The sequence below is a fragment of the Chiroxiphia lanceolata genome, chromosome 5 (assembly GCF_009829145.1).
Source record: "Chiroxiphia lanceolata isolate bChiLan1 chromosome 5, bChiLan1.pri, whole genome shotgun sequence".
Lineage (NCBI taxonomy): Eukaryota > Metazoa > Chordata > Aves > Passeriformes > Pipridae > Chiroxiphia > Chiroxiphia lanceolata.
The window spans coordinates 73,947,101-74,235,458 of NC_045641.1; the positions used below are offsets into that span (position 1 = coordinate 73,947,101).

At 41.7% G+C, this 288,358-nt stretch overlaps 1 protein-coding gene across 6 annotated transcripts; it reads right to left on the bottom strand.

Moving 5' to 3' along the window:
* Positions 1-1,408: 1,408 nt before the first annotated feature.
* On the bottom strand, positions 1,409-238,692 carry SHISAL1 (shisa like 1). 6 transcript variants are annotated; one of them, XM_032688694.1, is made up of 8 exons: positions 238,518-238,692; positions 173,139-173,244; positions 164,089-164,121; positions 102,719-102,858; positions 40,304-40,402; positions 35,380-35,593; positions 28,125-28,430; positions 24,915-25,481 (listed from the first exon to the last, which is right to left on the bottom strand). In XM_032688694.1, exons 5-8 carry the CDS (start codon positions 40,368-40,370, stop codon positions 25,301-25,303), a joined length of 768 nt encoding a protein of 255 aa, XP_032544585.1. In that variant the 5' UTR covers positions 40,371-40,402; positions 102,719-102,858; positions 164,089-164,121; positions 173,139-173,244; positions 238,518-238,692; the 3' UTR covers positions 24,915-25,300. The 6 variants fall into 6 exon arrangements, with proteins under 6 accessions (XP_032544588.1, XP_032544587.1, XP_032544585.1 ...); XM_032688697.1 differs by lacking the exons at positions 24,915-25,481; positions 164,089-164,121; positions 173,139-173,244 and adding an exon at positions 1,409-5,349 and having other exon boundaries at positions 238,518-238,685; XM_032688696.1 differs by lacking the exons at positions 24,915-25,481; positions 164,089-164,121; positions 173,139-173,244 and adding an exon at positions 22,476-22,974 and having other exon boundaries at positions 238,518-238,688.
* Between the last annotated feature and the right edge of the window lie 49,666 nt (positions 238,693-288,358).

Here is a 288,358-nt window from a genome sequence, read left to right on the forward strand (position 1 = left end):
GTGCCTTGTTACAGAAGCTGCAGGAGAGAACTGTGGTACACGAAATAAATGACATTGCAAAGGATTTCTCATCGTTAAAATCTGCCTTTAAAATTTCTGTAGTTTTGACTGGTTTGGGTATATTTCTACATCACAGTCTGAGGTCAGTGATCTGTTACTGAAAGAATGATTTCTAACGTGAAAAAGTTTTGTAAAATGCCAGGATTTCATTTACACACCAAGGTTTTGGGATGAGCCAGGGAGGACCAGTGCTGGACAGGGGAAACTGAGGAAAACATGCTTGGGAAGCAGCAGGACAGGGAAGAGAAAGAACTGTTTCTGTTGAGGGAAGGAACCGGTTCCAAGAGGTGAGAATCCCCTCTGGAATCTCATTGCTGCCTGTGCTCTGTGCTGACCTGGGCACCCCAAGGGCATTACTGACATTTCCCCGAGGAGGGGGTGGAGGGAGGCACAGCTTGAAGTATCAGCAAAGCTGCCAACAGAAAGCAGCAGTCGTTTGCTGGTCATTTTATCTGGGTTTGTGTGTCTGTTTAATCCAGTTGGGTCAAAACTGTTCGTTTTTACCGGTGTGAGAGCTGAAATTTCAGTCCTCGGTGTTGTGGGAACATCTGGAGTGATTCCTGTAAACAGCAGGTGACAAAGGGCCTCCAGAGAGCACAGTGTGTTTAGGAAACCTAAATCTTTTCTGGAAAAACTGTCCAAATCCTCCAGCCTGGCAGGAAAAAAAATATGTGTTTTGTTGGTTTTTTTGTTTGTTTGTTTGTTTTTTTGTTTTGTTTTTGTTTTTGTTTGTTTTTGTTTGTTTTTGTTTTTGGTTTTTGTTTGTTTGTTTGTTTTTTTATTTTTATTTTATTTTATTTATTTATTTTTTTTTTTGGTGGATTGCTGGTCCTACCTTTTTGTACAGAGCAAGTTAAATTGTGTTTGCCTCAGGGGGGAGATGGACCCACCATAACAGCCACGTGGGGATGGAGTTCTTGGTGTGTGCAAGTCAAAATGTTGCTTTCTTTCTGCTCAGCTGCAGTTTCTTCTCAGCTTGCCTCGAGTAGAGGGAAGATTTTGTTTATTCCTTAGCAGCCTCTGTTCAGTATCCCACACTTCCCTATTAAATATCTGGGAAACTGCTGGAAACGTGATGCAGACTAAAGGGACTGTGTATTTATTTATGCAGTGGCCTCAGCCATGTTTTTGTGGTGTGGTTTGGTTTTTTGGGGCCCTTTCCCCCTCTCTCCCATCCAAGCATCATTCTGTGTTATTAAATACACTATGGAGTGCTGGTATCTGGGGACTTCCCTGCACATGGAAAGGAAGCCACAGATTTTGGAGCTATTGAAATACAGTGAAGCTCAAATCTCTACAGCTATTCCAGACAGCCTTTGAAACACTAAAGCAAGTTTTATTACAGAGATTAGTTTACATTACACTCATTTATTAAAACCTAAGGACATCTTTATAAAAACTACTGTATATAAAGACAAGAGCAGTGCAATAGCAGTGTAAAACACATTTTTGGTTTACTTGGCAATCACTTTAGAAAGACAACATGATTCATAATATGAAGTCAGAGAATGCTGCAAAAAATAGGACAGGATTAGATCCAAAACTAGATTAGCAAATCACTGGACACTGGCACGTATTGATTTCAAACATCGAGTGTTATGTAAACAGTATTATTGTCAATGTATTAATAAAGAGAAATCACTGCAACCCTAGAATTTCTAGTTAGCTTAATTAGCCTAAAATTTGTCTGCTGACTATTAAAATAGACTATTGTACTGTATATATTCTTAGTGATTTACTACTTTTGTAAAAGGAGGACCAGAAGAAATGCCTGTCTTGCAGAAGAGAATTTTTTGAGGCTGAGAAAAGATGTTTCTTCCTGGTGAGTGGCTGAGGTTTTGCTTTTGCTGCTTTATACCTTTCATACACCATCACTGGTGGTGAAATGGAACTGACTCTAAAAAGTCATTTTGACCTGTTGCTTCTTCAAGTGGACAGTCCTCATACAGAAATTACAGTAAAACTATAAAAAACAGTTATCTAAAAGAGCTGCTACAATATGCTGAAGTAGACATTGAGAGGCCGGATTATTTTCACTCTGTTTTTGTAAAATTGATAACCAGGCACAAAAGATGGTTAATTACAACACCAAGTCCTGCACAAGCTTTATAACTTATCTTTTTATGTCCTACGTTATACACAGCAATTATTAAGAAGTTGGACACTGAGTTCTCAGTAAAACTGAAGAGAGAAAGTGAGTTGGACAAGGAAGGAGGTTTCTGGAGCATGAAGGTCATTAATAGCCACTGAGACAGACAGCTGCTGTTGTAACATAGGCTGTAAATGTTAATTTTAGATCCCTTATTTTTCCAACCAGATCAGGATGGACACGGAGGAAAACAGATCTGTTTTAGTCCAGATTCTTTCTTATAGAGAAAGGTTGTGTTTGAACCAGTCTCTGCAGGAAAAAGTGAAAGATTCATTGCAGTTTTTCTAGTTCATCAGAGTTTTTCTGGGGGTATCAGAGCCCAGCTACAGAGGTGGCTGAGATGCTGAGGGGACTGTTTGTGTAGCCAGTGCTCTTGTACAGTGTCCCAAACACTGAGGGAGAAGGGCAGGTAAGGAAACACATGAAGTGCACTATTTCCCTGGAGTTTAAGGCCCAGCTAGCATTAGTCTTACTCAGGATCTTATATTCTGCTAAAATAGAGAGACTATCAGGTGATTCTAACAACACACTTGGTGAACCGCAGTTCACCAGCTACAACAGGGATTTATCCGTAAATTAACTGGGAGGCAAAATGAGAATTTCAGCCAGAGAGTATCTACCTTCTATTAACTGGCTCTGTATAGAGCATAAAAGAAAACAAACAAACAAAAAAGCACATCCATTACAAGGTATACGTGTACTAGAAGGAAAGCATAAAACTGCTCAGTTATAACGCACAATTCCCAGAGGGAAAAAAACCCTTACAAAATACAGTAAGTCACACAAACCAGTATCTAATACAAATTCCTCCATGAACATAAGCTTTTTACAAAGCTCTCTGCGTGGCAGTCTTCACCTCACAATGGAAGTAGGTGCTGGCAAAAGGGGAAAAAAAGCCAAGAGTTACTGCACGGTGCCTAGGTGAGACTGATTACCCTACATATGCACTTTTTTGGGTGTAGATATGCACTTTTTTGAGTGTCTGCAGGGATTACGGTCCTTGAAGACAATGAGGGGGCGTGGAGAAGGTGTGATATTGGCAGAGCCATGGACAGCATTGCCTCCAGCTCTGTGGTTTCCTTTGCTTTCCTTGTGGGTTGGCACTAAGAGCACCACCTTCCAGCTCACAGGATCAGCTCTCCCACCCCCAGGAGCACAGACCCTTTCCCTGCAGAATCTCTCATCCTCAAGGAGCAAACAGTTTGGACTGTCTGCCAGGATCTGCAAGGTACTTACAGTGTGACTTTGCTGAGGGTCCTTTTTGCTCCCAGCTGAAGTGCTTTGGATGGTTCTGCAGTGCTCTGATGACATATTCTTTCTGGAAGGGTTTGCAGTGCCCTGATTGACATATTCTTTTTGAAAAACTAGAAGAATCTCTGCCGTTTAGTGTGAATCAAGGTCTAAAAAAATACTGGCCCTGTTTTATTTGAAGTGCTGTGTCACCCACAGTGCCAACCAGCCCAGCTGCCCTGGGGCAGCTCCTCTGGGGCTCTACAAGCTGAGTTGTTCACTCAGGAGCTTCTGTGATGAGTGAGAATGGGCCAGGTACCAAGCTTAGCTAGGACAGGATGGAGTCTGATGCCCCCAGGGTGGCACTCCCACCTGTGGCATTTGAATTCCTTCTCTTAGCTGTGGCCTGTCCTTGCTCAGTGACACCAGGCAAGTTTAGTACTTGGTTTGTTAAGAAAAGGGGCTTGTGCATGCTGGTATCCTGCTCAGATTTTGAAGGCTGGGCACTCTGGTGATCTCCAGCCTTGTTGGGTCCTCCAACACTATTTACTCCTGTCTGCTTTTAGTCATGTACCATCCTGCACTCCAGTAGCCATGAATTAGTTCAGATCACTCAGAACAGTGTCCCTTTTTAAGTTCAACAGGAGAATAAAATTCACTCAACTAAAGAGGTCCAAAAGGAAAACTTGATTTTGCACTGACCACGTGTTCCTTGTGTTGGCTGTACAGCAGAATGTATGGTCATTTTAAAGTTATTCAGATTTACAGGGCAAAATATTTGGCCTGAAGCATTAACTTGGCATTATCAGGGCTTCGTGTTATGACTTCCAGATGTATTCCTCTGTTTGGTTGCCACTGCCAGGTTCTCCACATATACAGCTTAAATAATTGAACTTCACAGGGTTTGCCCACGTAATTGATACTGGGGGATTTTAAAATAAGTCTGTCCTGTGGAAAGTTAAGTCACCCTATTGCAACCTGGTGACCAAGTACTTCTGTCCTTCTGGCTTACAAATGAATTCTTAGATTTGTGAGGTGTAAACTCTGAAGCCAGTCAGTGACTGAGGGAGTTGGACTATTGCCTTGTAAAGCAGAGAGAAAATGGTATTATTGCTTTTGAAATACACAGTTGGCCAATTTTTTTTGTTTGTTTGTTTCTTTTTCATCTTCAAGGAGTGTGAGGGTGGAATTGGGTGCCTGTGTTGCTTCCTAATAAAGCTCCCCTCTTGAAGAGGGTGTGTGAACCTGAACTTGAGATGTGCTCAGCTGCTTGATGTCTTAGCAGATTCATTGCCAGTGATCTTAAAATGGGCATTCAGGTTGAAGCAACTGCTACCCTGCAGTTGGACTCATTGAAAGGGCTTTGCTTACCTTGCAATGCATATGGTAAATATGGTTAACAGTGATGAGGATTGCCAGCATCTACCCCATTGTGACAAAATGCTCACCAGAGAACTTTGGAAAAACTCACATTCAGTATTCTGACACTTAGATTAGGCTCAAATGGCAATAGATGGATGGGGAGGCAAAGAAAAGTTATCTACCACAGGTTTGTCTTGTGATCTTTTTCCACCTTTGTGTGGATTTGCCAGAGCAACTTAATTTTCTTCCTATTCAGCATTTTCTCAAATATGGTGCTTTCTTTCAGAGATAATATTGTTGGTCTAGAACTAAAATATTGCTTACAGACTACTCTCTCCTGGAGACTCTTTCCATATCATTTCCTTACAGAAATTGTCTGAATGATGTTTGTCTTCAGGTGACTTGCTCCATCTTCCTCTTGTAGTCTTTCTCTCTCCTGCTTATCCCTAATTTTTCCCTCCTCTTGTAATTCAGTTGATTTTTCTTGAAAGCTGCTCCTTGAAGTCTGGTCCTACCTCTCCCATCTTGAGGCACATCAATATGATTTTCTGGAAGACATAAACCACAAATGTTTCATGAGGACACAACATCAAAGTATTTCCTTGTAAAGGAAAACCTGCAGAATTCTCAGCCGTGGATTTGATTTGGGGAGGCAAGAAAGAGGAAGGAAAAGCAAGAGGAAGGTGCTAAGAAGCCTGTACCTTCCCTCATTAGTTCTGTTTGGTGCAGAGTGAGTTTTGTGCTGTGGATGGCTGCATTCTCCTCTTTTTATTCAAATAGTCAAGGAGGCTAAGCTTGTTTCTCCCTGTTTGTATCAAACTGAACAAAACATTGTTCTGAGGTCTGGGTGCATATCTGAGCTCTGACCCCTGTTCTTTTCATATGATGAGAAAATGTGCTTCTATTCCGCATACATAAGTGGATAAATAATATATTTATGTGCTTTCCTCACAGAAGGGTTGCAAGTATTCATAAGTTCTTTTTGCTTGCAGTGCCTCCTGCACATAACAAATGCTTTAAATCTGCCCCGACTTCCCCTTGTGCAGAGTGTGTGTAACTGGCTCTGGGATCCAGCCATATATGAGGCTGAACTGGCTGAAAGCCCAACTAGGGGAAAGCTTTTGAGATCACTAATCATAGTAATAAATTAAAGAAATGCATCTGTTTGCTCCAGCAGGCAACTGGTAATGGTACAAATACAAGCTGTTGGGTATCCAATAGCAACAACACTTAATTAACTTCTCCCACCAGAGTTCCTTGCATAATGGGTAATCCTAAATTTATGTGCTACATTATACATATTGCATTCCATTAATGTATAAAATATAAATGGAACATGTGGTTCAGGCAGCAGAATATCTGTGGGAATCAGCACGTTTAGTGTTTCACCCATCAGAGACTTGAGTCTCAACTTCCACCTCAGCAAAACTCTTATTAAAATTGCAGCAATAGATGTGCTGAACAGTGCAAGGTCAGGTAGCACAACTGCATTATCTTCATTCAGATTTAGGCACTTCTCACAGTACTCTCAGCCAGGGAGGACCCCCGAGCAGAAAAATGCAGTTTTCTCACAACCAAACTCTGAGGATTTAAGCCAAAACTCGATCACATGAAACCTATTTCAAGGTTGGACAGCTGATTGCTTTCTAATAATCAAACAGCCTAGACAGCCTTATTCATATCAGAAATACACCAAAAAAATTACATTGTTTTGTTCTGTCACTGTCCTTTTTCGACATTGGTAGAAATGCACACGAACGCAACATGCAGACCTGCCTCTCGTGAGTCTGCAGGCAGCCTAAAGTTTAAATTGAGTTGTTTGTACCTAGAAGAGAGTCTCAGGAGACTTAGTTATAACTGATTTAAAAAATACCCGGGGGGAGAGAATCTGAAGAGTGTGAGAACGTGTCCGGGCTGGGAGGCACCTACGTCCTTCAGAGCACCTTCAGTTGTTTCTGTGGATTGCCCTTGTGTGCTTTAGCTCTGATGAAAGGCTCTACCAACCTAAAATCTGCATAATTTAATTCACTAGACTGTTTGACAGGATGCAGTTTCATTTATTTGTTTGTTTGTTTGTTTATTTATTAATTTATTTTTGAAATAAATGTTTAGAGATGAAGCAGGTAGAGCAGCCATTTGGGTGCTCCAGGACAGTTTTAAATGTGTCAGACCCATCAGCCAGTTACTCTTTTCCTCTACTTTAGAGTCCCGAAGTTGCTCCTTCTTCCAAGGTTAATGTAAAATCAGAAGTGTCACCAAGCTAAAGGGAGAGTTACTGGAGTTGCTGGATCCAAAGACCATAAAAAAAGTTTCTGAATGTTTCTGTGCAGCACAGAAGCTAAAATATCACTCCTGTGAGTAGCTTCCATTTCCTGCCAGTTCTTCTGCCGAGTGCAGAAAGCCGTGGGAGGATGTGAACAGCAGAGCCAGCAGCACAGACCCCACTCTGCTCTGAAAGCCTCTCACAGGTGGGAAGCATCCACCCCGTGTTTTCCAAGCTCCTGGCTGAGCCTGGTGCTGAACCAACAGCTTCTCCCCAGAACTAAACCCTGACAGGACAGAGGCTGGGCTGAAAGGTGCCCTTCCTCCAGGGCATGTGACTGATTGATGGTTGGACCAGGAAAAGTGAGAGGCACTGCTTCAGATCGCTGGGGTGCCACAAAAAAAACACCTGCACTTTCCTAAGGAAGACAAATGCTGATTGCCACGTGCACTTAGAGTATTACATTCCAGTCTCCCATCACACTGTGCTTGGCAGCAGAAGCCCTGTGTTTGTCACTCCTGGTCACTTCTGCAGGAATTTAATGCCTTTCGAGCTGAAACCTGTGCTTTGGAGATGGGTCACATTGCTCCTACTCACTAGCAAAGGTTATTGTAACTTTAGATTAGATATTGGGGTGGGGAGGCCCTGGCCCAGGTTGCCCAGAGAAGCTGTGGCTGCCCCATCCCTGGAAGTGTTGGAGGCCAGGCTGGACAGGGCTTGGAGCAACCTGGGATTGTGGAAGGTGTCCCTGCCCATGGCAGGGGGGTTGGAACAAGATGATCTTTAAGGTCCCTTCCTTTAAGGTCCCTTCCAAGCAATTCTATGATTTCCACTACCTGACAAGGAAGTAGCCAACTAAAATATTGCCTCCTCTTTCACAGCAATAGCTTTGTATGGTGGCTTAGTTCCACTGGAAAAAAAATGACATCCATTAGCAGTGAAGGAATGATTCAGAGCCTCTGGAGGCAAGTTTTTTTCAGAGATTTCTGCCATTTTCTGACAAATGAGGTAAACAGTGGCCACGTTCACCATCACAAGGCCTCTTGCTAAGTTGGTGCTCACATAAAAGCATCATCCATCACCACAGGCCCTTCAGAGCTCAGGTACACCCTGGACCCATCACTTACAGGAATTGTGGCTCACAGTTCACAGCAAAGGGACCAGTCTCTGCAGTTGTCTAGATCTTCCTCTGGCATAAAATTGCACTGCACTGGTCTGAGCAGACCTGTTCTGATCTGTGCCTGTTGAGGTTCTGCTGCAATGCCTTCAAATCTGGCTGTGCTGGCAGAGGGGGGAAAGCTTTCACTCTCTTTGTTCCTAGGAAAAGCTGGGATGCCAGGCTGACAAACAGCTTCCAGCAATAAGAAGCCCTTGGTGGATACACTGATTGTTACAGGCAATGGGAATGTCCTCCTTCCCCCAAAAATGGAAGGACAAGGGAGGACAAAGCACAATGCACCAGACTCTGTAAAAGCCTCCCAAGACTGAAAGGAAGCATGTGAGAAATTAATTGCAGGACAAGCACTAAATGAAAAGCCATTCAGTTGTCTGAATATATTTTAAACCAGAAAGAAATAGGATATAATCTAATCCCTCTGCCTGTGGAGTCTGCCAAAGAGCAGGGAGATAATTTTCATAGCTTGGCATCTGTACACTCCTATGGCTGGGTTATACAAAGCATTTAATGCTACACCCAAAATGCATGTTGAAAAGTTGCTTGGGTTACCAAGTCTTAATGCTTAAAAGTTCTGAAAGGCCAGAATGAACAGTGCTGGTGCAATCTCAATTTGGCTGTCTTGTCTGTGTGAGAGAAAATGGAAAGTCTCAGATTTTTTAGGTGGAGCTCATCATCTTTTTTTTTTTTATTTTGGGAGAACATCAAAATAGTGGAATGATTTGGGTTTTTCCGATGTAGGGGAAACTTCAACATGTTTGCCTCAGGTTGGCTCAGTACTGAAGAGATTGAATGTTTAGGTTTTTTGAATTGACAAGGAGCACTTTAGCATTAAGCAGTGGCAGTGGGTGTTGCCGTTTTCACAGTATCACAGAATATGTTGAGAGTTGGAAGGGACCCACAAGGATCAGAGTCCAACTCTTAATTTTGCCATAAAGTAGCATTGGATTTGCCTCTGTTTTCATCCCCAGTTACCTCATTTTTGGTGAAGCACAAATTCTCCTCTGGTCTAGCTATGAAATGCACCTACATGAGGTCAGATGAGAGGATGACCCTAAACAGTGGCCAGTTTTGTCACAGCCACTGTGGAAAAGTGGCACTGGTAGCCATTGCTGATGTTTCTAAAATGATGGCTGGCTCAGGGAACACAGACATCTGGTGCTTAAGAGTTTAAACAAAACCCAGGCCCTGGAAATTTTCAGCTTGAAAAACAGACTGAAATTTCAGCTCAAGTGTTATTTCTACTGCAGCTGACAATCCTGCAAGGCTGGAGAGAAATGTCAAAATATGTTTGAAAGCGAATACCTCGGGGTGGTGTTAAGGCTTAAACAGAATAAATGTGCAACATGTGCCTGATTTCATCAGAGTTAAGCAACCCCTTACCTGCAGACCTGAGGAAGGGTGATGGAAATACCTGGGATGCGTTACAAGAAGCTTTTTCCCCTGGTAGGTGTGCTCTTGGCAGTCGGGGAAACACATAAATGGGATCAACTGAGAGAATCCCTTTGCTGAGCAGTCAGAAATGTCTGGGATGCTTCTCCCCATCAGCTGGTAGGAAACACCATGGGACTTCCTAACAGGTCCATAAGGCCCAGGGGGGCACAGCACAGATGTAAATCTTGATCATATTCCATGGGGACATTTGGGAGGGGTTCCTATTTGAGTGCATGTACCCACTGTATATTAAGGTGGCAGCTCATTCCTTACCTAGTGCAGGTGTGAATGGCAACTAGAAAGGTTCTCGTGTGCTCTGGATTAAGCACAGATGGAGAACTGTGAACTACAGCTCCTGTGAGCCATGGGGAGCAGCACCAGAGTGCTCAGGAGATAAAGCAGTTTCTGTCAGTTCAAGAGAAGACTTTCTCAGCAGGATTTCTCTGCCTGCTGCTCGTTTGGGTAACATAAACTGCTCTTTTGCTATCATGGCTTGGGAACTGTCACCTTTATTTAACACCATCAGGCAAAAGGCAGATGAGTTGCAACAATGAGCATAAGAACATCTGGTATCTTCTGGAAAGACAAGGTGTATTTACAAGTCTCCTGCAACGTGCCCTGAGCAGTGCTGGGATGTGTTGTGTACTTCAACATACACAAGGCTATCAGGACAAAGAGTGAAAGGCCAATTCCAAGTAAAGCTGAAAGTGAGTTGGACTTACTCATTCTCCAGACATTTATAAAACCCTCACATTCCCACCAGGGTGCTCAGATGTGTCACCTGGGGCTGAAATTCATCTGGCTGATTCTTGCCAAATTTTCCTGGAGGTGAATACGTGGCAGCCACTAAACAGCTGATTCACCTGAAGCAAAGCCAATTTGCATTGTTCACCAAGAAAACCCCAACCCTGGTTTGGTTTTATATAGTTTGAACTGTGCTCAGTTCCTTTCAAGACCTCAAGGTACCGTGATCATGATGAATATGGATGTCTCGTAAGGAACTCTAGACTTATTACTCCACCTGAGACTGTGCTTGTTTTTGTGTAATTTTCTGGTAACTGGAGTGACCAAATGGCTTTAATTGCATTCCTGTCATAGAGGAAGATGACTTGAGGTATTTAGAAACAGAGAGGCCAAGAGGAACCATTGCTAGAGGCAAGAGATTCCTGATAGCCTTGTGGTGGGGACAGCTTTTGCTGGGGTGGGTTAAAGATTATACTAGTCCCAGGGAAGCACCAGAAAGCCAAGTTTCCATAACTGATGCTGGGAAAGCCAGCTGCTGACTGCTCATGTTGTTGCTCTGCAGGTGGGAAGAAACCATTTGGACCATCTGAGTTTCCTCTGGACTGTGCTCACAGCAGTGGATTTGCTCTTGGAGCATGTTAACATGAGTGCTGAAGGAGGAACAAGTCAGGTTCAAGGTGTGACTGGAACCCACACAAAAGTGGAGGGGGATTAGTTCCTACAAACCAGTCACCTGCCAGACTGTTCTCCTCCCTTCCACCTGGGAAATACAGGTAGGAGGAAATAGGCCTGTGCTTCCTTTCATTGCCCTTGCAGAGCAGAATTGCCTGTTTGTGTTAGGGGAGCTAATTGTCACCTCAGGGCATCACATGCTACAAAAGTGAGTGCTGTCAGCTGACTTAGACATTGGGGCATCCTGGAATGCATTCAAGAGTTTGAGAAAGGGCTGCTAGAAAAAGCTGTAAGTGCCCAGACTATGAAGCAGCACAATTTTAAAGACATTTCCATTTTAATAGTTTGTTATGAGTGTTGGTAAACCTGCCTTTTAAATTGCTCACTCCATTTCTTAAGAATCTCACCTCTCCTACACTGATTTGAGGTGGTGTAGCTCCCCTAAGGGCTGGGGGGAGATAAGACAAACTGCAGGTCACATCACTGCTGAGAGCTGGTCTCTGGCTTTAAAGGAGCTTTGGGAACTTCGGGAATATCTAGTGTTCCCATTGGGAAGGCTGGTTTGGGCACTTGTAGGGGACAGGGAGCTGCTGGTGGATGGCTGTGGTGGTTGTGCTGCAGAGGAAATATTGGGGGGGGTCAGGGCAGGGCTACTCTCCACACCAGAGGGAACTTGAAGGATTTCAACTGCTTATTTTCCAGCTAAATCTAAATCTAGATCAAAATCTAAATCTAAACCCAAAGCTCAGACCTTTGAACTAACAACAGCCATGCCCCTCACTGGTGTGCAGGCAGCCACGAGACTGGGCTGCTCACACCAGTGCAGGGTCTCTGTTCACCTCTTTAAATTACTTTTAAACTCGAGCCCATGATTTTTGTGGCCAATATTGAGTTGAAAGGTGGTTTTCAGAGGAACACTTTGTCTACAGCGCACGTTTGGGCTTCCCTGGTTTGGACTTGTGTCTAGGGCAGTGCTCTGAGCTGGTGGGAAACAAACTGGAACCAGTCAGGAATTGCCTCCCAGCTCTGCCCTGCAACGAGAGCAGGAGGGCCCTGCACCAGCACTGCTTTGGCACATGGGCTGTGGCATATGGGCTCACCACCAATGATCTGGCTGCTTTTTTGGTAAGGGAAGCTTGGGATCTGCTCGGATCCTGTCTCACAGACGGATGCAGGAGGAGACCTGGCACTTGGAGTGAGCCTGGAGAGCTGCTGCAGACCAGGACTCGCCTCCCCCACCTCCCCCAGCAGCACTGAGGGTGTGAGAGCAGCAGCTGGCCTAACTTTTGTTATTAATGTGGTCCCTGGCTAACACAACAAAGCTAAGAGAGAAATCTGGTTTCCTGCAGAGTTTCTGGAATATCTAGAATTGTACAAATTAAATACATCTTTTGTCCCATCAGCTGGGCTGGGTGGGAGGGGGATTAAACCACACAGGATACAATTTTTCTCTATTTTTTTACTAGAGGCCGTATTTTACAATACTCACTTGCAAAAAGAGTAGTGATGTGAAACCAATAGGGTTGCTAACATAAATAAATATTACTTACTGTAAATAATGGTTTCTGAAGTAATCCTGTGCTTCTGAAAGTCAAGTATTTTTTTCAATTAGTGGCAATGTTTTTCATTTGATAGATCCTGAAATGGTTGATACTCCTGAACACTGTTCTGGAAGGTAAAAACATCCAGGAGAATTTTTGAGGTGTTTTTTGTTGATTTTTTTTTAATGGAAATATGAAGCATTCAAAGTTCTGATTTACAAGTTTTGAATAGAGGGAACAGATAAAGGTTTGAGGACATAAATTGAAAGGTGATCACTGAAAAGCTGTGTCCTCTCTCACTGAAGAGCTGCAGCCTGACTTTTAATGATCTGAAATTTCTTCCTCCTCTTAAGGTTCTTAAAAAAAAAAAAAGCAACCAAACTCAAAACACCTTGGGCCTTCCAAAGCATCTTAAAAGAGTGAATGGCCAATTAGAAGTTAAACTGAAAGTGAGTTGGACTTACTCATTCTCCATTATATAAAAATTCTTCATTACATATAAAACATTTATAGAACCCTCACGTCCCCACCAGAGTGCTCAGATGTGTCACCTGGGGCTGAAATTCATCTGGCTGATTCTTGCCAAATTTTCCTGGAGGTGAATACGTGGCAGCCACTAAACAGCTGATTCACCTGAAGCAAAGCCAATTTGCATTGTTCACCAAGAAAACCCCAACCCTGGTTTGGTTTTATATAGTTTGAACTGTGCTCAGTTCCTTTCAAGACCTCAAGGTACCGTGATCATGATGAACATGGATGTCACATAAGGAACTCTAGACTTATTACTCCACCTGAGACTGTGCTTGTTTTCATGTAATTTTCTGATAACTGAAGTGACCAAATGGCTTTAATTGCATTCCTGTCATAGAGGAAGATGACTTGAGGTATTTAGAAACAGAGAGGCCAAGAGGAACTATTGCTAGAGGCAAGAGAGTATATTTTTGTCTGCTTCTTGAAGGTCTGGGGCAGGCATGTTGCTTTGGAAAGAAGATTATTGCTATGGGTAGTTTAATTTAATGGCATGGAGTTTAGTCTCACCTGACTTTCCTTAGGCACCAAAATGGTTAAATGTCTTCATTTCCAGACCCCAGGGTCCTTTATTGTCAACAGATAGCAACAGGCACCTCTGCAGAGCTCCTCTAGTCCTCCTGGGGCATCAGCCTGGGTGAATGATGCTGCAGGGACTCCCTTTTTGTCTTTACTGGCTCCAAAAACCCCCAGTAATTACTCAGATCAGGTGCAGGAGCCTAAAAGTCCCCTGCCTAACTCAGGGAGGGAGCTGTCCCACTGCCCCCAAAACCCGAGTTATAAAAACGTGCAGGGTGGATTTCTGTTAACATCATCTTCAGCCTCACACTGCCACAAGCACATCTACAAAATACAATCTCCCATGTAAATATATCTTCTGTGCAAATGTACAAACACACAATCTTCTGTGTAAATATATATATTTACAATCCAGTACCACCATGTGGAGTTTGAACTGGAATCTCCATGTTCTGGTTAGAAACCTTCTTCCCATGTACTTATGAGCAGACTTGATTATTAACACATACAACAGACCTGTAACACACCAGAAGATTCTGATGGAAAACCCAAGGCCTGTGGGTATTTCCTCACACACAGCTCTGGAAAGAAGCACAAACCTTGGAATATTTCTGTGTCAGTGGCAGGGACTGAATGATCTGAATGTCTCTGATTCCAGCTCATCCCAATCTCTCAAAAGCTGATGTTCCCAGCATTCAAAATCTGTTCCCACACAGCAGCTCTGACATATCCCAGATACTCAGGTATCCTGATATATCCCAAATATTCCAGTATTCTGCACTTTGGCTGAACTCTCATCCAGCAGTGCCATCTCATATCCAAGAGAGCACAACGGGAAGCACAAGAGGCTTTACAAGAACCTGCCCTTCTGTGCTAAAATTCAGGCACATGATAGGAGAGAAAGGCCTCCTTTCATGCTGACTGACAATCTGAATTTAACAGATGTGCTAGAAATCGAAGGCCAGGTTTAAAAAGCAAGCAGGAAAACTTACCACGTGATTTATGATGCAGCTTGTTGGGACGCTGCCATTCCCTGCTTACACCATCTCCTAATGCACCAAAAATATTGACAGGGATATTTAGAAAACCCAACCAAACAAAAAACACAAACAGCAAAACGTTGGTATAACAGCAATGCCTGATTCAGCAAGAAGAGCAGTTACAGAGTGTATTCTTTTATTAAGCCTAGCAAATTTTAATTTTTTTATAATTCCTTTGCCATGAAATGATCAATTTATTTTTAAGTGAAGGTCAAGTATTAAAAGGGTGTTTCTGCAAACTCTACTCAGTGTAAGGGATCTTTACTTATGGGGATGGTCAATTCTAAGTGTTGTAACAGGTCTTAGCAACTTACAGCTGAGGTTAAATGTAGGATGGTGTGGTTTGTACCTTGACAGTAACTGAGCTGTACAGAAAAATGTGGCCATAGGAACTATATGTATATGAATTATGCTATTTGCATATTTATCTATTTATTTATCTGGCCCACAGTTTCTGTATATGCAACTTTTATATGGAAATGCAGCTTAAGTTTCTTGGTAAAATTCAAGTTTAAACCCCTGAGCTGAATAAAAGCTGATGCCAACCTACATCAGGTGAACATCCTGCTCCTTTTACCATCTCTTTTTGCCCTGGAGCTCTTTGCCCCCTTTGGCATCAGCAAAATTCAATCTGTTAAAATTGTTGCCTAGCATTTTATCCTAACAAAGGATAAACACAAACAAACACTTCCATGGAAATTGAACTGCTGAGACTTGCTCCAAATATTAGTTTGGAGTGTTCAGGTACCATTTGCAGAGCTTCAAGGTGCTGACTTCTTTCAAGGGCCACGAAGTCAAATAAAACTGAAAGCCACTGAGATTTTTAGGGGATTGAGAAGCAGGACTCCATTTGAAAGAAGGTGGCAATGTTGGTTTCCAAAGCAGATCAAACTGATATTTTTATATCTCTGAATAATGAAAATATGAATACCTTGAGCTGGATCCCAGCTGGATCCCTATGAAACACTCCAGGCTCTCCACTCCCCTGGCAGGAAGGTGGGTGCTGCAGGGGCACAGGGGGCACAGCAGTGGCCCTGAGGAGGACAGTGCCTGATCCTTGTGCCCTCATCCAGCAGCAAGGAGGGCAGGGAGTCCCTGGGGGTGCTGGAACTTCTCAGTCCCCACCTCACCTCTGCATTTCATCTGACTGAAGAGGTTACACCTCCTTTCTTTCTCCCATTTCCCTTTTTCTCTCCTGATTATTAACAATCTTTGACAAGAACTGCTGCTTCCTCCAGGAGACCTGAAACAAGATTCATGTGCTGCCTCCCCTACCCCTGCCAGAGGCTCAAATTGCTCCAACTGCACAACTCCCTCTATTTAGGAGGGAGGAAACTGGTTCAGCACTTGAATTTTGATCTCCAAACTTGTGGTTTAGCCCAGAGTTGTATATTTACTCCAAGTTAACTTGGCTTTTTTATTTACCTGTGCACAACACAGGATTTCTGTCATTTGGGGAAATAAAATGTGTATTAATGGCATAAGAGAAAAAAAATAATTCTTGAAATAGTTATTTCTTTTACCTAAGAGCTTTATTTTCTGCTTTCACTTTTCAATATTGAGGGTTAGTCTTCTGAGTCAGAGATCAAGAAAAAACATGTAATAATTGCTGTGTTGAGAGCCAAATTTCATTGTAGGATGAAAGTCACTGTGTTTCCTGCAACTGTTCTTTCTGTGTATGATTTTTGTTTCCCCCACAACTGAATTTGTGTGACTTTTCCAGTATGAAATTTAAAGCCGTTTCTTTTAAAATAACTTCCTGAAGATACTTCAAGAAAGAGCTTTTTAACATTAACAAAATTACCAACAGTTAAATAGGAGTAAAGCCTTTGCAATTTAATCTGGTTCTGTGGTGGATCCAGGTGAGTTGCCTTGCACATAATCATCCAAGCAATAAATAATGTTTAACTTTGTTCACTTGCAGCTGGGAGCAGGAGGGTAACACCCACAACACCATCACTGGAAACAGCACAATGTACTGAAAGAGATGTTGGAAAGACAATTTTACACAGAAATGTTTCTTCCCACTTTTCCTCTCTGCCTTTCCCATGTAAAAGGCAACAGGAGAAGCTGAGGTGTGTCGTGATGTGGAAAGAGAAGAAGCCAAGGAGCCTGGGCAATTTTAGCAGAGTGCAAGAGGCAAGAAAACAATTTTTTTTCATCATTATCTGAGCTCTATTGCCAGTTTTGCAGAGAAACATGTTTTGACAGTCTGGTGGAACTGTGACTGGTTTATTATTTTTAAATTGTCTCACAGCTGCATCCAGATAAGTGTCTGCTGGGGTGTAAAATGTCTTTTGGCTGCAACAGGATCTTTGTGCATGGCTCAGTGACCCCTGCTGAGCAGCGTTTCTGGAGTCACAGAGGAAGAAAACCAGCACTTGGTTGGCGTCACCGGACTGAGGTATGGCTTGGTGGGAGCGATAATTTATGAAGCAATGACATTTTTTTGTTGTGAACAGTTATGACTGCCAGCTGCTGAGTTATTCTCAGTTCGTTCTACGTCACTTCTCTTTATTTGCTCATTTTTTTTGCATCTGTGTGCACGCTTCGTATTGTGGATCTGTTCTACACTCATTTTTTCATGAGAGAAGTTTAAGCTCCTTGCAATTGCCCAGTGGTGAGTGCAGTTATCAGGTATGGACCTTAAATTAGATGAGGGGCAGAAAGGCTGGAATAATTCAGAATGATGAATTCAACAACAGCTATTAAATACACACACTCTAACAGAGAATCAATTTTCTTGTGTCCACCATAATCTTACAGCACTCCCACATGAAAAATTGGAAGCCACAAAAATAATCTTCACCTCTTCAGTGCTACCACCACCAGTGGCTTTCTTTGCCCCGAGAATGGGAGAGCTGAGGTTTTGGCAGGTGGTGCCTGAGATGAGACTTTGCCCAGAGATTCCCATTCTTTGGTGTGATTGTGCAGTCCCATGGCATCAGCAGCTATTATGCAGCAGCTGCATAATCAGGCATTTATTGGAAGAAGTGGGGAGGAGGAAGGCCACATGTTTGTCCCCTGTGCTCCCTAATGGCAGAGGATGATACAATTGGAAAAAAAGCACCGTGTGATTTTGGTTTTTTGATGTGCAGCTGTTGGTTCGTGTTTTCTGACTGCTCAGTTAAGAGATTGCAACGGTAGGAAAATGTGCTGCTGGGGTCACAACAACCCCCTGCAGCTCCAGGCTGGGGCAGAGGGGCTGGAAAGCTGGGAAAGGCTCTGGGGGTGCTGGTGACAGCAGCTGGACATGAGCCAGGTGTGCCCAAGAAGGCCAAGGGCACCTGGCTTGGATCAGGAATAGTGTGGCAGCAGGACCAGGGCAGTGCCTGTCCCTGTGCTGGCACTGCTGAGGCCACACCTCAAATCCTGGGGGCAGTTTTGGGCCCCTCAGGACAAAAAAAGACCTTGAGGGGCTGGAGAGTGTTCAGGGAAGAGAATGGAGCTGGGGAAGGGTCTGGAGCAGCAGGAGGGGCTGAGGGAGCTGGGGGGGCTCAGCCTGGAGAGAAGGAGGCTCGGGGGGAAACTTATTGCTCTTCACAACTATTTGAAAGGAAGTTGAAGACAGGTGAGGTTTGGTCTCTTCTCCCAGGGAACAAGGGACAGGACAAGAGGAAATGCCCTCAAGCTGTGCCAGGGGAGGTTTAGGTTGGACACCAGGAAAAATTTCTTCACTGAAAGGGATGTCCAGCCCTGGCACAGCTGCCCAGGACAGTGGTGGAGTCCCCATCCCTGGAGGGATTTCAAAGCCATGTGGATGTGGCACTTGGGGACATGGGTTAGTGGTGGCCTTGCCAGGGCTGGGGGAACGACTGGACTCAATGACCTTAAGGGTCTTTTCCAACCTAATGATTCCATGAAAACTGATTTTGGTGTGAGTGAGTCTTCTGGGACTGCAGCCTCACACATTCCCCACATAAATCAGATTTTAAAGAGCCATTCTCCTTAGGGTCTCCTCAGTTTGCCCTTCTGTGCAGGATCTAGCTTCCCATTCTTCCCACTGTTGCTTATATTCCACAAGCTCCCTTGCCAGTTTTCAAAATCACAAATAATGGCTGTTTTGTTGCACCTCAAGACATTTCCTCGGTGACTTGCCAACTTTGAAGGAAATGCACACTTAGGTGAGATCAATCCCACTGGCAAACTTCATCTGGTTAAATGTTAGTGACTTTTACAAATTCATCTTCCAGCATGATGTCAAAAAATTAATCAAGATAAGCTTTTCCAACCAATTCCATCCATTGAGAGAAGGTGGAATGAACAGCCTTCTGAAAAATGTGCTTAAATAACTAGTAGATGTAGGACTTTTAAATGGCCCAATTGACTGAGGTTGATCCTGCTCTTTATCAACAGTCAAGATTTGTATAGATAGATCTTGCAGGTATTGGATATTTTTCTCCCTTTGTTTGCTGCAGTCCTCTATCATCCGACATCTGCTCGCCATGAAGGATATACAGGCTGAGCTCAAATTGCCTTTTAATGTTCTTTTAGCCTTGAGCTTCTTAAACTTCTTACAGTCTGACAGAAGTCAGATAAGCTCTGCAGCTCTTTCTGAATGCTTTCCCATCTGGTATTACATTTTTTCCTGCTCCAGGCCCTAGTGCAGGTGGTGTTTCCCCCCAGCAATCTCACTGCTAGTGAGAAAACAGCTCCCTACTTCTAATTGGCATCTCCTCTCTATATACTCCAGAATTCCATTAGCTTGGTTATTATCCATCATATTGTGTAGGGAACTGATGGTGAGTAGTTACCTCTTGTATTACTGGATATTTCAAATTTATTCATGTGCTTCCCTGCAGCCCCCCTCACAGTACATCAGCTAAAGGGCCAACTAGAAGAATCTTGCTCTTATTACAAAAGTATTACAGAATTTAAATTTTTTTTTACACAAATTACAATAATGGAAGTATTGTCAAATACTTTCAGTGTGACCCTCAGTAACCAGATCAGCTTTTCTGTCTCATCTGTTAAATGGAAGCACCAAAACTTGAGTAGTTTGGCACTCTGGGGATAAATACACCACAGCCTAAGGATATAATAAGGAATACTAGGGGTTCATGGACTTCTGTAGCACACAGCAGCAGCTCTAACTCCAGCTATGGCCAGCAGTCATGAGAACTGCCCCTAAGAAAGATAAGGAAATGCCAGACAATCCCCTGGATAATTTTACTAATTCTGCTCTTTTAAAAATTCTAGACCACGTTTGCATTTATTTAACTAGAATAAAGGAAGAAACAAAACTGAGGCGGTGATTGCCCTCCCAGGTTAAATTTATTAGTGTAACAAACACTAGGGAAGATTTGGATTACTCTTTTCTCTACCTTTAATGCTTAACAAGGTGTTTTTTCCTTATTATTTCACTTGTCTCTAACGTTTTCACAACATGTCCCTCACAGCCAAGTCTGGTTGTTGGGCTGCTTCAGGTATTTTTAGTTTTGCTTTATGTATTCCCAGGGCAAGTCAACCTGAACAAGTGAACCAAGCTTATTTTTCTTCTTCAGTAGCATCACAATTAGGCAGTATTTTTAACACATCTACAGAAATGCAGCCACATTTAGTTGTTCATACAAACACTGGGGCTCTTTTTTAATTAGGATGCCTGTTTTTGTTATGCTCTGAGAAGCTTCAGTGAACATTAAAAAAAAAAATATGGAGTCAACTGTCCTGTCATTTCCTTTAAAAATGTCTTAAAATGCAAATTAAGCAGGTGTCCTTCTAGTGGACCTTTTTCCCTTTCAGATTTGAGCCCAACAGTTGTTTGCATTTGGTCACCTGTTAGAAAACCACCTTTCTATCACTGCTTTTTAACTCTTACTGTAAACCTATTGGGAAGTGAGGTAACTTATTTATTTCACACATAACCACTTTTTACAGCTCTTTTTTACCCTCCTGTATACTCTGAGGTGTGCCAACTTCCTACCAACTACACCTTTGCTGTTGCTCTGTGGGGACTCCACAGTTCTGTGCTGATTAAACTCATTTCTCTGTTGTTTAAAGTAACGTGTCCCACTTTGGGATCACGTTCTCACCTGACTGGGACTAAAATTAGCAGCATTTCTAATTGTGTTTGAATGAAATGTCACATTCCTGCCATTTAATGCCTTAAGCTGGTTTTAGCATTTCCAATTTCCAAGAAATTTTTATAGTGGATTTCAAAGTGTTTTCAGAGGCGTGTTTCTTTTCCTGAAGTGAACTGCAGATGTGTGTGTGCACATGTATTTATGACAGTGTTGATCACATAATTTCCCCAAATCCTTTTTAAGTTCCTGAAACTTGTTTGCTGACTGGCATCAGTGTTCTCTCATGATTTAATGAAGAGTAAAATGACTCAAATTTTGATGCTTCTTGATCTGTTTTGCTTCAGAGGCTCAAGCAGCCCTGTGTCTGATACCTTGCTAATGATGAAAAACTGACTGTGCCTAATTCCTGACCTTTTCTTGAACTGTTCAGTGCAACGTCATTATAAAAGTGAGGTCATACAAACACGTTTTAGCACTTTTCTGATGAAGTGACTAATTTCTTGCTGTGACTGTTTTTGTCATGATCTAACCAGGGGACAGTGACAATGAAAGCAATGATGTGGTGGATTCCTGACCTCAGCTGTCACTGACAACAATTGTCTGCCATCCTTACCATTTACAGTCATGTATTCAGCATTAGCACAGAAGCTTCTGATGATTTCATCACTGAATTTCTTTACTATCCCATAGTATGCCATTATTTCATGTGTAAAACTTAGCATACTCAAAAAGGATTATTTATTACATGTGGCTTTTTGTTTAATGATTCCTCTGAGAATAACAAATGTGTCTGTAAATGGTCAGCTTTATTACCTACTTGTTCCTCCTCGAGTTAGGGATTTATTTGCTTCTTGACATCCAAAATATAGGTTGGGAGTTGATTTTCCAAGCTGAAAGCAATGGGATTTTACTTCAGAGACTCTTCACTTGTTGCTTTTTTTTTTTCTTCTTCTTCATTCTCACTTCAGTTAAAAGCACCAAATGTACACAGATAGTTGTTTTGAAGGTATTTTTAGTAGTTCTCTGGGCCGTACACTACTGAAAATGGACAGTTTTCTGTCCATCATTTTCTCTTTTTTGCCTTTTTTTGTCCTTTTTCTTTTTTGAAAATGTCCTTTATTTTATTTGTTCCTTAGAAACAAATTGTTTCTTAGAAACTAACTGTTGCTGCATTTATGCAAACTCTTGTCCCTTTGCATAAATGCAGTTATGCCTGTTTAGATCATGAACTCCAGCTCCTGAACACCTCCCCTTTTATTTTCATTCCCACTGGCAATATCTTTGGCTGGTGCTGTTTATTCTCCCTGTCAAGTGCTTGTCCACCTGCCTTATTTAGTCTCTGAAAAACTAGAAGCAATTAGTTGAATTTCATCCATGCAATAAAAACCTTTGGTCCCTGCCAGTTAAAGCTGACACTGTGGTAATTTAATACAAGGTTTGGGAGCTACTCACTGCTTTATACCTTTGCTACTCTAGACCCAGCTAAAAGCATGTCAGACACAATTATGCTCATTTTCAGTGATATTTGTATCCAGATATCTAAATCAGGAGTGACTGTGAGCTTATTTTATTTTTCAGTGCATATTTAGGAGGTGTAAAACAAGCACGTGCTGTTACAACCACTGTGGAGCATCTGGCACCTAAGAGGACGTGAGAGGTAAGACTTTTGTAACCACCCAAACACCTGTAGAGCCTTTTAAAATGTTGTGACAGAGAAGATGGAACTGAAGTTGTTCCTGTGTGTGCTGCTGTTGTGACACTGTGCAGAGAAATTGTGGGTTTAATTGGAGCCTTCTGATTTCACACCGATTTTCTGCGACTTCAGTGGTTTTATTCCGGGTTTGGATGATGTAGATGAGGTAAAATGATCTCGCTGCAGAAAAAAAACTCTACTCAAAATGCCTGAGGAAATTTAAATATGGAAGTTGTTCTGTTCAGAACTGCTCTCCAGTAATTCTGCTGGCTTTCAGTCCCCAGTGGGCAGAGCTCATTTAGCCTCCAGACAACCTTTTAACTCCTCGCTTTTGTCTTAATTACTACTTTCTGATAATTCATTACCATATTTAAGTTAAATCTCTTCAACTGTACAATCCATTTAAAGACTTCCCTGAGTGTGACAGTCCCAATTCAGTGGAAAGGCTCAGAAACAGCTAAAATAGGGAATATCCAACAGCCCACATCCGGTGGATCTGAAATTAGGAACATAGAGAAATAGATGATGTTGCAATATGGGGCCTATAAACCAAAAGAAAAGGAGAATAAGGCATGAAATCAACATGTGTATTGACAAAAGATGCAGTGCATAACAATATAAACAAAGGTTGTCTATATTCAGATTGAGGTGAATGGAAATCCTGCACATTGCCTTAACTTCCCATGCTAATAGTGAATTTCTAAATGCAAGGGAGAAGGAAAGCAAGTAACTTATGTATCTTGGGTTTATTTTTATCACCTGCATTTAAATAATTCAAGATCTCCCAATTTATTTGAATGTTACATCACTGGGGCAAACCAACAAGACTCAGAGCTTGAGGTGGTTGGTTCCAAGCCTGCAGTCAATTTGTGCTGTTGGTTTCCTGCCCTGGTTTTAGTTGGTGTAAAGTTAATTTTCTTCACAGGGGCTGGTGTGGGGCTGTGTTTTGGACTTGTGCTGAACACAGTGATAAAAACTAATTTGTTTTTACAGGTATGCAGTTCCTAGCAAAGAGATGATAATATTTAGAAGAAAATATATATTCAACAATAGCTGTTATTCCAACCCAATATATTCTGAAGGGAATGGAAGCACACAGGTAATGGTAGATATTTCCTGACACACCTAATCTCTGTTACCAGACACATTCTCCATATTATATTAATTCCCAGACAGTTCTTTCCTAAAAGTACTATGTAAGTATTCCGGTTTTTTAATTTATTTTCAACTTTTAAAAAAAACCCCAAGCAACTACTGGTGCTCTGGTTTGCCATATTCAGTCTAACATAAAAATCCAGGTAAGGGCTGTAAACAAAAACTATGCTTTGCCCTTTGCATCTTTAAAACACTGCCATCTTATTCCTGTTTAATGTAGCAGTTTCGCAAATGTAAATTTGAGATATTTCTTATTTTTTTTATAACTTGTACCAAGAGCAGCCTCTGCACAAAACCCTTCTGTCACCCCAGTGGCTCATGTTTTTTGAGGACTGTGGCCATGCTCACACTGCATGAGCAGCTTTTAGAAGATACTGAAGTAATTATTCCCCATTTCAAAATTTCGTATCAAAGCAAATTCTTTCCCACAGACTTTGTAGCCACCAGCAAAGTATTCATGTGTTTTTGGTAGAGTTGCTGTGGACATGCTCAGTTACCTGCTGGCTCCTAAACCCTGCCAATATGTTTGTGGGCTTTTTTTTTCTCTCTTTGTATAGAAGTGCTTTGGGAGAGCTGTCAAGCAGCAGGTCAACAGCAGCAGGCTAAAAACCATCCTATTTGTTGTCCAAAAGACAATGTGACTCGCAGGAATTCACAGTAAAAGCTGATTGCAACATCTAATGAAGGAAAGTAAAAGAGATTTGCCTTTTTCCAAGCCATTCCAGCTGTGTAAAGGAAATAATCTCTGGCTAACCCTGCTGGGCTGGTACTTTTCCTGATTCTGGACAACCAGCAGGTTTCCACAACTTTGAGTCCTGCAGCACAACTTGTATGATCACAGGCATTGCCTCTGTGTGCTGCTGTGCAGAAAGGTGGGGAGCAGAGAGGCAAATGTTGGACTTCCAGACAGTATTCCCTGGGATTTGCATCCTTGAAGGAGGTGGGGAGGAGTTTAACATCACCAGAGCAAGGCAGAGTGAGCATGTTCTCTCTCAGATGTGGAACACAGCACAGCCACTCCAGGAGAACCTGGAGAAACTCTGCCCACACTTCTCCTCCTTGCAGGTCTGACCTTTTTTTAAGTCATCCTTAATTAAAAATTAATTAATTAACAGTATTCCCAGGGTTGGGAGCTCCTTCACTCGCAGTCTGTGATGGTGTTTGGGCTGGGAAGGTTCATCCACACAGGCCTCTGGGGAGGAGCCCTCAGATGGTTTTCATACTGAAGAAGAAATAACATTAGTGTGGCTGCAAAATTCACGCTACAGGGGGAAGTAACATTATTCCAAATGGTGTTGAATGTTCCTGAGATCAATGGTTTTCCTTCCTCTCCTTGCACAGCACTGCAGAGCAGCCAGCAGAAGGTATAACAGATTCCAGACTTCTTCACTTATAATAATATTGTGCCTGTACATGGTCCTCTTTGTCTCAAGTAAATAATGAAGTGATCTGCTATGAGAAAACATGTAAATACCTTGGGGGTGGTTTTACCCACTATATACCATTACTTGCTTGATTTTTCCTCTCTGACATACCTGTTTCAGTCACTGGCTTCACTGCCAATTCATGGCATTTAAACGAGGACAAGAAAAGAAATCATAAACTAAAAGCCACTTACTTACATAAATTTTATTTTTTTTTTTTAATCCAGGAAGATCCCAAACTGCTTTACAAGCTGTAGGTCAATCCTGACATCTCTCCTGGGGCAGCTTCTTACTCTGTCAGTTCTCTAAGGATGCTCAAAGTCTTCAGTGTGGTTGAGATTCTTGCTGTGCAAGAATTATCCTGGAATGTGTCCTCCAGAATGGGCATATTTTTAACTGTGCTTGGATAAATGTAGCACAGGAAGTTACCAACTTCCACAACATCTGTCATCATGAAAACCTGCAAACTGCTTCGGAAAAAGGTTTTTAACAGCATTTAAGTTTTTACGCCCTGGGATGTATTCACATCCCCCAGGATTAATTTTCTATTTTCAAGATGCTCGCCTGTAAACAGGAACTGTTCTTGTATCACCCCTATATTACACATGGTATGTTTGTGAAGTGCTAAAGGAAAATGTTTATTTTTCTCTAGTTTTGGGACACGTTAAAAATGGCAACACAAACTGCAAAGTGGATTATTTTAGCCTGGAAACCTGCTGTTACCAGAGCAGGTGTCACGATCTGGAAAAACGGAAATTCAGGTGTAAAACTGAAAAGGAAAAAAAAATTACTAGACTCTGTAATTTTAAATCCAGTGATGGAAAATAAATCCAGTAAGTCCATTGCACTTCTTCACTGATAGTTCAATTAGATTTTGAGCAGGCAGTCCTGAGGTTGTTCATCAAATACAGACTGAGAAAACCAGACTCTGAAACCGAGCTTCATTTCTGTAGGGCAAAATTACCATATTTTCATGGATATAACCTGCAGATTATCTAACAGAGGAATAAATAGCCAGGCAACCCACTCCCCACCGTGTTAGCAATTGGTGTAGTACACAAATCTGTCATCTTCTGAGGGAGCTGTTTACTCAAAAACCTCCTTTGCATGCTAAACATCTTGAGTGATCACCAGTGCCTATTGCTATTTTTTTATGTATCCAACTCACACTGAATCATCTCTGCACTTACTTGAGTTTCGAAAGTTGCAGGTTATCAGTTTGAAAATATGGCACCTTTTGTAGTGTTTTACATGCTGAAATAAAAGGGATTTATAGGGGTTTGCTAGGGAAGCATCTACTTCTTTCTTCCATCGAGCGACGAAGGGATTAGGAAAAAAGAAAAGGAACAATTTTATGGGAACCAGGGGGAGCAGAGACAAACAGTTCACTGGGAAAGAGGTGAGGGTTATTGGAGTGACTTATCAATCACACAGGATTGCAAACACAGGAAAAGGAGCATGTGGGATGTGCTCACCTGATCCTAACATACATTGCCCTCTTAACGCTTCAAGAAAAGCAGAGAAACAGAACAAGGGAAATCAGCAATAAAATGTGACCAGGAGTCCTTCAAGAATCATTGGATAGCTACAATTTATAATGATATGGCAGAATTACTAAGTGGTATAACCAGAATAATAGTTTTCATGTACATATGTAGTCATTTTTGTATATATACACAAGTATTAAGCTAAAATACAATTACTGTGCTACAAATGTTTTTAACCTACGTGGCAATTTTAACAAGACCGGGAAATCAACGTGCAAAAAAAAAAGCTGGAAGCATTAGAAGAAGAAAAAAAGGAAAGAAGAGGAAAAAAGGAGTGAAAAGAATAGTGCTAACAACTAAGCACAAGTAATTCTCTCTCTTAAGCAGCAGCCTTAGACTGTTCCGTTTGGACAAGGCCTGCTGGAACGGTCCTTAAGCCTGACCTGGATACATCCAGTACTGGCTGTGATGCCAACCAACCTCCTCTTTCACTGATCTTTGTCAAACTATCACTAATGGCAACAAACCTTCAACTCTATTTGCTCCAGACTTACTTAAAATTAAGGGGAGAATTATGAAATAAAAGGACTGTTGCTGTCATCATCCCACCTGCAACACAGTGACACCCAAAGGTTTCACACCGAGATCAGTGCTGGGGCTTTACATGTTCTACAGCTTCAGCAGTCATCTTCTTCACCCTCCTCATCCTTAGATCATTTTATTTTGCCAAAACTCAGCACTCAGCCTTCTGGAACACTTCTGAACTACACTGATGACTCTCTCTGCATCCTTCCAGATCTTTATGCTTTCTTGCCAAGAAAAAAAAAAAATCCCTGCCATTCTTGACACCTTATTCAGAGAAATGTTTTATTCAGCTCTTTCCCTTTGCTTTTGTTTTCTTTGGTAAAAAAAAACCCAGTCCAAAATAATTCAGTATCTTTTTGTCCCATGGTTCTCTGCATTTAGTTTCTTCTATTTATACTTCCAGTTCTGCTTGCTCCCATAGGATCTGTCTCCCATTTGATCTGGGTTGTTTGGTTTTTTTTGGAGGTTTTGTTTTGGCTTTGCAGAATTTAACTTTACAGTAGCCTGCTTGTGTCACTCTGTCAAATGAGACCAAGCTATGGTTTTTTTGGGCTGTGCATATAAAAAAGACTAACCCGGTTTTTACGTTGTTTCCGTATCTCACACCACAAATAGAGAGGATCTGTGACATCTCACACTGAAGCTCTTTCAGTGTTGCTATTTATACAGTCTTTTCAAACCAGACCAATAGATACACAGTCTTTTCAAACCACATCACAATTAGTCTTTGAGGCCAGATTAAAACTAATTTTACGATGGTTGATGTAGAACAAAGATCTGTATGACAGTAGTAAAACTGTTTAGCACTGAGAGATGGCAAGTGCTAAGGGAACAGCATTAAAAGATGTCTTAATATATTCCAGAGTAAGACATTACTCCTAAGCAGTAATTCTATAAGACAGTTCATGATCTCAAGAATTATGTGCTAGCAATGGTGCTGTTCAGCCTGAATTTACAGACCCTTCCAAAAACCAGGTGATTATTCACATTACAAAGCAGCAGAGTGAAGAGAACATATATCAATGGTCTCGAGTTACTCACCAGGCAGATGAACTCTGAAAAGACATCAGGGGTGGGCTTAAAGCATCTCCTTTTAGAGTGTGAACTGTCTGTGATGGCTGGGGCTGAGTCTCTGGCTGGGGCTGTGCCTGAGCCTGGCTGGGGTCCTGAGCGGGGTTGATCCATCGGCTCTGTCCCTGGCTCATCCACTTGCCCTGGATCCCCCACCGTGCCAGGTACAGCTTGCAAATGTCATAGTTCAGGGAGGAGTAATATAAAAGGTCCAGGATGAGCAAGATCACCACAAAAAAGCCATAGATCCACACTCCCAGCAGGGCGCTGTAGTTGCTGCGAGAGAAGAAACGGGACAACAAAAGGAGTTCTCTCTCTGGAATGGTCACTGGGTGATTTATCAAGGGGTGTGTTTTGTTAATTATATAATATATACCATTAATGACATATTAGATAATTAGATAAAATTATATACATTAGTATATTATTCTACAACTATATGATATATAATAATAGTAATATATTATATAGTATATATTCATATACTCTATATTATTCATATACTCTATATTATTCATATACTTTATATTATTCATATACTATTATAATATACTATCATATTACACGATTATAATATACTATTACATAGTACATATTAATGTATTATAAATTATTCATATACTATAGATTATGCATATATGATTATAATATATGATTATAATATACTACTATTGTATTGTAATATATTATTACATAGTATACATTAATATACTATAAATTATTAATATACTATAGGTTATAATATACTATAGATTATTATATATCTCTATATTATATATTATTATATATTATTATATATTAATATAGTAATATTACAGCTGTAGTTGCTGGGAAACAAACAAAACAAAACAAAACAACAAAAAAGTTATCTCTCAGTCATTGTGTTATTTTATCAAGGTTGTTTAATATATAATATATAATATATTTTATATATTACATATAAAATTAATTACATAATAGATTATATAATTAATATATCTTTTATATTATACATAGCTATATAATCTATAAATACATAAATATTAATATTAAATAGTATCCACAATATACTATATATTATTATTCTTATTCCCTAATATTGTATATTAGAGAGTATTATATCTCTATGTATTATTATATATTAATATAGTAATATCATAGCTGTAGTTGCTGAGAAAGAAAAAAGGTACAACAAAAAAAGTTCTCTCAGTCACTGTTTTATTTTATCAAGATTAACATATAATATCTAATATATATAAAATTAATTACATAATATATATAATTAATATGTGTTCTATATTATACATAGCTATATAATCTATAAATACATAAATATTAATATTAAAGAGTATTCATAATATACTATATGTTATTATTAATCTCTAATATTGTATATTAGAGATTACTATATCTCTATATATTATTATATGTTAATATAGTAATATTATATCTGTAGTTGCTGGGAAAGAAGAAAGGGAAGACAAATTATCTTTCAGTCACTGTGTTATTTTATCAAGGTTGTTTAATATATAATATAATACATGTTATATTATATATTACATAATTATATATTATACATAATATATGTTATATTATATATTACATATAAAATTAATTACCCAGTTAATACATATTCTATTATGTAATTAATTTTATATATATATTCTATATTATACATAGCTACATAATCTATAAATACATAAATATTAATATTAAATAGTATCCACAATATACTATATATTATTAATCTGTAATATTGTATATTAGAGATTATTATATCTATATATTATTACATATTAATATAGTAATATTATATCTGTAGTTGCTGGGAAAGAATAAGGGGACAACAAATTGTCTCTCAGTCACTGTGTTATTTTATCAAGGGTTTTTTGTTAATTATATAATATATAAAAATAATTATGTAATATAATACATAAATATACATATTATATAATCTATATTATTATACATTTTCATAAATATGTAAACATAAATATTAATAAATTAAATAGTATCTGTTAATATATATTATAAAATATAGTATATACTATTATATATTACTATATCTGTTATATATTATTATATAGTAATAGTGTAATATATCATATATATAATTATAGATAATGTATAGAACATAATTATCAATATATAAAATTCTATAATATATGGATGGAAACATTCACTGCTGACCTGCATCACAAACCATTTCTCTTACCAGATGTTTAATGTGCTTGAATTTGCTTTGGATATAATAATAATTACTACCAGATAAAGAAGATAACAGTAGAAATGTAGGATTTCAAGAGGGGCTGCTAAAGACCCTCAGTTTCCTGGTAATAAATTTAGGGATGGAGAACACTGATGAGATCATATTACACAATTCATTTCATGGGAAAATATGTACTACACTGAAATGAACATATTGGTGTAGTTATAAAGTGTATTTTTAGATAAAGGCCATGACAATTATCAGCTGCTGACATGGAGCTGTAAAGCTATGACAGGTGATTAAAGATATTAAGAGAAAGGGGGGGGAAACAGGAGGAAAAGGTATAAGGGGTCAAGAATTTGGAGACCAAAAAGGGGAAGAATTGCTAAAGCACTGCTGGAGCTCAAGTATTATTAAAAGAAAAGTGACTGTCAGGTGTAAATGCAGTTTGGATTGGGAACTGTGTGTGGGGAGGATGAGGTCAGAACAGAGCAGGAGAAATCTGGGTAAGAATGAGATTGATTTAAAAAAAAAAAAAGTACAAAGTATAAAGCAAAAAAAGGCTAATTTAGATCCATGAGCTAATGTGGAAGTACCTGTATCAGAGACTGTAAAAACAAGAGGGACATTAGTAAAAAATGCCCTTAGGAGGACAGTCTTAGAGACAAATTATATATCAAAGTCACAGGTGGACAACCCACAATCTCCATGGACCTGAACTCACATGAATCAAGAGAAACTTCTCCCTACTCAGAGAAACTTCGAGGGAAAAGTATTTTATCAGAACATTGATCAAAACTCAAGAAGAAGAAAGGCTGAGAATATTATAGATGCAAGCCAGAGAGATATTTTGACATTTTAAAAAACATGTCCCCAGCCTTTTTGGATCAAAACATTTCCAAGCCTCTGCTTTAAAAACTTTCACTTCCATTTCAGTGACTTTCATTGTATGCTTTTAAAAAAAAAAAAAAAAAAATCAGGATTTGAAATGAGAAATCAGATAAAAAAATCAGAATTTTAAGTTCTGTGTACAAGAATAGAATTAAAAAATTAAAAAAAAAAAATTAAAGTGTTAAAATATAAGAATTTAAAAAAAGGCAGTAAATTTGCAGGAGGATTGGAAGGACACAAAATATAAAGCTTCTGAAAACCCTTAACTCCAAAGTCTTTGCCTCTACTGCATTTGATCCGTAGTAAGAATGGAAATACTGGAAAACTTTTGTTTTGTTTTTTTTTCTTGGCAACAATTCGAGAGGCAGGAACACTTCTTACAGCTAAAATGATTTTTTTTTGGTGTGTTTTAGGTATTTAATTTCGACCATCAAAATTTTGATTAGTGAGAAATCAGAGGTATTTTGAGTGTTCCGATTTAAAGTGACAGTTCATTAATCACATTCATCTGCTCCTCCTAAATAACATCTGTTTCTCACAAGCCCAAAAATGAAAGGCTGCTTTATTTTAAATAACAGACAGTGGGACAACAGCACTATCAAAAGGGCCTTGTGAAAAATCACAGGCAAAAATAGTAAGTAGTAGGTTTAAGTACACAGAGGGAAATTCCATTCCTTGATGGTTTTTTCTGTTTCTCAAACCATTAACATGTAGAAAATGTTGATTTTGCTGATGGCTACTAATTATAGTAAAAATTGAAACTGTCCTGCAAATGATGATGTCTTAATTAGAAAATAAACAACCTTATTGAGAATAACAGTAAGACCAGAAACACAGAGGAGAAAAAACAGAGTAATTCATGGACCCATCAGAAAAGCTTAGGGGCTCATTATTTTAAGTCACCTTTCCTAGAAATAGGCTGATATATAGAATATACATGAACTAACCTCGATACAGAGCCCACTTGTGCAAATGGAAAGATCTGCTCTGACTTCAGGGAGCCTTGAACTGGGCTCTCTGAGAACAAGAAATACTTTTGCCATCCCTCTCCTCCTATTCCATCTACAGAATCCTGCTTGGAGTTCTCTACAATCCCTACACACAAATAAAAACACAGGTCCTTTTATTATTATTTTTAGCTCTATGATTCCTTCCATCTAATAATTCACTTTTCGAGGCGGATGACGAGCTGGTTATGACCAGGCTCTGTCTTTTTAGTAGATTTTGTTGGCTTTTATGAGCAGCACATTAGCAGAGAATAATTCACGTGGGAATTCAGGTTTGAAAACCAAACCAACAAATCAAAACAACTGTGAGCTGAATTCTACAGCTGCAGAATTTAAATGTGGGCAGATGGGCATGGAAAGGGTTCCTTTCCTTGTTCCCCTTAAATGGGGCTGTTGCTCCCAGTAGTAACAGTGAGTGTTGCCCCAAAGAAATGCAAGTTTATATTTTACCAAACCCCTTGGTACTTCTAGCATTGAGGAAACCAGTGTGGGTTTTGCATGTACACTTTAAATGTGATTTTTTTTTTTCCCCTTTTTTTCTGGACTAAAAGATAAGGGAAAAACACGGATACATTACATACTTCCATAACACAGTTCCAGTATCAGATTAAGGACCCCTAGAATAGTAGTACTACTGATAATCCAGCAAAACAGCCATGACAGAAAATCTGAGAGACTATGAAAACCAGATTCAAGTGAATATGTTTTTAAGAACAGTTAAACAACTTCTCAGACAGTTTTAAGGCATCACAGAACTTTTTTTGTCTGTTAGACATCATTTGTATTTCTGTATTTAATACTGAGAGAATTGTTCACATTAAAAATACTATAAAGAGATTAATCTGCACGATGGCAAAGACTTAGAAAACACTTTTGTTATAGTAATGGAAAACTGTAAATAAATGTGGCTTTAGTTGTATTGTGTGACTGCAGAAGACAAACACATCTTTTCAGCTGTGCCATGACAAGTCACTTCACTAATTTCTTCCCTCAACTGCATTAGAAAACAAGAAATTTATTTTGATGATCACAAGAATGGCTAAGGGGAAAAATAAACCAAATAATAATATTGAAATAAACCAAGCAATAATATTGAATCACTCTTCCCTGCAAACTATAATCCTTTTTTTTTTTTCAGTTCATTGCTATTCCCATATCCCGAATTATTCTCCCCTGCTACAGTACAATAGGTTTCATCAGGATTTTTTTTCAGTGGTGTGTGAAATTAGATCTAAACAAGAGCTGACTTTGTCACTGTAAACTGAACCCTGGATGTATCAGAATCCAAATAAAGTTTAGTTATTGTACTTGTTAAATAAAGTCAGAGTGTATTAAGTAAGAAGCTTCTTGCAGTGTTTGTAATGCAGGCCTGTAGGATTCACTCCTTTCTGCTCCTCCTAAAATTACCAGGGAGTTTTCTACCCATGCCACTGGGCTCAGGGTCTCACTACAGTGGTGGAGTCTTATGTAGGAAGAAGCAGCTCTTCATTTTCCTGGTCCTGACAGATTTATCAGAAATGAGGTTTCAGGGATTTACAAAAGGGCAATACCGGTTTCACTCTTGCACTTGTCTAAGCTACATCTCCAGAAGCTTTTTATGGCATTTAACATGATTTCACCTGCCTTTGTGGAAGATCACACGGAGCTAAAAGTCCCCAGGAAACTGTGGACTGAAGACTTTTAGGGTAAATATTCTGCAGGTGGTTCTCAACCATGAATCTTACAAAAAAAAAAAAAAATACAGAGGTACCTTTCTCCATCACAACTGAGTAAGATGAGTTGGGGGTTTTTTATGTGTGTGTGTGTGGTTTTTTTGTGTGGTTTCTTTTTTTTAATCTAAATGAAAACTAATATAAAACACTTTGCCCTCCACACTTCAGGTTGTTGGTGGAAGGAAGAGCAGAAGAGCCTTACCTTAGTAAGCTCTGCCCATGAGTAGCTGCTGGGATATTGGGAAAAGCCTGAAGTACTGACTTTCCACTTGTCTGAGCTGCATTTGGGCAGTAACAACCCGAGCTCTGAGAGGATTGAGGCTCTTTTTATCACCCTGAGCACGCAGCAGGTTTTGGCTCTGTCTGCCACTACGTGGTTTTTAAGGATGATAATGGTTTGCTGACTCCAAACTGGGCTGAACTGCACACAGGGAGTTCCAACTCCTGTTGTTACATCAGTATTCCAGCACCACAGTCTCCCAGGAGCCCTGCACCTGCTGCCACAGGAAGGAATGACAGGGCACAGACTGACTTTTGCACCACAGAAGAAAACACCAAAATCCCTGTTGTAAACAAAAAATCCCCAGCCTGGGACTCCAATTGTCTTTAATCTGCCCCTTCCTTGCCCCGGAGGAGCTGAACACCAGAGTAAAATGGCAGGGGAAAAGCAGATGAAGGAGAATTTGACCTGGGGGTTTACACCACATCACAGCTGCCCTCTGCACCAAAAGAAATCACAGCAGATCAGAGGCCTGAATGTCAAATACCAAACAGGGACCAGACCACAAGTGAAGGTTTTGTCCCTGTAAATACCTAATCAGTACCAAAGATCTACTTTCTACTTACCAGTTCTTCAGGAAAGAAGAGTGCTGACATTTATCTTGGAGGACAGCCCCCAGCAGCACATGGAAGTATCCCAGGTAACAGGCAAGGAGACCACACAACACTGGTATATAAGCAAATACATTCTGTTCCCCAAGGTCAGCGATTTGTTACAAGGGATTTATACTCAAAACATCACAGATTCAAAATAGTGCACTTGGGCTGATATGGAAAATGTCAACTCACTCCCTCTCTCTCCCCTACGAACAGCTTTGGGGTTTATTTTTACTGATGTACATTTAAACATAGTTCAGATCAAATTAGGGTCAGGGAAGAGACATTGGTAACTTTTAGATGTAACATTATATCTGTTACATTTATATGCAACTTTTACATATGTGCTCTCCTTGCAATGTTTACAGCCCACATCAAAGCAAGGCAGGCAAAGCTGAAATATCCTTTCTTTCAAGGAAGCAAAAACGTTTCAGTAATGTTTTCCTGTCGATGCAATTATTCTGATTGCTCCCATCATTAAATGCACCTGAGACCACGTGATTAGACCAGGACCAGTTTGGTGAGGAGAACTGTAAAACTCATGTACTTACTTATGCATGTATCCATCTGCACTCCCCGTTAAGTTCATCTGCATGACAGTTTGGAATTCTGTCTCATTGCAGCAGTATTTAAACACTGTGTTGTTATGGTGACAGCAGAAGATGTAGGATTTATTGTCAGAGAGACGGGGGCAGTGAAACCCAAAGTGGTAGCGACCTTTGTAGTCCGTGTAGGGCTCGCAGACCCGAAAATGTGCAGACAACACTGGAAAACCAAGAACAACATCGGCCCTGTGAGTCACTCGTGGCAGCTGTGTGTTATCAGTAACAGTTTTTCAGGCTTAAACAGTCGGGTTTTGATTTCTGAAAAACATTACTACCTCAGAGCTTTCGGCATCGTAACATTTAGTACGTAAAGACCACAATATTTAGGCTCTTGTATTTTGAATCTTGTTGTTTCTGACTAGCGTTGTTTAAGGGAAGAGGAGAAGTGCCCTCTGTGCTTAGAGGCACAAAAATATTTAGGGAAACATTTTCATTTTGCTGTTCTAAATATAGGGATACCCATAACGCTCCATGATGTCCATGTCTGGTTCTCCTGGGATGACTTAATAAAAACAAAAGGTCTATATAGAAACTGCAATAAAAGTTTGCTGGCACCTGGTTTACAGTCACCAGTCCTGACAGAAAACATCTTCTCTATTGTAAAGGTCATTCTTTGATATGGATTAGTCTGTCAGAAACAGTAATTAGGAACAGCATAACAGATCTGAACAACTCTCAATTTGCAAATAGACAGAACTAATAACAATACCTTTAAAATACTATAATACCTGTAAAATACTACTAATAACACCTTCATAGGTGTTCCTGAGAGTTCTTACATTTCTCCTTTAATAATTTCTCAATTAAAGAGTTTATTACAGCTCTGGAAACACTTTTTTACAGCAGTATGTCACTGATTTCACCATCACTTTTACTGGTGAGGGGGGAAAAAAACCCTCTCCATACATTTCTTTTCCAAAATGTAGTTCCATAAGCAACCACATGAGACCTCCTGGTTGATGTGAAAAGTCTTCCAAGAGACAATATTTAGTTCCACGTTATGCCAACATTTTAACTCATTCATAATTTGTGTTATTAGGCCTTATATCATCATTTATAGCACATTTACCATACACACACCCCAAAGGGTTAAACTCTGAGGAAGTGTGGAAGTCTCTTAGCAGTGAAATGCTTTTACCCTAGAGTAGAGTAGAGAGCAGAGTCCCAGCCATGCTGTGGGCAGTGCAGTTCATAAGGTCACACCAATTAGCAAAGGATATTCACTTCAGACTGACAGAATTAACCCCTGTAATTTGGTGTATGATTTTTCCATCAGTTTTACCAGCACAAGAGGTTACAGATAATGACTTGCATGGATTTAGCTTAACTGTGCTGTATCCCACAGTCCCTGTTGATCTGTAATTGCATCTTATCTGCCTAATCCTCATTTCTTCCTATATTGCTTTAAAAAATTCCTAATGCTTTTGTTTCTCAAATTTATAAAATATATTAATTTCAGGATACATTTTCAGGATTGTGACAGTGGAGGTGACTTTTTTATTTCTGTGTATAGGGGGAGCCTAGAACAAAAAAATAAACTGAAACAAGGTAACTTGTAGTACCCTCTGAGTCAAAAAGCATCCCCTTTAAGCATTTAATATTTATATATATGTGTGTGTGTGCACACATACCTGGCATCATTCAACAAAAGAAGAAACCCTTTTGTAGATTAATTCAGTCAGGAACTGAAAGTGCTGTTTCTAAAGGAACACAGATGTTGAGAAAAGTAATTACATATTTTGCCCTCCCTGGGAAAACGTTGTGTTCCAGATGAAATTGGCCTCTGGTCCTGTCACTGGGTTTTACCACTCACAAGTTTTGCTTGCTCTTCACTGCAAAGTGTTTTACTTAAGAGCACGTGTGAAAGTTTCCCCTGATCCCTAAGTGGTTCCTTTGCCCATTTAAAAAGGAAAACAAACTTTCCTGGGAATAAAACCTGAGGGAAGTATGATTACAGACTGAAGGGAGAATTAAGATAACGTCAGGTCACAGGAGGAGGGGTGTCTGTAATAAGATGCAGTCCTAGGCACATCCTTAAATAGTAAAATGTGTGTCAGTGATTAAAATAAATGCACAAATACGAGCGTAATGTGATGATTAAATTACATTCTGAACTCGGGAGTCAGTGTGTGGTGCATTAATCCTGGTAGGCAGCTGCTTGTCACTCCCCCTCTCCCTGTGAGGGAAAAGTGAGAAAACTCATGGGTCATTTAACAAATGAGTAAGAAAAAACCCCACAGCAGCATCAGCAAGTACCTGGTGCACTCTGAAAGAACTTTATCAACTTCTTGTAATCTGTGTAAGTTCACCTGCTGTCTGTGCTTCTCTGTGAATCAGAAAGCCAATAAACAATGTGTGATTTTTTCTTTAAGTATTTTTCCTGAAAATAACTTTGCTTAAATCCTGAGGATTAAAGAACCTTATTTCTATAGAAATACTTCAGCTACAAGTATTGTACCTGAAAGGCTCTTAAACTGTCTGTTTCTGGAGTTCTCCTGTGCAAATTCTCATACTATTTTTGAGAACTGTTATTGAACAGGTAACTGATATAGAAGCTCCTATCTCTGTTCCTACTGATTTCCAGAGGATAGTGTGTCATGTTTCAAAGATTTAAGCTCATCTTAAGGTTTATCTGCTCTGCCTTAAAAGGTATACAGCCAGAATACAACAAACTGCTGCTTCCCTCTCTGTTCACAGTTAGAGATCTGGGCAAAACTGATCACATTTTAAATTTAGCCACTAAATTCTTCAAGCCCTGAGACTTTTGAGAAGGGCTGGTCTTTCTCAGCTTTCCACTTGGATCCACAGAAATATTCCTGTGTGTGCATTTTAACACATATTAATTTGCTGGGTGGACGTTCATTTCCAACTTCAAAGAAAAAATAACCTGTCAGTCTTTGGCTTGTTCCTGTAAGCCTTGCTGCCCTCCCTGATTTCATAAATGTGTTTCAGTGCACTAAATGACTAAGTATTAACATTGTTCAGGGGGCTTCTCTATCACTTGTGCCCTTACTTCTGTTCCACTTGTGGAGCCAGTGAAAGTCATGCTTCTAATTGTTAAGTGGGGTTTTCAGCCATTCCTACAGATTTCAGTGGGAATCTTGGGATACCAAAGACTTGGATTTACAGACAAAAAGTCTGTAAATCTGGGGAAGTCAAATGGAGCCTTGCCATTCGATTTTCACTTCAGCTCAGGTTAAAAATGGTGTTCATATCACTCCAGTGAGAGCAGCATCCTTTTTTTGACCCCTGCCATTCTCACTGCACAAAGCCAGGAGTTTTCTTTTATGGAAGCTGATCTGTCTTGGGAAAAAAAAAAAAAAAAAACAAATTCCATTGGCTGGCTGCAAAATGATAATAAATTTCCTCCTGTAAAACGTGTGTGAGTTAGCAATGACCTAAACCCATCCCTACAGATGTCAGCAGCAAAATTCCCCAAGGAGCAGAGTTTGGCTGCCAAGAAAGGCTTGTGATGATTTCAAATTAAGCCTCTACTCTACACGCTCATAATGGATGTCAGATAATAAAACACTTACAGCCAAGGAGCAACAGGAAGATACACATTTAGAAAGCCAATAGTTATCAATGTTAATAGATAAATTATGTAAGAAAAGCTATATGTAATTTGTTTCAAATAAACATATTGAATGCAATATGTTATTACCCAGAGGCAATACTTTTCTTCTAAAGGGAAAAAAATATATCAGAACACTGGCTTTATTGTCTGGGCTTGAGGGAATAAAGGTGTATTATACCAGGGGCTGAATACATCTGTTTGCACACATGATGTTATTACAGTGTCCCATTCAACCTCAACACAGGTAAATAGAACACAGGTAAATATTTCTATCACTTTGAGGAAAAGAGTGGGAGAAGTGGGATCTCAGGATGTCTCTATTAGAAGTCCCCTATAAAGAGTGGCAAAGGTATGAAAACTTAAAAATCAACAGAGGAGACTGGAGCAGCTGGCAAAGTTTTGTGACGTTTGATCACTTCATTGAAGTGTTCTTTGCAATTTACTTCATTCAGGCACCACAGAAACAGATTTTTGAAATTATTTTAGCCTAGAAAACAACAAAGAAGCTGCTACAACCCCTGTGCCTGATCCCAGTCCACAGGAGGAGGAGGGCAGATACACAACTAGGGATGCACTACCATACAAAGGGATTATCACTGCAAGGACTGAAGGAAAACAATGTTTTCAGATGAGAAGTAGCGTGGTTGATAATATTCTAACATTTTAGCAAAAGGACTGTGTCATTTACAGCTAAATGACAAACTATCATTAGCAAGAATCAACTTGGACACTGCAAACAAGCAGTGGGCAACAAAATGCTTGAGATAACTGATAATAAAGTCCTTACACAGACAGAGCAGGAATAATTTTCACCAGAACACAAGGACACTTTAATGCACATGATGCCTGGTAAAGTTTTAAGTATGGTGGTCAGGGATGGGATGTAGTACAAAGGGAAAAAGAGCAGGGATAGAAAAAAAAAATCCCTTTGGATTTAAAACTGCTTCAAGGATGGAGGATAAAAGACATTGAACTGCAAGTTAAAAACCTGTAGGATCAAATCTATTTGGACTAAGAAGCTTTTTAATTTTTTTTTTTTTAATATTCATTCATAATTACAGAAAACCTTAATGTCATAAATAACTTCTGAAGAACAAATGCAATAAATAACCAGAGCACTTGACTCATTCTCAAGCTAAAAGCTGACACATTTCTGCACAAATCCATTCTGTGGCTTATTTATTATTTAATTAGCAATCCATCTGATCCTGTTTTGCAGGAAGTCCATATTAATTTGCAACTATTTTTTTCCCTGTGGCACACACCAGTAAAAGAGAAAGTATCAAAAGTTACCTGCTGACAAGAGTAAGGAGAGCAGAACCATCAGCACATTCAGGGACTGTCGACCACAACTTGTCATCGTTGGCTTTCATTGGTCCATTAGAAAATCACCTGTTTGACAAGAAGCAAAAATCACATTTAAGTGTCTGTTTCATCTGCTTTTCATGGTTCAAACTTTTACTTCCCCACAAAGGTTTGGTAAAATGAGATGGCTTTGGACAGTAAGAAAAAAACCCAAAACCATCCATATAATTTCTCTGGACTTAGAAGTGAAATAAATTTTCCTTTGTACGATTTCATTAAAACTCCTTTCTCATTTCACCACGAATATAAACAACTGTTTACTTCCTTTCCATTAACCCAGAGTGGAGATGAATCACACAAAGCCTTTATTGGATATTCACACCTCCCCTGTAATCTGCACTCAGCAAAAGTGTGCTGCTTTCCCTGTCACAGGAATGGGCTCTTGTATGAAGCCTCTAAGGACCAGAAACACAGAAACAATACAAAAATAAATTGGCTGCTCTGAAAGCCAATCTGTTTTACCCCATTAGAGGGTGCAGTCGCTCAGAAAGTGGGTCAAGCAACTGAGATGGTTGGAAACACTTAAAAAAGAAAAAAAGTCTGTTCATTAGAATCACAGCATTTCATGGGATTGTTATTTCTTGGTTTTTTTCCTAGAAAGAGGAGTGAGAAGTGGTCTGGTTTGGCTGGCAAAAATCCTAATATCCTAAAAAGGATCCTCACAGCTGGGTGAGGCCAAACACATCTTGTTCCACATTAATTCAGCATCACCTGCTGCACACTCAACAGCTCCAACAGAGATTCTGCCCCAAAGTAAGTGCTCTCACCAACATGGGAAGGATTGGGTGGTGCCCAATCTTGTTGTCACAACCTTGGATGTATGAACTCTTCATCCTGACCTCACACTGACATTAACAAATAGGTAATTTATAAACAGAATAAACAGGTGATTAATAATATAAATAAAATTAATAACACAACATAAAATAAAGAGGTAATTTATTGGTTTGTACAAGAACACTGGGAGCTCGGGCTACAGACCTAAAATAAAATATAATTTTAGTTATATTATTAATACCCTATTTATTTCAGTTATATTATTAATCCCCTACTTATTTATTATTTGTTATTATATTATTAATCCCCTATTATTCAACAGTAAGACAGGTTGTCCTGAGGACAGCTGGCTTCTGGAGCTCGTAGAAAGAGATAAGAATCTGAACAGTCCCCCTGTAATCCAGAAGGAAACAGTCAGTGACCTACTGAGCTGCTTGGATCCACACAAGTCTATGGGAGCAGATGGGATCCACCCCAGGGTGGTGAGGGAGCTGGCGGAAGAGCTCACCAAGCCTCTCTCCATCATTTCCCAGCAGCCCTGGCTCACTGGGGAGGTCTCAGATGGTTGGAAGTTGGTGAGTGTCACACCAATCCACAAAAAGGGCCAGAAGGAGGACCCAGGAAACTCCAGGTCTGTCAGCCTGAGCTCAGTGCCTGGCAAGGTTCTGGAGCAGATCATCCTGGGTGCAATCACACAGCACCTACAGGATGGACAAGGGATCAGACCCAGCCAGCACGGGTTTAGGAAGGGCAGGTCCTGTCTTACCAACCTGAGCTCCTTTTATGACCAGGTGACCCCCTGGTGGATGAGGGGAAGGCTGTGGATGTGTCTGCCTGGACTTCAGCAAAGCCTTTGACACCTTCTCCCACAGCATTCCCTGAAAAAGCTGCAGCCATGGCTTGGACAGGGTCACTCTGTGCTGGGTCAGGAACTGGCTGATGGCTGGGCCCAGAGAGTGCTGGGGATGGAGCTGTGTCCAGCTGGGATCCAGTCACCAGTGGTGTCCCCCAGGGATCAGAGTTTGGCCCAGTCCTGTTTCATATCTTTACTGATGATTTAGATGAGGGGATTGAGTCCCACCATCAGCAAATCTGCAGATGACACCAAGCTGGGGGGGAGTTGATCAGCTGGAAGGCAGGAGGGCTCTGCAGAGGGACCTGCACAGGCTGGAGAGTTGGGCTGATTCCAAGGGGATGAGGTTCAACCAGGCCAAGGGCCGGGTCCTGCACTTTGGCCACAACAACCCCCGGCAGCTCCAGGCTGGGCCAGAGGGGCTGGAGAGCAGCCAGGCAGGAAGGGAGCTGGGAGTGGGGATGGACAGGGAGCTGAACAGGAGCCAGAGTGTGCCCAGGTGGCCACGAAGGCCAATGGATCCTGGCCTGGATCAGGAACAGTGTGGCAGCAGGACCAGGGAAGTGACTCTTCCTCTGGACTCAGCACTGGTGAGGCCACCCCTGGAGTGCTGTGTCCAGTTCTGGGCCCTCAGCTCAGGAAGGACATTGAGGGGCTGGAGCAGGTCCAGAGGAGAGCAACGAGGCTGGGGAAGGGACTGGAACACAAGTGCTGTGAGGAGAGGCTGAGGGAGCTGGGGGGGCTCAGCCTGGAGAAGAGGAGGCTCAGGGGAGACCTCCTCACTCTCTGCAACTCCCTGACAGGAGGTTGTAGCCGGGGGGGGGGTTGGTCTCTTTGCCCAGGCAACCATCAGCAAGACAAGAGGGCTCGGGCTTCAGCTGTGCCAGGGGAGGTTTAGATTAGATATTAGAAAGAACTTCTTTGCAGAGAGGGTGCTCAGCCATTGGAATGGGCTGCCCAGGGAAGTGGTGGATTCTCCGTCCCTGGAGGTTTTTAAAAAGAGACTGGATGTGGCATCTGTGCCATGGTCTAGCAACTGCAGTGGTAGCGGATCAAGGGTTGGACTTGATGATCTCGGAGGTCCCTTCCAACCCAGCTGATTCTATGATTCTATGATTCTATTTATTTCAGTTATATTATTAATCCCCTATTTATTTCAGTTATATTATTAATCCCCTATTTATTTCAGTTATAAATAGGTGATTAACGATATAAATAAAATTAAAAATCAAATCTAAAATAAAGAGGTAATTTATTGGTTTGGACACTGGGAGATTGGGCTACACACCACATGGTGTTACTGCAAGGTGGTGTGGTGAGTCTAATTCTTGGGTTGTTAACATCATTCTAAGGTATTTAAAAAAAAAAAGGAAGGAAAATGGCAATTTATGTAAAAAATTCCACTGCTTCTGACAGCTCAAGAGACACATTTTGTTGACTGTTTATGAAATAAGTGCTGGATTATATAAATATGTAGTTTACTAGTAAGGGTCTACTAGAATGTACTGAATCAGATTAAAACACCAAGACAATTGCACCTGATGTAACAAAAGGGGAGGGGGGTGAAAATTAATGTATCAGGAGTAACTAAATCCTGAGTACCACAGATGGATAATGGAGGGGAGACACAGAGCTGTGTGCAAAGTGCTGAGAGGCCAAAGATTTCTCCCACAAAATGCCATGTGTGGCACAAGCAGATCCACTAAAAAGTCATCTTGGCATGTGAAAAACAGAGCACAGACCTAAAAACTTTTGTACAAGAAAACATGATAGTTTACACTGTTATCTGCAAGCCAAACCACTGCATTGTAACCTTACAGTAACTTTTCAAGGGAAAAACAGTTAGAAACCGTAACACTGTGAGGAGAATATGAAAGTGCAATGAACTGTGAATGCTAATTAAAAATACTTCTCATCAGTACTGTTTGAAAAAGCTGCCACCTTTTTTTCCAGAAGGAATATCATATTAATTAAAACATTGAGCAGACCTAAAGTTGGAATTGCATTAAAAAAAAACCAAAAAACAATATTGAATATAAGCCATAGGTTGAGAATGTAGGAGTCTGACCAAGAAAAACAGCTACAGAGAACACGCTATTGCCAATATTGATAGCAATAAAAGGGTAGGATATTTTCCTGAGTGAACCAAAGCTGTAGGAATTCTGGTAGTGATTCATTACTAAGGCAAATCTTGGCTTTTGTAGCAGTTAATTAAAAAGAGATCAATAAGCACTCCTGTTGTGTATCTGGGAAGACAAAGATGTTTGGTATAGCTGAGACTATTAAATATTTCCAGATCAAGAGTCATTTAGGATGACACTAATGAGTTGATACTAAGGTTCCTAATTTGATATTTGCAAATCCGTGTAATTTGTATCCAGTTATTTCAGCAGAGCTGGATGGGGAACATGGAAATCACTTTTTCAACTTTTTGGGAAACAAGGGCAGCTGTCAGAGATCCTGAAGAAACCTAAGAACCTTTTCAGAAGTAAACGAGATAATCCAGGTAAATTACAAGCATGATGTAGATCTAGAGAAATTTAATGGAATGGTTAATACAGAATCCAATTAATAAATAATTAAGGAGAGTAATATAATTAATATGTATCACTCTGGCCTTATGGTAAAGTTAACTTATTTCTCTCTGGGTTGTTGATTAAAGTAAATTAAAGATAGTTATAGTATAGTAGGTGTCTGTAAAATATCTCACTTAGTAGCATGAATTTGAGCAGGCAGTGAGAATGAGGAAAAAAACCCCACATCAGTTATGGAAGACTAGCTCAGATTGGAAATCAGATGCACATTTTTTGGAAGGCACAGTCTTGTTAGTAATTGAGTACATCCAGCCTTACTGGCAATTTCTTAATCAGCGCTGTAGGTAGAAATCTAGAAGGGAAAAATTTATTTCAATTACGTCCAACAGAACTGGCAACAATGAAACTGGCATTTTAATCCAAAATCATGGGATGCTTGTGTTTTCTGTCGGCTGGGAAATCAGAGGGAGGGACTAAAACCCGAGAGACCCACACACCAGTGGCCAGGAGAATCTGTGTAAATAAATGCATGTACACATCTATCCATATTTGTGACAGCAGGGAAACGCTCCAGTTTTAGAACTGCTGTTTCAGTGATCATTACACTGAATAGGAGCATTTTTGGGAGGGTAAAATATAACTAACTGTTCACTTGTTGACTGTTCTGAGGGTTTCTTTACATGCTGCTGCCTGGCTAAAGCAGTCATGTTTTGTGCAGTAGCAGGAGGATGTCTCTCAGCTGTCAGAGCTGGAAGAGATGGGCAGGAGAACTGGTGACATGGTAAAAGGAAAAGCCTAGATCACACAAAGTATTTCCTGATGTTAGGCCATGGAATAGAGAGGGTAGAAACATGGTAATCAGCAGTGATCTAGCTGAATATTTATTTATTGTTATTTTTAAGCAGCTCCATAGTACTTAGTTGCCAAATGGGGTTAAAACCTGACACGTGTCCCCTGCGAAACAGAAGAAATGGTCCTCACTCGTGTGTTTTAATTTTTTTGGCTATCTTGTCATGGAATAAGGATTATGTTCAGAATATTGCTTTCCCTCACAGAAGATGCAGCAGTGAAAGATTCAAAAAGGGAGCAACACTCAAAGGAAAGGTGCTGTAAAATCATGATGAAGGAGAGCAGACATTAAAGGGAGACAGAGCAGGTGGGTGGCTTTTTAAAGTTTCTGCTGATGAAGAGCCTGTGACTGAACTGCAACTTCTGATCTCACCCCCCAGCACAAGAGCTGAACTGGTTTGCCTTTAACCTCCCTCCTCACCATGGCCTTTGGGTGCAGAAACCATACAGATATATCAGATCATTATGCAGATTTTACTTCTCACTTCCACACTGTGACATTTCAGCTCTTACTCTGCTCCTACATCCACTGCTTTGGTTATCCCTGTAGCTCTATCTAGCTGTCTTCTCTTGAAGGGAATCAGTGAATCACTGGAAAGAAAAGCTGCCAAGAGAAACAACCATTTTATGAGGTAAGATTTTGATGTAGAAATTATTTTCCCCTGACTCTGAAGGAGAAGAAAAGCCATGTTTGGAAGAGATGTTTGAAAAACAATGCACATTTTGTATTTTTTTTTTGGTTGTTAGAAAGAACAAAGGGAGATAGCAAAAGAAGTTATTAAATACATCAGCACTGCCTCACAAGTTTGTTCTCTGCAGAGACAGAAAATGGGGTGATTCAAGAGAACATTAACCCATCTTCCTGCCACAGATTAGGTCCACCTAACCCATTCTTAGCAGAAGTTCACAGAATGACCACCACCAAAGTGGTTTTCTAACCTTCTCAGACAATTCCCTAGAGCATTTCTCCAACCTAGAAAGCTTTCCCCATGTCTAAACTGCAGCTCCTTTGCTTGATTCAAGCCCATCCCATCCCCAGTGGAGCTGGAGAGTGATTTACGTGCTGGTACATTGGTTACACCTCTGCACCAGTCTTTAATTAACACACACAAGTGCTATCACATCTTCACTCACTCTTTTCTTACACTAAAAACTTATACTTGTTGCAAACTTTCCTTAAAACCCCCTCTAGTTCCACCTCTATACCTCCTCTTGTATCTGCCTCTAAACTTCATGGGCAAGGCTGTGCCTGGAACTTCAGTGTCATTTTGGTTCCTGTTGTTTATTCTTCCTTAGTGCCCCCAAAAGTCCTAATAAACATCCCAACAGCTGCCAGCTCTTCCAAGGGAAATGAAAACACAGCATTGCAAGGTGCAGATAACCACAGAGCTCCTGCTAATTCACACAGTTGACTCAAAAGATAAACAGGTTATTCCTGGAGAGGAACATCTACACACAGACAAAACTATACAGGTAAAAATGTGCCACCACATGGGACATGACTGATGTCCAGCAATCCTTCCCACTTCTTCCTCCAGTCTTTTGGAACATCTTTCACAGATTAAATGATACCTGGAAAAGCTCTGGTTGCCATAGTCCCTTATTTATTACCCACCCTCCTTCTGGACAACATCCTCACTAACCATAGACACATGTTTAGTTTTGCTGAACTTCCTACACCTTTGGGACAAAGAGGGTCAAAGCAGCAGGGAAGTGGCCTCCTCTCAACCTGTTTGCTCATCTGGAGGCAACAGAAAACACTGGTTGATTGTGGCAGCACTGGGGGAATGAATAACACATCACAGTGCTTGAGAAAGCTGTTCAAAATCAGATGGAAAATAAAAGGCTGTGATCCAAACCTAACTCCTAGTCCAGCTCTGTTCACTTCTCACATTAAAGCAGGCTTAAAAATGCATCCAGTATGTGTTCATGGACACTATTACAACAAAATTACAGCCTTATTACAAAGGAAGCAACAGAACTGGCATGAAAGAAAACCTGATTACTAAGAAAACATGTGGTTTCACACTGCAATAACCTCAAGAAAATGTTTATGAGAAACAGACACCAGTTTTCAGCTCGAAACAACTGAAACAACCTATGAAAAGGAACTGGTGATAGAAAACCTTTTGAATTGTAATGAAGCACTAACTTTACTCAGCATCTCTTCCTTAAAAACATCTTACTGCACATATGCTTTAATTTAAGCATGTGTGAGTCTCTACACAACCACAGATAAAGCATTTGCAGTCAGGGTTTTAGTGTTGCTAGAGATGAGCAAATTTACATTACGCTACCTCAGACATGAAATTCTTCCCTTCTATTTTATAAATTTTGAAACTGAAAATATGAACTACTCTGTTTTATTTCCCACCCCCATGTTTACTATTTCCCACAGCTTTTTTCTGAACAGCTACGAAGAGACAACACCCATGAATCCTAAAAAATAAAGCTCTTAAGTACAGCCTGAAGACCATCCTGTGAACTTCAAGCTGTTGTTAAGAGGCCAAGAAACCTGTCCAAAGGGACACTCATTCACCTCCTGCCTCTTTTAGCCCTTCCCCATTTCACCCACACCTCTGGTGAGCTGTTGGGACCTGTCCCACACCCACATCACGAGCATCCAGACTGGAAATGGATTTTAGCAGTTCCTACCCTGGGTATGATGAGCAGCAGAATCTGACACAGAAGTTAAGGGATCCCTTTATTACAGGAGGATTAATTTCAGAGAATCAGTGGCGCACTCAGACCTTATAATCACAAAATTTAACTGATGAGGAACCTCCCTATGGTAGCACAAAATCTTCGTTGACAGCCGAATTCCAAACTGTCTGCACAGCACAGCTAAAGATATTAAAGATATTACCATAATGCAAATAAACTCCAGCTAATCAAATTCTTGCTGTGATTCATTATGTACTTGCATTTGTTAGGCTAAGTGTTTGATTTCCCAGATCTATTGCTGATGAAGGTCAGGGAATTTTAGATTGTTGTCCATCTGACAATTGGCCCTTCACTGCGTACATGAGATTTTTTTTAGGGAAAAATACCTCAATTACTTTGGGGAGACAGTCAGCTTTGTAAAAATAACAGCTGCAGCTGGGATGATTTACTGCCACTGATAAATAACCTCAGCTACAGGTGATTTTGTGCGACCAAAATCTACAATCTGTGTTTGTAAAACCTGTGGAAGCTGAACCGAGAGCTTCACCAATGAATGAATAAATCCAGTAAGAGGAAACCATCAAGTCTGGTCTATTCATGGAACAAAGTAACCTGAAACAACTGAATTTCGACTCTGAAATTATGAGTGCTCTTGGTCTCCCATGAGGGAGGAATGACAAGGAAACACACACAGAGCTCTGTAATCATTTTCTAAGAGCAGGACAGGATACATTTTTAAGTGATTACAAATCCCTGTTGTTAATCAAAAGTTATCATTTCAGTTTTAAGAAACGCAAAGCTCTTCTCTAAGGAAACTTCTGCTTGTGTTTTTTTGAGCTACTTTCAGTATAAAACCAGAGCAAATGTACTTTAATTTAAAAGATTACCATTTCCAAATCTTAAATTAATAATGCAATTTCTACTGGTTTATTTGAAACAGTTTGTCCAAGCAATTTTAAAGATGTTATTGAGAAATAAAACGAGTTTTGATGGTAACATTAGAGGTTCTATAACAGCCATGTTTTAAAAAACTCCATCTCTGCATTATTGCAGAGCTCTAAAACCTGAGAATTTGTGTACCTACAAACAGGGCAGTAAAACTGGCTAGTATATTTTTATTATTCTTTTGAGAAAAAAATATATCAGCAATTTATGTAGTGAAAAATGTGAGTAAATTTTTGATTTCACCAATATGTCGTCAGCTGTATACATGCAGAAATTAAGAACTGCCTATAGTCTCTATGGGAGCATTTTGGACACATTTTCCTTTCAAAAATGGCCTCTTCTGCAAAATAAACCTTCCTGTGCAAAGTCTGTGACGTCCAAATTTTGTTTCATTCTCACATTCTTGATCATCACTAATCAACATCAGTATCTAATCAGACTGGTTTCTAATCTTCTGTCACTCTGGGTTTGTAAAACACTATTTTGTTCCAAAGTGACAAAATACGAGGATTAAGTCAAGCAACAGTTAAAGTCAACTCAGAACAAATACATTAATTTAAACATGTCAAATTCAAAGGAATTCAAGAATTCTCATAAATACTTTTTCCCCCTCTTCCCATCAACTTTAGAAAGATGTTTCCTTTTACAAACAGAAATTATTACTCCATTCTTTTACAACCTAATTAAACATTCCAAGTCCCTATATAGGTATCAAATATTTTAGCTCTGACCACCCACCAGACATCAATCCTTGCAAAGTTATTACCTCGAGCATGGCCTGTCTTACAGCACTAGAGCTTTCTAAAAGGCTCTAAAATTACCTTCTGGTCATCAAGCATTGAAATAACTTGTGTTCCTGCTCAAAAATGTTAGGTTATTTAGCATATTTTAAACCCAGGATGCATTACAATGGGAAACCCAGCTAATTCCTAAATCAGGAAAGGGTGCAACCCCTGATTAACGGAGCAGTGCTGGGAAAAAAGCTGCCACTTGGGGTTAAACCAGCACAACCACTTATTTTTTCCTCCCTCAGGAGGCTCATTTAACTATGCCAACATGATGTGTGGCTTCTCTGACATAGATGGATCTGCACTGCAAGGATTTTGGCAGCGTTATCCCGACTTTCCCAAGGAACACATCTCAGTGTGCACAGCGAGGCAGGTCTGACTGAGAACTGAAAGCTGGGCAGGGTAAAGCTGTGCAGGCTCATCTACCCCGAGGAGAAATAGAGGTACCCTCTAGTGCTAAACTTGGTTCATCTAGAACCAGCTCAGCTGTTGACAGTGTTGATACACCCTTACTGTTGGCAAGGACAAGGGCTCAGGAGAAATAAAATGGCCCAGGGAGTTCACCTGAGGTGAACTGGCAAAATTCTGCACCTTGTGAGCGGTGCTGGTGGTAACAGGATGGGTTGGCTCTTGGCAAAAAATTGTTCAAAAGGCAAAAACTTCTTCAGTTTTGAAATCTGAAACTAGCCATCAGTGTTCCCTGAAGAGGCAAATAACTCTTTGGATTCCAGGAAACATTTGGGTCTCAAACCTTGCTCACCCTGTTGTTAATGAGGAAAAACACCCACCAGAGTAAACTGAGAAGTCACAGAATCAAGAAGAAAAGGACCCACAAGGATCAAGTCCAACTCCAAAAGAATTTGCCTCCCTCCTTAAAACATTCCAGTGTTTCATACATTGAAATGTTTCTCGGTGACATCACAACCAAAGGCTGTTCTCAAAGCAGAACACACCAGGGTGAGGAGCTGTCACTGCACCAGCTCAGGAGAAAGGAAACTGGGGGGGAGCCTTAACCAACAACTGCTGGAAAGAGAAAATGCACTGCAGAAGGTTGGAGTAACTTCCTTTCACCTGTGCCTTTGAACACACCAGCAGTAGGAAATGCCATTTTTCACTGCTACATGCTCAACAATTCCATTAAAAAGCTGGTTTTAAGAGCAGCACGTGCCTGTACTACTGCAATCATCCTAACTCACAGCCATTCTAATTAAAGCCCCTTACTTTTGGAACCCCAAGAACATTGAATTGTTAACAAGAACTTCATGTTGAAAGTTATAAGGCAGAAGAGCCAAGAGAACTGCTGGTGAGCCCTTTGTCCTCTCCCCTGAGGCAGAAATACTTGCAGGACAAAAAAGGACAATTTTTAGTAGTCAGAACAGCAGGTGTGGAGGTTGCCAAGCAGAAGGAGAAAAGGCATGCAGAGCTGCAGAAAAGTGGCTTTCAACAATATATCTTTTTCTTTTTTTTTTTTTTTTTCTCCCCAGAGTGCATTTTTGGAACTCAAAAACCAGGTAAAATAAAGCTGTGCTGCTGGTGGTGACATCACACCCATCACAAACTTTGTTCCACATCCTTTACAAGATGTAAAACCTGCTTATTTTATGCCTGGCTTGGGATTTGTGCAGATTTTATGCTGTGCACAAGTAGGTGTGAGAGAAGCTCCATGAAAAGACTTGTACAGAATTCCAAGAAACTCTATTTCTTGACCTCCCATGGATCAAACACCCCTTCTCATTGAACCCAGTGGAGCTGAGCAAAATTACAACCATGTACCAGAAGCATTAACTGCAGATTGAAACCACAGTTCATTTAGAAGTGGCTTCCTTTAATATTTATTTATATTTAGATGTATTATCTATTTATAGTATATGAATATTTATAACAGTATATAAATTTATACAAAATGCAAATATGCAAATATGGAAATATAAATATAGTATCTAAATTATAATATTAGTATTTAATATTTATAGCTCTGCTTACTGGGCAGACATATATCAAACACACAGAGCAGAATCCTCAGTGTTCCAAGTACTACAATACTACCTGGGAACTTAATTATGACCCACATCACCACCACACTTTGGCTCTAAACAGCCCCCAAGAAATGGCTCCCACCTGAAACCCCTGCCATTTCTATCCCTGTAATTCCAGGAGTGCACAGAGAACAATCTGACAGAGCTTTCTGAAATGGTTCCTCTGAAAGAGATATTTATTTCCCATTTGCCTCAGAGACCACAGAACACAGCAGATTTGAGAACTGTATATCAAGTTGTAGATTTAATGCCCTAAACAGGTAAACACTGATTAAAAATGCCATATGAAAACCGACCAGGGTGGGGAAAAAAGAACATTACCTATGAGAATATAACCTTGCTTGATGTTTAAATCATTTTCATAAGGTTTATATACAAAAGAGAGCACGGCTGGGGAATTCAGCTTCATAACTCAGACCTCTGACTGCCACTTTCCAACTTTACTAGCACAGAAGGCATCACTTTCAAGTCATTTTAAGGCATAATTATGCCTTAAAATGTGTACTAATAAAGTTGGAAAGTGGCAGTCAGAGGTCTAACTTATGACTTTCTGACAGGAACTGGATGCCAGCCACTGTATCTTTGAGATACTCCTACAAAGTCTCTGACCCAGAGAACTTAAAAGAGAATTATTTAACCTTTGTATAATTAAATAGACACCTCAACTCACTGAAAGATGAAAGGATACACGGGTACCAATATGACTTTAAACCATCCTTGCAGAAAACAACCTTGAGATACCTCCACACCCACAGTGAGGAACAGGTCACAATTTGGACACATTAAAGAAGCAGAATAAGAATGCAGAGTTTTAAATGACAAGAATTATTTTCAAACTGAGAGGCTTCGTTTCTGGAAATTCTGGCTGAATAACTGCAATGATCACGTGCATTACCTCTTTAAAGTTGATGTAAAGAACCACTTATTCATACAGGGAACAGCCTGCTCTTAATGACCCATTCTTTGGGGTATTTTAGCAATATGAAATTAGTAAGCAATATGAAATTAGTTACATTTGGCAAGTGACAATTTGATTATCCTACAATACAGATATTTACAGCTACTTCAATGGGGAACACAGAAGAATGATCATAAAACCGAATCATGAAAAAACATAAGGACAAAGCAACAAAGCTGGTGCTGCAGCATCAAAGGCAGGGGGGGCACAATCTGCATGCAAATTTTATGAGCAGAGCGTTATTTTAATCCTGGTATCTCAGTGCCTTCTCAAGGCCTGTTCCCAAACGTGGTATTTATTGTAACAACATTTTTTTTACCCTCTTGTCTAATAAAAATATAATCCTTTTGGCAGCTGCCACAGATGCTCATTCTGCAGTGATTTTCTCTTCCCTAACCATAAGGCCTTTGATGCCCACTCCATAATATATTTATCACATTATGGATGAAGTCACAGAGCCCAGACAACCAACTTTGTGTCTTGGGACAGCAAACTGCATCCAAAATATACTGAACTGTGAAATCCTCAGAGCTCATATGTAGCTGAACTAAATCTAATGGAGTCTGGGAAGAGCAGAGGGGCTTTTTATACTTAGAATTAACCCACTTCAGCTATGGCTTACAAACCTGAATTCCAGTCTTCCCCCTTTTTATGGAGAAAAAATGATTGACATCTGCCTTCCTTATTCTACCTGGAATGACAACTCACAGAGACACCTCTGGACAACTCTGGGGGAAAGACAGTTGTTATTTTAAGAGGCAAAGGATAGAAATGAGGTATTTCTATCTCATAGAAATGAAACAGAAGCTGAATGACACTGTAATGAAAAATGGGGTTGTCCAAGTAAGGGAATAGGAGCCAGATGCAGACATGATTTCTCCCCTCCTGTATAACCTTATTCTATTCCTTCCCATCTTTCAGCTGCTTAAATCGTTATTTAGTCCCTCCAGCCAAAAAGGGGGGGGGAATAGAAATGACCAGATGACTTCTGAAGAACTCCTGCTGTTGTTGAATTTTATTCTGAATAAGTATTTTACTCTAAAATCCTTCTCTACCTCTCCATCATCTCTAAGTTCGTTGACACATAATCATTTCCAGCCAGAAAGTCAAAGTCAGCAGTGCATTCCTGAGCTTCCTTGGTAATCAACTGTCTTCTACACTATTAAACATATTGCTTTGGTTTGTGGCACTTCAGCAAAGGTCATCTATCACTCTGCATTGTCCTTGGTGTCCTATTTTTCCTCTTCAAGCAAATCTTTATATCAGTTATGCCCCTTTCCCCTGAAATCTCGTGTTTTAATACCTGGAATTCAACATCAGTTAAAAGGGTAAGCACAGACTGCAGCCTGGTTTGGTGTCATTTGTGTGATGCAATTACCATCTAGGATTACTAATGCAGGTCTTAAGCACAACCATAAATCAAATAAACTTTTAAATATCTTGTCAAGAAGTTCTGCTTTAAGAGCATAATCTGGATTTGTAGTTACAGCAGAAGGCAGTAAATAAACACTGCCCTCCTAAGAAGACTTAACTAATCCAAGGTCTTTCCTGCAGTGATATAATTTATTTCTATTTATCATCTTATCCATTTTGCACTAGTAAAGATTTCATTGTCCTGGCCACAATACTGAAGGTTTTCTAAGCATTGTAAACTTGCCAAGTAAAGGAAGTCATCTGCCCAAAGAATGGAATAATACCTTATTCCACATGCATGAGACTCAAAACATGAGACTCATCACTGGAAGTGCAAGAGGGCTTGGGTTTTTTTGGGTTGTTTCTTTGGTTTCTCAGCCTAGTTTTTTCCTTTCTGGTAGCACTATCAGATGACTGTACTTTATTTCATATCAGCCACAGGTGAAATCTAGTTTTCCTTCTGCAGAACAAATGTTTGACAGGGGCAGGAGCAGAAGTTTGTCTCAGAGATAAATTTCTCCTATATTCCTTAAATGAGGCTAACAATGTTTTGTAGAAAAATTTAATTGCTGGAAAATCTTTATGTAATTATCATAACAGTGATTTATGACACAGTTATTTCATTGTTTATAATAAATGTCTGCTCTTCTCCAGAGCTCTTACCAGCATGGATATCTTTTAGCTCAATAATTTCTATTGATTAGCTGTAAATAAATAATAAATGATGTTGGAGCAGTTTGATATTACCTTATTTTTGCCTTACAAAAGGGCTGATCTGGCACTGCTGTGTCCTTTTGCATCCCACTTTCCAATAAACAGTTTCTAACTTCTCAGAATTCTTGTTAGAACAAGTCTTGTATCACTTATGTGAGAAATTCAGGAGGAGCTCAACAGCCTTGGATTGAGAAGCTGGAAATATCTTTCAATAGGGCTGGGATCATAACACTTCTTTCAAAGATGCACTTAGAAAATGAAATATTATTGAAACACCAATTAATTTGAAGGAAATATTTTAGATTAGACTGATGTTTACATAGCTTAAAAATTTGTGTTTTCTTTGAGGAGATACACCACACTGGCTCAGAAACCCTATCAATCAGAAACACCATCCAGAGAATAACAAAAATTATAAAAGTTTAAAGGAGGCCTTGTTCTTAACCTGATATATTTCTAGCTAAGAGTTATTTATTCTCACAGAATGCTTTTGGGTCATATCTCTTTTTTTCCCCCAACTGCTGTCTTTACCTCTATTGTATACTGAAAATGCCACCAAACAAAAGGGTAAAACTGCAATTTCATCATAAGCTCTAAACATGGCAGCTTCTAAAGGCCTTTATGAAGAAATGAATCTCCAAAGCAAGTCATGCAATTAATCATCTTCCTTGTATTGGAAGGTAACTGGGAAAGCCACTCTAAATTACAGAAATCTCTCAGTCTAAAAAGAAAAGCCCAGCACTGATTACAAAAGGATTTAAGAAAAAAAAAAAAATCACACTTAAGAAAATGTTTCTCGGTTAATCAGCCTTGGAGCTGGAAATTGCCAGCACTGTGGGCACCACCTTCCATGGAATCCTTCCCAGGAAGGTTCATAGCCAGGCTTGGCACCTGCACCGTGCCTGCCTCCCAAACTGCCTGCAAACTGCCACACAGGGGCTTTTCAAAAGAAAACCAGGGCAAAATATGCTTGGAAATAAGAGCAAAGGTTCACCTGAAGAAGGGACAACCTTCCTCAGGGAAGTCACGAGGTAGAAACCAGCACTGAACCATCCCAGTGTGCTCCCCTGGCAGGGCACGGGCATTTGGTAATTAATAAAGGTCCAAGTTGCAAAAAGCACACATCTGAGAATCCCTGAGGCATATCAAAGTGTAAGCCTGTTTGTTTAGCTAAGATAAAAATATCTGGAATCCTCAACTAGATGAAGCAAGCCAACAGAGAAATGCAGAAGGCACTGCTTGCTAAAGGGAGCAGAAAGGAAAACTGGCATGGAATGAAGACAAGACAATTAATGGTAACAGCACGTTATCTGGCTGAGAGGGGTTCATTTCCCCACAGCAGCCCCCACTGTGCTGTGCTTTGCCCTGGGGGCTGGAAAGGTGCTGATAACACTCCAGTGTGCTGGTCCTGCTGGGCAGGGCTGGCACAGCATCACCACAGTCCCCACAGCATCCCCCCACCCAGGGACTGGGGATGGGCAAGGTCCTGGCACAGGACACAACTACACAGCTAGGGCAGCTGACCCAAACTGCCCAAAGGGATGATCCAGAGCACGAGATGTCAGCTCAGATAGAAAAGCCAAGGAAAGGAGGAGGAAGGGGGAGCATTCATTATTCACAACATTTGCCTTCCTGAGCAGCTGCTCCTCATGCTGCAGCCCTGCGTTCTGGGAAGTGCTTGGACATTACCTGCTGATGGGAAGCAGAGAGTAAAATCTTTGGTGTTTTCCTTTGCTTATGCTTTCACTTCAGTAAACTGCCTTATAAACTGCCTTATCTCCACCTGCACGCTGTTTTCCATCTTATTTTCTCTCCCCTGTGCAGCTGAAGAGGGACAGAGTGGCTTGGTGGGCACCTGGCATCCAGGTATTGGGTTTGCCTGGCAAAGCTCTGGCAGTGGGGGGGATATAGGGGTGGATTCTCTGAGAAGCTGCCAGAAGCTTCCCCCATGTCCAACTGATCCAATTCCAGCTGGCTGCAGGACGGACCCACTGCTGGCCAAGGCTGAGCTCAGCAGAGGTGGCAGTGACACCTCTGGGATAACAGGTTTAAGAACACGAAAATTATTTGGCAGAAGTAATTCTGGCCAGAGAAGTGAGGAGTGAGAAAGTGTGAGAGAAACAGCCCTGCAGACACCAAGGGCAGTGGAGAAGGAGGGCAGGAGGTGCTCCAGGTGCTGGAGCTGAGATTCCCCTGCAGCCCATGGGGGTCCACAGGGGAGCAGAGATCCTCCTGCCCACCCCAGACCACGTAGATGCCCAAAAGAAGGCTGTGACCCTGTGGAAAGCCCACCCTTGAGCAGGATCCTGTGCCAGGCCCTGTGGAAAGAGGGACCAGGATGGAACAGGTTTACTGACAGGACTTGTGACCCCGTGGAAGGGACCCAGGGTGGAGAAGTCTGGGTGAAAAACTGCAGCCTGTGGGAAGGACTCAGGCTGGAGAAGTTGGTGGAGGACTGTCTCCCATGGAAGGGATCCCACCCTGGGGCAGGGGAAGGATTCCTCTCCCTGAGGAGGAAACAGTGGCAGAAACCACCACATGTGGTGCCAACCATAACCTCCATTCCCCCTCTCCCTCCTCTCCCTGCTCCACTGCAGGGGAGGACAGGGAGAACTGGGAATAAAATTAAGCCAGGGAAGGAGGGAAGGCGTTTTTAAGATTTGTTTTACTTCTCATCATGCTGCTCTGATTTGATTGGTAATAAATTCAACTAATTCCCCTAAGTCGGGTCTGTTTTGCCCGGGAGTGGTGAGTGATCCCTCCCTGCCCTGCCCTCACGGGTCTTCTGTTGTGCTTTCTGCCTCTTGCCCAGCTGATCAGGGCAGTGATGGAGCAGCTTTGGTGGGCACCTGGCATCCAGCCAGGGCCAACCCACCACACAACCCCTCCAGAAACCGAAAATCCAAAGCAGCCACGAGTGTGGTGGAATTAAATCGACTCCTGAAGGTCCCTGACTGGCTGCTAAATGTGTGCAGTGCAAGGCAAAGAGATGCACTTAAGGAGAGACCTGTGGGGACAATATCAGCTCAACGAACCTGAAACGAGCTGCTAATAAAGCCCTGTCTCCACTGCCACCGTGTAACACAGAAGAATACCCACGTGAAGGGCACACAAAGCATTGGCAGTTAAAATAATCCCTTTAAAAACGCAGGCAGTTGTATTGGTGTGACCACCCACAGGCATCTTCACACTTTCTGTGGGAAGAGAGCGATCAGCATGTTTTTTTGAAAGCAAATATTGCTATTAAAAAAGGCAGGTCTCCCACAGAAGTAAAAGGTTTCAGAGCACAGCTTTAAGTATTTATATTGCACCACATATGTATTTATGTCACCTATTTTTACTACTAAACGCCAGACCGAAGCTTTTTTGCTTTTAATAAAATTTATTACTGGAAATAAAAAACTCTTTGTATATTCTGTATAATACTTATTGTTCTGCCACGCAAAAATACTGCTCAGATTGTTCATTCATATGAAGATAAATGTGTTTGTTCACCTACTGGCTCAGTGCTATGAGAAAATTAATGCACTCTAAAGATACCCATAATGTAACTCAAAAGATGAGTACTCCGATCCTTCAGATCCTTCACACTGGAAAAAGGAGATCAGAGAATTAAAGAAAGCTGCTTTTCATCAGGAAAATCAGCAGTTTTACAACAAAAAAAAACCCTCTACTGAAGACTGGGAAAAAAAAATAAAATCAAAGATCCTACTTCTCTTAATAGACTTGGACCTCTTTGATGTCTCACTCTTCTAAGATTCAGCTTTTTAAAGATAAGTATTATTCTGTCATTAATGATAAGCAGTGTGACTTCTGTTCAAACACCACAAGTTTTACTTCTGGAGAAAAAGTGATGTGAGAGTGATTTCCTTCGTTATTTGAAAGATTTCTGTAGCATTTTCAGATAAAGTATTTTCAGGCATTCATCTGAAGTGACAAGGAATATTCTTGGATATTAATATTCTTTTCCTCCTGAAGTATTTTTAAATCTGACAGGTTTATCCATACTGCCTTAACAAAAATGCTCCCCATTTGTGTGCAGCAGCTTGACTTTCACCCTTTGGATATTGGAAAGCCATCACTGTGCTGCTCCTTTTGCTCACCCCCAAGGATTCCATGTCGGACAAAGTCAGAATATTTCACGTGAGCAACACCTGGCATTTGAAACATTCTTGGTTTTAACTGAATTACAGAAAACTTGCCTCTAAGAGTTTATTGTTCCGTGTACTTCACAATAAAATGGAAGTGGCACTTCAGGCTTTTCTGCTTTGACTGTCCTCGGTTGTTTGTACTAAAATGATTGAAAAGGAACATATGTGATATGTGTGACATAATACACATGATACATATGACATATACCACATAAGACATCTTAGATATAACTATATGATACATTACATATGTCATATATAATAGGATATATGGCACATACAATATGTGACATGATCTATGTGATATACATGACAGATATAATTATTATTAATAGCATATATGTGATATATGTACATATAGATATGATATTGTATGACATATGGCACATACACGAGAGAGATATTTGAGATGTGATATAACAGGACCTTGTTTTTTGGTAGATCCTCATGAGATCAGTCACCAGACTAACCTCACCTGTTACCTGGACTTCTTGAGTATTGGAAGAAGGGCACAGGACAGGTTTAGAAAAAGAGGTGGCAGAATCTTGTGCAGTCCTGACCCCTGAACGACCAGGAAAACAATGATTTTCATTATCACAACGCACACTGCACGTTCAGTGTAAGGAAAACTTTAAATATCAGCAAGTTCTTGAAGATGTTTCCACTTAATAGCTTGGTCTTTTGGATTAATCTAGAAATTGTAACACCTTGTCTCAAGCTGCTAAATGTGACATATTTGGTTTTCAAACCCACTCAAATATGCTTTAAAACCTATTCCAAAAGCCTTTTTACTGTTTTTCAGTAAAAATCACCTATTAATTATGCTGAAACATAGTGCACTATATAAATGGAAACAAGAAACTAGTAAGAGTGGGATATTAATAATAAAAATGAGGAGTGAGAAGATGGGCCAACAACTGAGACAGCTGCTTAACAAGAGGGTCCAGGAACGAGAAGGATGGTGCACATATGAAACAAGTTTCTGCAAAGCACAGGCTGGAGCCCAGCTGAACAAGTACCTGTCTTTGGGTAATAAAAGCACATTTCTTTCAGATGTTTAGGAAACTGTACTTAGTCAAAAACCATTAGCACTTGCTCACTGCTGACAAATGCATTTTTGATAAAGGTGTTTTGATAAAGGTATTTTTGAGCACTGTAATGGTTAAAGGAGTTTTCTGTCCTAAACACACTTTGAAACTAAAACCGGTTGTGCAGAATGAAAACTCAGAGCCTGTTCCAGCTCTTTTAAGAGCCAGTGTAGCTAAGGAAGGGCTTAAGTGGAAACAACAGGAAGGATGGTATTTTTTATTTCCACAGTAATCATCGTGTAATACTTCATCAGCGAGTAATGTTTTAAGTTAAGTCACTTCACAAACTGCTTGGAACACGGTCAGTTTTGTTGCCCAGTGCCTCAGATCCACACACTGAGGAAATTTCTGCCTCATTTTAGCCCATGTCTCTTTAACTGGTTCCACACAATGGGCACCTTGGTGGGATTTTTGCCAGCTCACATCCCCTCTGCCTGGTCTCTCACTTGCAAAGAATTCAGAGCTTTACAACCATGAGTGACCAATGAGAACAAGCAGAATTTAAGAACCTCAAAATAAATAAATTATGTATTAATATATTTAATAGATCACTGATTAAACCATGCTGCACAGACCTGTGAAGGGCCTTATTTGAAGTGTCAGCACTGTAGCAGTGAATACACAAGGCTTGAGTTTTCTGTGCACTTGCAGCTCTGTTGTCTCAGTTTGCTTTGCTTGTCCATCATCAAAAGGATGGACTGAGTGTTTATCCAATAACTGACACTAAGACAGGGATATTGGGATTATTCTGGGTAAGCTTACACTGCCTAAAGCAGGAACTACCTACTGGCTTGTGGTGATGGACTGATTGATTAGCTGCGGTCACTGGTCTTGCTCCCCACCTCTAGACACAGCCTTGTAAAGCCCAGCTCTTGGGGCAAAGACTGCTGTGCCTCATGCTTCATCTCTAAAATCAAGTATGGAGTGGTATTAAGGGTCTCTAAGCAGGAATTCCCCTGGGAATACATCTCACCTATCCTCAGAAACTTTCTGCAGCATACAGATCTGGATCTGCACTCAGTCCAATGGAGAAGGGCTTCCCACGTGCAAATCAACATGGACATCTCCATTTGGAAGACAAGGAATGTGCTGCTGACTCCACTGAGTGAGGGCAGGTGGAGAACTCCAGGAATAAATACACCCAGATCAGTGAGTCACCTCCTACCTACCAGCACTGAGCACCAGGAAAGTGAGACAGTTTTGAGAAACCTCATTTTTGACAGCAGTTGATTGTCTTTTAGTCAAATCTGACAGAGAGGGACAACTACGGAACATCACTGGAGATAAAAAAGGGACACTGCACTGACAGGAGACCAGGCAGTAACTACAACATACAACAGAAACAGAGAAAGAGCACTGGAAGAGGCAGCCTTGGCTTTCTTGAGGAAATGGGGATGTGCCAAGCGAGGAAAATCCAACTGTGCAGTGGACAACAAACTGCAAAGAACCCAAACTGTTACAAGCAGAAGAAATCTGATACTGAAAGATCAACTGATAGCAAGACAACTCAACTCATTTCTTGCCATGTGAAGAACAGATGCAGTGACTGCAAGAGGATTATGTTACTTAACGAGAGCACATAAGAAGCAGAGCTTGCATAACATGTCGGTAAGATCACTAATTCAAAAGTATTTTATTTAAGAGTTAGGTACGAGGTTTTAGAAGAAGATAAGCAAGATTATCAGCCTGAAATCAAACTGGCTGTTTGTTACACTTGTATTTGGCATACCAAAGTCACCATGGCTAGCCAAAACACGATATCCAAACTTTAAAAATAAAAAACCTCAGGGAAAGAGGTTTAACTGAGGTTCAAGAGTACTAATAATGCTGATGCCTTAACCTAAAAGAAACAGTAAAAGAGCATGACTAGAGAGTCTAAACAGCTCCAGAAAGAACTAGAATTCAAGGAGTAAATCAAAGCAAGAAGGTAAATTCCCTAAAAAATAAATAAAAATAACATTAATACCACGTTTGGAAGTGGAGGCACCTCACACTGTTCAGGTGACCACGAAGATGCCACAACCAAAGGTTACAGCAAAAATAGCTCGATTTCCTTCAGTATGTGATCTGTTATTGTTTGCTGTTTATAATGTTCAGTGACTGTTCTGTCTCCTGGAGATAAACTCACCAGTTGGGGAGTATTCCCCCTAAGTACTCTGTCCAGGCACACTCTGTGACTCCACAATGGACCAAATTCTTTTGCAACACCAGTAACAGAAATCTGTTTTCCCAAAGATGTGATGATTCCCCATGCCCTAACCAAGGTAAAGTCACCAGGAGGAAAAATCCCTAAAAATCCAGTGACTCACTGAAAACTTTGCTCTTTTCCACACGGGCAAGACTTCTGGTTTATAGGGGAAGGAAGATTTTACAACTCTGAAGATTTTTCTTCTTGTTTTGTGAGGAGAGACCTCCTAAGACTGCTTCACAAAAGGAGCTGCATCCTTGACAACACACATTAGATCTGGTTTTAAAGCACTCTGAATAAGCATAGGGAATTCTGACCACTTGGAAGGTCCCTTCTCTCAGCACACTGCAACACAGTGAGCAAAAGCCAAGTGCCATTCCTGCCTCAGAAACTTTAAAGCTGTACAAGAACCACAGCATGGAACCACAGAGGAAAAACTGCTTTTCTGCTGAGCTGCCAAATGAGGAAACCCAAAAAAATCTACAGAACCACAACGGCCACAGGGCACACATTCCAGGGATGTTTGTGCTCTCAGCTCATCAGGCACCTGACCATATTGTCACCTTGCTGTCAAGATGTTCTGTTTCTAAGTTAACAGATTTCTAGTGAAGACCAACCTTTATCTCTTTTCTGTGATTTCAGGCCATTTTTCCTCTCCCACCACTGACCCTGATGCTGAAAGCTAGTAAGGCAGGCCTTCCACATTCCTGCTGTCACTACTGCTCCCTAACCTGGCTGTCAGCTTTTGCCCATTAAGCCCTTCAAAGACTCTGTGTTAGAAGGCAAAGAACTGCACAGAGTTAACAGACTGTCTTGACCAAATTTATTTTAGAGAACTGAGGATTTCCAATTCCTCAAACCTGTGACAACTCCCAGGACACACATTCCCTCACACAGAGCTGATTCCCCCTCCAAAGCACCCACAGCTTGGCAGGACACTTCCCTGCCTTCAGCCAGAAACCATTCCAGTGGGATCCACCACTCACCGAGTAACCAGGGGATAAAATGGAATACAAAATTCACGTTGGCAAATGCAAAGTAACACGGGGAAGAAACCCCTTCCCCTCACCAGCTTGGCACAGTGGTGTGCTCAGCACTGGGTGGGCTACTGCATCTAAAATAAAATTGTGCACATCAATTCTATGCAGATGGTGCTTTAGAACTCAGTAGCAAACAGAATTTCAGAAGCTGATGAGAAAAAAAAAAAAGGGAAAAAAAGAGAAAAGCTTATTATACCATGGCACTAGTTTATGGGTTTTTTCTACATCTCCAGAGCTGGAAAGGGATCAGGAGGGGGATGAAAAGGATAGTAAGAGGTGTGGAATGTTTGCTGTATGCGAAGCATTTAAACAGACCAGGAAGATTCAGCTGGGAAGGAATCTCATAAAAGTCCATAAAAATTTTCAAGCAGTGTTGACAAACTGAACAGACAGCAATCATGCATCACCTCTGATAATAAAAGAATTACAGCACTATCAGATAGCACTTCCAAAACAAACAAAAGGAGGTGGTTTTCCCCTCCCCCAGTGTGCAGTTTAACTGGATTTCTCCCTATGACAAAAGCTTCCTTATCTTTTAAGAACAATTAAACAAATTCTATGGATAAACCCTCCACCAACAGTTGTTAACCACAAAACTGGGACTCTACTGACAGGTTGAAAGTACCTGTGAGGCAGAAGCTGAGAGGAAATAAATTTGCCCTATATTTACATAATAAAATACGCAGCCCAGCCAATATCAGACTTGGCAGCAAATCAGACGGATGGTTAACCTGGCCCAAATATCCACTCTGACTCCCTTTTTTGTGTCATCTTTCCAATCCCAAAGAGTCACACCAAAGTCCAGTCTCCTTGCCCTGTCCCTCATCCCTGCAAAGACCTGTACAAGAACAAATGAAGCATCGCTCAACTAGAACAGATCATGACTTGCAAGTCACCTTTTGATGACCACGAGGATCAGTTTTCTGAAAGCTTTTGGTACTGGAAGACATTCTCCAGGCTGTCTGAAAGTCTGCTTCTGAGCAAACACAAACTGCTATGGCCTCAAGTGCTGATGTTCAGCTCCAGGAACAAAATGTCACTATTTGATCCCTAAACCCCACTCTTCTCTGTGCCTTCCTGAAGAGCTGACCCAACTCTGAATTCTTCAACCACAGAATAAAAGGAAGTCACAACTCAGGGTCAGGGCACACAATAAAACTCTTCAAACACACTGTCACACCTTGAAAGCAGAGTCATGTCAAAGGCCAAAGCCACACTGTGCTGATGTGCAGTTAATTATTGTCTGCAGACAGCTCGTGGGTAGAAATCCAACACTCAACTGCTCTGGGCCCTGCACAGACAGCAGACAAGAGCTCCAGCAGCCTTGTGGTCAGTCTGCTTGGTCTGTGGTCACACTGCTTAGGCTGTGGCCCCTGCAGAACAAGGTCTTCAGAAAAACCAGACTCGTGTGGTCCTTAGGCTGTTTCTAGGAAAGCAGGTGTTGCCTTTTGTTGGCACACTCAGACAGAAATGAGATTTTACTTCAATCTTTTCTCCTTTTTAAGGATTCTAATATTGCAGAGATATTTATGCCTGGCTTGTGTCCTGCTGATCTCTTGTGTTTTGAGGGTTTTGCTTTCTGTTGTGTTGTGCTTTGTATGGTGAAAAATGAGGAAGGCTTGGTATTCTGGTGAACTTCAGTTTTGACTAAACACTAACACAGCACACCACTAAAAAAACCCCCAGAATAATTTTTTTTATTATTTTTTTAAATTTTAAGTGGTACTTTACTACTTCTATTTTAAAGCAGCATGTTCTTCAGACATTATTTCATCCTTCTAATCTGCAAGAACTGCTCCTAACTACTCGTGTCTTTACATTTTCAGAGATCCTTCACTCTTGTCATAGAACAAATTCAGTATTGATTAGGTGCTCATTACATATTTTAATCACTGACCTTTCTGCTTGGTCTTGCTGGAAATTCTGGATCCCTTTCAGAAGGGAAGGAAGGCAGAGATCCTGATGAATTTCCATAACATCCATCATCGCTTGGTGCTTCAAAATTCAGGCTCTCTACTTGTTAGACCACTCTTTGCTTTTGTCATATATGACATTTCTTAACAGCAGCAAGCACTTTAACACACGGCCTGTTTTCCTGGGTCTGCTTTGCTGCTCATAGCAAAATAATTTAATTCTGGTCACATCCTTCCCCCCCAGATAAACAAAACCATCCTGCTGATGGATTGTACTCAGCATGGGAATATAAATAAGACGTGAGACCTGAGAGTTATCTATCAAAAATACTTTCCCACTTCATATTAACAGCACTTTCTGCAAGCAGATTGAAAAATCTGTGATTCTGTGATAAGCACAGCCAGTATGGGCTCAAGAATTGAAGATACCAGGTTCCTTGAGGACCATGTCTTAGCTTCGTTTTTGAGAAAAGGACATAATTAGTCTACTCCCTTAAAGCTTTGGGGGTTTTCTAGTGGTTTCCTAAACTCTTTGAGTTTATGGAAATAAGCTTTTCAATCATGGAAAATGCTCTTGTGCAAGAAGACAGGACTTCTGAGTGCTTGTGATGATGAGGACTCTAGAAACCAGCTGATCATATCATATATGCTCAGCATCTCAATTTGCAGGAAAAGACATGTTCTTTTGGAGGGCCACTCTGTGCCAGGCACAAATTCTCCATAAAGGCTGTAAAACTGCCTGGTGGGTTTTTTTTTTATTTTGGTAGCTGAATTAGAAAAAAGAAATAATTAATGTTTGAATGAGATAAACATTTATTTGGTTTTGATGCTTGAAACTAAAACACCAGAACCTTTACTTCATACACCACAGAAAGGAAAAAAGCAAAGGAAAGAGGAATTAGGCTCAGGAAAAGAGGAAAAGGATTTTCCAGGTTCTGATCAGCACTGCATGAAACAGAACCTGTGCCACTGTTCCCAGAACCATTTCATATGGAAGATATGAAGGAGGAAAAGGCACAAACAGTGTTGAGATAGGAGAGTGGTGAATTTTGGAAGTTTGTAGGCAGCTGCTGGACACCCAAGCTTTATCAGCCCAGCCCAAGCCAGCAGTAAACTGCAAAACACAGTCAGTCCTGTCTTTGGTAATTAATTAAAACAAATTACAAGACTTCCTTAATTCTGTGCCTGCCTAAAGAAATCTTGACTAGGGCTTTCTGGGAGGCAGCACAGCACAGGATGCTTATAAAAAGCATGTTGGGAGCTCTTGCTTGATGCTTTAAGGTTGGACTATAATTACCACTGATTTAAGACTATTGGATTAAATTTCAGAGAAGAACAAAAAAGAAGAATAATCTCTTAAATGCTTCAAACTGTGAAACCTTGTGAATATATGTATTTTGTAAACTTAACCACTGCAGCTAAGTTTAGAGTAATGCCAGTTCAATACATAAAGTAATAAACTTTATTCTTTTTAGTTCTCAGTCATTTGGACTCATGGTCATGCCACTGAGAATCTCCCACTGCAGTCAGACTCAAGATTTAGGGAGAAGTGCACAGGGATGCACAGATCCTGAGCTTGGAGGAAGTGACGCTGGAATATTAACCAGCTCTCTTGGATCCTTCTAGAGCCCTAACCTGTGGGTGTCAGGGTTGAAATCCCCCCAGAAAGCCAGGACCTGTGATCCTGAGGCTACTTCTGTAGTTGTCTACAGAAAACCTCTTACTGATCAGGTGGCTGTAGTAAAACCCACACCAATGTCACCCACACCAGCCCGTCCCTTCATCCCTGCCCAGGAGCTCCTGACTCGTTCTTCACCCACTCCTTGGCAGAGCTCAATGAATTCCAGTTGCTCTCTCACACAAAGAGCAGCTCCAGCACCTGGCCTTGCTGCCCTGTCTTTCCTAAAAGGAATGTAGCCATCCATGACAGCATTCCAGTCCCAGGAGCTGTCCCAGCACGTCTCTGTGACTGCAGTGAGGTCATGGCCCTGATGATACAGAGCAGAAAGGCAAAAGGGCTGTCATTACTGCCAGTTCCCTTCCTCATAAATTTCCCACTGCTATATTTAGCTCCCTGCCCAGGAGTGCATCCCAACTCCTGCAGAGGGGACTCAGCAAGGCTCTGCTTTCACAATTGCATCCCTCGGGCACACGGGGCCACTCGAATAAAATGGAATTTGCCCATGGACCTATAAAAGTCTTGAAAACAGTTATTTGATACAAAGAAATATTACAGCCTGTTCAGCATCTCTTCACCTGTTCTCTTCTACTCTGAGACAAAGGCAAATTGTTACAAGATGAACTTATAATTTAATCACTATAGTTCCATGTGTGAGGCTCCTACAAAGTAATGTATGATGTGAGCTGGTTTCTTATGTAAACTTTGTTTCTGATGCAAACCCTCTAGAGTTTGAAGGTAGCTGCCTGTGAGTGACACAGGAGCTAGAAAGTGAAGCCCACCCTGAGTGAACAGGAAGGAAACAGAAATGGGAAGAAGTCAGGAGTGACTGAGCCTGATTTTGCAGCAGAGATGGTGACCACAGTGATTTGTGCCCCCTGCTGCTCTTCCAGCAAGAGAACAACTTGAAGACTGGCACAAATCACAGGCTGGAGGAGCACCAAGCCCACAGGACCCTTTCCATGTGCCACCTGCCCTTGAAGGGCTGTGGGACAGGACGTGGCTCAGTGACCACTGCACGGATTCACCAAACCTAGATGAGAGAGGCTAGGCTGCAACACAGAGCACTAATTAACAGTCTCCAACTTGTGTACATAGAATCTCCCTGCAGAGCTGGCTTCAGTGATTGTTCATTTTCTGGCTGGAGTCCAGGCTTCCAAACCTCTGCCAGCAGTGTTTCTAAAAATGAAATTTCAGCAATATCTTGATCAACGAAACGCTGCCACGTCACAACACTTTACAACAGGGTCACAGTGAGCTGCTCTTAAAACTCCACACATTCAGAGGAGGTAACAAGCATGAATGGCTGCATTGAACTGGCTTCATGAAAAAGGGTTTCAATATTGAGATGAATCTTAGAAGAATGAATGTATTTTTTATATTTTATTTTCCGCCACACAACAGCAATGAAAATCACCCTGGGAAGATGTTGCTCAGGTTTCCATTTCCAACAACACACCCCTCCTTTTGGATGAAGTTATTCAGGACTATGTAATTTTGGGCTGACACCACTCCTGAACGTTCTTGTGTTCTCTTTTACAGCTTTCAAGGAAATAATTCAAAATGTTTTGTATTCAAGTTCTGCAGTTTGGGATGTTTGTGCCCTTAGAAATAGAAACATTTTGCATCTTTGGTCTATTATCTTGGCAGCTTTCTGTCCAATGACATGCAAGACAGGAACGAAGAACTCAATCTTAACTAGATTAGGACAATACCACTACTCTTGTTTTTTAATGCATATTGAACACTTATATTTGCCATTCAAGGTACGTGTCTGAAGTGGACACAGTTTCCCTGGAAAGTTTTTCTCTCTAAAATTTTCCCTGTATTTTTGAATGGTAAAATATTAATTATCTGAGAAGGGACATCATGGGAAAGCATGCCAACTGTGTGTTTTACAAGGCAAAGCTTTTAAATAGAAGTGTAATTATTCAGCAGGGGAGTAGGTGAAGAAGGATTGAACAAGTGTTGATGCTGTTAAGACACTTCAGGGAAAAAAAAAATGCAATGTCCCAGACGTTCAGCACAAAAACAAACTGGTCAGAGATGGGAGATAACCAGAGAAAATGGTATTTTCTGACTATCACAAGCTGAAAATTGTATGAAAAAGCAGCCCTGGAGCTCTCATGTTTGGGAATGCAACACAGATGGCAAATGCACCATCTCTATCTTCCCACCACTTCCTTGCTCTTTGACAGCTCTATTTGGACAGAACAGTGGCAAAATTAATGAATACATGGATTTTGGAAAGCAAGCAAGGAATCACAGATATCTGTGAGCTACATTTTGGAAACCACTGCCTCCAACAGGCTCTAGGTAATCCATTTCAACCTCTCCTGAAGAAAAAGGTTTCACTGTAAAGCAACACATAGGAATGGCAATGAAAGTAAGATGAGGGGTGGAAGGTCCCCACCTTAAAAAATTAATACCCAAAGGAAGAAGAAGAAGTAGTTTTAGTTAGAAACTGTTCTGGCTGGAGCAGAACAACTCAAAGCAGCAGAATTGCAGTCCCAAGTTTCCCCTGGTAACTTCCAATTTCCTGGTAAGTTCCAACTTCTTCAGGTGAATTGAAATCCCACCTCCTTTCTTTCCTGCTTGACGACGTGGGAAATCCTTTGTGCAACAGCTACTACGTCACACTCCAAAGCTTCTACAATTCCATTCGTGGTACAACTTGAGAGGCTTGAATTGCATCCATCAGAATAAACAGGATTTTGTCAGTAAGGTGCTGAAGCCTCTGGGCAGAAGAGCGGATAATTCTCCCCAGTCCTGCCAGGAATGCCCTGGGATTTGTTGTTTGCAGTGCCTGGTCTGCAGACACGTTGCTGTTCAGAGCTTTGAAGCCTTGAACAATGCCTCATGTTCTGTGTAACGTTACAGCCTGGTTCTTTATTAGGAACTTTCCTTCCAGCTACTGAAGTATGTTTAGGAATACATCCTGTTCCTATGGAAATCAGGGAGCATTCTGCCCTTGCCTCCAAACAGAGCAGGAACAGACTCCCTGTCTGCAACATCAGACATGCTGGCATGAAGTGAGAAAATCGGGTGGGCCTGCTAAGCCTCACTAGTGAGGAAAGGTCAGCCTGCAAACCCAGGGACTCTGGAGGAGGAGCTGCCAGTTTGCTGGGGCTGCTGCACACGCAGAGGTGAGGCCTTTCCCTGCCTTATTCCCTGGGAATATCACACATCTGCACCCGGGCTTCCCTTGCACAGCCAGGCAGAGCCTTATCTCCCACAAAAACCCAGCCTGGGCAAAGCAGCTGTGCTGCCAAAGCAAAGCTGTGCCACTGAAGGGAAAAGGCAGTGCAGAATCACTGCCTGAGGTGCTGCTCCACTCCATCAGTGGTCTGAGCAACAAAGAGAAGAGCAAGTCCCTTGAATTTACAAGTAATTTCAGCTGATGTCTCTTTTCACCTGTTTTGCAAGCAGAAAACACACCCAGGTCTGAAACTCCCAAAGGGACAAGAGAGTTTGTGCCTGTGAACTTGCAGGGGTGTAACACGAGGCATCTTAGAGATGTCTCTTTATTCCCTCTGCAATAAATCTTTTAAAGCACTGATTTTTGGGGAGTTCTTCTCAAAGTTGGGCCTTAGAAGTCTAAGTAGTTTTGAAATGACTGTACATAGTTTCATTAAAAACATGGTGAGCGAATGAAAGGTCAGGAAGGAGCTTTTCTACACCCTCACATTTAAGAAATCTCACTTTTTAGAAGTTTAAAATGACTGAAACAGAAGAGTTTTACTTTACCAGTCATATACAAAAATACATTCTCTGTTTTATCATAAGTGTAGCAGCCAAATTCTGGTGAAAGATGGAAGTAAATCTACCAGATATAAAAGATCACTTTAAAAGTCAGTTTTCATCTGTAAACCTTTCCTAGGAAACAACCCTTCCTCAATCTAAAAGACTGTTTTATCAGAAAGCACCAGTATTGATTAGTAGAGTGATTTCGAAATTAAGATCAAACAAACAAAAAAATAACATAGCTGAACCAAGTACAGCACATTTTGAAGTGTAAACCCTTTATAGTAGTTTATGAAGAACATAATAGAGCTCCCAATTGGAATACCACCAAAACAGCTCTCATACCTTCCTAACATCATTACTCACTCCTGTCAAATGAAACTATGTATTTTATAAGCTCAAAAAGTATACCTGGAAACATATCTGCCCTTCTCCCTCCTAAAAACACTGGGGGGGGGGGGGAGGAAAGAAAAAGAAAATCAAGATGCCACTTTGAATATTTAGCGTTGGTTTCTGCCCTCCTCCTGCTGCCAATAGGTCTATTTTAAATTCATAGGTGCCTTATTTTTACATCCAAAAGGCCAGTACATTCAACCTGATAGCAAACAGGTGTTCAGGAAAAGCAGGAATGAGCCATTCTTTATTCCCAAGTCCTTGGAGTACAGATCTTGAACTTTTTTCTCTGAAAGCTGTTTTCTTCAAATATATTCAGTAAAAGGAGTGTTAAGGAACCGGCACTGGAGGCAACTCCTCCTTTACATCCTCCCACTGATCTGCAACCACCTCAGTGCCTCTCAGACAGTAACTGGGGATCATGCAAAGACCCCACTGACCAACACAGGAAAAATGTTGGCTATAATTCCATGTTCTTGTGCTGCACTGACATTTTTCTGCCCCAGCAGAGATCTGTTTGGGCACAATGTATGCACAGGGCAAGACTCTGCCCTGGAGATCCTACACTCCAAACAAGCAACACTGAGTGATGAGAAACAGAGGAAAAGATGACCAAGGAAAAGTTAAAATAGAGGGACAGAGTGGCTTGTCCAGAGTAGATCACTTACAAAGAAAGGAGCTCAACCCCCTCCACTAAATACTGGTCCTGCATCTTATCCCAGTTGAGGGACTTCCAACACCACAGAAACAAACAATATTAGGCTTATTTCCCCAGGAGAGCAAAGTATGAGCAAAAGGCAGCATGAGAAATAGGTAGTACCTTGAATATAAACACCACTAGAAGCATTTTTGTTTATGAAAACCAGTGTACATTATAGCCAAGTTACTTTGCTGCTGTAATGCTGAGTAAAATACAGTGTAAACCAATATAATCATCCATATCTGCAGATTTAGCCTTCATGTCTATGTACTTTTTTCCACTCCCTCAAACAGAACACCTTTATCACTGACAGCTCATGTACTCAGCTGCCTTCTTACAACCTTAAGTGATTTTTGTTCTGAAGAATATCTCTAGAAGTAATGAGGGTTTCTTAGGAATTATCTTTCTTACTGTCAGTTATCAGTCTTAAAAAATAAAATTAAGATTAGTGTTTCTTTTCCCTCATGGCAACCAGGTTCTGAGAATTGAACTGGAATATCTGTTTTTCTTAATAGCACCTGTAATAAAAGACTGAGCTTTAGAGAGGATGTAAAGCACGGAGTAAAGCTTAGATAGATCTCTTCCTCTCCACCTGTACTGATTGTGCAGCACTAAGTAGTAAAAAATTAATCATTCAGTATGGAAATTTAAGTCCATGACAGCCAAAGGAGACAAGATGCTGACTAAGATTTCTTCCTTTCTCTTCATGGGATTGTCGTGGAACCACTTCACTGGGAACTAATGGCTGCTAATGGCCCTCAAGCCACAAGAAATATTTTTGGACGGATGTCTCGCTCTCAAGTTGCTAAAAACCAGAACACAAAAGTCAGGGTCACAGGCCTTCATTCTTTAGGATGTTTAGGTAAAAGCTTGAAGTATGATTTGCCTACTCTAATGCATCTGGAACAAGGCATGTTTTAGCACTTTGCTGGACTGAGCTGAGCCAGGGAGAGACTCTTTCTCACAGTATGAGAGAGACAGTTATTTTATAAAAGCTTATTCACTTAAAAGGAGTGTTTCAAGAGAGAAGTAAAATGTGTGCTTCATATTGAGGTTCCCCTACTATTATACCTTCCTACTCCTGTACCAGTCACAAATGAACATCTCTCAGGCAGTATATTAGTTTGGAACTGTATATTCTCAAACATTTCTCACACACAGTGCTTCTCAACAGAACACTATAGATTAAAATGTTTCTTGCAAAACTAGGCAAATTGGTAGAACAGTTTCAGATGTTCAACCTAACATACAGTTCAGTTAAAAGTGGGTGTTTGCTTGCTCTCAAGAAGCATTTAAGTCCCTCTCATGTTGCAATGCTAAGGCAAGTGATCAAGACTGTCAGTATTACAGTCTTGTCTTTCTTTACTCTTGCATCTTTTCACTTTTTACAGTAGATATTCCTACAAATTTCAGACTCTCCTTTTGACCTGACTCTGATGACGGTAACCCAGGAAAGCAGTGATTGGTAGTTAGCAAAACTGGGATTAGAACCACTGTTTTCAGCTGGGTGATAACAGCACACATTATCTGAAGAGCCAGCTGGGCTGAGTTAAATAAAGACTGGAGTTAAGAAGGGGAATTTTCACCTATACCATTGGGGAAATGGGATGGATAGGATATGTTTACTCCTGAATCAGAAAATAATATACTCACAGGGTCAGTTTTAACAGTGCCCAATCTTAGACCAAGTGTTTTGTTTGATTAGCTCAGAGCACAGGTACAGGGGAGCAACGTTGAGCAGGGTGGGATATGAAGAACTTAAAAGAGACCTGTCAAGGTCACAGCCCGGGAAGGTGACAGAGTCACACAATAACTCACTACTGATCCCCAGCTCTGCTGTAGCAATAAAGCTGCAATACAATGCTCCCCAAAGGCTTCTGTGCTACTGAATGATACACAAACAAAAAGATAGCAAACATCACACTCTTTTAGTGTCTTAAGGAGTGCTCTGAACAAGAGACAAGTCTTAGCCTGAGCTCTATAGCTAAAGAAGGCAACGCATCAAAACAAGTACTAAGAAATCTTGTATCGCTCACACACTTGCTTAATCCCATTCATGCACCGCTAATTAAGTCTGGGGAAATAATTGAGCGTTAGAGGAAAACCGAACTGGGGCCATAGGATCACACAGGGTTTATTTCCTCCTCGGTGACAAAACACGACACTACTACAAATAAGCCTCATGAAAAGAAAATAAATAAATAAATAAATCGGGCAAACGGATAACCCCGAGGGTTCCGAGGGGTCCCGTTGTCATGGAAACAAGTCACCGCTAATGAGCTTTCCGAGGCACCACTGATTTAATACCTGAGCCCCGTAAATAAATATTGATCCGAAACGCAAACACACACATAATCAACCCGCTGCCAGCAGCCCGGAGGAGGGCAAACAAGCAGGACAAGCCATCCCGGTCCACCGGGATGCACAACACCGCCCCGGCCCCGGGAGCACACAAAGTTTCCCAAACGCGGATGCGCGGGGTGGGGGAGAGACGGCGGCGGCCGCGCATCCCAATGCGGGCCGGGGGCTCTCCTCTTGTCCAGAGGCTCTGCTCCCTTCCAGGGGCTCTGCTCCCTTCCAGGGGCTCTGCTCCCTTCCAGGGGCTCTGCTCCGCTCCGGGAACCGGGCACGGCACCCGCAGGTCTCCCACGATCCGCCACCTCCCGCCCGTCACAAGCCCCGCACAAACCCGCGCCTGACCTTGCGCTGAGTCGCTCCCCGGGCACAGCCACTTTTCCCAACAGTTGCCCGGCAAACCCCCGAAGGATTCGGCTCCGGCGGTGCAGCTGTGAGCCTGTGCCTGTTCCTCTCGGGTGCTTCAGCCCCGGCGCCGATGCACAGGAGGAGCCGCCGCCGCCGCCACCTCCTTCCCCATCTCGCCGCTCTGCGGCTCCCCCACCCATCCCCTCCTGTCCCCGCCCGCTTCCCCACCTTCTCCCTTCCTCCCCCCGCCTCCGCTCCAACCAGCTGCTGTCCCTCCACCTGGGCCGGCTCTCCAGGTGCCTCCCGCTCCCACGCGTGTCCCTTTCCAGCAGCTGGATTCGCCGCTTTTCCCTTGCCCCGCACGAGAACTTCCCCGGGCCCCGGCGCTCCTCTCCCGCCCGGAGCGGGATGCTCTGCTCGGGACATCGCTGCCCGGAGCCCTGCCCGGCCCGGGGACGGGCAGAGCCGCCCGGGGGTGGCCGCTCACCTCGGGAAAGCCCGGCGGCGTCCTCCGGGGGTGGGGGGTACCGGCAGCGCTGGCGGCATCACCGCTGGACGGGAAACCTGGGGGGGCGCGGGGCGCACCCCCTGCCCTCTGCTTCTCCTCCTCCTCTTTCGGGGCTTCCCGGGGAGGTTCGGGTGCTGCCGGCACTGCGCGGCCGCTCCCCGCCCTCCTGAGGGGCTGGAGGGATGGAAGGAGGGATGGAAGGAGGGATGGAGGTAGCGGGGAGCTTGCAGGGCAGGTGCGGGAGCCGTGCGGGGCCCGCGGATCGCCTTCCCCGGCCACGCTGGTCCCTGTCACCGGCTGAGCCAGGAGGCGACAGTGCGGCGGGTCCCCGTGCCCAGCTGTCCCCGCCCGGGGGTCCCAGGGGAGCTGATCCCTGCCCGGCTCCCAGCGGGAACACCGACCCGCGCCTGCCTCTCTCTCCTTCTTACCCCCCCTCAGCCCCCACATCGCTACGAGGGCACCGGGGATTAACGCGTACTTTCAATTTTAAGAGCATTATGTTAATAAACAGCGCTTCGGCGATTTTGAATTACTCTGGGAGCATCCAGCAGCCCAGTAAGAAGCGATCCCCGCCGGGGACGCTCTAATCGGAGGGATCAGAGAGCTGAACGCCCTCCTGGCTCCGGGTTCTTTGGGAAAACGCCCTTCGGGAGAGCCGGGGCTGCCCTGCCCTCCCCGCACCTGCCCGTCCGTCCCGCACGAGTGCGGGAGCGGGGGAAGGAGGGAGGGAGAGAAGGAGGGAGGGAGGTGCGAGCACCGCGGGCATCCCCGGGCTCAGCCCGGGAACGGCCCCAGACTCCGAGTTCCGCGTTCTCAGCACAGACTAAACCAGCCCCGGCTCGGCGAGGGCTGTCCGTCCAGCTGGAGTTTAGGCACGGGACTAAGCGCACGCCTTGGAGCAGTGGAAGCCTGGGGTGTTTTTTTTTTCAAGCTGTGACGCCAACACACACGCACGGGCAGAGAGCAACGCGAGCCCTCCTGGCTCCGCGCTGAGCGAGGATTCTGAAGCTCGTCTGCCCGGTGGTCCCCGGCTGCAGCAGCAGCAGAGCCTGCCCCTCCAGACTAACCCCGAAACAGCTCTGAGATGGGAACACGCTGATTTGCGCGCTGATTTGGACGCTGACTCGTACGACGATTTGCGGGGTCGCCTCTCAAAACCACAGCCAAAGCTTCCTTTCTCCCCCTCCCTCCCTTTGCTTCACACCCCCGTAGCCCAACAGGTGGCTGTGACCTCAGAGAAGGTCTAAACCAATCCAAGTAATGTCTATAAATGACCTCTCTCCTGAATTCAAATTCTAATAAAAAACTGGTTTTCATTTACATTTTAATTCAGAAATCATGCAAAGCAGGGAGCTCCACAGACACTGTTGCAAGTGTGATGACTCATGCCCACCACATGTACATTATTTATTGTCTGAGGATGGAACTATGTTTAAATTAGACTGCTCGATAACAAAATCTGGATGTTCTGAACTGCTTCCCTATAATTACGTTCTGGAGGAAGTAAAGCATCATTTCTTAACCCTACTCTCTCTCCCTGACATGTTTTAACTCGGAATCTTACGTGAAAATCCATGTTCTGAATATTGAAGCAGGTGAACTGCACTTTCTGCACAGGCCCTGCACGTGGAAAGGAACCATCACAGAGCTGCTTCTCAGATCAGGCAGGAATACAAACTATGACTTTCTCCACATTAACAAACTTAGCCAGTTGTTTAAAAGCTGTAAGTTGAAGGATTTCAAACAGAAATGAAGGTTCCCTGTCAGCTTGTGCCAATTCCTCATACTGGGATGTCTCATTACTCGGCCATGTAAAACTAGGCTACGCTGTCCCATTGGGGCTCATTCTGCTACAGACACCAAATAAAACTCCTTGTGGCTGTTATTTTTCCCTAAAATAATCACAGAGCAGAGAAATGGTGGACCACCAATTCATCTGTTTCTCTCTTTCTCATAATTCTGTAGTGCTGCTGACTCCTGCGTTTCACTGAACCCTGGGAGCACAGGGGCAATGAGCTGTTCTGTTCCCTATTCTTCATTTATGGGTTTGTGTTGTTTTTTTTTTTTTCTTTTTAAGCAGATGGTATCAAGGAAGCTCTTCCCACACATACACAAAGATTCAAAGCCATTCTTGTGAGATACTCAGGATTCAGCTACTCCTTTTTTCTGTACTTCTCTTTCTATTTGAGTGACAAACTCATCCATTCCATTGTTTAGAGTGACCAAAGGAAAAGCTATGAAAGTCTTCTTTAAATCTGACACAAATGATCCTGTGTTATCCATGCCTGTTTCCCAAGGAGCAGACATTTTTCCAGTGGATATATGTGTGAAGGGAAAAGAGCAGGAGGGAGGGTGTTTATTTTTGTTTGACTTTTTGGAGGAAAGAAAGAAAGAAACGCTGGACTTTTAGTGGTTTTAGAGCTTTCAATTGGCTTTTGGTCAGATCCCAAACCCACAGGGCTGAAATGCAACAAACAGTAATAGGAAATGCAAATTAGGACAAGAAATTAAAATTAAATCCTGATCAGTGACTCTGTCATCCCATGCTTATGCCAGATGCACCAACCAAATGCTTGTGTCCCAACAGCCTCATCATCATCTGCTTGATGTTTTATGGCTCTTTTGCAGTAAATATAAAATAAAATTGGTCTTATATTTCAGGCAGTTAGTAGACACTTCTTGTGTTTTTAAAATAGTTGCAATCTTCTTGCTTTAGCACTCCTCTCTCTCATAATAAAAGCAGTTTAAAATCATGACTTTTGTCACAGTGTAAACTTCAAGTACATAGCTTGGAGAGTGACACCAAACAGAAAATGAGTGATTTATCCATCACTCTGGTTTAAACCAGTGCTGGAACTGGTATTAGGACCAGGTGTGCTGAGTGTGGCAGTGTTCCAGATCAAGCCTATACTACTTCAAGGTTTTAAATTTAAAGCTTTATATAAAAATACAGAAGATGGTTAGAACAAAGCAGCGATTGCTTGTGTAATTGTGGTATAAAGAAGCTTTGGATGGGAACCTCCTTTGGGCCTTGGGATGATGCCACAGTAAATAATATAATCATGAAAAAGACCATAAAGGCACTATTCAAAGAATCCCTTTTTCTCCCCTCTGAAGTTAGTTGTGAACTATTTTGCAGTTCACAACATCTGAGTAGCTAATTTCCTATTTTAACCCTTACAGGGCAGCTCTGCTGGCTCCCAAAACTAACTTTGCTCCCACAGAATGTCCCTGTGACTTCAGCATGGACAAGATTCCACCTTGGGCTTTACAGAACAGAGTCTGTGCTGAAACAACCCTGTCACAGGCCAAATGCTGTGAGAATTTACATGCATGAGTTACACACAAAGATAAGAACATTGTCTAAGCCTTTGTGGGACCCCAAATTTCTCAGGTTTCCATCCCCAAAGATTGTGCTTTGCCAAAGCCAACAAGGCCATGTTGTTCCATCCTTGGAATCCCACACACTTTCACCCTGTGTATAACTGTTAACATCCAGTTTTTCCTAGGCAAGGTCAGGAAATCTTAATAATGCATTATAAGCATGGAAGTAACAGCACACTTCAGTATCAGGTTCATTTTTGAAATGGCTAATTCACCTTTTCATATTTTTCTGTCATTTTCGTTGGACTATTATGATATGAAACGCACACTCTTCCCACATAGTATTCAGAAAAGAGAGACTTTTAAGTATTGTCTCAGTCATCCATCATAGCTCAATTTTAAATATTATCTAAGGAGAACCTGCATGGATTTTCCCCTCTGGGAGGGCTCTGCCTGCTAACAAGGTGCACCACAGGCATTAGACCCTTCCAGATGAGAAGTGTTGACATCTGGAGGGAATTAACAATCCCAGTGCTGACTGCAAACAGGGCAGTCCAAACTCAGGTGGTTTGGACACGGCCCTGGCTACCACATGGTCCTCTAAAATTGCCAAAGATGGTTTTCAGAACTAAATGTCAAGGAAATGAGTCAGGGACAAGCTTTACTGTGCTGTCCAGGCTGTAGATGTGGATATAAATATCTATGTTTCATTTGCAAGAAAAAAAATGATGTTTAAAAAGTGGATGAGAACCAAGTACCTCTGTAGACATTGTTGGAGCCATGAGTTTGAAAAGAACAAGCTACAGCATAAATACTAAATACATTAAATGTATTGTTTGCATCAGGGGTTTCCAAAAAGAAAAAAAGAAAACGAGAGAGACAAACCAGTAGTTACTTATGGAAGTGCAAGGACTTACAGCTGTGTGATTTATGCACACATACAGGCACATGCAGACAAATATATATTGACTTTCAAGCCCAATCCAGGGAAGCAGAGTGGGTCACAAGCAGAGGTGCCTCTCCCATGGCAGCCCATGGTAAAAGCTTGTACCAACAAAGCCACCTCAGTGTGTGGGATTGGCATTAATCCTGTTATCAGGGAGGGAAGGACATTCACTCCTCCTCCCACAGAGCAGCCTACTGTGAGTTCAGGATGCTCTCTCCTCCCTTGGATGCCCGAGCAAGCCAGACTGCAGCACCTCTCTCCCACTCACACGCACTCCCTCCAGCTGCTGCTCGGGAGGGAGACACTCAAAGGCAGCTATTTTTGTGTCAGCAAATGAAAATTAGGAGTTATTTCTCTGTATAGACAGTGGGTTATGCCCCAACAGCCAACATTTAAAACCCATTAACATTTATCACAGAAATGTTACACCAGGGGGTGTAACATTGTCCCTCACCAGCTCAGCTCAGCCACCCCCAACCTCTCTTTTCCCCCTTATCCTTTAGATCCTTTTTGCTCTTTCCCTTTCTCTGACTGCCTGGAAGAAAAAGTAGGATTGTTCCCAAAAGGTTAACAGGTAACAAGGCTGTTACCATGCACTTGTAAAGCAGAGAGTGCAGAGCTGGAGTAGGGTTCCTGCCTGACATTAAAAGCTAAAGGACCTTTACAGTTCTCTGTGAAAAGACAACCCACCCTTCTGAATCATTCCGTGCAAGGCAGAGAAGTTATCAGTTCCAAAACACTCAGAGTTGGATGGGACTGTATAACTCTGTGTTGGTGGAGGGAGGAAGTGGAAAGAAAGAGGGAGGATTTGGCTCTCCAAAATCCAAGTGGATCTTTGTGGCCACAGTGTCCAGCCAAACCCTCCAGCTACGAAGAAAAAGAAAAAAAGTTGATGCAGCTAGATGCAGCCTTTGGAGCTGGATGTGGAATCCTCAATAAGAGGAAAAAAAAAAAGTGATGGAAGAACAATTGCAATGGAAGTAGATTTATGCAAACCAAATGGGAAGTGTGAAGGGAAAAGAGAGCAAATGCTGGGATGAGTTTTATGTTCTCCACAATTTACTGCTTAAATTATTGTACAATGCATATCAGCTAATAGTTTTTCCACAAGTTCAATTTTGTCACTGTTCACTTTCTGTCAGAGATTTTTACACAGAGCTGGATTGTTGAACAGTGGCTACATTTCATTCCTAATATGGCTGCACTTCAGGGGAGGGATTGTTACTGCTGAATTGTCTCAGTTTTTAAAGGAGTCCAAGGTCCTTGACATGGAAGGAGCTCCACAGATGTGTGATGAGTGTATTTCACTGGGAAATACTCAACCAAACCTAACCATTAGGGTGGGTTTCCTTGTAGTTACAGCACAAGGTTCTCGGCAATAATTTATTTGTTTTGATTCTCTGGGTACCCTTGACAAGTGGAACGTGTTTTAGTTTAGCTCTCCACAACATAAACACAAAAATATCTGCTCTCCCAGATGCGCCGGGGAACGTATTGTTTGTAAAGTATTTTAAGGTTCTCCAAAGGAGAAGGAATTTGTATTGTTGTATTTTGCTTACTAGAAACCAGCAAGAGCTTTTCCACAGCTCGTTCTGTTGCTGCCTGCTCACATCAGGGGGTTGGGAGGGTGGGACACGTGGAGACACGTGGCACTGACTCATGTTCACGTTTGCCAGCATAAATGACCTTTGCAGGATAGATTGTTTGGAATTTTGGTGGGAATATAGGTTAACTTTGGGTTCACTGGTCCCTTCCAGTCCTCTTACAGCCGTAGGACATTTAAGGATCTGGCCCAATGAGGGAGAAAAGGAAGGCTGCTTTTCTAAGGTTTTGTTTTGATGGGTGCATGAAATGAGATTTCCCCCTAATCCCCCGTGTAATTCATTCCCATAATCTCTTTGTAGGCACATCAATTTAATCCTTGTTATTACAGGGAGGACCTAAAACATTGCAAGGGTCAAACCATACCATAACACAGAAGAGGCCAAGATGTTGGATCTCCCTACACTTTATATATAATAAAGATTTACATCATTTATATCTTAGGACTTTACTGGAAATATTCCTTGCAGTAAGTATTCACAAAAAATTTTAAAAAAGGGAGGGGAGAAAAAAAAAGAGAGAAAGTATTTGAATGAGAAACATGCAGTGCAACACTGAGCCAGGCCAGCAAAGAGATTTTTCTGCTGCATGGTAATGAACTGCAAAGCTGGGGGAAAGGGGTTTTAATGTCAGTGGAACCCAGAGATGGAAGCACAGTTTGCAGAGTTGTTTATGATTTCCTTTATATTCAACTCCCTGGATTCTGTTGGTGCAGAGCAGACACATAGAGGAAATAATCTATTAAACCCTAATGTAAATAGGTTTCTCCTGCACAATATTCCAAGGTCTCAGGTTTTAGATTGCCATCCTTGGGCTGGGATTTGCATAATGTTAATGTGCCTTTGCTGTTAAATGGGCATGGCTTACAGTCAAAATCCCCTGTGTATTAATAAGTGATTACATCCAGGACAGTATTCCATCCTCCTCTTTAGGATTTCCTACTGATAGACTGGAAAAGGAAATTTTTACCTGCACTGTAAAATCCTTCTCCTGCCTGAAATGGAAACTGGGATGGTTCCCTCCCCCATGATGGGATGTTTGTCCCTCACTGTGCTGCTGAAGAAAAAAAAAAAAAAACAGATACTTCAGCCAAGAGAAGTTAAAATTTCCCCCAAAAGCAGCATGATTAACAGTCCTCTATTTTTATGAAAATTATGGAAGTGCAAGCTTAATATTATGACATAAAATGGCCACTTATTACTACTTGCAGGCAGTGATACTGTTTCATGTATTTCTGCAACCAGAAATACCTGTGAACACCAGGATACCAAACTGCACCACTGCTGGCACCAGGCTCTGGGTGCTTTCTAGAAAGTCTCCTGAGCTCATACAGTGTTCTCATTTCTCTGTGTGCACTGTATTATACTCCCTTCAGTGTTTTCTCCTTAGCAAAAGTGGACACACCAACCACAGTTTGGAGGACAGGTATTTACACGTTCTTCTGAATCATCTGTGCCCACATCCTTAAAACTATTTAAGCATCAGAGTAAACCAGCTACATATCCGTGAGGATCTGGGTCAGGCATGGATTAGAAAATGTTATCTTCACTTTGAAGTCCAACTTCAATCCAAATGTGCTTGCTCCATGCTGCTCCTGCCCTTCTTGCTTATTTATAGCAGAAAGCTCTTTGTTAGTGAAAGAAGCAGAAATAGGTTACCTTGATTCTCAGTCCCTAAACCACGAATTCTTGGGCCACTGTTTATTCTGAGGAAAATAAGATCTTTGTGGGGATGGCAAACCTACATTAAGACACCACATATCAGGCACAGAAAAAGGAATAAACCATTGGGACTGGTGGGCAAGCCCAGGGAAAAAGCAAGTAGAGGTGACTTGACATTTTTTTTTCAGGATGAAATACATGAAACAGTATCACTGCCTGCAAGTACTAATAACTGGCCATCTTATAATATTAAGCTTGCACTTCCATAATTTTCATAAAAATAGAGGACTGTTCTGCATGCTGCTTTGGGGGGAAATTTTAACTTCTCTTGGCTAAAGTATCTCTTTTTTTCTTCCCATCAAAGAACACACGTGGAATTTTAAGGGATGAAACAGAAAGTACTAGTTCACAGAATCCCAGGATCAGTTAGGTTGGAAAAGGCCTCCAAGACCATCAAATCCAACCTGTAACTGATCCCCACCTTGTCAACCAGAGCAGAGCACTGGACACTTGCAAGAAAACATGTACAGATGAGTAAATAAAAAGAGGTCACAAGTATTTTCAGAGCTATTTCTCAGTTTTGAAGATAACATTAAAAAATCATATCCTTCCTCCTTCTTCCCACTTGTCAAGAGCTTCTCAGCCTCCTGAGGATCAAAAATGAATGGGAGAGATTGTAGAATCCAGGTGGAACATAATAGTAGTAGTAATAATAATAATAATATTTGTTGGTTTTTTGTCACAGTTCCAATCATTTTTGTCTGACTCTTCTTGTATTTTTATAGTACTCCTGCATCTAAAAGGATATTGCTTAATCAGTGGCTGTCACTGCTTTAATTATAATAGCAATATTCACTCTACAAAGCTATGTAAATCAGGCATGCTCACATTCTAATCTACTATTTCCACATTCCATTTATTTCCAATATTCTTAAGAATCTTGTGAGACTTATTTTAAAACTGTCTCTGTTCTCCTCTGCTGAAGAATCACATCTGTCTGGATTTCTCCTGCAGTATAAACCAGCCTGGCCACCTTCTCTTGGGCTGTTAGGGATGGGAACAAGGACATAAAATTTTCTGGGAAACTGTATCTACCTGCTCATTTTTGGCTTCAAAATGGTAGGAGGGGAAAAAAAAAAAATCACACGTCATTTTGTGCTTTTTCCTTCATGGCCAAAACTTGCCCAAAGTTTGATTGGACTCAGCAGAGCTGCCAAGAGAAATACAGACGCTCTTGGCAATGCCAGCTGTGACTGGAGTCACAGGGAAGGCTGAGGAAGGGCCTTTTGGGATTTGTTCAAGTGGCAAACAAGAAAAGAAGTATCAATAGCACGTTCTAATAAACCTTCACATGACCAGAGTCTTCATCCAAATGCTGGCACCTTTTAATCACATGCAGTGGTGGCAATCCTTGCAGTGCTCCCACAGAGAAGATTCCCACTGGACTTAACAGGGATTTGCCTGAAAAAGGATTGAACAAGTGCAGACTCACAGCCCAGCCCGGACAAGCCTTTTCTCACGACAGCATCCAGTTAAAATGAATGAAGTAACTTGCTCAGGATCACCCAGGGAAATGATGGGAGAGGCAGAGGTAGGGCTCAGGTTACCAAGGTCCTTGATGTTACAGAGTCAAAAATATTTTGAAGACAGAAATACTGAAGAAGTGTTGAAGTGGCTCCCAGGCAATCTGTCTGGGCTCATCAATTTACACACACACACATATATATATATTACATATATATCACTATCTGAGCCCTTTCTAATATCCAATGGTGTGAAACAAGGCTGCGTTCTCGCTCCAACCCTATTCACAGTCTTTTTCAGTAGGATGCTCCAAAGGGCCACAGCAGACCTCGAGGATCAGGACGGGATCTACATCTGATATCGTACTGATGGAAGCCCTTTCAACCTAAGGTGACTGAAGGCCCACACCAAGACCTTAAACCATCTTGTCCAGGAGCTGCTTTATGCTGATGACGCCGCCCTTGTTGCCCACACAGAAGCAGCTCTGCAGCGTTTAACATCCTGCTTTGCAGGTGCTGCTGAGCTCTTTGGGCTGGAAGTCAGCTTGAAGAAGACAGAGGTCCTCCATCAACCTGCACCTCAGGAAGTCCCCCATCATCCCCACATCACCATTGGCCAATCAGAGCTCAAATCAGTCCAGCAGTTTAATTACCTGGGCAGCCTCATCTCCTCGGATGGTGAGATTGACGGGGAGATGGACAACAGGTTGGCAAAGGCATTGAGAGCTTTTGGAAAGCTCCATAAAAGAGTATGGCATAATAAACACTTGAAGAAAAGTACCAAGATCAGTGTTTACAGAGCCATAGTGCTGTCTACTCTCTCATATGGATCTGAATCATGGGTCATCACCACCTGTGACTCCTCGAACGCTTCCATCAACACTGTCTCTGCACAATCCTAAACATCCACTGGGCAGATTATGTGACCAACACATCTGTTCTAGAACAGGCAGCAGCCACAAGCATTGAGGCCATGTTGCTGAGAACACAGCTGTGCTGGGCAGGGCACGTCTCCAGGATGAAGGACCAATCACCCCCTCCCTAAGATCCTGCTCTATGGTGAACTTGCCACCAGCTGCCGCATGAGAGGAGCCCCAAAGAAGAGATACAAGGACTCCCTGAAACAACATCTCAGCCTTGGCCACATTGATCACCAGAACTGGTCTACTCTGGCCTCCAATGGGGAGGTCTGGAGAGACAACATCTGTAACGCAGCTGTCTCCTTTGAGAACGCAGCAGGATCACCCTTGAGGAGAAAAGACAAGGCAGAAAGAATCGTGCCTTGCAGAATTTCCCACCTAAGGAGTCTTTCTGCTGTGCCTTTTGCAACTGGACGTGCCTGTCTCGTATTGGCCTTTTTAGCCACAAGCACGTTTGTAACAAATGTGGGTGGAGCCCTTCCCAAATCTTAGTTCACAAAGCCTGGCCATGATGATGATGATATATCACTACTGAGATATAAATCCTGCAGTATTTCTGACCTCTCTCACATGATCAAAATGTGAGAGTATCTTATCTTCTGTAAAGGAAAATAACTAGATCTTAACATGCCAGCTGGACTCCACCTCAGTTCTCTCCATCTACAGCAAATTCCAGCTCCCCTTGACATCTCAGAGAGCCCGGAGATGATGCTCCTTCATATGCAGTTGGCTGGGCCTGATTTTGCCCCTTGCCCAGTCAGTAAATTATATTCTGACTGTGACCAACCCTCCTCCTTTCTCCAGCTCACCCTGGAAGCAGCTGAAGGCAGGTGACATCCCTTCTCAGTGTGGCTGAGAAAGCAGCTGTTAAATCAACATATCATCACCTGTGGTTGTTAGATTGGCATGAGGGGAATGAGGAGGATGTAAGGATTTGGCCTGTTATTTATAAAATATACAGGTTTTATTGCTTGTGTTGCAAATGCCACACGGGAGTCAGTAAAACCAGGAAGAGTTTCAGAAATCTAATTTGCTTTTCATTGTGTATGCTGTTTGATTACCTTGTACCTTTCTTTCTGTTTGCAATAAAAATAGTTACTTTCCAGTAATTTTCGTTTTAGGTCTCTCTCTGGCACTCACACACCAATATAACATTTGAATTGCAAACACTGGGAGAAATATTTATTAAAGATAGTCAGTTCCTCTGGATTTTATGTATATATGCATCTATAGCTTCCTAATGTTTTCAGCTGCTATGAGGGTTTATTCTGTCTTCTGGCAGATGGCTTTTAACCAGCACTGTGTCTCTAAGTGAGGAAGAAGGGAGGAACAGAGAAAAAAAGTCAGAAAAAAAGTACATTTAATGTACTTTCCTGGAAAACTGTTCAATCACAGTTTTTGAAAGGAACATCTGAGGACTGTGCAAGAACTTCAATGCTCAGAGAAAGCTCCCCCGTGACTAACACTCATTGAGACCTTGTGTGACTCCCATGCAATTTAAATGATTAAATGAATTCAGGAGGAAGATCCTATGATGGAATTGCATGCTCTCCTGTTTTTCCAGCTGCCTGCCCTTCTCCCAGCTCTCCTCACCGAAAATGAGGAGATTGCTTCCTGTGGTCCATTACACTGCAAAGGGAACAAGGAAGGGTGGCTGAACAAAAAATATAAAACACACCAACACATGCCTGCAAACACTGTGGTGGTGCCACCCAAATCCCTGAAGTCCAGAATACAATATATTTCCTCCACAGTGCCAGCTGCTCGTGGGAACAGCACAAGAGAAACAAAAAAAAAAACTCCACCTCCCCAACACGCAGCAGAACAAATCCACACAGGCCACCGAGAAAGGCAAATTGGGTAAGTCCCCCGTGGGAAAAACAGTTTTCACAAGCTTCTTTCACAGAGAACATGAAGTGTTTTCCCACTGGTGCAGGCACTGTTGACCTTTCCTGCAAAGGAACCAGGGCCACACTGGATTTTCGCTCCCTTGAGCAGGAGCTGCAGAAATCTGTGTGGCTGTGCGGGTGCAAACAAGGAAAAGGTCCCCTGATCATACTGAGACATCATGGCACAGAAATAAGAGCTAAAAGCCTCATCTTTCTGCTCTTCTTTACAAGCTGCACTTCAAAACCACTTTTATTTGCTGCTCAGGAGATGCTGTTTCTTCTGGAAGCCTGTATGTACTTCTACATGTGATTTGTGTCTGTCCAGAGGGTCTGTCTTATCTTTCACTGAAATCAGTTGGAGATGCACTAATCTGGCATAAACTTAGGGGTTTTCTCACTTCCATAAATTCAGGATTATGGTGGCATTGCCTGTGACGTGGCCAGGCAGTGAAACCACGTAAGATACAGGCCATGTATCTATATAACTTCATATAGAACTATACCAGGGCAGTGAAGATCCCCAGCCATCCTTCCCCATCCTGTGACCCTCCTCCACCCTCGGTCACCATCAGCTTGGCTCTCTGATTTCAGCAAAGATACCCATGAGAGATATTAACATAAATAACATCAGAATAACGCCCCTTAATTAACTCTCCCTGCCTATATTTTCCCTCTACTCCTTTGACAGAGATTCTAGCTTTTTTTTTTTCCTTAAATAAGTCGATAAAACGTTGTCGTTTTAGGTACTTTGTGCTTGATGAGCTGTAAACTTAAGATGGAAGAGGTCAAGAATGCAGATTTTCTCTTAATGTGTGTAGATCCACATGTCCCAGTGATATAACACAACACATTGCTGTCAGCCAGTGCCTTGAGAAAGGACTTCCTAATTTCAAACCCAACAGACTGTGCTCCTTCCACTGAAATCCAGGAGGATACTGGTTTGAACAATGGCAGGATATAGGGCTTGACAAGTGTTATTTTAGCAGTAGGATACCCCATTCTCCCACTATTGCTGCATTCATAAACTGAAAGCAATATTTTCAGTGTTATTTGCGGACTAAATCATGATAGATGCTTTAATTTTGAGGTTGCTGTATTGAATTGAGTCATTAATAGGATTTTCCCCCTCTCTGTCTCCCCTAAACAATGCCCCTATTTTCCCTTCACAACAAGTCTCCTGACTGCATTTTCAACAACGCCAGCAAGAAGGGAGCTTCTATCCTTCATTACAAAATGCATTTTTAAGGTTAATTTCTTTCCTTTTTATAGGACATGCACATATAACTCTGTTGAAACACTATTTGAGTCTGGAAAGAGCCAATTACTAATGTAGAACCAGCAGGGAGACCCAGAGGCCACACAAAATCCCTATTTTTTGTAAATCATACTCCCAGTTCAGTGAGTCTGGTGGTTTGTCTCCAGGAGAAACTTAGAACATGTACTTCACCTGCAGGCAAATCGTGTTGCTGGTCTCATTCTTTTTTTGCTCTTGTGGCAGCTCAAATTGGCTCCACCATGAAAACTGAGCTGTGAATTCAACAAACAGCCATGGCTGGTGTCGGGCCTTTCACCCCTTGAGGAACATATATATGGTAAATTCAGGGTCTCCAGTTCACTTGGACTACCTGTGGCAAAAAGCTGCTGTTCCTTACTTCATAAGGAAAAAAATAATTGCTCTGCCAAAATGTCAACTTGCTGCAGTCTGGAAGAACAAATGCTCTGTGTGTTGGCAGGCAAACCAACCTCACTGGCAGCCAGAGAAGAGAGAAGGGAGAGAGGTGGGTTCTGTTGAGACCACGAGGTGAGCACGCAGTGTTTAACACAACTTTCCATTTCCATTCTTCCATGGTAGAGAGAAAAAGGAAGACTTCAGTCTGAATGAAGCAATTTCCCTTTCACTTAGAGATAAATTAATAACTGATTTAATTTACTTTCCTTTATGTAAGATGGAGGTGCACCTGAGAGAGTACTTTGATGTCTCTTTGTCAGAGCACAGAGGAGGGTGTTATGTTATGAGATAGCAAATAAGGCCTTTGTGCTTGCCCAGGAACATGACACTGTGTTAAATGAGAATCCAGTTCCTCCTTGATGCTAAAAAATTGCTGAACCTCCCCCCCCGAATTATAAATGTGGGCAGGAGCACAGCTCCTTTTGCATTTTGAGACACTGTTCATTTGAGAAAGTTGACTCTGTTCTTGACATTTGCTTTTATATTCATGGCACTAAAGCTCTGGAAATCTGTCGAGGCGGTTTCTTAATAGTTTGGCTTCCAAAAAAATCCGAGAACATCCAGCCAACTAAACAGTCCAGCCAACAACATATGCCAACTTCAGTGCTAATTGCTTGTTTCAAGCCAGACCAGCTGAGTGGCTGCTACCTTACATTTTCACTGAGCTAAACTCAACTTCTAGCTTTGATTTTTTCAGTAACACAGATTGTAAAAGGAATAATTTGGAATTACTGAATATTTTGGCTGAGCAGAACACAAGTGCTATCTTTCATTCTTTAACTCCCTTTTTTTTTTGTAAAATTAAATGTTGGCAACTTCAAACTGATTTTGAAGGCAAAAGTGGAAAAATCTTTTTTGAATTGCAGTGTATTTATATTTATATTTCCAACATTTTTTCCATTTTTAAAGCATCAGCCGAATCAATGAAGAACTGTGACTGTTGAACAAATGCATTTTTTCTAAATAAATCATTAGTAAAATTTATGAGTCTGATTCACTCCACTCTAGATACTGTTTGTCATAATTTTCTAAGACCATTCTTTGCTTAGAAATATGGCTCACTTTAATCTGTTTGTAAATCCCTGAGTGTATATCTAACCTTGAATTAAGGAAGTGATTGATGAGTAGTCACTAATATTTCCATAATTGCTGCTACACTTCATCCCAACATCCCACTGGGTCAGCTTTTGGGCAAACAAAGCAAATCTCCCTGTCTAGAATCACTTGTAACAGGAGTGCTTTTGAAAGAGTAAAGGAAGACAACACCAAAATCGGCTTTTTAGAAGTTTAGGGCTGAAACAGAGGCAGAGTGAAAGGTTTTGCTCAGGTTTTGCAAGAAATCTGTAGGAGAGATCAGAAGCTGAGCCATCTCCCAAGGTTCCCTGTGGCTCTTTACTACAAGACAATCCTCCCTGGAAAGAAAAGGCAAACCACACTGGTTATTTCCCCATTTGCTGAGCTCAGGATGTGGGGAAGCTGCTAAGCCAAGGATCACCTCGGGCTCAGGGAGCACAGCTGCTGCAGAACAGGGCAGAACAAACCAAATAAAACAGCACTTCCCTCAAAGAGCTCATAATTTAGGCAGTACTGGTGCCTCCAGTACCTGAAGTGCTTTAGATTACAATTGAAATCAGGAGTGTAAAAGCAATGACACATGTAAGGCTTTGTTATTTTTGCAAATAGTGACCAGCTCACAGGGATATGAGGATCTGAGTTTTAATATGCTGCTGAGAAGGTCTGTGTTTATATTCTTACAGAAAAAGTTATTTTTGAAAAGAGAAATGACATGGAAACATGAGAGAGAGAAAGAAAAGCTGTTTTTTCTCTTAACTGGCATGCAAATGCAAGGTGCAAGGTACAGTTGTTTTTAAAAATATTTGTTTGCTAAAAGTAATCCGGCTATTTAGGAGAAAGGGAAAATCCAGAGAAGATCATGAAGCACAAATGAAGGGAGGGAGATTTAGCTAAATTCTTAGCTTTCATTTTAATTAACAAGAAAATAACCTGGGAAGATAATGCTCTTTGGATTCCAAATCCAAGGACTGTCCCCTCCCCCCCCAAAAAATCTGAAATCGTTGCAGCACGGATTGTGTTTAAATAAATATGAACTAGAACACATTTAGCTCTTCATTAAACTAACTTTTACTATGTATTTATGATCATTGGTTAATGATAATGAGCTGAACCACATCAAATATAGATTGACACGGAGAAACTGTGTGAAAAGCTGTTTCAAGAAAGCAGATACTTCTCTGTCAGGCAGCAGCTCACACTTTCTGCAGCAACTTACTTATGCACCAACTGCACCTCACTGGCAACACAACATCTGCAGTAAGAGATACATTTCAGAAGAGCAAGAGCCTTTTTCCAGGAGGAAGCAGGAGACTGGTCTGTTTAATTAATATTTGACACCACTGAGCAACTTCGTTTCCAGGTTTTTTTAATTGAGTGTTACAAGGGCAAGTGGACAGGAAAAGCTCTTCCCTTTCCATTGCTCTACCAAAGACTGGTTACTTTCTCATGAAAAGTTTTTCCATGTGTTTGCAACAAAGCATGAAGGTTTCTAAAGAGGAGAAGAAAAAGGGTGAGAGAGGAGCTTCAGAAGAGGCAGGATCTGAAAGCATTCTCAGCATCCTTTCAGCTTCCATGAAAACCTCTGATTTTGGTCATTCTAAACCATAAGAGTTACTTAACAATAAAACTGCTATTTTCGTCTCACTGACCTGAATGCACATTTGTCTGATGTTATAGAAAAAGGGTTTTAAGGAAAATGAATAAGGGGCCAAGAGCTCATTGGTGCTCGATTCACCGCCGTGGGGTTCAATCTGGATTCACAGGGATGGTTTGAGAGGGATGGTCAGAGGTTCCAAAGGAAGCTTCCAGAAGGTAGGAAGGCAGGCTGGGTGCTGGAAACCGTCACTGGCAGTGTTTCCCAGCAGGTTGCACCACCACTCAAGTCTGGGTGAGGCAGGTACAGAGTGATGAACAAAAAGCCATCCTGAGGTCTTTCTGCAGCTCTATTTTTGTGATTTGGGATCGGTCTTCGCTGGTGAGCCTTCCTTCTGTGAGCTGTACAAGACCATGTGTTGGTGTTCACACACCATTCCAAGGCTTGCTAAAAGGAGCTGGCATCACTCCCGGGCTGGGGCTGAGCTGCTGTCAGGCCTTCCAAGCAAAGCTGGGCTGAGCTGAGCTGGCACTGGAATGGAGGACCTTTGGAGAACACCAGGTTGCTGAGAAACCCTGGAAAAGCTGGCAAATGGCAGAACTGATGTGTTCAGCCATGAGACCATGGCTCCAGTCACTTCTGATTATTGCTCAGGACATCATCATCATCCCAGCCATACTCACAGCTGGCCAAGCATTTCTTGCTCCCTAAGCTGCCTTTGTGATTTAATGGATAAAAAGACTGTTCACTCTTTCTGTCACAGCTTTGTATGTGACTGAGAGCTGGCTGCTGGGAAGGAAGGAAGGTCCACAAGCAGCTCTGGGGCAATCAGAACTGCTCCTGGGTTTTCTGGCTTTCTGGGAGAGGGGTTGTCTGTTGACAGCCTTGGCTGTGCACAAAGTGCCTACGTGAAGAGCCAGTCTGAGGAAACCACATTGCTTGTAGCAGAGAGACAGGTGTCTGAATTAAATACCCAGTGCAGGTACCTGAATTAAATAGTTGTCTGGTTTATACCACTATCTGTTTACACCACTGCTCTGATATAAATCAACAAATGCAGTGAACAGCCAAGCTCGAGACCTACTCATCGTGTGTTGGTGCTCACTCTTAAACTGGGCCCCATTTCATGACAAGTTACTTCTGGGGTGAAATGTCACTCCTTCACATTAAAAAACTTTATTTTGGAGGGAGTGAAGCCTGACATGGTCCTCCCAGACAACTGTGATTGTGTGACCACTAGTGTTTAGATGAAGAGCTGTGCAGTTGGTGCTTTGTGACAATCTCAAGAGAAATGGCCAATAATCAGTGAGAGAAATAGAGATGGACCTCAGTGTGTAAGTCTGAGGGTGCCTAAACAGGAGTCTTCTCATGTGCAAAATGATGGTACTTGAACATCCCAGACAAAAGAAGCATGAAAGCCTCACTGAGAAAAATCCCTTTGGGATAAACCAGCTCTGAAAACAGTGCACAAAGTACACATGAATCACCCCTTCACCAAAAGAAAACTGAATTGGTAAAAATCTTAACAAACTGCATTTAACTCTCACAGTATTTGTGTGGATATTGCCAAAACTGAGAACCCAAAAGTGTTCTCACTCCTCTAAGGAAATTCCTGAGGCAAAAAGTAAAATTCATAACAACAGTTTCTAGAGTTCTGCCACTTGTGGTAGAAACAATGTTGTAAATTCTTGCATTCTTCTGAAAGGAGAGCTGAGGTTACTCTGTGTAACAAGTAAGAATTGTTAAGTGCTCATTTTTAAGAATCACATTCCCTTAGATGGCTTACAGGAAACCTCATTTATGCATCTGCTTTTTCTTTCCTAGGAAAATGCAAAATTAAGTCATCATGACAACATTTTATTGTGTACAAAATTAGCTTGGTTACTAAATCGGACAAGAATTCCAATAGAAACAGATATAACAATAGTTCGGAAAATAAAATCCTTATGGTTCCTCCTTCCTGTACTTAGAAAACGAAGAAAGATTAGCCCCATATTATGGCAAGTCCTGTGTTGTTGGCTGTATAGTGCAAAAATGGGGATTTTAAGGGATATAATCCATGCTCTATTCTGCCTATTAAACTTGTTCTGCTTTATCCTGACAGTGTTCTTTGTATATAAAAAATACCTGGAAATTACTTGTTCTGCTTTATCCTGATAATAATGTTCTTTGTATATAAAAAATACCTGGAAATTGAGGATCCCAAGCATCTGTTCTTTATTCTTGTTTATTGTAGATTTTGATTTTATATTCGTGTCACAGCAGCCCTGACACGGTTTTTGTGGATTAGGAGCTGGTGCTGATGACTTTTCACAACACATGCACATAATAAATCTCTAAAAGGATACAGGGTACAAGGATAGTAAGTTCTGTTCCTACCTAACTTGAGGCCTTGACAAGTTAGACACTTAGCTGATGTGCTTAAATTAGAAACAAGGTCATGTCAGGCTTCCTACAGAGTCAATTCATCCTTCCTGAGGGAGATGCAGCCCACCTATGGAATGAATCACCCACTGGAGGTGCCAGGCCTTCTTCCCTGGCTGCAAAGAGACCCTCCAAGTGACCTTCATCCAAATATAGATTCTTCAACCCAGGTACTTGAAGTTAGTATAGAGGAACCCAGGTAAGTTTAGATGAGAGAGGGGGGAAAAAAGGCAAGATGAAATGGGAAGGCACGCTGTGTTTAAAGAACCAGAGCACACCTGGCGTTTGAAGTTTTGAGAAGAAGAAAACCTGAACACCTTAAAGAACTCCTGTCCCTCATTCTTTGTGTCCCGTTTTGGCCTCTGACCTTCCCTTCCAACAAAGAACCCGAGCCAGCAATAACCCCCCCACGCTCCTGTGCTGCTTTAAGGGGGTCACTCGCTCAGGAATGGAAGGCCACCTGTCCTGGGTCAGACCAAAGGGCCATCCCTGCCAGTTCCCAGCCCCACAACAGCCAGAGTCACTTCCCTGCACTGCTGAACTGCAGTTTCCCTTTTTTTCCTCTGATTTAGGTGTTTTCTGTCCCACACAAGGAATCCTTGATGATCCTCCCCTCCTTTGAAACCCTTAAAGGGTGAGTACTTAACTATTTGGTGCAAACTCACAAGAGACCCAAAGACTTGGGGAATGGTGCCTCCTTTTTCCCTTTTCCAGGCTCAGGAGGACACAACTGTCCAGCTTGAACATGTGGCTTAAAACACAAAAGGCCTCATAAACACCAATATTATGGAATAATGACATTGAAGGGAGAACACTGATGGTGGATCAAGGGCAAGAGCTTTGTAGCCAGCTGGAGATATGTGAAATCCAGGATACTGGAGATCTTCAGAAGAGGTCATTCTGCAACTGCCAGCGTTCCTGAGAGGACAGAAAAAAAGCAGCCTCTGAAACCATTCCTCTCCCCACTACTTGAGGAAGTTTTTACCCTGTTGGATAAAAATTAAAATAATTTTGATGGGTTACTGTCCTGTAAACCAGCAGTGAATGCTAAACTTTAGGAACTGATTGGAACTTTTCTCAAACTCCCCTGAAAAAAAAGGGAATGCATTCAGTCAGTGATAAAAAAAGAAACTATGTTAGGGAACACAGCGTGTTAAGACAATTATTTTTAAAAGTTTAGGCAAAAGACAAGCAAGAAGAGAGCTCAGACTTTTTAAGGAAATATGCTAAGCAGGGAAGACCGTGTTTCTCCATGAACTTTTCAGCCCAGCTGGAATTCCAAGTCAGTTACAAAGTGCGGAAACCAGAAAAAAGTTTAAACACTTGTATTATTTTGTTTGTTTGTTTTCACACCAAGTTCCTTCTAGTTGTCTGCTCGTATATAAAAACTTCACCAGTGGCTGTGACTAACTCATCTAGTAACCTTTTCCACTCCAAGCACAGGCTTTATTATCTCCTGGAATGGGTATAGCAAGTTTGCTGCATGGTTGAAGGTGAAATGGTGCAGGAGGAGAGTAAAGCAGTGCCTAATTCCACAGGGCTCTTCTCAGGGGAGTGAAACAGTGGTGTGAAGGATGGATTTGAATTGTGTTCTCAGCTCCAGGAGGTGTGTGGTTCCTCCAGCCGTGGCAGGGAGTTAATGCCCTGTTGGCAGGCACACCTAAGTGGGCAGATCGATCCAGATCCTTTGTTTGCAGACACTCGCTGTTATCTCAGCACCAAAGTGCCCCTCAGAGATGGTTGCCCTGCAGGGAAGCACCGAGTTTGCTTTTGGAAAGGAGTGCCTGCACACCCCCCCTCTGTGCCATCCTGCCTGGATTCCCAGAGCCCTCAGGGACCGGTGATTCCATGCTCTGGAAGCATCAGAACAAGCTGCTCTTGTGTGTGACACGTGGGTACCCTGACTGATGCTCTGCCGAGGAGGACTGAAGGGAAACACAGATAAAACGAGTTGCTGAGCTTTGGGGTACTGTGATTTCTACCCATCTACAGCTTCTCTTTGTCTTTACCTCACTACCTTTAATTTTTATTTTAATCTCAAATGCTCCCCCTTTGCTCAGACCCCTCTCCTCTCTTCCACAGCCCCAGTCCCTTCCCTTGTTTTCTCACCTCCTCTCACTCTGGATCGGAGATTCCCTGTCCCTATTTTCTAGTGGGAGCTCCCCAAAACCATTCAGATCATGTAACAACCCATGTAACAACATGGCACATGACTTGTACCAACAGGAGCCTTAATACAGAAGTTAAATAGGTTTACAACACAAGAAGTTTATTTATGTTGTTATTTCTATCTGACTTTCAGATGGGAAAGGGAATCATCTTTTCATGTAAATTCTCTTTGTGAGGATGTACAGTGTCAGATGTCTCAGTTCAAGCCTAAGCCTCTGTTACAAGTACCCATGGGCTGTATTTAGCAATCTTATTAAGAGGAAGCAATAATAGACGGGAATAATTTGACATCAGGTAAAACCCACCAAATTTCTGAGTTTCCATTTCCTGGAAATATCAGGGCCCTGACATCGAGATGAAAATGGATCTAATGGATCATTGCTGATCTATAGAAATATATATTATGTCTAAGCCTTTCCAGGTTTTGGTTTTGTTTTGGTTTTTTTTGGTTTTGGTTTTTTGTGTGTGTGTTGTGGTTTTTTTGGTTGTCTTTGTTTGTTTTTGGTTTTGTTTGGTTTTTTGAATTTTTTTTTTGTATCTATACATTAAATTACACACATGACTGCTGTGATTGCTTCAGTACTTTGGGGGTACATCTGACCCCCAACTCCCAAACCAGCCAAAACCCCAACAGTGCTGGAATTGTATTTTGAAGAGGTACAGGTAAGTAACACCTGGAAGTTCTTATATCCAGAATATGGAGATTATTTGTACTTTTGCCACTATCTGGGCTCTGTACTTGTGCAGATTTCTTTCTGCTTTGCATTTTCTATCTGTCTCCTGTGTTGCTGCAACTGTTCTCTCTGACTGAGCATCTGTAACACCCTGAATGGAAACACATCCAAGGCACTGACACTCTGGGGATTAAACACTTCTGTTGGAGACATTCTTCAAGAATTTTGCAAAGGAAAATGATCTTGCTACTGAAAAATAAAGAAGCTTCCCCCCCCGGTTCAACCTATAACACGGAAAGTACCAGATATGTCCTACCAAAAGGGTAAATTAGCATAGAGAAATCTTAGGGGACTTGGAGAAAAAAATACAGATTCCTGTGTTCTGACTGGCATTGCAGGCTCTATTTCCAGATGCACAGCAAGCCCTGGCTAACAGCATCATGATTTCAGAAAGTACATTCATGTCAGGCTCAATTCCTCCTTTATGGATGGGCATTATTTCTGGGAATTAGCTGAAAAAAGCAGTCATTTCTCAGCTGATTGAGGCTGAAAGGGCTGATTAAACAGCCCTTTTGGGTAGAACAGTAGCCCTCTATAATAAGAAACGGTACATTATTAACATCATCCAAGGATTTCTGAGGAAATGAAAGATTTTTTTTTATTTTATTTTTTTTTCAATTCTCAGAACACCAGGAGCACGTTGGTGGGGTGGGGCTGTTCACCCAAAAATTGCCAGGAGCTAAGGTAGCACAACATAGGCACTTTCATCACCAGATGAGAGGGCAGTTAAGGATTTCAAAGTCAGGAAGAGCCTGGAGGACGTTTGTCACAGGGATCAAAACACTATTCCTTAAACTTCTTTTTCGTAAGAGGCACTTGGGAAGCTGGAGAGTTATTTTTGGAGAGTGACACCGAGGAAAGCCCTAATCCTGTGCTCCCTGGCTGAAGCAGAGGTGCCATGCTATGGTTTAACTCCAGATTGGTGTCTCTTCTCATCAGCTACAAACTGGCACAGACAGAAGGAGCCACAGCGATGAGCCTGAAAATGCCTTTGCACTTCATCTGGCATCCAAATCCCGTTGGATTTGTTAAAAACTTTGACAGCCATTGACAACTTATTTGTACCACTTGTGATCACAATGTGATATTTTAGGCTTATGTGGTGAAAAGGGGGTTTATCTTCCACCATCTCCAAACTTCAGTGTCTCAGCCCCTGTTTAATTCCAGCACTCAGATCTTGTGCTCTCACCAGCTTCTCACATCATGAGCCAAGGAATCTCTGACACTTTCATTATCTTCAGAGGCATTAAGCCATCATCACATTATTCCTGTCCATTTGCTGCTGAAGCAAAAACTCTGAGAGCTCATCTACAGAGCAGACATTGCAATGGGGCATAAATTAATAGTATACACTGGCTGATACCCCGTGGTGCAGATACACAACTCTGCAAACCAGAAATCCAGCCTTATTATCACTTCATTCCCAAAAGGAGTCAATATTGGAGTCTGAAATTAATCGGGAAAAATGCGAATTGTTGGAAATCTTCCAGCGGTCGTGTAATGGAGAGTCCCTCTCAAAGGAATCTCCACAGGGAAATGAATGCAATTAAGGACCAAGGTAATAAACTGCCAAGAAATCTTAACTAGCTAGAGAAGCCTTATTTAAACCCTGAGTTCCCCCAGTGAGGAGAACAGGGAGTGTCATCTGTCCCTGAGCTGCTGCAGAAAAGTACAAAAGTGAATATTCTACATAAACATCTCTGTATTTTCTGTTGCCTCTCTGCAAACACCCTCCTAACTCACTAAAAATAAATTAATAACATTTATAGAGGTCTCCTGTGCAGTTCTGGTTAGCACCCTGTCTATCATTCAAAGAAGTCGAAATTATTAGAGGCAAAGTGGCAAATGTGTTCTCCCTTTCCCAGTGCTAAACAGGGCTCTGAATTGCTCCCTTTCCTACTGTAGCAATAATTAAAATTAAGAAACTAGCTCAGATACCAGTGGACAGCCACAGGTCCCAGGATGCCCTACAACATTTTGCTAATGAGCAGCAGCCTGAAGCTCTTTATGAAAGCAGGTCATCCCTTGAAAGGGGGGCAGAGCATGTGTTGTAATAAGAGACTTTTTTATGGTTCCCAGACCGAAAATATAAATATCAGCTTTATCAGCCACTCGGTGGAGTTTGAGCTGGCAAAAGCCTTTTCCCTAATGCCCCAGAGTGCCACAATAAACAAAGCAGGGCAGTGGTGAGTGTTGCCTGGGTCTGTCCAGCAGTCAGGCAGCTGAAGGAGCAGAGAGAGCCCCAGGAACCAAAATGGTCCTGAGGAGACAAACGTGTGCCAAGAAATCCCACTGGCTTTGTTTATTTGCTGGAATGTCTTCCATCGGGTCACCATGACTTTGGACTTCCACAGCTGCAGGGATCATCCTGCCTGGAGTGGATGATTTCACAGAAAAGAGAGAGCCCAGAATAGAAAAAAAAAGGGTGTTTGGCTGTTCCGAGGGAACAGACCAGAAGGAGCAGCTTTCCACCCCAGAGAGTAATGAGAGAAATTCAAACACACTTGGAGGATGCAGCTGAATACAATTGTTTAAGAGCCACAGAGAAGGAATTCCAGCCTCCATTTCCCCCCCTGCCCTTTCCCCATTATCCACATCTCCTCTTGTTTTACAACTGTACCACTCCTCTAATGTTTTATGTCTGTGCTGTAGTGTCTGGCCCTGTGCTGTCTGCAGTTTGACAAGCTTTAAAACTGCCTGATTGCACAGTCGTATCTGAGATCCCGGGTAGCAGGCAGCGCTTGGGAACACGCCAAACAAAAGGTGTTTTCCATTTGTCTTTATGATTTTGTAGGGGGGGGGAAATAATTTAAAAGTTTTCCCAAACAGTCCAGAATATCAGTTCTCCGAAGAGAACGACATAAAGCTTGTTTATCCCTTAAAAAAAAAACCTCAGTGCGTGCTTTTACATACAGGGAGATACTTTGCTTCTGGTGGCGAAGAGCAGCAGCATAAACGGGCAGGATGGCAAGGGCTGGGGCTGGAACAGAGAGGGAGGCTCAGCTCCGATCCTGCGGGAGAACCTGCCCGAGGAGGGAGCTGTGTTTGACAGGAACAAGAGAGGGAGTTCTTTGAAAAGCAAAAGCAAAAGCCAAGGAGCTGCCTGTGTGTGCCTGGAAGCGGTGGGAGAAGTGCCAGGTAGAGACTAAAGACAATAGCAGGAATTGAGGGGAGGAGCTGCAAACAGGGGCACGGGAGACACAGCAGCTTTTGGGGAAGACAATGCTCTGGAATCTGGGTGACTGCGTGGGGATGTGACAGCCAGGACCCCGCGGAGGGGGACACACAAAAATAGACGGACTGGGGGAACAGAAATAGAATTGAGGGCTTGGATGAAAGAGGAGCTCAAAGTGCACAGTTGAGGAATTCAGAGAAGGTTTTGCCAACCCAACAGATAATAAATCTGAGGCTGACTGAAAGAAAATCTTTCTGCATATTTAAAAGTCACAGGAAGTTTATTGTCAAATTAACCATGGAACTGTATTCTGAAGCAGGAGTTCCTAAGGCTTCTGCTCAGTAAAGCCTCTCAACCATCTGAATTCCTTGTGGGTCAACATCTGAATTGAAAACATACTTGATCTGAAAATTAAATTTTTTCCTAGACTATTTGCCCCTACCTCATGGACCAGTAGTCTGAGAATTATGCCATTTTTAGAGACTCCAGAGGGCACAAGACTGAAGGAAGAGGTGGCAGTAAGTGTGGGATAAGGAGAGTTGGCTGCGTCCTGCCAGGGGAAAGGAGTAAGATCTGGGAGTAAAAACATGGGGAAGAGGAGATGAAGGCAGGGCAGTGGGATATTTTGATTTGAGAGACTGAGCTGGTTGGCCAAAAATGCAGTCAAAGACAAGGAAAATTGGGTCTAAATCAGGCAGGTAGGAACAGCTCAAAATAAGGGGAGGGTCTCTCCAGAGGCTGCAGGGATCTGAATCTCCATAGTGATGCCAACAAACAAGAAATTAGATACAAACCTCCATATTCAGTAATGAAACATGCTCAGTCTGATTATTCACTTGTCACATTCCTCCAGTATTTTATATTTTACAAATATAACTGTAGCCAAGCAGGTTTTAGGAAAGTACCCTCAGCAAATCCAAGCAAATTCCAAATTTTCCTCCTAAAATCTCAGAGCATTTGGATGCCTGTGGCAGTGTTATAGTGAGAACAGTGTGCTGGGAATAACAGCCCTGAGAGGGCACTGGCTGGCAGACTTGGTACATCTCTGGTGTGAGCTGAGGGTCTGGCATCTGTTTTCTCCTTCCCTTCCCGTGTTTTTACTGAAATTCCCCTTAGAGTCCCTACAGAAAATGAGGGAGAGCCCACCACAGACAAATAACACATCATTATACCACGAAAATATTCATTATGAACCAAGAAATCTGCCCTGCGGTGGTTATGAAATAATGAGTATGCACAAAATTAATTGCTGTTAGATGTATAAATTATTCCAGATCAAGGGGGTGTGAAAGGCCACACTGCTGCTGATTTTTACTGAATTTCTGACTGGTGTGCAGGACACATAACACTGATGAGCACACACCAACAGCAGTATTGCTGTAATTATCTACTGTTACCAGCCAGGGAAAGTCTGCAGGGAGCAAGAATAGCTTTTCTTTTTAGAATACGGGCACATTTTAGGGAAAAAAAGTCTATACAAACCCACAGATGCCTGGGGTTTTACATATATGGGTCTATTATGGTGTCAATTGTGATGTTCAGATAGACATTGGGAACTGGGGGACATGCGAGTCTGAACTTTTCCTTCTTGCTGCCTTTTGAAGGTGTTCATGAAAATGAGTCACACGTAGAAGAAAACAACATGAATTCTGGACAGGAACCCAAAAATCAGTTCACTAAAGGATAACATATGTACAAAGGTGAATTATTCTCACACAAATTTTCAGAAGTACAAATGGTTGGAGCTACAACCCCTGGGACTGATGGTTATTCTGTCAGGAACAAACTGAAGACCTCTGTCGTGTGCAGCCATAAATTCATGGAAGCACCAATTTCCTAGATACAATGGAAACCCCACCAGAACACCCTGGCTAGACAACACAGGGACGTTTTTTTCTGACTGGATTAAAATTTCTCTTGTTTGTGTTCATAAATCAAACTGAAAAGCCAGACAAAGAACACGACTGCTGATGTGAGGAGCCTGTGCACTGCTGGCACCACCAAAAGACTCTGTGTGGATTAAATTAGTCAGGTTACTCTAAACCACAAAAGAAATCCCAACCAATTTGGGGAGACAAATCTCACTGAGGGAGAAACATGGCTCCATGCAAGAAAATATATTATCCAAATCCATAACAAGACCAAGAATTCAGGTTGATGTTCAGCAGTGCAGCTGCAGAGCTAATGCTGGCTGTTCAGTGTGAGTGCCAGAGGAGTTCCTAGTTCCAAATAAATCAATATAATATAGGCTTTGCCTGCAAAAGAAAGTGGCAGTGGTTTCACTAGGATTGTTTCTTTAAACCAATTTCATTAGACGTGAAGCAAATCCACATGTGGAGACAGTTAAATTGATTTACAACTCGCTTGTGTTGATCTAGCTTAATTCAAAGGGTGGAATTTCATGTGGCAGCTATACATTGATTTAAGTGCATCTACACGAGACTGCAATTCAATTCAATTTGAACAGACTTAAAATAAGACTTCAGTTGAGCCACTTTTGCAACACTTTAAATAGCAGGTTGGGCTGGACTAAGTAAACACACACTGAGGTAGATGACAGCAACTTTCCAAAGAGTAGGAGATTCAAATCAATCCAAGTTAATTTTATGGAACAGACCTCAGGCTGCCTATTTGTGTAAAACTACCAAGAATCAACTAAGAAGCTGACTTGAAAATTTCCTTTTTTTGACCCATGATCATTCTAAAACTGGCCCTACTTTAAAGGGATCTAACCAATTTAAACTTCTATCAAACCTCTCTTTTTTGTCATTATTTACTTAAATTTTACATGTAAGTTCAACATTCTCCCGTTGCCACAAGTTATGGAAAACATATTCCAGCAACCTTGAAGGACATTTAAAACCCACAAGTTTTTTATCATCAGGATGTTTTCCTACAGTGCACAGAAGAAATAAATGAGAGTTTGCTAAGATACTAAATACCTTTTCTTGTCAGTATGTTCAAGTCATGCTCCAGAGCCAGGTTTTCCGTGGCATTCCCAGTGGAGGAGGGGAACAGATCACTGATTCCCATCTGCTCCCAGTTCTGCAGTCAGGTGGTGAATCCTCATGTTATTTCAGACCTGATCAGAAGGGGAACAAAATACCAAAGGGAAAAAGTGAGTTCTCCAATATCCTTTTTGATAAGGTGGGTTTTGATACATTTTTACTTGAAGGTTTTTTTTGCAAAGCCTTTGACAGATGCCAAAAGAAACAAAGTGAACAACACTCAGGATAAATATCAGTACAAATCAGATTCATTTATTTGGTGGAAGCAGAACTGTGGTGATAGGGATTAACCTGTTTATTGGCTTTAATAATAGAACATTTTTGGGCATACCCCTGGAACAACTAATGGGGAAAACACCACCAATCTACAGTCATTTTATGGGTGAAAACACTTCATTTTGATGGTGTTCTTCACAGGCCCATTTGTGACATCAGACATGAAGGGACTTTACCTGGGAGTCAGGAATGTTAATGTTCTTGGGTAAAACTCAATTGGGTTCCTTTTGCTGGGGATTTTTGTGTGCCATATCATCTGATTTTTCTTTCTTTCTTTGTCTTTTCGTTGTTGTCAAATAACAGCAACTAATGGTACATCAGAAGGCAAAATATTTTTATAGCCTCAGAGATAACTCATCTCTCTTAGTCAGGACTAAATGATACGTGGAAAGGGACTGGCCTTTGAGGCAAAGCAATTTCCACTGCTAAAAGTGGAATTTTAACAAGATGCTCTTGTGAGGCCCCTTCCAGCACGTTTCTGGAAAAGGCTCCTCGTGGCATTCCCAGTCCCCCACTTCTGCACTAAAGAGGCTGAGGCAGAACAGTTTTTAGCTGCCAGCCAAGGCACACTGCTAGTGCTGCCCCTTCATGGATCTTGGATGACCCCAGGGCTGTTCCAGACTCCACATCCACACAGAAAAAGAACAATGTATTTACTGTCTGCTCAGGGGAAAAGAAATCTGTAATTACTATGTGGGCAGTAAAAAGATGCACAAAGTCTGTCTAATACAGATAAGAAATTAAAGGCTCGCTGAGAAGTGTTATACTGGACTTTAAAAAACACTCAGAGAAAAAAGAGAGGAAGGACAGCAAACTAACAGAGTATGCTGCATTTCTGTCGGTCTTCTGTGGTGTCCAGTGGTGTAAGTATATCTAAAAAAATAAAATCAAATGTAAATCCTGATCCCACTGAAGTCAATGGTAAAACTCCCATTAACTCAAACAAAACCAGAATTACTTCCACAGCAGCCTTGTGTGCTTGTCACAGTATACTAGCCAGTATTATACTCTGATATAATCATCATTAAAACGTGACTGACCCCGGAAGTTTTTCACTGTTGCCCTTTTTACTCTCATTCTGGTTTCCAGAGATGTGGTTCCCCTTCCCACACATAATCATTTTCAGACTAAGGCAGTACAGATTTGCTTGAAAATCAAAAGGCACAAAAAAAATTCTACCTTAATATTATAGAATGTTGTTCAGATAATAGTTTCAAGATGCAGCTGAACAGAAACACAGTAAAATCAAATGAAAAAAAAAGGGGCAAGTTTGGAGTGACCATTTCTACCTGTGGCCTACAGACTGCTATAGCAACATAAACTATTCCTAACAACCTGGAAAAGACTAAGTCAGCATAAATTCACCCTGCACTGACCATGGAAGCTTTTGAGAATCCAAAAATTCAAAGAAGTTGAAAAGTCAAATATGTTGAAACAATGACATTGCTGAACTTGCTAACTTGTGGACTTAGAAAATGAGGATTATCAATGTTTATGCAAAATAATTTAAAAAATTAGTAGCAAACCATTTTAACAAGGGGGGGTTAGGATTTGGATGCAAACCTGTTCATTCAAGGTACCTTCCTCAGGCTGAAATCCAGGTATGATTGGTAGACTGGGAACCTATGTGAGGATGGATTCTACAGGGTTACTAAGATTTTAGGCTGGTTCCCTAAGGAAAAGAAACTTCTTTACTCGTAGTTTTTGCGTGCTTGCTTATTTTGTCCTTCCACCAGCAGCTTCTGAGCAGCCCAAGTTCAGCCAAACTTGACCAATGCTCAAATTCCTACAAGTTTTGTAAAAACAGTCAGGTGAAAAAGAGCAGGGCAGGGGGAGAAGCTGCAGTTTTACTTTGAGTTTTGCTTTGCTCGACACCAAAGAATCCACACAGAAAGCAAACCCACTGAGTGCCGTTGTCTTCAGTCAGCCCTCAGAGTCACTGCAGGACACTAACCCATAAAAATGCAGCTTTTATTACCTCTGGCAGTCCTGGAGTGATTTGTTCTGAGAACAGATGTAACAATAGATGTATCACTGATGAGGAGTTTTTGCTGCTGTCTCAAGGGTGTTCAGGACTTTAACCTCGCAGGCAGAGGGGAAGATCAACAGTGCCCACGCTCCATTAGGAGCAGATGATGCAGCCCAGAGCTCCTGAGCTGCAATCAGGCTGGGCTGACAGAGCACACAGTCCTGAGTTTGTAACGATTTCAGGACTTGTTGATTTACCCAAAAGGTTGAAAGTTCCCTGACAGCCTTGGTTTTGATTAGGATGCCAGGCTGAAAAAAATCTGTGGTAATTTATTGGAAAACCTCGGGCTCAATTCCTGCTGCAGTGACTGGACAGGTGCTCACCCTGCTTCAGCCTCATGTGATGTCAATGCTTATGTTCACTTATTACAACGACACTTTAAAATCATTAAAGCCAATCAGTTCATCTCAAGTAGGAATGACCAATTTAAACAACTGAAGTGACTGGATGTTAACCGGAAAAAAATGGTTTTACTGTACAGATAAATTTTATACTCAAAATAACTTTTAAGCAACTGGAACTAAGTTGCAAAACTGTTATTTTCATTAGGTGAGCTTAATTAGACACCAGGAGCTGAGGAAGTGAACTGAGTTTTCTGAGCAGTTCCCTGCTGCACTGCACAGCATCTGCTGGACCAGAAGCATCATGTGGCAGCAGAAGTGGCTGAGCCAATGCCAGGGCCCAAAAAATGTTGCTTAGCAACTTCCCGGGGATGACTCTGGCAATTAACTCTCTTGTGTGTCGGGTGTGAGCTGCTGCTTCACTCAGAACAGGAAAAGACAGAGCAAACAGCCCTCCAGAAGAGCCCAGTAAAGCTGCATGTGCCCATCTGCCACGGGACTGCAGCCAAAGAGCTGGGAAAGAAGCCCTTGTGCAAGAGCTGTTTCTTAACAAGCTCATTTTTTGGACACCCTCGTTCTTTCCATGCAAGTACAGTATACTTTTGAAAGGGATTAATCAGTACCAAAATGTGCACACCTGTTGCAGAACAAGAGCATCTGCACAGGGCACTGCTTCAAAAATGGCCTTTTCAGCTTGCAATCACAGCTGAGTCTGAAATGACTTTCAACAGTGAAAAGCCCCCGTTTAACCTGAGCTATTGACCCATCCACAAAACCATTTTGTTTTGCCAACTACGTATATTTTCACTCTTTGTTTGAAACCACATTAAGTAGTGCCTTAGTCTGAGCCAAGGTGTCTCAAGATACTGAGAATGAATGAACCATGACTCAGTCTTCTCATCTTCAAGGTGGTACCAGGTTGCTCCATTGCTGGGCTGTAATTACAGTCCTCCCTCCAGCTTTCCCCCTGTTGCTTCTTAGGGAAAACCACCCGTGTCCCAGTCTGTGTCCAGATTATTCTTTAAGGTCTCAGCTCTGCAGAGAGCTCAGAGTAGCTTTGAGGTGGTGGCAAAAGGCAGTCAGAGGTGAGCCCTGCTCTGGAAGTGCTGAGCAGTGACATTCCCTGTCTGGTGGCTGAGAGGAAGAGGAGGGGCAGGGACTGAGCTCTGCTCTGGGGGGACCAGGGACAGCACCCAGGGAATGGCTGGAGCTGTGTCAGGGCAGGCTCAGGTTGGATCTCAGGGAAAGGTTCTTCCCCCAGAGGGTGGTTGGGCACTGCCCCTCCCCAGGGCAGTGGGCACAGCCCCAAGGCTGCCAGAGCTCCAGGAGGGTTTGGCTGATCCTCTGGGGCACAGGGGTGATTCCTGGGAATGGTCCTGTGCAGGACTGGGGGTTGGACTGGATGATCCTTGCGGGTCCCTTCCAACTGAGCACATTCTCGATTCTGTGATCATTCTTACAAAGTGCCCACAGCTCTTGACCCACACATTTATTTTGTCCTGGGACACAGGAGGTGGAAGCAATGCTGGAGGTGTTTGGGTGCATCTCATTGATTTCCCTCAAGCTTTCATGTAAACACATTGGACTGAATTATGTAGGAATTGCTCCCTTTTCCCCTACCGTGACAAAACAATGCCCCAAAAACAAGGCCCTCAAAAAAGGCCCCAAAACAGCGGCAGATCTTTTATAAGGGGGAAAAAAAAAAGCATTTCCTGGGTGCTTGAAATATGGATCTTTAAGAATGCTAAAAGCCAACATTTTGCATGAAATTGCAGGGAAGGAAGACCTGAAAGTAAATTTACATTTTTTTTGTAGTTAAAAAAAAAAAAAATCCCTGAAGGACAACTTCTTTTCCTTCAGTGATTATGGCAAGTTACAGTTCCCTTTCAATCAGGATGCAACAGGTTTAATATCATTTACGTAAAAATTGTGGAAAGAATTTGATAACACACCTCAAAAAAACCAACCAGCTTGTTTTGTGGCAGTCAAAAATAGCTACAGCCTTTTCTGCAATTCAAAATTCAATCATTTAAAACATTACAGAGCTCTTGTCTTCAGACTTCCCAATCAGCTCTTGCACAGGAGCGAAGCCTCATTATTGCAACCACTACTTTTGTCTGTGGAGTCAAGTCATTGAAAAAAATGATTTCACGGTGGAAAAACTGCCCTAATGACAATGAACGTAATTCTGAAAATTATTTTGTTGCATGAAGGACTTTTACATAATTTACACTAACTGATTTTTAACATGCCAGTGATTTTTGATGTACCAGCCACAGAAAACACGCAGCAAATGAAAATGCTCTATGAAGATTGTGCATTTACATAGGGAGTTTACATTTGATTGGGAGTTAAATATGTATAACCACTACTGTACTGGTTATTTCCTTGGCAAACATATTTGATTTTTTTTTTCCCCCACCATCTTTGACAGTGAGATTTTATCATCTATCATAAATTGATCAAAAATGTGTAATTTCTGTTGTGGAAGTTTCAGCAATTGAGGAAGAGTGAGCGGATATGGGGGAGTGCCAAGAAGCAGGTGGATGTACTGAATATTCACTTTTGGTTTCCAGGCAGTGGCATCTAAGACACAAACTCCCATCAGGTTTGGGCTGCAGACATTCTACCCAAGCTATGTTGAACAAAATTGATCCTGAAAGTCAATTTTTCAGCTATTATTAAAGTTCTTGTTTTCTAAAACATCACTCCAAACAGATATGAAAACCTATGTCACTGCCACATATCCATCCTCCCACCCACACACTGTCTATCTAGGTATTATGTTATCTGGCTGAAAATTGAGTTAGTTCCCAGGTTGAATGAAGTTCATAAAACTTTCAGCAAAACTGGGCTGGATTTTATGAGCATGAAGCCACATTGCAGCTTGGGAAAGGGATCAGGGCAAGCTCCCTCAAATTGCAGCTTCCATGAAAATCATGCAAATTTTTGTGCTTTTATCTGTGTCTTGCTTGCAATTTATGAATTTTCTCAACTTCCAAATCAAAGGTAGGGTGAGAACCTGCTTGAATTCAGCAGGAGAGCAACATATCCACGAGGTACTCCCTGGTCCCTCACAGCCCAATGAACACTTGAGACCCAAACGTGTTTACAAGTAACAAAGAACCTTGTATTAGCAACAAGGTGAAAATTAGGAGTAGGCAGCAAGGGCTTATGAAGGGGAAATCAAAACACAATGGGCATAAATTGAAACAGAAAAAAGCCTATTTAAACCTAAGGAAATGTGGGGTTTTTTTACTCTGAGAGTGACTGAGCACTGTCACAAATTTCCCAGAATGGTTGTAGATAATCACAGGATCCCAGAATATGCTGAGCTGGAAGGGACACACAAGGATCATCAAGTCCAGCCCTTATCCCTGCACAGGACCATCCCCAAAGAGTCACACCATGTGCCCCAGAGGATCCTTGGAGGTTTTAAAACCCCAATAGAACACGGTCCTGAGAAACCTGCTCTAGTTCCCCCTGCTTGAGCAGGGGGCTGGACCAGATGAGCTCTGGGTGTGCCTTCCAACCTCTTTCTCCAAAGGAAATACTGGTGCTTTTGAGGAGTAACTTCTCTAGAAGCACTTCTGGAGAAGGACAAGGTGTGTGTCTGTTGCTGAGCTTATCTCCAGGTGGAAAACAGGAACCTTTTTGTATGTCAGCATTGCCAGGACTGGAAGTGCATCACAGGGGTCATCTGCACCTTGTACAGCTTTTTATCTCAACACAGCTTGCAGTCCCACACTCTTGATTTCAATAAAAACACTCCAGCCATCTTTAAGAGCCCTCTTCACCTCTGCTAATCAGATTAGGAGGCATGTAATTAAGTTTCAGTTCTTACAAAACAGAAGATTGAAGACCCCTTCTAGAGCACTGATGGGATAAGGAGCCGGAAAACTGTTTTCTTCAAGTGTATTTGGTGGAAGGGAGTGCAAGGATGACACTGAGGGATTATACAGTACCACATGGAATTATGGAAAGAAACTCAGGCATGTGCCATTTAAAATCTGTCACAAATGAGTGTTTCAGGTGGCTCTGAGATCATAGTGCAGCCCGAGGAGTTGGGGGAGATGCACCACCATAAAATCTAACCAAGGGTCAAGCTAATACTCAGGATTGCTTTTAGGATGCATGGAAAATACTTCCTCTCCCAGCAAATGATGCCCTTTGGGTGTGAAACACAGCATGTTGGCAAGAGAGGGAAAAGCTCCTGCTGTCTGTACCATGCCTGGTGTTGCTCCTCCATGAATGAGAGGGTTTGGTCTGCACAGCCACACACAGTTTGGCAGAGTCCTCACCCAGAGAACCCTGTTGTACTGTCTGCAGAAGGGGAATCTTTTCTCTTGCTTTCAATGGCCACCAGGCCCAACTCCTAAATAAACCCAGGAATCAATACAGTCTCTGAAACAGCTTTCAGCTCTTGACTTCATCTTGCTCTGTGTCAGGGGCTCTCAAACTGTGATGCACAAAGCATTTCCAAGTGCTGTGCCTGTGTTCTGCTGCAGCTGTGGCAGCTGGAATTGAATCCCAATTCATTTAACAGCACAAAGTGAAAAGCACGAAGTGCTCAGGCAGCTTGGTGAGGCTGCACAGCCCTGCAAGAGATGTCCTAGAAAGAGCAAGATGCACAGAGAATCGGGGCTGGGGGAGGTCTCAACCCTGTGCTGTGCTCAAACACGGATTACAGGACGAAAAGGTTTCCTCTGCTCATCAGCACAGCTGCTGCCACTGCTGGCAAGTGGTTCCTGTCACTGTTGGGAATGACAAAATCTGGTAAAAGAAGGTTTGGTCAGAATTACTTGTGACCACTGATACGAAATGGAGGCAGTAGGGAAAAGTAGAAAATGAACGGCGAGTCTTAATGAGTTTCCTCTAAGCACCTTTCATCTCACACATCCCACATTAATGCAGTGTTTAAAATTTTATTTCCTTAAGTCAGTAATAGAAAAATTAATTTATGCATTATTAACAAAGTAACTTGCCTTTCAGGAAGGCGAATAGAGCTTCCAGAGGCTCTAGTGCTGAGGCAGAGACGGCAGCGCTACCCAAGGAGGAAAGTATTTGGGGCCCTTTCTAAAACCTCTCAAGTGTTTCTGGACACAGCTTCAAAGGATTTACTACTAGGATGGCACCTGTCCAAGCTGGGGAGAGAATCAAACTGGGGATAAAGCTGGCTTTGGTGTTCAGGAGGGGTTAGAGATCACCCCTCAGTCCCAGCACACGTTACACAGAAATGTGGCTTATACAGCAAAGGGAGTCCTGTGGGATTCATCAGTCTAGACACAACAGACCTCATAACATCTAATTGTCACACAAAGCACCTTGCTCCACAGCAAAGGCACAGAGAACAGAAAATCAAGCTGTTAGAAAATCTCCTTAAACTGCTAGGTATGTGTGAGCTTAACTGTGTGGTGTCTGATAAATGGGAGGCTAAACACTGAACTGGGCACCAACCAGTCTCCATTTGTAGAGAGCTCAATCCCATAAAAACATTAAAAAACCCCCAAACCCCACAACAACAAAAAAACCCAAACAACCAAACCAATCAAACAAACAAACAAAAAGAGGTAGGGACACCTTCCACCAGCACAAGTTGCTCCAAGCCCTGTCCAACCTGGCCTTGGACACTTCCAGGGATGGAGCAGCCACAGCTTCTCTGGGCAACCTGGGCCAGGGCCCCCCCACCCTCCCAGCCAAGAATTTCTTCCTAATATCTAATCTAAACCTGCCCTCTTTCATGTTTGTTTTCTGTTTGTTTGTTTTTAATTATGATTATTGTAGGGTAAAGGAAGACAAATACTGAAAGGTTCCCACTAAGGTTTGTAACAATATAACTGTAGATATGTAAATATTTATTAATTATAACACATATTATAATATTATATAATAAATATATAGTAGGTATTATTACAATATGTATTATATATAAGTATTATGTATTTTTATAAATAAATATATATAATCATACAGAGACCTGTAATATTTACCCCAGCACAAAACTGCTAAGACAAGTGGTCATATAACTGAGAGCAAATCAAATACTGAAATTTATGTCACTGCACATCAGCTGGGCACCATGGTAATTCATAGCCCTTTTTTTTTTACATATGCTAAGTGAGTGCTTAGTTCTTTTAAGCTGATTTTGCTTCTTGGTTCAGGTGGACTAAAAAGTTCCTGAACACAGATGCAAGCAGAAATTCGTGAAGCTGTGGTAATTTAACAATTGTAAGTCATAAAGCAATATCCCACTTTTCTTACCCTGTCAGAGCTGGGGTGAGGTGACATCAGTGCCAGAGGAAGAGTATTGCTTTTGCAGAGTTTCTGGGGTAGGGACAAGGGTGTGCACCAAGTGGAACAGAATCAAGCCTCCTTTACTCCAGTAACAAATAATTACTGAACTAAAACAGAGAAGGGCAATTGCCAATGATCACGAGAAAGATTATTTTAATATGGAACAGAGCACTACTAAAGTAATTAAATAGTGTGTAGAAGACCCTAAAACTCAGTAGGATTTCGACAGCTGCACGTAGGCAAATCTATCAACACCACTGCTGTGCTTTCAAGTCAGGCACCACCAGGTCCTAATCTGCTCCATGGTGCTGCTTTTGCTGCTGTGCTCTGCCACTCCTTCCCCCCTTTTGCTGCTGTGCTCTGCCACTCCTTCCCCCCTTTTGCTGCTGTGCTCTGCCACTCCTTCCCCCGTGGAAGTGTCTGTGCAGTGGGAGGGAGCAATCCCTGCCTGCCCCAGTGATAGTTAGTGCAGCCCTTTTGTTTGCTGCCCCCAAAATCCCTTCCCACCCTGCCACACGCTCACACAGGGCACTCTGCCTCCAGTTCAGAGGTGTTTGCTTCCAAGCAGGAGTGGAGGCGAAGGATGGGAGTGTGTGGCAGAGCTCTGGCAGGAAGGGAAGCTTCTCTGCAAATCACGATTTGATAAAACATAAAAATCATTTCCGAGTGGCAGACCCAGAATCCAACTCACAACACTTAGCCCAATATCACCATCCTAAAAAAAAAAAAAAGACATTACACAACCTGAATGCAAGAAGGCAATAAAAATACAGCTTGTTTTTGTTTTTGCAAGGTCTTAACTCACTTATTCAGGTTAGAAGCATCATGTGTTGAACCAGATTTCCTTCACTGTATGGTATATGTTTCCTCTCCTATGAGCTACACCATGGAAAACTTTTGGGGATATTTTTTAGTATATTTTGTGGGTATTTTCCAGTATATATTGTGTGAAGATACCATCCTATTTTTTTTTTAAATATTGGATATATGGGTGGGTTAACAAGAGATAATACCCAGCCCTGCAGGCAGGACATTCATTCTTAGTTGAGCCTTCACAGGGCCCAGAGAGGATGCTCTGCTTCTTTGCAGCTATTTGTGGAAAAGGCAACTTGCTGAGGGTTAATTAATAATCAGACCTGGGTAAATTGATATGCAAAGGAGCACCCAAAGCTGTCCAGACATTTCCAAAGAGGTGGTAAGAGAAGTGATTGGCTCCCCGTGTTCAGCTCATTCACAGAGACACAGGTTCTATAGGTGATTTTACATTATCAGCATCTTCCTAATTAAATTTCAACAGCTTTACAAGGCTATTACTGCTCATAAGATTCACTTCTAAACCCTGGAACTTTGTTCTTCTTAACTGCCTTCTCTCTCATACTTTTTTAGAGAATTACACTACTAATGATGGGATTAGTATTAAGCCATTTCACTACAAATGGGTTGGATGTACTGCAGATACCTTGAATTAATCTGCATTTGGCAAGCACATCCCTGCCCTTGTCCTGCTTTCCAGAAGAAATTTAGAATGGCAGATTCATTAGATGCCATAAATAAAATGTCTGCAAGGTTAACCTGTGAGATAGGACTGGTCGCCTTTTATCAGAAGGGAAACTCAGCAGACATTTCCAACTCACACGGAAATTAGAGAAAGCTACAGGGGGGTTGTGTTTGCTTTTTTTCCCCCCCTCCCACCACTTTCTAGTAACTGCAACAATTACTTTAATTCTGAGAGCTGAGCTGTCCAGGTGGTAAAAGTGCAAAGTCTCACTCATTCACCTTTGAGCTTGTCAGATCTAGTGAGTTTGGCTTTGAGAAGGCCTCAGCCTCCTGGTTTGGCTCCTCTTGCTCCAGCTGGGACTCCACTGACCCTGGTGACACTGCTGAGTGTGTCATCAGCCAGTCACCTGCCCCTTCCCACACTCCCACTGCACGTGGAGCAGAGCTCAGCCTGAACCAAACCACGTTTCCCTTTCTGTAAAGTGGTTTTATGGAATTGGGCAGCACTAAAACGAGGTGAGGGGAAAAAAGACTTCCTGAATCATCTACCCCTTTGCAGCACAGCCAGTTAAATGCAGCCTCCAGCCCTCTGCTTGGCTTGGAGGCATCTGCAGTTGGATCCTGCACTAGATGAGGGAGTAGATGGAGATGCTGAAGGGATAAGAAGTGCTGCTTCCAAGGAAGAAACGCACCCTCCGAGGGGAGGTCGGGGACAGGATGGTTTCCATGACTCACCTTTTGATAATGGTTCAAAAGGAGTGTTTGGGGACTTGTTACTATTATGGGCCGGGTTATTGGCCACATAAATCAACCAGAGTTCCTAGAATAGTGCCTGACCTGTTGCAGGAGGTGTTACACTGCCTGAGCAGGGGCACAGGGAATAAGGGACGTTACTTCAGGCTTCTGCTTAGCTTGGAAGTGAACTGTTGCAGACAAGGGGGGGGGGGGGGGGGAAAGGAGAAGAAAAGAAAAAAAGATTGATTTTCCTTTTGGCAAATATTTGGCTACAAGGATCTGCTCGTCTGTCATTTGTCTTGCCTTGAGAATTGGCCTTTGCAGAAGGAAACAAACAAACACTGCTCTACTGTATGGCATTTGGTGTTGGCATAAAGGCCTTGCTGAGGATAACAGACATTTATAGAGCAATTCATGACTTTAAAATTATCCCCCTTTGCCTTTGCTTAGCATTGTTTAATCTAATAGCTTGCATTTATTTGAAATGGATACAGAGTGGATCTTGCTGCTGGTAGCTGCGTGGAAAGCCTGCTGTCTGTTAGGCAGACATCACTTTTGTGCATTTAACATCCTCTCCAGAGGACAGGATTTCACATCAACAGCTACAGGCAGACTGTGTTCCTCCCCTATTCCTTAGAGGGGGCAAAGAATGTCTGCACCTGCACAGGTTCCCCAAAAGACTCATATAATTCCCCAGAAGAACCTTATACACGTCACTACCATCTCCCACTGTGTGGGAAACAGAAAATGGGTTGGAAACAGAAAATATAAACTACTATATTTGCTCATGTCCAGCTTGTTCCTGTTCCCTCAAGGGTCACTGCCAACTGCCAAGAGTTGGTGTAATGCTGCAGCTTCCAGAAAGCTGCTGTGTGGACAGACAAAATTCAGGGACATGAAGGCAGCCCACTCACACCAAACTCCCTGACAGCTCATCCTTCACATTTCCTGCCACCCACTCACTCACAACACTCCCTGCTCTGCCAGCACAAACATGGTGAGACAGGGAGTCGGGCTTTAATTGCCAGGAGTCTTATCCTGTGGGTACCTTCTGGGAGATAACAACTTCACAGCCAACTCCTGTGAAGCACAGCTAGGACTTGGTCACCACAGAGAGAGAGAAAATTTCTGTATCTGTTGGAATAATTTAATTCTTGGTGAGTCTTCAGCTAAAGTCCATTATCCTCCAGGAAGAGAGAATTTGGACAATTAATGTCCATGTTCTCATCTTCACCATCCCATGTCTTGCCTTGCTTCAGCATCACAAATAAATGGATAATTTAGTTCCCTAGCTGACAACGCTCGGAAGAAAACTCCAGGAATAGAGAGAGTTATTTATGCCTGAATGTAGGGCTCACATTCATATTTATGTAGCTGGATAAGCATTCTGACTATCAGGGTTATTATCACATCAAGATTTTTAAAGGCAGCTGATCCAAATAGCTTCCACAGAGATGTCACTCAATCCCAGCTCTTTTCTTCTGGGGTCCAGGAAGCCTTCATGATGCACAGAGTGCACCTTTGTGTGAGCTTAAATCTTAAGAAGGTTTGTTTCCCACCAAAGCAACGTGTTGTACTGACAACCAGTGAAAAGCCCAAGATTCACAAAGCAAATTACTATTTTCACTCTGAGTTCCAGGCTTTTCTCCAGGCAGTATTAACTTCTGAAGAGCAATAAAAACCCGTGCAAAGCTGGGAATACCCTGAGAATCCAAGCAATACCCTGTCAATCTGAGCAATACTCTGACAATGAGAGCTCTCCTGACCATAAATCTATCATCGTTCACACTTGTCTAATTACTTCAAGGTTTCAAAGATTAAGACCTGGAGTTGGTGGTGTGAGAACAAGCTCAGGCTCAGGGTGAGGTTTTGGTGCTTTCTGGCAGGCAGGTTTACTCTGTGACTTGGTGGTGACGAGTGCCTTCAATGGGGAGGTGAAAACATGACCCAGCAGTGGCCCCCCCAAAATAGAAACCATTTATTTTGGCTTCAGATAGCTTTTCAGTAAAGACAGAACAGTTGTTTCAGGAAATAATAACAGATACTCTTAAATGAGCTATTTTCTAGGGTTTTTGGTAATAAACAAACATTCCAACACGACTTTAGGAGCAGTTTAGGGATTTTTTTTTCTAAGGGTGTAAAGGCAAAGCAATATGCAATACCACAAAATTTTGTTTTCAGATGATGTTAAATGGACTGCACCCCATGAAAACTCCAGTGCTAACAGGGGAACACAAACTAGACAAGCCTTTGGGCACGAAAGCTCTGCCTAAATTCAGAGGTGGAAGGAAGAGCCTTTAGAGCTAAACACAACCAAGTGCCAATGCAGGCGAGCAGAATTCTCTGTGCTAGGCTGGGTGTGTTAATTGTTTAGACAATGAAATAAAAGGTATCTGGCACCTTGAAGTGACATTAAGGAGGGAATTGTTGGGCTGGATAAGGGACAGGGAAGCAGCACAGCTCCACTGAGGAGGGATGAGACCACCAGTGGCAATTCCTGGCCCAGCTGTGCCAGGCTTCCAGCAGGGGGGCTTCCTTTTGTGAGGTTCAAGGATTAGGATATGTGACATTTTCACAGCAAGGCTCTTAAATCGCCAAGTGTCCAAACAGTTTTCATTGTGCTTTCATCCATCCCCTGCTAAGTACCAGCAGCAGGGGGGGAAACTGCCTCCATGTAGGGAATGAGAATAGCACAGCACCTGCTGGGCTGGAAAACGCAGCCAGGAGGAGCCTAAATGAGTCGGCAACAGGAGGACACTGTGACTGGTCCTGCAGCATAAACTCAGCTGCAGATAACACAGCTTCCCTGAGATATGTGAGGTTCATGAGCTAAAACCTGGCTGTCACAGGAGGTGTTGTTCAGAAAGCCCACAAAATGCAGGAAAACTGGCCTCGCTCTCGGGGAAAACAAATAAAGAAGGTGAAAGCAACAATTCCAGAGTATTCAGGACTAAGAGAGTTGCAGATTTCTCTCCACAGAAGCTATGAAAAGTGTCCAAACCTATGAAGGCCAGCCAGTACCAGCCCTGCCCAGCCAGATGCACGTTGCCTTCTGGATCCAGAAATGTATTTTATCCAGTTATGGTGTCAGCTACCGGGAGGAGACACTGCAGAGCCAGGTGTGAGGAGCAGTGTCTCCACCAGCATCTCTTCACAGCTGCTGGCATTAGAAAATGAGAGAGGCTGCTCTGAGTCAGAAACAGCAGAGCCACATTAATAAAATACTCCTTTTCATCCAGGCCAATGAACCCAGGCAAGGCCCTGCATCCATTCACCACCCCATGGGTTAAATTCATCTCTGCCTGATACTTTATGCTGCCAAGACATGCCTCGAGATCTTAGAGCTGACCCTGAGCCAGAAACCTCCTCAAGTCCTTTCCAACTTAATTTCCCCCATGATACTGTAAAACAACCTGTTTTGAAACCTGGTAATGAAAATGCAATTTTCTTCCTGCCAGGAAAGTTACTTCCTACCAGTAAAAAAAATCTGTGCTTGATTTCTGCTGGTTTTAACTCTGAAGAGAACACTTCTTCTCACAGGCTCAGGGCAAAGCAAGGCTTTTTTATCTAGAAGGCAGATTTTGTGATACACAGTAAACACAATGCCTCTATGGGGAATTAATGTCATTTTGATGGGATTATTGAAGGAAATAAATACTTATGCAGCAGAAGTGAAGATTTTGACCATTAGTTTCAAAATGACTACAAGAAAAAGGTCTAGTGATGGATCATATCAGCAAGTGTCTGGGTACAAGCCACACAGCAACAAAATGCTCCAGGATCTTAATTACCAGAAGTAATTTTTGGTTCCAAGCAACTTCTTTTCCCCCTCTTCTTTCTTTTTAAAATTTTCTCTGTATGGGAACTGGTGTATTGATATTGAAAACTGTCATTAATCCTTTTCTAGGACATTCTTCAATTAAACTAAATATAGCCACAAAAATCCTCTGTTAGATAAAATAATAGGGCACTGCAGCAATAGTCCACCAGCTGTTAATGAGAGCTGTTAACTCCCTGAGAGAATCAGAGGGGCTGGCACTGCTGCACTGTTAAACCCTACAAGGACAGAAATACATATGTAGACCAAATTAAGAGAGGGGGCAAGAGCAATATAAAAATATGGTGCAACACCTACACAAACTCCTGAAGGTCAGCACGGCTCAGGTGTGGCTTTAGAAAACATAATGCTGGTGAACAAATTTGTTTTGTTACTGTTTGGTTAGTGCTGGAATTGTTTTTGTTTCTGTTGGTAAATTCCTCAGTTAAGTTAAATATCTGATTTAGAGCAGAGGAGATGCTGATTTTTTGCCTTTGGGAGAGGGGGAAGGATATATGATAAGACACTTTTCCTCTTGAGGAAAGACCCAGACATGGCGGTGGAGGAGAGTGTGTGGGTAAGCTCACAGCACCCAGGCTGTTACTGTGGTCTTGTCTGCTCAGCCAGTGTTTTTCTGTTGAAAATTTGATTATACTGCTGCCATTCTATGGAATTACGTGGTATGTACACATAATAGACTGAACACAGTGTATTCACACAGTCAGAAGCATGAAAACTGTATGAAGATGAAAAAAAGAAAGCAAAGAGAGGAAGAGAAAGAAATGGATGGATGTAAGAACAGACAAAGGACTGTGTGGTGCTTAGCATGAATAAAGAGCAATAAACCCATAACTGTACCAACTTTTCTTTTTGCATTCAGACTGTTTCACTCACCTGGGCTCCCAAACAGTTAAATCTACATGTAAACAGCAAGAACAGCATTGCCTACAGAGGAAATGAGGGAAAGGTAGTGAGTGTTGCACCTGGACAAAAATCAGATGAGTCACCAGTAAAGCACTTTGTGTCACTGTGCTTTACTGTGCTGAGAGAAAAACTGAAGGCTTTAGCTCACTCAGAAAATGCCATTACTCTTCAGGAAGATGCCTCTTGCTTCAAGGTGGTCTCCTTTTATTTGGAAAGTGGGAAGAAGTGAAGTGGGAGAGTTGGGTTTGCAATTAGTGGTTTGTTTGGTAGCACTTCACTGTTTGCTGCCACAAACTTATTCCAAGATGGGACTGCAAGACTAACAGGCTGGAATACCTGACTGAAGTGCAGGGATCTCTCTCCCCTAATTTATAGCCCCATTGGGATTATAAATATGGCCCAGCATGACTATGGGAATATCTGCCCAGTGGAATTCAAGCACCAAGGCACAAAGCATCTCAGTCCTGTAGATGTGTCCAGGTATGAGTGCTCTCAAAAAATCACAATTTTAAACTGCTTTAAACCTGCAGAGCTCAGGTAATCTGTGGTGACCTCTTTTTTTCCTGAAAAGGCTGATGTGTAGGGATGAAGTGAGGGCATCTCAGAGAGATGTGAGTAACCCATGTGAGGAACAAGAGCTAAAATTGAATGAGCAGAGGGGAAGGAAGAATAGGGTGGCTGTGGGCTACCATGACTTGCCAGTTCCCAAAACTGGCAATTCCCTTCAGGTAACCCTAATTTCCCTCTGTCTACATGGTCAGGGAAAGCTCCCCACGCTGTCCCCTTGGAGGAACCTTCCCAGGAGGGCTGTTCTGCCCTGCACAGACACCTTTGCCACCACCCCTGTGAATGGAAAAAGGAGGCTTTCCAGGTCTCACAGTCACCTGCATTTGCTTTAGAAGTACATTGCCTGAGGGCTGTGCCTTCAGGAACTGCTGCCAAAAAACTCCAGAGTGATGACTCAAGCCCTCTAGGTGCACCCTGCTGCCTTAATGGGGCAGGAAAAGTGTTGCCTCCAAGGTCTGGCAGCTCCAGGAACAGATGGCAGGGAGGTGTGGGCACGGCTGGGAGCACCTGCACTTTGCAGGGCTGCTGTGTCAGGGATCTCTCTCAACAGAGCTCATTCCTGCTCTCCCCTGCCCAATTTCCTGCTGGAGCAAACAAAGCCATTGTGGAGTTTATGTAGAAAGGAGATTTAACACTTGGACTGATACTTTTCTGCTTGAAAAGAAGGTGGTAAACAGAACAGAAGACCTGAAGGCACCAGGAACACTGTTAGGGATAATTCTGTCACACCACTTGTTCTTCCCAGGCTTTGGACAGGACAGGACTGCTGCACACATCTTACAGAGAATATTTCACACAATATATCTGCCAGATTTAACTTGCCTTCTCAAAAGAATAAAACAGCTTACCTGCAGTAGGATTCAATAATCTCAGCTGAATGTCTCTTCATTTATTTGAACTTTGAGAAATGACACTTAGACACATTTCATTCCTGGCTTTAAAGAGTCTTTGCAACACTTTAGATGGAAATTTCAATGATACAATCCTCAATTGTCATGTCATTGTTAAACATAATGGTGCCTTTCCTCATGGGAAAGGTGCTCCATCCTTCTAATCACCTTGGTGTCCTTGTCTGGACTCCAACAAGTTGATGTCCTTCCTGTGCTGGGGACCCAAGATGTGCTGGCTGAAGCTTAATTTGGATGCAACAGATTCCTCTGAGGAGTAACTGAGGCAACCAACTAATTGCACGTGCCAAGAAGCTGAATTAAACTTTACTTCCCAGAGATTCTCAAGTGTTTTCAGAATCTTGAACTACCAGATCACTGCAAAAATGCTTTGTAAATAGTGGGCATCTCTTATCATAGCCACTCAGTGCATTGCTATTTTTAATAACAATGTAAAAACTGAGGAATGCCTCGTTGCAATTTCTATTTAAAGTGTTGAAAAAACTCTTTAAAGTCAGGAATAGAATGTGCCTAAGTGTGTGCCTAGATATGAGGAAGAAATTCTTGGCTGTGAGGGCGGTGAGGACCTGGCAGAGGTTGCCCAGAGAAGCTGTGGCTGCCCCTGGATCCCTGGAAGTGTCCAAGGCCAGGTTGGATGGGGCTCTGAGCAACCTGGGCTAGTGGAAGGTGTCCCTGCCCATGGCAGGGAGTGGAATGAGATGAGCTTTAAAGTCCCTTCCAACCCAGGCCATCCTATGATTCTGTGATATTATCTGCAGATACCTCTGTGTACAAAGGTACAAATAACAGCAGGAAAATACCAGGACTTGAACTGACACTGCTTAGCTTGGAGCACTCATCAATTTTTATCAGTGTTAAGTTCATTCGTGCTAAACCACTGAGTAAATGCCTTGAATTATATGCTAGGATAAGGAAGATTTTTAAAGTGACTCAAAAATTACACATATCTTTGGTCTAGATCAGGACAGGATTGAGTCTGAGGAACAGAACTCTTCAGTCAGATCATGACTTTTTTTCCCAAAGTCACTCCTCAGAATAAAATTGTACTTTAAGTACTATTCAACCCACTTATGTTTCACAGTTGTAAACCATCTCTTGGGTGGGTTTTTTTTTTATTGCATAACATTTTGTGGCTTCCAGCTTTCACTTCTCCTTGACAGCCTGAACTTACATCAAAAGGACCAGATACTTTTTTTTTTTTATTCTGTGGGAAGCTTAGCAGTGAAAGTGTTCTTGCTTCTTAAGCTCTGTCACTGACAATTACTGGTAAACAAAATCAGGAAAATGTTGACTAGTCCAAAGTTCCTTTTCCAAACTACTGGCTGCAGTCAAGAGATAATTAATTCACTCTATGGATTCAGAGCTCCTGGGGAGGGGGTGGGAAATGAGAGTAAGTCATTAACAAGGCTGTTCATGCAAATTTCTAATTTCCCAGCACTGCTTGCTAAGAAGTACTGCACACTATTAGTGACCCGAAAAATATGTCGCTTATAAATCTGAAATATTTCCATTTAGCTTTGGCTTTAATGGCTCCTTATTCCTCAGCATCATTATGAATATGGAAATAGGAAAGCAGTCTTATATAAGCATGATTTATACTGTATATAAGAATGATTTATGCCACCTGAGCACCTTTTCCAGTAGAAACAATGGAATTTGGTAGAATGAGAAAATAAGGTATGTGGAGGTAGGGAAAAGAAGCTATCAGAAAGAGGATGTACTGTGGCTTGGATATGTAGAGTTGAAGATTCTGGGATGACAGTGAGCAGTAAAGAAGCTTTTTAAGACAGTAGTGTTACTGCACCCTGAACACCCTATATTAGACTTGAGGACTTTATACAGCAAAGGGAAATTGGTGTAACACATAGCAGATAACAGAGGCTGAAAGAAGCATTTCCTCTGCTTCCCTAAACCCTGTTTGATACAAACAACATTTTTTGCTGGATGAAAACACGAAGTTTTGAGAATTACACAGCACTAGACTGAACCAACACTGAGCACTTTGAGGGACAAAATACCTCCTGGATCCGGGATGACTTTAAGAGAGCTCATTTGAGGAAGCTGGAACCATTATTCCTTTTTGGCATTAAGACCCTTATTGCTGCCCTGGGATCCCGTGGGTGGCTCGCTGCATATTGGAGTGTCTCCATTTAATTAAGGGCTGCACAACATTGGTTCAACTGAGAGGAAATCTCAGGCTGAGATCCTGACTCAGAGCACATCAGTGTCAGGGCAGAGACTCCCATCAACTCTGATGGTTTTAGGTCGGGCTGTAAATGAGCTGAAAATCTTGAAAAAACCTTCCTGAACTTGTCAAAGAATTTCAAAGGCATGAGACAGACGTAGTTTTGCTCTTTAAGACACAGAAGTGGCTTTTCACTGAAACGAAATCCATCATTCTGCTTACAGTATATGTCTCAACGCTGTCCAATTTCCTTTATTCTCAATAACTACTGGTACAAGTGAAATATGGAAGAGAAGTGTATCTACGAGGAATAGAAAGCAGTTATAAATTGCCATGTGTCATAACAGAATGCAACACATCTCCATCACTTAAAAAAAGCTTCTTGACTAAAACACTGTGTTAAAAAAAAAAAAGTGGCAAAGGAAATAAACCAAATAAAAAGATGGTATTTGGTTAAAAAGTCTTTTTTTTTTTCATCCACTTCAGTCTGAGTTTCCTCTTTTTTTAAGTTCTTTTGTCAATGGGCTCAGAGTTTTAGTTAGTTTGAGGTTTCATAATTTCTTCTAAAAAAATTTTTTTTAAGTCATACAAAAAATAAATTGATTACATGCTTTTGCCAAGAACAACCAACAAATGATTTTATGTTTGTTCCTTTCTTCCTCCTTTCCCTTAACCTTCTATCTTTTGCTAGTGTAGAAAATAGAAGGGGAGGGAGAAAATAAAAATAAAAAAAAAAATAAAAAATTGAAACCCAACAGGGAGATTACTTTGTCACTTGTGTAGGAAAATGCAAAATGATTACAAGGTTTCCATCAAATGACATTGAATGCTTCGGTTCAAATGCAGTTACCACCTGTCATGAGCTCGGTTTAGGAGAGCCTTTTTGATTTATGAACTGCAAAGTTATTCACTGAAACAGCATGCAAATTTTACAAGCCCTGAAAACAGGGAAGTGAACAGAAATTTAAAATTCAGCTCGTGGTTTTGCTGGGGGTTGTTGACTTGGTTTACAGCAGTGCTGGGGGCTCCCTTTTGGCTCTGGGCAGTGACCCTTTGGTGCTTTTACAGATTCTCTGGTGGTAAGAGATTTGAGCTGGTTGGTGTCAGAATAAGCCAGTACTCAACCCAATAAATCACTGCTTTCTTTTACAAAGGAAGAGCAATTTGTACCAGTCCCCTCTCAGAAGAAGAAAACCTGATCCACAGGCTCTGGGGACACTGCAGTTGTTGCTCCCAGTTCTCACATGGGACTGGTCCAAGAGCCTATGGAAAATTGGTCCTTGTGCTGAACTGGCCAGAGAAGGGACTGCTGCAAACTGCTCTTCCTCTGCAAAGAAAACATTGATTTATTGGGTTAAGTGTTGGCTTGTTCTGCTGACACCGAGCACCTCAGGGACTGCGGGCAGGGAGAGAGAGCATTAATCATCAGGACAACGAGGTGAAGGTGTTTGTAGCTCTTTTGTGAACTGAGCCAGAGGTCTTTTTCCAGGTGCTGATTGGAGCAAACACTCCTTTGTAGTTCTGGGCTTCTCATCTTTTGTTCTACCTGAGGTTCGTGGCAAAATAAGTGTCAAGTTTGGCCCCTGTCTGAGGAAGTTACGTGCCAGGCAGTGTCTCGGGTCACTGATACAGTGAACATAAATGAGATACAAATCCATGAAGAAAAAGCTTCTGCTGCCTTGCTAGTGGCCTTTTCACATTTTTTGAGCTCTCCAACTCGTTCAGGTCCTCAGGGCATAAGCAGAAGGCCTGTCTGTCTTTCCTAAGGGGCTCCTTAGCTAAGTCAGGTGGATTGACAGCACAGTGTGGAATCACAGAATTATTAAGGCTGGAAAAGACCTTCAAGATCATCGAGTCCAACCCATATACCATCATATATTATAGACACAGGAGAGGGCTTTCTGAAGGGTATCAGTCACAGATAATGCATAGCTTTCAATGTAAACATGAACCACTGCTGCTGGGGAATCACCCCCCACGCCCTCAGCAAAATCACTGTGATTGCAAATACAAAGTCCTGAGTGAGAAAAGACAAAAAGACAAGATTTAGAAATACTATATATGATTATTGTAAACATGATTGTTATTTAATCTTGCTGATGATAAACAACATTTAGCAGATAACAAGATTTGGTGCATGCAAGCAAAGCCTGCTCTCCCTACAGCTTTATCTCTGAACAGAGGGGGAACATATAAATGTTTCCACTTCACAGACAGGGGAATGGGCACCTGGTGAGATGCAGTTGGGTATCAAGCTGTTCAGCAGACAACCCCAGCACGAGGAATTACAGTTAGTGCTTCTTAAGGCAAATTTGACTTTCTGTCCACAAGGTATTTCATTCTCATTTAAGTATATTCCTCTGTAAAACACACACTATACTGAAAAATCTGTATTAGGGCAGAATAAAGAATTAAGGGAAAGACTATTAGGAGGGATATTGCTTATATATGCTGGAACTGTAAAAAGCTTGCAGGGCACAGCCTTCTCTTGATACATATAAATACTAATGGCATTCATTAACACAGGCTCTGAGAGGCAGAGTCACAGCCCCTGAATGAGGAGAAAAGGAAACCCTTGATTTTCATGAGCTTTGCATTCAGTTCTGAGAGAGACTGGTTGGGTAAAATCTCCTTTCTCCTCTGGCTGATGCCCAGAGCCAGCTGAGGGGAACCACTGACGTAGCAAAGTCGTATCAGGCAAAACCTCACAGGGAACCAGGCAGAGTAGTAATGCCTGAAAGGCTTCTTTTACAGACAGAACCTTGTTTCACTTGTGAAACTCACCATTGGCCTATGAACCCAAATGTTTTTAGAGATAAAGAAGGTATGGCTGATGAGAAACCAGACCTGAAGTTCGTGTGTGTGATCTGATGAACTTTGCTTTAGGGGTTTGAAAATGCCCAGATGTCACCGGTGCTTTGGTTAAAAGCTGCTGGCTAAGCCATGACAGGTTCTTTGCTGCAAGGTAAATGATCCAACGTGAAGACATCCTGCAAAAGGCTCCTTAGCTCAGCACGGAGCAAACCACCTCCTCAGCACTTCACTATTCATAGCTCAGGGAGAGTCAAGGGCAGAGCAAAAGCCAGCTCCTGGATCAGGTTCCCCTGGCAGAGGCCGGAGCACCACTGATCGCTCTACTTTGCCAAACGGGTTCTTTTTCAGGGAAACGGGGATTTGCTTTCCCTTTTGGCAGTTAACAGGTGCTTAAACTTCAAAAGTCTGGTTACTGCTGAACGCCTTCAAAAGAAGCCGAGCAGCCACCCTGGAGCACTGTGTTGACGTTGTAAAAGGCTGTAGGGATTTATGAACAAAAGGAAAAAGGGAGGTTGTTGCTGCACTGCAGACAGGTGACAATTAAATCATTTCAAACACCAGCTTGATGTGCTGTGGAAGGCATTTACCATGCTATTCCTATCACGCTAAATACTAATTAAAGACTTGTATTTCATATGGTTCTCCCATACTGCAGCACTTCCCTAACCCCTTTTCAGTTTTTCAATAACAATTTAACACCCTCATGCCAAGCTGGGGGAAATTATCTTGCAGCTGCAGCATCTGCTCCCAAGCTAAGCCTGGTATGAAAGCCCTGTCTTCCTCCACTGCTTTGTTAGGCAGCTAAAGGGCTGTGGCATCTCTCATTTCCTCCCCAGTTCTCAAACGAGAGGTGTTTGATTAAGATAAACGGGTGTTTGTACTGTTTTAATGAAAAAAAAAACCAACCACAGTGACAGTGCTCACTTGTCTGTTGTGGGAAACGTTATCCTTTGCTGCGTGGAGGAGAATGAAAGCACGTGCTCGTTTGGAGAGAGGGAAACTTCAGGAAAACAGAAGCAATGCCACCTTTTTGCAGCTGGTTACAAGTATTAGGTGTGATAATCTGCTCTTCACTCATACCCATGTAAATATTTTGCTGTGGGTACTTTTCAGTTTGAAAGAGGCCACAAAGCAAGGCTGAATCCTGCTCCTTATACTGTTTTTAAGCCTGGAATATCGTTTTTCCAAGGTAACAAATAATGCTCGGTGTCCACCTGGCAATGCCTTGAAAGAACATATTTTTCCAAGACTAACTCAAAAAGTCAAACTGCTTTAGGTAAAGCCTTAGGCTGGCACAGTTCCCAATCACCTGTTTTTTTCCAAAGCAGGCAACCCAGCCAGAGGAGGCTGCACATGTGGCTCCCAACAAACAAAGCACACACTTGTGCTGCCAGAGCATCTTTCATCCTCGATAAGAGCCTCACACTGACAAAATGCTGAGCTGTGGCTTTCAGGTGAGGAGATCACAGGCCTTTTGTGTCCCTGCTGTGCTCTCCACACGCCACTTTTGTTTTCAGATACTGTCTTTAATAATTTGGTATTTCTTCTAATCACAGAGATCTCTTTCTGAAAGAAAACCTAGCTCAGTATTGGTTTTGGTGATAATTTCTTTAAATCTTAGCATTTATGATCCACTAAAAGATGTTACGTGTTAGGGAGAGGTTTAATTAGGAATGCATTAACTATTCTTATGCTAACCAAGAGGTGTCCTAACCAAGAATAGTCAAAGCCTGAATCTTTTGCAACATTTGTAAAAAGAATGAGACATCTTAGGAGGGAAAACCCCCATGAGAATCATAGAATGGTTTGGGTTGGAAGGGACTTTAAAGCTCATTCAGTCCTACCCCCTGCCATGGGCAGGGACACCTTCCACTAGCCCAGGCTGCTCCAAGCCCCGTCCAGCCTGGCCTTGGACACTTCCAGGGATGGGGCAGCCACAGCTGCTCTGGGCAACCTGGGCCAGGGCCTCAGTACCCTCATGGTAAAGAATTTCTTCCCAATATTCCATCTAAACCCACTCTCTGTCAGTTTGAAGCCATTCCCCCTTGTCCTGTCACTCCAGGCCCTTGGAAATAGTCTCTCTTTCCAAGGGAGCCTTGTGGGCTCCCTTCAGGTCCTGGAAGGCCACAATTAGGTTCCCCCAAAGCTTCTCCTCTGCAGGCTGAACAATCCCAGGTCTCCAGCCTTTGCTCCCAGCAGAGCTGCTCCATCCCTCTGATCCTCTTGGTGCCTCCTCTGGACTCTCTCCAGCAGCTCCATGTCCTCCCTGTGTGTTCCCCAGGGCTGGAGCAGCTCTGCAGGGGGGGGTGGGTCTCAGGAGAATAATGTTTTGCTTTTAGGTCAGACTGGATCTGGGTTTTGTGAGTAAGAGGTAGAATGACCTTTACAACAACTGCAGCATTATTTTCAACGTTCTACAGATTTTTTTTTTAAGCCTTCCTTAAATAAGGATGGGAAAAAAAAACAGATTAAGAGCTAATCTTCACAGCTTGCTTTCTATTAAATCTGTACACAACAACTCACAGAAACCCTGGTCCTTCAAGAGAATTTCACATGTAGATAATCTTGTAATAAATTATGTCCCATTATGAAGTTATTTTCTGTATCTATAGTCATTAGTAAAACACAGCTGTAAATAGGTATAGCAAATTAGAGCTGGTTAGGCAGCATCCATCTTTTCCTCTCCTCCTACAAATGCTGTTTGTGCAAGCTTGAATGCTTCAATGGCAGAATTTTAATTTTGCAAAAGGGGGAAAAAAAATTCTTAAAGATTTAAAAACAAATACACTGGTGAATGGTGAGCAGCTGACGAACTGAAAACAACATTTCTGGGAATTCTGTCGCTTAAAGGGGAAAAAAGTCTGGGTTTGGCTTTTCTTTCATCAGCCAGGAAGTTGATCATCTGTTTGTTTTTCAAAGGCTTGCATTTTTTGTAAGATATAATTCCAGAATTTTTTACTTTTAGTTGCAACAGACCTCTTATCATTGGCTGATTCTCCTTACTCAGGACTATTCTATAGTACTTTTCATGTTAATAAAAGAAATCAAGTACTGAAAGAGGCTCCCAAAGAAAGCTGATTACAGTCAGCTTCATCTTTTCTAAGATACAGGGATGTTTAAAATATCCTTTACTTATATTATCTCCTTTCAAGTTCCTGTAACTGTTCAATTACACTAATTTCATTTACATTATGGTATTGTTCCTATTTTATGAAAACCTATAATTCTATTTCATGATCTCATATTAAGACTATTAGATTTATCTTTGCAGTTCCATATTACTACCATGAACACACAGCACCTACAGCCTGTTATTAGTTCTTTGTACTTCTCAGCATGTTAGGAAGGCAATACAGACATTAACATCACAAAAAAACCTGCTGCCTCCAACATATGTAGGTATTTTCAATGTATATACTTCATTAATTGCTAAATTAGGAAGTAAGATAGAGACAGACATGTTATGTTTTAATTGCCTCTCCTCAAAATTCCTGCTATACCAAAGCTATTCCTGTAAGAATGGAAATGTGGTTCTGCCTGTAAGAGACCTTGACAGTGAGAGGGAGGTGGAGCTGGTTCTAGGAGTGTCACCTTGGCACTGGTTAGACATTGATTCCCCTGTAAATCCCAGCTCTCTGTTAGACTCTGGCTTTGTCCCTTCTTTTCCATCTGATCGTGCATCCCCAGGGAAGTTCTGGAAGTCCTGCAGGCTCAGGCATTGCCACACCAGATTCAGTAAATTGGTCGTGTCAGATTTTCAAAGACGCCTCAAAATGGTGACAAAATCCCCTTGTTCTCGGGAATCCCACCGAGCTACACGAGGTGGCCTGAACATTTTGAGCCTGGTTTCAAGGCCTGCATTGGCACCAACAAACATCTGGAGCAGACAGGGTGGATGAGGACCTCAAGGATCAGAGGATGTGGCACTCACAGCACAGCTGCAGTTCTCCCTGTATTCTATTCAGATGTTTTTCCAGCAGGAATTTTGGGAACACCTTCAGGCAGGTGCAGTTTGTGTTCAGAGGAGGAGGAAGGTTCTGCCTGTGAGCTGTTCATGGAGTGTGGTGGAGCTCTGGACAGGTTGGGTACACAACACCACAGCAAAGACAGATTGGAATCTGATGACATAAAGCAAAATATATTCCTTCCTCCTTTTTTTGCTACTGGCCATACATTTTCCTTGACAATGCCCTGTCTCATTGCTTATTCAACAGCCTATGTTCCCCCCCCCACACACACACACTTTTTATTGAAATCTTCCTCCCCTCCCAGTTGCCCTGAGCAGTAAGTTTGCGAAGGACCCAGCCTGGCATCAGTGTGATTTATTTTTAAAACTATTTCTTTTGCGTGGCTTCGGATTTTGAGACAATGTGCTTGAGGGAGGTGGGCTGAGCTGGGCATTTCCATTTTTCTCTCAGGCAATATTACCATAAGAATCGTTTTCCTTTATCTGATCTTACTTAAACTCATGGTTTTTAAGGCAGCCACTCAGCTGGTGTGAGCTGAAACCCTGTTACTGGTGACCAGTTCCACTTGTGGCTTGGGAAAATGAGCCCTTTGATTCCTGAACTAACAAACTTTCCAGGTAGTTTGTGGAGGAATTTTTCCTACTGTAAAGCAGCTCTGCTTTGCCTGGTCTGGTGACAGATATACAACATAATAGCAGTCACTAAAAAGACTGAAGCACCTCTAACCCTGTTTAGTTGGTACTGAAAGATACAGGATATATTATCTAAATCAACCCAGCCATGTAGCAAATTCAGTGAAGGAATTTATTGCAAGTCAGAGTGATTAACTACTGAAATGAAACCAGGATTTTTCCCTTGGAATTGGAATTGATACAGATACTTGAAATGTTAAAAGGTGCCAATAGCAGTGCAATGTTAACATGACTTGTATCTGGACTTTCCTTATGTCAGTAAGGTGAATGGTCACTTATAATAAATATATATAAATATATAATATGTATATTATTAATAATAATAAATATTTATTCTTTATTTATAATAAACAGTGGTAGGAGGCCCTGACCAGCTGCAGAGTCCCCTGAGCTCAATCCTGCCTGGAAAACACCACATGGAAAAGCTCCTGCCCCAAAGGGTTTGAACTTCAGCAGCTGGAGGGTCTGTCCAAGTACCATCTGCATTTTCCTGATAAGTGAGACACCCAGAAAGGAGATACCAAATTTCTGTTCACCTGGGAGCTGATTCCAGGGCAGTCAAATGCCAAAAATGAATGTTATCTTCTAAGGCTTGGGCCAAAGTGGGTGACTGAAGGTGATGCAGCACAGGCAGGACTGGGTGGAACCTGCTGGTCCCAATCTGGTGCACTAATGTTGCAGTCATTCAGCTGTTCTTGGATGTCTGCTCCCTGTACTGAAATTATTTTCCCCCCTGTATTTTTCCCTTCTCAGATATATGCATCATATTGTATCCCCTTCACATTGTTTTCCCATTTACAGTAAATAAATGCAAATCTGACAGATTCGTCTCACAGATCACATTTTAAGCTCTCATAAATCTAAGTTGGACATTTCCACTATAAAGCATTAATATAAGTTCCCTTTCACAGACAATACTCCAGGCTATAAGCACAGAGATGGTGGATATGTCTCCTTCTGGTACACTATCATTATTCTGACAATTTAATTTAGCTTCTTATAATTTGTCTCTTTCTGTAGTGCCAGTTCCTACATGCACAACTAATTTTTCTCCAGCAGACACCACTGTGGGGACCATCATTTCCTTCATCCCACATCCAGGGGCACCTTTCCACACCCTGCTGTTGTGCAGCCTTTGGCTCTGTTCCCACCAGAAGAGCACAGCACTTGGCCACAGCACTCTCCCATTAAAGCTCTAAACCTTTTTTTTTTTAATGTGCCCTGCTGAGGATGAATGAATAAGTGAGCAGCCAGGAATATCTGACACCCTAAAAATCCCTGGAGGTAGGATACTGGGCTCTGAGAGGCTCCCAGGCACAGTGAGGTCCTCCCTGGAAGATGCTGTGCATCCTCAACCTGAGCTACCTTGATTTGCTTCCCAAGCAGCACCTGAGCTGAGGCTGGTTTCTGCTTCTGTTATGATAAACTGAATTTAAAATATACTGTGGAGGCTCTGGAAATTGGTGGGTCTTCCTCACAGGGAGCTGCAGGTGCTGGAGCTCCCAGTTTCCTTGCAAGGCAGACAGGAAAACAGCAAGGTCAAAAGCTGGAGCTGGTTTTGGGGCCTGACATATCAATACCACTTTCTAAATATGGTCTTTCTAACATGTAGGAAGCAAAAGAAAACCTCTGACACAGCTTCCCTCACCTGAACTCAGTCAATAGTAACCACAGGGTACCTTAACTGCATGTAGTTATTTAACATTAAGCACAGTGTTTTGTCCATCTCTCTTTGACCAGCTGCACAGATGTGCATTTTGTCAGTTTAGAAGTACCCAGATGTGTAAATATGTGATCCACTGGCACTCTCAACTGACTTGATTACTACAAATCAAGCTTTTAAAATACCAAAGTGGTGGGGGAGAGCAGGCACTGCAAAACATAATTTTTAACGAGCCGGACCGTGTTTATTTTGTACATTTTGTAATTTCCAACAAGCCAGACCACGTTTATTTTGTACACACACTATTTCCTAGCTCTTTGTGGCCACCAGAAGAGTTATCTCCACAAATGTTTGCCAACCTGACAAGGCAAGTGCTGTTTGCCCTGTTCCTCTGAAGACCTTCCCAACCCGGTGGCACTCGGTTCTCTGTCCCACTCCCACCTCCACTATCAGTCTTTCCTTATTTATAGGTGGTCTCAGGAAGTCCTTTATCAGCTTATTCAACTGGTTTTGGTACGTTATCATGGAATTCTGCAGCTTTTTGCTGCAGGATCAGTTTCCAAAAGGCACATTCTCGGGGGAGGGCTGTTGGTGCTGTGATCACTATTCGGGTTATAATCCCATTTCTACAAAGAACAGTTCTTTCTTAAATGAGCATTCCTTTGCTGGGCCAACGGGCTTTTATACCTTCTCTCCATGCACAGCAGCTTTAGGGACGTGCTATAAATGAAAAGCAGATACAGTATATCAAAAGACAAAGAGTTCTCTTAAAAACACTTTGGGAGGGCTCCCTAAAAAGGCTCGAGGCGCTGAATTCAGTGTATACACTGCAGTATTACCTCCGTGCTTAAAGATCCTTCCAGTCACTTTTGCAAGCCTTTGGCAGGAGGTTTTAGAGCTATTTAAGAACACCCTCTGTATCCTCAGTCACCAACATTTAGTAGCTCGTGTCAGCTACATGTTTAGGATGGAAAAAGGGGAACTCTGGCACAACCTGCACTCATTTCATACCCCTTGCAGCTGCTGAGCAGCACGGGGAAGGCACAGGACAAAAAGATTAGCCATCATTATTTCATACACTGCTGGGCAGAGCCACTAAGCAACCCACTGAAGATATTTCCAAGTCCCAAAAGCCCCTGAGCCTGGAAGTATTACCTCAAGTAAGATGAGTAGCTGAGAAATAACACCCCCAAAGAGTGTGTAGAGATAATATTGCACAAGAGATTTGTAAAAGGTTCCCTTCAACACCCAGACTAAACTTGCATACAAAGCATGGCTTCTGGAAGGGCCCTAAATGCTGCTTAATAGTAAGTCTTGCTTCTGCTACACACCCATTTGCAAGGCTTCTAAAGAAAGCTTGCAGTTTATTACTCCCAGGCATCCTATTTATGTCAGCAGTGGGCAGATACAGCCAGTCCTGTGTGCATCTCGTTAAAAGCCTTTAAAAATACATGAAGAACCAGGGAGAATAAAGGTCAAGTAAATAGCTCTAACAGGACTGCATAAAATATGTGGCATTAAACATTAAAGCCGGCTGTTTTCTCAGCGCTCAGAACTGTTTCTCTATTTCGTGTTGTTCCTTCACAATGTTTTAGGAACAAATTTGCTTTGTGTTCTGGTAGGTGAGACGTTGCAGATGTGCTGGGAGTAGCTAAGCAGAGTGGAAACAGTGGAAACCTTGGTGATGTCAGCTCCCATTACTCTGTCACCCAGCGTTTGTCCCCTCCTGGTAACACTGAGCTGCATCCCAGCAGTGCCAAACACAGAGGCTCACACTTTTCCTGGGGTTTAAGTGACACCAGCAAACGAAAACCACGTGCTTTGCAACCAGAAAGGGAATTTGCAGAGGCCAGGGGTGAAAGAGAGTTTCATTTCTCTTAATTTCTGGCTTTACTTTGTTATTGAAACCACAGGGGAGTCCCAGCCGTTTACACTTAAAATTCCCTTCAAAACATTTAATGACAAATAAGAAAATACTGAGTAAACAAGTCTCTGAATTCAGTTGCTGGTTCTTATTTTTGTTTTCTCTTGTCACTACATAACATCACCAAGTCATGGTGACCATCTTGCCAGTTATTCAACAAAAATACCACTATTTTCAAGGTAACAAACATTTCCCCCCTCACTCAAAATTCTATGGGGAAAAAACCCAATAATCTGAACATTCTGGCTTTCTTAGTTGTTATATCAGCTCGTGATCTGGATATCACAAATTCCTGGTATTTTTTGTCTGTACCAAAATTGGGCTCCTGGTACCCAGGATGGACAGAAATCTCACCCTGCACCCAGAAAATACAGGTTTAAAACAGGAAGATGTTGCCTCAAAGAAGTTATAAACTTGTGGCTACACTGTTTAACCTTGTTTATGGCATTGTGCATTTGGGGGTTAGTCATTAAATTTAAATGGGTGGTTCAATAAGGGTTGGGAGAGAAGGAAAATTGCACAAAATTATATAACCACATTTATGAAAAGTCTGTCATATAGCCTATCTTCCTTTAGTCTGTTATCATCATTGTCAGGTGGGTTATTTCGCTTTATCAGATCTGTATTTCCATATAGGAACTCTGACATCTAATTTTAATTACAGATTAATTCAGACAAAGAAACTATGCCACTAGATAAGGAAGTACAGCTTCAATCCAAATTACTACTAGGTTGTTCTGTATGTCTTACACTAAAATCAGGGTTTGAAGTTACAAATGTTAATGCCAAAAAAGGGGGAAAACTTCAACAAAGTTTTCCATGCAGGCCTTACATATTCAATATCCACGAGTTTCCTAAAATGACATTTCTTGCAACTGGTAAAACCAAACATATTATTCAATTGAGTCCTGACCCAGCCCTCCAAAAATGCCTGAAATGACTGAGTTTTGGGCCAAGTTACTGAAATTTATTCAGCTCTGCTTTTGGCATATGTTAAAAAATGTGTTTGAATAATATTATGTACATTTACATCAGGATTACAATATTTCGGCAGATAATAATTACAGTGTTTCAGGCTAAACCCTTCCATGGTGGGGTATGGAAGCAGGGCCCCAAATCCTATTTCCTGATTGATTTGGACATTCAGGTGTCTGAGTCTCACTGAAAATCAGTGGGACCCACATTCCTTGCAGGGTGTCAAAATATCACTTGCTTCTGGGAAGAGTGAAGGAGGAAGGTTATTGGAGACGTTTTTGAAGAAGTCTGTGAGAAGGACTTTTTTTTGCTGAGTGCTTAACCTTGGTTTTTAATTCTATCCCTTTTTTTTTTCCTGTTTCTCGTGGTGGCAAATCCTGTGGGTTTGCATGAGAAAGACAAAAGGAAGCCTCAGGACACACAAGGCTTGGCCAGGTGAGCTGTGAGTGGTTCAGGGTAACACTGATAAAGTCAGCAGAAATAAAGCAGTTCTTCTGTCCAGAGCCTGGTATTCTAGTAAATAATCTTTAAAATTTAGCCTTAAGGCTAAATATTGAAATATTAGCCCAGAAACTGCCTGGCTAAAGGGGCAGGTTCCCTCCCAGCCTTCATTAGAAAGCTGGTGACCTCTGGCAGTGAGGCTGGAGAGAGAGCTGGATAACACCTTAACCCTCAGCAGTGAGATTTACCAGGGCTAATCAGTCAAAACCTGCATTTTCCTCCTTTTTTTTTTTCCCCTGCACTGAATTGGAGGTTGGAAAAAAGGGGGATTGCTAGTTTTATGCCAATAAATCCCATTCTTGTCTAACACAGCTGGATTAAACGCTCTTTGAGCTTTATGATCCGGAATTACTGTCCCCTAGCTATGGAATATATGTCTTGATATTAATTCCACAGCTTTTATAAGCCTCTATCAGGGCCTCCAACCAGAATGAGAATTATAACCTCATCTGAAAAAAAGGATTATGACTACACTCCCCTGCCATCACAGAGGAGCTGCTCCCTGAGACTCACAAGACAGGGCTCGGAGATGCTTCATTTCATGGAAGCACTAACTCACAGTGACACGAGTGCCAAAAGGAAGAATCACACCAGTTTTTCAGCCTGCATGCAGAGCAGACTTGGAAACAGCTTCCTCCCAGTTACCAAAAGGGATCCACAGAACAGTGTCAGGCTACAAAGTCCTCCTTCACTGTCGTGTGGCTGTCCCTGCACACGGTGACCAGCTCATGCACCAGCTCCTGGGGGCTCATTAACTTGTTTGAGGTGATGAACAGCTGAACCATTGTTTAAAAAGTAGAAATAAAGCCCTTTCGTGACTGTGTTACCCATAAATCTCTGGAAAGCCATGAAAACACTCCTCGGGGACAAAATAATTGCTGATGACTCAGTCAGAAAAGTGACAGTAAAGGTTAATTGTCTAGAAAAGAATATTTCTCTAATAGAGCTGCAGTATGAGGAAGCTAGAGACAGAATTTTTCAATTTCTAGAGCGTGTCAGAATTTGAACAGACAAAAAAGGTCTAATATATCAAAATCAAGACAACTTTCTAAAAAGGTCAATAAACCAGAAACTTACCTATTAAAAATATTGAAAATCAAAGAACACAAAGACAAGCTTTTTTGTAACAGGGAAAACAAAAGGCACTGATGTATGGGAATGGAAAAGGACTTTAGTAAGAACCTGGGGGACCTTCATGAATAAACATAGAACCTTTTAAAAGAAGCTCTGCACAAAATCTAGCCACAGGTTAAGACCCCTTTAACAATTAAGTAGCAAGGAAAAAAGAAAATCCCATTTCTTCTTTGGTCTGAACAGACTGCCATGTTCAACAGCAAACAAAGCCCTTTTCTCTCCCTTTTTCTTTTTTCTTTTAATTCATCTCTCCCTTTTAATTAAACTCTTTCTCTTTTTCCTTCCACCTTACCCTTTTACCCAAAACCCACTGCGTGGGTTTAATTCCTCTTTTCCCATTATCCCAAACCCATGCCATGTGTCTGTATCACAGGGCAGGGACTCACACACCAATTGCTCTGCCAAGTGTGTTTGCTGTTAAAACTCTCTGGTTGTTCATGGGCCCTCTGACTTTCATCCTTCCTTTTGATTCATGAGCATTTTCAAATCTTAAGGGGGGGTCATCACACAGACCAAAAAACTGATGTGCCCAATATAGGGCCAGAGTAACTTGGAAAATCTATGTATGGTTTATAGATTTCTGAGAAACCGTCAGACAACAGTCAAGAGCTGACAAGCACCAGCTTCCAAAATTCCCTGAGTGGGATGAGCTGATAAAGGAAGGATTGGGAAGGAGTGAGAGCAGAAATGCTGGAGGGAGAAGAAGATGGACAGAACAGCTTCAGAGCTGAGAGGAGAACAAAGAGCTTCCCAGGAAGGTGGCCTGACCAGGTCACCTGGGCTGGGAGGGACTGAGCACTTCAGAAGCCACCTGCAGAAAACCTGTGGATTGCTCTTGGCTGCTGGAACCCACCCCAAAGAAAGCTTCAGGAGCCAGAAGAGATTAAAGGAGCAATGCACTAAGAAAACTGCCCCCATCTCAAGGTACTTTGTCCCCTCCTGGGAGAGCAGCAGGAGCACTCCAGGAGAAACGCCTGCACCCTCCATGCATCTGCTTCCCTTTGAAGTTTGCCTTTGTACAACCTCTGTGCTTGTCTGGAGTCTACAGCTACTGCACAGAAGTCAGGCTCTTTTCTAGGAATACCAGCACATCCTAGACACAACAGAAGGGTGGGAATTCAGAACTAAACTGAGCATTAGAGATGTGAGCACACCAGAGCACCTTAGCCTGGCTTTCTATTGATTTCCTACCCATGCAGGATACTCAGTTGCCTTTCTGACTGTCTCTGAGCAGTCACGTTCCAAGGGTTCTGGATCATCTCTGTGATCTCTTTGCCATGTGGAAACAGTTAATTTAGAGTCCACTGTCCATGTAACACTAGGATTGCAGTAAAATAGACCTTACAGGGTTAGGACCTCTCAAAGAGAACTGATACTTCTCCAAAGAGAGATACTGCGACTGTGTGCACCCCATATTCAGATTAAGCCACGGAGTGCTAAAAAACAAGGAATGTCATGCTGCTATTGACATTTTTAACCCACTCATGACTCAAAATCAACAAATACAAGACTGAAAAAAGATGTATTTTATTTACTGAGCTGCATGACTGTTTCCTTAAAGCCTTAGACTCTGTATCCATCTCTTCATCCCAGTGTTGAGTGGAGGAAAAGCAAGGAAAATGGACCCATAAGTTTAGGATTACCTCAGAAGAGTCTAAAAATTAATCATACAGTGATACAAAGCAGCAGCAGCAGATCAGGATCAGTCCTCAGCACCTCAGGTAAAAGACTTCCTTAAGAACTGTGCTTGATAGAGGTAGAATAAGAAACTATAAACTTCAGTGAGGTGGATGAGGTGAAAGATTTGGCTTAATTTGGGCCTAACAAAACCCAGTATTGATATTCACTACTAGATTTCCAAAACTTTGATCAAATCACATTTCTGGAATCAAAGACATGGGTTCCTGATGTGAGTCCTGGGCAAAAAAACCCCAAACCAACAAAAAAACCCCAAACCCCAAACAAACAAACAAAAACTCCAAACCAAAACAAACCAAAACAAAAAAACAAACCAACAAAAAACAAAACACAAAAAAATTAAAAAAACCTCTTTTTTTGGATGTAGTCCCTTCTGTTCACATGTTTAAACACTGCTGCTGACTCCCACTTAAAATATTTCTTACAGTTATTGACTTTAAATGCCTATGTACACTCCCAGCTACATTAACTAAAATTAAATATTGAATCTGTGTCTTTGGTTGCCAGGCATAACATCTACTAAATACAGTGGAAATGTTTCGATACTGAAGTAATATTTGCTGCTTAATAAAAATGAAATTGGCACCTGATAATTTATGTTCTTTGTAAGAAAGGAATCCCATAGAATGAGATGTTTTGATGTGGCTCAAATGAGGAAAAAGGGAATGACTTCAAGTCAATTATATCAGCAGCTTCATTAAGGCACTAGAAAATTTGTGGAGATTATTAATTAAGTTTATTTATACCTCCTCCCTCTCTCCTTCCCCCTCATGCCACCTTCACCCTGTGCAGAAATGGATCAAAATTTCATTGCAATTTTACTTGCTCATTAAGCTTGGAGTGAAACTGGACACAGTTTCACTTCACTGAGATGTTTCACTGCTATTCAAATGGTCATTTCAGTCCCCAGAGCAGGAGAGAATCCCACAGATAAACTGGAATTATAACATGTAATATGCTCACATTGATTTTTTTTTCAGTCAGTTAAATTGGTTTGTTTTTTATTTCATGTGTAATGAGTGGGTAGGTTAAAAAAAAAACTACCATATTTTTTCCAAGCAAATTGCTATCTCAGGCTAATCACATTTATATGATTTGAATGAAATGTTCAATATTGATGGTAGGTGATTGTTTTGCATTGCACGTTGCCCTTAACACAAACAAATCTGGCAAGAAATCTTCTGAGAAATGTTTTTCAGCAGAAAGTTTGTAATCATCAAAGCCAAGGCTTTGTGGAAGGGAGATTTGAACCAAAACATCTGGAAAATATATGTTTATGCCAAAATTGTAAGAATGCCTTGTTTTAACACTTTTCTAGTTAAGCCTTTTAATTTTGCTTCAAAATAGCAGTGTGCTGCTGTACAGGTCACAAATGTGAAAATAATCTATAGAGCTGTTAAACAACTTATATTTGGAAATGAATCTTTGGGTATCAGTGATAAAATCAGAGCATGAGCAGGCAACTTTTGGGATTGGAGGGAAAAGGCTGCTGAGGATCAGAGATGGGAATCTGGTAGAAATTTCCCCTCGTTACCTGTGCACAAACAGCCACAGCAGGGGAGGCTGTTCATTTTACACATTAAACACAGGGCTTGTTTTGTGAAAATATGCTATTTGATCCAAAGGATACCAAGCCTTTGCTCAAAGGACAGAAGTCAAAACAAAGCCTGCTAATGGATCTAATTAAATATTATTTTTAAAGCATTTTTAACAGTTTTCTATCCATTTAAAGAATGTCTCTCAGTTCTGTTAGGTCTTGCTATATGTTCATTTGTCATTGTTTGCCTGTGAAACATCTCCTGAAGTCCTTACTTTTTGGGTAAAGACTGTGTTCTCTTTTCATTCTTTAAGAAAGAAGAAAAAAGACTGGGAGAAGGAGGGAGGAAAAAAGGCACCACCTTTCTGCATATCCCCCCAACATCCTCATCTGGAAACTCCCCAGGAGATCAGAACTTTGGCCTCACCAGGAACAGCACAGAAATAGCAAAAACAGTGTCTTTCACATGCAGGTTTTGTGCTGCCAACATAAAAACCCCACGGCACAGCGTGTGACATGTGCTATTTTTGCACCGTGTTTTCATCCTGGAGAACACCTCTGGAAATGAGGTTGGAGGGTGTGTGCAGAACATGCTGAATAATAGGAGGAGGAGGAGGAGGAGGTGAACAGCCAACCCTCCCTCTCCTGTGCTGACACCGAGCCGAAGGAACCCAGCTCTGAGTGCCAAATCACCGCACAGAGTAATTAGCACCTCGGAGTTTAATGCCAGTCGGCACAATTAACCCTTCAGCAGCCCCAGGGTGTGACACAGAGATGAGCTGTGCCTTGGGAGGTGCCTCAGAACTCTGGGAATGCTGTGAAGGGCTGCAGACACCAGGCAGGAGCTCTGGGAGATGGGTCTGGAGCTGTAGCTGGTGCACTGCAAACAGCATTAACTGTCTGTGGTTGGGCACCTAAATCCCTCTCTTCTCTAGTTGGAACAGCAGACTGATGAATCCAATGAAATAAATTAATTTTGCTGGGTGGCCCAGCAGTTTTCTGCTCCCTGGTGCTGGCTGTGGACTGGCAACTAAGTTTTCACCCAGACTTCCCACGGCACTTTTAGGAATTACTGCACAGGTGGGGCACGGGGACAAAGGGAGAAGCTGCAGCTTTTATGGTCACAAAACTGAGACTGTAACAACACTATAATAACTATATATATTCATCGTGGCATCGTTTTAGTATTAACTAGATTATAGTTAATGCTACAGTACAAATAAATGAAATGTCAGTATTTTCCAAAATCTCCAGGTATCCCCCCAAAAGAACCATCAAAGAAATGCCCCTCCAGTGCTCTGGGAGGATTGCAAAGCCCAGGCTCAGCACTGATGCCAGTGGCCTCATCCCTGCAATACCTGCCATTCCCTGCTCCACACATCCCCGAGAATAATGAGGCCCATCATCTTTTGATGAGGCTGTGGGAGTTGATATTCCCAAAATACAACATTACACTATCAGATAATCACTACAAGTTAATACTGCTCTAGGAAGGCTATTTCTGTGAAAGCTGCTGGGAATACAATAGCAACACAGGGAAGTCAATACAAGGCAGGATCTCTGTTTCTGCAGGGGATAAAAATATGTAATGAGGGACAAACTCAGCTAGGAACATTAAATAATTACAAGCCTGCTTTTTTAAGACTTTATAGACCTACAGAGCTGGACTAGGAAACAGAAGCCAAGACAAAGAATATCTTATCTTAACCACATGTGCCACAAAACCACCTACAGAGAAAGGTGCGCCAATTGGCAAAGACTGGTATCTTTGCACACACTGGACATTGGAAAATACACTCAAGTGTCTTACAGCAGCACAGAAATGGGGTCAACATTGTTTCTGGCAATGCCTGGAGAAAGGATGTGACTAACAGCATAAACTGAGAAAATGAAAAGAATCAAAAAGCATTCCTCCTTTCCTGGATTATCATAATTACTTTTCCAACAGCAGAAAAATATAACTGATAAGCAACTCTGGAGATAATTGGAAGAGGTAAAAGCATGGTTCAAGTTCTGCTGGTAGGATTTAACCATTTTGTTCAGCTTGTCACACACCATTAGTGACCTGGGCTGATCTGCAGACAAGAGAGATGTAAAAAGATGCAAACACAGAATCCTCAAAGCTTCCACGGGGAGAAGGGGGACTCAGAGTTCACTGTGTTAATGCATTATGGAAGACAGCTAAGCACGTTTAATTAAATCTTTATGAACTGCCAGGATTTTATGTTCTGACATAATCTTCTGGTAAGAAATTTGGGGAGGGTTTTTTTTTTCTTCCTGCTTTTAGTTAGGGGAGCAATTTAACAGCCAAACCAGACCCTCCACTGCTGCAGGTACCAGTGGCTGCTGGTCCACTGCACTTTGGGAAAAGGTTGGTGTTGTTTGGCAGCTTCTGTTGCTTTCCTGAGATCTAACCTGAGGTAGATACAGAGCAGCACAAACCCCACTCTGTCCCAGAGCTTGTGGCCTAACTTTGGGTGGTTACACAGAGGAGCATAAGACCAAGGAGCCTTCCTTCCAATCTCCCAGATTCTCTCAGCTTGCAACCAGGAACACTGGAAATCAGGAATAAAACATGGACCTCACTGCAGGGCTCACATCTGTGAAGCCAAGCAGGTCCCTCCAGTTTCTTTCACGGGACAAAAGGATCAGAGACAGAAATTATAGGCAGCCTTTGAGCACATTAACACATTAGTTACAGCAGCAGGACCACTGACTGTCAGCCAGCAGGAAATGGTTTATTCTTGCCTGTTCTCCCAAGTCTATTTGTAACCTGGAATGAGTTGTTGAGGTTTTGTAGAAATTCAGTTTAAATGAACTGTTGTTATTTAAAAAATAGCAAGCACACTGTATATTCCAAATGTGTTTCATAACCTACTGATTATAACTCTAATAGTATATTGAACAGATTAAGTCTAACATATGAAAGCTAAACTAAACAAGCACCATTACTCCTACCAGAACTTAAGATCAGCCTTGATAAGGTCTTAGTCTCATCTATTGAAGTATTTCTGCAAAATCCAGAAAGAGTTTGTTAAAATTTTTTAACCATTTGTAAAACTATAAACTTCTTGTTGTTTTGGTTTTTTTGTTTGTTTTGTTTTTGGTTTTTGTTTGTTTTTTTTTTTGTAAAGGAGGGACCTTAAATTCCTGTAGTACTTACATGTATAAAAGGCAAAGAACTCTGAACAGCTTGTTTTTTCCAAAGTCTCTGAGAGAAACATATATGACAAAGAAAACCCCTTAACCTCACAGTAAAACCCTGCTAAAAAACTCTAACATCTCTGCAATTATGAGTTCCTCGATAGATCAGACAATCTGGACATTCTAAACTTATTGTCATAAATCCTATATGCCTGGAATATTCTTTAATATTTTGGCTGCCATTTGTTTACTTAATAAGAAAGAAATCTAGCTTTCTGCTGTCCATTTAAAGAAACCTGCTTTCCTGTATAAAGCTTGAATTATAATATCCTTTTCTCAAACAAAAAAATGCAATAACCCTTAGCTTTCTTCATTCTTTGTCTAGCAGAAGTGTAATGATTTATTGTTCCTACTTCATATATAAACTCAGCACTTGACTTGGCCAAGGACATTAGACAGAAACACTCAAAGTCTGAAATTTCAAGGTGTTTATTTCCACAATGGGCACTTTTCTCTCTGTCTGAAGAAATAAGTGAGTGGAAGGGTGTTTCACTTTAAGATACATTTATGCTTTACTGATTGTAAAGCTTAGCTCATGTCTTGCCTCTGAAGCAGAGGAATATTGCTTTCCAGGTAATTTCATTTCTAATGCTGCCTATAAAAGGGCACGGCAAAGATTGGCTGGGAAAATGTTCTGTAAAAGCCAATTGCCATTTACAAAAGATCAAGTGTGCAGGTGAAAGCTAAAGAAAATAGGATTTAAGAGTCAGGTTAGTTTATGTAGAGCATTATTTAAAAAATTACCTGTACAGCAACTCTGTTGAAATGGGAACAGAGAAGCTGTAAAGGTCACCAATTTCATCATGTTGAACTATTTGGGAGATGACTCTTCCAAGCAAAGCTCATACATTAATTTAAGGCCTTTTTTTTTTACCCTAAGCAAGGTTGGTTCTCACGCAGGCTACAGGCCCTCCTGCCTACAGGGAAGCAAGGGATGAGGAATCCAGGGGGGCAGGATGATCTCCAAACCCGGCAGTGTGCTGGGAATCGAGGATCAGGTTGTCTTACAAGTGAGTTGGTGCTTGGGATAGCGGGGAGATGGACCCCAAAGATCCATCTTTGCCCCTAAACAAGCCTGGGCATCCCAGTGAGCCACCAGTGAGCACTGGAACGTGCAGCTGGGGGAGTGAGCCCAGTTCAGCCCTGCTTTGAAGCAGATCCCCCCAGCAAGTCCTTTGAATGCTTTTCTGCTGAAACTCCAGTGCAGAGCTGTTCCTGTGGCACTTAGTTATGGTTCTGTAGGACACAGGCTGAGCCAGGAGCTCCCTCATCTGTTTTGTGGGTAGGGGAGGAAACAACAGTGATGTATGATCAGTACTCTAAAAAAGGGAGATAAAAAGGCAATGGACTGGGAACCAGCTAGATGAGGAAATGCAGGAGGGAGGAACTGCTCTTTCCAAGTAATTAACTGCTGTGATTGCTGTCTCCCCACCAAAAAACCCTCCCAGGTCAGTTTTATTTAAAAAAAAAGTGCAGTTTAGACCTTCAAAACAAAACTTTTCTTCAGGAAAGACGGAGTTCTCTAGTGAAGGAAGATCATTATAAATTAGTTCAACCATTATAAACTCGTTATAAATTAGTTCAACCAATATCTATCAGTGCACTGAGGGAGAACTATCAATAGCCAAGGAGGGTGAAAGAGTGGGATGTGCTCCAGCTGCTTTGCCTTTCTGTGGCCACACTCAAAGGCTGTAAAACTGCCTTAACTCCAGGCTGGTGTGAGTTTACAGCTCTCATGCATCACCAGGGCTGCACCAAACAAGAGGATGGTGATAAATTCAGCTCAGTGCAGAGGCTTTAAACCTTAACAAATGGATGGTGGAAATTAAAATGCTGTGGGGCTGATGTGAAGCTTTAAAGAGGGGGAGACAAGGACAATAATCATGCTTTGCTTCAAGGTCAGCTTGCTAAGCCATGGAAGTATCAGAGAGGAGTTTTATGCACCCTGCCATAACAGGGATTTAAAAGAAGTATGGGAACCATATGCTGCAGCCACAGAAAGGTGGACAAGATGTTTTTTCCTCCTACCTTCTGCCCAATTCTGTCAAAAAATGTAGTTTGAGGGCCAATTTGCCTCATGCCTTATTGATATTTGTTTCAAAATCAGCCTACAGACATCATGTAAACAGGACAACTTCACAGGAGTTCTTTTCTTTCTGTCTTTTAGGAACATTACATTTAATATCCCTATAACTGATTACTGGTAAATATCAGTATTTATCTCTCAGACCACTCTAAATCAGGGCCAGAACTCATTAAACGTCAATTTTAAAACCTGTGCTCTAAGCTCACGCCAAGGGTCTCAGAGATTACTTCCCTCTCTCCTTCATTTTATAGCTTGCTAATAATTCCAAACGTACAAGAGCAGATCCTTGAGAATACTCTAAAAAGCAACATTAAAAGAAAAAATCAAGACAAGGCTGCAGCTACAGATGACATGGGCATCCTTCTAATGCAAAATTATGGAGGAAAACCCTCCCTGTATTTTTGTCACAAATCACACACAGGCCAAAAAAACCCCAAAAAACAACAAAAACCCAAACAAACAAAAACAAAACAAAAAGAAAACAAACAAACAAAGAAGAGAAGAATTTAGGCTGAGTTACACTAATTAAAGTGGAGGTGTGGTCTTAACTATTAAACTGCATCTTCCTTGCTGTAAGGCCTGTTATTTGTAGCTGATCAGTGCCAGCAATATTATGGTCCACATGTATTTTGCAGAAGAAAAACTGATCACTGGATCCTTTCTTAAAATGTTATATTCTGTCAAGTGTCCCCATGTGCATATTCCATAAAGAACCTTTGCTGATTCCATTGCTCCCCCTAAAATATCCTGGCTTGCTCCTGGTTTGGAGGGAGGGTGAGGATTTTACAAACCTGAGTTTGTGTCAGACAACATTTGAGCCAGCACAGGCCTGTAGGATCAGGCAGATGAAAAGATTTACCTTTGGAGTAAACAAGCACTAGAGCTTGTTCCTTTTAATTGGCAGAGAATGCAATAAATGGCAACAAGGGTTTGGGAACAGTAAATCTTGTGACAACACTGCTTTTATATGGAAAAGGGCTGAGAGGGGCCTTAATGCAGAGCTCTAAATTTAGTCAGCCTTTTGTTTTCTATCCAGTTTTCTATCCCACCTCAATAACCTACAACCTGCTTGTCTTTAATAAGATATGCACAAAGGAAGAAGTGTTGCTGAGAAACACTGATCCAAATCTGAATTTCGGAAAGGCTTTCACTGAGGGTTCTCTGTGCTCCAGGGTAGAACCAAGAGTAGGAGAGGACTAGCCCTCCTAGCTGAAGAATATAACATCCAAAGACAGTTTGTTTCCATATTTTTGGGGTTTCTATGATTTTTGGTTTTGTTTTTGGTGTTTGGGGGTTTTTTTTTGTGTGAGCAGGAGGAGGTTTGAACTAGCAAAAGGATACACATATTTTTATGTCTTGCAGAGAGGGAGCTGAAAAATTATCTTTTCCTTTGCCTGTGGAGTTTTTGGTACCATCTATCCACATAGGGTCAATGTGGGAGAGTTCTGAAACCATGAAACCACACTTGCTAAACTGGAAAAACCAAGGTGATGTGCTCCTTTCTGAGACCAGAATCCCAGTCTCAGGAATGAGATCAAATCAACTGAGCCTCTGAGCCTGCTACAATGTCAAGAACTACATCTATGTCACTCCACTGGACTTTTCAAGCAGTCTTCATAAAATTCATTTCCACATCTTCAGCTTCTGGAATCTGCTCTCAGATTGATTTCTCATTCATAGCTCCTCGAGTTGTTTCTGTTGCTACAAGAGTGTGTCTGAAATAGTCACTTTGTCACTCCAGAATATTCTTCTGTAAATTTTCATGCAGGACTCCACATGTCTAAAGGTAATTTTATTCCTCTTTGAAACCAGCAGACATCACAAAGTTTGTCTGAAGTTCAAAATCCTATCAAGTATTTACTTTTTGACTCTTATTAAATAGCTAATTTCCACTTCACTGATCCTCCACGCTTTTTCACAGGTCCAAGCCTTCATCTGCCTGGCAGGTCTTTCAGGAATGTTGTGGATCAAAGGACACAGACTTCCAGTGCACTTGAAATTTTAGCTCTCAAGCTTTCAAAATTTGTAAAAGGCTCACAGTTTTTATCTGAGGCCTTTCACTGAAGCCACAAGAAACTCGTGCTTGGTGCTCTCCATCCCTTGAGAAGGAGCACGTGTGCTGCTGGCACGTTCCCTTCCAGGATGACTTCACAGGGCAGGGCACAACCAACCAGTCCTCTGTCCCCTCTTTGGAGCCACCTTGTCCTTAATCCCCACAAATCCAGGCACAGCAGGAGCTGCTGAGCAACAAGACTGGAGCCAGCTGTCAAGTTGTCAACATAACAAGTCACTCTGGCCTTTGCAGAAGTTCTCGTCACAGGCTTAATAGTCAGAAGTCTGGCTCATTTCAGGGAATATCAGGATGCACTTCTTTCAAAGCAGAGATTTTTCATTTTCCCAGGCTGGGGGCACTCACCACAGGGTGGAGGGGAGCAGTGGCAGAGCAATTCTCCAGCTGCCAAGGCAGTTCTCAGTCTCACCACTTTGAGCTCCCTCTGCTCCTTCCCTGGCTCTCTGTGGGCAAGTGCCTGACAGGTTTATCTTCAGCAGCTCAAACTCCTGTGGTAGCACCAGCTTCCCCCTTTTCTCTCATTAATAACCCTCAGACAGATGAAGCTTTGCAAGTCTGTCATTTATTTCACACTTGCCTCAGGTCTGCTGCAGCTTTTGAACACCACATCAGTGGGCAGATAGCTTTGCTTCAGCCTGGGCAACCAGCCCTGGTTCCTTCTCTTCTCCAGGGACATTCACTGACCCTTTCCAGAGCAAAATACTCAATTTTTGTGGAACAGACCTCCCTGCAGTTCATGGCTGAGCTGAGTTCTGGCAGCATGGTTGAGCTTCATGGATAGGTGACTCAATCAGAGAGGCACTTTTCTCATGGAAAATAGTTTAGTCATTGTTTCTACTAGTTGTTTCACTACTCATTTTATTCTGCTTGTAAGATCCTTCATAATTATTTCAGGTGGGGCATGATTGATCTGGGTTATATTTGTTAAACTATGATAGATTCATGTTTCAACAGCAGCATCACTGAAGGTTTCACCCAAAGGCCACTGGCCTTTTACACACATTCATAATTAAACTGCTATGCAAATGTGCTCTTTTCCTACAAAAGGGTGCTTCTTTAACATCAATATCTGCATAGTGATTGCTATTCAGCTATTTAATCCCTAACCTTAGGTTTCAACTCACAGAAATAATAAACGACCATTTACTAATTTGTTTTCAAGTACCCGTTTGCTTATTCAGAAGGGTCAATATTTTTAAGACCTTAAACCTGGAATCAATTTCCTGTGGGCTCACATTTGCACTCAGGTAAAGCCTGACTGATTTTGCACTTGCTTCTCTCGGGAAAAAAACTCTACCTTGCATTTCCTCAGTACCGTGAAAATAGTTTTGGGGTTTTAGGTCATGCTGTTTGGGTTTTTTTGGGGTGTGGTTTTTTTCCCCCCCTATATATTTTTGATATTGCTTTTTGTTTGTTTTCTTTTTAACTCTTAGTCTCCTCAGTTTCTACCTCGCTTGGACATTTAGAAATGAAGCAGTGCTACTCACACAAAATTATAATGAACAAATGGAGGTTTTAGACTGTGGCCCAGAATCAAATCCAAATGGATTCCTGCTCACTCTCCCCTACATGAATTACTGCTGCAGTACCAGTGAACAATAACAAAATGATAGTTTATTCATCAACGAAATCAAAGGCTGGAGATAAAGCTTGAAGTCTGTACATGAAAGATGAGCTGGTTTATATGTAATATTCACTCTGTGCCATGAGGGATGATACAGCTCTAGACCAGCTGTCAGCAGCTTTGAAAGTTGATCAAACTGATTTTACTGGGTTTTTTCCAGCCCATTTACAAAGTTGGGATGGTAAAACACTGCCAGCACCCACTGGTGGCTCTGGTTCTAACTATCAATAAAGTTACTGTTGATGAAGTTAAAGTTGTTGCAAACTATAGATTTGCCTCGGATAGGAAGCAAAACATGTCACAACTAAATTGTGGGTGAGTAAGGTTTGTAAAAAAATACCCATTCAGGATGCAATAATTAGAGCAATCAATGCATTCTGATTGACTGATTACCACCTTTCTCCTGCCAGTGGCAGAAATAACCTTCCTCTATAAAATCACAAACTCGTTCAGATTAAATTGGGAGCAGATGGGAAGTTGTTTGTGTTGGTGGCATTTTGGTTCCTGAACACCCTTCACGCCCGTGAGGTGCTGCTACATTGTGGTGTGATTAGAATAAAGCAACAAAATCAATCTCTCCTCACTCCACAAATACAAAATCTATCATCCAAAAGGTCAGCCTGGCACACAACAAATATTGACAACGAGCTTTCCAGGTGTCACTTTGCAGCGTTCTCAGCACTTGTAATTGGGACTGGATACAACCTCATTCAGAAAATAACTCTTAGTGAGAAGAGACTTAACTAGGGCTTTATGTGGGGAGATCAAATGGAATCAAACTGTGTAAACTCCTGCATCCCAAACTAGTTTCAGCAGGCTTTCAGCTATCCTTTACAGCAGGAGTTGGACCAGTAGCAAATTCTGAAATGAAGCACTGCTATCCTGCATTTGTGTTAGGGTAAGTTGCTCTGAATGGATTGTTCAGCCTTTAGGAGGCTGAATTTGGATTTTGTACATTTAGTCCAGTTTTCACTGAAATGGCAACAGACATCCTTTTGTTTAGGGAAATATCCTAACAGGAGTTTTGCATGTGTTGGTTTTAGATGTCCTGGTTTTCCCCACACACAGAGGAAGAAAATTAACACCTCTAAAAGTGCTTATGTTACCTGGAAGGCAGTTCCTTGTCTCCACGTGGATGGTGGTACTTTGAGTTTTCCACCTGCCCACTGGTCCCACAAACCTCTCAAACCGAGTTTCAAGGGGCATTGAGTGCATGCATTTTGACCTAAAGTTTGTCTGTTTTAACTGGTCTCCATTTAAAATCACTTCCAGCTTCTCCTTTAGATGCAGAGCTCTAACTCTGCAAAGGATGTGTGTTGATTCAAACAAAGCTGCATGTGGGTAATTCTCCCACAAAACTCACTCAAAGGAGCATCCCAAACCCCATTCCACATCCATGGAACAGCACTTCTAAAATAGCAGTTTTGTACACGATTTTACATCCTAATAAACCCAGGGAAGCACTTTGCAATAAGTGGGCAGACACTTTGTACAAAAGGCTAAAAGTTAAGGGCTTTAAAAATCACAGGGTTGTTCATTATAGAGCCCTGCTGTGTGAAAATTCTGTTTACTGGCAGTACAATCTCACTGAAGTCCATGAAGTCATTTGGACTCAGCATGGCCAGTGGTTCTAAGTGGGGAACATAAAGACATTGTTAAGATCTGGAAAAAGAACAACCAAAAACAATGGCCTTGAGGAATTGAGATGTGGTGTAATCTTAAAAACACCACAGTGCAAAACAGTTCAACTGTTTGCTTTAGAAATATATGTAAAGAATGGTACAAATCCACCTTTAAAATATTTTTTGAAACCTTTTTTAAAATACACTCCATTTTTCAAAAATAATTTTTAATCTATTTCATATCTTCATATATATTACATATAAAATATTATATATTTACATATAATCATAATTTTTAAAATCTATTTATTTACTGATTAATCCAAGAGGTTTGTTACTGATTTCTGGGGTTTGGGAATGCTTTCTGAGCCCTTTCATAACATGTTGCTTTAGAGTGCTTTCTACAGCAGAGATAATATTTCTCAAAAGGTAAATATTTAATCAAGGGATTGCTCCTCTTATCAACCCTCTGATAATATTTATTAAATATATTACTTTGAGCAGCAATCCAGAGAATTTTCCTTAAGTTGCCTTGCATCTAGAACCTTGCTTCAAAGGAATACACCCTCCTGCAGTGTCTACTGTGTAAGAAACAGGTGCATTAATCAAACTGACAAACCATTTTCAGCATTATTGTTCAGCACAGCACAATACCAAGTGCATATGAAAGATTTACATTTATCTCTCTCCTGGCACTTGTACAGGACTGAAATACTTCTACCCAAGTATGGCCTTTTTCACTTTTACAGGCTTCATTGAGAGGTAAGAAAGGCTGATTTAGGGTCACTCTAAACTTGTTTTGGAGGGGTAAAAAGAGCATGTTCTGCACACAGAATTTAAGTTTCTCTTTGTCTGAATCTAAAGCATCCCTAAGGCTATTGTGTGCCCCTCTGGACAGGGTGGAGCTTGTTTAGAGGGATGGCCAAGAGAGAGCCAGGACACACATGTCAGGTCAGGCTGTGAGACCACACCCCCTCAAGGAACCATGGCAAATAAATTTAGCAAATAAATCTGCTGTTTTCTCCAGCATTTTAGCAAAGTGCTGCAGAATTCAAGCTTATCTTGCCTCACCATCAGGAGATGCTGTTGTGCTTATCTAGTCCCTGGGTGCTCAGAATAGCACAGGACAGTTTGTTTTACTTTCTGCAGACTTGAATAGTCTAAAACTATTCAACTCCAAGAGATCTAAAGGACCTCTCCATTCTTCCCATCCGGGGCTGTTAGAGGAGGCTATCCCAGCTCTGACAACAAATACCAAACTGAAACCACTGTGGAAGTCCTGATTTCACAGAATATTCTGAGTTGAAAGGAGCTTGTCCTTGTCCCAGCAGACAAAGACAAAAGATTGCTTAATTACAAGGAACCCAAATATTTACTGCTAACAAGAATATTGACTGTTAATAGCAGCTTCTAGGGAAAATCTCTGTATCTCAATTAAGAGGTGAGGTTTGGAAAAAGAGGGATTGGCTCCATTCTGGCCACAGTTCCCTCTGCAGGCTGCAGGAATGAACTGCCCCAGTGCTTTAAATTTCAACTGCACAGGTAAGGGCAGGCAAGCTTACAGAAAGCTCAGTAGTGCACATTTCTAGGGGATTTATATATGAAATTAAGAGGGGTGGACTAGATGGCCCTTGAAGGTCCCCTCCAACACAAACTATTCCGTGATTCTTTGAAACCAATAGCTAAGTGTCTACCCCAGTTATCAGTGAACAGGGGGCACTCTGCAGTCACAAAGTCGGGGCTGCAAAGGATGAGAGCTCCTTTGAACGGGGCTCTCACATCATCCCTTCCTGATTTCTGGAAAGGACTGCTCTGAATTTAAGGAGGAGCCTGGCCAGGACTGGGACAAGCAGCATCTTTAGAAATTTCCCAGGCCTTTAGAGCTGAGGTGCTGGAAGCATGAAATACAGGGGTAGGAATGGAGAGAGAGGGGAAGCTTTGGATCTCTGTTGCCAGTGCTTGGGAACAGCACACAGCCCAAGTGCAACCCATGCATTTATCCATCCATCATTTGCAATCCATGCAAATTATTAGCTTTATTATTTTCCCCCATTTCATACAATAACCCCTCATATAATGCCAGCTTATGCCAGTTAAACTAATGTAGCTGCTATTACTATGGGACACACCTGTATAAAAGCCAGTTGAACTCCAGTTTTTCCCTCAGGCACATTTTGCAGCCCTTAAAAAGCAAAAAAGCCCCTAAAGCCACAGCTAGAATAATTCTAGTCCCTGTCTCCATGCACTGCACTGGGTACACAGGGAGTAAAATGCAGAATGTGGGATTTACCAGCTTGGAAGGAACAGGGGTACCAGCTCTTTATATACTACATATATTGCAGGAATTATGCCTGTTTTAATGAGCATTCCACTACTGGATCGTTTCCAGATATTTCTACCACCCTAAGGCTCAGAAGCCTGCAGGCTAGGAAACCTAACATTTTCTTCACTAGGTGTCAAAATAATTTGTTTTATATAAAAACCTAAGAGGCTGGAGCAGAAAGAGACTTGTTCACTACCTAAATGATACTGATTTTATTTTTTTAATTCCTAAACCAGTCTGCTCAAAGCCATTTACAATTGACTAATAATTTGCATACTCAAAAAAGCTATTAGTGAAAGCAATGTAATTTTTTCTTCTCCAGTGCCCCAGCTTAGTGTCTAATTCAGTGTTTTGAATAAACTGAACATTGGGTTGATTTATGAACATAGAGAACATATTTCCTTTTTTATTAATCAGCTACCATTAAGCTGAATTGCCTAGCAATGAATTTAAATTAAAATGACAACAGCCATATTTAAATTTTATCCACACATAATTGTGTTGAATTAAATAAATATTGCATTTTATACGATGTGTTAGTACAGTTAAAGTGTCTATGAACAGAGACAAGCAGTGAAGACTGATTATTTAATTAATTCAGTGGTCTTTTCTATGAATTCTAAGGGTTTTTTATAGAAAAATGGTCAACATTATTTCAGGTAAAATAATTTCACTGGAAGAGTAAGACTTGCAGATCTTACAAGATCCCAGAAATGTTTCATTTCTCTGGGATTTAAGAGTAAGTAGCTGCCAGTAACTGCTCAGCAGATGTTCAAAACATGCTCAAATAGGTCCTTTGATTTCCTCCCAGAAGAGACCTGGATATAGCTATAAACTGTTTTTCTTGTCTCTCTTACTGAAGAACAAAAGCAAAGAGTTTGTACAGATCTCAAATTTCCACCTTCCCCATGTCTTTTTTTACCCAGAGTTTTGAACAGTGATACAGGTACAGGTAGAGATGCACAGACCACTTCCTCTTAATAGCAGATTAAACTCTGAATATGTGTTCCAATACAGATACTAAATATCCCTTTTCCATGAAAAATGAAGTGAGCCTGTTATCCCCCCTCCCCTCTTCTCCCAGCTACTTTGCTTCATGTGGAAAACACCTATAAAGTATTACCCTTAGGGCATCAGGATAACTTTCTGATCACTTGTGGGTGAGTCACCTGAATTTCAGTCCCTGCCCAACTAAATGTGGTTATGCAGATATAATTTGGGCTGTGTAGTCTCTTCTTGGAGACTTTTCAAGATCTGACTGGATAAAACCCCAAAGAGTTCTGAGCTCAGAGCTTACAATGTTTTGAGCAAGAGCTGGGACTGAAGACCTTCCTTTCACCCTGAATTATTCTACGAGTACCAGGTCACAAGATCAGCAAAAGATTTAATGCTAATGATCAGATTGTTTGGTTATTAGGGTGTTCCATCCTGGGAAGTGGATAATACAAGTCCTTCAAGCAGGAGCAAAGCACATCAGCTCAAGGATACAAAGGAGAGAGATGGATGAGCACTGGTGTTGCTCCAGCGTTTCTGTGACTATCACACTGGTCATCTCACTCTGGTATTTTGGTAACTATAGTTAAAAGCTTATAAACACATTTAAGAACGAATTTTAAAAATAAAATTAAAAAAAAGAAGATCACTTTTCGATTTGCTAAAACCTTCTTCCCAGTTCTACCTCACTAAAGCTTCGTGTGTCCCATGTTCTCTGCTGAGGATGTTGAAGGACCACTTCCCTCTGTGAGGAACTCCTGCAGTAAACATAATTTTCCATTTATTCCCCACTCAGAGTTGCAAGCAGTGCCAGGGAGAAGGGACTACTAATTTCCTTGAAGCCCTTGGAGCCCTCCATGCTCGAGGGCCATATTGTGTTCCTCACTCCTTTACTAGGGGCAATCTCTACCTGAACAACAATTTTACCTCATAAACATACCAGGTGCTTATTTCTGATCTCTGCAGGGAAAAAAGTCCTGTAATTCCCAGGGCAGGATGTTTATGCTCATACTATTTTAGAAGAGCTTATTTAAGGAAAATAGAATATCATGACAAAAACATTTTATCTACTACTGCCTTTTCCAATAAAATATTGTGAATATCCTTCAGTCAAATGCCTTCTTTCAGTTACACAGCCAGGTGGGATGGTAAAAGCAGCAGTTATTCTTAAACAGCTAGTGCTTTCTAAAATGAGTGAAAAGAGACTAAAAGATAAGAAAAAAATCATTTTTCAATAGGTGAAATAATTTTACAGTTGAAACATGGCCGCAGTGAGCTTTTCCTACTTGTACTTTATATTGGACACAAGTAACAGAGTTCTTGGGAATGAGCTGCTCATCCTTATTAACAACTTAAATAGGGGTTTAAAGGGCTTATCTGCAATGAATTATTCAAGAGCTTCATGAATTAACTCCTGAGCTTTTCGTGCTTTTTCACCACAGCACTGGACCTCCCAGTCAGGTGAAACAACATTATCAATTCTCTAAATTTGCAGTGACACTTTTAGGCCTCTGTGAGCTTCGAATGAAACCTCAGGCCCAGGTAGACAGTGATTCCAGTGACATTCCAGTAAGTACCCTCCTTATGCACAGGACATTTTTCCTCATGTATATAACTCCAAGGCACTGTGTGAAAGAGCAAAGGGAAAGTTGGAGGAGGTGGGTTTTCTTCATTTATTGGTGCAGCAGAGCTTCGCCTCCCCAGCCAAGATACTGGCCATCACTTCAACACTTTCATTCCATTTCTTCCTCAAGTTGGAGGAGGTATTTAGAATAGTTATATACAGCACTTACACACTGAAGAAATGACATGGTAACAGAAGATGTTTCCTTCAGCATAACAAACTGGCAAATTTGTAGGTTATGAATCCTTTAAATCACCTTTCAGGCAGACTGATGATGACACAGAACACACAGGGACACAAATGCTGCTGTTTGAAATGCAAGCCTCTCACACAACACAGCTGAAGATATTTAACTCCTATTTATTTGAATCCTATTTACCATCAATGCATTTTATTAGCAGTGGTTTACAATCCTAAATATTCCCCCTCTTAAATGCAACCTAGTCCATTCCTTTAACCTCAGATAAAGGCAAGTAATCCAGTGACTTTATCAAGGGATGAGACAGCACAAAAAGGAAGGCAGAGGTGTTTTCAAGTAGGGGCAAATATGCCAAGAATTATGTCCAAAAGTGTTCACAGAGAGGTGTTTCACTTTTGCTTTTTGGAAAAATATGTACTCCATAAAAATTTGAGTTTGCTGTGTTTCAGTGGAGCTATCTACATTAAGAGCTTGAAAGAAATTAGGTAGGGTGGTGTGTAATAGTTAACAAACTAGTAAAAACTTTGCCTTAGGGGGCAAGGAGATGGGATTTTTTTAATGGCATCAATTCACTTTCTTGAAATCTGAAATTAAATGGCATTGAAATTAAATAATCCAACTGCTTTGATTTAACATATGGGCTAAAATGGCTTTCATTACAAAGGTGATTACTGTATAATAGGCAAGAAGCAAAGGAAGGGAGATGAACAGTGATTCATTGAAACAAAATTAGATTGGAAGAGTCACCTTTTAGCAAATAAGACCATTATTCTAGACCCTGTCAGTATTTGAACAGCTTTGACCTGATGTTCTGCAATATGAGAAAGCATGATTCCCAGGAACACCCAGGAGCACCACACTTAACAGTTATTTAATGCCTGAAGAATGGTCCTGCTTAAGTGAGCCAGTCTGTACTATTGAAGTAATTTATATATGATAAATGCAACACCAGGACCAAAACTGTCTGTTACTGAATCTGTACAGAAAGGACACATTATGTTTAGGTAATAAAATCATGTAAGTACCTTATTCAATGCACCAACCAAGTGACTGTACATGGCTTGTGACAGATCCACATCTCCTGCTAATATCCATAAAACCCTCATTTGTTTGATGGAAGAGAATTCTAATAAACACAGATGAAAGATAAACAGGAGAAGGCTGAATGCCATGTTTGTATCTTGTATATTCAGATGCAACCTTCTTATTACAACTTGCCTGTTATCCAAAATAAAAGGACTCACTTTCTGTATTAATGGCTGACTCTTTCTTCCCTAAATTGATAATGTGACATTTGAGATCTGACTTAATGTTTTTGAGCTAGTATTGAACTATAGGAATGAGAAATACAATGTGCACATACACACAGAAAGCAAAAGGAATACAATTATGAGCATATGAAAAAGGTCATCTGCGAGAGCAGCATGCAAAGATTACATCAGGGCTCTCAGTGGTTTTTCCCTCCCCATCCCTGGCAGAATGAAAGTGAAAATACAAGTCCTATTTATCTGGAGTAAACATAGTAAATGGCAAAATATGCCAAGCCCAAGTTTCAGATAATAAATGACTGCAGTGATCCAAAGGTTATACTCTTTGGGAGGAAATGTAGCTGGAAAACATCTCTGTGGAAGAGAAGACATAGAAGGGAAGTCCCAGCTTCACGAAGGACTTACCATGAAACAGGAGTGATTTTACTTTAGAAATGTCCTATTTAGAACAGAGGAAATGGTGTATGAATGTCTGCTCAGAGCTGACCCAGAGTTCTGAACAGAGCTGCCTTCAGTGATTCAAGAGGCACAGAATCACAGATTCTCCTGGCTTGAAAAAATCCCCCAAACTGTAAATTTCCTGTGGATACTGAGAATACTAGAAATTACAAGGTTAAAAGGAGAAAGCTTTTGGTACCAGATCCCACCTCTGCAGGCCAGGTCTGAACCACTGCCAACTGAAGCAAGAGGAAGGAACTTTATCTGCCTCAGTCTGAATGCTCAAGAAAACGATTCCTGCTGCTGTAAAAGGAATCTGCACGCTGGAATTGTGGTGGGTTTATGATTCAACCTAATTAACAAGGAATCTCGGGAGAAGAGAACATCAGAAAGGCTCTAAACTAGCAACACTATTCTAAAATGAGGAGAAGCAATCTGAAATACAAATCACTTCAGAATTACTGTTCAGACCATCTTCTAAAAATCTATAGGGAAGGGGAAAAAAATTAAGTATCCGGTAAGATTTTTAAGGAACCTTAGAAGACATAGCACCAAATCTAGAAAGATAGGCAGTTCTTCTTTCAATAAAGCCTTTTTACATTACCAGTAAAATCAAGATGTTTTAGCAGCAGCTGCCTAATAATCTACCCTAGTGTGTGGTCATCTGGACTTGCTTTAAGTATTTTAGGAGTGTCACATCCTAATGGCTAAGATATGTCCATGTTTTATTTTGGTTGGTTTTTTTGGAGGAGGGGGTTTGTTTTGTGGGTTTTTTTGTTTATTTGTTGTTTGTTGTGGGTTTGGTTTTGGTTTTTTTACAACTTCCCTGTAGACACCAAAGAAAGAAATTCCTTATCCCTCTCTCACTTTAGAGAGCCAGTAAAATTAAATATAGTTCTAATACTGTTCTCTAACAAGTGAGGGGACTTTAGGCTGTTCCTGATGTTTAGATCCAGTAACTGAACAAAAATACAGGACAGATCAGAGAATTTGGAAGAGACAAACCCTCTCTTTGAGGTACTTCATAATTTTTTGTAGCTGAGGCTGCCATTCCAGCACTTAAGGCCAAAAAAAGGAAGCAATGTATTAGAAGAAACACTATCAGCACCACCATTGTTTTTTGTATAAGTGACTGCAACATTGGAAAACATCAAGAAAGAATTTGAGAGTTCATCTTTTTCTATTGAAATTGAATTAATTGTGCATCAGGCTATTTGGGGAAGGAGAAACTGGTAAAACATACAATGAGAGACCTTCAAGCAGGAAGGGAAGCAAGACTAGGAAGGGTCTTTATGGCAGAAAGGTCATGAGCTTCATACGGCTTTGTTTGCAGCCTTTGTGCTTTCAAACAGCCTCTAAAAGTTAAACACAAAGAAATGGTTTCTTTAAAAAGGGAGAGTTTCTCCCTGCAGTCCTATTCAGCCACTCTGTTGTGGCATTTGTTCTGAATAGAAACCAGGTACACAAGGCCAGCTACAGAGAGCTGGAAAAGATAGTTTCAAGAAAGTGTTAGTCATTCACTTGATTTTTTTTTTTTTTTTAACTTGTCTCCAACTTGGTTAAAGAAAATCCTTTGCTTCATCAGAATAAGCTTTTACTATGGTCACCTTCTCCAGGTTAAACACAAGTACGGGTGAGGTGAATAAAAATCACTGTTGTCAGAATTGCTCTGGATTTAGTGGACTTATCACTGGAGCCCCCCTTCTTCTGCCCCAATGAGAGCATCGAAATGCCAATAAATCTGAGACTAATCACCATGAGATCTGATACAACTGTGGGCCAAGAGCTGTGGACAAATCTTTTCTGACAAGAACTCCATCTGTACATCTCTCTTTCCAGCAAGACGTAACATCATTTGGACTTCTGAAAAGCTACTTGCTTTGACCATGTTTTATGAAGGTCCATTTACAGTATTATAACACAAGAGAAAGGATCTAAAACATGCTGTAAAACAACTTTCATTTCAAGTCAATCTTCAATGCTTTGTCGGGATAAATCAGGACTAGTGCATAGAAATAAGGCTTTGGCCTTATGCTGAATGACTATGTGGGGTCAGATATTATCCAATTCCAGATTACAAAGTAATTTGGATTTTAAGTGAACTCAAGTTGTCCGAAAGTTCTCAGTTGTTTACAGCAGGTTGCTTCCCCTCCTTGCTGAACACAGAAATCAGCTTTTGTTATCATGGCTACAGGACCATCAGGAGAACAGTCACTGTTCTGCTCACAGATAATAAGGCTACTTCAAAGGAAAACAACTAAAAGAGAAGGGTGTAGGATTTGTAAACTGACATGAAAAGAATGGGTTTGCTGAATTGCAATGACCACTGAGTCACAAAGCCCATGAAAAGTCACAAAGCCCATGAAATCACATGTGCGTGACACCTGAAAGCTGGTGTGTGAGCTCTGCAATACTGGATGGTAAAGTTTTATCCCCATTTCTCCATCACAGAACAAGTTGAGAGGATCTCTGTATCTCTGGCACAAACTCACATTTCACTTGGAATCATTTCAGTTCATTGTTTGCTGCTCACAGCAGAGCTAAGTTTGATGTCCAACATCACAGATGAGCTGAGGACATAAGTTATCCTTGAAGCATTCAAAAAGCTACCCTGGGAACACAGCAAGTTAATTCCCACCCAGCAACTCTTTTTTTTGAGCCCCATTGTGGAGTCAATGGTATTATGCTACACTTAAGAAGTTAATCAGTATCAGTGTACCATGGACAAGAATTACTGCAGTGAGATATTTCTGTTGCTGAAAAAAATGTATTGAAACGATCTGCAGCTCCACAATTAAAACCTAGGCTTTAGAAGCTGAGTGTTAGTGTATCTTCAAAGCACTTTACAGATCAATCCTTTTCAGCATCGCTCCAGAAGTGGAAAGAATTACCTTTATCTGATGGAGAAAGAAGCTGCAGCACAAAGACACGGTGAGTCATCTGCCAGTTAAGTGCCTGGATACCAGGGGGATGATGCCAGAGCAGAGAACAAAGTGTCCAGAGCAGATCACATCATCTGCAGCTGGTTTCCAGTACATTAACCTCATCTCCTTTCTATATTTAATCTGTCATATATTTGTTCTGTTCACCATTTCCCATGCCTGTGCTTCACTGCTATTCAGTCACTTCCCACAAATGCATCTCCCACCTGCTTCCCTCCCTTCCACAGGACACTTGGTTCCCCTGTTGCCCATTGTCTCACACTGCTGGTACCTGAGAGCTGCAAACATTTCCCTGTATCCCCCTGAGCTTCCTTTTCCAGTGAGTCCAGGCAGTCAGGCTGCTTTTCATTTCCAGTGACTCTGGAACTCACAATGGAAAGGGGCTGAACACTGAAAATGGGCTCTGCAATCCCAGATGGTGCTTTCCACTGAGCTTGCAAGGGCACAAATCTGAAGCAATGCTCTGCTCCTCACCAGAGCATTGATCCTTCAAGTCTTTCCCATATATCACCAATCTTCAAAACACTCTCTTTTGGGTAGTCAAGAATCCAATGTTTTCTAAGTACTCCTGCTAAAGCCACTGTTCATTTCGCACACCATTTTTCCTCAGTCACTAAAATTCAGACCAACTATATGCACAGCTCAAATTCTGTCCTCAAGTACCTAAAAGGTGCCCTCTGTTTAGCGGCACAGTAACACAATACCATCAAAATCAATAAGAACTTCACATGCAAACACTATGGAGAACAACCATTTATATTTATTTCTGTTCCCAAGTATGGATTTCAGAGTCTAAATTTAGGCACTCAGGGAGGAGAAGGGACAAAGATGGAAGACAATATCCCCCGTGTTTCCTGCCACCTTCGCAAGGCCAATCTGATTTAACAACTCTAATTGCCACCTCTTCTACTTAAATCTGGCTGAGATTGCTGTGTTTAGGTTAAGGACACTTCGGAAGATAATCAGGCAGATTCCTTTTTCCATCCATGAACTGGAAAAGCCCTTTTGTTCTGAGGGATAATTGGATCTGAAGTTCCACATAACATGTATTTCCTACATGAAATACACATTAAACAACAATGATCTACCTTCCACTACCCAGTTCCACCTCTGCTTAAATCCTATTACAGCACCTCGACACCCAGAGAATGCAAGGGGTAAAAATATACTCAATATGTTATTTTCTCTTCCTCAGATGCCTTAGTTCCTTGTCTACAAAGTCCTGTGGTGTCTGTAAGATCACAACAAACCTGTTTTTCAAACTCGCTGTGTCTTGGAGGGGCTCTTCCTTCTGGATATTGAGTTTTTAAAAACTCTGCAAGTCATTTTTCTCTGTGAGGATAAGGTGACCCTGAGGTTTAACTAGCTGAGACATTATATATGATTTTATCTAGCAAGTATGAGCTAGATTTTTTATAAGTCTACAACTCTTTCAGTCCTGGTAGACTTCACATAAACAGGCATATGAAAATTTTATTAGCATTCCACAAGTGCTGAGTTTTGTACAGTTTTCCCCTAAGCATCTGGTCCAGCGTTGTCTAGAACAAGCCCACACTGATCTTTGCTGTGTCCTTGTTTATGGGATCTCAGGGCAGTTTATGGGATCTCAGATTATAATCCAGACAAAGCAACAAATCAAACACAGGACTGAAAAGTACCTCAATAAAAGCTAGTAAAACAACAGCAGTTTAGAACAGCTCATGATCTCCAAGATCACTGAAGGCAACCCATCCAACCAGAAATATGTAAAGGCAGCAGCATTATCAACTTGCTCACACTTTTATTTTGCCTTAAAAGTAGTAGCAACATCCAACAGAAAAAAATTTGGAACAATTATCAGCTCACTCAAACACACCTATTGTATAACCCTGAAAATGTCAAACCAACTCTTATGCTAAAACACTTCCCTGCAGCTTTACATTTCATTACAGTGCAGCGAAGAAATCCCCTCCTGCAGTAAGTGCAGTGGTTATTAGTATGTTATTGGGGCAGCTGCTGATATAATAGTGTCATGCTTCTTAACTCAGGCTTCTGAAGCTTTGAACAATGCATAGCAATAACCTTTACATCCCATCTCAGCACAGTAGCAGGTAGTTACAGGAAAATTAATGGAGGTAAGTGGCAGTGGAATCACTTATCCGTGCTACAGTCACACACACAGCTGAGGTTGTGAAAGGGCCCTGTCACAGAGGACATGGGCAAGAGCCTGCCCTTGGTGAAATCTCTTTGGTGTCACTGGCTGTAAGGTTTTCTAAGAGTCCAGTCCTTCCTACAGTGAGGAAAATTTGTCCTCTCCCCCTAAAGCCCCTGTCCCATTGTGACCCCTGATTAAGTGGAGTCCTGACAACCTCCTCATTTGCCAGGCCTGCAGTGACACATCCATCTTCCAGGCCTAGAGCTGGCTGGAAAACACTGGATACTCTGCTATTCCCCACCTCTATTTTACACAGGCATTCTTAGCTAACCACTTCAGCCCCATTGCCTGCAACCCACGTTATTTTTGGCTTCAATATTTGGGTGTTTGACTGCACTACCTGCAGAAGGTGGGTCTGGGGTTATCACCCATTGATAAGAAAACTGACCATCATCAAGCACAAGAAAGGATTCAATCCCAACGGGATCCTGATTCAGGAATAGTATTTTCTACACGGCTGGAGTTTGGCAAGATGAATTTTCTTTCAGGATGAATTAGCAGATTATTAAACCAGCATGCAAAAATACAGACTAACACCCACACAGAAGGGGAAAGCATCTTCTAAACCATCAGAAGTATTTTGCTATGTTGAACCACAACTTTAACTGAGAAGTTGCTGCATTTGACTTTATTGAGTGGGTTCAACACCATCATACTTGCAGACCTCTGATGTTTAGCACGAGATAGAGATTTTTAGCCCTTCAGCTCCACTCCTGTAGTCCTTTACTCCCACTCTCTACCTCCCACCACTAACACACCTCAACCTTGTCTCATGCACCACCGTAATATATTAAAAGGGGGAAATAAACAGGTTCACAGGAGGCAAAATGGGATACAGAGTTCATGTTTAGCTGATCCTTTACAGCCTCCCAGGGGCCATGTGACTAATGCAACCTCACATTTTTAATTGTCTGGAACTCAAAGCCCAAAGGCTTTTGCACTGGCCATGCCTTACCTTTATAGCCTGTTAAGTAGAGAAAGCATAATAAATCTGTGCTGTGAACTATCTTACTAATGTAGCTGTCAGAATAATGATTTCTCTCTTTTTCATCTTCACAGCCAGGCAGTTCAATCCTGAGTTAGAAGAACCTACTTTCCATTGCTTTGGCCATCATTGATTTAGGGAGAAGTTCAGAGGAGAAAAAGCACATCACATTTGCACCCTGGGTACAGAAATAATGCTGGATGCCCCAAGTACTTCAATAAAATTATCTGCTCCTTCACAAGGAAATCAGGATCAAAAAGGATGCTTTTGCCTTAAGCATCCTGTGTGCAGATTAGGCAAAGAATCCATTTAGACAGGAATTAATAGCTGGATATGTCCCTACATCATAGCATGAACAAGCTCCCACAGCACTGAGTGAATCATTCCCATCAACCAAGACAAAAAGAGTTTCAACAGAACAATTGTGGCAGCTTACAGTTCATGCAGAATGAGCTGTATGAGCGTCACCTGCAAAGACCATCCCTTAAAAACTGGGAAAGTGCTGATCTGACTGGAATGAAGTGACATGGAGACATGGCAGAGGTGCCCATTTCCCCGTGCCCACAGCCTGACCATTCTCCTTGCCAGAATGCTGAGGGGGAGCCGAGTGCTGCTCTTCTAGGAATTAAAGCTCTTTACAAGCTCACATTTAATATTCTGAATATTCTTCTTTTATAAACTCTAACTTTTCAGCATCTTATTTTTCGTGTCAGCTCGGAAATTTGTCACTTCCCGTATCAATTTCAGTTGTTTGCTGAAAAGCACATCTCAAACATACACAGTATAATTATGTGGATTAGAAATACACTACAGCAGAAATCCTGGGGAAGTGGCACTTGACAAAGATTTTTCCCTGAAAAGACAGCATTTAAGACCGTGCAGATGGCATTCTGACAGAGAAATCGAGATTACTTTGCTAGTCAGATTAAAACATTTAAATCTTTAATACCAGCAACTTTTCTGTGCATGGCTTAAAAGTTTTATTTTTTGGCATGTATTAAAGCTTTCGAGAAAATCCACGGGAATAACAACTCAGCCTATTATTTTTAATGCAAGTTTCAACATTCTGTCAAAAGGCTTCTTTTTGGCAACAAGCATTAGCTAGATTATTGCACATTAAACGACTGCTGATGAGCTGAAAGAGAAAATGTGTTGCTGAGTATTTAAGAATAAGCAATATTAGCACCTTAACCGAGACCAAAATTAGTGCTAAGCAATTTATACCTCCAAGAAGGTCTATAAATAACATTACCTGTTAGCAAGTCAGTTGTCAGCACTGCTGAGTCTGAAAAGCAAATAATAACAGGTTTCAAAGCAGCTGCCTAATGATCACCTTATTCCAAGCTCCACGTACATGCAGATCTGAACGAGCATCACCTCACCCCAGAGTAGGTTCCCTTGGATGCCAGTTCCACAACACAGCCCAAAATAAAGTCTTTCTCTGTCCTCTATAGTCACCCAAAGCACCACTCCAGCTCAAAAAACCAAATTAAGTCTCAAATGCGGGATGAACTGACAGGAAGCCCTTGGTAATCTGCCATCAGAGCATCACTTCGCACCGGCTTAATTTCCCTAACTACGAGCACTCCGACTGCTTCCCTCCTCGGGTTGCCTGAAAAGGTTTATATTTAGCACACGACCCCTTCGCACACGGGAATTACAGGAGGTTTTCAGACTGACAATTGCAGCCTGCCAGCGTTCCTTGGCACAGCTCGGAGCCCGGTTGTGAATCTGAGGGGTTGGGTGGGTGTGGGGGAGTCGCAGCCTTTCTTTCTCCTCCTCGCTGCTGGGGAAAGATCGGCAGCAGCAAAGGTTTACAGCGCTAAGACGGGGAGAAAAGGCAACTTTAAGGTGTATATTTGCCACGGAGCACAGCGACGGAGGGTGATGGCTCTGAGGGAGAGCTGTGCATCACAATGACGACGCTCGACAACGCCAGGGCTGTCTACAACTCCCTGCAATTTTAAGCCCCAATGTTTGTGAGTGCGGGATGTGTTTATTTTTAAGCCCCAATGTTTGTGAGTGCGGGATGTGTTTATTTTTTAAGCCAAGAAATGGGTCACGGCTCATCAGCTCCTGGGAAGTTTTCGTGATCCGTCCAATCGGGAGCTCTGAAAACAGAAGGACTTCTGAGCCTACCAAAAAAAGAGGAGCATTTTAAGCATAAACTCTTAAGAAAGATTATCCTGCACATAATGAAGATAAATACGTAAGAGGCAGTTAAATAGATGCCTGCTTTTCAAAGCCTAAACAGGTGGTTCTGGAGCACGACAGATTTACATCCCACCTTCACAATGTAACTCCCAGTTCACTCTGGTATTTTGAAGACAACTAGACCCAACGTTCCATCACATCAAAAGGTCTGGTCAGACCTTTTAACTACAGAATCTCTCCTATATTGCTTTAACTTGGCAGATAAAATTTTCCTGACATCCAGCAGAAGCTGAAGTTAGATATATTCAGAGAGTAAATGTGTAGTTTTTCTTTAATGTTAGTTACAGTGAGGGAGGTTAGACACTGCACTACCTTAAGGGATAAAGTACATTCTTCGTTGCCTGATATCTTGAAGGCCAGAACATGTTTTTTCACATCACTCTATAGCTCTGATGGCAAGAGGGGAGGGCACAAGGGCCAGGTGCTGTTCTCCTTGAGCACCAGCAGAATTTTGGCTTCTAAGACCAAGAGATGCACTTGAGGTAACAATGCTGGCTGGGAAAAGATTAGATCTACCTAATAGTTTGGGTGGGACAAGAACATCTTCAACAGGTTTGCTGGAAGAAGGCTTTAAACTACTGCTGAATGAAGAGCAGAAAGCAAAGAGAAGGAATAAGAAACTGAGAAAAAGGGGGTGCTAGAGGAGGGTAGTTTTCTGGTTGGCTGATTCCATAGTTTGCTGTGGAAAGAGCTACATTAGAGAAAGTGTTGCTGTAGTTTATGCTCACAGTAACTGCACTGCAATGGGTCCTGCAGGTCGTCTGTGGGAAGCTGCTGCTCTGCAGTCCGTGGGAAACCATAACAGCTGATCCCACACATGAAACTAGGATGAATCTAGACCAAAAGTCACTTTTCCTCCTGCCATTTCACCAGGAAAGCAGAGAACACCACTCTGGCTTCCTGAACAGGAGGCTGCAGACACAGTAAGGAAGGGATCTCCCAGAACTGTTCCCTTTAGAGGAAAAAACATTCCTGTCAATACCTGCTAGATGCAAATACCGTTTCAGTGTTTCTAAGCTTAAAGTCATCTAACTGTATATTGCTTTACAGCCTAAGGATTTTGCCCTGCCTATGGCAAACACTCTGTTCTTCCAGCTCTTTTTTTCTTTCCTCAGAACGCTAAGCTCGGGCTGGAATTCCCAAAGTCATGTCACTCATACAGGCTTTCATTTTCCACAAGCTACCACGCTCAGAAATCCTTCCCCCTGTCATTTTCAAGCCATTAAACTGCCACTACAGCGATTCAAAGTATTGCTTTACAATCCTGTTAAGGGATTATGCAAAAGCCTTTTGGCAATGCTTAAGGACAATACATCAGGCTGCAATATGAACGTGGATATGAGGGAGAAAAGGTGGGAGAAAAGCAGGAGGAAATTGCCTGGTGCTAAACATGAAAGAGGAAAAGCTGTCATCCTCTAAGCCTAAGCAAAGGGACAACATAAATGAACACAAAACATGAATGAAACTGCTCCCAGCTGAAAGTGGAGGGTCCTCCAGCATCTTACAGTGGGTGGCCCCACCAGTTTCAGTGGTTCCTCCCAGCTCAGAGAACCAGCAGCCTCATTTTATCCCAGCACTGCCAGAATTGTTAAACAGGCAAGATTGGAAATTATGATGAAGCTGATGAAAATATGTGTAACTTCTTTCCAACCTGCCCACTCTGCAGCTCACACGTGGCCAAGGCACTCGAAGTAAGTAACATGAACAAAAAGAAAAGGCTGCTGAGAAATACTTACCTTGGGAAGGGAGTTTAAAAGATATATTCAGTTCTAAGTGCAGAACCCAGATCTCCTGTCAGTGATTATGTATCTCCAAGCAATATTTTCAAGTGTAAGCCTGTCCTAGTTCATAAGGGATTCTTCTTCAGAAAATACTGCCAACATTTGTAATAGCTGCAGCCTCTCACCAACTATAGACACAAACAACTAAGAGGTGTTCTAGAATCCCTCCTCTGTTCCAGTGAGAGGAACATGGCTGGATTTAGGCACTAATTAAACACCTAAAAGGAACTAAGATGTTTAAGATGTTGCTTGATGACAAGGCAGAAATAAAGAAGGGGAATAGTAGAAGGGCACCTGTTCTGTTAGGCTTGTTAAAAGCAGCTTAACTACATCAAGGTTTATTCATTTTTTACCAATAGCCAAATATCTTTTTACACTCTCTGGAGAGATATGCAAATTGTTTTAGATAAGTTCCCACTGACTGTGCACAGGTAAGTTGGATGCTCAACTATTTTCTGGCTCGGCCCACATAATTCAAGATGGTCAAGTAGAACAAAAGGGGATAAATCTAATTTTTATGGAAGACACTTGCAAACAGGCATCTTGTAAGTTCTCTTTTCACTAATAAGGTTCAGAATGAAGTGTCTTTGCAGCTTTAAATAAATAGCTTTTTGCTATTACTCAAAATGTAGTTGTACACTGCTCTTGTTCAGTGGAACTTTAATGTTCCACTCGTGTCCAGAACTGGGTGAACCAGCCAGGAAATTACTTCCCTTCCTGCTCAAATCAAGTTTGAAAACCAGGCTCAGGCTGAACCTCTGTGAAGGAACCACTGAATCCACCTTCCCATGTCCAAAAAAGTCCAGTCATTTTGTAATAACTTAAGAACATCTGTTGAGAACAACACAGAGCTTTATTTCCCCTGGAAGCAAACTGTATAAACCTGCACAAAATGTACCTTAAATGACAGCTGCCAATAATGGTCTGGTAGAGGTTCTGTACTGGGACTTCAGCAATCAAGGTTCATTTTCTAACTCTTTACAGGGTCCCAGCTGGATTTTGGGCAAGTTGCTTTCTTGGTTATTGTTCTTTTCTAGGAAGACTTATAAAATCCAACCTTCATCAGCCCGCTTGCCTTGTCCAAGAGACCTTGCAGGACTCTGTTTAAAGTTTTTGCTATTTTTTTTTTAATTATGATAACACAAAGAGACCTGGCCTTCCCAGGCTAAAGCAATAGGGGATCAACCTTCCATTTATTTAAAGGTGAGACTTCGGGGTTTGTTTTTTTGGCTTTGTGTGCTCACAGGGGTGGCAGGGTCTGTGTGCACACTTGAGTACTCTTACTGCCCTGGAAACATTTTTGCACTGAACAGAAGCACACACCAAATGAAAATTCATTTTTGAAAGATTGGTTTGATCTCACTTCAGCATTTTCCTCCGTGGCAAGCAGGAGGAAGGGAAAAAAACCACCTCAAGTTTGCCTCCATACAGTGTTAGTGACATTTTCATTAGAAGTCAAACCTGTGAAAGTCTCACTTTCTGTATGTAAACAACCAGCATTTCTTTTAAGAGTCACTTTTTAATTAAATACAGTCCCAGCTGTCATTTCTAGCTATTTAATCACAAAGAGGTTTCCTAGGAACATAAAGCTGGAAGTGATTAAGTTAAATTAGGGCCTATATTTACAAGTATCCCCTTAAGCAAGTAGATTACCTGTAGCATATATATATATATATGTGTGTGTGTATATATATATTCCTAAGGGTTGTTCAAACTTGGTATCTGAATAAATGAGACTTCTCATGGCTGGAGTGCACAGTATTAATCTCCCTTCAGGACAAGCTGCTCCCTCTTCAGCAACACAAGTGTTGCTGGTCAGCAGCATCACCAGAGGGCCCAGGGGAAGCTGAGCTGGTACTTTCTGTTTGCTTTCCTTTTGTCCCTTTTCCATCCAATTCCAGCTACAAAACAAACGTTTTTCAGCACAGTCTGAGGCACCAGAGGTGACAGCTCCTTTCTGCATCCATCAGCCTCCCAGTTTGGACACTCACTCCAGACAACCTCACTGCCTTTTCAGGAGAAGGAAGGGCAAGCAAAGCCCATCAACTCTGAAACAAGAGGGGAGGGTTTGTCCTCTTCCACCCCAGAAAGTACAGGAGGATTAACAGGAGCAGGACCCAGGACATACAGGTCCTAACACTGAGTTCCATCATCATTAATTTACCATTTCCCAACATAAAATGATTTAAAAATGCACTCGTTTTCCACATCTACAACACTGAGGAGATTTAAAGACAATTTGAAGACTCCAAAGCAATTGGCTGCAGCAAAGGAATACCTCCGAGATAAGTCAGATATGAAAAATGAGGAATATAACTTTCAATAAGAATCTTGCCAAATAGGAGAACAAAACTCCAAATTGTCTTTTCACTTCTCTTCCTTTCCAACAAAATTATCCTCTGCCTCTTGAACCACCCTTACGAGTATTCTAGTTATCTTGAATTATAAAAAATGGAGAAAGATGTTTGTTTCAAAACTAGACACTTGCAGCAATTTCTTTTCCAGATTCTCTTGTATTCCACATTCATTCTATGTATCCTACACCTTGTGACGGGGAGGGTGTCTATCCCCTTGGCTGCTGTTGGTGAGCTGAGGGAAAAAGAGAGTGCTCAGGTGCTTTTCCTGCAAGCCCATCCCTCTTCCTCCTGACCATCCCAACCTTCTTCCACGGGTCTCACAGGCTCCTCCTCTTCCTTTTCACTGCTTTAGGTTTTTACATGAGCCAAAATGTCCAAAACATTAGTTTTCATGGCTTTAAGTGGCATATGGCACTGGGTACCTTGGGCATGCTGGGAGGAGAACAACTGTTGTCAGATGGGCAGGCACATATTTAACTCCCAAAGCCCAGTGACACTTATCCAGTATTTATGAGTGTTTTTTCAGTAATACACAGCTCAGGAATGATTTCAGAGCCTGAATCCCCAGTTTGCCTGTTGTTTCCAGTAGCTGGAGGACAGATGCTCGGGAAGACTGGCAATTAGCAGCTGGAAGGTGGCCAATGTTATTCCTATTTACAAGGGTGGGAGGGAAGACTCAGGAAATTACGAAGTGCTTCCCTTTGTTAAAGGCACTCAGAGGTGAAACAGAACCCCCCTCCTTACACCCCAGCTCTAAAAGTCAAGCATTAGGTTCAGCCTAAGGCATTTCTCAGCTCTCACTTTCACAAGAAAACACACATACTTGCAAACAAGCTGAAAAAATAAAAATCAGTTTTATCTGTGGGACTATTTCTCCATGAGCTGGTCTCATCCAGGGTTCACATCCAATATCCTGACCCGGAGAGACAGAAACAAACACTTAAGTTTTCCTGGATTGAACTGTCTCCAAATGGGTTCCATTTATTGTCTATTTGCTTGGCATTTGCACAACGTGTGTGGAGAAACAAAATTAACCTCAGTGTGCCAGAAACACATGTAAGATTTGTTCCTGTTATGTTCCTAAGGAGTTCCTAATATGTACAGATGTAAAGAGTTAATTTTCCCACCAAAATATAGCTCTAATAATATCTTTATAGCTCTAATATTTATCCATGACCAATTTCTCTTACTGGGCTATATTCCACACTTTTATATCCACTGGAAGAGAGCCTTGCATGCCTGGTTTAGTTTTTGACTATGGCTGTACCCTCACAGCGTTCTTGCCTGTAGCCAGACTGATGGGGTGGTACCTTTAATAACCAGGCTTAAGGCAAGGTAGAAATTTATTCAAGAGCATCAGAAAAATCCAGATTAAGCAAGTTGTACCCTCTGCAGCTGTCACCACGTCCTGTCAGCCCTCAGCACTGTGGGGATGTCATTTCTATTCCTGTGTCCTTGAGACAGTGTGTGCCATCTGCATTTGCTGTATTCCCACTAATGCTATCCACCCACCCAAAACACACTGCTTTATTTGTAAAGGTTGGTAGCAATAGCAAGACATATTTAACTGGCTGGCAGACACTGTCTGTTAAGACAAGTTGAGAAAGATTTTGCTCTTCCCGCTGTGCAGCTGTGCCTGCACTTTCTGGGGCTCATGGATGGAGTTAAAGAGATTCAGCAACAAAATTCAGCAGCACTGCCAGTGTTTAGAGGTGATGGCAAGTTCTAGAGATAAACCAACTGAAGTTAATATTCATTCTGTGGTTTGAGATAACTCATGGGCCAGCTGGAACTTACTGCTGGGCTTTGTGATATTTTAAGCAGCAAGATGACACTGATGGTACCTTTACCAAGAGCTCAGAACACACCACACACTAACCCTCACAGAAATTAACTGCACAGGAGAGCTGCCAAAGGTCTTATTAAACTTTTTTTCCCCCCAAATGAATACCTACTCCTCTCCAAATGTAGTTCAAAATCAAAACTGACAGGGAAGGGAGGAAATGTGACTTAGCAAATTCTACTGAGGAGAGAGGAGCTGTTCCCAAAGTACAGGGTTGTGTCTGCTCCAGGGGTGGAGAACTGCATCACATGTACAGGTTTACTGTGTTCACCCCCACTCATTATTTGACTTGTCTCTAAATTGTTCCTTTTTCAGGATGTATCTAATTTTGGTATAAACGTTCAGCAAATCTATCATTCTTTTTTAATCCCTGACTTTTCTCCCTTCTGGCTGTACTCTCAATAAATTTTGTCACAGTACTCTGAACAGGAACCTATTACTCCTTTTCCTTTCACAGACTTATTCTTTTGCTCATGGTTTTGTTCTTGAGTTACTTTGGGATCATCTAACACATTTTCTTGGGTCAAAGCTCTCCAGTTCATTCCTCAAGAGTTAGAGAGGAAATCATTGGACACTTTCCCACCTCAGACACCCCTTTCTGTCACGTTCTGTCAGACTAATTGAGTTGCCAGCATCCCAAGGGGATAAGGATGGCAGGAGCTGTGTAAGATCCACCTGGATGGGGATCAGACTTTTCCTTGAACAATTACACTGTTTCAAGGTCACTCTGTGAACTGGCTCACTATCAGAACTGGAATCCACCAATTCTCAGGGCCCAGTGGGAGATCATTTTTAAAATACTTCTCTCCTAAGCAGAAGTCCCTTCATTTGTTGATTTTCAAAATTGCAACAGCAATTCTTACACATTCCCACGTAGTTCCCACAGGAGCTCTGTGTAAGTCACCAGAATATCCACATCACACTCTTCCCTTACAACACTGGTTTCATTATTTCTCCTGATTTAAACAGAAGCCAGACCCTGCTATTGCTACTTTACCAAGTTTGTTGACTATCCTGATCTTAAAGGCTGTGAATCATTCTAGATAAATTAAGTTGCACATCCTCCTTCCTACTGTTCAGGCTTCCTGAACTTCCATGGGCTTCACTTGCTGCACAGTAGATGGCATAGATACCTTAGACCATCATTTAATCACCATAAAGTTAACTTCCTACAAATGAAAAGATTTAGGCATGAAATTTAACTTGCATCTCCCCAGATCAAGAGAGGTTGTAAAGAAGCTAATTAAGCACACAGGATAATGAAACACAGAAGCTACAATTATATATTCGGCTACAATATTTTCGTGGGATCTCTTGGAAAACACCACATCATTCTCCACTTAAAAGGAGGTTGTAGTGAGAGTCTTTGTGAAGTCTCCTCCCTTCTCTGTGGAGACAGATCCCCTCTTTCCTCTTTGAAGGGGGACAAAGTTTTTTTCCCCCCCAGGAATACACAAGTTATTCTTCTCTTGACGTGCCAGAAGAGCCTTAGTTCTGCCTGCAAAGGAGGTGAAATCTCTGCCTTATCCCACACACCAACAAGTCCATGTCAAGTCTCCACCTGATTTTCAGCAAAGTGTCAAAGCCAAGAGTTTAACCCTACACTTAATTTGTACTTCTGCTGCTGCATGTCCAAGTCTGTGGCCTGAAGACACCTTGAAGATGCTGTTTTAGAGACTCCATCTCACATCAGTCAAAGATCAAACTCTCAAACAGTTCTCCACCACTTACCTTTATAACAGCCAAATCTCTTGTGCTATCCTACCAGTCCCCTCCCTTTCCATTTTAGAAATTAATTTCTCCTTGTCTCATCATACACATCATATTTAGCTAATATTTCCTTTCTGTCAGGCCCTCGTGGCAATAGATCTTACACTGCTGTCAACCAAATATAAAATATTAATATCTTATTATAGATTTAGTTGAGTCAGACATCTTTTCTGCTTCCTTTCATTTCAGGGATTGGTGGGAAAGGGTGTTTTGTTTTTTTCAATACTCATATCCCCAGGGTATAAAGCAATACAGACACCCTCTCTCTACCACTGCTGACAATAATTACAGTCAGTCAATCTTACTGGCACTTAATGTTCAGAGGTGGAGTATTCACCTGGAAAGGGCCTTGAATTGGAAAGATTCAAGGGATTCTTTTACCCTGCAGAACAGTGAAGTATTTGGTTCTTCCCATCTTCAAGGTTCTTTACTAGCTCAGGGAACTAGTTGGTAAAACAAGCACAAAGCAGACCTTGAGCTGGCCCTTCAGTGCCGTGGCAGGACAGGTATCCTTTGTTGTCCCAGGTTTTCTGGTGGGTAGAAAGGGGGCAGTCAGGAGGTGATAGCAGGGTGAGGGGACTGTTCATACACAGCAGGGATCTTCTCAACTTGGGCTGCCTAAACCAGAAGGATGAGGGACTTTGAGCTTCCCCCTTTCTTAGAGCTTTTCCTTGGAGCACGGGGAGGGGGGAAGGTAAGCAGGGCAGGGCAGCACAGCACAAGCCAAACAAAATCATTTCTTTTCCTTCCTGGAGCACTGAGGCTTTTAGCTGCTGCATTCAGAGACAGAAGCCTTATCCATCCCCTTTCCCATTTTCACCCTGTTAAATAAGTTTATGGGGTGGGAGGGGGGAAGAAATTCTAATTTTCCAAGTTTGTCTGAGGTAGGAATAGGAACTACATCCCTTCCAGGGTAATTCTGAGCCTGCAACAGGAAATAAAGCAGCCCCTCAACAGGAGCAGAGGCAAACCCAAATACAGGCTAATGAAAGGAATACATATAGGTAAACAGACCTTGTGACACAACCTTCCTGATTTCTATTGATTGCCTAAAACCTTAATACTGCAGTATCTGCCTGCAAATCCTCCTAGAGACAGAAATGAGAGAGGCTGGCCTGAAGCACAGCATCAACAGGAAGCAAAATGCAAACACCCTCAGCATCTTCCACAGCTGGAACTCAGAAGTGCAAGGCACTTAAAAATCTTTTTCTTTTCACTAAAAAGGGTTGTGCATGCAAGGGAATTACTTGTGGCCAAGTCAGAGTCAGAGAGAGCTTCTAGATGTAACTGCAGAAGGGAAAAGGGCAATTATTTGAAGAGAAGCTTTACTGGCTCTTGTGTTGGTTTTCACTCCCGACCCAAAGGGCAGTCACTTCTTAATGAGCCTCTGGCATGGTATAACAGGATAACAAGTGTTAAGATGCCATGTGGATGCATGTGAGACAAAAATAATCAATGTTCAGTGAGTAGTTCTGTGATAAAGGGAGACAAAAGAAGCAAATAATGCACATAAATGATGTGTACCCCTTGCTTTCTTACCAAAGCATACATAGTATATAATATATAGTATATAATATATAGTCACAATATAGATATATTTTTATATATATGTGCACACACAAAGCTGAAGAAAGCCTCTCCCTGTGATAATTCAGGCCCACATGAATCTCAAAGGCAGCTGACAGACTTGTACACGTGGATCCACAACCAAGCAGGAAGGACCTCCTGCCTGTAGCTGCACTTTGGGAAATACAACTGCAAGGAAATAATTTCCTTGATTTCCTGGGGGCTTCAGGAGGCAGGACCTGCACAAACCTCAGGCTGTTCAGGATGATTTCACAGCTGTGTGCACCTGGACTGTATTTATTAATACAGCCAAGGACACTATTCCTCCTCAATGGTCCGTTTCCATTTCTGCCTTAGAGGATTCCCATGAAATCCATGGAACCCGAGCACAGAATTCAGGCATTGTAGCAAGGAGACATATGGAGAGAAGGAGTGTTACATTGGAAGCTGCTTTTTTAACCAGACAAACACACCAGCTGCTTTTAAACCGCTCACAGGTTTTAAGAGCTGCAAATAGTCTCGAGATGCAGCTCTTAAATAAAGGGAGTGTGAGCAGGTGGTCAAAGTTCAGGAAAAACTGCCTTTGATCCTTCAGCTTGTATCATCTGCTTATTTCCATAGATGTGAACACTAGAACATGCACAGTATTATAAATAATTGAAAGTGTGACACATTTGTAATTCTTCTGTGTCTGGAGTCAGAGTTCCCCGAACTGGCTTTGAATTAGTCAGAAGCAAAAAAAAAAAAATTCAACCATTTATACAACTTAGAAGAGTGCTGATGTGGAGAGAGTTTTTAGAAACAGAGCAGAGTTCTGCAGAGGGAGAAATCTCCACGTGACAGATGGAGCCATTACCACCCAATGTGCCTCTGCAAGGCACTTGGCCCGGGGTGGCACAGGGATAGAAAGGAAACGGGGAATAAACACAAGTAAACATGAAACCTGCTAGTACAGACAAACTGAGACCATGGACACTATTTTTGGTCACAAAAGGGATTTACTTGCACTTTCTATTAGTGAGGATGAAAGCATCATGTTGTCATGTGAACAAAGACAAAAACCCCCTAAAGTCAGAAGTGGCAGGAAACTAAACAGCTTAGCAGGAAAAAGGACAAGAGCAGAAGAGGCAAATAGACAAGTAGTGTTAACACAAAATAGTCCAAGAAAATAGTGATTGACAGGAGTGAGGTGCTCTGCTCAGAGAAGGAATCCTGAAAACAGCAAGTTACCATTTCTTCACTGCAATGAAATAGGACATCCCAGAACTTGAATCCAAGAGCCCATCATTGCACATTAAACCAGGCACAGAATGACTGTGGGGGGCTGGAACTAGATGATGTTCCAGGTCCCCTTCCAGCCCAATCCATGCTATTCCTGCTTGCTGGGTAAACACAGGGGGAAAGTTTCAGTGCTGATTAAATACCAAGGTGTAGATGACAATGTTTTCGGGGATTCATGCAGCAAGACAGGACTTCCAGGAATGTTATGGCACACATAACATTCCCTCCTGCCCTAAAAACAGCATAGGGGGAGTGCACCCATGCCTCAGTTTTGGCCTGGGCATGTTTGCATGTTCCAAACCGTGATATGAATGAGGTGGAGGAAATACAGCATCATCTGCTTTTATTCTTGCTTTGGGACAGTCACCTTCAGCCAGACAACTACTGATGGTAAAATCTGCAGCCACGGCTCCTGCCATCCCTCAGTCCTGCCTGTCACATCCTTTGTGCCAGCAGTGGGGCAGAGACACAGGTGTCTCCTCCCTGTGAAGCTTTCCCTGCTGATCCCAAACATCCATCCCTGCTCCCTGCAGAGCGTGTTAACCTGACTGCAGCTGCACACACCAGCTCAGACACCTCACTGCAACCCATCAGGGAGCTCAAAAATGACAACCCACGCCTTCCAGGGGGATGGGTTCAGTTTAGGAAATGAAGCCTTGGGATCTTTGCATCACAGGGCTCCCTTGGATGGGGATTACTTCACCTCTGTCCTTCCTATTTGACTCTCAGTAATTTCCTCCCACTGCTTCAGACACCTCACCTTCTCACAAAACACCTGCTGTAGGGTGAGAAGTTACAGGGAAAATGAAGTCACAACAGATTTTACCTGCACACCAGCTGTAAACTACAGCAGTCCAGCAGTTGTGCCTGCACAGGGAGCAGGAATTTTTTTTTGAAGGACTGAAGAAGAGCATTTACCTTGAAAGGCAGCACCTGCTCTTATTACCAGTCAAGAGAAACAGGATTAGGCAGAAATCCCCTTTTGTCAACTTAAGGTAAATTCTGTGACTACAGTGATGCAGTTATGAAACATTATTACTCTAATACATGAGATCCATAATAAGTTGAATACTGTAGACATCCTGAAAATTGCACAGAAATTAAATGCTATTTATAAGTCCCTTTGAGTCTCATAGCTTAAAACCGAAAAAATGGAGAAAATCCAATTGTTGGTGAGAGTGGGTAATTACTCCTCATGAGATGGGGATCCAAGTCCCAGATGGTTCTCTAGATTCATGTGAAACTGGAGGCTGCTTTTAATTCAAGGAAGAGCTTTCAGTAGCAATGCTTGCTGAAGTCATTCCCACTCCAGGCATCCCAGTTGTGCCCCCTTGGCATGACACAGACCTGCCTAAGCTTGAGCAGTCACATCGTGAACAGGGTCAAGGAACTGATCCAGGAAAACAACCAGGCAAATGTCAAAACATTATTGTTGATATCAACTTTGTCAAGAGCAATCTCTGAACGCCCTCCAGTTTTGGAGAAACCAGGCTGTTAACTGTGATAGTCAAACCTACCAACACAGACAACTCAAAATCCCAATATTTCACATCTTCAAATACCCTCTTTTCACTCAAATAAAGTTGGAAGTTAAATTCTAAGCCTGATCCAGACCACAGGGAAACATCCTCTGACTTCAGAGCTCCGAGTTCAACCTCACATCTACAGGGGCCATTTGTGGTACATCAGAAGTAGATCCACACAAATTCCCCTCTTCAGCTTTCAGGAAAACTCAGAAGCATCCAGAACCTCAGAGGGGAATAAAACAAAACAGGGAAATTTGAAATAATTCAGTTAATGAACCCAAAAATCTCCCAAGGGCATTGATGTGGTTTTCTTTAGGCTCTTGCTTTTCCAAAAGGATGTTTGGACACAATTGTCACAATCACACAAAGTTCCCATTTAGACAGAACAGGAACAGTCTGCATGAAAATTCTTTAAATTCTAATCAAAAGACAGAAACTTCAGAAAAATATTCGTATTAACAGAGGATGGCTTATTAAAAGCATCCTTGTCCCTTGCCATAATAAAGCTCCCTTGGACACCACACTTTAAGGAACTTTAGTGAATTTTCTACTGCAGCAGCTTGTATGAACAAGTTACATTTTTCTAAATTAAAACTGAGTTTCTGGGCTTCTTTTCAGTTTGAATATGCATTGTAAAGCTGTTGGGTAAACAGTACTTTGAAAGGTTGTGACATGCTGTGTACTACCAGCTGAAACAAATGGACCCAGACACTGAGATCACTTGCCATCTAGCCAGGAGGCAAATCTAAAAGAAAATGCAAATATCAGAGCACGGGGCCCTTATATTTCCTTAAAGCAACCAAGTGCTCATCCTCAAAGGGTAAGATAGTCAGCTTTCAGATTTTTTTTGTTTAATCAATACTCAGGGTGTTTCTTACTGCTCTGATTTTTTTTTTTTTTAAGACTTTGGTGGTCTCTTTATTCAGCACAAACCACCCTGTTATAAGGAGCTCCCACTTCCAAAAAACCCAAAGGCACAGCTGAGAAGAGACCATACAGGTAGTTGCCAATTTATTGCTCTGAAAAATTCTGTGGGATACCACACACAGGCTGGATGCTTAGTGAAACTGGACCTAAATTGCATATCCCAACGTTAGGTTATATTGCTGGGGAGGGTGGGGGGTGTAAAAACCTGACGCTTAAAAGTTCCAAATGACAGTTTGCCAGGCATTCCCTGTGCTCACTTTTAAGGAAGCTGAGCTGCATGCACTTGAAAATAACTGAGATGCCTGACCCACCATTCACATGTACACAGCTGCTGCAAATAAAGAGCTCTAAACATAACAGGGGGATGGAGAGGAGCCAGAAAAGCCAACAATGTTCTTCTTTCCAGCTAATGTTTATGTACATTGTGTTAGACAGTGACCAGACTCCTGCCACTGACATCTGGATGCCTGTTAATGCTCTGCTTGGGTAAGTGCAAAGGGTGCTGCTTCAGCTGTGAAATCCGCCCAGCCACTGAGAACCTTCTCAGATGAAAAACAACTTCCTAGGCCTGCTTTCAGTGTTGGAGGATGTGGCAGGTTCACTCAAGAAGCCACATGTCCCCACAGCCCAAAGGACTCATGCCAGGTACCTTCAGGGATGGAACAAAATTCAGTGTTTCTCCCAACCTACTTCTTATAACTCTGAAAGGGACAGACCCTAATTCTGGTAGTGTTTATAACCTGAGGATGGAGGGCATGGCTAAAACAAACAGCCCTGGATATCTACCCCAGAACACCTCAGCTTGAAGTGTTCTCTGTCACAAGCCCCCAGCTGACACAGATGGGTAACACACTGCCAACCCTCAGCCAAGAAATCACAGGACTAGAAGATGCAAAGGCCTATTTTATGTCACCGAGGCAACAGTCACATCCCTCAGCATTTATTTCCCCCTTTGCTATGGGGCAAGGATCCCCTGGAGGAGCCCGATCCCACTCCTGGCACAGGCAGGAAGCAGCACAGAGGAGCTGGGTGCTGTCACTTTTGGGTGCTCTGAACAGCTGAAGGTCAAGCCTTCATTTCCCAATAACCTGCAGCTGGTTTAGTGAGCCAGAAAATTGGGCCAGGTATTGATTGGATTAGTGTGTCACCTGGATACTTCAGGCTTAGATTTTCAGAGAATACCAGGTGAGGGAGTGCATATAAAAAAGAAGCAGTTGAAAGTGGATTTGTACTTGGTTGTAGTTTTGAGACATTCTGAGTGTAGGACCTTCATTCACGCTCCTATCCTTTTGAACAGAATATTTTCAAGAAGCATTCACATTAAGGAAAGCTCCAGAAGAAGAGTTAAATAAATTTAATGCGGCTCCTTCGTGCCCAGTTATTAGAGACATAGCAGGTACTGTTTCTTCCAGAGGACCCCTAAGACTGAGCACAGTGGATGGTTGGTGCTTAACAGGTAAAGCAGCCATCCAGAATATTCCCTCCTCACTGAATTAACAGGGCAGAGTTAATTTATTGCACAGGATTTGGATGATTAAATTATTTCCTGACAAGCTCACCCAAGGACTTGGCAGATATTAATTTGTCTTCACAAAACCCCTGCAAAAGCAATTTTAACCACAGAGTTGGTACAGAAAGCCATGGAACAGATAAATTTAGAAGGCCAATCTGAGATAGACAGTACTTTCAGCCACCTCAAAAAAGTAGAGTTTGCATGAACTCCTTCAACAAGAAATCAAATCCTGGCCCTGTCTGACTTCACATCCTATCCATGTTTCCAGTTAACCTCCTGCACCTCTCCTTCCCACTATAAACACACTTGATCTTCTGCTCCAATCTCTCCTTGAGACTTCTTTCTTTTTCAGCCCTAGTTTTAACCTTCCCTGCTTTATTGCACAATCCCTGATCTTCCCCATTGCCTTAGACTGGTCTGGACTCTGCTCTCCCTGCACAGCAGCTCCTCATTCCACAATCCCTGTTTAACAAGACCCAGCAGCCTGTTCCCTGGCTGTGCTATAGGAAGAGCCAGACATAAGCTCAATCTTGTTTTTTCTGGCTCTCCAGTGTGTTTGGTGCCTCAAACCCCAGCTCGTTCCCCAAGTACCCAGCTCACAACTCACTGCCCTGCACTGGCAGCCAAGGGCCAGAGGTGAAGAAAGTCACTCAAGTACAATGATACAGCACCTACTAACCCAGCTGCAGCTCTTCCTGGAGCCACCAGCAAGAGAATATGGCAAGAAAAATTCATCCCTTTCTAACTGAAGAGTTTCTCTGAAGGTGGTCTGCTCCACACACCCTCATTTTCACATCAGTCACGCAGTTGCACCGAGAGACTGAGGACTGGCAACAAACTCCACACACCTGCCTTTGTGGCACTTGGAGCCTCACAAACACTTATCAGCCACTCTGAGTGGTCAAACAACCACTGCAGCACTAAAACCTCCGACTACCTCCGAGGTTCACACTGCTAAAACACAGCAGTCACATGCTGGGGCTCACCTTTGCTGGCTTGGGGCACAGAACCAGGGGGCTTCTCCACAGGGCAAGGCAGGGCAGATCCCGAGGGCTGCACCCTCACACGTGGGCACAGGAGCACAGAGGCTGAAGGCAGCAGCCAGAGATGGAAGGGTCCACCAACAAACCCACAGCCTCACACGAGGGGGTGAGCCGAGTCCAGAGAGCCCAACCAGGAGCAAAGCAGATGGATCCAAAAGCAAGACTGGAGACAATTCCAGACGAAGAGACAGCAAAGGCACAGAGTCCATGGAGAGAGACAGTGCTGAGCACGAGCACACCTCCAGCGGAGCTCAGACTGGGGCAGAGCTCCCATGGGGCTCCTGTGCCCCTGGGGGTGGGCAGAGGTGCCAGGTGAAGCTCATCAGGGCAAATGATGATTAAGGCCAAGTGTTAAAACCTGGGGAAGCCCCCCGGGCCCTGACAACAAGGGGCAGAGATGCCTCAGCTCCCCAGGGGACATTTGGGGCAGGTGTCCTGCATCAGCCTCCCAAGGTTCACTGCACAAAAAGTTATAAATGACTGTGCTGTTTCTGACCTCCATTGCCACTTTCTCTCCTGAACAAGGGAAGCTTAAACCTCGGCCAGGGAATTTCTGTGGTTTCTCTCTTCTGACAGACTGACTGTCCCCCACCTCCCAGACTAGCAAAGCAAAATGGAGCAGTTCTTTTTGAAAGGGAGAAACACTGCTGCTTTTATGCAGGAGAGCCAGCTAACAGCCTGCAAGGCCTGAATTACAGTTAATGACCCATATGCTTCTCTAGCATTGGGCTAAAATCCAATATTTATATTTTTAAGAGCTTACCAAATTGATCTAGATGGAACCAGCGTGGCTGGAAATGATCTGGAATTTAAATGGCTGATGTTCCTGGGAAACTGCATCAACATTTGAAGCCATTTTTGGAGGAATACTAATTAAATTGCCACATCTCTTCCCGGGGAGGGATATAATTTTTCCCTTTTTCTCCAAATACACTTCCAAAGTTTACACTGACCATCTTTCTCCTTTGTTAGGAAATCTGTTACCCCACAATCAACAACTGCAAACTGGTGGTTTGGCTGCTGCTCCTGCCTAAGTGCATCCTAGATTTGTTACTGAGTTACAGAAGGAATTCTGATCAATTATTCTTGGCAGATACAGGGAAAGACAAATCTGCTGAATTTATTTCTAACTTTCCTGTTCTCCTTAGTTGTATCTGATCTAGTGCAGTGGAACTTGCTGGCAGTAGTAACACCCTGCTTTCATACAGTACCTTTGTCTTTCAAAACCAAAGCATTAAAAAAAAAATATATATATATATATAAAGGCAAATGAAACTGTTTCACCAACGTCACAGTGTGTATCACTGGCAGGGTGAGGAAAAGGATTTCTGAGTCCCAGAGCATCACACATTTCAGAGTAGAGAGGGAACTCATCAGTTCAAAAGGAAATATCACTCACCCAGTGCTGAATTAACTTGAAGAGGATCTCCCAACACTTTCTCTAACATGTAGGTTTGTTTAATCTCCCTGACTTTACTAGATATTTTCATTTACTTTTAACTTTGTCCACTCTATTAATAAATGAGAAATCTCAAAGACAACAGTAAAGATGAAAAAATGAAGTTCCTTATGGTCACCAAACTCATCACACACAGTCCTTAGGCACAAGCACAGTGCTTAAATAATATTTTGCCAACAAAACAAAATGTATATTTCCTTTTAGATTTGCTTTTCATTACCTGGATTAATACCTCAACCTCTGTGCCACCCCCTGGGGAAATTTTCTCACATATTTCAGACTTATTCGAAAGCCTTTGTCTGGAACCATTTGGGAGTATAAGCAAAGTAAATGAGAGTTTCAACTCAAAAAAAATCGTGTCTAATGTGATTTAGGAGTTACTACAAATAATATAATAAAATAGACTTTAAAAATATATAATATAGTTTAGAAGCTACTACAAGCAATGTCATAAAGTAGATTTTTCAGTAGTGTGGCTGGAAGTTAAGACTGAAACTATGCCATGCTCTGACTCCACTGGAATCATCATCTGATCTTCCTTCTTTTTGCTTCTCCTGTTTCATTCTCTCTTTCTCTAGGCTGCTATTCAGGGCAGAGACAGTTCCTTCTTTCCTGCAGAGCACCTGACCCAGCAGGACCCTGGGCTGACCGGGATACTGGGCTTCACACCAGAATGTTCCAACAGAACAACTCTCACCTTGCATGTTTTATCCATCCATGGAAGTTGAATGATTTATTGTGTCATAGTCCTGCATTCTATCCACAACATCAGTTCCACTGCAAGTCCTTCTTATAAAGAGCTGCTTGGTTGGTTTTTTTTTTTCAAGCTTGCTTATTCTTGCAAAATGTTGCCACTAAATGGCAGGTTTCTGTAAATAAATAGGATTTGTTCTTATGGGGACCTCCTGCAAGTACACCAATGAATATTGAATTTCACACCTCTGATCCCTGGCAGTGCTTCACAATACCTGACATATATTTACAGAAGAGGCTCTTGTAGACAATTGAGCTGTGCAGTATTTCCAGATAACCTGACTGCTCTAAGAGGTCCCAGATTAAGGCTGAGTATTGAACAGCAGGGTTGGGGAGGTGCTCTCAGCACTTCATTCTGTTTGTGATTACTTTTTCTGTTTTGTTTGTAACTCCGAGGCAGGACTGGAGGACAAACAAACATATCACTTAAGGACAAGAGGACACTTGAATACCTGAGTCTACTTCACGGGCAGACCTGAATTTATAAAGCTGGACTTTCCTCAGCTCCTCTCTTGACAGCATTTTAAGCATGTGGTTCAGGAGAATAAACATGTTCTGCCTCTTAGGGCTGTGTTTAATACCAGGCTCAGCTCATACTTTAGCAAATCAAGGTTGTATAACAGGAGAATTGCCAGGGCTGATTTTCTTCTGGCATCAGTGCACACAAGTGTACAACCAGCAAAACACTGCTCACATCAGGGGGTTTAATCCTCGTGTGCACCTGTGCAAGCCACAGGAAAATCATGTTCCCTGTGCAGGATAGGAAGATAGAATCCCAGTCCCTTGCTAATGTGGGAGCCAGCTTAGCCAGAGGGATACTTTTTACTCTGGGAAGTTCTCAGGCAGCGAGAACAAACTCTCTAGATTGAGCAGCTGGGTCTGAGTTACCCCAAAGTAATCCTAATTTACATTTAAAACTTGAATAAAAGAAGCAGTTTAAACCCAAGCTTTTGGTCCCCCTACCTGCCCAGTCCTACCCTCAACATCCTCATTCACCCCTTTAAAATGGTTATGGAGGTGACTAAAAAACACTGAGGTGTTCAAGAGAAGAAGAAAAAAAAAGTTAAAATGAAGCAATAAGTGAATAAAAATAAGAAGCCAAAAGTGGGAAGAGAGCTGTACAGTGTCAGTCTGAAGAGCTGCCAGGGAGAACAGGAATGAGAGTTCCCAGTAGCTGAGGACACAGGCATGAAGGGATAACAAAATACTTATTTTTAGTCACGTCTGCATGTTGCTTATGTAAGTGATCTTGTACCAAACAAGAAAGGTGCTTTGAAGTGGAATTCCACATAAAAGAGATTGCAAAGATTGGCAGAATAATGGCATACCTAGTTATTGCTTCCCTTTTTGTCTTTGCTAATTGGTGTGCTGCGCAGGGCTGGAGCTAATTCGGTTCCCAGCAGTACCAGCATCGATCTTACTGCATCAGTTTTTTACATTTTCTGTAACTTTGCGGGAGAAATAACAATTCTGCAAGACCTGTGTGTCTTCATTTCTCTAACTGATGAAAGCAGTGCAAAACCAACAGGGAAACCGGGGGGGCAGCTGGGACCAAGCTGAAGATTCAAGACATTCAGGATTATACAACATCCCAGAAATGGGGAGAGTGGAGCATTCCTAGAGAGACAGCCAATAATGGGGTGCCACAGTTTTGAGATTAATTCATCCCTGATTTGTACCAGTACAGTCAAGGTGTTTCTTACACTGTAAGTCTGAAGACCTGCAGTTAAAACATGTGAATGTCATGAAAACAGAGAGGGTTTTCATTCCTGATCAAAGTTTATCTGTGCTTTTGTCAGCTGTGTTCAGGTAAAATCCTATCAGGTTTTTTTATGTTGGTACTTAATCACCCATTAATTTCAGTGGATAGCTGGAAATCAGAACAGGACAAAAATGCCTGGACCTTTCCTTTGGACTTTGTCACAGAGAGACACCCACTTGTGAATGCATTGAACATTTTGCAACCCAGACATCCCAGGATGAGACAGTCCCACAGGCACAGCTGTTTCACTGGGAAGAATCATTTGGAGCAGCTGGAAGTACTAGAAAGTGAAGAAGCCAAGGAGAAGAGTGTGCTCTGGCAATGTGGAAAGTGATCTTCAACATTTTGCATAATCATATTTTCTCACTAAGTTCTTTTAAAATAAATATACGTGCATGCACACAGACACTTCTCACCTATATGAAGCCTCCACAGGAATCTTTTTGTGTAATTATGCCTGAATACCTTTTTCTTAACATGTATTCAATGATGTTTCATGCCACACAGTAGAGAAATATTAGACAATAAGTGGCTCAGGCAGATCCAGCCATTAAACTGGCACTGAACTCAGAGTGTCCCTCAATTGGAAACGCACACAAAGGGAAGGATCCTTAGGTACATATTGTACATATTAATAATTTTTAACATTTTTCTTTCATTTGGGAGGAGGGAATCAAAACTCTGCCAGACCTGTGTGTCTTATTTTCTGTAATTTTGGAAAACACCACAAAAGCAAGAGTGAACCCAGAGGGGCACCTGGAACCAAGCTGTAGATTCAAGACATTCAGGATAGTACAGTCTCAAGCACCACCAGGAAAAAAAAATGGGAGAGGAGGATGAGGGAGAGATCCCTGAAGTGATTTATATGGAGATTATACATTAACCTCCCTCAGATTTTCTGGCTTTTTATGGATCTCTCTGGGCAAGGAAGCAGCTTCATATTTTTTCAGAGATAAGATTTTCCTGATTATTAATTCTCTTACCTTGCTCAGATGCTCTTTTCTCCTTCAAGGTAGGATCATTATTATTGTTCTTTAAGTACTAACAATGTACTTGGCCTGAGACAAGCTGTCCTATGCAACTAGGAATTTGAATAGGTGGATTACATAAATAATGTACAAAATACCTGCCCTGGGGGATGCCAGAATAATGAGGTAAAGTGACCTTAGCCAGAGTTAACACCAGTATTAAATTTACAGCATTGCAAGCATTGTATGTCAAAAAAAGTATATAAAATACTACCTTTTTTGTTTTGCTTTGGTTTGGTTTTTTGTCTTGAAGCCAGTAACCCTGTGTAAAAATACAAGATTAAAGCTGGAGATTCAAGCACTTTTGAAGAAATGTAGTACTTGATATCAGCCAGACTGCTGCATAATTCATGGTCACTGATTTTCATGAGATGACCCTGGTATCAAGCTTGTAACTGCTGCATGAAGTTCCAGTCTGACAATTACAGTTCAGGAACACAGGAAGGAACAGAGGAAAAGGAGGGAAAACAAGGCATCTGAGTCAGGACAAGCTTCCTGCTATCCCAGCAGAGCAGTTTCTTCAGTAAATCAGCCCAGAGGTGAGAGAAACCCCTCTAGTGGAAGCCATCCAGTGCTTTTCTGGGAGCATGGGTTGCAGCACAGCAGGTTTCCCTCCCTGCCTCTCCTGCTCAAGAAGTGTGGGGTGTTTTGTGCTGTGAACATGCAAAGTGAAGCTTTGCACAACAAGCACACACAGCAGAGGAGAGGAGAAAAGAAAAATGACCCAACTGTCTCACAAAGGTTTCCTTTGAAAACAGACCCCGTTCAAACCAAGAACAACCACAGGAAATTCAGAAATAAGGCCGTCAGACCTTCCTGGGCTGACTGATGATTGGAAGGAGACTCCTTGTCCACATCTGCTCACACACCAGGGAAGAGCCCCCTTGGGTGACACTTTCACCTATGGGGTGTTTGGTGTTTATGTTTTCCCTGTATGAAACAGGGAATGGGACTTTCCACCTCGATGCTCAGCCTGTTCTCTCCTCTGCCTTTGCCTTCCATAAATCTCTCTGTCGGGTCCTCACAATTTTGATTTCGTCCTGGACGTGTTTGGTAGGTTTTATGGAATGTCCCACGTCTTCTCACGTGTCCCATCTCAAAGCAAGGCCATTCATTTCCAATTAGGCATTGTTTAAACACAGACCCACCCCGGCAGCTTTGCTCCAAAGCAATCAGGAGAAGGAAAAGCAGCTGACAAAATGGAAACCTCAGGATGTTCCCCTGGAAGGAGTAGATGGGGAACAGATGTCACTGCTGAAAGTGAGAGGTTAACCTGACATAAATAAGCAAAGGGAAGCAGTGGGGAGTCCAATCAAGGCTGAATCGATGCTCTGATCTTGCACAGCCTGACAAATCTGTCTTGCTATTTATGGCTTCGTTTCTCCTTCTCTCCCTGGGATTGCAGGTGGCAATTACAGGAGAAATTGTCAGAGGTGGGGTTTTTTTTCCCCTTTTTGTCACTGTCCAGCTCGTGAAACCTGTCAGAGGTTGATGCTGAGTGAGGAAACACAGTCAATCAGCTGGGATTTGAACATAATGCCACCAGCTGCACGACTCAGGTTTTGCATTGCTTTGACTTGTATATTCCCTATAAACTCCTATAAAAGGCAAAAGACATTTATACCCATTTTTAGGGAAACTTTTCATCCAGAAATGTTATTCTTGCCACTTAATAAATCACAAAAGCCATGGTCTCAATAACATGTTAAAAAAAAGAAAAGGGAACACAAGTAAAGCTGTTTTTCTCTTTTTGAGTAAGTACTTGTGCTGTAAAATCCCATATGCATATTCACAATAGAAACCAAACAGAGCTAAAAAAGTCATTTTATGAGACCATCTAGTTCATCTTTCCACTAAGGGAGGCAGACAAGGTATTGTCTGAGATTGTAAATCAGAAAAGCAAAGCACAAAAGACAAATTTTATGAAGAGGTAAAGAGCCTTTTGGCATAAATGATATTTTTGCCATATTGAGCCAGAGAACAAGCTGTTTCCTCAACCCTGTTTGGAGACCCTGAATTCAAACAGCATCCTCAAAGCACCTTTTTCCTCTCTTCCTAGCAGGTGTCTACTTGTTTTTCAGTTCAGCCTCACTGACCCACAGTAAAACTGCTGGGATTCACTCGTGATTTCCAAGTGTGCCAATGCTTTTCCCAAAGACAGAGCTGTGCACAGACTTTTCAGGAAGGAATATCCAGACAGGGGTGTCACTGCATCATCTGCTGCTGGAAAAATACCTTTACAGAGTGTGTGGGAAACCTATAACTAATCACTAATATAACATTTTCCCTTGAATGTGCCTCCATCCTTAGCAGAAACACATCTTTTAAAGGGTAAGCACTTGTCAGCACTTCAGTGAACAGCAAAGGTAAAAACTGTAAGGCAGCAAACTGAACATGTTTTCAGGTGTCAGAATTGTTTTACTTTCAGTCCTGAAAGGACACAGGTAAGTACAAGCCTTCAAAGGTCTGTGGGAGCCTGGCAGGGAGAGATAAAGTGAGTACATGCATGTGTGTTCACACGGGGGCAGGATGGAGGGCAGGAAAGCTCTCAGATGTCTACAGCAGAAACAGAAGCTGAATTTGGTGTGAAGGATCTCAATAAAGCTCCTGTTCTATGTCTATCCCCACAGCTTTTAGACTTGTAACTGCTCAGAGCAAAAAGCATTTTCTCTCTCCTCTTATCAACAGCTGACCTGCAGCATCCTCTTCCTTGGTTCTGCTTGTCTGAAAACACAACCATGGGGAGCTGGGAAGCACAAATTAATGCATTTGTGTAGCATCAAAGAGCAAGACACACACAGGGGAAGGGTGATCTGTGTGTAGTAGTTCTGATGGCTGGGCTGGCACAGGCACCAACAACGACCTTGGGTGGGTCTGGGAAAGGCAGTTCTTACCAGGTGAAGGACACAAGGCTCAAAAGGCAGGTCACACCAGCACAGAAAAGAAGAGCAAACCTCTTCTGGGAGCCAGAAGCCAAAGAAAGAATCTTTGGTCTCTCTGTGATAAACGCAGCTCATCCTGACACAGAGCTTTAACCTGCAGTATCACTGAGCCATGGAGTCAGCACTGGGGATGCTGTCACAAGGTTCAGGGGAGACATTCCTGGCTGATCACACATTATTTCTCCATGCTTTTTCCCCAGTGTGAATAGGAGTACAAGGCTGCCAGTTTCTGGAAGTCAAGGCTGTAAAATATTTAAATTTTTGATCATCACTTCTGACCTCCACTCACCATATTCATTGTCAGTGAGCTCCACATCATGACTTCCAGAGTTCCAGAGTCACTCCTGCCATCTCCCTTACTGAGCCCTGCCAGCAATGCCATAGATATTCTCCAAGATTTTAAATAGATATTCCTGCACAGTGCACAAGCACTGACCATTTCAACAACATGCTCCTTCCTCTTCCCCACCTCTGAATAAACTCTACTGGGTGGGTGTCCCCACGTGCACACCTCAGCTGTGGAATCCTTCTTGGCCAGAACTGTAAGAATAAACTGTGCAAGGTTTGCCTCGTGGTATCCCCCTGGTTCTCTTTCTCCTGGATTTCTTTTGAAGTAAACTCCCATTAAATACCTTTGTTCTACTGCTTTCAGGAATTCCCCATCCATTTACCTTCTGATTCTCCTTATGCTTATGCAACACATTTTGAGTTGTTGGTTTGTTTTTTTTTTTTTTCTGAAAGGAAAAAACCCCTAAAAGCCTTGGAAGAAGCTTTTTTTAGTACCATTTATACCCCTTCTACAAATCCTTGTTTAAAATCAAATTAGTCTCGGAGAAAAATCAAAGAAACATCTTTAAATTCCTCTGATTTGAATGATCAAACCAACTGTGGGATGTTGCTGGAGCGTGGAAAAAAGAAAGACCTAATTACAGCATGAGATGAGTGAGATGGGTCAAAAGGCATATCAGGGAAATTGAGGGAAAGAACAAGGCAAAAAAATGAGTAAGTTGAGCTGAAAGGGAAGTGGGGATGGATGGATGGAAAGCTGAAACTACTGGCATAGTATCAGGCAGAAAACCTCAAAGTTCAGAGTCATATTTAAGCATTTTGGAGCTGTCTGGAGCCTAAACATCCAAACCCACTGAGTTAAGTATTCCAATAGAAGACACGTTCCCTGTGTAATTGCAAGTGTCACATGGGGAAAACGTGACTTCCAAAGTAATAGCTCTTGTAAACCATTTAATCTTTGCTTTATTAAAGGCAAAAAGAGGAAGAAGTAAAATGACTGCCAGAGAAATGACTCTGTTGTAGGTGGCATTTAAACACCAGGAGCCTCATGGATGAGTGATGTGTATATTCCAGGACTGCTGCTGAATAGTACAAAGGCTATTTCACACTTCCCTGACCTTTTTGCTGAGGGAACTGCTAGTTTACTTCCCCATAATGAGATTTCTTTAGTGCTTAGAAATTCAGATTGAGTTGGGAAAGCCACAGGAGCCTGATGCGAGGTGTTTTTACTAAAGGAATTATCCTTGCATTTTATAAGCAGGAGATCAATATTAAATTAGCTCTTGCATTGAAAGAATGGGGCTGTTTCTCTGCAGCAGGCTATCACTGCATGTCACATAAATCAATCTCTCACCATCAGGAAGATGCTGTAAAAGTAGCCTGGAAAAAAAAAAATCCCAAATGATCTTTGGTTGTTTAATCTTTCCTAGCAAATAAGTGAAAGAAATGGACTTTATCAAGAAATAAACTACAGCCAGAAGGGAACACTGACTTAATTTCTGCCTCTGCAACTTCAGCCCAAACACAAGCTGCCAAAACCACCTGGAAGTATGGAATGATGCCCGTGGACCCCCACTGGACACATGCTGGCAGCAGAGAATGCCAGCAGATCATCCCCCCTGGCACTTCTGTTGGCAGCCTCAGGTGGGAATGGTCTCTTCTGTCTGCAGAGCTGGGTGTTGTGTCTGCACACACATTATCTGATTTTCCTGGTGCCTCTGTTGTGCACTGGGCTGGAAAAGATGCTGTAAAAAAGATACCAGTGACAATAACATCCATCACTGCGTGATTTTGAGGTCATTTGCTGTGGGCAACTTACAATTAACCTGCCCTGTTTCTCACCTGCAGAAAAAGGAATTTCAGGTTCCTTAATTTTTGTAGGTTTTGTTAAGATTTAGTTCTGTGGGGATTGGGAACTACTCAGGTATTATTATGAGAAAATCCATGTAAATTCCAAAACGGGCTGCATTTCACATGTTGCTGATTCCTGCTGTTTGTTCTGCCCCTTTCTGGGAAAGATGCACCACTTAAATCAATATATTTTTAAGTGAAGGAGGTGATTTTCCCCCTCTGCTTTGCTCCTCTGACACCCCACCTGGAGCACTGGAGGCTGAGCCTGCCCAAACCACGCTGGAAACTTGTTCAGAACAAGGTGCTGGAGCCGATTTCCAGAGCAACACCCAGGGAAGAGCATCCCTCAAAACACCAATCCATCAGTGACACAGCCAGCCAGGTCATAGGTGGTCACCACAAAAACGTTTGCAAAATGTGTTTTAATTTAAATCTCTGTTAGACTCTGTTGAATATTTTATGAAGCCGAAAAGTTTTAATTATCTCTGAAAAGCAAGATTCGCTTTTTGACTTTCTCTCTAACAGCTCCTGTTACAGAGGACTTCTGAAAGATGAGAGCTCCTGGCAGCTGGAATTACGTGCTGGGTTTGTAAAATCATCACCTCGAGCAGTTAGAAATTGCTGCAGAAAGTTCTTGGATGTGCATCTGAAGGTTATGTTTAATATGGAATTTGGCTTGGTAGGGCTAATCAGGAGTGAAACCAGAGCTTAATTCTTACGAAATTCAGCCACCCTGGGTGACACTGTGTGATGGGATAATGACCATGTGCAGGTTTGGAATCTAATTTTACGGCTGCCAGAGGAATGAGGAATTGATGCCCAAAGCCTGCCCATAATTGTTGGTGCCCAGAAACCTGCAGGGTCTGGGTGTGGGGTCCACAGGGGACCAGGGAGGGGCTGTTCATCAGGGGCTGCAGTGACAGGACGAGGAGCAACGGGTACAAACCGAAAGAGGGGAAATTTGGGTTAGATATTGGGAAAAACCTTTTACTGGGTGGGTGGTGAGCCCTGGCACAGGGAAGATCTGGCTGCCTCCACCCAGGCAACTGTGGCTCTTCTTGGAAGCTGAGGGATCTTTGCACTGCCCACAGTTTCAGAAGTCTTCTGTAACAGGAGCTGTTAAAGTCAAAAAGCGAATCTTGCTTTTCAGAGATAATTAAAACTTTTCAGCTTCATAAAATATTCAACAGAGTCTAACAGAGATTTAAATTAAAACACATTTTGCAAACGTTTTTGTGGTGACCACCTATGACCTGGCTGGCTGTGTCACTGATGGATTGGTGTTTTGAGGGATGCTCTTCCCTGGGGGTTGCTCTGGAAATCGGCTCCAGCACCTTGTTCTGAACAAGTTTCCAGCGTGGTTTGGGCAGGCTCAGCCTCCAGTGCTCCAGGTGGGGTGTCACAGGAGCAAAGCAGAGGGGGAAAATCACTTCCTTCACTTAAAAATACATTTATTTCAGTGGTGCATCTTTCCCAGTGCCTGCTCTTTGAGGGAAGACTAATTAGACTGAGTAGGGTAGCACTTTAATTAAGCTCTGCTGATCCAGGAGCTGAACTTGCACCTCCTCTCAGTGTGGGACCTAATTCAGGGCCTTGCAAAGTGATTAAACAAACTAATTTAAAACTATTTCCTATCTATGCAGTTGGCATAGGTGGATACATCTAGCTGCACTTATAAAACCTTGAGCTCTCAGATTTCTGCTCACTGATGACATTATTCCAGACTTTTTGCTTGCCTAGGTTGGATTGCAGCTCCCCCCAAAAAAGCCCAAAAAGAACTTTCATTTCTGAACTAACAATCTCAGGTCAGGGTGGTTCACATAAAAACTCTATAGAATTATCCCCCAGAAAATCTTGCCTAGCAAAGGGAGTAACCCCAGTAAGTAAGTTTAAGGTGCAAATCCTGGGCTTGATTTCCTGTATGACCTTTATTACCTTCAAGGTGTTGTTGTCAAGGCAAACCTTCAAAGCTGTTACCTTCACAGCTGGCATTATTAAAATAATATTCACTCAATGTTGAAGAATTCCTTCTAAGAGAACCTGGAGGAAGTGGACAGGAAGAGGAAGCCCATTGATGATCCCTGATTCTCCCTCTTTAATGGCATATATGTATTTTCTTAAGTGATTAAGCCCCTACTCACAGTCTGCTTTCCCACATTTCCAGACACCTACACAAAAAAGGAATGGATGTGCAGGACACTGATAAAAATTATCTGTTCCTGCAAAGGAGGCTCAGGGACAAAGCTCCATGCAGAGATCAGACAGATCCACACTATGGCAGCGGAGAAGTTTGCTGTGTAAGACAAAATATTGTGGACTGAGGTTACTCTCAAATTTAAGAAGGAGAAACTGTTTACAAATGTACACATGGTGGAATTTAAATGCCTTTTACTGGAATTCATTAATCTTTTATCCTAACAATATGTCACAGAGTGACAGTCAGTCAGAGGCATCCAAAGGAACTGTGATAAAAGAGGTTTGTAGGTCAGGAGTCCCAGGAAGTCTCTGAAAGATCCACAGGAGCCTGGAATAATGGATTATCCTATTTTTCTAGTGGAATTTGGCCCAAATTGGAATGATCTTATACCCTCTATGCCTCCTGTCAGTCACTCCCGTTACTAACTTCAGCAATAATAATAAATAAATCAAATTTTTATTTCAATTCCATAAGCAAAAGAAGAGAAACATTTGTATGCATTAAGAACGAATTATCTCTGAATTCCTTCAGCTCCAACTAATTAATGATCTTGGAATCTGGCAGCACTAGAAAGACATTCCAGTAAAGGCAAACCTGGAATCTGGCAGCAATGGTGGGATTGGAAACTCTGTACAAAAAGGAAGAAAAAAAACCCCTAAAATGTAGAATATTAATCACATAACAGGGTCCATTTCAGAGACCTCCTGGATAACACTTGGAGAATTAATGATTTTTAGCTCCCTCTTCTAAAATTCCACTTGAAAGTTCTAAACACCAGCTAAGGAGATAGATGTGACCAGAGGAGAAATCTATAATAAAAATACCTGGCTGCTAATAGCCCTCAAATAACTGGTTTGGAACACCTAGAAAGGCAATTTTACAGAGAGGAAGGAAACCTAAGTTATAGCAGTCAGGTGGGGGCTGGATGGAGCAGCTGAGGACATGAAATTTAATATTTCTTTCCAAACCCATCATGTGTGAGGACCTCTGAATTATCATTCCTTTCCCTCTTAGCATTCCAGAGCTTTTTGGGAATGCTGCTGCAAAGTGCTGTGACCAAAGCAAAGGAAGACGACTCATTTCTATCAGAATATTTTGATGCCCTTTATTACCAGGGTGCTGGGATTCAAAAAAATGAGTTGATCTCTATAAAACACCTGTACCATGAAAAAATATGATTGGTTTGATTTCTAGATTAAGAAAAAAAAAAAAAAGCACAGATAATTAAGGTAAAAATACATCTTCTCAGGTGCCTAGAAGCTGAAAAATTCCTTTATTGTGATCCACCTTCAGTGGCACAGGTAGATAATTGACCATGACACTTTGTGGGTGTAGCAGAACTCTTTGAGTAGAAGTCCCACTGTCAGGGGTCTGACCCATTGCACGGGGGAAGGATGGCCAAACCCTGGGAAAGAGCCTTTATCCTCACTGCAGAGGTGCAGAGAGGAAACCATTCCATGGCAAAGTCCCTTATCAATAACCTGAGGGCACACTTGGCCCCCTGGCCAAAGCTGGAACAGCAGGGGGAGGAAAGTCTTTTGAACAAGGCACAGAAAATACGAAGGAGCTCTGAACAAAGAGTGAAATCACAGCGCTGGTGACGTCAGTGGAAACATTTAAGTTTCATTTCAGGCAGGATTTTGTGTCACTCTCTGGGGCCTTGGCAAACTCCACCAGTGAACAGCTAATTAATGGAATACACCTCCACGAGCAACACAGAAATTAAAGGCAGATGCTAAAAGGAGTTCTGTCAGACCCAGAGGAGTAAAAACGTTTTCATTAAATAACCTCCCCATTGGAAACCAAAGGTAAATATAATGACATGTATGGGTCTTCTGTGTTAATTTTCCAGTTACTCAGATGGCTTTGCTTTAACTCCAAATATCTAGAGTTCAAATGTTCAGGCACTTTCCAGCTTTTATTCCACTGTCACATTGTTTTCAGTTCCAATAATTTAAATTCACCCTGTTTTGTCTGGACCTGCAAATAATCTAATTAGGGAAACACAAACAACCCCAGCGACTTATATAACTTAGCAACCATCACCACAGCCAAAGTTCGACCACTCACAACGAATTTAATCACAAGACGTTGCCACGGAAAAAAAAACTTGTTTTGAAGGAACCCACAAGTCATTTCAGACATCCAATCTCGGCCCTTCATCATCAGCTCCTAACAGGAGCAGACACAATCAGACTAATTGTTCATTATAAATCATTCACTCAGCCCCGCACTTGCTAATCTGCTGTCAAGTGATGTTTAGGTGCGAAAGGAGGGAGAAATTGGGCTCGGTGGACTGAGTCACTCCAGCCCTTCCCCGGCTTGTTGTGATCTCTGACAGCTTCACATCGGAGCTACAAACTGAGCCGAACCCCCACGCACAGCTCCTGATGCCTGGAGGTGACACCACCAGAAACTCGGGATCCCAAACACGTTAGAGCTCAATAAAAATGGGCATTAGTCTGCAACTTAAAGGATAAATTGGCTTCGGAGGATATTCTCTTTTCTTCCTGCCAATGATGAATAGCTACTTTTCTTATTTTCCAGCAAGTTGCTGCTATTTTTTTGAGATCTGATTTGAATTAAGAACTACCACCTCCCAGGGGATGAGGAGCAGAGCTGTCTTCTCTAGGAAGACAGTTGTCAGAGATCAAGTAACAAGCCCTGCAGGCACTCAAAACAGTAGAGAAAACAGCAGATCAACTGGAAAATACTGTTTGTAAATAAACTGAGGGGGCTATTTATTTTATTTATGCATATAAATCGTCTCATCTGCGTATGGAAATGAAAGCAGCTGTCAGATCCCTCTGCAACGTGATCTTTCACAGAGTCTTGCTACAAACTGGGCTCTGTGAGGTTTGTTCCCAGTCACATTTGTCCTTGAGATGCTCAAGATTGTTATTAGAGACTGACACACCAAACTCCAAAGTTTCCTTGGAGCACACAATAAACCCCTGAGGCTTTATGGAACACCCAAGACTGCCTGGAACATCTCCCATGAAACAGGCAGTGGTGGGCAGCTGATAAGAGAATTCACCTCCAAGTTCAAAGTCACCCCCCCTTTCCTCTGACCAGGGACTGAAAGCAAACTTGAGAATGTCCTGGTGAGGTTTGGTTTTTATCAGCTGAATGGCCATTTCACCACCCAGAGGGCAATCCTGCCTCACCCACTGCTCGGAAGGTTAACAGCAGATAGAAAGCAGAGTTGGCCAAATAGAAAATATTCTTCACAAAAATTTGCTCCGTTTGTTATCTCCCCCTCACAGAGAGCGGAGGGAGCCTGGAGGGTGCTGATAAAAAGGGCTGTGCTGGAGGAATGAATGGAAAGGTGCTCTGCCCAGCCTTTCAGACTTGTCACTCAGGCTAAGCAATTCACTGTGCAGATAAGCTATTTCTGTGGGGGCCATTGAAAGGGGGATGCTTGAATACTCTGATTTTTCAGGAAGGGTAGAGAAGAGATTTGAGGCACATTTGAGGAAGATGTGGATGGAATGCAAACTGCATGGCCAAAAGTCAAGGTGTTGTTTGTATCCTCATTACTTTCCCCTTTTCAGCAGAGACCTCAGCTCTTAAATGAATTAATCATTTTTAATCACTCAATACCAAACTGAAGTGCTCATTTCCTGAAAATGCTATGCATTTTTAGTGGCACAAGAAAGGGTTTTTTATAAAGTGTATCTTTCATAAAGAATACACATCATGTATTCTAAAGAACTTGCAAGGCTTTCACAGATGGGCTGTGATACAATTTACATGGCATAATGCATTAAAGGTGAATTTTGCAAACCCCTGATGCACAAGAGCCCTTTGCTGGGCTCATCCACTGCATTCAAAGCACCGGGTAGAATTTAAGTTGCTGTCTGTCCATAACATATGAAACCTGAACACTTATCTCCAGCAATTGTAAAGTAGCAAAGCAAAGTCATTTCAGATTGTTGTGTTTTACCACAGGAGTAACCAGATCCTCAGCTGGGTAACAACAACCAAGTTGGTATCACTAGAAAAGGACCTGACCTAAGATCTCAGCAGGAACACCTTGGAGGAAGCAATATTTAAAGAATCCCTTCTGAATGCAGCCTCCCAGCAGCTCTTTAAAGACATTTCCACTGTTCCTCTGAAGCTACCTGAGGTTGCCTACAAAATAAAGGACTGTGCACACTCAGATGTATTAAATTTTATTATTTTCTTGGCTATTCTCAGCACCTACTGCCTGTTCTGAACCTGCAGGCCACGACCACCTTCACTCAACACCTGCTGTCCACAGACATCCAAACCCCATCCTTCCTCCACGCCCTTGAAGTCAACGACCAAACACTGAATTTTGGAGGGTGGATTTAGCCAGCCTTGAAATGATGTGCTAATGTCCACAGGGAAAAGATCCCTGAGGCAAAAGATCCCTGACCATAGGTCCTATAGTTCCTTTCTGCTTTGCACAGGTGGAAAAGTATGATCTAAGAACCTGCAATGAGTCAGTTATGTTATTTTTTTCCTGCATTTCCTTTTTGCTTCTGGAACTTCGAACTCTTCACAAGGAAAAAAATATTTCGTCCTTCAATTTTATTTTTTTCCTGCAGACGGCAAAAAGCTGAATTTAGCAGAACAGTTTCTAACATCGTAATGTCTTTTCTATCCAATAACAAAGAATTCATTTTAGATGTTGGAAAGTATCTAAAAGGAGAGGGAGAAATGGAGTTTAGTAGTTCTGTTTCAGTGGTCCTACCGTAAGTGTATATAGGCACCTCCCAGTCTATGCTCACAATCACTCTGTGAGGAAAGTGAACATCGATTCCTACTTCACAATTAGGGACCCAAGACCCAGAGGAGGTAGAAAGGTGTTTGTGTGATGTAGCTTGGCCTGCTTGGTCTTCCTGAATGCTCAGCACAGAGAGACAGCCCTTCCTCCCTAGGGAAAAACACACACTCCAGTCAGGATCCTGCTCTGCACTGCCACTGGAGAAACTCCTGTCTCAGTGATTATTCCAGAAAAATTTGTGCTTCCTGAAGCTGGCACTTAATCCAGGTGCATAAATTGAGGTGTTGAGAATGTTAAAATGCCAGAAATCACCACCCCAAAGCTGAGCAGCAAGAGATGAAACCAAGATTCCTTTGTGTGTCCTCTGTGTGCCTGGCTTGGCTTGCTGGCTCCTTTTGCAGTGTTGTCTGTCTCCAGTGCTTAATGAGGCCTTGATTCATGTGCTGCAGCAACAGAAATAATAAATAGTGGACCTGCCAAAGCAGAAAACTCTAATTTTTAGAGATGCCAGACAGAGAGGTGCTGCAGCAATCCCAGTTGGTTAGTCCTAAGCTCAGGAAGATTTTTCAAACGGAGAGATTTCTGAAAAACCAAATGTTTCTCCTTTCTGACTTTGAAGAACTTATTTCTTGCTGTTCCTGTGCTTCTGGTCCTACAGAATGATGCAGAAGCAGGGCATCCTTCCTGTGTACCCTAGAGCCTCCTAGCCCTTTGGGAATACTCTGGATGGCTGGCAGATGGTGGACAGTGACAGTGGAAGTGTTGAAACAACTCTTTTACAAGCTCTACACACAAAGGTACAGGCACAGAAATGTTGTACCCTGGAGGTTTGCAACGTTGAGATCATGTAAGAATAGCCATCCACTTTCAGGCAATTATACCAATCATTCCATTCTTTAGTGTTAATTTTCTAGTGATTAATTTACATCTCTGTAAGAAACTGTCTAAGTAACAAAAACAAACAATAAAAAAGAGGCTCTGCAGGGAGTTTTGCATTAAAGTCTGTTCACAGGCAGAACCTGCAGAGCCTTCTAAATCTCAGAAGCAGCTTTGGTCTTTCAATTATTTCACTGCTAAACAGGAAATTAATTTTCAGTAATTTTATCTTGCACAAAGTGTGGTTGAATTGGGTTTTTCTCGATTTAAAAATCACACATTAATTCCTTTGTGCATCGGTAGAACTTTGGGGGTTTGTTTTGGCTTTTTTTTACTGGTATGAATCTATAAAGCAATTTTCAAGTGAACATGTGTCGAGTGCCTTACAATGGATGAATTAGAACTCCTTGGAGCATCCAAGTCTGTGTGCTAAATGACTGCTTGAGAAAACGAAAGTTGGGACGAAAAACTGAAGAAATACTGAGGCTTTCTGCTTTAGTCTAAACAAGCTATGATAACTCGCCCATTTGGGACTAAATGAAGGCACTTAAGGTTTAAAACATAGCAGGAGGAGCTCATACTTAAAGAACTTTATATGAAGAACCTCCCTAGTGGTTCTTCCACCCACGGGCAGGTACAAGAGGTTTATGTGGTTATATCACAGGCACAGTAACTCACCCAGCTTTTGACAGCAGCAAAGCATTTCCTCTCAAGAACAAATTGAATCCTCTCAAAAACTCTTCTAGAAATTTCTTCCCAGGCTCAAAATGCTGTTTCCACCCTCCCTTCCCACACAGAATGACACTGGTTTTCCCAGAGGAAGAGTCGTACAAGCTACAACTGTCTTTCCAGATTGGTGGGAAGGGAATATCAAAATCATCTGGCTTTGCTGGTGAGCCCAAGTGTCTCTTCACTCTGAGCTGCATGTGACTGGCACTGCCACCCTGAACTGCTGCTTGCTTGGAGGCCAAAATGCAAAGCAGAGCCATCCAAACCAGGGTGTCTTTGGCATGTTCTCAGAACGGAGCCAAATCTCTAAATTAAGTGCAGGGCAAAGGCTTCCTCACAGAGGAATAAAGAAAATTAGAATAAAAAAATTATATAAAAGTTTCCTTTTATATCTTAAACAGCGTCCAGAGCACATAATTCCTTCTCATCCCCTCCCCAGAGCCAGGCATGACTCAACCCTCTGATAATTCCTGAATGTGTCCCCCTACCCCATATAAGACAGTTTGTAAGTGCCAAAGCACTTTGCTGATATTACCCCACACAGATTTGTTCCTGTTTCTCTGGCCAAACTCCTGGTGGCTGCTTGCCAAGAAAACCAAAGGAAACCTGACAGGAAATGGTCTTTTGGATTTACCAAACCTGAGCTGAGCTCACCTGGGCTCTGTTCTTTCTGCCTGGTTGCAAAAGGAGAGAAGGCTGACAGAAAACACCTGAGCTGAGTCTCTTCTTTGTTGCCAATGGAACAAAATGAAGCCTCCAAATTCTGGTGGCTGGGCAGGGACTGTATTGATGGATCTGGACAAATGAAGTGCTTTGTGGGAAGTCCACGAGCTTTCAGGCCCTAGCTGTGCTTAAAATGGGCACTGCATTATAGAAATGTTAGGTTTTTAGCTGATTTTCAGATGAAAGTCAGTAAGAGGGTGGGGGGTCCAAACTTCTTCATTAACTGCTCAGCACGCACTGCTGCTGCATCATTATTTGGACATTGGGAGCACTACATGGAATGGAAAAGGAATATTTCATAAGACCTTCAGTAGCTAATGGACCTGATTGAAAGATATTTCCTCAGTCTTACTGCCTTATACTTTTCCCCTGCCTTCTGGGGGAATGTTTCTTTTGGCTTTTGTAAGCGTAATTTCAAAATCCTCTTTTGCTGTAATTCAGTATCAGAGGACATGACTCAACTTCTTCATTGTAATAAATCCCCATCTAACTGAAAAGCCTGGCAGAAATACGTGCTGCTCTAAACAAAGCAGGTGATTCTGAGCTCTGCCCTTCATTATTTTCTTCTTATTATTCATCTATATCAATCCAGAGGAGAAAGCTTTGAACAAAGCAATTTCAGCATCTTAAGATGCCTCACACATAAAAACAATTGGATCCAGCTGCAAACTGCCATTCAAGTCTCCCAGTTTTTCAGGTTCCTGACTGATTAATTAGAAAGTCAATTGCTTGATATTTTTACCTGATTGTGCTTTCCTGATCTGTTGGTACAGACTGTGCACCAGGAGTTTAAAACCACATCCCTGCTCCTTCCTCCTCCTCCTCACTGACTCCACTGATATTTTGCCACCAGTAAAACACATTAATTACTGAATTTTAGCCAGAAATTTTGTTATTTCACATCTTTTATGATCACCATAGGGTTTTTAAAAGCTAGTTTTTACAGACAAACACAATGAGATAGATCAGCTCCTTTTTGCACGTCAACAGCAGACAGGGAAAAAAAATACATGAATTGGAAGAATTCAGCAGAGTTTGATAGTGAAAACAAAAAGTTGCAACAAAATTTATCTGTGATTGGGAGGTAATTCAGTGTTGCTTTATCTACAGTAGAGGGGTCTATGTGGCAGATCAGAGGTGGGACACAAACCCAGGCTGTGGCACTGGGAGATGTTCACCTCAAAGCAAAGAAACCCAATATTAACACTGGATTCAGGGATTCTGCTGCCCAGAATCCAGGCTTTGTCACACATTAATGTACAATGGCTGATTTTTGTCAGGATTATAAACAGTTTGCGTTAAATTTATTAAAAGCCATTTCCTGGGGTCTGTCAGGAATGGTTTAAGACAATCTGCTGCTCACACTGCCCAGGTTACAGCAAAAAGGTTCATCATCCTAAGGCAAGCACACAATTTTTCAGGAAAAGGGGAACAGGCACTATTTATAAGGGTTTTTTTTAGTTGTAGGTTGCTGAAAAATGAATTTAATATAAGGCCCTTCTTTCCATGTTTGCTCCTTGGCCATAGGAATAATTTTATTTCGTTTCTACAAAATATGCTGGCTGACATTGTTTAAAAGGGATTTTATGGGATCATATTCTTGCCCATGGCTTGTTCATTAACTGCCTCTGGCCAGCCTTGCTTTTGTCATCCTTTACTTATAATTTGCTGTTTATACAGCACTGCTACCATCTTAAATCCCAGGGTGTTCATTTGGTTGTCTCCACCATCCAATCACACTTACAAGGCAAAGAAAAAGGACTTGAATAAGTTTTATAGAAGGGAAAATTCATGCAGACAGAGTCATCTGAGAATTCACAACACTTCCAGGGCAAACACATATTGGCATGATTAATTTTAAGTTTCCAAATGAATGTTATTGCTAAAAAATTGCAGCTTGTATGAATATTCATGGCAGCAAACAAACTTTCAAATACCAGACTGAACTAATTTCGTTAGAATGTATTTTCATAATGGCATTTTGAAGTAATCTCACAGCTCTCATGTAAATTATTTCATTTTTTAAGCGTTATTAGTTCCCTCCCCATCTGCCAGTACAATGATCCATCACTGATACTCTGAATAATACCCAATAAATTTACCATGATAATGCTTCAAATACATATAAATAAGAGACCTGCATATATTCTACAAGGCTAGGTATGGATAGCAGAATCATCAAGGCTGCAAGAGACCTTCAAGATCTAGTCAACCTAGAAACATTTTATCCAAAAGTGATTAATTTAACCCAAATGAAACTACACTACAGCCTACAACGGGGATAAGCTCCTGCTTGCTTTAATTCTAAATTAATTAGATTTCTGTGGTATTTTCCAGAATGGCATTATAAAAAGTTACTTCTGCAAGTTAGCAACCAAAAAAATGTTGGTTACTCAAAAGGATGAGACGGTGAATCATCTAATCCCAGGATAAAAGCTGAGTTACAGAAGAGCTGCACTGTCAGAGAACATCCCCCTTTACAGTGAATAAGAGAGAACATTGATAAAGAAACTAAATATGTGCAGAAATTGGTGTAGCCACAGATGAGAACTGAGCATTTCAGGAAGGTGATACTTGTGGCATGAATTAGAGCCTCTCGGTAGATATCAATTTGCTGGCTTTGATATGCTAAAAATAACTGAAACTGCTCATCCAATAAATGGTATCACAAAATTCTATCACCATCAAGATGATGTTGGCTCCTTAGCATGTGGCATCTGGCTGATTAGGATGCCAGATGGTTTTTTTTGTTTCGGTAATAGCATTATAGCCACTTTCTGAACAAAAATCCAGGGCAGAATCGTGCCATATTTGGGCAGAAAAATGCAGATTACAAAGCTAGGAGACCTGACAGATCTGGGGGTGCCTTGTGGTATTTCTCAATATCTGTTGTAAGGGGTTTTAGCAGTGCAGTGTGTTGTGTTCGTGGGAATTGGGCATGTGTTGGAAAAGAAACTGTAAGGACAGCTCACAGTGAGTGTTTTACTCCCCTCCTTTACTCAGGATGCTGTGAAGGATTGTAGGGTGGGAAAAGGTTGGAGAGGACAAGAAAAGAAAAGAAGATTTGCCTCTGACACCCTCTCTCAGAGGGGAAAGGCAGTTGTTTAGGTCTCTCACATTGGAACTATAGCACATGCAGGGGTTTTCCTGAGGAAAACCCGGGTATCTCTGGGGTGATGAATCACCAGGGAAGACAAAAGAATTCACTTAGGTCTTGTTATCTGAAAATATGCCTAAGACTGTTGCTCCTAGCTCTGAAAGAGCAGTACTTTGGCTAAGGCAGGATCTTTAGCCATGATGAACCTCACTGGTCACAGGTTCACACATGAAAAATTGCCAGGACCAGAATTCCCTTGGCTGACCGGAGTGAGGAGGGCAGAGACACAAATCACTACATTTTGGTTGAAATTGTGTTCCTTTTTTGTGTTTCTTTATCCCTTACCCTTCGGAAAATATATTTGACTCTATTGAGTCCTGTTTTCACTAAATCTTCATTGAAGTGAATAGAGCCAAAGGAAAATAGTAATAGAAATACATATGAATGACACTAAAGAAAATAAGGTGAAATGGTTTCCCTCCTCAATAGCCCATTCAACACTTTCACAGGACTAAGAACAAGTCTCTGACTGAAATCTTTGACATTAGTTCAGTGTGAACAGTCATTATTAATCAGGCAGAAATGCAGTTCTGTTCTGACAGTGGACTTGATAAAAACAGCATCCCAGGTTTCCACTTCCATTGTGGCTCCAGTCCACATGAGCTGTTTAGAACAGAAATACTTTATTTCTGATCTCTTCTTACCCACCTTGCCAAATCCAGCTTGAATCTGGAAGCCAGGCTTGGTTCAAAAAGGAATGAATTTGCACATAAACATGGCAGGGAAATGCACCATCAAGTGTCAGAGGAGAGCTCTTCCGGAGGGGGAAGTAAAAATAGTACAAATCCAAAAAAAGAGTTGGAAAAACTTTACAGCAGGTTCCTCTCTGCAGACACACAGATGCAAATAACATGTGAAGAGTGCCTGCTTGTTATTCCAGTGACAGGTTAAATATTTATGATGTAGCAGTGACAGTTCCACTCATGTCAGTTGGACAGTTTCATTCCAGCCTCTGCATATATTAGATTAATACACATTGCAGTCATTCCACGGTTTTCCTCCTGTCATAAGTCTAACACATTTTTGTCCTTCCAAAAATGATATTCCAGTCACCAGAAGGCTTCTGCTTGAATGGCTCACCACTTCCTCACAGAGTTTAGATAAAATTGCCATTAAAAGTTTCAAAGGCCCATGGCCTTTGTCTCAATTGCAAAACAAGTGTGGAAAACACTGCTGCTCAAGAAACAATTCTAAGAAGAATTCAAAGAAGTTTTTTTAAAAGCTGCAAAAATCACCTCTTTGTGCAAACGAGCACATTCATAAAACCAAAGCTTTGCCTCCTTCAAAGTTCATTGTTAACTTTATGGTTGAGAATTTTTTAAATCATCCTATTTATCTCGTAGCAGTGGAGACACACAGAGAGCAGTAGAACAAATTCTCTACCCAATGTGTTTCATTGCAGATACACTCAGGCAAAAATAATGGGCTACATCATACAATCCCCTCCTAAAAAGGAGTTTCATCCTAAATATGAAAACATCCTTAATTTTCTGTGACTACAGTGAGAACTGAGGAGGTGCTGTGTCCCCTACTAACCAGCCTGACTGTAGTCTCAGGGCCCCCCTTCCCAAGGGCTGCAAGAAGTGCTGTGGGGAAATTAATGTGAATTCAGAGTCAGAAAAAATCCCATTTCTTTTTATTATGTACACCCTCGCTGGCTAAATAAGGTGCTGTATTTCAAGAGTTATTTACTGACTTTGAGGAAAAGGACATCAAGGAGAAGTTGCCAGCTGTCCTGATTATTCAGGTGTTACACCCATTGCAGAAGCTGAAAACACTTTAACCTTCTTGCATATCTGTATGCTCTAATATTAAGTACTAGTCATCTGTTTAGCAAATGAAGCCAATTATTTCCTGCCTGTTCCACTGCAAACACTGAGACCTGTTATTGTCCTTCCTTTACAACAGCCATTTCTGTGTCTTAGACTCTATTATGTCACTGGTTTTTCAGGCTCCCTGATCTCATGGACACTTTCTCTGCAAACCATCCCTTCCAGCTGCTGATCCATCCAACTGCTCTTTACTTCACTCTCCTCTGTCAAACTACATCTTTTTTGAAGTGTCATGTCCAAAACTGGGCACTTCTCTGTGTGAAACCTGCCTAGTGCTGAACACAAGGAAACACTTCACCCATTTTGCAGGCCCCACTTGTTTCTACAACACAATTTGCCCCCTTCTGAACAACTGTCTCATAGATGCAATTCCTGCTTGGAGTCTGCTGCAGGCCACAGGTGCAATTTTACACAACTGCTTCACTTCAGAATTTTCCCAATCTAAATTTCTCACGGTCATTATTTATTGTTATTGTTGCTTATTTATTTGTTTATACTTTAGATATTATTATATTATTCATACTTTGTAAATTTATATTTTGTATCAATTTGTCTGTGTTATACTTTGTATTTGCCCCTGCTGAACAGTACCTTCTATTTTTCTTATCAGCTCTTTTATTTTATTATGGACTGGACTGCAGTCTCAGGCCTGTGGAGGTTACAGCCAGAAAACAAGCAGGAATTCTGTAGGAAGTTGGTGACTACTTAGGTTGTGATATTACTCTGTAACAAATCAATACTTAAAATGACCTGAGCTATTTAATACAAGGTGGAATGGCACCAGAAGCTTCAAAACAGCCTAAAAAGTCCCACCTTCTAATCCTGGCTTTGCAGGGACCACATGATCCTGGGGGTTATTGATATTTCCAGCTGTGAGAAATAATTGTGAATTGTAGCCAAGCCACTACAGATGTGAAGGTCTTTGGATAAGGAGAAGCAAACTTATCAAACGCTATGAAGTGTTTAAATAAACTTCCACTTTGGGGAAAGTTTCTCACTTCATTGGCATTACCCATTTGAAAATTATTAATATATGTGGGTTTTATTCTGTTTCTACTGCTATTTCCTTTAACAAACCCACCTTGCTGGCTCAGCTTGTCTCCCTGGTTTGCCTCACAGATGGATCAAGGCCCCACAGTTACTCACCTACCATAAGAGGTAGCTTGGCATTTAGACACTATGGGACTAAGATGTTAAATAAAATTAAAGGACTGAGACTTTCCTCAGGCTCATAAACACTTTAAATTAAAGACTATCCAAAAATGTGGCTGCTGTAAATATTTTTTACATCTTTAACATGAGTAAAATGAACCTGTTCATCAGTACAAGTACTGCAAAGTAGCAGGAAAAAAAAAATCAGAGAGTTATGAACAAGGTGGTTTTAAGAGGAAAATAAATCATGGCTCATAAAAATGCCAAGAGTGATACAAACATGCCAAAAGCAAGGAGGAATAGGATGAAATATGAGTGGGACACAGGAATAACCTATCGAGGGGGAAGGAAGACCAAATCAGGATTGTTTCTCAGCATCATCTGAGCATTTACTTTGCGTGACAATCACAAACTACCATTTCAAAATAAAAACAATTAATTTCCATGCACAGCTGTAAATCATCAGACAAGAAGATCTCTCACTTTCAGACGTGCAAGAACTCGATTGTTTCTTAAACAGAGATTTTCTCCCTCGCTACCATTGAGTGTTTTTCATCCCAGGGCTCTAAGAAAGATCTGGCTGATCTTGCTCTCTTGCCTGGCAGTGATACTGAGGTACAGCAAAGACATCCCTGGGGAACTTGAAACTTTTCCCCAAAGTATTAGTTCCCACAAAAACCCCCAAAAAACTAGGACAAGAGTACAATTTCTTCTGTCCATATTAAGTTACAACTGGAAGAGATGGCAAAGGTGACAATATATTCTGATAGGGATTAGTTTAATTTATTAGATGTGAAAGGACAAGACAGTTTAAAATGTATTTAAGAGTTTGCTCTCTATTGGCCACTAGGTTTCTCAGCACAGTAAGTCTAAATAAAAGATAAAATATATTAAAAAGCATAAAAACAAGGCCATCTGTGAAGCTTATCCACATGAATTATGGAGAGGCAGCAAGTCACACACCTCAAGAGAAATTTGAACTCTGTTATCTTAACTGCAAAAGTATTTCCAGTGAGACAAATTAGCTTTATATCTCACAAATGCACATACACACATGTATTTTATACTCAGTGGCTTGCATGGTGTATCTACACCAACACTTTTTTGAACAGCAAGGAAAAGAAAACTTTTGGGATGCCCCTTCCAAATCCCTACTGTTGCATTTGTGTGGCAGTTCTTCCCTTCTGAAAGTCATTGATTAGTATAAAAAAAAAGAAAAAATAAAAGAAGATGGTGAGGAACTAATTGGGCTGACATTTCACAGCAATTCCATTTGTCTAGCTCAGGTCACCATCATTGCCTTAAAGCACCAAGACAGTCGAATCACAAGGAAAAGCAAAAATGTGTTCCCAAATGCTATTTAACTGACAAAAGGGCAGGAGTTTGGGCACTTCTTGCTAATTACTCTTCATCTCTGGCATTTTTGCCTGTTGAAATATTAAATACACCTCTTGCAAAGGTTCAATGTCAAAAGGATATTTGTCAATACACAAAAAGATAGTTATCTGGTCTTTTAATCTACATTGACAACATAATCCAATAAGTTCTACAGAAGTCTGGCATCAACCCTTTGCAAAAAAATAGGTCTATTTAGTTTAAATTGCTACACAAATAATTGACTTTAAGGATCACAGCCTGGGTCACAGAAACACGGTGATGACTTCTTTGGGAAGAACAAATTTTGCTACAGATTTATTTTAAAAATTTATTAAAGAATCCCTGACATTTGTGTGGGTTAAGTGATAAAACAGATTACAGAATAAGAAAGTTTAAAAAAACTGGCCCGAGAATGCCCTAGGGCAGGGCACTGACAGCATAATACACTGACTGTCACTGGAAACATCTGAGTAGGATGTTAATTACTTGAAACATTGTGTACTTAATTAGTCCCCTGGGTCTTCAGGCGCTGCCTTTTGTCCCTAAGTCTGCAAGCTACTGCCTGAACACAGCGAACTGAACAGTTCATTACAGCTCTAATTAACAGATTCTATACATAAACCAAGATTAGGGCCCTGACAGATGACAAATAAGCACAGACCCATCTTGTCTCTCCCAGGCTCAGTTCTTTTCCCCGGAGTTTTCCAAGGAAAACTCACTCCTGCCTGTTTTCAGCTTCCACGACAGCTGTGCCAAGTCTCCTTGACATCCCAAAGATGTCAGGGCGAGTGATTTCCCCAAATATTTGTGGTGTGTGTCACAGACAGCTGCGTGCTGCTGTGCAAACACGGGGCAAAGGAGGAATCAGTGTCAACCACATTGCTCAGCTTTCCTCTTGCTCACCGTGCACTGAAAGATTTGGGGTTTGTTCTGCCACTGACTTTATATGGACTTTATTCAATAAAATGGGTAAAATTAGATCAAAATACGTATCCAGCTTTATGTACAGACAGGTCAATAAAAACGCTTCTGCTGCTGCACGTGATGATGATTAAACCTGTTTTCACCCTCCTAACTATGACACCACAACTGACTTCTTCCTGCTCATGCTTTTAGAAGCCAGGATATAGTTTTTTCTATTTGTTGATAAATTCAAAAGGTGTGCAGAGTTCCCTGTACAAACAGTGCTCTTCCCGGTCCCTTCCCTGCAAAAGGCATAAAAATTACCACTTATGAAAATGACTTCAAAGTACTGATTTCATCAGGTTTCCCTGATTTCTATCAGAATCACATTATGTTCACCAACAGAGAGATGAAGTTCACAACAGTTGGTCCCACAGGTGCTCTACCTTACCTCTATGAAGAAATATATATTTTTTAATCTATCTTATACACCATACAGAGGAGTGGAAGAAGTTCTGCAAGGCTTTATCTGACCTATTTGAGCTCAGTGAGGTTCCATGGGTGAAATCAACCTTTTTTTTGTAGATGTACAACCCAAATTACCTTATACATATAAATCAGACCATATAACTTAGGAGCTGCACTCAGTAATAGCTGTACTAGTCCCAAGAGAACAACCGGATTAAACAAAACCAATGCAAAAGTCAAATGATAAATGAGAAGAAAAAATGAGAATTGTTCTATTTGGAGTGGAAGATACCAGTTTTGTAACCTCTTATCAGAACCCTGAACAATTGCTGCAGTCCCACTAGGAAAATCTTGATTTTGAATTGCAGGAAGATGAAAATGCCTGCTATCAAAAGCAACGGGACAAGTCATATCACAAAAGAGGAGAATGTGAGAATGTATTTAGCAAAAGGAAAATCAATTAAGCCAAAGTTCTTTCTAAGCATTTGTCTCGTCCTCTAAAAGATTAAACCTTTCTTTGTTTTGAATTTGTACTTGTGGCAGGACGTGATTAATAAAAATCCACAAAGTACTGTAATTTTGCATCAAATACCAAAACTTGTAGTTTTAATCCCATATATTACAGAATGTCAACTCCACCAGAGAGTCAGCTCCATTAGGTTTTGGTGTCTTAAGCATTTCTCAAAACTAATTGATTTTGGCTACTTGGTGCCTGGTAGTTTGGCCCTAAAAGAGAAGTTTTAAAATACAAATCCTTTTTCCTCCCAAAAACTCAATTGTTCATAAAAACGCTTCCACTGGGAAGTTATTTTAAATTTCTCTTGATGGGTGCTAAATCTGACTATCATTAGGTCTTCCCACCTTCCCTGGGAATCCATTCATTCTGCCACAGGGCAATGGAGAGAGATGCCTCAGACCCTAAAAAGGTGTCCTTTGGCACCTGTGCTGAGGGAAAAGCTTGACCACCTCTTAGTTAAAGCACTTCTCAATGTTTTGCTGCTTCCAGAAGGGCTTAATTTGGGATTAGGGGGTTAGAAGGAAGAAAGAATGCTACCACCATCACTAAAGAGCAATTCGTCTTTTAGAACCTTAAAAAAGGACCAGGGAATGTTTATCCTTCTCTCTTCTCCTGAGGTGGAAGGATGGTGACAGGATTATTGTTGGCTGTATTATCATACTCCACCACCCACCCCTCGAGAACAAATGCAATTCTATTCATTCTTTTCCTTTCTAATTTTGCCTTTTCCCTTAAAGTAAAGCGCAAATTAAAGTATTCAAAGGTTGAACATAATGAGGTCTTATTCTCTGCTACCTGAAGGACATAATCACCACTTCTTGGAAAGCCTGTCACTGACCAAGGTTTTGTTGCTATGGTGACTTCTGCCACCACTGGCTTTGGTGTTTACAGTATGACAGTGTGTCAACAGCTCTTACAAAAAAGAAAACACACAAAAAACACCACCCAGTCCCTCACCTCCCTGAAGGAGGTTTTCATTCCCCTCTCCCCTCACTACTCCTGTTTTCTAGGCAGCTTTTAAAGGAGGAAAATGATGAAAAAGTAGTTCTACAAATGTGATGAGCAGGGTAGAAGTGGTTATATTGTTATACCCTAAACATCTGCTACAAACCCTTTTTATTTTCTGATCTACATAGCTGATACTCATTGGGAGATGTAGGAATAGTAGTCAAAGTTTTATGGCACTGTAAGTATAAGCCCTGAACCACATCACCCAGTGCCAGATTCAGACAACTCTCCAACCCCTCCAGGGGTGGCGACTCCACCACTTCCCTGGGCAACTTATTCCAGTGCCTGATCGCTGTAACAGGGAAAAAAAAGGTTTTCTAATGTCTAATCTGTCTCAGCTTAAGTCCATTTCTCCTCTGGCCCTGTCCCTGCAGGCACAGCAGAAGAGACAGCCCCCACCTCACACACCCCCCCTCCTGTCAGGGAGCTGTAGAGACCACGAGATCCCCCCGAGCCTCCTTTGCTCCAGGCCAAGCACCCCCAGCTCCCTCAGGGGCTCCTCAAAGGACGTGTTCTCAGATCCTTCAGGAGCCTCACAGCCCTTCAGGACACGCTCCAGCCTCCCAGTGTCCTTTTGAAAGAAAGGGACCCAAAACTGAATGTGGGACTCGAGGTGTGGCCTCAGCAGGGACAATCCCTGCCCTGGTCCTGCTGGACACGCTATTCCTGACATGGAGCAAGATGCCATGGGCTTTCTTGGCCACCTGGGCACATACACTGGCTCATGTTCAGCCCAGCCTGTCCCCAAGAAGGTCCCTCTGCCTCACTCACTGCTTGTGGCCCCTTGAAGTCATTTCTGCTGCAGCAGAGCACAGTGTGATCCTGGGAAAAGCCTGTCCCCTGGGAAAAGCCTGTCCCCCCTCTCCAAATTGCTGTGGCTGCTCTGACCAGCTGCCCTCAAAGCAGCTCCTCAGCTCAGCAGAACTTGGATTTCTTTTTCCCAGGTTACCTTTCAGAAGTCAGCAGCCAACTTAGAGACAGGGGGGAGAGAAAAAAAAACCTGTACAAACCCCAAATCATCATGGCAAGACTCAGGCTGGGCATTTCTCTTCTTTCAAGATGCTTGTGTTGATGGGAAGCTGGGAACTTTTAGGATCTGGACCAAGACAGTGAGTGCATCTAACACCAGAGGAATCTTCTCAGCTACTCCTGGTGCAGACAGGAAAATCACCCATGTGGTGCCTGCTGGCACAGACTACGCTAAACAATGTCCAAATTTGTCCTCACACTCTTAATAAAGTAAGGAGGAGGAGGAGTAAAAACCCCTCCATTCCTGTTCTGGAAAACCTGATGGAAAGTTATTAAGTGTTTTCACAGGTTTCAAAATGACTGATGAAGTAAAAGGAAACACAGGATTAGACAACGGATTATTCTCAGAGTGAGAGAGGTTAATGGAGAGTTCAGGGCACCTGGTATTAGATTATTTATTAATAACTCAATGGAGAAAATGGGGAGAAAATTGGCAGAGTGCAGGGCGGGAAAAAGCAAGATTGAGAGGAGAGCAAAAAAAAAAAAATTGCAGTAATTACACTGAAGAATTTAATGTTGCTGAGAAATGTTATGAATATATTGATATTTATTACAATATATTTAATACACTGGAAAATATTCATCAATGAAAACTGATGAATTCTACCCTATGCAGTACAAAAATCACATGGAGTTTTTTGGAAGCTGTGTATTTTCAATTACTTTACTGAAGCACTCTGCAGGCACCCACTTTTTGGGGTCAAAAAACCATGGGGTATGAAACAGAAGTCCCCTTGTTTGTCAGACATTAGTACTTGCTAAAGACCTACAAACTAATACTGGTCCCAAATATTTATCTGAAAGGCTGGAGGCTCAAGGGAGGTATTAACTGTTGGTTTCAACTCCTAATTTACCTGGATTCTTATAGCAGATGAAGCAGAGCTGATAAGGAAAACCAAACCATAAATAAACAAATAAGCACAAAGCAACATCATCCAGAAGCTGCTCTCCCCATCCAGCCTTAAGAAGACATAGAAGCTCTGAGTTGGTACTCTCTGATACATATTTTTCCTAAAGTACTGCCTTTATTCCATCCCAAAACTTTCCTGAAGCAAAAGTGTTCCAGGAAGAACTGACTGAAATGAAGTTTGGACTATTTATGCAGCATATTTATTTTTTTTTATTATGAATATTCATTTAAAGCTTCTAAAAACCCTTCATTTATATAAGGCTTGTCAGGGGAATATGCCTAAAAGCTGAAATTTATGAGTTCATTGTTTGAGTATTCGAGCTCTAGAGAGTAATCCAAGGTATTTTGTGGGTAATTTGTTTTAAGTGATTATGCAATTCAGCTCAGCTGTTGAAATGAAGATTAAACGCTTACAGGATTCCACCCAAGGTCTTGGCTCCTAAAGTTAATGTTCTACAAGACCATGCAGACACTGAAGAGGGCAAGGATCTGCCTTCTGGAGACAGCACTGTGTTTAAAATCCCTGCTTCTGAAAGAGGTTATACCCTTTGCCATCGTGACTTTCAAATGAGGATCCACAGATTGAGCTGAGAACACACAGAGATTTCAAAAGGGACCTGGCAAAGGGTAACTATAAAAGCAGTTCATTCCCAGCAGTACATTTGCCCTACTGAGCCTGCTACCGAATTTTTTAGGATTTCACAGAACAAGAAAGATTGAAAACTGCTGGTTGAACAAAAGAAAATTAACTAAACCTCACTTTCTCATCCTTCATATGTGGTGAACTGGCTTTCGAGGTTATTTATTTGATCACCTTTCCAGTGACTGAGGTAGGAGTGTCCTCACCTGATCTATCAAAACTGAAAACTATTTAACTTGGAACTAAAAAGCACTAATTCCAGTAGAAATCTTACGTTTTATAACCTTAGTAGCTACAAGAAAGAATAAGGGTTTTTTCCATAGATCCCTGTTCCCGTTTTTGGTAACCCAAATCTTCCTATTTTGGAATTCCTCCCAGCTCTCTGGAAAACAGTGGCTGTTCCTCAGCAGCACACCAGGAACCTGTGGGCTCTGCACTCTCTCTAATGCTTCCAAAATGCATTTCCTTCAGCTCAGTTCCAGCTCCCCTCCCACCTCTTTCTATCCTATCCCTCTACTCCTTCCTTCTTCCTTTCCCAATCCAAGCCTGCAGCCCAAAGATCTTCAGCCTGCTTTGCCCTAGATTACCCCAGTATTTCCACTCCTTCAGCTACCAGAACAGAACTTGGTTAGCCTCCACCCAATTTCTACTGAAAAAAGCTTAAAATCTAATTAGAAAAAGCAATATTAACACAGAAACAGAAATACATCAAACCAATAAACCAAGTACCCAAATAAAGCTCTAGTCAACGATCCATTGGGACAGAGGGTCCAAATGATGGCAGGCTCTGCTCTGAATGTCTGTAGCATCACAGTTGTTTTTAAACAGCAGACAAGATGAACACAGTCCAGGGGAATGAAAATTAATCACCAGCAGATCGAGTTCTGGCAGTGAAGCCAATTATATTACGTGGCATCTAACAGAGATCAGGGTAATTTGACATATTTGGGAATAAGTGTAAGACACTAGGATGGGATCCATTCCCAAACACGGCTTTAGGAATTTATTCCCATGGGGGGTGGATATTCCCACGTCCCTCTGAGGTTTCCATGTCAAACAAGCCCCTGGGAATGGCCTTCAGGCAGCTCCTGATCCCCCCAGAGCACAACAGCCCATCTTTGTTACCCCTGAGGAGATGGTCAGGACTGGGCAAGGCACGACCCCATGTGTTCCATGCTTTATATCTCCCTGCAATCCTTCCATTTCTCTGTGGCTATTGCCAAGGCACAGCTCAGTGCCAATTCCCTGGAAAACTGTGGACAGGGACAGGCTGATCTCTGCTCACCCCCTGTGCCACTGCCCCGTTACTGTCACAGCTCATCCTGTTCCCTCAGGGCTGTTTGGGTTTGTTTTCACTCATTGTCTGTGTATTTATGAGTGCTGACCTTCCTAAGTGAAGGTGGTTTAGTAGGAAGCAGAACAAGTAGATATACATTATCTAATATATATTTTTAATGTTTTCTGGGGACAGAGCATCACATTTTCTCTATTTAGGGATCTAGGATTTCCAGGAAACTGCTGTTACTGTCTCAGCCTAACCAAGCCTTGGCTTCCACAGCAGCACCACCAAGAAGATGGTGTGAAGCACTGTCTGACATCCTAATCTGGCTCAAAGCTGTAAAATCACGCATCCATAGCAATAAATTTTGGTGTTAGAGCTGTGCTGATAAATCCTGCTTTCACTGCCACAGACCAACCACCCACATTTCCTCAAAGAAATGCTACTTCTAAAAGTGCTACTGGGGGAATAACAGCCTTAGGATTTGTATTTACTTCTGAAATTTAAAGCAAGTATGAGAGTTTGGTCTTACAATGTTGTAGGTTCTCACTCCTGTAGAAACTAAGGTACTCAGAATCTTATTCTTACACGAAATAGGAGGCACTGAGCCACTTTAAATTTTGTATGGACACTCCACCCTTTCAGACCATCTTTAAAGAATGTTTATAGTGAAAGCAGAGAAAATCATGTAATAACTGAAGATGCAGCCACCAACAGGACTGTCTCACAGGCATCCATCTGACAGCTTTTTTTTGGCATGAAATTACAGTTAATTGAACGCTAAAATATGTTTCTCTTTCCCCACACAATTTATAGCAGACTATTATATGACTCTTGGACACGAATCTACACTTTTCAGTGGAAAGAGACTGGGGGGAACCTGTTTGTAGTTTTATCACAGGATGATTAATGCCTCAGCAGCACTTCTATACCAAAGTTGCAGAGCAGAAGCACCATGGATTTTACTGCAGCCTTACTTTAGAACAGCCATCAGCCCCTGCTCAATATTCTGGCTATTCTGCAGCAAATGTATGGTGCCTTTTCTCTCTTAATCCTTTAGTCACATAATGCACCATGTTACTTTGTCTGCAATAAAAATCACAGGGGGCAGGGGATGCTGGTTTCTTGAAGCAGTGAGTCATTCAGAAGTTGCCATTTGGAAGCTTTATTATATCTTTTTATATTCTATATTGCATCTAGAATATACTATTAACTGTATATAACTACCTATAAAATATGATACTGTGTTTTATACCTACAGGGTTACATGACATGCAGAATGGTGTAAAAGCCACATACTAGATTAAAAAGTCAAATTACCAGAGAACACATAATTAGGATAATCTCAGTAATACTTCATGACCCAGGGAATAGTTTCAGAAAACTTCTGAGGCAGTATTTTGAGAGCAGTACATAAATAAATGTTAAACACTCTTAATAATAGTACCCTATGACACACAGGGGGGCAGAGTCCGTAGATGACTAGATACCACATGAATTCCAGTTTCAGAATCACAGGTCCACCTTTCTTTTTTCCTTCTCTCTTGAACTTTCCCTGCCCTGGAGAACACTGGTTTTATCACCTAAACCCTCCCAGTTAAAAGGGAAGCAGTTTAGCTCAAAATTTTTCATCCTGCTTCTGTAAGAGCAGAACGGATATCCTTCACTTTTTCCTAAAACTTTCCTGAATTTCGTATGATAACGTTTTCATTTCACCTGCTCTCACCTCTACTGGTGCCAAAGGGCTCTGGAGTCTCTCGGGAGGCGCTGGATCTTAGTGACAACAGAGCTTTCAATAAAGTCCAGTAAATTCACCTTTTCCCCTCTTTTTTATTCAGTAGCTCCCAAGAACAGCGGAGAAAGGGGTAATTTAATTATCTCTGAGCTATGTTTGTGGGGATTCAAGAGCAGTTGTGTCTGAGGTGTATCTCAGTGCAAACGGGACTTCAAAGGATCCCGTTCCAGTGCCTCTCAGCCCCGAAAAGCCACAGCAAGTCCTGCTCTCTCTCGCTTTCATGTCATTACTGGTAATGACCACAATCACAGGCTGTCCTTAAAACCTGTTAAATCCTTTACTGATGAGGCTGAACTCTCATCATTAGCTGGGCTGGGCCCGTGCCAGGGGAAGAAAAGCAGGAGACCAAAGGGTTGGTAGGACATGGAAACAAAAATGGGTGTCTGTATAAGAATATATATACTCTTATACAGATACTCTGCCCCCAAATCAAGCCCCACACGAGCTGAACTCTGAGAAGCAGAGCACAAGCCGATTTTCTCAGGTAAAACCCTTTGCCCTTTCCCTGGTGGGTAAGTGCTGTCCCTGCCAGCACAAATTTCCCTTCCATGCTGAACAGACTAAAATAGCAAATGTAAGAAACCCGTTTCATTCGATTTGCTTTTACATCTAGAAAAAAGGGCAAATAATTAAGAACGTTCCTTTGGGCTTTTCTTACCCTTCCCTGCAGTGAAATACAGAGGTGTTATGGCCATAACTCCCTTTGTCCCTGCTTTTGCTTAGTTTGAGATAAGTCTGTGATATGAAAAGTGGGGACTAATAATTTGAAAACAGGTTTGGATTTTTTTTAGACTGTGGGATTTGCCTTGATTCCTCATCTCCGCTTTTCTGATCAGAAATATCTTTTTAAAACTCCTAAATACCAGCTGGTTTCTGCTCCACCTCATAAAATTATGGGTTTGTTTTATCTGGTTTCTTGTGGTGCAAAGGAACTTTCTTATTTGGTTAGTAAAATAAGTTACTGTTTTTATCTAGACAGATATTCAACTCTTCAACTCTACCTGTCTGTAATTATAGGGAGATAAACTCAGTCCCTTGTGGCTTCTCCAGGGTCTAAAACTTTTCCTGTGTAATTCTGTTTTCACTTTTGCCCCATTTTTTCAACATTCTTCTTGTACTGAAACCACATAGCTGAGTGTACTATTGGACTCTGTCTGGATCTTAAAAGGAACTTCAACACAATATTTACAGTAATGAAAAAAACAAGCAATAATCACATGTATACATTTGTCTGACACTCACTAAAAGACCCTACGAAGTTACAGTAGCTTTGTCTGCCCCATGAGAGACACAACTTCATGTCGAACTTTGCTTTTGCAAAGACTTTTACAACACTGATCTCCGAAATAAACAAAGTGCCGTCTTTCATTTTACCTTTTTATGCTTCTTTCATTGTGCAAAAGGTAATTTTTATTTTGTAACTCAACTCAGTGCACTATGGGGGCATCTTGCCACAGTGACAACTTGCAAATAACCCCCACAGAATCCAAGCTAAACTTCTCCCTCATGCCCCAGAGCCTCCTGGATTATCCCAGGCACGTCCCAGTCAGGAGTGTGCTCCTGCAGCGTGTGGAGCAGAGGAATTTCCACAGGGACAGAAATAAAGACTGCAGCACTTATGGAACAGCTGCTGGGCCCCTTGTGAAAGCAAGTGGTGAGAAATAATTCAAGAGGAACCACGGGTTTGCCTCCCACGCACGATAGACTGAGCAGGCAGCACCAAGGGAGCAGAACCAAGGAGAAAGAAACACCCCGGGAAGAGAAAATAGCCTTATTTCCTCACGTTCACTCTGCCAAAATTCGGAAGGAAAACAATGCTTCCCAGGTTGTTTACATACAGCCTGATTACGGGTATCTTTACTCAGAAGGACGGTTGTTTTCTCAGGCCCAGAAGTTTATAAATTGATTTGTAGTAAGAATCTGAGTCTACAGAAAACAATGAGGAACTGCTCTCTGTGCCTTAGGAGCCCTGTTTAATTGATTTTTGTTTGCAGGACTGAAAATATTAGCAATAAAACCCCGAGGTTGCTGTCTGTTTTCTTACACTGCCACATACAATCAGGTCTTTTAAAGGAGTGTTTACTCACATCCTTGGAGGGTTGTTAGCACAGTGTAACTGCGGTGCACAGTGAACACTCACTCAACAAGCAACTTAATTGTTTTATCTCCTCTCTTCTTACAAAGAAAGATAAATACTGGGACAGGAGGCGAGTATTTAGATTAAAAAAAAAGTAACCCTGTGGCCCCAAACTGGCACTCACATCCATTTTTTTAACATACACCAGGTGAAAAGGTAGATATTTTAGCAACTTAATTTGTAGGGTTTCAGTGTTTTTTAGCCATTCCTGACATGGGTACTCCAGCTTTCCCCACACCTTGCAATCCAGGTGGTTGTTCCCTGCATTCCCAAAAAGCTTCTGTGTGTTAATCTACAGAGCCCACCACAGAGGAGGTCAGAGGAAATAACAGCACTGTGCTGTCAAAAACACCGTGCAAAGCCTCAAACACTTATTTTAAATATTCCACCTTAAGTTATTAGCACTGAAAGCACGTTTAAGACATTCAAGCAGCAAATTAGCTCCGTTGTGTCTGATGGAACTATTCATGTGTGTTCATGTTATTAAGATAATGGCCTTAATTGCTTTTCATCATTTGTACAGTTTTACTGTTTGCACTAAATTCAGCTGTGAAAATGAAAGGAGATGATTTAGGTTCGAGTTTTAGCTGTAATGCATTAGCAAAATGCTGGAATAGTCACACTGCAAGCAGAGTGACGACTTTGTACACAGTAAAAATATGAATGTAGTTCATATAATTCATGGATATATTTCTATCAGGAACCCCAGTTTGAATCCTGAACTGGAACATAAACTTCCTTCCACCCCAATCAAAGCAAAGGAACAAAAAAGCCCCACATAGACACCACCTATTTTCAGTATTTTTTATAAAGGAGACCTGAATAGAAGCAGAAATCTTTTCTTATCCTAACTTCAGGAAACATAGTTAAGACCAGGTCCTGATTTTGAAAGCATCTGTGCATTGTTATTCACTATTTGAAAGGAATGTTTATTCCCATTTTTGTTCAGTAAAGGTACGAATTTTTCATCTCTACCTAAGTTTACAGATAGGCAAATTCTTCACTATAAAACAGTTTTAAAAAGATTTCTGCTCATTCTAAAGCACTTAAAGGTTTCCAAAAAACATTGCCAATTAAAAAAGCACAAACAAACTCAGAAAATACAGATGAGAAGTAATTTCTGTGGTTGGTTTTTGGGGTTTTGTTTGTTTGTTTCAAAGGATACATTTACCTTTTTAGTGTATTTTTTTTACTACCCAGACTTATCTTTAAAATCTCAGGTGCAGGAACCTTGTCTTAGTCTGTTTCTGTAAAGGACCATCTCGTAATAAACACTTCAGACTTAAAACTGAGGAATATAAAAAAGGGGAAATTTTTGCAGAGCTGTCTTCGATAGCACTGATATTGCCACACATTCAAATATAGTTTTGGCACTTATTTTGGGAATTGCTCAGCTGGGATAACAATCTGAAGCATTTTAGTTGTGTGCCAATTACTTCAGAAATTTCTAGCAGCTATTCTCACCCTGCATGACCAAGTTATAAATCCTGCTTGCTGGACACAGCTAAACACTGTCATGAGCCTCAAACTGCTTCTCTCCGAGCTGCTTCTCCAGGAAGACAAGCAGGATTTGACCTGTATCACGGAGAGTCAAAGCTGGCAAACAGTTACTGCCACTCTCCCAGTTTTCCAAGATATAAATGGGTGCAAACTCACCCTCCCCACCTCCCCTGCAGCCAGGATGTCTCGGAATATTGTTCATGGCAAGGCATCCTCGCACAAACTCTTTGTGGTGGTGGTGTCATTCACCAGGAGATGTGCAACAGGCTCCTGTCCCTTCCCGGGCTGAAACTATTGCTGTCGAATGACTCCGGGAATTTGGTGTTTAAATGGAAGTTAAGGACCGTTCCCGCCCACTGGGATAAACCACCTGGGGACATTTACAGCGCAGATGACAAACAAACACACACCACCGGAGAGAGAAAGCCTTGGTTTCCAGGCTGGCCCCAGATGCTAACAAGGTGTGTTATCTGGGGCAGATACAGAGAGGACAAAGGGAGACGAGAATCCACGGGCTGCCAAAGCATTTGACAAGAGCACAAGGAGCATCCCGGTAATTGCTGCCACCAGCATTCCAAACCCCTGTGCTGAGCGATGTGTCCCTCGCCTCGCAGAGGTTGATTTGAAGGCAGTTCTCTGGAATCACAGCTTGTCAGCTCGGGGATGAGAGAGCCCCGGTGCTATTGCCGCTTAATTGGGCAGAAAGCACCTTGTCAGCGTTTTGATTACACCGCAGCCCCATCACCCACCCCAGACCTCCTCTAATGACCTCACCGGGGAGGACCAGAGGAGGGGGAGTGCTCGTGGAGTGCTGCTTGAGGTGTTCATGAGAACATAAACTAATCATGTTGCAGATAATAGCGGCATTTTCCTCCACCCTGATTAGTGACAAGAAGAAATTTTGTGAAATGCATTCCAAAGAAACGCGAGGAACACTGTTAAAATGAAAAATGTTCAATATGGGGGCCCTTAAGAGGAGAAACCATGAAATCTTTCCAGTTATGCTGTTTGTAAAAGTGAAATAACTTAGTTACTATTACCTGTTCTTTCAACAATCTACTTATGGATAATATAATTTCACATTTCTCACCTAACTTCTGGCTTATGCTGCTTTAAAAGCAATGCCCTTATTCAAAGAATAGACAAATCTTTTGTTTAGATGAAAAGGGAATTTGCCCTGCCTTTTTTTTTTTTCCCCAATTTTAACTTTTCAAAAGGAATCGACAAAATATCAATGATGCTTTGTGGTACTAGGAAAAAGGAAAAGCTTCCAAAATATGAAAACTGTGTTTATGATATAACAACACAAGCTGCTTAAAAGAAGGGACTTACAGGTCTGGTCCAGCCTGGACAGACACAGCATATGTTCTGCCAACCACATGCTTGGGATACACCATGTTCCATGTTCCTGACAGTCATAACTTGGAAAACAGCCCACAGAGGTTGTGTTTGAGGACAACTTCCTCATATCATGCCTGCTGTACACAGGGCAAACAGGGAGATGAATTAGGAATGTACAGTTCCAAATTCCCCCCAGTGCAAGCAGCAATTGTGGATTGATAATCCAGGGGGTGAGAGGGAGCATCCTGGCACAGGCTGCCAGGGATCTGAGAATAAAAGAACATTAACAGCTCTGTGTAGGGGGTTGGCTTTGATCCCACAAGCTTTCCAACATGCTTCCTGTGTTATGTTTTAATAATTCTATACCGAGAAGATCAGCATTTCCTAAGGGTGCTGATTGATACAGTGGGAGTAGGGGTTGCACAGCAGGAAAAATCAGTATACTCAGGGCTGGACATAGAGGGTAGGGTTGAAGCTCCACTTGGCTGAATGAAGATTTCCTCAGAGCCTATAAAAGGACAGCATTTAAAAGGAGGAGAGGAAAGGCATTTGTTATGTCATTATTCCCCTGAAGACACATTTAGGGAATGTTTTCCTGGATATCCTCACTCACAGGTCTTGTTTTCCAGTCAAGCACAGTCTGAGATTCTCTGCAGGCACTTGCCTTTGACACTTTAGCACTGGTTTTGCTGGGTGACTTTTCACAGCCTTGGGCCTTTCTTATTTACTGTTCTTAAGACAGGATTTGTCACCCTCTCCAAACCCCCTTGTTCTGGGTCTGAATTTGGCAGGGGGGTTTGAGTGTCTTCTCAGAGATGCTGCTCAAAAATACACGGCTGGTAGGGGCTACATCTTGCTCAAAATCTGGATTTCTGTCTGGAATTACATTTTGAAATTTCTTGTAATTGTCAAAAAAACGTTTGAAAAGTTCATAGAAGTATTTGGTTACTATGGCCTGCTTAATATATTTGTACACACTTATACCATAAGATTAAAAAAAAAAAAGCTCTTTTAACACTTTAATTTTCTATTAGAAACAACATCAATAACTTTATAAATAGTGGGGAAAGACTTATAATACCATCTAGAATTCTAACTTTATACAGCTATGTATATGGAGTCTTCACACAAAAGAAAGGATTTAACACCACATTTAGAACAGAGATAACTGGCACAGCAAAAAAAACCCCTGGAAGCCAGGAAAAACTGGAGTTATGCCTGTTCTGAATCCCTGCCATGTACCAAAGGGTACTTCTGTGAAATTCCTGACTTTTAGGAGCCCCATCACATCAGAGTCTCTTTCTGGCTGGTATATTTGTCACAAAGGGGCCAAAGCTCTGGTTTTGTTCTGTAGAATTGTTTTTGAGACAGTCACTCCAGACTCCCCTTCTTCCACTTAAAACTCAGGACATAGAATTTAAAAAAAAAAAGTGATTTCTCAAAAATAATGTCAAAGGAACATCCAGGCACTCCCTGTTGCTTTTATTTCTAGTTTATCTGTTTCTCCTCTACAGAGCAGCACATCAGATTTCCTGTAATCTGTTTTCCAATAACTGAAAGCTTGAAAGTTTATTTTACTCTATTAAATATACTCATTAAGATATAGAGAGTTTGCACTCCACAGAGACATCTGTTCAGCTATTGAGTGAATTATTTATAACCCATTTAAAGGCAGTAGTGCTATAAAATATTTAAATGTAGCTTAGCCTCTGAATCAAAGTCAATATAAACCAGACTATGTTTTCCAAAGGGAGTTCCACATTACACAGATTCCCTTTCTATTCTGAAATTTTTCTGTTAGGATAATTTTTTAGCAGGACAATGCCTATCTCTGAAGAGAATTAAATATATGTGTATTTTATTGGGGGATAAAACCCCTACAGCTGTATTAATAGAAATGCAAACAAACCCCAACAAAACCAGATCTGTTTACGCCCACACAGCATTTCACCATCACAAACAAGTTTCAAAGAGTTATAAATCCTGTAGGTTTAATTCAAATGCACAGCAAATTATGTTTCATATTTGAGGCTTATTTGGGGTACTGACTGTGTTATTGCTGTGCTCAAGAGAAAATAATAAAAATCATAATGGAATCATAAAAATCCAAAATGTTTAATGGAAAAGGTGTGTTCCCACTCTCAGCACTTTAGCCACTTAAATTACCAGATTACTCATGCAAATAGTGATAACAAATTATGAGCAAAAGCAGACTTTGGAAATGTTCACTTTCTTGAAGGCAGCCAGGAAGATTTACAGGCTTCAAAACAAGACCGAAATAATTGAGGGGCAGCAAAATGATATTTAATCTATTTGAAGCATTTAAGAAGTATAATGTTCCTTTTCTTTACAAGTACAGAGTCTCCAATTAGACAAAGATTCCACATTTATTTTGCTTGTAAGTGATTTTTCTAAATTCAAACACAAAGAACTTACCAAGGGCTCTTTATAGGTATATAAAAGATAAATAAAAACACCACCTCTCCCAAAGGGAGGGCCTGTGACAGCGAGGCAGGAGCCACTGCTGGGAATGGATTTGGTTCAGGAATGTCCATTCCAACATACTCTTTTGTTTGTTGAATGTATTTACACTACTGAGGTTCACTGTGTGTTTGCTTTTTTTGGTAGCTTGCAGCCTAAACATTTGTCACACGAGGATGTTATGGGGCAAAAGTCTATTAGACTTGTATTTCTTGAAAACTAGATCTAGGAAAAAAAAAAATCTCAGATGAAGCAATTGCTAAAGTGATTTTGACTTCACTGTTCCACAGAGGACGTAAGTGTCATTATTAATTCAGTCACAAATTTCCTGGAATCCTGAGTGTTTCACTATGGAAACTTTATTTAGCATTAACAAGGAGGGTCTCGGCCTGTGAGTTGGCTTATTCTTTGAGCTCTCATGATGTTTTCAATGCCATGTGGGCACAGGAGAGGCAGCTCTGCCCCTGGGGTCTTGCAGAGCAGAGGAAAGGAAGGATCTGCACCTGAGGTGTGTGCATGCATTCTAAGCACACCAGATATCTTACAGTGCAGCTGGAGAAAACAGGAGATAGATTTAAAGCAGCACGAGGAATTTAAATTTGAAGGGACACAGGTAGGCAGGAAATGGCTGGAGAGACCAGGATTTGGAATCTAAAGGAAGAAAAGGAGGTATTTCATGCCCAGCCCAAATTCTTTTAAGGTTTTGATTTTATAGAAACCCTAGAGTCCTTCATTCATTTGCAGATAAAATAGTTTAAGAAGTTGACAGCAGTTTAAATATCTGGCACAAACAGAAAACACACGATGCCTTTTTGCCATGAAATGTGTAATAAATATGGTTACAATCAACCTAAACAGATGGAATACAGAATATTATTCTGTGCCAGCATCATTATATTGATGTAAAATATACTAGACCTATTCAGTGAGACTAAACCAAGCCCAGAAATCATGTGAAATTGCATGTTAGTTTTAACTTAGCAAAGTACAACATCTCTAGTAATGGCCAAAGCCAACTGCTTATGACTTCATTCTGTAAAATCCATAACACATAGAGAAACAGTAGAAAATAGTACTGGATAGCCAAGGAAAAAAAAAAAAGAAAACAAGAGAAAGAGTTAAAGCTATGCTCACATCAGATAGAATTACTCATTTGTACTTCAGAAAGTAGCAAGCTGAGCTCCTGAACAAGATGAGGTCAGTTTAAGAGCAGAGTAATTAGGACTTTAACAGCTACATGTGATGGAGTGGAATCTCTGCAACAGAAAAAAAAAAAACCTACACAACTTGAGAGGCTGGTTTGCTGCCAGAAACACAATTGTCACCAGGTGACTTTTGCCTTCACAGGCAACAGTACAAGAACAAGGAAGGATGCTTAAAAGCAGAATAAAAGTTGCTGATACAGCCCTGGAGAGAGAGAGCAGGATGAAAAACAGTGTATTTTAAGATTAACAGCCTGCATACAGAACTCACCTTGTTCAACCACACAGTGTTGCTGCCTTTTGAACTCTAAAATATCTTTCGTATTAAATAATATACTGAAGTCCACTAAAAGTTCATAAATGCATATTATTCTTATTCTGCAACAAATGCATGGCAAATCTGAAATCCATATGGAAATCACAGGGATATTAAGGAAGGCAATTCTTCAGTAAGGTTCAAATAAAATTAGGAAGTTACTTATGTGAAAACAGAATTCGTAGATAGAAGACAGAAGTCACAAAGGTATCAGAGAAAAGAATAAAAAATAATTCCTTGCAGAGAGAAATTGCATGAATGGACAAGTGTGTTATGGGAATGCTTAAACTAATAATTAGTATTTGCAAATTCTTAGTCAATACATATATCCTTTGCTTTCTGATCTCACCTTCAAGTTAAAAGAGAAAAAAAAAAAAGTAGTTTGTGAAATGCATATTCCACGATTTACAAACCATGGATAATTAGAAATATCTAGCTTAGGTTATCATCAAGGGAACTTGCCAGAAAAAGTCTCCATGTTCTAAGCTTGTTGAGCCAGAAATATGTCAAAGATTTTAGTAAACAAAACATCAGATAAGATACTCAGATGTTTAAGAGGGAAGAAAAAAAAATGGAATGTTACAGGGTGCTGCTTGGTAGAGCCAAAATCTAGGCCTTGCAACATGAGAAGCCCTGGGAGACAAGACCTTCTGAAGGCAAAGAAGATGCTTCTGGAAAGAGAAAACAAAGCTTCCTTACATGAAAAAGAAATGCAGCAAAAGACTGGAACCCTTGATTTATTGATTGCTGTGATTTGCTTTAATCTCTTCAACAGCTGACCAATATAATCTGGTTATTTATCATCCAAAACAAGACAGAAAGGTTCAACCTGCTTATGACTGGGGAGTAATTATACAGTGTAAGATCCAGATTTCTTTCTAAGCATTTATTCTGGAGATAAGTAGAGCTGTGTTTCAGAGCTAATGTAATGATTGCAAACCACATCTGTGGAGAAGTGCTGCCATGCCCTGGGTGATGTATATGAAACCACAGAAAAAATACTAAACACGGACAGATGAGCTGAATCCTGAGCTCCTGTGGATGTCCTTGGGACTTTGCATAAGTGAGAAAAGCATCCTTCTCAATGTCCCCTCCACCAGCAATGCAAACCCAGGTCCAACACTGAAAATGAAAGTTCAAAGTGTGTCCTGAGCTCACATCCTGGACAATTGTGGGGATTTGATGGGTCATTTCTCTCAAATGGAATTCTTTCTCCCATATAAGTTCTGCTTTCCTGTGGAACATATTGTACTAGTGTGTTAAGAGTGGTTTAAATTGGTTGCAGTATTATTTGGGGGTTTTTAAGTGCAGCATCCTATGATGAAGGAGCCACTAATCTTTATAAGGATTTTTGTGCCTGAATAATTTTATGGCTGGCAGTGGTGCAGGCTGATTTCCTTACCACATAAAATCTCACTGGAAGCCTCAGTGACTGGTACTTGATGTTCTTGGAGTGCCACCTAACTTACATAGACTGCCTACAGTTTCCTGATACTGCAACAAAACCTTTTGGCATGGTACTGGTAATTTATTTCATTACAAGTAGCAATATGTGCTAAGCACAGGTACAATGAGGAGAACAGAAAATTCCAAACAAAACTTTGTTAAACACAGTTTAACAAAAGTTACACGGGGGGGGAGAAGTATGTGTAGTGAGCTGAGCTGGCTGCTTATCCTCATTAAACAGCCAAGGAACTGAGCAGTGTCACAGAAAGGGCAATAAATAAAATTAAAATGCAAATTAGAATTAATCAAAGAATTCCCAGGGTCTGCATGCAATTTCAAAGTACACTCAGATTAATGTAGGATCTCTGCCCTTTCTGGCTTCCTTTTGGGAGTGTGTGGGGGCCAGGAGCCACAGAGCTGTTTCTCCTCCTGCAAGCTTTTCTGTGGTTGACTGACTCCTCCTGACTCCTGAGGAACACTCTTAATTCCAGCTCCCAGACAGCCTGTGTGTCCCAGAAGTGCCTGCAGAGGGTGAGGGGCTTGAGCAACACGGGGTCTCTTACTGGGATCCAGGCAGAACCTGCACAGGTCCCAAGGTCACGCTGACTTTCACCTTATGCTGCAATAACATGTCCTACATCCTCTTGTGTTTCTCTTGCATCACTGGGAAGCACCTTGAGCTCAACACTCCAGCATTTTCCCAGCAGTGACACGTGTTCCTGCTCTTTTTCCCCCCTCTCTTGGACACCCAGATGTGCTTAAGGCCCAAGGTGAAATGCCTGCCTTTCACATTCCTAAATGCCTGCAAAGACATCCTGCTCATTACCTTTTCTTCCTTGGAGGAAGGGATAACAAGAAATTACTTCCTCCTGCTTCATTTCTACATTGCAAGGCCACAGCTGGCACACTGCAGCTTTTTTTTATTCTTCATTTTTCATCTGTGAACTCACTCAGGTGCCAGCCCATGAGAAAAACAGTGGAACATAAAGACAGGTAACTGCTGAAACCTTCATTCTATTAAAACTTCAGGAGGTAAAGGTAAATATGACATTTCTTCTCCCTGAAAAAGTGGTGGCAGGATAAGATCCATGAACAAAGCTTCCATTGCTGACCTCAGCTCTGGAAGCTGCTCCAGTGTGGGCAACCCACAAAGGGCAACACAGGGGAAACGAAAGAAGGAAGCCATAAACCAGGAGTCCTGGAGGGAAGATGGAAGGAGGAGGAAAGGGAAATGCTGCATAAATCCTTGGACAGCACAGCACACCTCAGAATCATGGAATACCTGTGGCATCCATTGCCAACCTTGCCTTTGGCCACAGAGGTCAGAACAGGAACCAACACAGTGCAGGTGTGCTGAAATGTAGTGCCTTTTCAGCTCCTAAATATCTTGAAAAAGCACCCCAGGACAAGCCATTTTCAGGGAAGTCTTGTACAAGGCACCACTACAGAAAGCACCCAAACTGATGTTGAATCCTCTGATCATCTGGGGTGAGGAAAGATTAACACCACCAGGAAAAGGCACAAATACACTTAAGATTGTCAGGAGCTGGGCAGCCCCACCACAGCAGAGCACATTGGTTAGCACCCCAGACAGACAGAGAAGCCAAGGCCAGGAACACTCACCCCCCTTCCTTCAGTTCATTATCCATAACCCTCATTCATACAAGGGTTGTGCGCAGAGAAAATAATTTAAGTTACAGGATAATGTTGGCACAGAATCAAATTATAAATAAATATAGATAAGAAACTAGGAGAGGTGTGTAACAGAGGAAAAGTATTTCTCTGAAGCACTGTCCTGGCAGATGCTGAGAAAGATCTTCAGCCCAGCACAGTTTAAGATGTATTTTTGTAGCAGATAATGTACTAATACATGTCATGCCTGTGACAACCAGTAAACTGGACTCAGGATACCAGAAGGTCCATTCAGTACTAAATTCCCTCAAACAGTTGGACAGTATATGAGTCTCTCCAGTCCTTATCTGTATTTATTTGTCAAGTCAGCTGTATCTAATAGGGCACAATGAGGCTCTCACCACCACAGTGCCATAAATAACCTCAGTGCAGGAGGAATTCCCCACTGGAACAGAGCCATCCAAACTCCTCCTCGGGCTACAGACAGACAAGGAGCTGATTCCACGGCACCATCCTCCTAACAGCAACTTTTCAATGCACATCCCACCCTGCCACAAAGCAAGCATCCCACTGGCAGGGCTTCCAGCAGTTGTTCTGAGGTCTTCCCAGTATCCCAAGTTTTACACACCCTGAGACTTCTCACCTTATACTTGCAAAGCAGAAGAGAGAGACTGTTCTATATCTCAACAAGTCACTTTGAAAGGCTTTTAGGTTGGGAACAAGGCACATTAGAAACCCAGACACTGGGGCAGAGCTACTTCAAACACACACTTTCCCCCCTTGCCTCCAAGCAGCTCCCTGGAAATTATAAGGGAAATTACACACAATGATGTTACTACTCCCTAGTAGAGATCTCTATTCAAAGTGGGGGCATCTCCGTGTTAGAAGGTGAAAATGGAATTGCAGGGAAGGGTGTAAACATGGACATCCCATTTTCTGGCATGCAGAGGGGTGGGGGAATATCCCTGGCACGTTGCAAGATGGTGTTTTCCTTGCATCCAACTCCCTTTGCTTGTACCACATGAAAGGAGCAGGATCAGTCAAACTGCACGACTGACTGGCAGGGTTTGGGAGGGGAAAAAAAAAAAGTATTACCAACTTCTGCAGCTGCAGGACTGGCACAGAGGGACAGGCAGGGTTCAGGAATGTTTACAGCTTGCCTGTGTTTCTAGTTATATTCCTTTCCATCTGCTTTATCCAGACCACATCAGTATGGGCTGCACACTTCAGGAGAACATTTCTTTCTCCAGACAACTAGGATGGCAGCCTACAGTGAGTCATTTTTAAACAGTTTAAGCCTTTATCTGTTCATGAGGAACATCACATCTTTGTATTTATTTACTAGCCAGAACCATTCATTTTATGGCTATTTATCTATGGAGATTGTTCTCCAGTGAGTTCATTACATCTGCCTAGTATTTCAAATGCCAGGTTTATTGGTTGTTGTCACTGGATACTAATTCTCTTAGCAATGCTCCTGGCTGAATGAATACTGCTGCTCTTAAAAATCTGGATTATAGGAGGAATATTTGCATACATTAAAGCTCCACTCTTGCTTCTGCAAATGTATTTTTCTCAGCTTAAAAGTTTGACATTTCTGGGGACACTTTAATAAATAGCTCACTGTGGGGAATATTTAGAGGAAACAAGGTGGGTCCAAAAAAATGCCCCAGAAGACTCATTTTTGCTCTCTCTCATGATCACACAAGATCAAAAGTAGTCTGTTTGATCAAGAAGCTTTTCTGAGCTTTTCAGACAAACTGATCTTTGATCCTAACCAGAAAACACAGGCCTCCCTGCCCATTTGTTGGGGTTTTTTGTTTGTTTTGTTTTTAATCACAGGTCTCCCTATTGGTTTTTCAGTCTTCACTACAGTTCAGTAGTGGATAACCAGCTAATTCAGAATTCCAAAGGATGGACTTGATGAACTTCCTTAACTCCCTGCAAAAGCCACAGAATTGAGAAGAATCACATTGCTCTTCCTGAAGTTATTCTTCCCTAAGTCCATTTATTTTAGGTAGGGAAGGGGTTGTGTGAAATTAGCCACAGTTTATTTACTTAGCCTACAAGTGGTGCTAGTTTTTGATTTCCTTTTCCTGGAACTTTCCATTTGCCCCTTGGGCACAATTTGCTCTTTTTCAGATCCCCAGGGGGCCCATCTTTCCCCTTTGGAGGCCCAAAGGGCTCAGGAATGCATATCCTGACAAGAAGCAAAAGGTGAGAAGCATTTCAGTTCCACTAAAATGGAGCTGAGAAACACGTGGAACTGATTCAATTCAGCTCTCCCTTACCTTAACCAACAGCCTAATACTTCCTATTGTAGGGAGGAATCTAAGAGGAGGAATCTCAGAGGAGGAATCTCATCACATTAGGATCTGTGAATTAATAGCTCATATGGCCACAGAGCCATTATCTCACACTAATAATATGCAAAGCCTAGAGAAGCTTTTGTTAATGATCCCTATTGAGGGATTGATGGTCACACAAATGGTTGGCATCTGCTGTTCCAGAAATCAACTGAACTCATTTCATTCTGTCTCTTGAAAGAAAATATTCTCCCCACAAGTATCAGACACAGAGTTTCTCTGCATTTCTCTCTCATTTTCCAGACTCTCATTTGTTCCAATCACAAGCTGAGCAAACATGGGACTGTAAGAAAACCTGACAGCCTTTGAAATCCAGGCTTTTAAGGAGCAGACACACAACAGAGGAAGGACTGACAATACATTGGCAAAGAAACAAGAAAAGGGAAAGAGCAGGTAGGAATGGCAGAATGGAAAGCACATTGATTCCTTGGATTTCCACTACATGTACACTGGAGGACTGTTTTGAAAAATCAGTTAATTAGGAGGTGGTTTTTCTTTTTGGTTACCCAGCTAATAAGTACATAAAAATCTAAAGGATAGAGCACACCAGGAAGAGAGGGAAAAGTCATTTTGAACCAGCACACAGAGAGCTCAGTTTCTCTCATGACCAGAATCAGAACTCTTCTGTTCCCTATTCAGATACTCAGATATCAAAACCTCCACCCTGGAATCATTAGATAACTGCCACAGGTTTTAGAACAGTATTTTCAGGCACACACACTTTTCTGTATCCCTTCATACAGGAGATGATTAAAGAAGCACATTAGATTAAATGAACTGTAAAACAAGACCACAGCTCCTCGAGACCTGAGTCCACTCATCTCACAGTTAATTCTGAAGTCCCACTTGAACCAAAATCTTGGTTGAGACAAAGGTGCAAACTTTCACTAATATCAACAAAGGTGAAGTGAATAAAAGTATGAGCCTTAATCATTGCTTATGCTGTTATTTATCTACTCTTAGTGATCTTGGGGTAGAAAAACTATAGACTTTTCTCATAAACCTCATATATGCTATTAAACACAAGACCTTCTTCAGTTTTCCAAGTGTTACAAGGAATATTGGAGCCAGGTTCTAACTTTTAGCTCAATGGTACCTCAGTCTGGCACCACTCTGACTTCCACAGCAGAGATTTTTAGGCAGATGCTGACAGACATTGCGGATCTGAGGCAGAAAAACAGCCTTTAGTATTTAATGTGCTAATGAGAAAATCTGCCCGAGGCATGAAACACAATTGTTCATTTACACTGAAAACATATTGATGCAAAACCAGCCATTACAGTCATGGATGAGAAAAGCAGTAAAATAATAGATCCAAATCTTCCACGAGCCACACTGTTGGAGCTTTAATATTTTCTCTAAGGAGCCTCTGGGGAAATATTCTCCAGGATGCCCCTTGGCAGAGGCAGCAGGTACAAGGAAGCAAGAGGCCTTCAAACACACATGCAAGGAGGAATTTCCCCCATTCAGACTGATGAAATGAGTATTTTTTGTGTGTAGATAGAAAGCTTTGATCACCATGGCATCCTACAGGAAGGGAGGATCTCCCAAAATTTTTCTGGAAACTGTGTTATTTTAGTTGTTGTTTAAATGTTTATCCAAAGTGAGTAACTGAGGTTTGCCAGTGGCTAAGCACAGGTTTCCTGAGTAATACAAGGGGCATGGATGCAGCACTGAAAATGTAGCATCCTAGTTGATTAAACCAAAAAGTGAGAAAGCTTGAAACACACCTCAAATTTTCACTAAGAGAAAAGAAACCAAAAGAGGTTCAGCTGCTGCTGCAACCTGAGGCAGCTGCAGCAGCAAAGGAAAAGCAGAAGTGAGGTGTTGTCTCTCATTTACACCTTTTAAAAGTCAGATTCTTTACTGCAGCTTTATCTTGGATCAATAAAATAACAAACAGGACCCAAAAAAGGCAGAACCATGGCAGGCAGGGAGACAGGAGAGACTCCAGGTGAGCACCAGAAACAACCAGCCCATCACATTTTCATGCTCTTCCACTGCAGCAGGAGAGCAGCATCTCCTTAATTATTGTTCAAGCCCCACTCTGGATCTAAAGGCCCTCAAGTCTCAACATGGTATATGAGAAATATAAAAGGCAGTTTTTATTAATTACTCTGTGTGGAAAACTTCAGCCTCCCCCAGAAATGGGTTATCCCTCTTTCCTCCCACCATCCCCTCAAGTATTTAGGATTGGCATCCATTGCCTTTGCCCATCCTTATCCAAGATCTACATGACTGCAGCTGTTAAAATTAATAACAGTGAGGCTTTTGCATAATATCTTAACTCTCTCTATATTGAACTTCCACTGTTCATTGCCTTATTCCTTTCTGCCAGGTACTGCACAGACACACCAAAATTTCCAAGTAAGTTCAGCCTTCCTTTAGAGTCGTTAAGGAAGCACAGGTATGACAAAAGACTTTTGACAACTGCAGCTTTAGTTTCAGACTGATGATTGTTTTCTATCCTCAAAATATTTCGGTGACTCAACAAACCTCTGTGACTTAAGCCTTGTATCTCTAAGTGAGCTAAACTGGACTTGGATAAACAGACTTGGACTTCTCTGTGTCCAGGACCAGGACTATCAAATGTAATTCCCTTAGGCAATAAAGGGCTAGATAAGGCATCTGTGTACATCACCCTCTTTCCCTGGTCTCACTGACACTTTTGTTCAGAACAGTTCCTTTTAAAAAACAAATTAATTTGGTGTTAATGGGTGCTGATCTTCATCTCTCTAGTCCTTTGTTCCCCCTTCCGCGCTGACACAGCGTTACCCTGGGGCCCACTTTGTTGGCCAGCATGAAGGAGATAAGACATTCCCTTTTCAGCTGGAGGAAGTGAAGAAACAACTGTCACCTTTACATCTTTTATTCCACCTTCTTGTTTGAAGCTGCTTTCAGAAAAAAGTCGCAGTTAACCGGCTGAGAAAAACTAAATGTAACTTTCTACCCCAAGGACAGTGGAACTCATCAAGGGAACAGATCAGATTTTTGTCCCTGAACAAATAAGCAACTTTTGAACAACTACCTGATCTACATCTTCAGGAATAAGTTCATGCATTAGCCTCAGGGGAAAGGTAGAGGCACACATCTTTTTATTCTTGCCTAACTGGGACCTAGAAATTATTCTGTTTGAGAAGAGCAGTTTAAAAATAGCTCATCAGGTGCCTCTTTGATTTACACCAACCCAAAATCTGAAGGGTGTTCAGCAAAGCTGGGTGAACTAGCCTGAGTTTACTTCTGGATTGCTGAAGAGACGAGATCCCCACATTTAGAAATTACTGTTTCCTGGCAGTAGCATCAGGAGACCACCAGCAGTGCTTGTCTGGAGGCATTTCAAAGGCTTTAAATCCAGAATTTCCATTAATTTCAGTGACGTCCTCATGGTCACTGTGTAAAAACAAACTGTAGGCATTCACTTTCTAACAGTTTAAATTTTAAAATACTGGTGCACAGAAACCTTTTGCTGGACACAGCAGCAGAAGGTTGTGGCTCTCAGGTGAGACACCCGGTTAAAGTTGGGAATATCTGACAGAAAGATCCATCAGGTCTCGTGTCAGGCAATCAGTGATCCTGCAGAAGACCCAGCTTCAAACCTGCACACCTTGCTCAGAACAGGGACATTGCACTGTTTTCATTATAATTATATCCAATATGAACACACTGAGCATTTTGGCCTCTTTCAAAAAACAAAACAAAACAAAAGAAAAAAAACCAACCAAACAAAACCAACCCCAAACACAAAGAGTTTCCAACTTCTCCCTGTCTTGTGAGCTTGAATTCCCTGATGGCTTCCCCTATCCCAAGCAAATAAAGTAAAAATATGCACACCTTACATTAGAACTTTGGTGTGAGATAAGGCTACAGGCCCAAAGAAATCCCAGAAATAACGTTCTCATTATGAATATTCAGATTTCCCACTTCAGAATGAAGCACTTTATGAGGGTTTTTACATGTCGTTTTTCCTTCTTGCAGTCTGTGCACCAAAGGTCACCGAGAAAGAACTGGTGGAGTTCAGGGAGCTTAATTGCCTTCAAGCTCTGATATTAAACAGGGTTTATCTGCAATTATGTTTGACTTGGAGCTGAACCCATTCATTAGATGCAGAGGAAGTTGTTTGTTTGATTGTGGAGCAATAAAGCTTCCACTTTCTTACCAGGGAGTCAACACCATTATCATTTGTCAGTATAATTTTCTCCCTCTGCAGAGCAGCAACAATGGATCTCGTTTGCAAAGTGATGGGCAACAGCTTTCCACCCGGGCAGCAGCACCAGCAGGGAGCTGGGAGTGGGAACACTGCCCTCTGGTTTTCCCCTCCCATCTCTGGATGCCTTCCATAAATAAGGAAACTACATTTTTTCACCATTCCTGGTTGGCACAGCACACAACGAGATCCCCCTGCCACCACCCCTCCTGGCAGCCAGGATTCACACCCAGCACCTGAAGGAGCTGTCCCTCTGCAAATGAACCCGTGGCAACGAAAATAAAGAGCATTTAGAGGTTTATAGCTGAGTTTAGAATAGTTTGTTCCTCCCCCAAACTCCTGCACTCAGAGAAATCATCTTTCAAAAACACCTTTCCACGTATTTCCCCCCCCCCCCCCCCTTAGTTCTTTTTCTTGCTAGGACAAGATTCATGAGAAGCCTAACTTAAATGAAACCAGATTTTTGGGTGTTTATTTCAGTCTGCCTTGTCCATTTTTTTCTTTCCCCCACCTTCTTTTCCACACTAATTAAAGACAAAGAAAGTAAAACACTGAGAGGACTGGAGGCAAAAAAAACAGTTCTCAGAATCTTCCAAGAAATTCTTTTTGTGAAACATTCTTTGTTCAAGAAGTGCTGCAACTGAAATGTGGCTTTTAGAGGAAAGAAGGGGCACCAACCTGGGGAAAAATATATTGAAAAATAACAGATTTAGTGTCATGAGGTGGTGGTCACAGTGAGCCACCAGATCCTCATGGTTGATGGTTCTAAGAAAGCAAAAAATATAATATGTGAGAGTAAAAAAATAACTCCTCTGTTTGCCACAGAGAGATGACAAGAGCAACTGGCTGCTTTTTCTTAGCTTTTCAGAAAGAAAAGCTTCATATTATAATAAAAGGAGGGAGCACAGAGAGCTGATGTCTGAATGGGAAACACCGAGTAATGGGGAAAGAAATAAAAGGAGAATACTGTAAAACCCAAACAGATATCAGTAATATAAACAGATGGTCTGAATGACTGAAGCTGCTCTGAATCACTCACTAAAAATAATTAGTATTTGGGGCTTACACAACAGTTTCTCCTCCATTGAGGAAACCACAAAGTCAGCTCATACCACATAAGACAAACCAGTCAAAAAACTCATCCTTTCTCTCCGAAATTCTTTTGATTCAAGTAAAATATCTGAACTCCTCTTTCAGTTTAGGTGAAACTCATTGACTTAAAGCAGTGCGAATAAGAATTGCTTAAACTGAACCCAAAATAAAATATTTTACTCTATAAAAGGAAATAAAACATGTCCAAATCTGATACAAATATCGAGTTAAAACTGGGAAGTTTAAACTGGAAGAAGGCACTGCCTTCATTTTCTCCTAAGCAGAAAGGGTTATGTAAAAACAATCAATTTTCATAATCGACATTAGTTAGACATTGTGTATTTGTTTAACCTTTCCATTAGACATTGTGTATTTGTTTAACCTTTCCATCTCTTAGTCTCTTCAAAGAACATTTGAGGTGTCAGTGACTCTAACACTTGTTATTCCCTGAAGTTCCATCTAGAGAAGAGCAATAATTGCAGTGGAAGGACAGGACATGCAGCACCCTGCCAAGTGATAAAGTTTTAGCTGCTAATATTAACGTTTTAGTACATATAATCAATTGTTATTTGCACATTACGGCTCTGCTTGGCAAGGTGACTTACTAGGCTGTGACTTGACTTCAGCAGAGAAATATTCCCTCTGCAGCAAACCAAAGAAGCATTTTGGAGAAGTCAGTAAGATCAGCACTCATCCCTTGGGCAGAGGGGTTTTCAGGTGGAGCCTTTGCTCCAGCAAAGAAATAAAAGGTGTGAGATGGTGACACTTTTCTGCCTGCTGTCACTCTCTGCTCTGGGATGATGGTACAGGTTCAGGAGAGTCTTTCCTCTGCTCACTTGGGGCTGGCTAACTTAGACTACAGGTGGGGATTTAATTGACTTCATGCTCCTGTTCATCACACCAGCATTTCCACTGCTCAGCAAACACTCTTGTCCTCTCCAGCTGCCAATCCTTTTTTTTTTTCCTTTGAGAATCAAACACCAAAACTTTCTGATCAGCTGGGGGAAAGTGAATTAAGCTACTTTCAAGTGTAATAAGAAACTTTTAGGTGGTTTTGTTCACTTGACAGAATGAACACTTACCCTCTGCACTGTTTTCACTTCATGTACAGTTCTGACAAGGGCTATAAAATTACCTGACATTTTGTGATATGCACACTGCCATTGCCACACACAACAGGACAAGTCAGGCAGCCAGGCTATAGCACTGAGAGCTGTTTGGGGTAGATTCTCTGTCCTAAAAGCATTTTTGTATGCAGTCCTGAGAGCAGAGACAGAAAACCAAACCACAGAATGGCTGTTTCAGCTACAAGTGCTCAGGTTCCACAGTAGATAGATTGTGTTTTGCTTTAAGCTACACAGGAGGGCAGAAGTTGAAACATGATGTTTTGTAAGCACTGAGTGATGCAGGAGTGTGTATAAACAGACTCACAATTATTTAGGTTGGAAGTGACCTCCAAGGGCAAGTCCAACCTTTGACCAAACACCACCCTGCCAAATAAACCTGTCTGCCTGTCCCCACCCGTCCATCCCTCATTAGGCATCTGCCCTGTCAAGGGCAGCTTTTCATAGAATCACTTGGGTTGGAAGGGACCTCCGAGATCATCAAGTCCAACCCTTGATCCACTACTGCTGTGGTTCCCAGCCCATGGCACTGATGCCACATCCAGTTGGTCCTTAAACACCTCCAGGGACGGAGAATCCACCCCCTCCCTGGGCAGCCCATTCCAATGGTTGAGCACCCTCTCTGCAAAGAAATTCTTCCTAACATCCAACCTAAACCTCCCCTGGCACAGCGGAAGACCGAGCTCTCTTGTCTTGCTGATTGCTGCCTGGGAAAAGAGACCAACCCCCCCCCGGCTCCCCCCTCCTGTCAGGGAGTTGCAGAGTGAGGAGGTCTCCCCTGAGCCTCCTCTTCTCCAGGCTGAACAGCCCCAGCTCCCTCAGCCTCTCCTCACAGCACTTGTGCTCCAGTCCCTTCCCCAGCCTCGTTGCTGTTCTCTGGACCTGCTCCAGCCCCTCCATGTCCTTCCTGAGCTGAGGGCCCAGAACTGGACACAGCACTGCAGGGGTGGCCTCACCAGTGCTGAGTCCAGGGCAAGAATCACTTCCCTGGTCCTGCTGCCACACTGTTCCTGACACAGGCCAGGATCCATTGGCCTTCTTGGCCACCTGGGCACACTCTGGCTCCTGTTCAGCTTCTTATCCATCCACATTCCCACCTCCCTTCCTGCCTGGCTGCTCTCCAGCCACTCTGTCCCAGCCTGGAGCTGCAGGGGGTTGTTGTGGCCAAAGTGCAGGACCCGGCCCTTGGCCTGGTTGAACCTCATCCTGTTGGAATCAACCCAACTCTCCAGCCTGTGCAGGTCCCTCTGCAGAGCCCTCCTGCCTTCCAGCTGATCCACACTCGCCCCCAGCTTGGTGCCATCTGCAGATTTGCTGATGGTGGGACTCAATCCCCTCATCGAAATCATCGATAAAGATATGAAACAGGACTGGGCCCAACTCTGATCCCTGGGGGACACCACTGGTGACTGGATCCCAGCTGGATGCAGCTCCATCCCCAGTACTCTCTGGGCCCAGCCCTCCAGCCAGTTCCTGACCCAGCACAGGGTGCCCCTGTCCAAGCCATGGCTGCAGCTTTTTCCCCTCTGTTGCTCTGAGAACAAGGTGACAACACCCAGAGAAAAGCCAGTGAGAGGGTCACTGTCCTTACCTTGGCCAGGGACCTCCCCCCAGGCAGCACCAACCGTGACCCTTCCCAGCTCACCCTGTTCCTCCTCCACCCCGGAGCTTCTGCAGCTCTGGGGGCAACCCAAGGGGCAACCAAAGGGTTGCCAAGAGCAGCTGGCACCAACACAACACGGAACCTCTGCCCACAGCGTGCCAGAAGGTTCTAGATTCTGAGAATCATTGTGACACGAGGGCAGGACCCAGCCCTGGGCCTTGGGGAACCTCAGTCCACGGGCATGGATTGAGACCCCTCTGGAGATGCTTCCTGCCCTCCAGCAGATCCACAGTCCCGCCCTGCCAAGAGACTGAGGGTGCCCTCAATCCCCTCATCTAAACCACTGTACATTTGGAGATCACAGAGACACGATTTCAAGGCAAGATTCTGAGTTTCCTGCGTTGTCAGAGCCCCTCTGTAGGAAACTACCTTTCCAATCCGACACTGATTTATTACACAGAGATTCCTAAATAACTGTTTAGAACCACAAAACTCAAAGGCAGTTGTGTTAGAGCACATAAACAACCAGACAGGCTGTGCCTTTCCAATCATCATGGTTTTTTTTTGGTGGAGAACAGGCATTTCAGTGCAATGTCTGCCTCAGGAAGTCTCACTTCTACTGTACAGACCCGTGGCTCTGAAAAAAATTGGAGAAAAGCTTTTTTGAAAGAAAGACACATTGGCAGAGAGACTTATTTTTGTCTTGCAAATAGTCTGTGGGGATGGTTAAGGACTTATGACTCGTTTTCTACCTAAATAAAAGAAAATCTAACATATGTCTGTGTACTTGTCTCCTAGTTTGTCTCTGGAGGTTTTGAGTGTGACTTGCCATTAGTGTAGGGCAATGAAAAGAGAGAAAAATACACCCTCTCAGAGATGTCTTATAAGCTACATCAAAAGAAGGAAAGCTGTTTTTCATTCCTTATTTATGAAAGGAAGGTAACAAGCAAAGGAAAACAGACAATGAAGAGGCATCTTCCTCCCACAACCAACTGTCAGAGTTGATGCCAGGAGAGGAATGACACTCATTTCTTCTTGCATCAGCGACTTTTCAATCATATATATATAATTCACAGATTAAAGAAAAATATTTCTCTTTAAACACTCCATGAAAAATCATGATTAGGACGAAGATTTTCCACTCAAGTCTCTCTTCCACTGAGAAGAATTGTTATTTTTAATGAAAATTCCATGTGCACCTAAATGGTGCAAATTAATTACTGAGGACATTTTTTTTCAGTGTTTTAAGTGGGAAAACTCAAATTTAGACTATGCAAACCCACTGTGTAATATGATTTCCCAGTCCTAGGATTTTTATGGAATTATATTCATTGATTCAAAGGGATCTGCTTCCAAAGATGATTTTTACAGAAACAGCTGCATCAGTGCAAGTTACAGAAGCAAAGGTACTTTTGGGATGTTATTTGGCTTAGGACTTAAATCAGGTGTGGCCAACCTGCCTGACCCCACGAGCCAGTCATTGTCAATGTGAAAACATTGCTGTCTTTCTGCAAAATATTTTCATTACAAGTAAAAACATGCTTACTGGTACTTATTGTTGTTGAACTTCTCAGGTTATACAAGATGAATATATTAAAAAATATTAAAAATAAAAGTACATCAACACCCCCCAAAATAATAAAAACAAACCCCAAAAATAAAAACAAACCCCAAAAATAAAAACAAACCCCAAAAATAAAAACAAACCCCAAAAATAAAAACAAACCCCAAAAATAAAAACAAACCCCAAAAATAAAAACAAACCCCAAAAATAAAAACAAACCCCAAAAATAAAAACAAACCCCAAAAATAAAAACAAACCCCAAAAATAAAAACAAACCCCAAAAAAACCCAAAGAATAAAAAAATAAAAAAAATTAAAAAAAAAAAACAAAAAAAACCCACCAAAAATAAAAATAAAAAAATAAAAATAAAAACCCCAAAAAATAAAAATAAAAAACCCCAAAAAATAAAAAAAACCAAAAAATAAAAATAAAAAAAACCCAAAAAATAAAAATAAAAAAACCCAAATAATAAAAATAAAAAAACCCAAAAAATAAAAATAAAAAAAACCAAAAACCCAATACAAATCAAAAACCCCCCACCAAAAATAAAAAAAAAATAAAAAATTTCAAAAAATAAAAAAAAAAATCAAAAGAACACCCTGAAAAAAAAATAATCAAAAAACATCAAAAATATCAAAAGCATGAATGAGCAAGGGAAAAGCAATTTGTGGATATTAAGGAGGAAAATAAAAGTTGTTCCATCAGAGAACTGGGAACCACAAACAGAGGGAAGGACACCTGGAGGGAAAAGGCATGGACAGTACTTTGAACTGCTTTTTGTGTGTGTTTGGTTTTTTTTTCAAATGTCTGATAATTCAGGCGATTTTGACTCCGATTTATCGAGTAATAAGTGAAAAAAAGGAACTTCTACCACTGGAGAATGAAGGGAAAAAAGGCCAGGAGCTTAAGCAGCTACAGTTATGCTACTAATGGGCTAAACAGCTCTCAACCCCTTCCAAAAGGGCAATTTGGAACAGGGGTTTGGACTGGGATCCTTCAGCTCTGCTCAGTGCACCAGACCTCTAATCATTCGATATGACAGGAGACTCATGGTCTCATTTGGGTCAAGAATGGAAAATTTCCTTCACGTTATTCCAAACTCTTGAGTTGCCCTGCAAAGCCTCCGTTTGGACTTAATACAAATAAGCTTTTAAAGTATCATCTACCTCCAAATATCGAATTCGTGCCAAAATTTAAACCCCAAAGCTTTGAAAAAGAGAAAAACATATAAAAAAAATACATTACACGAATCCACATGCAGCTACTTCTGAAGACAGGATCAGGTGTAAGAGCTTTTTCCTCAGACTAGCACAGCTGATGCATTGGAATACTTTAAAAACCATATAAAAACCGTATAGGGTCCAGATTGGAGAAGGATTTCATTAAGGTGTGTTTATCTATGCAGCAAATGTGCTAAAAAATGAGGGATTTTTGTTGAGCAGTAGATTGTCCTCACCAAATCATTTCTAGTCCTTTAGACTTTTTAAATTTTATATCTTTAGACTATTATTATGTAATATAGATTCCTTGCCATTAGATTGTATGTGCTGGGTGAGTTTTTACCACTGGTATACTCAGCTCCAAAGCAGGTTTTCCAGTGAATATCCTTCATTTTATGTCGTAGGAAAGAGAAAAAAGCAAATCAAAACTACACACACTTCCTCAGTTTTACTAAGAAAGCTTTTACCAGCTCGGGGACATCTGCTTGAGCCACCACCACTGTCACAGCCAAAAAAGCCAAAAACCTGGAGATGTTTAGGAAAAAGGTTATATATAAACATCCAGTGTTTTTAGAAAGAAAAATATCTACAGAAACCCATTTGCAACTCGGTTTTGTGCTGTTGGACGAGGATGTGAGAACCCTCCTGCTCCAGAGAAATTAATGTCACAAAACTTATCAGTGCTGACCAGGACAGGGGGAATTCTGGAGCACAACTGATTCAGCAACACCACCAACAAGAATTAAGCTGTGGAGCTCTTGGAAGGATGCAAACAATTTCAACAGCTACAGGAGATGAAGTTGTTGGTGAAAACAAACTGTTTACACAAAGAAAGTACAAGGAAAATGATGTAGAATTAAGGCTGAACTAACATATGCTATTATAGCTATAATAGGATTACACTACATATATGTATAATTAGTTTTTCTTGCACGTAAAGAGTCTGATTGTGCCCAGAGCCACTGGGTTTGTTGAGGTCACAATCTGCAGCTGAGAACCTGAGTGTTCTGCAATCCCTCATCTAATCTTTGAAAGAAATGGGATTTACTTCAACAGGCTGAGAATTTAAGCCCTTGTACAGAACACTTGTGAAAGGGCTGCCAGCCAACAGCCCCAGCACATGGGTTACAGTCAGATGCTTTTTATCTATTCAAATACTACGACAAACTCAGCAGCCAGCTCATGATTCCTGTTTCACAACTGAAAAGATCAGATCAGAAGCCTCACACTTCAGTATTTCCTTCATGGTTAACATGTCTTCCCTCTGCTCTCCAAATCACAAAATGTAATCTTCAGCTTCTACCGAGAAAAAGATGTATTTTTAAGTTTAGAAAGTAAGTTTATTACCTTGTTGTTGATATTGATTAACAACAAATTGGCACAAGTAGAATTTTTTTATATTTTCTTCAGCACTTGAACAAGTTGTTACAACCTGGAAAAGTGACAGTTTTGCAAAGGAAGAAGAACCTCACGTGGTGATATTTTCTAGACCTCATGTACATCTGACAGGAATAGTTTCAAAATCATCCATTAGAGCTCTGCAATGAAATTAAATAACAGCACGAAAATAGCATGATGCCCTTACATCAACTGAGCAGAATATTCTTGAAAACTATTAAAGCAAGGGAAGACAATGCAGAAGTGTGACATGCTGGGGAAAGATGAGGGAAAGGGAGGATTAATACATTTAAATACAAATAAAAATGCCCCCCCCCAAAAATGCCCCCCCCCCCAAAAATGCCCCCCCCCCAAAAAATGCCCCCCCCCCAAAAAATGCCCCCCCCCCAAAAATCCCCCCCCAAAAAATGCCCCCCCCAAAAAATGCCCCCCCCAAAAAATGTCCCCCCCCAAAAAAATGTCCCCCCCCCCCAAAAAAAATGTCCCCCCCCCCAAAAAAAATGAAAAGGATTAATATATTTAAATACATTATTAAGGAAGAAATTACAAGACTTTCACAAAAAGACATTATCTCTACTAATCCTATAAATAACACCTCAAAACCTGCAGTCTTTGAAAATATGAATAGAATAGACAAGACATCAGATAAAGTAATAGAAAATCAGTATGATATGAATGAAATTGTTTCAACTATTGCATGAGAACATATGATGCAGAATCCCTTTGCCTAGAGAACAAAAGTGATGATTAGGACCACTTAAGTGTCCTAATGTTGGGAATGTTGGGACCCTGCAGGAGCCAGAAGTTGTAGGAGTTTGTCACATTACAAACTGTATTATCTGTCATTGACACACGTGGGGAAAGGAAAGAAATCTGAATTTTGAACCAGAACTTCAGTGCCTGGAATTTTATTACAATAACTGCTATTGAAGCCCTCCTGTTTAGCAATAATTAAAAATAGAAAGGTGGTCAGACTCCTTCTTTGTACCTGCTCAGAGCAAGCTGAGCTCAGACTGGCACCTGTGAGAAGATGCCACCACCCTGTCCCCCCTCTGAAAAGCCAACAGCTGGCCCTTTTATCCCTTTTTTTTTTTTATTTTTATGAAAAGGAGAACAATGGTTTAGTCAAAAAGGATTAAGGGTATAAGTGAAAATAAGCAATGAATTTAAACTGGCCTCAGTTTGTTTTTTTTTTTTTCAATCTGAGTAAATAGGACAACCCTGAAAAAGATGGTTCATTCAGCTGATTGACTGAGTACTGCTTTAAGGGTAACAATCCAAGGATGATGCAAAATTGCTGAACAAGATTCTGGCTCCTTAATACAGGAGGAAAACACAAAGTTTCCCTCCTCAATAGAAAAGAATTGAAAAAAAATGGGCTGGTAAAATAGAAATAATTAGTTAGCATGAAACTGCCTGAGTGCCAAGACACAGGAGTGACAAATGACCAGAGCAACCCATGTGGGGCCAGAGCAGCATTCCCAAGGTCCCTCTGACACAGAGCAGCAGCAGCTGCCAAGGAAAGAACACAAGCAGAGGATGCAGAGATATTTACACACACATAAATCAGTGATTCATGACTTCATCTCTTCACTTAATAGCCCCAAAAGCGCTTTGCTTCCTTTAATTTGTCTAAGGCTTGCTCAGCAAAATTACCCATGTTTTTATAGCCACATATCCTGCTAATTCTGTGTAAAATGTAACATGGTTCTGATTAATGGCCATTTACACAAGGCCAAGCCCAGCCCTGAGGCTCCCTGCACAGCCTCCACAAGTTGCTCCTCTCTTCCCACAGGAAGTCTCTCTGTGCTGATCCTGCCTTTTATTGTTTTGTGGGATAATTTATGCCCTCTCACAGCTGAGGTCTGTGTCTCCAAAGGGCAATTATTTTATTATGGCATAGATTTTATTCACAGTTTATTTAGAAACAAAAATGATATACAAGTGTTATTACCATTTGGAAGGGGAGGGGTAAGAAGAAATTGTGTTAGAATGGTCAAACTTTTTTTTGTCCATTTCCTTACAAGAGCTGGTTTTAGGTTACACAGTGGTTAATAAGAAATTATATTTATATACATCAAAACTTCAGTAGAACAGGCTGTTCTGTATTTTTTTCCTGTGCCCACACTAACTCCAAGGCTGCTGCACATGTTCAGACAGACACAGTCCCTACACTGCAGCCATTCCCAAAGAAAGCCTGGACATGCTGCAAACTGGCACTGGGGATGAGAGTCCTGGATCACTAATCCCTGTTTACATACAATCACTGAAGCTAAGAGAGATAAACAGCTTTATTTTAATCAGGAAACATTAAAAGTATAGGCGGAGTGGACATATTTATTACACAGATAAATCCCTCTGATGAATCCCAGAGACTGAGAATCCCATTACTGAAAGGACAAAGAGGTCCTTGATGCAAGTAGGGCAGAATGTAACCAAGAATTAGTCTCCATTTTCATGCTTACAAAAAGTCTACTACACAAACTTTTGGCACAAAAAAGAACTGCAAACACCATAAAAACCTCCCAGTTATCCAGAAAAGAGTTCTCAGGCTACAGCTGGTCAGCACTGGGCTCAGAGTGGTATTAGGAGATATATTTTTCCTGAATAGGTTCATTCTGAAATAGCAATTTGCAGGAAACATTGGGTTTCATATATTGTTTTCCCTGTGGTATTTTGCTTTAGGAGATCAGGAGACAGCAGCATTCTGTCATTTTATAGGTGGAAAAGTTCCTGGTTTTCCATTTCAAATGATGTGGGTTTATCTTAAAAAAAAAAAAAATCTATAATAGAAAATTAAAAAAAAACCAACAACAAACAAACAAAAAAAAAAAAAAAAACCCACACAAAAAACCCCCCATCTACAAAGTTTTCTGCATCACAGATTTCCACTGACTTTCTGCCCCTTCTCCCTCACTTTTTTTTTTTTTTTACTGCCTGGAATTCAAACCTTTCCTCTCTGACCCCCAGGGCCTGCACTGATGGCTTTCAGAGGGTCATGGCTCAGAGACCCATTTGGTACCACTTGGAAAGGCACAAATGCTTCAGCTCAATCTCTTTGTGATTTGAACTTCAGGGGGGAAAAAAAAAAAAAAAATCAAATGGAAAAGATGGGAGTTCACTGAATTAGCAGATGAGCAGAAAATCCATGCCAGAGGGCATTCATGCCTTTTTAAAAGCTGAAGGACAGGTCCCAAGTCTCTTCTTACTAAGAAACTTTAATATCAAAGACCTTTTTAGACGTGTTTCCCAGTGATCCAGAAAAAGCCAGCCCGGGGAATCCCTGGCACCTGACGGTGCCACAGCACTGCAACAAGAAACACTCAGTGAAAGTATTGTTAAATCTGTGCCATCACCAGGAAACAAATACACATTGCAGCCACACAGCAGTGGAAATGAAAGGATAACAGAGGATTTTCTGGGTTCAGATATTCTGAAATATCCAGGGAAGATTAGTTGCACAGGATGCTTCCCATTATCCCACCTGACTGGCAGAGGATACATCTGCCCTATAAACACTTTGCATTTTACAGCAATGAGTGTACTAAGAATATGATTTTTTCCACAGTAACAGCAAACTACAGAAGGCAATCAAAAAATATGTGGTTTTATGTCTCTGAAGATAAAGGCCAAGACAGTAAATTAATTCCAAACTGGGGAGAAAAAACCCTACCAAATACTCAAAGTGAAGTGTCTACTCAGAAGAATTGTATATTGTAGAATACAGAACTTTATCACTGATAGCGTCCCTCTCCTATGGACACTGCACTTACATACTCTGCTTTTCACAGTATCAGTATATTTATTAGAAACAACTCTTCCTTACAATGTATTCCTGTGCCTTTCTATTCCAGACCTACATCAACATCAAGGGATGATGGGAAAACAAAAGCAGTTATTAAAATATTAATGCATATCCATCACGTAGATAGGGGAATAACATCACAGAGGAGAGAGGAAGGGAGAGTATATCAGATTTCCAAGTCAGAGGGGTTCTCTGGAAGCATATCTGTGCTTCTCAGAAGATATTGAGGTTCCAGGCCAAGGAAAACACCATGAAATCTTGGTTATAACCAGAACTTAACTTACTGTGCTTGATATCTGTACATGAGTTACTGGATACCATTGTTGAAGATTCTACCTTTAGACCAGACCATTTATCAAATGTAATTAATGTGTCAGACTTCAATTTGAAAGCTTGGCACTTATAATACTAATTTCTCCATATCAGGGGGATTATCCACACCAACAAAAGAAATGTCAGTGATCAGACTGAAAATACAATAGCTTGGTTCTTCTTTTTGTAGCTCAGTCTCCATATTTTACAGATAGTATATGGCAAAACAAAAAACAGTCCCATTTCACTTTTCATGAACCAAAAAAATACTACAGAATCGAGTAGAAGTGTCACAGAGGGACTTTAAAAGGCAGTGAGTTTAAAGGAGTGCTAATAAATCACTGCAGAAGTCTGTACTTACTTCAGTTTTCATCCTTATTCCCAAGATCCTCATTCAGACAGACACGAAATAGCTCAAATTTGGGCAAAACCATGAATGCTTTTACCATTATGGTGCAATTCCCACGTGGCATTAATTTGCCTCGAGGTTGGCACCCTAAACCAAACTTCTGGGACTGCAAGCAGGGGAGAGCTACTTGATGTGATTGAAATGTTCAGCCTTCAAACTGAGCTCTACAGAAAGCTTAGAGACAAAACTGCTACTGTTTCATAAATTTCGATTTGTCCATTAAGGTTTTAAGTTACAGAAATAGGCAAAATAATTTATATAGAGACTAAAAAGTCTAAGTTCCTAATCTAGTTATTTTTTAAATCTCTCTAAACACCTGTACCTACATCTTTAGGCACCCAAGTACTACTTGGGGAGCAAACATTGCTGCTTCTTTGCAAAACAGTTCCCAGGAGCCTGACAGAGCCTGCTGGGCACTGCCAAATTTAAGAACAAAAAAAATAATCTTAATTTACTTCCTCACCCTCCAGCATAGTTTTTTCATTTCCCTTTTCAGAAAGTCAGATGATAAAGAGCCCAAACAACTTTTCCAAGTCACCCTTACTGCTCTCAAGTGCACATTGTGCTCTGGGCAGACAGAATTTCTCAACACCTTTTTTCATAAGGAGTGAATCTAATAGAAAAAAACCCAGTTAAAATCCAAAAAATCAGTCATGTGCAGTATCCTACTGCATTACCAAGGTGATGTAATTACAAGTAGCATTCAATTCTCATGCTGGTTGAGAGTTATTAGTTTTGCTCTATTACAGTTTGGGAAAAAAAAATTTTAAAAAAAATCAAACTTGATTAAAGTGAAAATGAATATCAAGGGGAGTGATTGAAACTCATGTCTATTCATTGCTTTTCCAGCTGCTTTTAAAGATTCGTTTACCAAAACTGGAAGGAAGCACCAAATATTGTCGTGTTTGGTGTACAGGTTGCTGGATGTTTCAGTGCATTCTTTCTTTCAAGGTTTAAAACCAGTTTTCACTGAATGCAAGTTGCCAAAACACAAACCCCACCCTTTTCCCAGCATCTACAGGAAACTTGTCCATAAAATTGTCTCACAGGGATGGCAAAACATGAACTTCATGGGTTTTTTTCCTGAGCAAGCTGGGTTTCACTTTGGGCAGCATCTCCACTGTCACAGATTTTCCAAGGAGGTTCTGTGGCAGGTGAAGCTCTACAAACTATAGTTTGACTTCTACTGGGCTAGAATTTCCTAAATATCACACAAGTTTATTTTCCAGCATGAGAAGTCCCATGGAAATGGCAAGATACTGACAGAGTTTTTGGGGGGTGTTTAATTAAAAAAAAAAAAAAAAAAAATCAAGATTAATCTGTCACACAGATCCACAATAGAGACAACCCTTAAAGGCCTGAGTGGCTACACAAAACATTTCTCCTTCTCATTTTGAGTGTTGCTCTCAAAGTATGGTAAAACAAAACCAAACCAAAGCAATCTACGTTTTTAAAGAGCTTCATTATGGAGGAACCACTGAAAATTCAAAAGCAGGCACCTGGGGAGTCACTTTAAGGCCATGCACTGGGAGCAGGTTTTTATTCATATATGATATGGAGCTGTAAAATAACTCCTGGATCAAACTGCAGCACAGCAGCAAATACATTTAAGGCAGTAAGTGCTACCAGAAACAACACCAAGATGGACTCAAGCCCACACACCTCTTACTATTTTTATTTATTTATTTCTGAGGCAATAGCTTCTGCCACAACAGGTAGCACTGAAGAAAGTTATCCCTTCATAGTTAAATAGCAAAGAAACAAAATTAGACCTTCTGGGCTCATTTTGTGCACACAAAGCTTTCAGTCTATACAAGTACAGTGGCCTCCAACAGGAATGATTTCAGATTTCATGCCATTAAAGCTTCATTCTTAACACTCTGCTCAGCTCACATGAGCTGTATTTTCTTTATATTGATAAAAGCCATCACAACATCCTCACCCCTTTCTTTTCAAAAAAACCCCAAACTTCCATTTGGATTGTGACATTTGTTGCCACAATCCCTGTCAAACACTGATTCAAACACTAAAATCATCATTTCAGCACTTATTTTTCAGTTTGAATGAAGGTTTTGGAGTGTTTTATGGTTTCTTTTAAACTCCTTGCTTCTACAGGGATGAACACTTAGTTTTTAGAGATGCTTTCTCCAGCTTTCATCTAACTAAAGTATTTTTCCCTTCAAAGGCCAAGGAAAAGCCTCACTAAATAAAAAATTATGTTCATCAAACATCATATTTATCTACATATACAAGTCAGACTACCAACAGTTTTTTTTTTAAAAAGTAGACTTCTTTATTTCATGGTAGATCTCATCTAAATATGAGTCTTCCTGTAAGAAATAGTAAATTTTAAAGGCAGCATCTTAACCTTTCAAAAATATATCTAATATTTCTGTTTATTAAATTTCTGATAGTCCAGCTTTGCTTTTTTGGCTTTAAGCATAATATATTTCCTCACTTTGAGAGATAATTAGCCTAAATATAGGTGTGTGTATATAATAGGTTAGTAACAAACTACCTGTCTCCCTCAAAAAACCTACTGCTAAAGGCAAAAAGGGTTAAGAAATGACTGAAAGAGCTGCTGTGCTGTTTCTAAAGCTTATTTAGAGAGTGTAACTAAGGCTGAAAGACTAGATGAACAAACTGAGGCTGGCAAGGACCAGAGTAGAGAATGGCTTGCCCCAAGAGCCCCACACTAAAGCACAGCAGGGGTTTTGATGGGATCTGTGCAGCAGGGCTGGGCTCCATATCCAGGGAAAACCAAGCCTTTGAGTCGTGATAGATTTTCCTCCCATCACTGGGAGGCGACCTTTGCGCCCCCAGCTCTGCAGCTCCGTTTAACCAACGCCTCCTGAATTATAGAAAAGAGCTTCTCTCCGAGGGATTTGCATCCTGCAGATCACAAAGTGCCTTTCCTTCCACTCTGAAGCCAACTTTGCTGCCAGGCACAGTAGTCCTGTGGAAAACCTCGCTGTGAAAAAGTTATTTAAAAAGGGACACTGTGCTTTGCTTGGTCTCTGAGCAGCCAGAAACAACAGCATTTTTCTCTTTGACAAGCTGAGTGCCACTCACACGAACTCCCAAAGCACACCCAGCACTGGCAGGACTCAGGGAGTGGAGAGAAAAGCCTTGATGGGCATGTAATTACTGTAGGCTGTGGACTGAACCCCAGCATTTGGCAGGGCCCCAGAAACCTCCCAGTGCCTCACTGCCCTTCCTGTCCTTTGTCCAAAGGGCACTGACTTGTGCAGAAGCTCATGTAGATATTACTTACTGTGGAAAATAACATCCACAGGGAAATTCTCACTGAAGTTGCAGCATTTTTGTCTCCCCCACGCTGCAATATTTGAAGAAGGCACAGGTAACTAAAAGGAACTTTACCAAGGCTCTGCCTCACATCTGTACAGTCATCTGTCCATACACACAAAATTTATGTTTATATAGACAACTGTCTGTACTAAGCTCATTACTAGGATTTTACATATCTTACGTGGCATTTTAATAGTGTAATTATTTGAACAAAAGTACCTGAGACTTGTTTTAATGTTAGGCTTATGTATCTACTATTTGAACCTATTTCAAGTCCTTCCTTCATTTCCCAACAAATTATTGCCAGAGCTACAGTACATGACACAAGCGTTCACACACTATGGGTTAGAGCAATCCAGTTTATATTCCAAGACTGCTTGATTTAATCCAAGTTTAATTTTAATACAATCTGTTCTTCCTGAAGGAAGAAAACATGGATCAGCAGAAAAATCCCAAGAACAGGACAATGAAAACAGAGTTGGTCTTGAAAAAGTAGAGCTGAACCTTCTGATAGAATTGCAGAGTTGTTTAGGTTGGAAAAGGCCTTTAAGGTCATCGAGTGCAATTGTTCCCCAGCACTGCCAAGCCCTCCACTAAACCACGTCCCCAGGCACCACAACTATGCACCACATCTTCAAACACCTCCAGGAATGGGGACTCAACCACTTCCCTGGGCAGCTGTGCCAGGGCTGGACAACCCTTTCCATGAAGTTTTCCCTAATATCCCATCTAAACCTCCCCTGGTGCAACCTGAGGCCATTTCCTCTTGTCCTGTCCCTTGTTCCCTGGGAGCAGAGACCAAACCCCACCTGTCTTCAACCTCCTGTCAGGGAGTTGCAGAGGATGAGAAGGACCCTCCAAGCCTCCTTTTCTCCAGGCTGAGCCCCCCCAGATCCCCAGGGAGCAGCCCAAGCCCATTAGCTGACAATCACAAGTGATCAGCACCATCCACTTGTTCAATCTCTACTACTTATACTTAACATTATATCAGTAAGATGACTAATACTTATAACACTAACCATACAACAAGTTATTAGGCAGATTTAACACTATATTCCATTAACATGAATAGCTGTTACATCTAGGTTTAGTTTGGTAACTATGAGGTAAGTTTGTAGAAGCAAACTTAATGAAACATCTCTAAGAACTATCCAATATATAATTTAAACTTGTTGCCAAATTTCAGCCAAATCCATGGTGCAAATTCAGCACTCACTTTCATGAAGAATGTTGGGTGCATTTTGCTAAAGCCAAATGTAAATTTAGGTTCTAAACTCAATTCATAGTTACTGGTAGTACTAAACAATACAGACAAGAAAAAGCTTAAACATTATTTTAACAGTTCTTGTAACTGTCTCTGTTGTTCTATTCATCTCAGGAACAGAGGTTTTTCTCTTCTGGATAGCAAATTCAGGGTTCTTGATAATAGAACTGGTCTCTGGTCTCTGTTTGCCTGAGCATTGATGCAGAGCAATCAAAATGATCACAAGTGAGGCAAACCTCAATGTAAAGAGCCTAGAACACCCCAGCTAAGTCTGACATGCTGCCCTGCATACTTCCCATGCAGCACCCTGAAATCAAGGGGGGGACAGAATGTCACCTTTCTCATAGAGGGTCTTTGCTTGCAGAAAAATTTGGCAATCCTAGTGTTCCAGTGATGAAGGATAATTAAATAAGTATTAAACAAGTATGGAAGTGTTGCTCTAAATAGTCTCAGCAGGCTGAGTGCTCACCAGTTCCCATCACCAAAATTGTTATGGAGCAAGTAACCAGACCATGGAAGTGTTAGCTAAAATAGCAAAGCACAAACTTGGCTTTGAGAACTGGAATTAGTACATAGGTGCTAATGCACACACACTGGGGTGACATGAAGAACCAACAAAGGGCAGGGTGTTCTCTTTTGATGCCCTTTTCATCAAATTCCTGGAACGTCACCTAACAGGAGCTTGCAGCGAGGGTTGCACTGTTCTGCCAGCAAACTTTGGTTCTGCCAGTGGAACAGATTGCAGCTGACAGGTGGGAAAAGCAATCCCTGTAACCATTGTGCATCTGAGTAATTCCATTTTCTGCTGATTCTTAATTTAGTACTTCCATGGTTCCCAGGCCAGCACAGCACCCTCTAATCGTGCACCTGAAATTCCCTTTGCAGTAATGCAGCAAGTCCTGCCCCTTGGGCTTACCAAGGCAGCTGCCACAAAGGCTCCAAGTGAGTCAGAACAGTGTCAAAGGGACATCTGATTCTTTAAGGACCAGAACATTTTACTTGCCATCAACCACTGCCTCCGTCCTTCCTGCAGTTCCCACTCCAAATGCCTGTGGTGCAAGGTTTTCCTTTGGGATTCTGCTTTTAAAAAGTCAGATTGCCAATCCAAAGGTGAATCAAGATGGATATAAACCCCAGAGACTGTTATTTAGCCTCATACCTGATGCAAATATATATCTAAAACCAGATATCAGTCTGGACTTCTGGATATCTACAGACTGAAGAGAGGATTTCACTGGTGATTAAGAAAAGCAGTGTCTGATCTCATGTAAGCTCCCTAATGCTGTCCTGAGAGCTATTTAATAGACATATTTCTCACTATCTACTACTTTTTTCTAATTCAAGTCTTAATACATAGGTGTTGCAAAGTGTCTGTATTTGTCTTCCCAACATTCCTAAGGAGTCACACGGACACCAGGCCCTCAGAGCAAAACAGGAGCTCTGGCCAGGATGGTCAGGTCCAAGGGTTGAACCAGGAGACAACATTTTCCGAGGAACTGATGCATATTTTGCAGGGGTCTGCAGGGTCAGGTGAGCTCTAGAGGCTCACATGTCAAATAAATAATACCAGCCTGGCTTTCAAAGGGGAATTACCTGTCCAAAACAAAGCATAAAGCATCTTTCTTCAGGTGCCACTTGGACTCCTGGGTTTCCTGCTCACTCACCCACATGGCAAAGCAGACACTGAGGGATTTGGGGTGAAGCCTGATCAACATTTACAGGGTTGGTGAGTAGCTCATTCCTCTGAACCCTCAAATGGTTTTTGAATCTTCACCAAATTTGTGTTCAGGGGCTGAGGTTCAGGGTTGGCTGGGACATTGTGCATTACAGGGGCAGTGATTTAGAAAACTGAGAAGCATTTTAGCAGTTCAGTCGTTTCCTCTTAATGGGAAATCACAATCCCATCCAAGCTGGGCGTCCTACTAATGAAACCAAATGGGCACTGACTGACTCAGTCACTTCTGCATCTGTGCTGTCTGAGTACATTAGCCAGCAATTATTCAGTGCTGATAGCACCATTCCAAAAAGTTTACATCTCCTTTTTATATTCTCCCTCTGCATCAGTTTCTTGAAAGGCTCGTTTTAAAACAGAACCACTTCCAGCATTGCATGTTATTATAATATTTGCACTTGTGGGGGGGAAGTGGTTTCAAAATAAAAACAGATTTAAAAAATAAACATTATAAATAAGACTACTGACAGCAGTACAACTGACATGAATCTCATTACTGCTGTATTTAAAAATAATAATAAACCTGAGATTTTTTTTTTTCAGAAGCAGCAGGCATGACAAGAGTGGCACATCTGTCCACAGCCAATTTGAGAAACATGGAGCATAATGCAACCTTGTTACCTACAAACATTTTCCAAGTAATTATTCCTGAAGCAGACCTGCATTGCTGTTTAATCACGGGTGACAGGCTTCCCCTGATAAGCTCCAAGCAATTTGTGAAAGAAGCCTTTCTGCTTTAACATGCCCTGAAGATGGGGAGGGTGAGGAGGTCAGAGTTTCCCCTCAGTGGGGTTACACTGCACAGATAATTAAACCTGGCAGATGTCTTTGTCTTTACCACTGACATCAACTCACAGCCAAACTTCCAGGCAAGGATGCTCAGCACCTGAGCATTTCAAATAACAGTGCCCTGACTGTCCAAGCCATTGAGCATTTACAGCTTTGCAATCTGTCAGCCTAATTTTGGCAAGGTACCAGATGTCAATACCTTCATACACCAAGAATGATAAAGTTTGTGTCCATGAGACAGTCTTTGAACAGAGATCAGACTTCATATCTGACTTCCTTGGAATTAAATACATTATCAGGTGAGACCTGATACAGAATTTTGCATAAGATGCTGATAAAGGTATCTTTATGCCAGAAATACGAGATTAAAAAAGTATATGTTTAAAGGCTTCATCATTCCAGTCATGGAAAAAGTTATTTCCATTACCAGATACAAGTAAAATACATCAAGAACTTTCCACACAAAGCTTCCCTTAAGCTAAATATGCTATCCATTTTCTGATTCTGAATCCAGCTGAAATTAAATGGGTTATCTGAACATTTCCACTTTTAAACTGAGAAAGGCCTCATCATGTGGATGGGATTCTCTCCCTGTAATATTCTGATAAGATCCTTCTTATCCTTGCAGTGACAACCCAGTATAGATCCTTATAAATATACCACTTAGTCTAGACAGGGTGCCTACTCTCAGGAACACCCTGCACCAAATACCCTGAGAGCAACAGCTTCCAGCACCCACACAGCTGTCTGAGGATGTCAGCAGAAAAAAAAAATGGAGGAGAATTGTTCAGGGCACTGGAAATCGTTATTTAGCAGGGTGTTTATATTTATGGCCCTGATTGAGAGAATACATTTATTTAAATCAAGCAGAAATGAAGTACGTCTTCAAGCAAGAGTTACTTTATGTCCAGGCTAACTCTAGCTGGGCAGCTTCAGAAATAAAGTGGAAATCACACCATTTCATCCCAATTCCAATGTACAAATGCACCAAAGGTTATTGTCACTTAACAGACCCAATGAAAGGCAACAGCCTTAAGCAAAACAGAAGCTGTTGGCAGTGGTCTACAGTGACTTTCTGAAAAAGATGTAAAAAAAGCACTTCCTCATAGCACACACTACAGTCTCCACATGAAGGCAGTTTCCTGGGATTCCTAGGAGCCTTTGAACAGATCTGTGTAAACATCATAAAAGACCAGAAATGAAAAAAAATCACTGATTGTAAAAGAAGGGTAACAGAAGAAAAATAAATCAGCAGTGAAAGAACTGGAGACAAACAGCACGTGAAACAAACAGCAAAATTAATGATGCTTCAGGAAGTGTGAGGTACTGACAGCAAGGCAGAGGAGCCCCACTGCAGGCCAGGGCTGTTGGCTCCTGATTACAATTCCACAGCTTGTCCCCAGCCCTGGGTGACAGCAGGGCTTAAGTAAAGCTTAGCAAGGAAACAGGCTTTATCACCAAGACTACACACCACACTCAGGGAATTATCTCCTTGGGCAGCCAAAGAAATTTTTATCCATTTCATTTGGCTTCAGACCCAGGCTGTAATGATTGATTTCCAGAGGAATGCTGCCAAATCCTATTGTTCTCCTGGAAACAATAGGAGAAAGCTTGAAAAAATGCCAGGGAGACTTTTTTCAAATGTGTTTAGATACAGGGAAACCCCTCAATGACTAGTAATCGACTCCTGGTCTGTCATATCTAATGTCTTATCATTTCTTTGGTCTGAAGATAACAAAGAAGCTTTTAATCTATTTTAACAGCTCGGTCACATTCCAAATCACCTGATTACTCCATAAAACTACTTTAATCTACAAGAAAAAACCCAAAATCTTGCTCATATACTAGTTACTAGTAACAATAAAGTTACTACCACACTATTTTATACGATTAGTTAATGTAGCATTAAGTGAATGCAAATAAATTAGATTATTGTGATGGTAATTCAGTATTGTAGTCGAAGACAAACAGACCTATGGGATCAGCTCATACAACTGAAAGAATATACCATGAAAATGCTGGATAATTAACTGGTTATGGCCAAAAGGTCAACAAGAAATGCCAGAAGAAAGGCAGAGGATTTAAAAGAACAGGGTAATGTGTCTAGATTTAAGTGCTCGTGTTACCAAAACACCATAATAAAAAATATCAAGCAAAAAAGAATGAGTAATGCTAAAGCTGGAGGAACAGACTCAGATGAATGCAAATGAAGGCATTCCAGTTATCTTATGAAATGTTCTAGTTTAAATAGATTCTTGCTTTAATATATATTCTTATTATCCTCAGGTTTTAATTTTTAAACTTTGAGTTGGATTATCCATCAAAGTCAACTCAGGATCTACGCTTTAAATGGAAAAAAGGTATGGGATCTGCCTGCTTGGTTCCCAGTTAATGAATTAAGTAACTAAAATTGAAGAATCCACTCAGATGACAGAAGAGAGCAGGTTATGACATCACTGTGTGGTTTATCAGCCATGACTAAATATTATCAGATCCAAAGAGTGAACCACAACAGGAACAGACACTGCCACACAGAGGGAATAAAGCAAGGGAGCCTTCCACCTCCACACCCTGCCTTTCTCCCTCCACCTGCACTGTTAAGATATGTTCTTATTTTGCTGTTTATCACCCCAGCAATTCACAGGACTAAAGCAGAGTTGCAGCCTGATGCTGATGGAACTGTGCAGCTCAGCTGGACAGAGAGGGCTGGGTTTGTGATGTGGCATCACCAGAAAATGTGAGCAGCAGCTGATCCTGTGTAGGAAGGAGAAAATTGCCTCTTCCTCCAGCTCCTGTGCCCTCAGCCCCTTTGGTGGCTGATTCAGCACCAAAAGTACATCCTTTCTCTCCCCTGAGTTAGTTTTATGTCTGCTCAGCTGTTTGAATCAGTTCAGGAGGACTGAACTTACTTTCTCTGAAGAGTGAACACACAGCCAAGTTGCACCAAAAATGGGTAAAGGAGTAGGTCAGAAACAGAGAAACACCTTTTTGGAAGCTGTTTCCTGCTGCAGGTAGCAGCAGACAAAATAGAATGGCTGCACCTACAACTGTATTGTTCTCCTTCCAAATTAGGAATGGAAATATGAGTGATAAAAATCAGATGATTCAGACTAATCATAATTTTTGCTAGGATGAAGCTGGCATAAATTCATTTTTTCCTGAGTCTAGAAGCACTAAGTATCCATCTAAATGAGTAAACACTCAAGATTTCCATGAGCCAACAATCCCTTTACCAAAGCCAGGCTTGCAAAATAAACCCCAAATACATCAAACATAAGCCTGTCCAATGTTTAGGTGTCTGCACAGAGAAGAGGCTGAGTGACACCTCAGTGCTCTTCAATTTTAAAAATTTAATTCTCAACCAAGCTGTACATCTGATCTTACTCAGATATTTCCACCTAAGTGAACATTTAACATGTATAATGGTATTTGTTCCACAACAGTTAGGACCTCTGAGCTTCAATGGAACACACAAGCATCCAACAGATGTCCTGCCAAACAGAATTCTAGTCTAAATCAAGTCTCAGCCCATGGATACAGAGGCAAAAGGAGCAGAAAATGAAGATTCAATACTGCATTAGTCACTGCACTCAGTTTATCAGTGATGCCTGGTTTGCTTACAAGTGGGATGAAAGAGGTCAAGGGAAAGACAGGAATAATGAAATGTTTGGAGCTTCCACACACAGAACAGGCACCTTCCTCCTCATTTGAGAGGAGAAAGCTAAAATACAAAAATATAAAATTAAGCCAAATATGTTCTATTATACTTAGATCTACTGTACAATTGCACTAGATTAAAAGGGGGAAAACATCACAGGTTTGACAAGTGAAGGCTCATGCAGTTTTAAACCCCTGAATTTACTCTGTTTCTGGGGGTTGCTTCAGAACAGAAAACACTTTAGATTTCATTTTTTCATATATTGAGCTTCATTGGTTTTTCTGTCTTCAAAATTTTTCTTTAAATGCATATCACACATCAGTAAAACAAATTCCTCCTTAAACTTTTTTTTTTCTTTGAAATAGTCATTGATTTCTATAAAGGATGTGAAAATAGAGCCATCCATGCTGCACAGAAATGCTTCCATGCAGAATTTAACTTGAGTTTGGGGATTTTTTGGAGCCTCCAGGCAGTAATTTACTGAGGTTCATTTAATCAGCTGAGGTGCTATGATGGGAACAACCAGCTGAAGGAAGTTTATCTCTAATAATCTTCAACAAATCCATCAGAGAATATTCCTTCACATATCCATATTACAAGTATTAAAATAGACAGTAATCATTTTATAGTTATACAAAATCCTATAATCCTAGAATTCTAGGAATGAGTAAGAATTAAAGAAACTCAGTGATGTGGTTCATTAAGTATTAAAGTGCGGTTCAGCTTCTAGCCTGGAAATTCAAAGTTTCAATAAAAAGCCTCACAAGAACTTTATTCTGTGTCTGAATGTGGTTTAAAATATAATACAAATATAACATTACTGACTGTATGAAATGGCAAACGACACACAAATATCTGTGCTTGGAACAGTTAACTGTCCTGTATTTTACTCCCAGATACACAGCATGACCTAAAGGACAAAACTTTTTAGACCCAGTTTAATTCCCTTTGCTTATTTAGACTGGGCCCTTTAGGGTATAGCTGAGCACAAGTTATCAAAATACAAATAGATATCAAAATACTCTGTGGCAAAATACAGAGTAAGTTCTGCACAGGAGCACACAACACACACCCCAGTATATTACAAAGATGACTTTAAACTACTTCTTTACATCTGTTAGACATTCCTTGCCTTTCTTGTGATCCATTTACAACCAAATTCTCATTTAAAAATCAAAATGCTGCAGGGTCTAATTACCAAGGCTCAGATTAGTATTTATTATTCAATCATTCATCTGTATAGTCGTTAGTCCCAAGCTTGGAGGTTTTTCACCCAGAAAAAAAAAAAAAAAAACCAACAAAAAAATCCACCAAAAACCAAAACAAAAACACAAAACAAAATTCAGATTTTAATTAGGCTATTTTGAATATTATTGAAATTGGAAATCCTTTTCTCTCGCAGCAAGGTGCTCTTTTTTTTTTTTTTTAAGAACTCTTCTCAAATAGAACAAAATCTTTCTTTCCCGAATTAAGATCAGCAGCACTGGACAGTGATTCTACCCAGTCAGGCAGTGATTCTACCAAGTCAAGCAACAGTACCACAGATTCTGCCTAAAATAAACTTACCACAACAACTTTAAGAAGTATGGGGAAAGCAGAGATGTCTGTTAGCACTGGACTATGCAGCAGTAAGAGGAAAAAAAAAAATATCAAGAATGAAGAGTCCTTACCCAAAATTGCTGGAAGACTAAAATTAGATGAATTAGCTCTAGTATAAATGTTTATCACACACAGCACTTGAACAGGCCCATTTTAGCCCCCCTGCCCCAGAACAGCCAATTTATAGTGGTGGGAGCCAGAGCTGCACCTTTTCAAACCTGAACAGCTTCAGCTGTGCTTCCTTAGTTCAGTTTGGCAGCTGCAGGTGTGGGTTTGCCCTGAAAAATCAGGGACAAATCAGCTCCAGCTGCTCCCTGGGCTCCTGGGGTGGGACAACAGGGAGGGTGCTCAGGCACTGGAAGGTGGATCCCCATCCCTGGAGGTGCCCAAGGAATGACTGGACGTGGCACTGAGTGCTCTGGGCTGGGGGACAAGGTGGGAATCAGGCACAGGGTGGGGACTCCACGACCCTGGAGGTCTTTTCCAACCTCAGTGATTCTGGGGTTCTGTGAGAATAAAGATCTCGACCTCATCAAGAGATGCATCACGTCAGCTTTATTTGTGATGCAGAGGAATGAAGATGTGAGTAGGGACTCAGGCAAGCAAAGAAAATGTTTTTATAAACTTAGATGCACTGCAATCTTAAGACCACTAAATTTGACATCAACAAGGATAAGTTTGTCAACATAAACACAGGAAATGTATTCGAGCAACAAAGTGCCGGAATAATTCTTTTGAATTGTCTCTGTTGCATAAGATGTCAAAATAATTTCTTTTTTTTTTTTTTTCCACTTGGGTCTGTTACTTAACACTGCAGGAATGTTAGGTATTATTTTCTTCCATTTAACCTGCAATAAACCCCAGGAAAAATAAGGATTAAATGGAATGGAACATGACTCTGCCATTTTAAAGGCCACGGCTCTGTGAAGACCTGAAGGTGCAATGCTTCAGTTGTGACCATATAGATTGGTATGCACGAAAATCAATAATTTTTCCCTAAACAATTACTGATCTTCTTTGCACAGCTCTTAAGAACTTGCAGTTTTCCTGCAGGATCTCCCTGGCTGGGGCACATGCCTGCTCTGTAAGTGTGACCTTGTTTGAAGAAGACATCATTTTCTATCATCACTCCCTCAGAATTAGAAATCCATAACCTTCTCCTTCGCTGCCAGTTATAAAAAGTGCCATTACAAATGGGCACACTCGTGTTGCGTGTGCAGATTCATTTTAATACAGTGCAATTTTTTATTCATACTCCATTTCCTTTTTATAGGCCGAGTTCCCAGCAGAGTCTTGCACTTCTCAGAAATATCCTTGCATGCTATACCAATCTCCTAAAAAAAAATCAGTTAGTGGAGATGAAAAATCGCCTCTGCTGAAGTTCCTGCTTGGGCAGTGTGGCCTCGTGCAGTAGTTTTGACTACACTGCTCTGGTAGCTGAGTTTCGTCCAGAAAAGTGACCCTTGTCTTTTTTGTTTTAAAAGGCACGAGACAGCAGAAGTCTGGAGTGTGGGCTGTAGAAGAGGGCTCCTTTTGCCTGAGGACTGGTGTGTTAATTAGAATGAGACTAGCACAGCAAAAAGTTGATTCCCTTTGCAATATGTTTTTGCCTCTCTGCTGCAGGAATCTGTTTTCACAGAAGCAGCTCTTTACGAACCAAGTTGTCGTGTTCTGTCAGGAAATCCATGACTATTCCTATTCTCTGACTGCTCCTTCTGACTGCACTCGTGGCAGTTTGCCTCAGGATGGTTGTATCAATCTTTTGCACTAAGAAACATCCTTGATTTTGACTCCCCTTTCATCTCGTGGCACAAAGCCTGTCCCATCTTCAGGAGAAGTCCTAATTCCTAGCTGTGCTGTTCACATCATTAAAAAACACCCTCTGCTTCCTGCTTACTCCCTATTTTAACAAAGCATGAGAACAGTCCTACCAGCAGCTGTTCTCTCCTGTGCAGTGCTTCTCAAAAGGAGAAATAATGGATCCAGTCACCACCTAAACCTCGTGTACAGATGGCAGGAATTGGAAACATGGAGAAGGAACTCCTGCTTTGAGCTCTCCTTTCCAGTGGAGTTCAGGCAGTTGCACATGATTGTTTTTTATAGCAGAGCTTTACATTCCTTTGTCCCTTGAAATTTTGAGACCAAACTACGTGATCGTTGTTCTTCTTGCCATTTTCCTTTCTGTGACAGAGAACCCTTCACGAGCTGGATGTGGGAACCAGCTCTTTGATAAAGTGAGCAGCAGAAAATGGGAAGTTATAATTACTCAAGAAGAAGCCCTGTTTTTTGTTAAGTTGTGATGGTCAGAACAGGCAAAGGTAAATGCCTTCCCCTGTAAATGTGTCTTTCCAGCATTACCTGAGCTCAAAGCCACTTTTCCTAACAGGGAGCAGGGAAAGGTGGAGTGACCTTTGAGATCAGCTCTAAAAAGCTGCATTCCTTGCTTAAAGCAAGTCTGGAAACAGTGTTTAATTATATATGAAAGAGTAAAAAGGTAATGAGAGTTGTGAGATAAAAAAATTTACATTGCTGCACGTGCATTGCTGGTAAGACAGTAAGAGATACTGGCAGAGTGGGCACCAGTTGGCTTTCAAAACTCAGTCTTATTTTTTTTGACTTACAGTTAGAGAAGTGTAAATATCTTCAGACTTAATGATCAGCAGAATTATGAAGTTAATGAGGATCTTCAAATATCTCAGCAGTGCATTAATTTTTCAACCTTAAATCATTCAGCTAAAATTTCCAATTATAAGCTTCCCAGGCTGAAATCCTGGCTCCAGCACAGTTAAAATTAGTTTTCTCATTGACTTTGATGGAATCTGGACTTCACTTTTTGATGTGTGTATTATTATTCCTGTGAACCTGTGTGTGTGCACACTTGTGTGTTTTAAGCATCACTGAGATTCTGGTGTCACCAGGTGATTCCCAAGGACTGAATCTGCTTTAGAAGTCATGTAACCCATCTGTCTAGGACATAACTCAAGCCCTATATATGATTTTTCTTAGGTTTTCCTAATGACTCCACTAGCAAGGCAGAGACCCAGATGTCATTCTGGAGCCAGCACAGGGTAGGAACAAGCAATCAAGCTGCATTCTGAAGAGAGATGCAGACCAGAAGGCTGAAAAGGTAATTTTGGTGATATTTGTCCCTGTGTCACTGACTCTGAACCAAAAAAAAAAAATCCCCTCAGGTACCGTGGTGAGTGAAGTATGAGAGAGCAATGAGGCCCTCAGTCACGCTGGTAATTTAATGCACACTAAATTCGTTTTGATAGAATTCCTAGCTTTCCTTCTGCTTCTGTTTTACACAGTTTCAAAATCTGGACAGGAAAGTGGGTGGAATGAGAGAAATTAATGGCTGTTATGTCATCCAGCATTTTGAGGCAGGCCAAGCTGCAGCACTCATGTGGCAGCCACCACCTCTTACTGATTCTGTAGCTCGGAGAGGCACAAACTACCCTGGACAAGGAACCTTCTGGAGACCCTCAGGCACAATCACCCTGCTGCAAACCTTCCACTCCGTAAAGTCCAAGCTGCCCTGAAGAGCAGCAAAAATATATTTTAGCAAGATCAAGATGCCTAGACTTTGATCACTGCCCTTTTCGAGAGTCACATTTAGAAACCTGGATCTCAAAGTTAATTTGTTTGGGCACAATTATCAGTAAAAGCTCCTTGATCCACTCGAGAGCCTAAAGCAGCAGCATGAAAACACCCTTCAGTTCTCTCCAGTAATAATTCCCTTTTCGGATATAGTTCAGCTGAAATTTATTTCTTAGGAAAGAAGCTCCACCAAAAAAATAATAAAAAAAAAAAAAAGAAGGAAATGTATGTTGAGCCTTGGCATGTCTATTTGTTTCCTAAGTGTATGAAGCATTCAAACAGATCATCAGGCTGCCTCCTCCAAATGTTTTCTGATGTTCACCAGAGTAGAAAGGACACAGCTGAGAGCTGCCAACCTTTTTTTTCCCTATGTTGCTGGTGCAATGACTACTGTAAGTGCACACAGTTATTGCACATTTGACCTGCCTCTGTTGCTCTTCCTAAGAGTGACAATTCTCTTTACAAGGGGGTCACATGGGAGAAAATCAGGCTGCTCACCATGGAAGGTATTTCTGGGATGATGTGATATATGCATGACCCAGAGCTCTCTGTAAGGAGTGCCCAGACGTATCTGAGGTAACTCTAAATGAGACAGCTCAGGTACAGACAGCATAATTGCAGCAGAATGTGGAGCTCAGCACAGGCTCATTCACCCATTTTGACAATTCTCAGTTAGCCATAAAGCAAAAGTCTTACTGCCTGGAAGGCTGGCACAGGTTTGTGTCTGGTTGTCTGCCACGAGAAGGGTAGAAATATGTATAAATATATTTATTAATCAGCTATACACATATATGCTTTATGCTTTTTTATTTACATAAAATCTATTTTCTTTATATAAAATCTATTTTTTTTCTTTAGGAGCTAAAACATTCACAAGTATCAGGTAAAGTACAGTTAGCACTGTATTTTGGGTGGAGCTGCACAGCGAGAGGCACAGGCCATGAGACAATAGATAGGCTGGAGATGTACTCTTGCTTTCATTCCCCTTTTCTGCCCACTCCTACACCCTGAGAGCATTTTCCTCAGTGATTTTGGCTGTATTCTGTTTTAATAGCCAGTGCTGTCCTGGGGATGAAGAGGGGAGCATCCATTCATTTCCTTTACTCGGGAATATTCAGCCTGGTGTTGGCAGTGAGCAGCAGCCTCACCTTCCCTTTTTGATATATGTGCTCTGGAAAACCAAACATGAAAGGAGCTCCTTCAGAATATTTGTAGGCAAGAGGAACTCAGGAGGTGAGCCAGTGAGAATAGAATGCATATCAATAACTTAATAAATACACTGAAGGGAGAAACATCTTGCTGATCTTATACTGGGGACAAAGATCACACAGAAGCATGATTTAAATATTAAATAAGGAAAGGGGTTTTTTTGTAATGTTAAACTGAAGAAAGGGATTAGTAGATGGCAATGATGCATTTCTTCTAACCTACTTCAGTGGAAATATTCAAAATTCATATTCAATGAATGTTCAAATTTCATGAATATTCAAAGTTGCTGAGGATTTTTTTAAGGCACTAAAAAATAAGCTCTGTCTCTTTGCTTTCTGGTTTGGGTGAGTGTTTTCAGGGAAGTACAAAATCTACAAAGTTTCCCAGACTCATAATAAATGTGTGTATAAGACACATTGCTAAGCATCCATACCCTCCTCCATGAAAATAAGGGGTGTCATTTTTAATTTCTGAGTAGTGTTTAACACAGCAGTGAAATGCCCTTGGTGCTACCCCTGTAAGAGCAGTGGTGCACAAAAACCTCAGCAGAAGATATCACCAGTCAGTCAGGCTCTTTCCTGATGGATTTACTAAATGACAGATTTAAGAGGTGGAATCTGCTATAAATCTAAAAAAAAAAACCACCAAAAAAACCCCCATATTTAATGCAGATTAAAATACTTTTCACTCACTGTGAAAGTAAGATATTTATTTGCTTAACTATTTCTATGCCAGGTGACATAACTCTACTGCACTGTTTGGCACATTGTAGATACAGATATATGAACAGAGCACCACAGAAGATTGTGCTGCGACCCCACAGCAGTTATAAATTTATATAATCATGCCCTTTTTACCCAGGAACTTCGTGCTGAATTTACTGTGGTGCAGGAGCAGGGCTGTGTTGGGTCTCTCTGGATATCTGGTCACTTTAAAGCTGAAGATTAAACAAAGTATTCATTTTTTCTATCACATTTTCAAAAGACAGCAAAGAAGATTAGGGGGAAAAAAAATTATTTTTTTAAATGAAAGGATATGAGCTCCTAAGAGGAGCAAAGAGATATGGAATGACAAAGGGTGAGTGATGGAAAGGAAGTGCTTGGGGTTTGTTTAAAGAGAAAGCACCTTTTCTTCTGTAAGTGTGGTCTAAGTACTTTTTTCTTGTCACATTCATATGTTTTGAGCAAATGTAAAAGAATAGAAACAATGCTGTGTTTCTGGAGCAGGAACCCATTCCCATGGAATGTTCTTTCCTGGGGGAACATGCTGAGAAAACACAGTGACAATGAAAGCATTTGGAGATCAGGAATGCTTCAAATTCTATTCCTTTTGCTTTTGTTTTAACGGATCCTCTTGGAAATAACTGCATTTTGGGTCAGTAATTACAATGCAAAGGAATCAGCGCCTCAAATCCTTTCCCCTTCATGAAATTCTGTTTCAGAGATATACAAAAAGGGGGAGTATCACTGCATTTAGGATTCCTTCAGCTCTTGCTTCCAGCTCTGCTTCTACATATTGATCCTCTGGGGCCCTTCATTCAAATCTCCCAGGATTTCCCACTTTTAGGAGATGTGGTCAGTTCTGGAGATCAGCTGCTGGGCTGACTCCCAGGGTTTGGCTGCTTTTTCCTGCATCCTCATGCAATGCAGGGCTTGAGTTCCACTTTTGGCTAAATGAAATCCTCCCTTCTGTTGTTCTTTACTGTGTCTGTTCTCTGATAGTTCATCCCCAAAGTGCTTGGTTTTACACACAATTTCTTAAAATCATCCTCAGTGACTCCACTGCATGTGGCAATGTCAGGAACATCTGAGGAGCTCAGGTGTTCCCAGATGGGAACAAACACACCGGGCCTCCCCTTGCTCCAGTTCTGGGTTCCTGTTACCACACATAAACCAGCTTTATTGCTGATTTCTGCTGACTCAGAATCTGCTTACTATCAGGAGTCAACAAATGCAGAACTGCAGTTTTAGCTCCACATATAAGTAACTTTATGGACAGCCTTAAAGAAGTTTTTCCTTTAGCTTTCCGTGGAAGTTCCAGTTTCAGGAGGCAGTGTCCATACAACCATCCTCTGCAGAGTAATTAAGGCTGCTAATCTGCTGTATTTAATTAAATTAAACTAATTTCTTCTCCCACTGGATTATTTGAGGGTATGATCAGATGCAAAGAGAAGGAAATAGCCAGATTTTACCATTTTAAACTGCCCTTCTAAAGATTTTCCACTGTCAGACTCTCCCTGTCATTAACTAACCCCACACCACAAGGCTTTGAACTGCCAGCTCGAAAGGCTTTTTGAGACTTTTTGGGGACTATCTGTATTTTTCCATTTTACAAGCCTTTCTGGAATCAGTTTCTGTTTATCAGCCTTATTATAAGCAGCAGTCACACACTTAAAAAATTAGATTGCATTGTGGTGCAAGAGCAAGAAAAAAACTCACTCCAAAATAAATTGGCTTCTAAACCATTGCAGCAGAACAGCTGGGTTTTGCACAAACATGATATTAAAAGTTTACTACCTTGCTGCTTTCTAGACCAACAAGGGAAGTACTGATCAGCTTATTTGTAGGGTCAGGGAATCAAGCCCTGTTGACAGTGATTTTCTGGGCCATCATGTGTAGTCTCCTGCTGCTCAGGCAGCCACATTGTATATTCTCATTTATAGGGGATCAATTCTCCCTATTAACAGTTTGTCTCTGACAGGTGTTTCAGACCTTCACTCCTTGCAAAGACCAGAACATTTATTTTTTTATATGCACTTATTGTTGTGTTAGAAATGTAAGAATAGTCTTATTTATTAATGAATGAAGTTCCGCAAACTGTAATGAATAAAAGAATAAAAAGCAGTGTTTTAAAGGAAGTAGGATTAGCAAATGTCTCGAAGCAGAACTGAGATGACACACTAAGAAAAAGGTGAAATTGTACTATGTCTGAATGTAAGAGATAAAGTGATTTGCACTTAAAAGTGGAACTTACAATGACTTTTAAGGACTGCATTTTTTACCTCTCTCTATGAGTGGACAATGGACATCAGCTTTTATGATAAATGTATGCAGATATTCAAAGGTTTAACCTGAAAGTAAATTTTATGACTATCATAAGTCTGGTATAACTAAGTGAAAGTTTATTGATTTTCCCCAACATTACTTTTTTGATGAACCTGCACAAAATTGCCTTTATCTATCCATTAATAAATGTCTATTGATAAAACTGAAGAACATCAGAAGCCTGTTGGTAATTGAAAATATCTATTTTTCAGTATTCACACACACACTGATGCTTTTGGAGCTTTTGCCCATCTAGTGAGATGTCTTATTTTACATCTTATTAGTGAAATACTACTTTTTAACCTAATTTGATATTATGGGGTAATTTGTGTTTGATATTTAAAGACATTTGTCCTTCTGCCTTGGATTATTTTATGTGACCTCTCTCGGAAATGAAAAACAAAGTCTCTAAGCCTATAAAAGACCTATAAAATGTATTTTTCTTGTTTATGGTAAAGAAAGCACTTTGTTGTGATTTCCAACATTACATTTAGACATGTGACATCTATAAACAATTATTAGTTTGCCTTAGACATTTATGTAGCATTTATGTTGGTCTTGCTGAAAGCAACACTAGTCACTGTGTGAGCCTCCTTTGTGAATTCCTGTAGGAGTGGGACTTACTTGTACAATAATTCATGATGTCAACTGTCAGTCCTGTAAAAATCCTAATTTCTGAGTCATTTACAAAGCCCACTTCTAGTGCCTGTCAAAGATCACATCCAGGAGAACCAGCCCTGTAGGTGCACATGTTGGAGAGGTGGGGAGATCAAAGGGTGCACATGAAGGTGAATGCACTATTTTTAACAATAAGGATCAAATTCAACAGCTGATTTCTCAGAAAACACTAAACACTGGGCCTCTGAAATTCAACAGCAGAAAGATAAATTCGAGTTTCTTTACACATGTCCTGAGCTGGGTGGAAATGCTGTTACACCTACCCAACCCAGTGAAAATAACTTAGTGGTGTTCCTCCAAGCGGATTTCAGGGAAATGGTCAGAGATATCTGATGAGACTGTCTGGCACAGCAGAGGCCTTAAGTCTTATGCAGGTTTTTATGAATGGCCTGAGTATTCAGGACAGGCATTTCTGTTCCCTGCATGTCCCTCTCCCAGCCCAGACTGAGGTGCTGTTCCACCAGTGCTGGGGGGCTGCACACTGAGCCAGTGGAACGTGTGCTCCACTGATCCCAGAGCTGAGCTGGACTTCAAAGGCTGTGGCAGTGTCAAAAAAAAGACCAAGGGTGTCCCTCCTCCCTCAACTTGAAAATTGGGGAAGTAGATAAAGAGTCTTCTCCTCATCCTTCATCACTGTGTTTCCTCCCGCATCCAGTAAAGGGTGGAGGTTTTCCTTACTTTTCCTTTCGTTGCTGCTCTATTTATAAAAACACTTTTTGTTGCCTTTGACAGCAGTTCCAGCTGGGCTTTGGCCCTTCTAATTTTCTCCCTCCATAGAGTCATGACATCCTCATAGTCCTCCTGCATTACCTGCTCCTTCTTCCAGAGGTCATAAACTCTCCTTTTCCCTGAGTTCCAGCCAACCCTCTCTGTTCAGCCAAGCCCAGCAGCTCATCTTTTCAGCTCCATGGTTCCCATTCTGGAGCCAGTTCATGCCTAACCAATGCAGAGGTGGGATTTGTCTGCCCCTGTGCTGTAGATGTTTCCTCAGGTACCTTCAACATGTGTCAGTTTAGCTGTCCAATGCCATTTCTCATCTTTCAAATCTTACCCATGCTGTCAAAATCTGTCAAACCACACAGGAAACATTTGCCAGTGACTGAATAAATGTATATTGCTCGCTGCTCAATGTATTCCATGGACTCTGAGAATAAAATTCCCACAGCTAAAATAAAAACCAGGCTCAAGACTTGAAGCTGAGCTTCTAGTAAAAGGGGTTTGTTGTTAAAACTAAAAGATAGGCTGGGGACCTGAACCACAGAGCATCTTAAAGGAGTATTTTAAAAAGCGTGGAGATAATCCACCCCGGAATCTGAAAACTGAACTTCTCAGATGCAGCTTAGTTTGGTTGCTGGTGTTTTCCCAAGGTGAGTAGGTTTCTGTGGTTTGGGGTTTTTTGCCCCTGGAATTCTCATTCGAGCTGACTGCATCTTCCCTTTCTCATTCCATTTTCCTCTTCCATGTTGCTAAGAGGTTTCCATGGCAATTCTAATATTGGATTAAGGAAGACATACTACTGAGGGTAACACATCATCTCCTAGCATGTGCAGACACGCTCAGAACTGTTACCAACGGGTGTCAGTGACAAAAGACAGCAGAGTAAAATGATGGAATAGCAGCAGGCTGCAGGGAAAAAAGCAACAAGCTACTTCTCTGATCCTCTGCAAACAGACATTCACTGTTTTTCAGGGAACTGCACCGATTTTTACTATTTGAGACCTCAGCCCCAACAGATTGCACTTGTACTAATCCCATGAAAAGCAATGGAATTGAGGTTGCCTGCATTGAAAACGCCACTGTCCACTGATGCCAGAAAACATTAATTCAGTGTCTCTCTGCCCTTGCACTGGAGACCCTCCAAATGACATTCTTTCTCTTTATAATACTCAATATTCATATTTTCCTGCACAGCCTCTGACTGTGACTTGCAAGCAACTTCAAAGAGCTCAATAATTACAGCTCTGCCACAGAACTATTGTGCCTTGGGTGGGACTGATATTGTTCAAAAGGAATAAATGAATTATCATAAGGCTCTCAACTAAATCCAGAAAGAGCAGTAAAGTGCAAATAATTGTCTCTTTCTGTTTAGAGGTTAATTTATTATCCCAAGGTGTTTTATTGATTCAGCCTCCAAAGATGTGGCTCAGTGTATACCTTCATGCAGGTTTCTGTGTGCAAAAACCACCCCTCTTACTTGTCTGGTGTCACATCTGAGGGCTGGGCTGGAGAGAAATGTCTGGAGGTTCCATCTTCCCGTCCAGTGGGAGCTCTCTCGTGGGGAGGAGGGATATTTCTCTTTCTGGTACAGTCAGAAACTGAAACAAGACCAGAGATCTAATTCTCTCCAGCCACTAAACATCTGTCTGACAGTCACTGCAGGCCTGGTCCAGGTTCAGAAAAGGCTCTGTCGAGAAACTTAAAATTTTGAGGTTGGAAACTATCCATGATAATCCACAAACAGCAACAGTACTATGTACTTTATCTAAACCAGGCAGTTCTGACTGACTTAGGAAATATATGGATATTCTGGGGAGGGGGGGAAATGTTTAAATACTGCTTAAACAAACGACGAGTTAAAAACCTGAAAGTTTTCCCGATTCACTTTTATTCTGTGTTTGGAATCTTAGCTAAAAAAAAAAGTAATTAAAAAAGACATTAATCCCCAGGATTGCCATGCATCCTGAAGAGTTTCCTTTCTGTCCATTCCTGCTGGGGAAGAGGGAGAAAATCAGTGGGTTTGCTTTTGCTGGTGATGCTTCAGGAGTTCACAGGGGTGGATGTTCCACCTCTGTTTATGCCAGAAAATGTTATCACCTCCTGTTGCCTCACTGTGCATTGAGACAGCCAGGCTTTTAGCTCAGCTTTTCAGCCCATGTAACTAAGTATTTGTTTGTGGGCAGTCTTAGAGCTGTCTCAGCGAGATTAAGGCTTGTCCAGCCGATGGGATCCCAGTTTTATCTTCCTGCCAGTTCTGGAAGGGCGGGCACGATGGATGTGCCTTGGTCCGGGTTTGTTTTCAGAGCTCTGATCTAAAACACAAAGTCCTGCAGTTGGGAAGACAGACGGTGCTCAAATGAGTAGATCAGCTGCTTTTCCGGGAAATATTTGGAGCCATAGCTCTACCTGCTGGAACAACGGGAGATGACACTGCACCGAGGGGCTGGGGCCAGAAAACTGGCTGGATGCACCTAAAAAGTTCTTTTCCCTTCAGAATTCCCAGTTTAGCTTCTGTTTGCAACTGGAGAAAGTTTCACGAGGTTTTTGGGGTTACATGGCACGAGGCTGGAGAGATCTCTCTCCCTTCCTTGCAATCCCTGCTGGAAATGCTTGTGCTGGGCCACAAACCAGCCTTTCTCTACTGGGGAAAATAAGTGAGGGGAACACGTAGATTTAGGACCTGCTCTGGTTTCATCTCCTTTGAAATTTTTGGTACTGGCTGATTAAGATGAGCTTAGTCAGTGGCCTATTTTCTGATGAACAGTAAACACGAAAAATTGGCAGGGTGGCTCATGGATAACATTTTCAGGAGCACGAGTTAAACACTTCTAAACACTTCATAAGGTTCCACTAAGTTTCTATGAAGGCAGCAACAGCTAAAAATCTAAGTGACCCTTTTGGGGTTTATATAGTTGTGGTGTGTACCATAACAATAGTACAGTGATTTACAGTCGTTCTTTAATACTGTTTACTTTCTTTGATTTTGTTTGCACGTTGGTTTTAGGAAAAGCTTTGTACTTCATACAGTCAGGTTCAAATTAGCCTTATTACAGAAGGAGCTTTCTCCAGAACTTATGCTAATTTTTTTTATTTCTATGGTGCTTCTATCTAAGATTCTCAGTTCTGCTTTTTTGCAAACACTCATTCACAAGCCAAGCCATACTGTCAATGTGATCATCTCTATTATTCTCTTTCTGATGCACAAATCACCAGCACATCTTCCAAAGCTGGCCAAAACAGTAAGATATTTCACAAAGAACTGAAGAGAAAATAGATTTTAAAAACATCATCAACTCATTTGTGTGGCTTTGTTAAAAATGCATTTTGGTTCTACGAACTTGTTCTCTATTTCAAATTTTTATGTTTGCAATCAACATTATTTATTGGAGTGCAAGGGATCTTTGCTAAGAAGCTTTTTTGCTTTATGTGTTTTGTGAGAAAAAAAGAAATGAATTTGTTGTTAGTTCTTTTTCCTCCTAATATTTCTGACACCTCTCCAAGACTGAACATGGAATGTAAACTCTCCAAACTTGTAGAATCCCAGGATGGGTCAGGCTGGAAGGGACCACAGTGGCTCATCTGGTCCCACCTCCCTGCTCAGGCAGGGCCAGCCCAGAGCACATGGCACAGGATTGTGTCCAGATGGTTCTGGAATATCCCCAGTGAGGAGACTCCACACCCTCTCTGGTCTCTGTTCAGGGCTGGGTCACTGCCCAGGAAAGAAGTTCTTCCTCATGCCCAGGTGGAACTTTCTGGGCATCAGTTCCTGCCCGTTCCTGCTGTGCCGTTGCTGGGCCCCCCCCAGCAGGACCTGCTCCATCCTCTGTCCCCTCCCTGCAGCCCCTGACACACCCTGGGGAGGGCCCCTCTCAGGCTCTGCTCTGGAGGCTGAACAGCCCCAGCTCCCTCAGCCTTTGCTGCTCCCAGAGATGCTCCAGTTCCTGAATCATCTTCACAACCTGCAGGATCTGCTCCAGAAGCTCCATATCCTTCTTATCCTGGGGAGTCCAAAACTTGACACAGCACCCTAGAGGTGCCTCCCAGGGCTGAGCAGAGGGGCAGGATCACCTGCTGGCAATGATCCTCCTTATGCTCCCCGAGATCTCACTGGCCCTCTACAGCTGGATCCAGTTTGCCAAAGGCCCAGCCCACATATATACAGCCCACACAGAAGCAGCTGCTCCTCCTTGGAAGATGGAAGCAACCCCAAGAACCCTCCAGGGCTGCTGCTCCTGCATTGCAAAACCAAAAGCAGTAACTAAGTCTGAGGTGAGACTGAAGTGGAGCTTGATCAGAGCCTCAGAAGCCCTTCTCTAATATCCTCTCCTGCTGGCTTGTGCTTACCTTTAGCACAAAGGAGAATTTGCTGCCTGTTGAGAGGGACAGTCAACGGAAGCTGGAAGGACACAGTGAGTATTTTTTCCACATGGTCATTATTATAATATATGAAATAGCAACTTGGATTACCATAGCAGAAGCTCCTCCAGTAATGCAAAGCAATCAGCATCTGACAATATCATTCCAAAATACCTTTTCAGGCCTGGACTAGATGCTATGTGCATGTAGGCAAGGGCAAAGCTCATTTTTTTTCTGTGGTGTTGTTCCCAAGCCTGTACTGTTCTCAGGACTGGGCTGTTGTGCTGAGAACAGCCAATGCTTGAGGGCCAAGGAGTGCAGTGTCATGCTGAAGTAAATTCAAAGAGTGGAGCTTTCTATTCCTAGACTGGGACAGGCATCCCTCAAAGGCAAGTGATGCACAGGCATCTGGAGTGGGGTCTGTGCTGTCTTATGTGGTGTCTCTGCTGGAGAGAACCACCCCCTGCACCAGGAAAGGGGCTTTGAGCTTTTGCTTGACGTCAGTCCTCTGATGCAGCGGCCAAACAAGGCTCTTTTCCAAGGTTTTCAACTGTAGTGTTTATAACAAGACACACACAGCTCTCCCAAGGCCTGCAAAATTGTCTCCTCTTGCTCCAACAATACAGTTTTAGGAACAGCTCTCAGGTTTTTTTGCTTATGCTACATCTGCTTCTCCTTGGGTGTATCTGCAAATAGAACTGGAGCAACACTGCACATGATTTATGACTGGCCTCTGCCAACTTCAACTCTAGCATCCTCACAGGGGCATAAAAAATATCCTTAAATGTGTCCAGAAAAAGATCAGGTAAAATAACCCTTTTTATTAAGGTTGCTCGCAAATTAGAAAAAAAAAAATTCCAGCCAGAACAAGCTATGAAATTTTCATAATTTTATGCAAAAATACTGAAACTCTTGGCTCTCAGTGCAAGTTTTTCACTGGAAGCCTCTCCTTGTCTGGAAATTAGGAATTTCAATATGACAAATCATGGTAAAGCAACATGAAGCAAAGGAGCAAAATACTGCCTGCCCGTGGTTCTCCCTGCTTCAGCCTCGGGGGCAGTAATTTAAAAGAGCAAAGGAATTTTGTTGGAAATAACCTATTAGAGTGGAAACTAATTTTCTGATTGTCATGGAAGGTAATAACAGGAAAGGGCTGTTTTGTTGTACTTGTTTGTCTGAAACTCCAGATGCCTCTAGGCATCTTTATTGTTCCAAAGAAAGCAATAATGATGGTAATTAAAGGGTGAATGGATAATGTCATTTATGGCTGCAGATCTGCAGAGATCCCAGGACAAAGACACATAAATATACAAGTTGAAATGTGTGAGATGTTAAGATCTCAGTATGCAAGCTCAGAAAGTAGGGAAACATGCTGATATACCCATCTGTGGTACTGATAGGACATACCACCATACATTTTAAAAACTGGGAATACCAAGAAAAAAACCCACAGATTTTTGTCATCAAAAACCCTGAATGTTGCAGGACTTAAATAACATCATGAGGCAGAACGCTGGAAATCTTTGGGAAAAAAAAAACAAAAAACAAATCAAAAACCAAAATCAGCTTTTTGTGGTCAGAAGCATTTCAACAAAAGTTAAGCACCTGATTGTGTTTGGGGCTGAGGGATGTGCTACTGCCTTTATTTTTTTTTTAAGTGAAGATGGAAGTATAGGTGAAATCAGTGTTGTCTGGTGGGCATTTTGGCCAAAATGAAAGGTGAAGTAGGTCTGTTCTCATCATGACACTTCTCCATGTCAGCTGGTAAGGAAAAGACCCGACCAAATGCAGGCAGGAGCAGTTTGGGAATCATCCTGAGATGTGCTCAGAAAGTTTCATCCTGACTTTAGACCTTCAAGTTCACGACTAAAGTCTTCTGAAATTCCTTTTGCATCAGCTGAGCATGATGGCAATTGATGTGCAGGTGGAAACACCTTGTGACCCAGGCAGGGCTGGTGGAAGGATGGGAGCTGAGCTGTGTTCTGCATCTTTGTCTGCACAGAATAGCAGCGTTCCCTGAGAAATAAAGGCTTCTGTTTCTCTCCAATCAATTTTGAGCAGGTTGTTTGGAAGCAGCTGAGACTGCCTGGGGTGACTGTTTCAACACTGCTCAAATTTAAGTGCCTCACATCAGAATTAAAAGTGACCCCGTGCTATTGTGGAGTCATGGACTGGAATAGGAAATCCAAGAGTTCCCCTCTCTGCCGGCAGGGAAAAATGCTTTCTCATTTAGGGGAAACAGAAGGAGGGAATCGGGTTTCCATAGTGATCCATGAGGAAAGGACGTGGTTACCTGGAAACAGGACTGCTGAAAAAGCCTTCCTTATATTTGTTTATTGATGAGAGATCTAAGCCAGCTCTTCACTCACACAGCAGTCGGGAGGTTGGACCTGGAGCAGCTGCTCTGCACCAGGATTTGAGCACTGGCAAGTAGAGGGAGACACCAAAAACTTTCAGTGGGACCTCTGCCACCTAGAAATGGCTGTTCCTGTTCCTAAATGAAGTCTCTGTTGTCAAAGGCTTAAGGAAAGCAGCTACTAATTTGGAATAGTTGCTGCAGTCTCTGCTCCCCCTTCTCTCATTCTACTCCTCAGACACAAGCAACTTCTGCAACACCTGGTATTTCCCAGGATGTGTTCACAGAGTGTTAGGAAGCCAAATCCCTTTAAGAAGATGCCTGGAGCAGGTTCAAGAGCTCCCCAGAAGCCCTGAACAGGGATAGAACAGAGACAGAGCACCAGGCAGCAGTGTGATAATTTGGCCAGCTTTGCCCAGAAAAGCAATCTCAGATAAATTATAAATCTGCTGATTGAGGAAATACTGCTTGGGTAAGGAAGAGGAGGAAATATTTAGGATCATTTCATGTTCTTCTGAGGGTGTTCTCATTCCTTGGGAACAAGGCCATGAAGATTGTGCTCAGCATTAACTTAATGCCATTTCATGTCAGTTCAGTTAAATCAGGAGAAAAGTTAAGCCTGTGATTATGAGTTGTTTTCACTTGTCTCATGTTCTAATTCCAGCCTCAGACATAATTCAAAATCCTGTCTTTGATAGCTGACTCTGAAATCCTTCTGAAACCAAGAGAAAAAAAAGAGAACTCCTACCTGGCTGTGTAATGAGGAAAACTAAGCAGATTGAGCTCTGGAGCACAATTAAGTTATTGCTCTAACATAGTTTTCTGGTAGTCTGCAAGAGCTCTTTTGTCCTGTAAATATTTAGTTCCTGCTTTGTTTATTTAAACAAAAAGTCCACCACACAATGTCTGACAAATGTTCTTATGGCAATCACTTCCCTAGAGTGACTTTCTGTTCAAAATGGAAATATTTCCTTTTAGTTGCTTGAAGATATGCTCAAGTGCAAGCCTTCCCCAGGTCTGTTTCTTTTGGTAGAGATAAAAAAGATTTTTAGGTTGAGCACCAGCAGTGTACTTATTCATTCTTTTAGATATTTTTACGTATTTATAGATGTGTAGTTGTACCTTAGGAAATTGGTCTCCTGAATGGTTCCCTCAGTCCCCTGGTATGCTTAAAAGCTTTGTTAAGTTGACGTCACTCTAAACAAAGGCCCTTATTTTCCCTAAATGCTTTTGCTTCCCACATCACCCAAAGAGAGAACACTATGACTGTGAGAACTATGTGCTAGCTACTCCTTCAGAGCCGCTGCAATCCACTGATAAGGATGCCATTTATTTTTAATTTAACTTTTAATTTATTCAGTCTGCTGTTGAGTCATAGCCAGAGTTTGATTTTTTTTTTTTCTTTCAATGAGGCAGATTGACAGGGGTAAGAAAAGCAAAGGTTCTGAGCAAAATAAATAACCCCAAAAACCTTGACCGTTTTTACAGCCCCCCACAGTCAGTGTTCAATGTGTAACTTTCTAATGACCGTGTTTGCAAAGCAGCTGCCAGGTTTGGGGCAGGTTTAGTCACAGAACTCATCACTGACATCCTCTGGAGTCAGCACACCACAAATTCCACGTCCTGAAGGCAGCTGGTGTGATGTGCTAATCGATTCCCTCAGCACAATGGCAGCCTCGGAGTTTAATCCCCAGCTGTTCCCAGAAATTCAGGCAGCAGGACTGGGGGGGGTGCTCAGAGAGAGAGAGGATGTGGGGGACAAAAGGGCATTCCAGATGGCGGAGCACAAGAAAACCACTTCCATTCTTTCAGCTGGTAGCAAATGGAAAAAACCAAACAAACCCAAACCCCAACAAAGTTCTATTTCTCTGACTGAATTACGAGAATACACAGAAGCTTCAGGTAAAATGTGAAAAGCTTCATTTCAGGTGTTTCACAAAGAAATGGCCATGTTGCAAGAGGTTTTACTGTTGAGGTAGTCTGGAATCTGGCTGGGAAAGCTAATTCCTGGAAGAGTGAGGATTCTCTCTGCAATGGGTTCTCGAGCTGCAGCCATCAGTTCTGCTGACTTCAAACTCCTTCAACAACATTCCCACTATTTGTATTGACTGGGAGGGCTGTTGTCATACATCAAATCAGCAACTGCTGCAGCAGAGTGAATAATTAGAACAGCATAAACAGGAACTTCCTTCTTACCTGATCCATATTTATGGGAGGCTCAGTTTTCAAACCTCCTGACAGGCTTGTGTTTCTAAGCAGGGGTAGGGACTGCAGAGCCTGCACCTCCCACAAAAGGTACATGGCCTTTCTAACCATCCACTTTGTATGTTCAACCTAGTCCCGACAAAATTCCTTGCAATCTGAACCCCAAATTGGTCTTTTAATCCCTCTTTGTCCTGGACAGCTTCAGCCTCAGGCTGCTTTGGTTGCCTCTTAGTAAGGTGAGTATTTGGCTGTGGAAAGGATGTGCTGCACAACAGAGCAGTGGGAGCAAAGCCAGTGTCTACACCTGCAGTGAGATAACCTGGGTAGGATTAAAAATTCACTGGAAACCACGTGGATTTCAGATGTTTCTCTGCCACTGTCTGCTCTGAGCCTGAATTCCGTGCTTTTCACAGGCAGAAGTACTTGTAAGATGCTGCACAAACATTAACTAAGGAAAGCTTCCTGTTTGCAGTGCAATAAGCCAGGAGATGGTGCCTGAAACGAGTCACAGGTGGTTCTAATAAATTGGCCTCACGAGCACAATTTTCTGCTTTTGTTATTTAAATAAGTTTACAGGTCCCCCATGAGCAGAGTATCATGAGCAATGAAACAAAAGATGCTCCTGTGTGCTGTGCAAACACTGTATAAAAGAAGAGGGGAAGGGGAAAAGGGCAACCTGAAAAAAAGTATCCCAGTGTAATCAGAACAGATGAGTGGTTTTGACACGGTGTCAAGTAACTCCTCTTATTATGAGAAGATATTCAGCTATAATTAGGCTTCGTGTCACAAAGACTCAGAACTAATAACTCTACAAATGTTTGCAAGCTGGGCTGATAATGTTCTCAGGGTCTCTGAAGGAGGTGCTTTACTTTCTGTCTGTTATGTGTGAGGAGAATCTTAGAGTTTGCAGATACTCTGGAAGGTCAGAGTTCTCTGGTGACACTAATTGCTCTGGGGATGATAACTACCTCCTCACAGCTGATTAACTTTCCTTCTTATGTGTTAAGAGTTTACTTTCCTCGTGATCCATTTAGCTTTCTGTAAAAAAAAAAATCCAGATGTTAAATACCGAGAGGGAATAGCCATGAGAAGCCTGTGTTTGTGTCAGGTTGATTTGAAGGACTAGAGTTGTGATTGCCCTCAAATTCTGCCCTCTGATGCCTCCAGGTCATCGGTGTGAGCCCCTGGTGTCTCACACCTGACACCTGTGAATCTCAGTCACTTCTAGATGGCAAAACACTGTCTCTAAATGGTTTTTGACAGCATTTTTACAGGTTTGAAGCTCTACAACAAAAATAGACATGCAGGAGCAAACTTCACATTCTGCAAATCACTTTATTTGGGTTTTTTGGGGGGTTCACTTCGGCTCCATCCCATCATGGTGGCAGCTCATACTTAGGAGAGCTCAAAATCTCAACAAAAATGAGGCCACAGAGGTTGATTTCAGCCTTTCAGCACACTGACAGGTCATAAACACAGGAGCAACATATTCCATACTCTGTTGCTTATTTGATGGTCATTTTTGGTGTTCTTTTGACCACTCACATTAACACTGCTTCAAAGTGATATTAAAGTGAATAAGACAGAAGTGGATGAGAGATGGAAAGAGAGAAGACTCAATTAAGTTAATTAATGGCTGAAAAATAAGAGTAAAAAAAAAAGGCAAGTTTCACAGTAAGTTGCAAGTGATACCAAATCCAGAGAGCAGATTGGAGGGAAATCTGTCCTTCTTATTCAGATTTTAAGTCACCTGAGGGACACCTGAGTGCTGCTCTACCTTTAGCTCAGATTTTGCCAGTGATGCATCTCGTATCACAAAAGATGTGCTCATATGAGAAGTAAAAGGATAATTTCACATAGAAATGACATTATTTATAGAGAACACCCAGCACAGGAGACAAGTGGAGCTGTGGACACTACCCTTCTGACAGGTTAGAGTCTTATGGTTGAGCTTTAACCTAAGGGAGAGTGGACTGCAATAGAGTTTCTTGCACAACTTGGCTTAGGATAAAAAATTTGTCATGTGACCTACGATGTAAGAATATTACAGTTAAGCCAGTTTTAAATGTAGAGCATTCCTGCCTATAAGCTGCTATCTTAACATTGTTTTATTAACTGTGCTTCCTATCAACCTTGATTATATGGAAAACACACCAGAATTTATTATCCAAAGCGTATGAGGTCCAGGTGACACAATTTCTGAGGCACAAGGAATAGAGAAGAAAGAGTGCCCTGTAAAGTACTTTTGTGTGTGTGTGTGTGTGTGTATACATATATATATATATGAATTATTTAATAGCTGTCTAAGTAACGGGGAATAAAGGGATTTGTGGTACAATGCAGTAAAATCTTAGAACAAGAAGTAGAAAGGATTCCAAGTATTCATAAGGCTATTTCACAAATTCACCTCAGAGATATGGCAATTGTTTCCAAATAATTTAGCACACCCTGAAAGCCTGGTAACCTGCTGTGCCATGAGTTCATCCCCAGTGCTCAGTGTTGTACTACTGTAACACCTCCTGAAAATCAAAATGAGAAGTCTGCACTTATTAAAATTAAACAGCCATCCCTGGAGGTAATTGAAGGGCTGGTATGTGCACTCTGCAATTCCTCCACGGAGCTAAGAATTGGGTTACTACCCTAATAGTGTTCTAAGGACGGTTTTGAACAACAAAATAGGTAAATTGAAACGTGAGGAAATGCTGGGTTAAGAAGAGAAGTTCACCATTATCATAATTTCATGATTTTCCTCTTCATTAAGTACAAATCTGAACACTGCCTAACAATTCACAGAGCTGTTAACTCAGATGACTTTAGCAGGAGCATGAATTGACTCGCTGAAAAGGTGTATTTATTTCCACTTCAATGGAATTTAACTTAAAGTGAACTGAAATCTTGCTACTGAAGCCTCACAGCGCTAGTGGGAGCAAGAAGTGAATGCAGCCTGGGTTGGTTTGTTTTTAAGGGGAAGTTCTTGAGATGTATTTAACACCTAAGATAGTATTTTTAAGTCCAGCTGAAGGAAATGTTTCAATTAAGAAGACTGTAAGAAAAATAACTCAATCCTAAAAGCCTTTCAACACAGGCATTACCTAAGACACCACTGAGTTTTAGCTGTGCAAAAACTCTGGTCACCTCATCAGAAGATGATTCTAGAAAATATTTTTTTTATTTTGACAGAAGAAACATTTTAGTCTTCATCTATAAATAACTTAGTGCAGTTTTCAATTCTCACACAACTGATTTTTTTACTGGAAGAGAAGACTATAATGTTGAGAATGCACTACACAGTTGAACATAGAAGTTTTACCTTTGAACAGGACCACTGAATGGGCTTTTAAATTCTGTTTGCCATAAACTGGAAGATTCAGCAGCTGAATGAGATCAATGTTGTTTTGCTGTTGGCTTCCCACATTTATTCCAAATCATGAAACTAATTGTTTCTAGCTAAGCTTCATCAGGCTGAAAGCAAAACTGCCCCTTCCATTTTCTTCCTTTCTGTCAAAATACCTGTGCATGGTAATTTGTAACTGCTGAGCTTCTCATTCTTGATGTTTATATGGATGTAGTAGGTGTCACAATAAATGGTGAATGCACATAAACCTGTTTGTTCTAACGGGGCTTAGCAGAAGAAAATCAAGTGTTTTATGGGGGAGCTTTAAACAGGCAGCTGCTTGATTTGGGGCAATTCTAATAACTCTAAGGAGAATGCTGAAATGGAAGAATCTGACAGAACTGTGCAGCCACCAACCCTTTTGCTGTCAAGCTTTAAAATTACCAAAGTCTTACTTTCCTCTTAATGCTGTCACAAACATGAATTACTGTAAACTTAAAGTTAACTTGGCATGTTCTGGGTCATCAGGCACTCTGACTCTGCAATGCTTTTAGCACTTTATTGAAATGCACTGAATTTTACCAAGCCTCATTGCCCTCAAGGGCATCAGAGGGTCATTGAGGTTGGAAAAGACCTTCGAGGTCCTGGAGTCCAACCCATGATCGATGCCCCCCTTGTCCCCCAGCCCAGAGCACTCGGTGCCACATCCAGTCCTTCCTGGGACACCTCCAGGGATGGGGACTCCAAACCTCCCTGGGCAGCCCCTACCAGTGCCTGACCACCCTTTCCAGGAGGAAATTCCTCCTGATGTCCAACCTGAGCCTCCCCTGGCACAGCTGGAGGCCGTTCCCTCTCCTCCTGTCCCTTGTTCCCTGGCAGCAGAGCCCGACCCCCCCCTGGCTCCCCCCTCCTGTCAGGGGGTTGCAGAGCCAGAAGGTCCCCCCTGAGCCTCCTTTGCTCCAGGCTGAGCCCCCCCAGCTCCCTCAGCTACTCCTGCTGCTCCAGCCCCTTCCCAGCTCTGTTCCCTTCCCTGGACACGCTCCAGCCCCTCAATGTCTGTCTTGTCCTGAGGGGCCCAAAACTGCCCCCAGGATTTGAGGTGTGGCCTCAGCAGTGCCAGCACAGGGGGACAATCCCTGCCCTGGTCCTGCTGCCACACTATTGCTGATCCAAACCAGGTGCCCTTGGCCTCCTTGCCCCCCTGAGCTCACATCCAGCCCCTGTCACCAGCACCCCAAAGGCCTTTCCCAGCTTTCCAGCCCCTCTGCCCCAGCCTGGGGCTGCAGGGGGTTGTTGTCACTGGATCAGGCTTTAATTGAGAGGATGATAATTAATGAGGGAAGGCTTTTTCTATCTTCTTGCAATAGTTGTTGTATAAACACAGCTCCCCACCTCATTAACTGCCTTAAGCTACAATATAAATACAAATATTTGATGGTGGAACGTTATTGTCTTATCCCTTCCTGAAATAAGTAGATTGCATGATACATCACTGTCCAGTGGAAGCACAAACTGTTATTGTGGAGGAAATTAATTGTTTAATTCCCCTCTCTAAGCTGCAATCTAATTAGAAGACTAGCATTAGGCATTGGTTACCAGCTCTCCAGTATTTCTCTGAAATGTCTCACTTTATTTCGCTTTTTTTATTCACTCCCCAGAATGAACTCTCAATATCAGATGGTATTTAAGAATTTAAGCATAACTGCAGGTATTCTCTCCAGATTTCATATCAATCAAATTGTTCATGCAAGTGATCCTAATCCCAAGCTTATTTGTATTTCTGGAAAATGTTTCAGTGTATAAACACAGTACAGACACGTAATACAGAAGGTAAAATATGCTGTGGTCTCGAAGGAAAACGTGCAATTGCTTTGGATTACACCTAGTATTTCATCAAATATCAAAAGTTCAACAAATTACATGATATGACTCATAAGTTCACCTTTCTTTGGAGAATGCTGTTAGTAGTCCCTAAATAACACAGTTAATTCTTTAGAATGTAACCACTGTGTGTTGATTTCTGCTCTTCAGTAATCCTCCAGCTCACTGCTGGTTTTCCAGCATTGCTGAGAGACTTTGAATGATAAAAAGGCTTTATAATCTCAGCAAATGTTGCCCAGCACATCCACCAGCAATACAAATCATCAGGTGTAAGCCCATGTGCACGCTCTTTCTGCTGTGGATAGGATTGGCAAAAGCTATGCTGAGAAAACATTAGGAAAAATCCTGTATCAGAAATTGGTTAAAATCTGTACTGGTATTGCAGAACTAAAACAGGTTCAGAGCAACTCACACCGTCTCCATTTCAAATCAGCGTTAAATCAGAAGAGTTCAAATTCAATCAATTTCCATTTTAAAAGCTTTCAAATAATTTTGTCTCTGTAGGGTTCATTTCTTCCATGCCTTATATTTCAGAAATATTGATAACCCTGCTTTCTTCTCTCTCTATCCTGCAAACCATTTTATGTAGAGCATAGAATTTTCTCAAGACCTGAAGTCAGGTTTCAGATTTTCTACTGCTGTGCTTCCCCTTGCCTTGTTTCTTGGCTATACTCCTCAATGAGCTTCTAAAATTAAATACTTTTTCTATAATTAAAAATTAATCTTTTTGCTTTTCTCCAGAATAGTAAAATGATTATTTTTAGCACAAATTTCTCCTGTGACCTTGACTGGAATTAGACAAATGGTGCTTTCAGATTCTATCTATAATTGGTTTAAGTTCTGATCTCCTCCAGGTGCTTTGCTTTCCTCAGTATCTCATGGCATTAGAAGGAAGTTGAATTGCTAAAATTAACTCCTTGTGAGCCTGCAGTCTGCCAAAGCAAATCAGAGGGCTTGGGCTTTAAAATAAGCCAATGTCGTTTATTCAATTTTCAGAAATAGTTTTCTTTGTATGAGCAGAGAAAAGATGGGGAGAACTTCAGAGAAATGCCTTATTATCACTTCACTAAAGCTATACTAGAACATGGGGACAATGTCCCAAGTTAAGCTTGCCCAGAAAAGCTCAATTCTATTATTTCTTACAGTATGAGTGTTTGATCTTGTAGCTTCAGTGTTCTTTCAGAGCAGCTTTTCTTCTGGGTAGTAAAGACTGGACTGTTGTTAATGTTGACTTACTGCCCAAAGTTATACAGTTGTGTTTGGGCTTCTAGCAGCAGAGCAGGTTGTGCTAAATAACAGATTGCTGACAATCAGCTGCTGGGGGAATTTGCTCACAGAGGAAGGAAATGTCAGCGAGCAATATGTTTGCATATAATTATGTTACTGTCTTTCAGAACATCCTCATGAGTGCTGTGTTAGGCACGGTTAATCAAATAAATCCCCATATCTAATTCCCCCTGTACTTCCCGACCTGGAAGTGTGTCAGTTGTGGAGCAAGAGGAGCAGGGGAGAGGCTGGACTGTGCTTTGGCCCTTGTGCATACACAGCACTATCAGCAGGTGCACTCAGATCGGCATCACTGTCCCTGTGACATTTCCCTAGGAAAAAGCTGATGAAAAAGAGACAAGGCTTAGACAGAGACAGGTGAAAACGTGATCAGCACGTGATGCCTCTGAATTTAGAGGTGGTAGAAGGGCTTGAGGACTTACTTGAATTCCTTCTGGTCTGGCTGCATGGTCCTTAAACATAAATTAGCAGGACGCTTTGTTGGTTTTTAATGAGCACCCAAATTATTTCAATTATTAAATAGTGTGGAGCCTGCAGGGAAAGCCCTATGAGGAGAGGCTGAGGGCACTTGGTTTGTTCAGCTGCAGGAGACTGAGGTCAGAGCTCATGGGGGTCTGCAGCTCCTCCTAAGGGGCAGCTTCAATCTCTGTGACCAGTGACAGGACCCAGGGAATGGCCTGAAATTGTGTCAGGGCAGGGTCAGGTTGGATCTCAGGGAAAGGTTCTTCCCCCAGAGGGTGGTTGGCACTGACCAGGCTCCCCAGGGCAGTGGGCACAGCACCAAGGCTGCCAGAGCTCCAGGAGGGTTTGGACAATGTTCCCAGGGACAGGGTGGGATTGTTGGGGTGTCTGTGCAGGGCCAGGAGCTGGACTGGATGATCCTTGTGGATCCCTTCTAACTCAGGATACTGTATGAGTAAAACCCCAGAGCTGAGGGAAAACACATTTCTAAAGGCAAGTCACACTCATGAAATGACCCAGCCTGGAACAGCAAATCAGTTTACTGGGAAGAGTCACTTAACCCAGGTGGCTCCAGGGACTGTGTTTCCTGGGTGGCCCCACAGGACCCTGAGATGGGTGTGGGGTGTGAATGGTGAGTCAGCACCTGCCTCTCCTGGCTCTCCATCATAAATCCCAGTGCTGTGGCCCTGTTCCCAGGTACCTTATGCTCCCACAGTGCTGGGGGAGGAGGAAGGGGGTGCACATGTGTGTCAGTAGTTCAGAACACTGACCCTGCTTCCTAGGGGGAGAGCTAGCCCTCCCAGGGAGGAAGGAATGCAGGGATGGAGTGATAGAGGGATGGAAGGAGATGGGGAGGGAAGGAGGGATAGAAGGCAGGAGAGATGAAGGGGAGGGAAGGAGGGATAGAAGGCAGGAGAGATGAAGGGGAGGGAAGGAGGGATAGAAGGCAGGAGAGATGAAGGGGAGGGAAGGAGGGATAGAAGGCAGGAGAGATGAAGGGGAGGGAAGGAGGGATAGAAGGCAGGAGAGACGAAGGGGAGGGAAGGAGGGATAGGAGGAAGGAGAGATGAAGGGGAGGGAAGGAGAGATGAAGGGGAGGGAAGGGAAGGAGGGAGGGTCCCGCAGCCCCCCCGGGGGGTCGATGGCGGGTCTGTGCCGCTCTCTGGTGGCCGCGCGCGGCACCGCCGGCCCGGCATCCCCAGATCCCCTATTTTGGGGTAAAATGGACAGAAGGGACAGAGCGTGCCGAACCCAACCCAGAGCCATCCCAGAGCAGCATTCTGTGCGAGCTCAGGGCAGAGGCGGGTGTGTGAGAGCGGCCGAAGCGGGGTCAGCGCTGGGCTCGGGGCAGGGACACATCCCGGGCATCACCCGGGATGGATGGGACCGGCAGGGATCTCTGGAGATCACCCAGTCCGACCCCCTGCTCGAGCAGGGTCACCTGCAGCAGGTTGCACGGGACCGTGACCAGGAGGGGTTTAAATCTCTCCAGAGTAGGAGACTGTCCTCCTTCCCTCCTTCCCTCCATCCCTGTGGGATCGGTCACAGGTTGGACTCGATGATCTCAGAGGTCCTTTACAAATATAGTGGATTCTGTGATTCAAACTGACAGAGAGTAGGTTTAGATGGGATATGAGGAAGGAATTCCTCCCTGTGAGGGTGGGGAGGCCCTGGCACAGGTTGCCCAGAGAAGCTGTGGCTGCCCCTGGATCCCTGGAAGTGTCCAAGGCCAGGATGGACGGGGCTTGGAGCAACCTGGGCTAGTGGAAGGTGTCCCTGCCCATGGCAGGGGGTGGCACTGGATGGTCTTTAAGGTCCCTTCCAACCCAAACCATTCTATGAAGACATTACATGACCTGTGTAAGATCAGAGAGTGAATATCAAAAGCAAGTCTTGCCCAGGGATGGCTGAGGCTGAAGGGAGATGGGACATTCTGCTACAGACAGTGGGGCAGATTTATCAGAAGCTGCTTGCCCACGCAAATCCATGGCATCAGCTTACAAGTGCTCCAGAAAAATCAGTTCCCGCGTTTCCATCTTTATTCGGTTTCCCCCACAGCCACTAGCTGCCGCTGTGAGTAAAGCTCTCCTGGAGCAGCCAGCAAATACGAGCTGCAAACCGGCAGCGATGAAGAGTATTTAATATTTTTTTTCCCTCCCAGTTATTTTTCCCTCTCCTCTGAAAGATGCACACTGCTCCTGAAATCTGGATTTTTCTAAATTGTCAATAAGGAATTGCTGTTCTTACCTTCTTGTGTGGTCAAATTAGACATGCCTGGATTTTCTACTTGAGTATTTTTTCCTAAGGTATCCACCACTTATTATTGAACTTACAGAGTTAGCAGGCATTTTTCCACAATTCTTAAACTACTTTCATCCGTGAAAATATTTTGGCTGTCATTCATCAGAGATCAATAATTTCTATCCCTGAACTACTGAGAAAGATGGAGAAATCTGCCACCGTTTTTAGGATCATCTCTTTTTCTTCTGGGTCAATGATTTTTCCTTTTTCACGAAAACCGAAGTATAAGATGTATTTGCCTCACCTTTCTAAGATAAATATCTTAAATTTTACTGTTCTTTGTAAATCAGACTTGGAAAAATTTGAAATTTCTACATAAATTAGGTCAGATAGGCTTAATTATTCATTGCTTGTGTGATTTGTCTTGTGTGTTGCTTCGTTCTGTTAGTTCTGCTGAGGGGTTAGTAGAAGAGTTATGCCTCTTGAAAGAAAAGTCATCTTTGTGGGGAAAAAGATTTCCCCATAAACTCCTTCATTTTGAGTTCTCCCTGCCACCAAGAGTGCCCCCATCCCATAATGGCTGGCTTTTCCACTCTGGGAATGATTGCATGTTGTAAGCCAGGAAATTCACAGTGCAGAATATTTATTTTTTCACTCTCAGCCTAAATATTGTGAAACATTGCACCTCTACTGCTGAATATTTACAGCCATCAGTTTGTAAACTGTCAAAACAATTTAAATTATTTAGAAAATGTTAAGTTCTTATACGGGGAAAAAACACGCGAAAATCCTTATTTTCAATTCCTTATGGTATCCCAGTAATAAATGCATATTAGCCCATTCCCATCTCTAGTTGTCTTCTTTCCATGAACTCTCAGGTTCCACAGCTCCAATAGAAATGACAGATTGGGCGTGAAAGCTGTTAAGCTTTTGTGTTTTTTCTGTATCATTATAATTTGTGGTCCTAGAAATCTGAAAGAAACACTTGGTATAAGTGTATTACTAACCTTGTGATATGACAGAACTGTGGTGCAGATGTTATTTTTACAAACGGGACTCAGGAATTAGGGATTAATCAAACCAAATGTGTGTTCAAATGTTCTCCAAGTCACGTCAGCGATGGTCCCAGATCCCTGGATTGCTTTATCTGCACCAAAATGCTGCTAAAACACTTGCAAATTACATGTTTTCACGTTGGTGAGACTTGGGGAAGCAGGAAAAGGGGAGGGATGGGTGAGTGACAAACCCTAAGAAAAAAGGGAAGGATAGAGGGAAGGGAGAAGGAACAAAGCAAGGAGATAACCAGGGGATGGGGTAGAAAGTTTTCTTCTGAAATAAAAACCTGGCTGAGGAACTCTGCTGTCTTGATTTCACCTCCACCCTTCCTTCTCATCTCTGCC

Excerpts from the sequence above, each read along its gene's own strand:
- SHISAL1 (XM_032688694.1), bottom strand. The coding sequence starts at position 40,370 with ATGACAAGTTGTGGTCGACAGTCCCTGAATGTGCTGATGGTTCTGCTC. Across the intron at positions 28,431-35,379 it reads GCAGATGGATACATGCATAA|CAACTACAGCGCCCTGCTGG; the intron begins GTAAGTACATGA and ends CTTCTCTCGCAG. Across the intron at positions 25,482-28,124 it reads TTTCAGAGTTCATCTGCCTG|CAGTTTGCAGGTTTTCATGA; the intron begins GTGAGTAACTCG and ends CTTTTTCCGAAG.